Source organism: Falco peregrinus, chromosome 3 (genome assembly GCF_023634155.1).
Source record: "Falco peregrinus isolate bFalPer1 chromosome 3, bFalPer1.pri, whole genome shotgun sequence".
NCBI lineage: Eukaryota > Metazoa > Chordata > Aves > Falconiformes > Falconidae > Falco > Falco peregrinus.
The window spans coordinates 46,077,304-46,365,661 of NC_073723.1; the positions used below are offsets into that span (position 1 = coordinate 46,077,304).

A 288,358-nucleotide genomic window follows, 5' to 3' on the forward strand; every position below is an offset into this window, starting at 1 on the left:
GTATTAATTAGAATAAAATCATAATGATGCAAAATATAAACAGTTATTAGTATCTAGGTAGCATCATTTTTAGAACTTTTGCAGAAAAGTATTAGCCAACCCTTCTGTCTGCCCGTGCTCATGATGGGTGGCCTCATTCTGCAAACCAGGGACCCATTCTGTGACCCGCACTCACACCAAGGGGCCGTACCCGGCAAGTGTGTTGCTGTCTCCTGAGACATGCACTAAAGAAAGTCGACAAAAGTAAGTAATAGGGGGATGTTCCAGCCCTGAAATAACATAGAAAGAGAAAGCCTAGAAAGTTTAAGGTGACTTACGGCCACTGTCTTCTCCACACCCCTGGAGGTACAGGGCACAATCTACTCTGTAACTGATGTCCACATGGGGAAGCAACTTGGAAACCTCTGACCCTCTGATACTAGGCACAGACATTCAAGCAGACCAAATTACCAGTGTCATTCATTTGCACCTTTCAACTTAATGATACCTTACAGGGAAGGAAAATTCAAATTAAAAATTGAAGCTATTAATATATCTTTGAAAATGGTAAGGGAACAAGATTAAGACCAATAGGAGGCCACTAATCTTGGCATACTTCTGACTTGTGCCCTTTAAATCATTGTAATACCTTGTTCAAATTCAAACATAAGTAGGATTTTTTTTTATGAGGGCGTTAGTGCTCCTGCTGCATCAAAAGCCATATTACATTTTACGATTCCTAGAGATGAGAATATTCATTCCCAAATTAGAAGGCCTTCTTGCCAGATGATCATAACGCAGATGACAAAATAACATTACATTGACAAATACATCTGTAGAAAGTGAAACACAAGGGCAGACAAAGAAGAACTTTTCTCCTACACCTTTTGGGAGGGTTCAAGGGGCTTACAAGGTTAAGTAGGATGCATTTGCAACTTTCTAGCGGAGATACAGTATATTGCGAAGTAACCACATCCTCTACCTTCGGCTGCTTCTCCCTTCCTGGCGACTAGGCTCACCTCATACATGTGACAAGCAATATCCAAGGACAGGCAGCAAGAGGGAACTGTTTCCAACCAACTGCATCTTTAAATTTCTTCCCCCGCCCCTCCATTCTGCCTGTCTGCCTGTCTTTGTGAATGGCTGTTACCCTGGAAGTGGCAGGGGGGGACCCAAGCAAACCCTGAAGCAATCCCAAATTGCCTTGGTAGGGGAAAAAAACCTGTTCTCCAGAGATCAAACCTTCGGTGAATCATTTTCCACCGCTCTGACATGTCAAATACTCCAGTGATTCACCAGTCATGGAGCTCTGATTCACCTGCAGTAAACAGGGCTGATTGCTTCCCAGAAGCACTGTGGTTTGCATCCCTCTTTAGAGGCTTCACTTCCCCCACACAGCCCTGCACTTCCCACCTCCCCACCTCCCACCACCACCACTGCCCCCCTGCCACCACCCACCACCACTGCCCCCCTGCCACCTCCCACCACCACCACTGCCCCCCTGCCACCTCCCACCACCACCACTGCCCCCCTGCCACCACCCACCACCACCACTGCCCCCCTGCCACCTCCCACCACCACCACTGCCCCCCTGCCACCACCCACCACCACCACTGCCCCCCTGCCACCACCCACCACCACTGCCCCCCTGCCACCTCCCACCACCACTGCCCCCCTGCCACCTCCCACCACCACCACTGCCCCCCTGCCACAGCAGCAGCCAGGGCAGCAACAAGGAGCAAAAAAGCCCAGACTATTGGTTTTAGTCCGAGGGGCAAAGAGAGAAGACAGTCCTGAGTAAAAGAACCATGAGAGGAGAAGTTAGGAGGGCTCATGAATCTTCCCTCATTCCCATTTAAACATGAAAAAGAGAAAGACAAGAACGAAGGGACGGGAGGGGGTTGGTATTTATTTGTGCCTTTCATTGGGTTCATCTCCCTCCCAGCACAGGACACCGTTTCTCCAAGAGGGAGCACCAGAAATAGAACTGACATTACATCTAATGAGCTTTTTGGTGGCATATTCATTAAGCTTGTAGAAAGGGTAAAGAAACGCAGGAAGCTTAGTCTTGGAAAGCCTCCAACTGGACCCCTTTGACTCATTAAAGGAGGGAGTAAAATGAACCATGCCCCAGGGCAATTGTAAAAGGATAAGCAGGAAAGCAGGAAAGGGTCAATTCATTAAGGACTGGGGGACCCCGGCAGTCCCAGTCCAGCAGTCCCAGTCTGGGCCAGGCAGCCGGGGGATGGGCAGCTGGGATGGCCCGGCACGCTGGAACCCAGCGGCAGGGATGCCCGCCGGCCCTTGGCATGCTGCTGGGGCCGCCGGTGCTGCTTTGTCCTGGCCCAGCCCCAAAAGGCAGCAGGCATCCCCCCGGCTGCGGCGCGGGGAGCTCGCTTTATCCCGGGGGCACTGCCTGTCCCCCGCCATCACCACGAGTTCCCTGTCCACCACCACCACCGGAGTTCCCTTCTCCATTTCCAGCTCGGACTGGCCTTCCTCCCCACCGAGGGGAGGGGGAAGGGGGGGAAAAGTCACACAGACCCTCCCGAGCCTTGCGGGGGCAGGGGGAGGGGAGGGGGAGGCAAACTCAATTGAGCGGCTTCGCGGGGGGGCCCCAGATTTGTTCAAACCAGTCACGCCAGCTGCAGCCCAGCCATGATGAGAAAGGAGGGGAGACAGTGCGGCAACGGCTCCCGACCCCGGGGGAGGAGGAGGAGGAGGAGGAGGAGGAGGAGGAGGAGGCCCAGGCGGCTAAACTGACACCAGGCAAAAGTTGGCCGCGTTTTCCCCCAGCCACGGAGGAATAGCACAGGCAAGTCAGATGTGACCGTGCTACAGGAGCCAGGAGAAAATAAAAACAAGTGACAGCTGACTCTTGAGGACTTTTGGGGGGGTGGGGTGGATGGGGGAGGGAGGGAGAGACCTACAAATACTGGGGGAAGGGCAGAGCGCAGCCCAGGAGCCTTCTGCAGCGGCAGATGGAGAGGGAAGCTACTGCTGATTCCTGCAGAGTCAGGGAAGGAGAGAGCATCGCACCGAGGTGATCACATGAATAGGGAATGAAGGCACAGAACAAAGAAGGGGTTTGGGGTTTCGAGGAGAGGGAGCGGGAGGCCCTGCGCGGGACCCCCAGAGCCGGGGTGTCCCAGCACAGCACCCCAGGGTGCTGCAGCAGTGGGTGAGGCTGCACCGGAGCTTGGGCACAGCCGGCCAAGGCTGCTGGAGGACAGGGTCAGCATCAGCACAGGGACAGAGGAGACATTTGTGTGGTTAGTAAGGGGTGAAGTTCAGTAAGATCCCATGGAAGATATAATTCCTTGGACCAGGACCCAAGCACATAGTGGGAAGGAAACCTAAATTCACTTGCTCTGGGCTTGGGGGCTTCCTCTGACCTGCTGGGGGATGAAGCCGCAGAGCAGATCCCGCTGCCTGCCTTTCTGCTGGTCCTGAGGCCCCCAGTGTGCTGGCGGTGACTGTTGTAACAGTCATTCTCACTGTGATTGGCACCTCCCGGTTAGATCAAGGTCACTCTTACAACGCATATTTTCATTAAAATGGCTGAGAGCCTGTCAATGACCACAGGTCAGGGCTAATTAAGGGAGGACTCAACGCCCCTGCGCGGGTCCGTGGTCAGGGCTGATGCCAAGCCACCCACCCCAAGGGGAGCCAGCGGAGCAGTTCTGTCCCCAGCATCTCGCACACAGGGAGGACATAGATGCTCCCTGCATGCCGGGCCACCTACCACCACCCTTGCTGCTGTCACACCAGAACACCAGTATCACCTCCTTTCACACAGCTTATGCGGAGCACGATAGCATCCCAGGCACCTGGGGACAGCCCTTGTGTCCACTAGGTCATGGGCCCTTGAAAGGGGAAGGACAGACAGCAACAGGCTCCTTACAACATGATCAGGTGCACATTTGAGGGACAGTGACCCATAAGTGGCCTTTAGATTTGAAGAAAATCCTTTTAACAAAAATGTCTACATATGACCACGGTGTTACAATAGCTAATTTCTGGGATAGTATGAGGTTTTTGCTGTGCAGGACCTAGCAAACATACCAAGGTCTTCTTAGGAAAGGACACTGTGGGAATGGGTCCATGTTGCTTGTATAAATTAGCAGCTCAAACCCTGGCATAGGTGGGATGCAATTACACTGACCGAAGAATTTTTTGATGTCAAACACTGAGGTGAAGCCATACACTGCCAGAGACCCCTATAAATATTAGTGTCTCCTATTTTACACACCTTTTGGATAGTACCTGCCCATGGTCTTAGTTTGGCTAAACAGTATATCAATAAAAGTAAGTTTCTTCCTCAAATAAAAACCAGAAATAAATCTTTCTTGAAAAACAGTGTTATTCCAAAGGCTACTGGTGTCTCTCCGTCCTGTGTTACAGCACTTCCGTCCAGATCCTTTCCTAGCACTCTCTTACTTAATATTCCATCACTGAATGATACAGCAAGAGTTCCTCATCATGGATAATGGGCCTCTGGGCTGCCTCCAAACTGCCACAAATGTCATCTGTTTATTTTTGCCATCCAGACACACTACCTTGTGCTCTCACGTGGCCAAACTCTCCCAGTTCATCACCATTCGCACCTTACAGAGGGGTTGTGCTAATCTCCAGAGCACTGTACAAGCCTCCTGCAGTGCAGTTCAGCGTGAACTTGCTCGCCGATGTGCTCTCCCCTGTTTTGGCAAAATGTTTCCACTTTGTTCCAGCTCAGAATGAAAAGACACTTGGAAATCTTGACTTCTTTTGCAGTGTCCAGGTGTGGCCCCCTTGTTTTGTGTCTGTGTAGGCCATGCCCAGCTTTCCATGTAGAAATAAGAGAGAACCAGTTACCGATGCTGGGTAACACAAATGCACAGGACATCGCATGTTCTGGCCCAGTGAATATAGGAAAGACGTTTGACTCCCTAAATATCTTCTGATATATGAGACACTTTCAACAGCTTCCTGGCAGAGGAGAAGGAAGCTCAATCCACCCAATTTGTTCTCCAGCTAAACAAATGCTTTTCCGACTTTCCATCAGTTTCTCCCAGTTACCATGGTTTATAACTTACCTATTAGGCACTACACCTGAATGTAGTTTTGTAGAATGTCCAGTGCAACTGGAGCCTGTCCTTAGCAGACGTTGCTTGGCACAAGGTAATTAAATAATGACAATAATGATGTTTAATTTTGTCTGTGACTGTGGGCAAATGGCAAAAGACACAGCAGGGACTTACTGCCTTGGAGACAAGACGTGCTTTCCATTGCAACTTTTTTAAAGTGCACTTTAAAGAATTTTTTTTCAAAATTGCTGTGAAAAAAAAGGTAAACTATGTGTAACGTAGTCGGCATTTCACTCTGATCTGTAACTGCCTAATCCAGGCCAGGACTTCGAAAAACCCATTACAGTGACACTAGGCACCCACTGTGAGAGTCAGTCTGGGAGCTAGACAGCTAGGAAAAACCACAGCTTTGGTCTGTGTCCAGCAGCCTAAATAAAAAGTTTCCTTTGCATGCTTTGCATTCATCACAAAAGAGCACTAGCTATCTCTTTTATACAGTAAATATGCACCATCACAGAAACGTATGACGTTAAAGTCACACTGGTAAAACCTCGAGAACGGGACGATAAAAACAAGGTATTGTAATTAGTGCAATCTCAGATGAATTCCTCCTTTTTATGACTTGTGGTGTTCACACAGAAATGTCAATCCCAAATATACAAAGAACATGTGTTTCTTTCTCCCCACCCCAGCAAAACACCATACAGTTTGCTTTAAAAATAATGATTTAGGTATAAATATACATGGTTATGTATATAGGTCTATTTATGGAATTGCGATTGTTTCTTTATTTTACGTTTTCCATTTGCACTTTGGTGATGCTCAACATGCCTTTCACAAATGTGAGGGTGCTAAAACTGAGATTTTTCTGTTATTCACAAGACTCCAGAGGCTCGGGCTTAAGTAACGTATCAAATGTTATGTGTTCACACTGAACTGCAAGAACTGCCAATGCTATTAACATCTTACAAGATAAATGATACATACTAAGCTGGAAAAAAATACAACTTGAAAACACAACTCACCTGAAATACCTCTGTGTTAAAATCACTAGGAATTTAACGGCTGCATCTCCTGACTTCAGTATTAACAGTGCTTTTCTAATAGCTTCCTATGCACTCAGTCTTTACGGTGCTATTTAAAAAACAAAGAGAGAAAGAGAGAAAACTGAGCACTGAAGTTCAGCACACTCAGAGGGGAATATGGTGGGGAGTAGCGAATTTCAAGCAGTGCTAATTCCCATGCTGCTAATTGGACAGAGGCCATTTCCTGCACGCTAAAGTCAAACAGGACAGGAGCATATGGGCTTTCAGAGAGAGAGTTGGGCCTTTGCAATGGAAAAGAAAACACACATTAAAAAAAAAGCACCCTAGAATCCCAGCAGAATATTGGTGATTGCAGAGAAATTGCAGACAAATTACGAACTTAAAAGCTATACGCACAGATGCTGCTCCTCTTGCTTCTGGGAGAACTGCACCTTTGAAAAGATGGTGCCTGTTCCTTGGGGACGTGACATTTTCAGCGCCCAATATTCTCCCTTGGCCCTGCTGTTAAAATAGGATAGGGTTTTATTTGTTTCCTATATTAATTTTTAATTATTTTTCACTTTGTCTGCAATCCATATAGGTTTCGATGGCAGGAAAGATCCTCTGGTAAGTTTTTCTGAGAGCAGCCAGTGCAGGTCTGAGGCCTGAAGGAAGGTTGCATGCTCTGTAACATCACGGAGGGGACAGACTCGCCCTGCAAGGTTGAAAGTCTTAGCAGACCACATCAGCCAGCCACAGAGGTTTTTTCAGCTGCTTCATATTCAACCGAGCAATATATTTATTTTCAGTGGGAACCGGTATTGGGACAAGTTTCAAGCATCATGTTAAATCCAAGCACAAAAGACTCACGTGCCTTGCAAAATGAGTTTGGGAGAGGCACAGAGAGGTCATGCCTCAGGGATGTGACAAAGCAGGGATCTTAGGGGTGAGGAGGATGCTCTTGGGGGAGATGCTGATTAGCCCACTTCCCTGCATCTTCCTGCAGAGAAACTGGTGTAGGGCAGGGTCAAAACCGGGGCACTGACAGAGCATCATTCTGATCCAGTGTGGCAAGGATGATGATGGTCCAAAAGAGTCGATTTTCTTCTATTAGCTGCTAATCAAAGGTGTCTCTTTTACTTTGTTTGGCAGTTTATCCTCCCTATAGCAATCTCTCCTTACTCAAACCCCTGCCAAAAACAGATACACGGAAGGTGCTGTGCGGGGACTGAGTATGAAAAATTTCAGCTGGTGGTTTAGAAAGTCGACAGCCACCTGAAGCCAGAGGGACACAATGGCTCTTGTGACAGAGCCAGTCGCGATGGGCAGCACAAGCCGCAGCATCCTCCGTAGAGGAGCGGACCTGGTGCATCCAGCTCCTGCCTGCAGCCCCCAGCCACCGCCGCCTGGCCGCCTGGTTTTGCCGCTGCTGGGCCTCCCTCGGTGGCTGTCACACCTGCTCTGCCCTCCCCTCGGAAAGCTGCCAGAGGAGAGAGCAGACAAAGGAAGAGCAACGCAGCTGGAGCCGCTGGAAGCTGCACGCTACCCGGGATTGTTTGTGCACTCGCCCAACACCCCTCTTCCGTAGGAAGCCTCTTTCCTGCCGCCCTGCGAGTTCGGCTCTTCAAGCTCCCTTGTGTTTATCGCTTGCCATCGTTTTTAAGGTATTACTGCAGAATTCCTTTGTGTTTTTGAGTATTATTATTGCTGTTTCTGGCTGGTTTAGCTGCCGCAGACCTTACATCTCCATTGCTGGCTATGCCCATGAAACGCAAACACTTCGGCCTGCCTTGATGGCCCCACTTGTTCGAACGTCCCAGGACAGAAGAGCCCTCCCGGAGCACGTGAACACCAGAGCAGCAGAGAAGGGGTTAATAAAGGGTTTAATACCAGGAGGCCACACAGCAAAGCCCAAGTTAGGGCCAGCTGCACCCCTCCCCCTGGCCTCCATCCTGCTGTAGGAGCCCTGGCAGTGCTGCAGCACTCAAGTGCTCCTTTCCCCACTGAGCTCCTGCCCCACTTGTGTGATGTAAAGCAATCCTTTTGTTTCCTCTTTAAGACATTAGCCTCAGGGGCCATTACAGGGAAGAAAGGTAGCTGGGGCTCTTTTATCTGAAGGAATCCATTAGGTGGTAGTGGGGGGTGTCCCTTCCTTCCTCTGTGCCCAGGGAGCAGCTTCTGCCTTTGCAGTGCTCTAGGGACACCTCGCTGCTCCATGGCCACCTCCTTCCTGCTCCAGGAACATCTCCTCCCTGCTCCAAGGACATCTCCTCACTGCACCATGCCCACGTCCTCAGTCCTCACTGGTCCAGGGCCACCTTCTGACTGTACCATGGCCGCCTCATTGCAGCTTATGGCCAGCTTCTCATCCCACTCCAAAAATGGGTCAAATGCAGCGTCACCATGCAGAAAGCGTGAGTCTGCTGCTCAGCGGCCCCCCAAGTGAAATGAAAAGGAGGACGTGCTTTTAAATACACCTCAGTGTAACAGACTGGCTTTCTCTTTGCTGACATTTTGGGTGACTGAGTGGTGTTTAGTGCTCTGGCATGTCTTTGTGGCTACTGAAAGCAGAAACTCATTCTTGCTTTGTTTATTCTTGCACTGAAAGCAGCAGTTCCTTTGCATTTGCAAGACTCCAGGACATGAGGCTTTAAATAACAACGCCAGATATTATGAAACTCTTAATAAACTAGAAACCACTGAAAAAATAATAAAGAAATGAAAAAAAATTATGTCAGGGAAACTAATCGGGTAACTGGGGGGGGGTGGTGGTCTCTTTCTGAGCGTACCCTTTGCTCTTTCCCAAATCATGAATCACAGAACAAACATTTGCTCTGCACAATGCATGCCACCGAGACCAACGAGGACCTATCTTAGGCTAATATAAATTGCCTCAGTTCCAGTAAGACATTAACAGCAGATAGGAGCCTGCCTTGCTTATGCTCCAACCTCACTGCAGACCAAGCAGCAGTGGTCAGCCCAGAGGCAAACCAAGCAAGCCAGCCCAGCTCAGGGGCAGGGTGTATTTACCCAGGCTTGGTGTTAACTGCTAACACCATTATGGGGGTTTACCACAGATAGGAGCTGGCTTGCACATCAGTGATTCAGAAGACAAGCAGGGTGAGGACACCAAAATAATCTTAGCTAACAATCCTGTGCTCAGCACAAAAGGTGCAGATCTGGGTAGAAGGGGTGCCAGCGTGCTTTGCTCCTAAGTCATGAAGGATAAGATTATTTTGAAAACCCTGCTCAGCACCTGCCTGCGTCTGTGCATGGGGAAGCACCTCTGAAAGCCTCCCCCACAGACACAGTCATGATGGGCACCACCGAGTAGCTGAAAATAGAGTCAATGAGAGCAGCTGCCGGGGCTGTGGTGGGAGCTCCCGTGTAAGCGGAAATACATGTGAGCCCGCAGGCAGGGCTGGCCTGGGCAGGAGCGTTACCATGCTGCCTTGTCAAAACCTCGGGGAGAGAAATGCCAGCAGGCTCAGAGCGGGGTATCACCTCGCCAAGTTCTGCCCTGCCCTGCCCTGTCCTGCCTTGCGCTGCTTTGCCTTGCATGGTGGTTCAGGAGGGAGGCGGAGCGCGCAGCATGGAAGGAGGTGCAGGCTTCCCTATCCAGCGCTGTTGCTTTATGAAATGTGGGATCTTGGGGAAGGGTGCATGGGGGCGTGCGCACTCCGCTCTTCAAAAATTGGTAGTCGTGTGTGCCTTGAAGCCACACGCCTAAACACCAAATTTTTTCAAGTTCACCCAATACAGCAAGAGAATAAAAAAATAAATGGAGGAGGACGACTGCCGGGGAGCAGGCATGGGAAGGCCACTGTCCCCCACCACCGCCCACTCTGTCAGGTCTCCCTTTGCCCTCTTGAAAACATCCTCCCCACTCACCATGTCACACACACCTCCCCAAACCTGCTGACCCAGTTATGCTGGGCCCTAGGACGGCCAGGGAACATCACTTCCCCGGCAGTCCCGTGCTGTTAACAGCTGGGGACATAACTGACCCCCAGTTACTTCAGCTCACAGCCAGCAGAGAACGGGAGTGTGGGTGAGTCTGGTTGCTCGAGGCAGAGACGGACAGGCAGACGGAAATGCAAATGTAGCAGGAACAGTGCTGGCATGGAAAATATTTAAATGTGTGTGATATTGCAGAAGATATCCCCTTTGCTGTGGTGCTCCTACTTCAGCATAGGCTAGTGCCATAAAAATGAGTGAAGATGTTTGGTGCTGCTGGTAGGGTAGCACACAAGCACTAACCTAAGCAGCCCCCACGGCTGGGCTCAGGCACCAAGATCCACAGCTACAGTCTGGTGTCCCACAGTATAAACTCATCAGCAAAGTGCCTATGTATCTAGGTAAATTTACAGCAGGAGAGGATCCTACAGCAGCTGTACAGCTGGTATGAGGGTTTTGCGGCAAGGGAGAAGGAGCAAGGAGGTGGAGATGGGCTGCTCGCACACGTCCTACCTGCAGCAACAGCCTCACGGGAAGCAGGGGCAGGTGAGCATGCAAACGGCTGGGCAGACCCTGAGCACACCTGGTGATGCCTGTAAAGATGTGTTAAAAGCAGCCTGGTTTCCAAGCCTGGGCATATACCTGCAGATTTCCTGCAAGGAAGGCAGGGGACTAGCGAACCTGTGGCTGCCCATTAGCAACACCTCCGGGCTACACACTTCTCACAGCTGTGCTGCCTGCTCCTCATCACTGCAAGGTACGGCGGCTGAGCTTGACACCACCTTTACAGTGCCATTAAGTGGGTGTCTGCTGGCATGGCTGAGACTCACTAGTTGGCTCTCAGGGAGCTACATCTGGTGCTGGATGCAGCACAGGTGTCTTGCTCATCCTAGGTTGATGTTACCAGCAGGGCTGGTGAGCTAGCAGAGGTTTATTGCCTCCAGTCAGCGAGGATGGCTGCTCAGGTCTGCCCAGGGCAGCTCTGCACAGTATCGTGCTCAGCCACGTAGGTATATGCTCCTTGATCCATGCGAGTCAGGCTGGTAAGAGCCAGGAAGAACTGCAAGGGATTACATTTTACATCCAGTTGATACAAATAAAACAAGTCATCTTTAGGCAAATTGCAAACAAGGCTCATCTTTCTCTACCCAGAGAGTTACTGCCAACACTGAGAAACTGTCCTAACAAAGAGCTCCTACAAGACAGTGGTGGGATGTGATGGAAACCCCACCATTTGAGATGTGATTGACTGGACAAAACATTGAAAATATGACGGCTCTGAAGCTGCCAGAAAAATACATCAGAGCTGATCTCATCTATGACAAGTGTATTATGTACTTAAGGATGGATCTCTACAAAACCCCACATCTGACCCAGGGTCGCAGGCATAAAACAGTGGGAGTCACTATAAACACACTTATAATTATTTGGGAATTTCTTCCTTCCCTTCCATTCATTAAAGAAAATTATTTTCTTTCTCTTTCCACTTCTTTACTCACAAAGAATTTGAATGACAGCCGATCAAGGTTTGCAGGACTTTGTGGGTTTTGGATCAGACTTTAAAATACGAACTGTTTAACTGGCAGGAACCAGCTCTGCCAAAATGTGGAGAAAATGTAATCCCTCTCTTGGGAGTTGCTTCTATATCTCATTGGTGTGCAAACGATAAGCACCACTAATGGTGATGTTTCTGACAGTCCTTGCAACCTCACAGGCAGGACTTATGCGGGGTGCCCGTTACACATTGCCATCCCAGTCCTGTTGCTTCATGTGCAATTATACTGGCCTTGGGAAGATGCTCTGAGCAGAGGTGGTACAACTTGAAGAGGATGCTGTGCAAAGGGCCAGAGGAGTTTTTTGACTGCTCCCTGTCTCAGTTCCCAGGGCAGGGGCTCGTCGTGCTAAGAAAAAGGGCTCATGCAGCCCAGTTAGCCTCAATGGGGGACTGGCACACTTTGGCAACTAGAAAATAACTAACGCTCAGAATGTGTTTAACCCTGCTTGATTGTCACTTCTAGGGTCTGGCCACGCATGCTCCCAACCTTCATGAGACCCTTCTCTTTCTTTAGGAAAAGCAGTGCCCTCAGAAGCAAGTGCCTCAGGCTGAGAGGACCTTCAAGTGGCAGGTGGGATGCCCCAGTCCTCCCTTCGTCCATTCATCCTTGTGCTCACAGAGGCAGGAAGAATGCCCATTCTCCAGGCATCGTGGTGGCTGTGGCTGGACCACCTTGGCCTAGACTTCATGTCATTCATTTCCCCTCCACTGGGAAAAGGCTCTTTGAGGCCTGACATCTGCTGCTGCTTACCCAGGCTGCTGATATGGAGCTGGCACCAGTCCAAGAAGGGACTAGAATATTTTATTGTGCCAGTGCAGTTCTGCCAAATCCTGACCCAGAAGCCAGGAGGGTGGGCAGACAGGGAAGAGGTAGATAGACATGGTCCTCCACATCTCGGTGGTGCAGGGGGGCTCCCACCGCGGTGGGTGTTGCAGCTGAAGTGCCCGTCTCCAAAGAGAAGGGCACTTTGCTTGCACTTGACAAGCGGCTGCACAAGGGGAACACATCCCTATGGAGGGGGGAGAGGACGTTTTCCTTGGTTTGCCTGGGGAGGGCTGGAGGCAGGAGCGGGAAGAAACTCACCCAAGAGGCAGGAAGGTAGGCAGGGGATGGGACAAGACAGGAAAAGCAGGGAAGTTCAAGCAGGAAGGCAACATCAGCAGGCCAGAAACGTAACAGAGGGCACCTGTTGGAAGACCTCCAGGGAAGTTCCCAGTTATTCAGGGAGTCAGGAATGTGTTGAGTCAAAGTGTATCAGGATCTGGTGGGCAGAGAGGGAGGTGCCCACCTCTATCTTGCCCTCAGAAATACTTTGGGTAGTATCTCACAGCAATCGCCCTGAAATGCCAAGAAACCCACTGCAAACTGCTGTATGATCCCCAGGACAGCACTGCCCTCAGCCAGGAGTGATTTGTCAGTGTGTGGACAGCAAATGGCCATGACAGGAGCCACATACTCCCCCATAATTCAAGAGGAGAGATTTTTCCCAGCAGGGTCTTGACAAGCCCCCCAAGCCACCCCACAGTGCAACTGGGGTCAGTCCACCACCTCCCATCCCTCCCTCGCCCTCCTTCAGGACAGGGCCCTCAGGTTTTGTGGGTGTTTCTTCAGCCCTGACCAGATAGAACCCGAGGTGTACATGAGATGGAGCTGTGAAGCCCATTGCTGGGAGCAAAGTGGCTCCATCCATGAGATGGAGGAGGGCTGGGGCTGTAGCAGCTCACCCCATGAAGGCCGCAGCAAACACCATGCTGAAGGATCAGGGTCTCCACTAGCTGGTTTCCCAAGGATTTATAGCTGAGCCATAAAACTGCACTGGGGTGAAAGTCGGCGGCATGGGAACAAAGTTGTGGCATTATTGTTCACCTGCAGGTTTGCTTTAGCCATTTCCAACCCTCACCCTGCTAAAGAAGAGCACCCGTGCTCGCAGCTGGGGTGGTTACATGCAAGCACTGCACGGCCAAAACAACCACACGTGCAAGAAGAGGTGGCGAAGGATCTGGTACAGGATCGGCATTACCGAGCCTGTGTGTGCCCCAGGGATTGCTCTGCACTGAAAGACGACAATAAACACCAGCGAGTGACGGCAGCAGCAGCGTGCCCTGCCGCACAGGGCTCTGCGGAGGATGCCTGCGGGATTCACCGGGCGCAGGCTCCCGCAGGCAGGACAGTGGCTTTGGTGCCCAGGTGGTGCCCAGCTCCACGCTCTGCGGGCAGGCACTGCCGCCTTCCACGCGGCAAATTAATGCCCCCCCTCCCCCACTTCCCACCCGCCCCACGCACCACCCGGTGGCCGCCGGGGAGGGGCCCGGGGGGCGCACCCGGCCGTGCGGACGCAGGTGCCCGTCACCTGCTCCCGGCGCCAGCTGGGGGACAGCAGGATGGGGCGGGCAGCCGGCCCCGGCCCCTGCCTGCCGGTGGCACAGCCTGGGCCTGGCCAGGGGGGAAACGCGTTTCTGGAGACCACCGCCGTTCGGGAGGTGAGCCGTGGGGGGCCCTTGAAACGGGCTGAAATCCTTGTTATTAAAAAACCAAACACACACCCCCCCCCCCCCCAACCAACCAACCAAAAAAAACACCACACCAAAAAACAAAAAAAAGGGGGAAAAGAAGAAGAAGGAAAGGAAGCTGAGCGGCACAGCAATGCGGGTGGGAAGCAGGCGAGAGAGGGGTCAGCAAACCGCGGTGGCAGAGATGGACCGACCTGCCGAGGACACGCGGCGGGCACCACGGCAGCCGTTCGTGCCCCCTGCCCCGCCCCCCCAGCGGCCGGCCCGGTGCCGGAGCCCTCGGTGCACCCCCGCGGGGGCGGGCGCGGCTGCCCAGCGCCGTGAGCCGCGGCAGGTTGGACACGGCAGCCGCGCCCCCGCTGCCCCCTCCCCGCTTTTCCCTGTCCGACTTCAGGGTCCTTTTTCTTTTGGCTACAAACCCGTGCTGAAATCGAGTTAAGGGAGGCCTGGGCTTTTCCTTTTAAACAGATGAGGTGGGGGGTGTTGCGGGGGAGGGGTTGCTATAATTGGATCACTTACTGTGTGACTAATCACAGCTGCCGGTAACCACAGTGACTGTGGTTTTAACCTTACTTGGTCATTTGCAAACCACCCGGGTGACCCAGCCATCTGCAGCGGGGCCGCGGCCGTGGCGTGGGGCCAGGGGCACGCAGCCCCCGCCCCTCCCCGGCCGGCCCGCGGGGGGCGGTGGGACCCCGGCGCTGCCTCGTCCCCCTCCGCGCGGGTGGGCTGCCCAGCGGGGGCGGGGCGGGCTGCAGCCAGCAGTCTGGTTTCCGATCTGAAATTGGGGGGAGGGGGTCCCCCCAGGTGCACGGTTCAGGCTTGGCCCATTGGGCGAGCAACCCCCCGTAGCTCCACGCCTCGGTGTCGGGATGTGAGGGACCGCAGCCCTGCTGGCTGCGGAGGGGGCCTGACCCCCCATCTTGCCCCGGTGCCTCTATTTCTGGCAAGGGAGCAACGACTAGATAGGAACGACAGCGGAGATAAAGTTTTGATTCTTATTTATTTGAGTGAGAGCAATCCTTACAAGCCAACGTTAACCTCCTTACCTTTAATCAGCCAATTGCTGGGAGTCCTGGTAGCCCTGCTTTTGCCGGTGTGACCCGGTGAACCTGAGTGTGGTTCAGGGCAGCAGCAGCACATATCACAGGCTGCCGCTCATCAGAAGCTGAGATACGGCAAGGTGTGTGTCAGGGCATCCTCCTTTCTCTGTGATGGACTTGGGGTGGCAAGGGGGGGCTGGGGAACACCCACCCGCCCCGGGCAAACGCAGCCACCTGGGAGAGCTGGGCGGCCGCTGCTGCTCTCTCTCCTGTTTGAGCCCGGTGTTCAATTTCTTGAAACGGGGACGGAAGGAAGCAACAAATGGGAAGGAAACGGGCCTGCTTGTGAAATCCAAAACCAGATCGGTAAGAAAAACATCATAAATTATGGATCCCCTAGCCGCTGGCAGCCTGTCATTGTGCATGATCTGTCTCCATTGTACTTTTCTGTGTGGGTGAAACTGTTGTAAACTAACACAGGGCAAGCTTTTTCTGCCGAGGATCACTGCCTGCTGCTGGAAGGTCCCTCTGCCTCCCAGCACAAACAGCCCATTGCGAACCAAACGTTTCGTGTAACCGATAGCGGCCCCAGTGGATAGGGAAGCCCTTGAAGAGGGTGAAGGGGAATGAGGGTTTCAGCTGATCCTGCTCACTGGAGCTTAGCACCGGTGGACGCGCCAGCTGCAAGGACGGGGACGGGCAGCCCGGGCCGGCACAAGGCCGTCCATTGTTCCCCAATACGCTGCTGGAAAAGACAACCGGATTAGGGGCGTTGAGCGGCAGCACCACGGCACAGGACACCCGTGTTGGGGAGTCAAGGGGGCTGCTCCTGGCCCTCAGCCCCCTGCGTCCCAGGGGCTGTGCTGGGGGTGGATGGGCAGCACCCACCGCACGCCCCGCCTGGAGCCGCGGGGGTGAAGGGGCGTGGGGAGGGGGATTTTCGGCCCCCCAGCCGCACCAGCCTGCCTCGGATGCCAGATGCAGGCGGGCAGGGGGAGGAGGGGAGTGGGAGCAGGAGCAGAGAACGAACTCAAGGTCAAACGGCGAGGGGAGGGGGAGGAAGAGGAGGTGGCGGGGAGGGGAGGAAGGGTGTCCCTGCACAGGCGGAGAATCGCTCTTTATCCACCCTCCTTCCCCCTTCCCACATGCCAGCCACAGAGGCAGCCTCTCATCAGGATATTTATGAACGCACGCACAAATGGGAGGCTGAGGGGAGGCAAAAAAAACACCAACCCACCATCAACCACCCAACCCTATTTTGCTCGTTCTCTTTCTTCGAAGAGCAGATGTGCTGTGGCCTGCAAACCGAGAAGGACACTCCCTTGCTGTTAGCCAATTTAAGCTGACATGCTATGTTTTTTGCCGTTTGAAATGAGAAGTTTAGTAATCAGCCACTAACACTAACTAACACACCTCTCGCACAATCGCCTGTGCTGGGCGCGGGCATCCTTTAATGTTGTGGGCAAAAAAAATATTTTTTTTCCCTTGCAGAAAAAAAAAAACGGGGCAAAAGGCTTGGCAGGACCGAGGAGCCAGATAGTGCCGTGGCGCCCGGCTGCGGCAGTGCCAGCGAGACCCCGGCCGCAGGAGCCAAGCCAGCAGCCTGCGTTCACGGGAGCCCAAAAAGTAAATGAACAGCAGCAGCGGCAAGGAAAAGGCTGTCACATCCCCCTGGCGCTTGCCATATGCATGCTACCCCCACAAATTCAAAGAAATAAGTCTTTCTGGTAGGTTTATACAATTTCAAGGGTCTTGTTTCTCCTTTTAAGCCACTTTCCTCCTTATTTTCTCTATTTCTGGCCGCGGTTCAGCAGCTCATCAGAAGGTGGGCTAGTCCCTCATTGCAGATTCAAACGCACTTCTGTGCCAAATTGACCTGCTGTTATCCCCCCTTTCAGCTACTGTAACCCACACCACACAAACAATGAATTATGAGATTAGAGTTACAGAAAAATGGCCTCATTCTGCAGATGTTGTGTCTGGAACCGGCTGCTGCACAGCCTCGTGTTTGTTGTGTCATCTTCCTCGCTCCCCCTCCTCCTCCTCCTCCTCCTCCTCCTCCTCCCAGCCCCACCTTTGTCGGGTGGTGATGAGTGCCCTGGACCCTGTTGTGCAAAGAGTTAATTAGCAGCTTCCAATCCTCACACACACACACCCCCACACCCAAAAAAAAGGGAAGGAAAAAGAGAGGAAATGGGTGAGAGAGAAAAACATCACTGATAAGAGCATAGCCATTATATAGACAGAAAAGCAAATAATTGATCTGGAATTAAAAAAGCCATAGCAGAATCATTTGAAGACATGTTGGAGTTCCACGTGGGAGCTGTGCAGCAGAGAATGCACGATGCTGCAGAGGCTGGGGAGGGCACGGGGTTTCTTTGTTGTGTGTGTTGGGAGAGGCAGGGTGTGCATGTGCACACGTGTGTGCATGTGCTGGAACCAGCATGGCGCTGTCAGCTGCTCGTCACCACAGCATCTGGTACCTGTGGACTGAAAGTCCCTGCGTGCACCGTGGCAGCATCAGGATGCAGCACCACAGCCTCCGAAACACATTTGCTGAGGAGCATCAGGGTGTTGTGGATTGAGGGTTTTTTTCCAGAGTGGCTCCAGGTTTTCAGGTTAAAAAGTGGTGCTTTAGAGCAAATTTGGGGATGAGGAAATATAATAAAACAAACCCCTGAAACTCCTGATGCTGCTGAGAGTTTTGCTGTTGACTTCAGCTGGGTAAGGAATTTGCTGAGGAAGCCAGTGACTGATGTGGATCGAGCCTGGCGGATACACCTCATCATTCTTCTCTTTCCCACTATGCATGGTTTACACTGCTCAATAATTTTATCTTATGTGCGATCTTTAATGTACATTGGGGAGCGATGAATGGAAATACAGACTTTCTGCATACTGAAGGGCCAAGGCTGTGCTCTTGGTTCATGGTGGGACAGTTTATTTTCAAGGGAGTGAATGATTCGGAAAAAAAATGCAACTGTAAGTCCATTGAAAGTATTGGCCAAGTTCATTGTGGTTTTGGTGAACAGTTGTGACAATTAAAAAAAAAATACTCCAGCATTTAATTTCAGGTTTTCAAATGAAAGTATCTACAATTTTCAAAAGGAAAATACTCAATTCTGTATTTTAAAATGATGTTTCACTTTGGAAATATTTATGTTTCAGGACTTTAAAAGGTAAAACAAAATGAAATTGTCTTCTTTGGAGTGAAATTAATCTTTAATTATTTCCTGTGTTGCTGAGCATTTTTTTCCAGTTCACTGAAACCTTTTTTGGTGGTTGTTGAATTTATGTAAGAGGGAGAGCTGGGTGCCCCCAGCCTGCCTGGCTCTCTCCCCCGGCACAGAAGGAGGTGTAATTGCTGGGGAAGGTAATTGCCCACGCAGTGACAATAACTCTCTGTTCATGAGGATGCGGCCAGGGAGCCCTGTGAAACCACAGGCTGGATGCTGTGCAAGCGGGACAAGTGCGGTGCTGGCCCGGAGAGGGAGGAGGGCCACCAAACCTCTCCCGCTCTCCACTCAGCGACCAGCCTGGGGGGCCCAGCCTGCACAGGATCCCCTACCCCCCCCTCCACCCCGCCTCTCCAGGAATAGCCTGCAGGTCATCTTGCACCAGAAAGCCGGGAGTTTCTGCATCCAACAGCAGATGGCTCCTTGCCCCAAAATGGGGCCGTCCTATGTCCTCCAAAGAAGACGCAAGTGTCTCTCGGAATTGCCTCGGGTTGCATCCATCCCCCCGCTGCCCCCCATGGGCGCCTGCTCCGGCACACTGCGGTGCTGCCGTGTGCCTTTTTAGTAACTGGGACTGCCGCGACACTCCAGAGGACGAGAAAGCACAAGGCAGGAACAGGAAGGCGGCTGCGAGAAGAAGCCCCATGGAGATGCTGCATCTGCTCCATCTTTTCCTTTTTTTGCTAGTATTTTAATCTCTCAGCTAAAATGAACAGCGAGTTGCAGAATTTGGCTTGATCTTTTGTGTCTTCTGCAAATTCTCAGCCTACCATCGCATCCTGTTGTGCTTCAGGCAATGAGTACTTTTCCTAGGCTTTGCTTGACATGAGGATGTGCAGGCAGGAGCTATAGGTAGGATCCAATATATTAAAAATACTTCATGTTCCTTGAGAAGAAACACACTTTTCTGAGATGCTGCAGTCCTGTTAAGTAGCGGGTTTAAGCTCCTTTTCTTGCTGTGTCTCTGTTCTCAACTTCTCCACAGCATCAGTTCCCTTCCTACCCTATGTTTTTGCCCATTGTTTTTACTACCTTTTTTTTAGGCAATATGATACTGGCATTCTTATCCCAGTCCTGTGCTAGTAAGGCAGGTTATAAACATCAGTTTCTCAATCAGCAAATTCAACTAATAATATGACCTATTGATATATATATATAATATATATATCAATATCTCAATATGTATCTAATAATATGCTATTGAGAAGTTGTTCTACAGTCCAGTTGCCCTGGGCATTTCAGTGGAGTTTATGCTTACGTATTTCGGTGGAATTCATCATGCTCGGAGACACTCCAGGAGAAGAAGATGGGGAAAAAAATTAGAAAGGTGCTCAGGAGCTCAATATGTGCATAGCTGTATGATAGCTACTCCCCAGCCTATTAATCCAGTTTTACCATGTCTATGCAGAAAGAATTACTTTAGTTTCCTTAGAATTTGGATTGTTCCACGGAGATCTGCGAGGTTGTGCTATGCCTGAACGAAGTCTGTTTGGTTTTGTTTGGAATATTCAGGTCGAATGGTTGCATTTGGTTAAATCCCTCTGTAAGAATTGAAAAGGAGACTGGATTTCTGGTTGCATTTCTGCCTTTTTATTTCCCTGACCCCTTCAAACAACAAGTCATTCATGAGGAAAGCTTGAGCAAGAAACCCTAGAATTAATTTGAGAAAGTTATGGGGAATCAGAAAAAGGTCCTAGTGATGGAAATCACATTGACTTGAGTGCTCAAATCCACTATTGCCGCAATCGCAGTGTTAAGAAGCCACAGTTCGGTGCTACGATGGTCTCAGCAGCACCCACTGATGGGTCAGGGTGTGTGTGGTGTCACTCCCAGCAAGGGGACAGCTGTGGTAGTGGGTGTTTTGGCTGGATGATGCCAGGTCTTCCATGCCTCAATCCCGTCCGCTTTGTGCTGCAGCCATCTCAGGAAGGTGTATGTTTTCCTTCACACTGGTGATATACAAGCACCTAGGTACCTGACGGCATCCATCGCTTGATTTAAATCCTTTTTTTCTATCTGCATTTGAGTTACAGCTTTAACCTTTGCAGCACCATCTTTTTTAACCCTTTTCAGAACCACCCCATGCCTCACACATGACATCTCTGCTCTTTGGTATTCTCTCTCATTGTTGCTACCCATATACGTTTTAATCTCTCACTGCTTGTGTTGTCCTTATATAGATGCTGTACCAAACTCCTCCTCCTCCTCAACTACAGCAGTGAATACCTGTTCTCACATCATTAACTTTATGTGCTTAAATTCTTCACGAATATCACTCCTGGCCTGTAGCACTGCTGCATGTTGAACCCTGATGGATAATCTATGAAATCTGCAAAATAGTTTCAAGGATGTAATGCGGAGGGTTCTCCACCCAGATTTACTTGCTAGTTCCCAACTGTCCCATCTGAATTTGTAATATATATGCTTGTCTGTTCAGGAATAGGTTTATTAAGCATCTGGGGTTAAAAAAAGCCCAGTTTATCCGTCCATTATTCTTCCAGCTCAACTGATGGTGAATCAACAGCCTTAATAAAGCGTTGCATTTTCCAAATGAACAAAACCCACTTCAGGACTTCAGGAGGACAGCACAGGTATCTTTCTACAGCTCCGTACAGCCACCATCAACTTCACCGCCTCCAACCCTTCTGATTTTTTTTTTACTCAGATGGTGATGTGCACAGGAGCACCTTGGTGTGTAGTCTGGTGCTCACTGTCCCTCACCTGACATACCTGCTTCCCCTCGGTAGTGGTATCGCGGCAGATCCTGGGCCAGGCCCCCTCCCTCCCTCCTCTTTTCTGAGCCATCCCCAGGAGGTGCTGTGTGGGCTCTCCCCACGTGACGGGGAGCAGCTGCGCTCCTGCTCTGCCCCCCCCCCTCTCCCCCATGTTGCAGCTGCAGCCCATCCTGGCTACAAAGGATGAGGAGCTAACTTTTTGTGGCATATGCTGTTACAGTCAGCTTTACTGCATCTTTTGTCTGGATTTGTTGTCTTCGAAATAGCTGAAGCCCCTTTGCTTTCTCAGCATTCACCGAGGCTGAGCATTCAGCCAGCCAACGCATTAGTATTTTGTCTTCATAAGCACTCATGGCTGCTCTGAATAGTCAGGTCTGGGACATCACGGCACCCTCTTCCCTGCTCTCACAGCATGGACAAACTGATGTATCATGCTCAGAGAGGTGCAGCTGGCCAGCCCCCTACTCGCCTGTGGGGGCATCCCATCCCATCCCATCCCGTCCCATCCCATCCCATCCCATCCCATCCCATCCCATCCCATCCCATCCCATCCCATCCCATCCCATCCCATTCCATCCCATTCCCAGGTCATCACCTGGGGCTTGTACATTCACCTTTGCTGCACCAGGGTCCCTGTTCAGCCCTATAATAATAAAGAACCACACAATAATTAGTGACCTGAGCATCCTTTCCCATCCCTTCCCAGCATCTCCCTAAGCTTTACCTTCATGGTGTTACAAATATGCCCGTGTTAGCAACAGCAAACCCTTTTCTTCTCCCTCTCCTGTCTGTGCTGCTCCCTAAGAGGTTTAGGAAGACTTAATTATTTAGGAACAGCAGTTACTCCTTCTTCACAGCCCGGTGTGCAAGGAGGTTTCTCTATGACACAAAAGTCACCTTTACAAACAGGGGTTGTGCTGGCAGCCCTCCAGCATGTGCAATGACGTTTGTGCTTAAGGTGGTTTTGGGCATTTGGGTGTCATGGCACCACCAAGGTGCCCTGAAAGCAGCACGCTGCCTGGGCTGGGCACATGGCGGGTCTGGAAAGCTTCCACAGCCATAAAACTTGCTGTGACTTCTGGTGAGGGTATCTGAGAACGTGATCCCAAACCTTTTTATGCTCTTAAGTATTCTTTAGAGTATGTAGAAAAATATTCTATTTTTCTTAATTTGACGCAGTGTTCAAAACACAACTACTGTTTTCTCAAATCTCTCTCCAAAGCCAAAGCAGGTGGGAGGGCTTCCTCACACCCGTAGACAAATGTGGTTCATGTGCAGGAAAAAGAGAGGCTTTACAAAATAACACCAAAACACCTCATGTGGTGTTGTCACATACGAGAATACAAACACAGCTTTGGTGCAAAACTGTTTTATGCCAGGGAGTCTGGAAGTAGCTGGTGTAGATAAATGAGTTTCAGAGGCAGTTAAGTATGTGCATATTAGGTGAGAAGTCTTATGCTCAGGAGAGCCTTACGGTGCTGCGTTACACACGTTAGCGGCTGCAAAAATCATGAATGTGCATTTAAAAACAGGAATTGGAGGAAATGATGTGTTTTTCTTCAGCATGTATAGAGAAAATGAAACATTTTTCACATGAACTTTTCAGACTGCCTTTTTTATTCTGCATACTCTGTGCATGATACCAGTCGTATTAACCTCTGCCTCCTGCGCTCACCCATCAAGTACAATAAAATGGCTCCTCTGATGTCCTTGGTCTGCAGGGAGTTTCCAGAAATGGCATCTGTGCTGACATTAAAATAATCTGCAGTCCAAGGCAAGTATGCAAGTTATTGACGAGGCTGCCTGGCAGCAGCGGACGGCTCTGTGAACTGCTCCATTCTTGTTTACTTAAAATCCTTTTCCTTCCTCTCTTTATTTGAGAACACAGCATGGCATGCCACAATGCTATCTAATAGTGGTACCCTACACACAAGGGCTGGCCGGGGATTGTGGCCCAATGTTCGCAGTGGCATGGAGGAGCTGTCACACTGCTCTGCTGGCAGAAGCTGCGGGCTTTCACCGCCTCTGAAAATCCGGTTTCTGCTCTCCTGGCATGGGTCCCACGGCAGGATCACAGTGAGAGCAGATTATACCCACCACATGACAGGAGTCAATTCCTACTGACTCCAGGTAGCTGCCACTGCCACAGTTTCAATCAGTGCGCTGGTAATTAAAAATTGGTCAAGGTCCAGCCACTTCCACCTGATATGTTGGGTGAAAGTGTCTGGATGAGAGGGATGGAGGGGTCCTGAGGCACAGCTGGCTGCCTGCAGACCCTGCAGTGCCAGTGCGGGGAGCCGGAACCCCGTGAAGACTGTGCACAGCTCAGACCTACCAGAGCCCGTCTCTTCCAGCAGGCTCCAGAGAGGGAATGAACCCCCAAAAATTGCACACAGGGAGCTGCACCCCAGCAGGACACAGCACTGAGTGGAGCAGAGCAGGACACAGGCGGGCATGTAGGCAACAACAAAAAGTCTTGGGGATGATTTAGCCCATCCTTAGGTTGCCACAGCCCTCGGGAAGGACAGCTGTATCTTATGGCAACTCCCTGCACTTTTCAGTACAATGATAAATACATATTTATACAAAGACATTGGCATGAGAGCTTTCTCTGATAGCACTTGTAAGTCTGCTACGGCTGAGAGATAGAGAGCATGCTGTTTAACCCCCGCAAACTTCATTGACAAGCCATAGTACCCGGCCTCTTGACACACCACTGGCTGCTTCCCAGTTATCCCTTCCAGAAAGGGGTGCAAAACCAGGACTGGGAGCAACTGTTGCCCAGATCCTGTACAGCCACTTCCAGCCTGTCAAAAACCATGGCTCAGACACAACATATTGAGATAAACCTGGCACTCTGGCTTTGAGCCTCTGATCTTCAGCTGGTTTGCGAAGAGAGATAGAAGAAAAAGGTTAATTGCAAACAGCTGATGTAGAAATTGCTGGTCTGATATAAAAATGGCAGAATCCTCTGTACCTCCTGGAGCAGGAGCCTTCACCAAAAGCAGCTGCCTCCTCGTTGCAGGAGCTGCATGACAGGTACTTCCAGAGAGAAGAGCAGATGAAACTAGTTTTCCATCTAGCCTGGGCACAGGCTCATTAGGGATACAAGGAAGGGGCCACAAAATGAGCTCACAGGTCTAGCGGGTGTTTTTCATACACGCTGCATGATTTTTCTAGCTAAGCTGCGGTTTGAGTTTCTACCCTGAGGGTTACATCCTGAGAAGCTAAACAGGATGCTGAAAAGTTTACAGAATATATGCTTGTGTCCCCCCCCAGCTCTCACCCTTTTTCCAAGTGGGCACATATATATTGCTGACTATATGCCTGGCCCTTGCCTGTTGTTTCTACCTGCTCCTGGTGCGGCTCAGCCTGGCCAGCCCGGCTGAACCTGGCACGCCAGCGCTGCCTCCTTCAGCTTGAAGCCTTTCTGCTCAGCGCAAGCCTTGTGAACAGCGCAAACTGTTCTCCACGCCTGTGCCGCAGCCTCTTCTCCATTATATCTTGCTGGAAAAAGGGAGGCAATTGGGGCTCAGTGGCCCTTGCAAGGAAAGTGAGGGTCACCCCCAGCCCCAACATGTCCCCTGGCTGCTGCGCCGCTGCCTCCTAAAACCCGGGGCTCATCACCCAGGATTTTTGCCATGGAGGTTTTGGCACTGCCACCCTGTCTCTTGCCAGGTGCCTGCGGCAGAACCAGAGGCTGAGGATATCATGGAGGAGGGGGAGCAAAGGTGGTCTCTCCTTAGCCTGATGCTCACTAAAAATCCTGCTAGCGAGGAGGAGAGCCGGGCGTTACACCAGGCTCAGGCCTTCCCCAGCTCCATCTCAGTTTGCCACTGAGATGGGCAGCACCGGCTGAAACAAAGAGGGAGTGAGAGCAGCTGCGGGAAGCTTTTCCAGAGAATAAATATTTCTATTATTTCCCAGCCTGACTGGAAGCATTCATGGGCTGTGAGGACATGGTTACTCCCTCAACTGCTTTACTTATCTCAGACGCTCTAGGTGGTGGTTGTAGCAAATGGCACGCATGCAAGATAACAGAGGCTTTAAAGGGCTGCTGCCTCACAGAGAAAGGGAGGTGCTGACTCAGCTGCTGGAAAAAATCAATCAAAACATGGAGAAGGCACAAAAGTTTGTTTGCAGCCTGAAGAGGAGAAAATAAGGGAGGGATTCTAAGAATAGGAAGAAGCTGAATTCAGGGTGCATCCGCTGGCGAGGCGAGGGGGGAGGCCAGGCAGGCCAACAATGGAGCAAAACAAAACAGCACAAAGGCAGGAAATGCAGAAGTTCAGGTTCACACCAAAGTTCAGGTTCACACAGTGGAGCTGGGGCTGCCCCAGCCACTGCAGGTACTGGACCACATGTGGCCGTGGGACCCTGTGACATGGCGGCACCCGCCCGGGCTTTTTGTGGCTGTCCCCACACAAAGCAGTTTGGTGAGTGGTTGTTATGGTTGGTTTTTTTGGTTGTTTTTTTTTTTTTTTAATAAGCATGTAACACCTAGTAACAGGGCTGTGGAGCTGCGCTGGTGGTGTGAATGGCACAGCATACCAAGTATCTACACAAAGATGGTTTTATAGTACACTGGAGAAGCGGAGTATTTTTTTCAAAGCCAAAAATGATTAAAAATCAAAACAGCAGATGTCCCCTGTGACTTCTGCTTGCTGAGGATTTGTTAACTCACCAGACAAGTTTTACAGTCCAGCTACTTTAGCTTTGATGAGACAACCAGACCACTGTAAAACATGAAATCTGTACTGCTGTGCATCCTCAGCGCTGATATTTCTATAGACATTTAGGCAGGTAATATTAAGCACCAAAGCAGGAGCATATCAACAGTTAATTTTCACTCATTGCTAATTGTGAGGGTTTTTTTGCTATAATGTTCATAGTGAACCATATTTACAGAGGGTTTTTCATATTTGTTAGCCAGAGGGTCTTCACAGGTTTATTTCTGTTGCAGAAACCAGTGTCACCAGATGCTTAGCAAGACAGTGGAGCAATGGCTGCAGGCATAAAGGACAAAACCACATGAAACCCAGCTCAGTTAGCAGGCATATTTAGACTCAAAATGATTCATGTAGACTTCAAAACAAAATCTAGATGGGAACCAAATTCAACCACATGACTGGGGGCCAAGTTTTGAGTGACTGCCCTCGGTCCTTTGCCATGGTGGTGATGGTTCCCAGGGCCATGGGCTCATGAAGCCTCTCCAGTCAGCAGAGAACAAAAGACATTGGATTCCCTCAGCCTGCCGGGACCCATGCTTGCAGAGTGCCATCACCCTTGCTGCCACAGAGGTGGATTACAGCTCTCAGAGGCTGGGTGGGGAAGGGCTGGTTTCCATCATGGGGCTTCTCTCTGTCATTTCAGAGATGCCATTGCCAGTGTTTTGGGGGTTGCACCCAGCCCACACCTGAGCCCCCCACATGGCTTTGCTGCTGTCAGAACAGCTGAGCTCATCGGCATGTAAAGGAAATGAAACTGCAGCTCCTGGTCTGCTTTGGGTGCAAACCAGGAGACCATAGAGCCACTCAGAAGACACACAGGTCCCCATGCATCTCAGACCCTCGCAGAGAAGCAGGGGACTACAACAATTTTTGACGGGCTGGCACTGTTTGCTGCAGATCCCTTGGCAAGAGGGAGATGCCTTGCTCCCGTTTGGCTTCGGAGCTGCTGCTGGAAGAGGGAAGGTAGAGCCTGCAGAGGAGACCTTCTCTCACTGGAGCCAAGCAGCAGCGTGAAAACTCTCCTGGGCAGCCAGCAAATCTTATCTAGCATCTGTAATTCTCCACGTAAATTTATAGCACTATATAAAAGTTTAAAAAGAAGGAAGAGGCCGCTGCTCTGTAAGGAAAGGAAGTGGTGGGGAAAGGAGTAGAAACAGGCTTAATTTGTGCAGTAGCCTGGAAAGAGTCCATAGGGAGTTTAAAAAGCAATTGTATTTTGGATCCTGAAATTAAGCAGCGAGCCGCTTGCTGTTTGGCTGAGGGTGAAGTGGTCAAACGTCATGACATGTGAGGGAAAACAGCAGCTTTCCATCCCCTGTGGGAGCCCTGGAGCGAAGGGTTTGGATGGGGAGGGAGGGTTACTGCACTGGAGGAATACAAAAAACAAAACAAAACAAACAAAAAAACCCACCCCCCAAAAAAAAAGAGGACAGGAAAGCATGGACGGAAATTTCAGCAGCAGGCCCAAGACTGCCACAGCACCAACACACAGAGGCTCTAGTGTGGCTGGAGAAAGGAAAAGGATGCACCGGGGTGGGGAGTGGCGAGGGGGTAGGAGGGCTGGGGATTATAAACCACTGTCAGCGTAATTTCATTTCCCAGGAAAATAAAAAACTGTAGGCACATGTTTGAGAACAAGGAGATGAGATGCAGCCAAGATGGGTTTGTCAAGAACATATTGCATCAAATCAAATTAATTTCCTTGTGTGGTAAAGTAATAGGCTTCGTGGATATTCTTAAGGCTATCAAGGCTTTTGACACAGTCTTCCAAACATCCTCCTAAGTAAATTGTGGAGGCACGCTCTAGCTCAAACTTCTGCCACACAACTGAAAATCAACTTGAAAGCTGTAGGAAAGGATTTAGATTACGGTTAAAAGCAGATTCTGCGAGGCCTCCCAGGACCTGGTGCAAAGAGTGTTTACTAGGGAACCGAGAACATGCCTTCACGGAGAGTCATGAAATAGTTTGAACAGCAGTGTTCATGCTTAGAAAAGGGCTTCATTTGAAATGACGAAGTGCAGAAACGTTCATACAGTCTGACGAGAATCAGCACAGTAGTGCATTTACGCAGATATAACACGTGGAGGGATGCCTGGCTAGGGGACCACCAAGGGGACTGCTGGAGGAACCCAGGATCACAAGCTGAGCACAAAACAATGGCACACCATGGCAGAAGAGGAAAGCTGAGTAATGGGAGGTGTGAACAGGAAGACCTGAACCCCAGGTGAAGCAAACTGGCCACATGGAATGTCCCAGCCCAAACAGGGCGGCCAGTGCCAGGACCTGCCTTAAGACCAACTGAAGGGAGCAGTCTGGAAGGGACAACCTGCAGGGAAAGACTGGGCCCGCTGTGGGTGAGTCTGAAGATAAAAAGACTGAGGAGGAACATGATAACTGATTTCTAAGGTAGCAAACACTGCTGCCAAACAAAAGAGATTCTTTGGTTCTCCACGTTCACAGAGAACAGGAATAACAAGAATAGGCAAAAACTATAGCAAGGAGAGTAAGCTAAAATGCGAGCATGGTTTGTGGGATCTCTGTCTCTCAAAGTCTTTAAGAACAGGCTAAACAAACATGATCAGAAGAGCCTAAAGGGTGGTTAGCCCTCTTTTAGGGCAACAGATTTGTTAGACCTTCAAACGCCCCTGTGAGGCCACTGAGAGGCAAATATACATTCACACCGTAGTGAAATAAAATGCTTGAGCACTAGCCCTTCAGCAATAACTTAGGGCATACAGTCTAATAACTTAATAGCATAATTTAAGGTATTTTGTTTAGGAACTGGATGCCGTAAGACCAGAATCCAGAGACATGATGAGTTTTACTACTATCTTTGATACAGCCAAGTTTTCACCCTGGGATTCCAACTCCCTCCACCACAAACCACAACTCTCACTAATAATGTTTATATCACCCATTTTTATTGGCTATTTCTCCACTGCCTGATCAGTCATTCTGTGAAAAGCCTAAGACAGCTTGGCCTTTTAAAATTACACGCAAACATGTAAGGGCTCCACCAGCTTTTCCCATACCCACAGGCACCACTACCTGCACCCAGGTCAACGTGTCCTATTATCTTCACGTTTTGCTTTGCTGACATTTATGAATGCCACTGCTCAGTTAAAGAAAATTTTATTGGGCTAAGAAAGCAGGATATGGTGATGTTCATTACTGGTATAACTTCTCCTTTCATTCATCATAGCCGTAATTAATTTTCTAGCATGGGTATAGGCTGAGATTTAAAGCCGTCCTCGTGAAATGAATTAGCCCCTTTTCTCATCTTATTTGGAGTTCCCTATTGTGAATATACTCCAAGTGTAATAGAGAGGCAATTTATGAGAATGAAATCTCATCTGTGTCCTATTCCTTGCCCTCTCTCTGGTGATTTTATTATGCCTCTTCCCATTTGTTTAGAGGGCAGGCTGCGTTCGTTATTATAAGTTCAACAGGTTGTTTAGCATACATGAATGCACAGCGGGAAGTGGAGGCAGGCCTTGAATGCACGACTTCCAACAGTCAAAGCATGCAGTGGGGGTCTGTGCGCAAGGAATGTTGCTGCACGTAGTATCTCAGCACCAAGGAAATCCTCAGGGCTCATGGTGGTCCAAGACTCAAATCCCACTAAGACACAGATCAGTCCTTGAGGAAGAGCTGGATGCAGCAATTTGAGGGCGTGAAGCCTGACCATCAGGGCTGGTACCCCGGCACCAGCACACCTCCCATCACTCCCAGTCTGGTGGGCAAATGCAGCTGAAAATGCAAAGATAGGACGGATCAACTGTTTTCATCCAAAGATGAGTCTGCTATTGCTGAATCTGGTGAGATTTAAAGCCATCTTTCTGAAATGAATTAGCCCCTTTCCTCATCTTATTTGGAGTTCCCTGTTGTGAATATAATCACAGCACCGTGTGGAGAAAGCTGCTGACTTCTGGGAACGAGCATTCAGCTTTGAGGGAGCTCAGGAAAGCTGAACGGAAGCAGCAAAGGTTTTTGCAAAGCAATGCAATGCGATGACAATGCTCTGAGGCCCTGCTCAGGGATGCTGGTGTTTGCAAGCAGCTAAAGCTCCCCAGGCCTTAGTAGAAAAGCTTGCACCTTTTGCTTGTGTCAGAAAACTCCAGTGCTAAAAATTTCTCTGTTGAGGTGGAGGCAGAGGTTTTTCCATGTTGCTGGGCTCTAGGCTTGTCAGTTTGCAGGCGGTTCTCTAGTTACGCCAAGGGGTAACTATTCAGAAACTTAAAAAAAGGCCCGTAGCATAGATTGTTGACTCCAAGCCTTTCTCTTTTGTTTTTAAAGTAAACATCTTGCACAGAAGAGCAGATCCTGGCAGTAGCACAGTTAGAAATGTCCTCTTGCAGGAGGACTCATGGGTGTAGCTGGAACCGGGGAGGAAACAACCACAGCCGTCAGCAATGCCCCTACCAGCTGCTGGGGCGGCTGCACGGGCTGATGTCCCGTGACCGCCATCTCCATTGCTGCTTCAAGGCTTGTACACTGACAGGCTGTAATGCCTTATCTTAATGGGTTGGGCTGCAATGTAAGGCAGCTCACAAGGCACGGAGTGCCACTGCATTTGCAGTTTAAACCATCCTGCTCTCTATCCTGGGAAAATCTCCATCCACCTCAGTACTGAATTTTTATTATGAATTGACCACTTAGGCAGTTTGCGTGCAGATTTCAGATGAGACAAAGAGAATATTTTGCTGATTTAATTTCAGCGGAGTTGAAATAAAAATTAGCACTGGTAACTTTTCACAGATTTTTACCTTTGGTAAGTGGTTGCATTTGATTTTCCAGAAAACTGGGATGTAGCTAATTAAAACGGCACATATCATCCTAACATCATATCCTCACTACTGAACTTCTAACCTGACATAAATACATTGCATACTGTAACCTGTTTCTCCTGATTATTAACCTTGAACGTGGCAACCTATAAATCATCAGTGAAACAGCTGGTGCTCAGCATTGCCCCAAAGGTGTATGATTATGATCATTTTATATATATCTTGGTATGCAGACATGAAAAATTCATTGAAGAGCTTGGTATTGTAAGACTTATTGTAATGAATTTTCTTAAAAACATAGATCATGCTTAAAAAAGGTGTCTGCTCATTATAATGTAGCCATTTATATCTTCCTGAATTACTTGTGCACAGCCTGGCTGGTTTCTCAGAGTCAAATGTGATTCCAAAACAAATTCAGAGTGGTCAGTTTGCCTGTATTTGGGGGTGAGATTTTAATTTTTAGCTTTATGCCTTTATTTCTATGGGGGCCAGGACTCAAACTTGCAAAAATATCAAAAGGAGCAGAGTTTTCCCAGTTGTAGATTCCTCTGCTACATGTGGCATTACATCCATTGCTACTGGGATTTCAGTAGCTGCCGTTAGCACTTTAGCTGTGGGGATGATAGCTGTAGATAACCAGCAAACAAGAATTGTACAACTGTAAACCAGTAATAAAACCAAAGGGAATAAACATACCATAAAACAGGACATAAAACCAGAACTTGAAAATGAGCTTGTAAAAACCACTAAATCTGCTGGCCAGGACCTCAAGGAACATGGAGAGTTAGTCCAGAGGGAGTAGGTGGCCTGGTAACATTTTGGGCTTCAGGATGGTGTCCTTACCTTTTCCATCCTCCCAACAGTCAAGTACATATATACAGCCCGCACCAGCTAAAAACGTGCTCCATGATGGAAAACTACCCAGCACCAATCTACTGAGCACCGGGAAGCTTGTGCCGCATGTTCCCATCCTACACACATTTTGCAGGGAGGCTTTAACTGCTCCTGTCCAGGGTTGAGTGTCTGATGGCAGGCGAAGGGAATCATGAGGGAAAGCCCTGCATTTTGCTACTGATTAATACCAGTAATGTATCATCTTGCAGACAAAAACATTCTTTTCTGATAGGTTATGAGAGGATTTTGTCACGTCTAGGTCCCCTCCCTCCTGAGGCTTCTCTGTCAGAAACCCTGTCCAGGATGGGATGGGGAGAGAGCCTTCTTGTGCCAGCCTTGTCCATGCATTTTCCCCAGGATGACAGAGTTGATGAGGGAAGCTCTCCCAGCCCTTCCTCTAGTCTCCATTACCAAAGTGCACCAATACAAGGAAGGCTCCATCAAGGACCCCTTCACTGCATCCGCCACGTACCCCTTCAGTCTTCACCTTGTGCTGGAAGGGCATCACTGCCACCTTGAATCAGGAAGGGAAATCAAAGTATTCCCAAAGAAATCTCCACATTCTCCCCAGAACTCCTGGTTCTGATTTTCCCCATGACAATTCTTGTTTGCTACAAACAGCAGACAACCCTATTGCACACTGGTCATCAGAGAGATCAGTGCAGATTTAATTTGCTTTTGCCTGCTCACAGCATATTTTCCCTCACCTATCAGAAGGAGTGAAGACAAGCATGAAAACCAGCTCCACAATCAGTTGCAGATTTTTTCTGTAGTGCAAACAGTAAAGTTCCACAAGAAAACCTGATACCACTGCATGCAAATGTTGCTTGGGTCACCACAGGTGTAAGACCTAAGGAGAGATCCAAATAGCTACCTCTCCATGAGGAATAAATGAAGCACATGGCGGAGAAGTGTAATTTGTTCCAATTTAGTCAAGATCCTCTTCGTGTGCCAACTTGCAACTGCTTTAGGAAGACTTCATTAAACAGTGCACAAGAAAGCCCACTCATCCTTTAGCTTGTATACAATGAAATCTGATGAAAACAGTTTGGCAAATCCTGTTCCAAATCCAGGTTAAAAACATCCACCTCTGCAATGGTTGCAGTCAAATTCTGCACATATTCAAGGGCTGTTACTGCATAGCGTGATCCCTACTAGCCATCAGCAGAGAAGCTAATCCAAATTCATTAGAGGCTGTTACACAGAAAGGGTGCCAAGAAGAGCTGACAAACATGAGGTATTTAGCAGCACGTACCGAAAACAGGCTGAAAGATCTTTTGGAGCTTGCCTCTTGTGGCTTCTAGAAAATTGCTTTTTTCCTGTGGATTAAATATAAATATACAGTAGGTAAGAAATGATGGCAGCTCTTCATGTGGCAAGGGAAACTAATAGGGCAATGAAAAGGCTTGCTCAAGTGAAACACTGAGTGTTTAAAGCCAGCAGATGCCTTTTTCTTTTCCTGAATGCTCATTTTTGGTGCAGTTGTACAGCGCCAATGACAGAAGGTGCTCCTTGGTAGGAACTGGTACTTGGAAAGCTGGACTTCAGGTCTTTTTAAAGCTATGAATTTTTGCTAAAAGACCCGTGGACACTGGAAACGTCAGCTAATAACTTCCTGCTATCTGACAGAAAGCAGACAAGGCTGGAAAAAAACAGGGATATTACCATCTCTCTGCCTGTCCCAAATGTATCCATGAGCTCCCTTGTTGAGGCAGCTGTAAACAAAGCCAAGGAAGAACTAGGGGAGGACCTCCCAGGATTCCTGCATGACCAAGGAGAAAGAGAAGCCATGGGTTTGAAGTATACTAAAGCTTCAGCAATCTAGCATCTTAAATTCAGATTAGCCCCATCAGCAGAGCAGCGTGTAAAGCAGAAGCCTTACGAGGAGAGCATGAAGCTGTAATGACGTGAATCCTGCTGCTTAAAACCAGTGTCTGAACACGCAGCTTTGGTTAACAGCATTAGTCAGGTGAAGTGGCTCCATCATCAGATCCAGGTATGGCCAAAGGAGCATTAAAGAAACATGAGTGACAACCAACCCTCCTCCTGAAGAAGTCAGCATACTGATTTATGTTCACATTTCTATGATGTACTACACAGTCAAAACAGAAAACGCACCCAAGGTCGAGTAGTAGCAAGTTGCACAGCTGAAGCAATAGCTGCAGTCCTAAAAGCAGGGCTCAACAGGACAGCGAGAAGTGAGACCCAAAGCCCGGCACGCGGTTTTCCGTGGAAGCAGGAGACAGCAGAAAGACGCTGACAGATCTGGTATCTCACAGCAGGGTAGCAGGTTTGCCATCGTACAGTGGCAGCAGTTGATTGAGGGGGGCTGCAGAATGACAGCCTGATATGTAATGAAGATTGTCATCTTCAAGGATGAGCTGAAGTCTCTTACCCAGGCAGTCCTAATCAGGGTGGCCTCAGTACCACATGATTGTTGCTAACATTAGTCTCACAACATCTCTGTGAAGAAGGCAAGAATCATTCTCCATTCTAAAGACTGGAAACCGCAATTAAAGCAACTGCCTGGGGGAAGCAGACAGAATTAGAAATTGAATCTGGAGTCCTGGTCTGCCGATTCGCCCACAGGCTTACCCTTCAAACTTGCGAGTAGGTAGCTTAGAACAGTAAAAGGGCACCTTTTACCTGCAGCCCGAGAGACATGCTGCCCCAGACTCCAGCGATAGCTGCAGCCTAATCAAATGGGCACAAAAGAGCAAACGCTGCTTGTGAAACAATGCACATACCCCACTGGTCACTGGAGTGCTACAAGCTGGAATCAATGCGATGATTGTGACAGCTGAGAACAAATTCAGCTATGTTTGACAACTTCCAGAAAATATTGGCAGAGGACAGGGATTCTGCACTGCCCAGCAGCACCTTTGTGAATTGATTAGCCATATAGCAGATGGCAAGCCTGCTGCAGACTGAGACAGCAGAAGATGGCCAGTCTGGTTGAGAAGAACTTGAAGACGACTGGGAAGAAAAAGCATGTTCTCACAGTGACAGCCCAAAATGATATTTTGGAAATGTCAGATGCATGGCAGATGAGGAACAGGACTAATTTTTAACATTTTCTTCAACTAGTTATTACAAGCACCTGTCTGGTTCATAAAACACAATCATACAGCTTAGTTTAAACCCTTCACCTCTTTCCTTCACAAAAATTCTTAAAGAAAACATAAAAATCCATTTCTTCTTTTAAAATATTCTTCTGAACAGGTTTTATATAAGTCATTCAGGAATCAACTGATATGTTTGTGAGAACTTACATGCATTTTCTGAAAGTGGGCATGGCTTGAAAGTTTGATTTTAGGAAAACACATGCTGGACAAAGAGCAAAAGCTTTGCTTTCCTTCTCCTGCCGCATAGTTTTGGGAGGGGTTTGGCACATGCTTGGGGAAAATTCATATTTTTAAAGGTTTTAGGAAATGCCTTAGGCTATTCAGAGTCTGCACAGCTGCTCATCAGTAGCCAGCCATGGCTGAAGGAGCAGAAACTATGGATTTGGAGAAATATGCCATCTTTGTCTGGTGCAGAACAATGCCACTGCAGTGAAATACAATGGCTGCCTCTTATTTTCTACTAGCCCTTAGGAAAAAAAAAAAAAAAAGGTAAAGAAAAAAAAAAAAAAGGGAAGGATCATGGAGTTTCCTTGCAGGGCCTCTGAGCAGAGGGAGCTAACATTAGCTCTTCGCTCACAGATATGCAAATCCTTCCCCAGGCGCAACAATAGCAGAAGCCCTGTGGGAGGAGACCGATAGCACAGACCTGGTGGATGCTGATCCCAACTCCTACGCCTGCGAAGCCCACAGGTTCCCAGACTTCCCAAAAACTGGAAGGTCAAAGCATCGTCCAAGAAGAGAACTGCAAAAGCGCTGGTATCACAGCTGACCACTTCCTGCCTGCGGAGCACACTGTTACTAGACATTTTAAAGCTTACAGTTTGCCTGCCATTTGTTTACGGATGCTACTGCCCAAAAGACTGATGAATCCATGGTTCACCATCTCTGTATTGCCCCTTAGGTTAATAAGGCTCATGTATAAAAAGTTTGAACTGAAAGAAAAAAAGGAGCTTCTCTGGTGAGACCCCAATTAACAATGCTTGCATCCACACACTCCGAGCAAACTTTCTAAATGGGTGGGACGGGTTTTTGTTTTTCACGTTGACTACAATTACCAGGATTTAATGAAGTCTCTGACTTGCAGCTATCACCGATTGCTTAAAATTTTTTAAGCAAAGACTGAGGAAGCACAAGTAACAGATTGGAAACTACCAGTATTGAGCTACTGCAACACAAATGGCTCAAACAATTAAGATTCAATAGTTTTACTAGTGCTGGCAGCAATCGATAAAAGTTAGACAAACAGAACCATTCAGTGACACGAATTTATCCCCCTTTAGAAAATATACTTTTGCACTATAGTTCCTGTTATCCTACATATTTAGTATTTTGCATCAAATCTATTACCTAAAGCTGCATGCAGACTGAGCTGGAAGGAGGTTTTCAACTGCTTCCGAATCTCCCATCAAACTTTGATCACAGCAGCTGGCGGTCCTGAAAATGTCATTTCCTTCATGTATTTTCCTCAGAACAGCTGACTCAAGCTAGTGATTAGAATGGATGCCTGAACCATCATCTCTCTAGGTAAGAAGCCAAGTTCAGGTCTCTCCAAAGCACGGTCACTTGAAGCCAAAGAGGGGTACAACAGGTTATTCACACAGCATGTACTGCAAAACCTGCAGCCAGTACCCCCTCCCATTGAGGGGGTGTGTCAGAAAACAGTCACAGGCTGGCACCTTTCAGGCCCCCAGGGAAGTTTGTAGGCAGCAGGACAGAGTGCCCTCAGATGCCCTGAAATTACCGGATCCCCGGCCCCAACATTAAGGATTCAGAAGTAGCTGAGCTGTGTGGTGCCGAGCAACAGGAGTCCTAAATGTCCCAAGCAGTTTTGTGTGCAATACAAAATTAAAGGGGAAGCTTAATAATAATAATATAGTCTATTACCCGCCTCTGCCCCCAAATCTTAAGCCTCTCTCAAATGGTTGTTTTTCTGTACTAAATGCCAAAGGTCCTCAACAAAAGCAGCATCTGTTATTCCAATATTCAGTACACTTTGACATTGACATTGATATGAAACAAGAGACCAAAGCCTGCAGAAGATAACTGGAACTAGTTTAGGGATTTGTCCACTATTTCATCAGTGAGTATTCAACACTCATGCTTGAACTGGTTCTCCTTTACAGTCCAGTTCTTAAAAATATGTCTTTAATAGCCTGAGCAGATCTGTTGTTTTGTTGTTTGCCTTGGCAGGACTGCACACCATGCACACAGAAAAGGTCTGTGGTAGCAAGCATACCATTGCTGTACTTTGACACAGGTACTTTCTTCTTGAAAGCAACAACAACAACAAAAGTAATTTGTATTCCTTGATAACCCCATTAACATTTCTGTGACCATTAGGAGGTCCAGCAAAAATGGCTGGTAACAAAAGCCAGGTTTCTTGGAGAGACAGACAAAAAGGGTGCTCCAGAGGTGAATCAAGTGCAGAATAGTATCTGATCTAAGCATCTTACTCACGTAAGCTTTTATTCATTTAGACACACTTTAAAACTCCATAAGAATCTTTGCAATAATTAACATGTAAAAACTCTGTGTCAAATCAAAGAAAAACCTTCATATTTTCATGTAATACATTTCTCGGACATTAGATGGCAATCCCCCCACTTCATTTTTCATACCAGGGGCCCATATCCCTTCCAAAAAAATCAAATGTCACCTTTTCAACAGGTGAGTGGTCTGTCTGGCTTGCAGGAAGCAAGGCTGTTCAGAAACACAGTCAAGAGTACGGAGGCTCCCCCATTACCATGGCATTTGTTCTGTTGCAGCAGCTCTCCAGTTTCATTTTTTCTTCGATTAGGAAAGGCAAATGAGTAATACCATTAAGAAGGAACACTTACAATAGGGCAAGATGCACTTGTTTGTCGCTTGGACACCCTACGTCATGACTTGGATGTTTCTGTGCCAAAAACCTACAGGCAGAAATAGGCAGTTACCAGAATTTCCCCCTCATTTCAACAATTTCAACAGAGGAGAAAGGAGGTTAGCGTAGCATTTAACAATACAATTTCTAGTCTTGCCAATTAAAAAGGGCCCTCCCAAGGGATATCATTAGTCTGTGTAAATCTTTGCTGGGAATTATAAAACTGAATTATAAAAAAAAAAAAAAAAAAAAAAAAGCTATTGGGTGCCAGCATATGCAATATACACAACAGGAAGCACCTACCAACTTTTACAGCGGCAGCTCTATAAATAAGAAAAATATATATAAATAAGAAAAAGACGAGAAATTTAAGTAACAGCTTGAATGAATTCAACAGAGTATGTAACACACCTGATCAAGTTAATGTACCTTGGCTTTCAGCCTCTTGCTTTTTGACGTGGTCTACATGTGATGTTTTAGAAAGAGGCAGGAATAACGCACCTCGTCAACTGTTCAGTGATGTACATGGCGGGGGGAATCCTTCCTGACCTTCATTAACTCTGTATGATCTATTTAAGAGGCAGTACGAGACATCCTGACATCTATTCACTTCGACAGTGCGTGCCTGTGATTCATTCACACAAAATCCACTTCCTAAGCCTTCATTTCTCACCTACTTTCATCGTTCCCAAAATGCTCTTTTCAGGCCATAGTTCACCCCTTTTTCATATGCCCCCCCCTCAGGACTAAATTTTGGTCTTGCAACACTTGCCCATTTGAGCTCTTGTGTAAATTCACAGTGGACAGAAGAGTGAGGTTTAGAGCTCTCCAGCATTCCAAAAGCACAGATAATATCAGTCCTAAGATGGGGGTCCACCCACAGCTGGCAACTCAAATAGCTAATTTTTCATGTACTCCACTGAAAATCTAACCTTTCATCCTCACTCTCGAGATGGTTGTGTACATGTGTGCCAAGGTGACAACACTGTGAAAACAGAAGTTCTCAAATGATACATTATCTCGAATATCAAAAGGTCACAAAAGGGTACAAATCTGTAGCTCTCCAAAAGAGACACTGTTTTTTATGAAAAGTGGGTCAGTTTTAGTTTCATGTAGGTTGTTTGACACAGTGGTTTCTGGCATCACAAGCTCTGGTCTACAGGATACCACAGAGCCTTTGTATCCCTTGCTGTCATTACAGCATTGTGTTTTTCTACCCATTAACCAAGGATAAATGACCTAGATATTGTGCCTATTAAAGCCTCATTTTTCTTTTGCCCTTTTGTTCTTTAGTGTACCACATTATCACATGCTGAACACATTTTAAAGTATTCTCAGTCTCTCATGCCCCTTTGAAGGAGTAAAGTAGGGGTTTTAGTGTGCGTTTCTGTAGACTTACTCAGAGTGGAAAATATGAAGGTAATTCATGGTTTATCTTCCTGCCTAGTCCCTTGAAGACGATCAGTTCAGCATTTACAGCCACTAATCTATAAAGAATATAGCAGGAAAATGCTATAAAAAAGCCACAATGCAAATACAGAAAGCAAACACCAGTTCTGATGTCTCTAAACACTACATTCTATAATTACATCTCTGCATATCATGGGTCACTTTTATTAAAAGCATCATTACTACAGTTGGCAGCAATTTACATCTTATCTTACATGATAGCAGTTTCCAAAGAAAAAAAATAAAAAGACATCACAACAAAGAAAAACAATACATTTACAAAGTCATGTCTGTAAACTTCAAGGCTAGTTTAGAGTTGAGGTAATGCTGTTTAGCTTTGTGGCTAAAGTAACAAAGTCCTTTAATTTAAAAAAGGTACCTGATTTTTTTCTTTTTGTTTATACCAGTGCATTACAAGATCACGAGACGATTAAACTGTAGCTTTATCCTGTAAGAACCTTCTCCGTGGGCTAATTTCCAAAAGGTACTCTTCACATTCAACAGCTGCCTTATTATTGCTGCGTCTCCAGACAGAGACATTCACACTATCATGAAGATTGTCAGAGAGAGTGTGTGTGTGGGGGTGTGTGCGCACATGTGAGTGGGTGAACTCCCATACAGTCAAAATGAAGCGCGAGTACGATATGTATGGTTAAATTTCATCTTGACCTTCACAGCAAAAAAAAAAAAAAAAAAAAATTAAATATATAACTTCATCCTTCCTTTAAGCAGCACTTCCTTCTATTAGTGCCACTTCATCACAAATTGCTGCGTAATTCATAATACCAATGGTACCAAAAGAAAAAAAAAAAGCAGAGCATTATGTCAATTTCCTTAAAAAGACATGATCACCTCTCAAATTTCATCTCTCCTAGGGATAATAAATAATGCACTGCACAATACTTAATGACCAAGATACCTTTTGACACATCTGTATAACATGACTTGAACTTTTTTTTTGCTACACTATGTTACAGAACAGCTTATAAAAACTAAGTATGGACATTAACTGTGAGTGTAAACAGTAGGACTACCACTTGTCAAAAGTTTAAAACACTTTAGCTGTAACTGGTACTGGTTATTCATCATTTTCATTGTTTTCTATTTCTTCCCCCCCATCAAGTGAGTCTAATTCTTCACCCTGTGCTATTTCATCTTCTAAAACGGAGGAATCTGCAGTTTTATCAAGGCTCTCCTCTGCATCACTGCCTTCGAGATTTTCTTCATCTTTAAAGGCAGTTCCTTCAGTTTTGTCAGTAGCCTTCTCTTCATTGGAGCCCACTGTGTTCTGAAGTCCTGCTAGTGCTGGGAAACCGGGCAGAGTCAATCCTCCCAGTCCTGGAGGTAGAAACATAGATGGATAGAAGAGGCCAGGAGCCATGGTAGACAGCAGGAAAGGATTGAAGGCCAGAGGGTTTGTGGGCAATCCAGTGTTGGTGGTGGTGGTAGTGGTGGCAGTGGCAGTAGTCACTGCAGTAGCAGCACTGACAGATCCATTTGCAGAGTCAGTAGCAGAAACAGTGTCTGTGCTTTTCTCAGAGTCTTTGTTCTCCTCTTCATTCTCATTTTTCTTCTCTTCAGCTTTTGAAGCACCATCTTCAGTCTCTCCTTGACCGGAAGCAGTAGTGGCATTTCCAGTAGTAGCCGTTATCGGGTTATTCAACAATCCGCCTAGTCCAAACATGTTGGGCAATCCTGCCATCCCTGGCAACATCAGAGGCAACATGGCAGCCGGATTTTTAGCGTCCCCTCCAGCAGCAGCAGCTGTTGCTAGCCCTGGTGGGAAGCCCATGAGGCCTGCGAGCTGGAGAGACTGCAGGTTCTGTAGGTTCTGGAGGCTTGTGAGGTCCATTCCAGCAAACAGACTGTTCATTAGTAGTGGGTTGATTCCCGATGTTGATGCTACAGCAGCAGCTGCTGCAGCTGCTTTGGCAATTTCACTTTTTGGCCTTCTTCCTCTTCTGCTTGCTCCTTCCTCCCTCACAACAGGTCCAGTGAGAAGACGGTCAAACATGGACTCTGGAACAAAACCCTGGAAAAGGAGATGCGAAAAAACAAGCTTTATTCTCCAGTAGCTTTTATAGCTTTCAACAGTAAACTGATGACAATGGAAGAAACAGAAGGGGATTTCAGCATACTCCAACAGTGGTTTGTTTTTCAACCCTGGCAAGTCACAACTAGCCAGCTACTAAAGTGAATGGCAGTAGAACATCTAAGAAAAATTGAAGAAAGGGAAGTCATAGGCTTTTTACATTTAAACACAACAGTAAAACAGCACATGCTGAAACTCTGTAGCTTCATTAAAAAATACACACCCTGACACAATGCAATTATGAATCTATACCTTTGTACCTCATACTGAACTTCAGTATAGTAATATTTTATTAAAGTAAGTATTTGCAGAATTTTTTCCTTTTATTTCCAAACAACTGATGTAAAATAAAAGGCAGAAAACCTAATCCTTTGATGCTGCCTGTTACAAAGACGATAAATTTATTTCTGTTATGAATATGACAAATATTTTCTTAAGTTTCTAATGAATGGATACCTGTGTTTATTAATGATTGTTGCTTATCAGAAAAAAAAACCACAACCAAACAAATGCTGAAGACTGCCTCACTGTAGCCGATTTTTTGAGTGTACTTCAATCCCACTCTGCAGCAGCCTCCTATCCCCATTCCCCCTAAATTGGGTAACTCCCACCCAGACACTACACTTCCTCAGCTCAAAACCAGCTATGAGATAAAGACTTAATCATCAATTTACACAGCCTTCCACTTTTCTGTGCTATAATCTACAATGAAGCATGGAATGAAAGCTTCACTTACAGACTGTTTAACAATGTCAGTCCAATCTGGAGCAACAGCAAATTCAGGATTTTCTTCCAGCCATCTCGGCAAGTCCTTCATTGGAGGGGCCATAGCTCCACCCATCTAATGCAAAAGACAAGGTTAATACTTCAAAAACAAAAGAAAAACAAACAGCTATTTATATGGACATTTTCTATCTGTACACTTTCATTTCTGAAGGATGTGAGTAAAGACTTTCAGTTCAGACTGTGGAAAACTACATGGAGACCAGCTAATACTACTAGAATTCAGAAGATCATGTTTTTAAAAAGACTGTAAAATGCTGCAGCTTAGGCAGGGCTAGTAATGAAACGTGTGCCTGATATAGGGGAAAGATGTTAAAAAGAAAAACTGTACAGTTTCAAAAACTGTTATTCACTCAAGTGTTTAATATAAAGGTAACAGAAGAGCAAAGAAGGAATTAAAGGAACTGGGTGGTACATTCCAGTAAGGATAACTGCTGGTGCCGAATTACTAAACTTTTAAAAAGAAACCTTGGAGTAGAAAATGTGGTTTCCACACGCAAAGACATCCACTAACTTAATTTTTACCTTCTTTCCATTTCGCTTATTTACAACAGGTACCCTTTCTTCTCCTGTCAAGGTGTTTATATCCAGTTTATTAGGGTTTCGACACCTGTGTCGTTTTTGTTTCGGCTTCTGAAATGGGGAAAACAGCACATCTGCACTCTTCTGGAAAAAAACAGAAATACATTGCTTTTAGTTTTACATTTTCTTGACAAAAATCACCAAGCATGGAACCCCTTCTCACAACACCTTTAAGGGGCCAATTACTTTACCATCAGATTATCTCAGAGACTTTTTTTTCTTATCAGATGAAGCAATTCTGCAGAACTTGACACAAACAGCGTACTAACACACATTGTTATATACAAATATTAAGAAAGGTAAAGCAACCTATACACCCTGATGCCACCTGGGTGTTTAGATACCATAGTCAGTGTGGCTGCAGAAAAAACCTTTACTGGAAACCAATAGTTACAAAATCCAATGACTATGCCCAATGTGAGGAAATTCATTTTGATGCCTGTAAAACTAACTTCTGTATTAATATAACACAACAACACTTTTAGAATCACATACTTACTGGTACATAACTTGGCATATCTACAGTGTAAGTAGGATGCAGTTTAAGCCATTCAACTAAATCCTTGTTTTTAGGAGCATCCTCTCCCACCAGCCTGGTCCCATCCTCTAGATTGATTACAGGGATGCGAGTGTCTGGGTCCAATTGACCAGGAGATGGAATGTTCCTTGCTGGTAGGGCTTCCATATCTTCTTCAAAAGCTTTGGTCACTTCTGCATCCTCCTGAAAACATTAATGTTTGTATTAATTCTCACTTCAAGGGAACAGTTACCTGGGAGAAACAATTGCAGGGACTGAAGCTAAACGCGCACGGAGATTTTGCATATGCAAGAGTTAATGGGGTTTAAATATTCATACTATGTAAAGCAATACCACTGCATTAGGGAGTTTTGTAAATTTAGCATGCTTGAACATTAAAGAACATACAAGCTAAAGAGAAAGCAGTTTTCGTGCATTTCCAGTTAGTGGCCCCCAGGACCTTCCTTTTTCTACACAGTAAGAAAGACATACTTAAGCCTCCAAATATGTTATGCATATATTTTATGTTTTGTATTAAAAAAAAAAAAGTCTTTGGAAGTACGAGCTACTTAAAACTCAGCTACAATTCACTAGAGTAGAAACTTGATGTGAACAACATTTTGTTTGTTTCAAATAAAGTAACAGCTCTAAACACAAAGGTAAAAACTACATTACTGCTGGGGTGAGTATAACAACACTTTAAAGTCACATTCAGAAAGTACTAGACACAGAACAAATACGAGACAAAAAGGTTGCTCTTACTACAGTCAATGATGTCCGTTTGTTGCTCATAAATAACAGATCAAGCCCTTCTACATTTTTCCTCCTTCCTCTCCTCCTCTTCATGGGTGGTTCTCCATCTATTAAAGAGCCATTTAGTAGATGCCTTGTGGGTGTGCGTGAAAGACCTGCTTGCAGCAGCTCCATTTGAGTTTTAAAGGCATCAGATACGGGTGTGGAGACATTAGGCAAGATAAACTTTGAAGTAACAGATGAAAAATTTGAGGTAGAACTTGTTGCCTCTCGTGAGGCCTTTGATAAATCTACAACCTTTTCTTGTCCATTTTCTGAGACCACCTGAGACTCACGTAACTGGGCAACCATTTCCATAAGATTTCTCCTCTTGGCAGCTCTCTCAGCCTCAATTTCAATCTTTCTTCGTCTCCTCCTCCTCTGACGTGGAACCGATAAATTGAGTGCATCTTCCTAATGAAAAAAGAGCATTTCAGAACATAAGCAAAGCTCTGTTTGCTATGCTGAATTTATATAAAAGTCCAAGCACATAACCTTGAAAACAAAGCCTTCATTTTATTCCAAGAAACACTTTTCAATTATTTTTCATTTTTTTTATTATGCAAAAGAAGCACATGCAAGATAAAATATTTCATGTGAGAAAGACGCAGCCTTGCCTTTGATAACTGAGGAGAAGCAGTGATATCTTCACTGCCACTGACGCTGGCTTGACCAACCATGGAGAGCTCTGCAAAGCTCCTTTTTTGTAAAGGGCTGTCCACAGCTGTTGGAGTATACCCAGGTATGAGCCCCTGGAAATCAAACATCTGGCGCCTATTTACTGGCCACTTCCCTTTCAGCACTGCTTCACAGATGTTGTCTAATCGGTTGATCATTACTCGGTCCTGCATAAAGGAAAAGTATGTAATGAACCTTCAGTGTGAATGTTGCCTTTTAAACTCAAATAAGTATAACAACAGAGTCCAGTTTCCACAGCTTAAGAAACACATTCGAAACCAACTATTCCCTTGCAGGTCAGGATAAACTGACTGCCTTAGAAGAAGCTAATACAGACAGTTTTGTAGAATAAAACATCACTAGAATTTAAAAGCTGCATTTGTATCAGGGGGAAGGAGAAAGACCAAGTTTTCTGTACAACCACGTACTAACTGACAAATTTAACAGAAACTCACTATTGTTTTATGCTGCACTAGTTAACAAAATCAACAGTTAGGAAGGGAAAATCAAAACATCTGCAATCAGTATCTTAAAGCTGCAGTTCTCGAAATCCAAGAGGCTGGATCTGCAATTCTGTCCTAGGAAGTAGATCCTCATTAGCGTCACTATTAATAAAGTTCAACATTATGAAACGGGCACCAACCTAGGGACATCTAATGAATGTCAATTTTCATTCCACGCCCATTATCACTTCAAATTTCACTGAAGCGTGTACACTAAAAATCTCTAATTATGTTTATTAGTCTACTTACACTGAACCTATACAGATGAAGGATTTTTTGTTTTACTTTTACACTATGACTGGAATAATATTTTAGTCCATGTTTCCAAAACACATGCTGAAAGCAAAAAAGATGAGTACCATTTGATTTCTTCTACTTCAGTATTCAAGCACATTCTATTCTAGCCTCTCTGAAGTAGTAGAAACTTCCGAACTATTGAGAAATACTGCTGGTTAGGGAATATGAGCATCAGTTAGCTTCCTGAACAGCAAAACTGTGCAAAAGCCACTAGCAAACCTCAGCAGCTGCAACAGACTGCTTGCTTTCCCCAGGAATAAGCCTATTAAGAGCAAGGTCCCCCCGCCCTGCTCCCCCATCCCAAACCAGATGGCCCTGTTATGGTGATTAGTAAGCTTAAGACTATTACTACTTTATTTCTCTCTCTCCCCTTACTGCAAAGGAGAGTACTAAATTATGTGTGGATTTATTACGAGTTTACAGTTTCGTATTTTTAAAATCATTTTGTATTAGATAATTTTCTGCATAGTTACCAAAATAAGATATAGCTTTATCCTATCTAAAACTGCTGCTTATGTTTGCAGGATACCTTAATACAATTACATCTGTCAACATTACATAATGGCTTAGATCATGTAGGTCACCAATACTCCTCTACAATCTCCTCACCCCAAAATAAAAAGGTGACTTACAAAATCTCTGCTCTCAACATTGCAGATTGCTCTGCAGATGAAATCCATAATTTAAAATCGTAAGTTTGCTTCCATCAATAGAGGTGTGAAAGGTGTGATTCTGCTGACATACAGTTATGGAGCCTATGAGGAACTCATGTCTGTCAGTCATTTGTTTTACTAAATGACACTATTTACAGTACAGCAATTTCTTTCATTTCCCCTGCTAATCTGCATGAAATTGAAGAATAAAATGCTATTCCGCAAATCATTCATAGAAAAAAGTCCCTCGCCCACTACAAGTGCAGAATCATACAGAACTTGCTGTTATTTTGCAAACATGTTTCCCATATTTTATGGGAAAAAAGACACATGCCATTCTACCCCTAACCAACCTTAGGCCAGAAAGAGAAGGCAAATGTTCTCTCATGAAGTAGCTGAACCACAGAGGGATCCCCATCTTCCATGTAGAATCCATCGCGTGTTTCATCCCTTGCGGTACTCATAGAGGCATTGCTTTCTTCATCAAAATTCTTACCCTGAGAAACTGCTCCTGCTGAATAACAACCATGACCAGGCATTAACTACAGAAATTTCCAAGCCCCCAGTGTCAACCTAACTAGATAGGTTAAGACAACCAGGCTTGACACATTTCTGAGGCTTTTGTTCAGTAATTAATACAGCAGAGCCTTAGCCTTCTGCATTTGGCACACAGACATGCTTATTGGCTCAGTAAGCTATCTTGGAAATCATCCCTTGTGGGGGAACACCCCACTGATGCCCGATGTTTTTTACGAAAGCTTATTTAACCACCTGAATATGTGGAAGGGTAGAGGAACTGCTACGTGTAGCTTATCCAAAGCTCCATAATAGCTCCATGTGTGCCACTTACCAGCTGGCACAACTTAGAACAGCTGTGGGGCTCATGCTAAGCACACAGAATTGATCTGACCAATGCATTACCTTCAGGTTGGGAGGATTCTTCTGATTTATCATCATCATCCAGTTTCTCCTCTTCATCTTCTTCCGAACCTTTCTCAGAAATAGATTTTGGGTCTACATCTGTACTCATTTCTATGTCTTTCAATTCACATTTAACAGAGCTGGGCTCAGCCTCAGCATCACATTCTGGTTTAGTGTCCTTATCTGCAGTATCTGCCTCCTCTTTTATATCAGACTTTTCTTTGGCTGCTGGATTTTCAGACCCTTCAACTTTAGACTCTGCTTGTTCTGTAGTTTTTTCTTCTTGTACTGGTGTGGACGGGACAACAAGCGGTGTTTGATTGCAGCCAGCACCCAGAGGGTTTACAGAAGAGACAGTATTTGCATGACCTGTCCCTCTGTTTTGAGCAAAGTTTTTGTGAGCCTCAAGAAAAGAGAGTTCAGGATCATTCAGAATGTGATAGTCTGTCCTACTGACTCCATGTTTAGCAGCACCAATCAGTAAGTCTTTGTCATGTTTACCACACTCCCACCACTCTGGCAGGTCCAAGCTTGGTTGGCAAAGTTTTAGCCTCTCCCCCAACTGTGGGTGATGGAGAACCTGTTCACGGATTTTCCGCAACAGTTCTATGCGATATAAAGTTCTAGAAGCACGCTCTTCTGTGATTGGCTCAATCATAGTGGAAAGATCAGGTGGCTCTGCAATGACACCAATTTGTGTTGTTTAACATTGATTAAATGTACACATAGTTCAAAATCATTACACCTGGGCATTAAGTTTTAACAGTCCCACTGTCTCGTAACAGTCATGTTGATTTCTACTGTCAGTTAAAACTTACCATCATCTGGTTTGACTGGCATTCGGCACACTCGTCTACACATATTCACAAAGCCATTAAAATACTTTTCCAAGCTTTCATCAGACTTTTTATCAAGCCTGGCAAATGCTCTGAATTGATTCCAGTCAAATTGATGTTTTACAGGATCAAAAATAATTCCAAAAGTAGACACCACACGATAAAAATCAGCTTCTTCTCTTCTTGTCCACCTAGTCAAGGAAGAAGCAAGAGAAGTGAGGCCACTGAATAAACAAGAGTCCAGACATAGTTTGGATGCCCCAAAACCCCCTTAGTTTATTCTTTCAAAACAGAAGAGTGGTACTGGTGAGGCACAAGCTCAAGATTTAAAGAAAGATATCACTGAGAAACTCACTTTTGTCGTTTTTCAGTTATTATAGCTTCCCTTTCTGCTTCCAGTGCTCTCACTTCTTCCCGAGGCCGACGTCTCCTGCGGTCAGTCTTCATTAGGGCCTCTTGCCTCATTTGTTGCCTTTTATAGCTGCGCTGATAGGCAGTAATGAGGCGACGCAGACGGGTAGTCAGGGTTGAAGTGTTGGGCCAGTAGAGTTGGCCTAACTCAGCATTGCTTTCAGTGTGTTTGTCTAGAGAATAGAGAAGTATTTGTGCACTGCAAACCCTCTGCTAAACGTTTCAAAGTTTCTACAGCTATAACTGGATTCCTGTTTATCAGATAAGAACATAGGCCTCGTTAATACTGGTGCATAACAAATCAGAAAACAGGGTAACTGCATGTTGGTAGGAGATAAAAAAAAAATAGCATCAAACCACATCCAACTCTTAAGAACTCAGAAATGCTTGTGAAGCATTCAGAGATAACCATCAAGCATTATTATTCAATGTTATGAATGCAAACATATGAATACTGGAAGTATTAAAATTAATGCAATGCATCTTTAAATATATTACGAAGATTGTTCTACCTCTGAGGAAACACCTACACTTACGATTTCCCACTTTATTATTCTCACTTAAACTTGGCAGTTTTCCTCCATACTGAGGAAACAACATATCTATAACTTCCAATATTATCTCAGCAAAACCATCAACGGCTGCATTATGAAACATCCGGTCTTTATCATCACAGTTTCTACTATGTGATTAGAAATCCAGAAAGCCATAATGTGGATTATGCAAAGACAGTAAATAATTGTTTTGAAAGATGTGAAATGTGAAGAGACTTGGCAGTAAAAAGCTTACTGTGATGTTTTCCCAAAACACCACCTATCCCCTCATGTGGCAGTATGAACAGTCCACCTTTCACTAAATGGTGCATTTTTGCCTTTTAATTTCTTTGCTATACTCTTACTTGGGTGTATTTCTATGGACTCCTCTTTGTCTTCCGGAGGCGAGTTTGCAAATTCCTTGGGGAGAAGAGAGAAGTTATTTTAGTTTTCAGTCTTGACCATATGTTATCATTTCAGGAGAAAAATACGTCATCTCCCAAACACAGCCGCAAACAAGTGTTTTGTTGTAAGCTGTGTTTATCTGGTAGCTCTTAAAATGAAGAGGTGCACACGAAAATAAACAGGGAGAATCAGTTATAATTATATAACTTTGTAATTACAGAAAGTTGGAAGTTCTTACATCAATTTCATCCTTGAAAGGAGTTCTGGTTGGCTTATATTCTGGATCTTCATCCTCTCTGTCAAATTCACCACTATAAAATATTTAAAAGAAAATTTTTCAAGAAATATATTGGTTTTGAGAGGAGGCTGATTTTCTGGACAAAAGCAAAAAAGCTACAAAAGTGATCAGTATGGTGTACCAAATTACACATTCGCATTTCATGCTCAACTGTGTAAACAGTTCTATGTACTTTTTACATCATACAATCACTTCAGATCCTCAGGCAAGATGTAAGAAAAATACGACATATGAATTCATGCCAACATATACAATGCTGATAAAGTTTATTAATTTTTTCATGTCCTCCTTACCCATCACCACCATCTGCTAACATGTCTGTCCCTCTCTGTTCAGCAGCTATGGCCTTTGCATCAGGCATGCCAACCCGCTCCAGAAAGCACAGCGCTGGATCAGCTCTCATAGAATTGTACTTCTCATAACCTGCATGCAGAGTGTGAGACAAATTTTTTTAAAACCTGTGACCAGCTGTGAATAGAACAGGTTTAGGGAGCAGAAGTACAATTTTCTAGATTAACTTACTTATTTTTAAATAAAATAATGAAGCTGTCACCGTGCTGGAAACAACCCATTTCATTCACGTAATGAATTTTACATATTGGCAAATTCCATCAGCACAGAAGTATTTTCACATCAGTAACATTAAAAAATAGTAGGATACTGAAGAAAGAATTCAATTTAATGTCTTTATAAGGTGAACTAAAAATCTTTCACAAGTGAAAAACTTCAAGTTTTCTACACAACTTTCGCAGTGGTTCTCCACATTTAATACTCCCTACTGGAAACATGCAGATGCAAATGGGAACACACACACATGTATTTTCTATAGCTCCAGCCCTGCTGGAACCCTCACAATGTAGGCTGCAAAAATGCTGTATACATGGGTTATACGTAAGGCCAACGAACCTGTCTTATTAGGTTTAGGATGATGCATGTCAGTAAGATGACACTGTTCCCTCTATGGTTTTCAAACTGCTGTTTGCTTTTTTACTGCCCAAGTTGACTAGATGGAAAATGGCAGATCCCAACAGTGCACTGCAGGAAAATGATTTTTAGACTAGACTTGCCTCAGCTGAGCCCACAACACAGAGCTGCTGTACATAGGCAGAACAGCACAATTCAATTAGGATTTGTACTACAACACACTGCTCCTAACTGCTGTAGAGCCTCAAGCCAAACTGTAATCATGAAAGGTTTTATAAGCCATCATTCTCCCCTTTAGTCAGGCTGGGCTGCTGAGAATACCTCTGCGACCTCCAGAGAATTGGGATTATAATCAGGAATCGCTCACTGTATATATCATGCCAGCTCTGCATCCCCAGCCTTTCAAAGTTAACAAGGCTGCATCCCACTCAAGGGAGCCGGGAGTTCTCAACACTGACATTTGTGAAATATTGCTTGGAACAAAGCCCAGGAGGCACTTGTACAGATTAATAGCAGAGGTTAAGCCCACCGTCCACTTTGACACTGGTTGGCAGAGTTAGCAAGTGAAGCAGTGCTGGAAGCAAAGTTTATGGAGATCTATCTTACTATTTGGCTATTATTTAAACAAATATGGTTTTGTTTTATTTACAGCCATGAAAGTAATGTTTTCTTCTCAAATGTTCTGCAAACATTTAAAAACAGCATCTGATATTTACAGCTCATATTAGGTTTTTAATGCAGGCAAGAAAAAAAAGGGAGATACAAGCCAACAGTTCTTTGGAACAATGCTTGTTAATATTATGACTGAACAGTCCTACACACAGAAAGCTTTACAACTGAGTTTTGTTCAGAGTGAGACATCACTTACCGTGTTTGAATACTCCAATTAAAAGGGATTTATCCGCCTCCTTATCCCACCAGTCTGCAGGAACTTCAGCATGGAATGGCTCAGGTATCCATACATCTACTTCACTGTGAAAACAGCATTATATACATTCTCAAAGCTATTACGAGACAAAGATGTTTGAAGAAAAAAAAAAGTGGTTCACAATGTTCTGTAAATATGAATTTTGAATGAGGAAAAAACACCCAAACACAACATAGAAATTGAAATACCTTGAAAAATAATTAGGATGGTTGAACAAACTAAAAACAAAACCAAAAAAAACCCCCCACAAAAAAACTCCAAAGATCAGGCTATTTTGGGAGTGGAATGCCAATGGTTATTCCAAATAAGATTCATTTAAGGTCTTAGTATATTTTTTTTTATTTTTTAAATTGAGATAGAATGATCCTTAAATATTAGCAGAACTGAAAATCCACTTCTGTAATTTCTCACATTTTCCTCCCGCAAGAAAATTACTGTGCCTGATAAAATAATAAGGCTGTTTGAGAACAGACATTTAAGAGATAAAGTGCGACAACCTTTAAACGCTGCATTATTACAGTATGTGTACTTTATAAAAGCCAGCGTCATAAAGCAAAAAATAAACCTGCACTTGCACTAACCTTGAGTCAGCACCCTCTAAGATCTTGTCTGCTTGGTCCCCTATAACTTCTTGTCGTAGATAGTAGAGCATGCGGACACGCAGCAGGACCCTGGAGAGGAAGGCAGAGGGGGGAAAAAGTTCTTAACTTCAGGACTGTTTGCCAACAGTGGCTTTTGGCAGCTGCTGCTGTTCATCCATCATCCTGCCAAGGCTGATTAGCCATGCTGTATGGTAGGCTTGAAGCGTGACAGATGGTGGCACATAATCACCTCTGTGTGGTGCTTTCTGCTGGCTTCCAACAGGCCTGCCTGGCAACTGCTTACACTGCACAGAGAGGGACCCAGCTCAGCCCAGCCCCGGCGCATTTCATTTAGTTCTACCTAGTGCAGCTTGTGAAGTTTAGACACGTACTCTACCACTGCCTCTGAAGTATTGAAGCAAGTTTGTAAACAACTGAGCAGATGGCTTTCAGTAACTGTTCTGCTTCATTATCTCATAAAATTTCCTCAGCTGCTGCCTTAATACCATTTTTGGAAGCACATCAGAAGTTGTAGGAATAAACGAGATATAAAATCTGGTTTTACTACCTTACAATAAACCCTCAATATGGAATGTCAGGTTTTTCAGATTATACAACTTTTTGCTTCCGAGAATGAGGGGAAAAAATAATCCCCCATTTCCCCTGGGAGATATTAACTATTTTTACTCTTCATAGCTCAAACTGCCATTTAATTTTACCTGTGCACAACCTAACTGCTACAAGGAAGTGAAAAATCCTCATTGCCCATGTTTATTTTTCCCCATTTCTGCAATACTACAGTCATTTTTGGAAGCGCTGTAAGGTGTTATGGTCATACTTGAAGCTGGCAAGAGAGAGAATGTCAGACTGGCTTTTCAAGGAGACTAGAAAAGAGGTCATCCTTTAAAAAAAGTAAAGTATCTACCTGAAAATGATCCTGCTCTCCTATATTTACCCAATTCAGGGCACCCCCTGCTGCCTAGTTCATGAAGTAAAATCAGTACCAACTAAAACGGAGATTACTCAGCTTGCCCTCTCACTGTACCCATATCCATCACAGCAACTGTTGAATTACTGCGGCTCCTGGTACAGCAAGGGTGACCAGGGAAGCAGTAATATGATCACCCACTTGCATGAAAAATTTAGACCACCACCAGTTTTGGGAGCTCCTCAGTAGAGATTTGATGGAAGTAGAGCAATGCCCAGTTTTACATGTTATTCAAGCAAACTCTGGAAGAGCAGGGATTTGAATGAAGGTCGTATGTCTGCAATTCAAAACAGGTCAGACTTGCTTCTTTTAGTATGCATGATACCAGTTAAGGTGTCCCTGCTCTCTGTGTGGCTATGTAAATAAGCTGTTGAGGGTCTCTATCATCTTAGTATTAAGCAATAACAGCTGTTACGTCAAGCCAAAGAAGAGGAGCAGGAAAAAAACACCCCAACATAAAAACAACAAAAAAACCACCAGAGGTTCTTTGCACCTTTCAGGAGTTCTATGCAGTAAACCAGCATGTATGTTACATGAGGACAGGAGACTAGTATCCTTGAAATTGTTCTACTGTATTATTACAGACGCAGTGTTTTTAAAATGAATTTATGTCTGATCTGCAAAGTGATATAACAAGTAATGAAGACATGTTACCTGGGAGATTAAAATAACATTACAGTAAAGAATTTAATTACTTTACGAGCAAGAGAAATGTAATAACAGATCTGACTAACCGTTCAGAAAAAAAATCAGAAAGCAGTTTACTTGGAAGTGCACTTGCTAACGTAATTCTGTAAGTATCTGTTTTCATCAGTTGAGAATTAAGCTTGATTAGCATTTGGACAGGAGCTAATAAACCCCTTAAATACCTTTCCTCCTTCACATCACACCCCCTATTGACAGGCCATAGGTACTTTTCAAATCAATAATGTCTTTCCAATAACAGTATTAGTAAGACATATTGTATATTAAAACACAAAAGTAATGATGACCTTTCAGTAGCGCTGCATTACGTCTGTATGGTATATATACAACGAAGAGTGTAAGTTTAAAAACAAAACAACTCCCCAACCCCAAAAATCAAACCACCTCCTCCCCAACCCCAAAACAAGGGATTTTTGGGACAAGAGTTGGGTTCAATGTCTATGATGGAGAATAAAGCACAACTCAGATGGAGAACCAGGACGCTATCAGAGGAAGCTGACATAAAAATAACTAAGATATGACATTCTTTTAGCCTTTTTTTTTCCTTTTTGTAAAGAAGAGAATATCTTAAGAGATATTCATGCAACAATAAGCCAACGTAACATCCAAATCAAAATACAATTATCTTTATCCCCAAAGGCCTTCAGTTTAGTAGTATGTTTAGAATTTCAAAAATCAAGTTGAGGCACTGATTCAGGCAAGACAACTCAGTGAGAAATTTTATCGCAAGCAAAGGAGAAAAATATTCTGTATAACGTGGAAAGCAAGAGAAGAAGGGAGAAAAAGAACGAAGAGAACACACACACGAACTACTGCAAGAAACTTTGGAAACTAAGAACTGGATATTTGAGTTTAACATCTAAGAAACAGAACTTTAAGGACATCAGCCTGAAAGACCCCACAAGAAGGGTAAGAAACAAACAGCTTTTGTTTAAAGACAGCCAATTGTCAAGAGAAATAGACTTAGTGTAGGGATATAGTCTTTCCTTTATATGGCAAAAAGAATAACTTCATCTGATTCCATTCTTATTTAGTAAGCAGAAAACAATTTTCTTCAGAACTGCACTGATCACTCATAAAGAGCTTACAGAAGTACCCAGATATCTGTTAAGATGATTATCCCCAAATTAAAAAGTAATAACGCCCTTTACATCCTATTAAATGGCCCTCTGTTCTATAAAAATATCCAGGAGTAGTCATGGACTTTTCAAAAGCATGTAGCAAAAAAACCAATCAACTCCAAATGAAACATTCATTAGTACTTACTTATTACAGTGATGTTTGAGATGTTTCCTATAGCTGTCTTCTTGAAATAATACATCTGGATTACAGGTTGCGAGCCAATCGGCGTCTTGCAGCATTGGCTGTGAACTCTGTGCTTTTACTTTCTTGCCTTTCCTCCCTCTGGGCACTGGTGCAGACAGACCTACATAAAACCCCAATATTTCTCACACAATCCGAATAGAAAAGCCCTCACCCTAAACTGCATTACGAACATACATTTAAAGCTAAGTATCGCTACCATGTTAATTCCCTTGTGGGCAACATAACCATCAAAAACTGAACAGCCATATAATTTACTACAGAAAATTGCAAATAACAAAATCAACCAAAACTTTCATGCAAATTTAGGTGTGAAGATTTCAAGAATTCAGCACACTAGCCAGAAAATGGTGTTATATAAATATTTCTTGTAAAAGCTCTCATGAATCTGAATAGCCATAAGGAAACAAGCTTTCTGATTTATGGCAATTCAAAAGAGATTAAGTCCAGCAGTAGGTGCCACTTAAAAATTATGCTAGAATATTTGTTCAAAACTGATTTAAGGAAAGAGCACTGCATTCTAGAAAGTGTCTGAAGGAGTCTTCCCCTTTAAGTACAGACCAAGTCAAAGCCCACCTTACTCATAAAATGTGACAAGATCCTACGACATGTCAGAATGGCTATAGTTTAAACTAAATACATAGCATGACTGAAGCAATTCTTTCCTATTTACTAGCATCATTATTTGATTGTGGTAGACATACCGGAATGATTAACCAAAGCTCGAGTTTGCCCATCTGCAGTTGGAGTGATCAGATCCCAGATGAAACTTTTGATATTTTCATCCCCTTTGTAATGATTAAGACAATATACCAGGATAGTCCGGCAGATGGTTTCCACATCTTGTTCTGTTAGCTGACGTTTATAGCGCCCATGTGAGAGGATGTCAGTCCACCGACCCCAGCTATAAGAAAAATATGTTCAATACAACAGCCAGGACACTGGTATTATAATTTGTGACTTTCAGTTTAACTCCTCGTACCAAGCAAGGTGGGACCTCCTGCGTTAGCACTAATGCATTCTGCATTTGCAGGTTACGTCAGGGAATCCAACCTCCAGCACCAAAGAGTTGAGAATGTTTATTTTACAGAACAGGCAATAAGTTCACTGCTCGTAAAGCTGCAATTGAACTACACTCAAAATAATAAAGTACATATGTTTAACTCTAATGGTCCCAATAAGCTACGAATAGGAAATTCAACCAATTCCTACAGTCATGTGATTTACGGAATCATTCTTATTTTGATCCTGAAATCCATTATTACCAATTGTTGTACGCAACTTCCTAAAATAAAGACAGTCATTCTGAAGCCCACCGCGTTAGCAGTCAAATACAGCTGCTTGCTTGCAAAGAGATAAAATTCAAATTTGTAAATCCAATGGGGAAAATTATAAAGTATCAAATAGCTGAATTTAAGTGGTGCCAAAATACCAGAATCTATGTTGAAAACCTCTAGATTGACTGTCAATTTCACAACCACATTGTTCTTTATAATACACTTTATTATTCTCCACAACACTTAGAAAAGAGATTAAACCTTGGTAACTCAGGAATTCTTTACACTACGGAGAAACCAGAAACACATATTTCATCATCACAGAACTATGTATTTTACCAATGAGTTTATAGGCATCTGAGACACATTCCGATACTTTAAGCTAAATAACATATATAAACAGCTTTATATATACATACATAGCAACTTAAAATCTCACTGATATGTATACAGCATAATGAGGTAAGGTTACACAGAGTAAGAGATTATGTGAACATGTCCAAGAGAGGGATGAGTTATTTACTATGTACCATTACCATATTTTCAGTTCTTTAGCCACAATCAATATATTTAATCTGTATAACCTTACCCATAAACCAGCAAGTTCTTCTCCACCCTGAAACATTCACTTCTTGCATAACCCTGTGATTTGTCCTGAGGCCTACGAGGCTTTGTGCTAGGCTTTTCTTCAGAATCACTTTCCAGGTCTGAAAACTCCATCAGTTCATCCTCTTTGACTGCACTGTAAAGTCTGGTTTGTTTTCTTACTCTTGGTGTGTCAATAACCAGATTATTCTAAAATTAAAATGAAAATGTAGAAATTTAGGAGGGGGGGGAAGAAATCTTCAATTAAATTACTGAACAATTACATTATTGTACTAGAACTATCATAAAGCTCTTACCCTTCCATTTAAAGCATCAATATCCAGCTCAGCTTTCTTTGCCCACTTCTGCCAAAAATTAGGGTCATCCAAGGAAATGTCTGTCCTGTTCCCAGATGCAACAAAACTAGCCTAGTAATGTGAAAACACATGCATTGGTTTCTTAACTGCATGCTACAAATAACACCTATTTTCACTGCTAAGTACAACACTTAGGACTTACAAAGTGGTAGTTTCAAGAAAGAAAAAAGGTAAGCCTGGAAACCACCATGACTGGAAATACAGATATCCCACATGTGTGAGGTAAATATCAAAGACAACTACACTGAAAAGCTAAATTGACACGGAAGGCAATTTAACACTACTTCCATTTATCCTGATCATATTTTATTAATTTTCCTCTAAATGTCAATGCACACCTTTGCAAATGTTGAGCCTTTTCCTTCAGATTCAATAGTAATTGTGTGTGTTCGCCTTAAGAGAATCTGATCAATATCCTCTTCACAAAACTTAGACCCTTCATCTTCCTCATCCATCAGAGCACCATATGCCCCCTTTCGCAGAAGATCTTCTATTTCTTTCTTAGAAAGCTGTTGCACCTGTAACATGTAAGAAGGGTTTAGTGTTTTTTTGATTTATTTTTTTTACATCAAACAATATGTACATCTGACAGCATAACTGGACTGATTGTCCTCTTATTTAGCATTTTAAGAACTGAAACTCTTAAGATAATGTGGTGTCGATCAATTAAACATTCATGGTGAAGTCACCTTTAAAATAAGAATACAAACAACAAAATGCTTAGCATGAAGTTATATGAGCAGTTTAAATGATTTAATAATTCATTGTCACTGAATCCCTTTACTTTAGGTCTGATGACTGCTAAACTCCTCCTGGGAGTAGATTTAACTTACTAACCTGACAAAAAGCTAAAGCAAAGAAAGTCCAAAGCATAAAGGCTACACCAGAAAAAGCTGACTACAAGATCACCAAAAAGCGCCAGGATCAACATAATGTAAAGGGTGGAATGATGAGAATGGATGGATGAGGATTGAGGGAACATGCCATGCTCCATCTGAAACCCACTGTTCTCCAGCTAAAACGCAAACAAGCAAGAAAAGTGTTACACATTCACAGCATTTGTTGATTGTGCACCTTAGCGTATTAATTCTCACCCCATTTGTAGCATTTTCTCTTCCGCTCATAGACTGTAGCACAGCCTTATCAAGGCCCAGCTTCAAGCTAGCTTTGTCAAACATTTCCCTTTCATAAGAATTCCTTGTTATCAGCCTGTAAATTTTCACCGATTTGCTCTGTCCTATTCTGTGACATCGTGCCTGAGCCTGATGAAACAAAGACAGATACACAGAGGTAACAAAAGGAAGAAAAAAAAATAATCAATACAAAGAACTTACTTTAAAAGTTATTGCTTTCAATATAAATAATAATCTTTATACTTTCAAGAGAGGGACAACAGATAATTTCTCTTGTAGGTGAAGAAAATTTCACAGCAAAAAGGCAAAGAAAAATTTTCAATAAAATCATCCCTTGTAATATTACCTGGAGGTCATTTTGGGGGTTCCAGTCTGAATCAAAAATGATGCAGGTATCAGCAGCAGTAAGATTAATGCCCAAACCTCCTGCCCTTGTACACAGCAGGAAAACAAACCTATCAGAATCAGGTCTGGAAAACCTGTCAATAGCTGCCTGACGCAAGTTGCCTCTTACTCGGCCATCAATTCGTTCATATGGGTACCTGAAATGAAGATGCATCATAAGGAGAACTGTTTCTTTGTAAGAATATGCAATAACGAAAAAAACAACCAAACAAACAAACAAAAAAGAACAAAAAAAAAGAAAAAGAGGAAAATACGCAACTACAGAACTACAGAGTCAAAAGAACTACAACAGACTGAGTGACTGTTCCTGTACCACTAATTTCATCAGTGGAAGACATACTACTTTGTATCCTGCTTCACATCTTTTGGTAAAGAACAGACTTGTAATCCAAGGAATGAAATAAACATTAAAGCTTAAGCTAAAAAACTCTAGAGCCACTAAAACATTTAACTGAGTAGTGAACTAAGAAGTTTAAAGCTCTCCAGATGAGGTCATTTTGTATTCAGCTGAAACAAAAATCTCAGTACCGGCAACTTAGAGGTATGCTTTTCCCTTTACATTATTTTCTGTAGTGATCTGTCTGAAGTGTTTGAATTTCATTCCTTTTCAATATGGATTACTCACAGGTTAAATACTGTGGCCACTGAGGAAAGCACAGCTTATTTAGAATTGTACTATATTGTTGCTCTCACCGTCTTTGAATGAGGTAGTCTTCCAGTATGTCCAAGCAGCGCACCATCTGGGAAAAGATAAGCACCCTGTGGCCACCAGCCTTCAGTTTTGGCAGCAGCTTGTCAATCAGTACTAGCTTGCCAGCAGCCTGGATCATTGCCTGGAGCTGAAAATCTGGAGAGTCGGCATTGTGTGTTTCTTTAAACTCTTCCAAAATTTTCTCTTCAGCACCTGCAAAGATTGGACAGCAATACATGAACACTGCAAAGGGTTTTATTAATAAACAATGAGCTCGCCTTCAATACCCTATAGAAACTGCAGGAATGTTTTATGCATTATGTGAATAAACATTTATAAAAAATATTAAGCTTAAATTTAAAGCAAACATATACACAAATACAGCATAAATAAAAAGTAACTGTGAACATTCTTTTTTTTTCCTCCCCCTCTTTTAAGCAAGACTAAACCCTTTCCTAGATAAATTCATACAACTATTTGATGCGCTCAATTTAATGAAAATTAGGGGAAAAGATGAAAAAGTAAACCATATTGAAACTGATCAAATGGACTTTCTGCCCCATTTTTAAATACCACTTTTCCACAGGAAAATACAAGGAATACAAGTCACACTTTATGTCTGTGCCTCCAGAACCAAAACAAGGCTTAAACACGTGCATGACCTGGATCTGATCCTTCCATAATTAATTATAGAATCAACATTCAAACAATGAAAAAACTAACTGGGATGTGTGTGTGTGAATAAGCAGCTGTGAAATTTATTTTACCTTCTATTTACCTTTCTTTTCTCACTGAATGTGTTTTTTTTGTTCAATTTGATGGAACTATCCAATGTATACATTCTTTCCAGAATTAGTCAAAAGATCTTCTTGCCACTCTCTTTGCCTATGAATGACATGCAAATATATCCTTGTACTGCTCATTACCAAAAGACTACAGATCAAGTTTTCGCTTCAACCACTCCTATGCTTTTATCTCATTTTTTATGTCACTTCTACACACAGTGGACTATTCCAAGAATGATCATATTACTATTCTTGGCTAAGTAAATGGTTAGGAATCTTCATTCTAAGCTTACTTCACATCCAAATAACCCTTTTTTGGAGCTGTGTTTTCCAGTCCCTCTGTTTTTCGTTTTTGTTTTAGGTTTTGGTGGGTTTTTTGTGTGTGTGTGTGTTTTGTTTTGGTTTTTTTTTTAAACAAAATGTAGCTCATAAAGTATTCCTGGTTTGTATAATGTTCAGCTTCAATACTGCTTTTGAGTAACACAAGGAAAGGTGGGAGGGTTGGGGGAGGGGCAAAGAACAGCTTACTGCCAGGCTTCTGCTGAGCATCTCTCTCATATCCCAGTTCTAAGTAGATGCCTGTAAACAAACATGCAAACACACCCTCCCTGTGTGACTGCTGGTTCAGTGCCTACTGTAACATGGTGTCTCAACTAGACACCACCCTAAGCAGGCTGACAGCTTTGTATTACTCAATACACTTGCACTACTAGCTTTTACACAACTTAACAGACTCAAGATGTGACTGCACTTGAAGGCAGTTTTACATCCCTGAATTTTCCTTATCTGGATTCCTGACTCCAAGCATTACTGATCCTAATGGTTTGCACATAAGAAAAATAAATCCATGTGAAAGCAGTACAATCAGACACTCCTTCAAGTTCCCTTTAATCATAACACTTCCCCTCCTTGTGAAACGGCCAGAATTTAGGTAGTAAATCTCAGATTCCGTACTGAGCTTAGGCAGTTTCAGGATCTAGTAGGCTATCAAGTAGTTCATATACAGTAACTTCAGCAATCTTTCTTAGTTACATAATTTATTTCTTAGTTAACTGTGATACCCAAATTTAAGTTTCATTACTAAGTAAATCAATATGCAAACACAGCATGTGCAAAAGCAAACGACCTAAGCCAAGCACACCACAACAAACTCACAAACAGGTCTAATGAATGGTGAATTTTCAGTATGAGAGTTCAGTCTCAGGAAAACACACTTCCATAACAGACCATGACCGTCAAAAATCTGCTCTTTCAATAAACCTGTCTGAGCCATATACTGTACAAGACCACCCTGTCTGTTTCATTTCTCCTTGAAATGCAATCAAGTGATGTACACCGAGTAGCCTGTTACACAAAAAGTTACTTGACGTAGTAGCACCTGTAGGTTTGTTACACTAGTTCCTATCCTAGCTGATTTTTAGTAGGGAATGAAAGCAAGGTGTTTGAGTGTGTGCTTGGTTCATTAGGGAAACCCCCACTTCCCTCCTAATTAGGAAGACTTCCAGGGCACAAGAGGGCAAAAGGAACAGAGTAAGAAATGTTTCCAGTGTTCAGCACTTTAGGATGTGTAAGTACAAACGCGCTCCCCACTGCTGCCTCTCTCTGAGACAGAGAAAGAGGAATGATGTAGAAGTACTTGAGAATGGTTGCTATGGAGAAAACAAGGTGTCCAGCTCTAAGAAAAATGACACACAATGCTTTGCCCAAGTTGGTTGGAGAACACACAACGCAGTAACTCCCTCGAGAAGTCTACTCAAAGACAGTCTCAGCAGACCACCATTCTCCCCTCCACAGAACAGATCTACCAATCAAGAAACAAATAAAAAAGCACCTCACATTCAACTCCTACCACACTAATTCCATCATATAACCTTCTATGGCTCTTAACTGAAGATTATCTAGAAGACTTGCTTGCAATTTTGATGCAAAACAAAACATACAGCGTTCTACTTGGATATTCAAATGCACAATGCAGTACTGTAAACTGGGAAAAAAATCACAAAACCTGTAAACTGGGAAAAAAATGAAAATAATTCAGAGACACCTTTATAAAAGCAGTTCAGTCTCGAGAACCTGCTGCTGCAACAAATTGTTCATCAGGAGAACGCTATACAACATTCTGTACTAGCACTGCAAGACCTCTTGGTACAACTAACAATAAACTCATGCCATCACTCTAAGTATAAAGATGTTAATTATCAATCAACGAAACAAAACTGTAGGCTCAGACAACTACAGGATGTAAGAGTACTTTCTGTCCTAGAACTACAAAGAACATACTTATTTAGTTCCATCCACGCTAATTATAGTTAGGATTTATTTATTTTTCCCTCAAACCTGAAGGCTTGACGTGCCTGTCATATTGCTACATGACACCAAGCAAGTCCAAGTATTCAAAAGTAACAAAAGGGTTATTACAAAAGGCAAAAGCGTTCAAGAGACAAACCCACTTCCCCTTATGAGGGTTAAAATACAGTCATCAAAAAATACTTGAAATTTTCTATATAGCCAACTGGACTTCAGCACTCTTTAACAACAATAAATGATAAAAAACTTGTGAGGGGAGGAAAAAAAAAAGCACTGCTGTAGGCAACACTGTAAGTTTTGCAACTCATGAACTCTATTTGACAAAACAAAGGGGCCGCAAAATATTCACTTTATTTCCTTTAGCAAACATGAAATAAAGCAAAAATATTGGCATGGTTAAAACTAGCTGAAGATCAAGAAATGTAAAAAGCATCAAGTTCAGAAGCTCATAACCTGAAACATCTAAACCAGTTTCTGACAAACTCATTTATGTAATGGATTTATTTAAAACAAAGAACAAACAAAAAAAAAACATCCTACACAAAACTACTTTACTGTATGCTCATCTGAGTTTAGAAATTGAGCAGCCCACCAGCATGACTGGGTTGAAGTACTTTGGAGTAACCCTGTATTAGGTCTTTGGTATAATTGCTTGCGCATGAAATATAACTAGGTGTCATTTCATTAATCAGTTTAAGCATTTTTTCTCCCCCCATTTAAACAAAAAATGTCAAGAAAAAATGTAAGCACTGCAATATTGAAGCCATACAATAAAAAAACCTGAAATCACATATGGTTCTTGAACAAACCAGTCTTTATCATGATGCTTACAACCAGCATTAAACCAACCATAGCATAAATCATATATATACAGTAAGGAAGAGGAGCTGGGAAACTAGAAACTAGCAGAATGGAACCCTGTATGGAGGCTTGTGTTACATCCTCAAAGGGAAGATCTCCTTTGGCCAACACGCTCAAGTTTAGCATACTTCAGACAGCTGTAGCAAGCTGGTTCATCATATGGTCGGTCACTGGAACAGGGTCCCCAGGTAAGTGGTCACAGTACCACGCCTGTCACAGTTCAAGGAGCATCTGGATGACATTCTCAGTCACGTGATTTAGTTTTATGTAGTTCTGCCAGAAGCAGGGAATTGGACTCAATGATCCTTGTGGATTCCTTCCAGCTTGAGATATTCTGTGATTGTATAGTACTTGCCATGGATAATACTGATCTAAAACCAATAGCATCATACTGAAAACCAGTATTTATCATTAAAGTCTAAGATGACATTTACATTTTTTTTTCTGACTAGTTAGATCAGGAAAACGAACAGACAATACATGGCCATAAAACCAGGCCTGATCTTCCACAAGTTTTATTCAGAAATTTTAAGTTACTATCTCATGAAGTTCTGTGGCAAGAAAATAAGTAGCAGCTAACTAACTCCGAAGAAAAAATTGCCATATTTATGGCAGCAGCCAACAACCTGCATGGTAACTGGAGTCTTGTTTATCAGAAATAACAGAAAGGAAAACTTGACAATACCAATGCTAAGTCCATCAGGGCTAGGAAGCCTTGGAAAAAATGTCTTCAAAAGCAATGCCATCCTGGCTAGCAGATATCCATACCAAAGAGAACTTAAAAGGTTATCTCACTTTTCTACTTAAAATAAATACATAAGTAAGAAGTCACACTAGGACATAATTTCTAACTCACTGAACTTCCTTACAACCATTTGTCAAATGAGGAGAAAAACAGGCAGCCTACCATTAATAAGGTATGGATGATTGCAGCATTTCCTTAGTTCCATCATAGTGTTTAAAAGATTCGGTACATTTGCCTGACCTCCACCCTTGGAAAGAAACGTGAAATTCTTTTCAAGAATAGCACGGTAGTATTTCTTCTGAATATTCGTCAGCTCAACTTCAATGATGGTTTCCTCTTTGGGGGCCAGGTTCTTTTCTACATCCTCCTTGAGACGTCTCAACATCATCGGCTTCAAAATAGCTTGGAGTTTTTGCACCTAGGAAACATGTCTTTAGTAAATGACTGAAACTGCAAGGCTTTAAATATTTATTTTTCAGTTTCCTTAATTCTAAAATCCCTGTTTCCTACCTCAGATCCCATGTAGAGAGCATTTATAAAAACATCTTTCCTCAGTGACCTAAAGACTGAGTTCTCCTTGTTAACTCAGTGGCATATACATTTCTAAAGTAAATTTTTAGCATGCGACCCTACTGCTTACTGCATGTTAATAAACAGACCTTCCTTAGAACTATCCTTCTGAACAAGGACAGTACTGCACACCAGTCATCCAGAGCTAACCCCAAGTAAGCAGAGCTATATAAGCAAATCTGACTGTAAGATTGAGTTTTGCAGTTAACTTCTGGACACTAAACACAGTGTTTAAAGCTGTTTTACTTCTTTATATATCTGCTTCTAATTCTTCTCTTATTTCCCTAGTTTTGACATCCACTGAAATAGAAAAACTATTTAGGCTTGGTCTCAAAATGAAAACATTTTATTTTTGTAAATTTTTAACGCACTGATCATTTTAGTGTCTCCAGGTCTTGCAATATATACTTTGAGACATATCCTAAACAGGGAAGGGGAGAATAAATGTCTATTTTCCTTAAAAAAACCCAAAAAACAACCAAATTTTGTCAGATTTTTGTAAAGTCCTTTACATAAAAAGCCCCAACATATTCCATATAGAAACAGACTGGAGTTTAGGGTTGTTTTAGGTAGTCTGTCAAAGTAAAAACCACTTGTGTTGAAAAGCTGGTAATTCACCCTGAAAATAGTTATCATGTCCTGATGCAGAGCTGCACAGCAGAAACACAAAGAAACACTTTGCACAGCAAAGACACTTTCTCCTGAATTCACATAATCCCCTTAATAATAAAGCAACTTTAGGAGAAAAAGATAAATTAGTACAAAGGGATGAACCATTAAAAAAAATACATGGAATAGGACTGCAAAGAATGGAGAAAACCCAATTCATTAACACATAATCTCTCCCATCACTTGAAAGAAAAATTCTAAAACATCTAATGGTGTGTCAGCAAAGAAGGCAGTTCTTCTACAACTTATTGGCCCAAGCAATCCAGGCTCCAATTCTGTTCATGGCTGATGGCATTATTTTAGCAATATTTCCCTGTATGGCTTCAAAAATTCCCAGTTCAGCTCTGCTGACATTTTGAGCTGGCCAGACAAAAGCTGAGAGTTAGGATATATTAACTCCAGCTTAAACACTGTATTAACGGGACTACATGGCTTCTGGATCAGAGCTGGCTCACTTCCAGTCAGGTCAGAGTCCATTCTGACTGGCATGCAACTGCCTGCACAATCTGTGGAAACATATCCTATGATTCCCGTGGGACATGCTATGATTTTTCCAGGAGGTAAGGGGCTAGGGGAGAGCTGGTTTGTAATTTAGACTATTACCTATGAAAGAATGGAAGAGTTGCTCTCAAGGAAAGTTAACAAATTCAAGCAGTCAAAAGTTAGAAATACCAGAAATTGATTTTTCAGACAAAACCAACAAAGCTGCACACCAAAATGCATGCAGTCATAAATTTACTTTATCACAGGGTACAAAGGGCCCAATTAAGGTGCCTAAATTAAGATGCCATGCTTCAGTTAATTCCTAATGTTAAGGTGATTGGCCTGTTACCTATTGACTTTTTAAAACATTTTCCTGCATACAAGATGACATTTAAATTTTATATATAAATCATGATACATAAATCATATATGATCATGAGAAGCTTTTACATTTTAGATCTAAAACATGCTGCACTGAGGTCTTTCATTTTGCATTGATTTATGCACTTCTTTTATTGCACAGCCTGAGAAATCTGTTTCCGAGTCAGTCAAAAATTTTTCTTTCCATTTGGTTACCTCTTGCTAAACTAGGTTTCAAATATGTTCTTGTTTGCACAGAAGTCATTGATAAAACTCTCAGATGTTAACTCCACAGAAGTTACAGAGGACAGTCTCCTCACGCTGATACTGAGGCTTAAGGAAGAATGTCAACTGACAAATTCATTCTTTTAGAGTGAACAAACAATTTAAAAATATTTTCATCCAGCAACTGTTAGAAGACACCCCACTCCCCATTTTCAAGTAACACATTTCAATGAGAGGAAACTTTCCCTGTTTCTGCATGACCAATGGACAAAGGATAAAACCCTCAGTGATAAGGCAAAAAGCCTTTTGGTCAAAAGCAAAAAACTTAACAAAATGAAACCAAACAAAAAACCAGGGATAAAACTTTTTGGATCTTCCAAAAAGTAAATAGCTATTATTTGCAAAAACAAGTGAAGTTCAGATATAATAAAATGGATAAATTCACTCTACCTAAATAAAAAAGTAAGAATGAAGGAGAAGTTTACCTGTTCTTCAGTTTTCAGATCACCAAATTCTTGCATGAATGTGGTTTCTGAGGGGAAGCGACCTGGTTCCAAGAAGTGAAGCAAGCTAAATAGCTCTTCTACTGTGTTTTGCAAAGGGGTTCCAGTAAGCAGCACTTTATGTTCCTGAAAGGTTAAGAAATAGCTGCCTTTGAATCTATCTAAATTAATTTTCAATGGAGAAATACATATAGGAAAGAAAAATATTTGTGTATCTCTCATCTTTGCTTCCCTCCCCTCACCCTCCCAACTACTTACATATTGCACAAAAGACACAAAATCTCTTTTCAAGACATATCTAACTAGTATTCTGGCCTTCCTTCAGTGATAGCCCAGGAAAACACTCTGCTACTTAAGCACCTCCAAAACTCCTCCAGATAAAGATGAGATTTTACTGATCCCAGCTGTTTCACAAGTACAACGAACTTTAAATGGCAAAACAACAGCTGAATTTATCCCATCACTTCCAGTATAAATCCATCGATTCACCACACCTCCAATAGACTCAGTGCATGAATCTCTTCAGGGCAGGTGTAAGTTTCTAACACAGGAAAACCTGAAGTAGAGTCTTACTTTCCATCTACACACAACAGAGCATAAGACTGGCAGAGACAAGAGTAAAAGCTGCATACTGCTTTACAGGAGGAGCCCAGAGAGTTTAAGAAACTACCCAAGGTCAAAAATGAATTTAGTAGAACATGAACTGAAGTAAGACATCCCTGATCTCCACCTATAGCCACACCTATAAGTTCAGCTTTCCTCTAATAGCAACCATAATAAGAAAAACAAATTGTATACAGCATTTTTACAAACTTTCATTCACTAAGTCTTCAGACTCCTTCAAGAAAAGTATTGTTTAACAAACGGAAAAAGAAACTAAAAGCAACCTATAGGTCACCAGTGATTGCGCAAGCTAATGTTTATTCCTCTTTATCATCAGAAATAAGACATCCTGAGTTCCAGGTTTTAACTTGGCACGATGGCATTCCTCTCCCATTTTTAAAGAATCTTCTGGTCAGGAAAAAAAGTAATTATTATTTTGCCTTTAAAATGGTAAAACCTTTAAAAACCATCACCTTATTTTTCTCTGTGTGCTTAATACATGTATTTTGTGTATGTAACATTTATATTAGCATCAGAAATCAACTCACTTTTCCCTTCCTTAGTCAGCCTGAAAGAACATCCTTATGGCCACAAAATAACTTAAAATTAGAGTTGACATTAATGCACAGCAGTTTAACTCTCATACCTGTATTTGGCCACCTGACCACATTATACCTTTAAATAAATGTCTATGTGAAGAAATGACTATGGAGTAAGTCACATAAAAAGAGAGAAAGGAAAGCACGAATTTACCCTGATTATCTTAACAGAATCCACATAATTCTAGGTCTAAACCAAAGAAGAGACTTAGGAAACGTCAGCATTCCAAAACCGAAGGTATGCATATGCTTCTAGGTATTTTAAAGACTTTCTTATGTGTCCCTCATTCTTCTTAGCACTTGATGATTTTACTTGAGAAGAAAACCTTTTATTTCACTTTGTGATGCAACTGTAGATAAGGAGTAATAGAAACACAGAAGATGCAAATGTAAGAGATGTACACACTAACCAGGTCCATCATCTTGAGGCCTTCCAAAAGCTTACAGTTCCTGTTTTTCAGCCTGTGGGCCTCATCAATGACCACACAACGCCATGGAATGTTACGCAGCTCTGGGCAGTCAGTCAAGATCATTTCAAATGTTGTGATAATGGCATGGAACTTGTAGGACCCCTTTATCACACGGCCCTAAAAAGAACAGAAAAAGTTGAAGTAAACTCCCTGGCAAAGAAAGGAAGTACATTTGTTTCATTTTCAAAATTCATTCTATAAAAATACAGAACGGTACAATGGGCAAGATATTTTAAGTAAATGTAGTCATTACCATTGATTCAATGAGGGAATACAAATGTGTAATTTACTACTGGTTTCACGCTAGCTATGTTTTTAATCCTGTAAAAAGGTTCACACAATCATTGCATATTCTTTACAAACATGTTATAGAAGTATTTCAGTCATAATTCATATGGATTATACTAATGCCTTGAAGCATTAATGTATTGCTGCAACATTCACGTAAGGTTTTCAGATTCTGTCAAGAGAATTTTCTTTTAAGTCAAAGGTGTGTGATGGTCATCCCAAATGATCCAAATAAGCCCGAAGTATGTTAAGGCTTCATTTTTATTACCATTAGAACATTTTGCTCCCAATAAACAATTATTTTTTCCTGCTGGACACCGAGTATCCAAAACATCTACAATTCTAGTAAACAGCTTTGAAAACAAGCAAATCTCTTGACCTCTTAAATGGAGAATGTATATCTCTGCATACATTTCCCTGTCATTTTTGTAAACTTGTGTCAAGCAAAGTTCAACAGGACAATTTACATGCTGTCTGGCACCATATTCACTATTTATTTGGTTAGTTGAGGGTTTTATTTTCAGGACTGATACTAAGATGCTGTTCCAGAAATAACCCTGAATAAACTTTACTCAAGATAATGAAATGAACACCTTTCTGACACTATGCTTTATTTCTTCCCAATGTTATTCAAAGAAATACATAACTTGGTATCTCCAGTGTCACTGTCTCTTTAAGGACAGGCCTCAACAAGTTCAAAGCTACTCTATGTTTTCAAAGCATGACTATGTCATGGGTTGTATTGAACATGTTTCCTAATAACAGGTATTATAGAGTAAGGTGATAATTTCTTCCTTCAAACATGTGCATGTCTGAATCCTTTTATAAGTGCCTGCACATAATCCTCTCCAAACTGTGGGGGTCAGAACTGGCTACCGACTCAATAAAATGATTGGAAACCTGATATCCTGAACTCAGTATTAAATCTGCCCATGCACATCCAAGAGTATTTCAGACTAAGTAATGACCTGTGCAACAGTTCTTTCTCATGGTATAATCCAGAAACATATATCTTCAGGAGAAAAAGAGTTGTTACCCAACAAAAAGCAGATGAAGATACATTAAGTGGGCAACTTAGAAAGCCAGCAGTTTGAAATGCTGTAACCTTTTCATGGGCCAGTTGTAACTGTGAGAATACAAGAATGTAGCCCAGGAAATTCTTTCCAAGTAGTGGAGAACACTTCCATGAGCAACCTCATGACTGTATGGCAAGCAGTACTCCTCAAAAATTATCACTACATAAAAGCAGCATATCCAGGTGAAGCAAAACTCATAAGAGGGACCCTTGATTATATATGTAGCGCTAAATCTCACATTAAAATAGGCACAGTGGTCTTGCCACAACAGCTCACATTATTTGAAAGACAGTCAAATGTTGTAGTGAAGAACACAGGAGTAAATCAAGCAGGAAGTTCCAAAAGCTCTCCAAGAGCTTTAGAGGGTGAATGACATTGTTCTTCAACACTTGCAGGCCTCCAGCACTTGGGGAGTATGGGAAAGAATCCTAAAGTAATCCTATTAATGTCACATTTGAGAAATTCAAACGCAGAAACTATCAGGAAAGTGACCTATGTCATTGTCACAGGTGCATTCTTAGGCAAATAGGAATCAATTTATCCCGTTTCAGCATGGCATTCAAATGAAGTTCTCTGATGTTGGAACCACAGGAATTTCGTATCCATTTACTCAAAAAAGGTCCTCCATTGAGGAAATCAATCTTCCTAATAGGTAGCAGTTTCCTTTTCTGTTTGGAAAATTCTTCTGGAAGGAACTCAAACAACAGAGGTAGCCACAAGGTACAACAATTAGATATGAATATAAAAGTTGGGTTATGTTTTGGGGTATTACCTCTTAGATAAAAACTGAGAAGATCAATTGGATGTGTGTAAGTGGACTTCTAAAAAGATGCACATGCCACCAATGGGAACCGTGAAAGATTATTATGGTCTTTTCCCACCAACCTCAGACTGCAGTTTGAGGAATAAGAAAACAGATGCAAGAAATGTGCATGTTAACCAATTATTGCTGGAAGACATCTGGAAAACTAAGTCATAGCCACTTTGTAAAATGTAATTTGATGTCATCTTTGGTGAAAGATGGAGTCTCTGTTGATGAAATACTACCTTAAACTGCCGCACGCTAACCATTCTTTGCAGGACTCTGAAGTAACCCTATGCTGATGGCACGTTCATAGTTTAGTAGCTTCTCAGCAGGGAAGAAAACCACGCAGGCAAGAAAATATTCTAGGCCAACACTCACTAAGCCCAAAAGGAATGAACCAGGTAAGCCAGATAAAGTCCTGAACATCGATAGCATTATTTTCAGTTAAAAATCAACCAAGGCAATTTCTACACGTGAGCCAGGTGGTTTATCTTTTTAGTCCTTGTGACACTGTGAAGTAAATTTCCCTCACAAACAAGTCAACTGTTTTGCAGGGCTCTGCTACTAGTTTTATTTGCTATATATAATTTTCCTGATCTTACAACAGAACTCTTTTTCAAAGGTAGAATACTACAGAAAACCAACTGGTTTATTTGATATTCCAACCAGGGAAGGGGGCCAGAAGGACCTTTCAGTTATACTGCTCAAGAACAGCAGAACAGGCTTTCCTACATGACCCTCACAAGCAGTAAGGGTTTTTATGGGAACATCTCCAGTCACATGGTGTCCTTAGTGTTGAAGTCACACCACTGCAGAAATGTAACCTGTTACTGACTCCTCTCTAGCTTTTCACAGCAACTTGAGTCTTGTTACTGGTGTTGACTTTGAAAAAAATCGTACTACTGCAGATGGGGTAGGTGCTTCATATGCATGCTGTCTTATTACTGCCCTTCAAAGCCACTCAGATTTTCTCGATGTTCAATTGTCTTTCTGAGAAACAGTTCAGCTTGAGAGGCCTCTTTTCATGTTAAGGCCTAAAAAGCCAAAGATGCCGATGTCTGGGTTGACGAGTTTGGCAAGGGAACTAGAAAGAATACTGCCAAAGCCTGCCTGCTTTCTCTCCCTTCTCAGCCCCCTTCGCATGCCCACTGATGGTACTTTAGAGGATGCCAGAATGAACACTACATGGGGATTCTTTTTGTCAGAACATAAAGAGACTTTTTTTCCTGTAATTCACTTTCTACCGTGCATTTCACAGCTGACACTGTCTTACAAACAACAGAACACAGAAAGGATTTCATGACGTATCTAAGCTAGCTTCCACCAAAAGACGAGTTCACTCCATTTCTCCTTTATCTCCAACCATGGCAATTGTCTGATTCTCATCTTAAGCCAGTTCAGCGAGCAAAGCCAGCAGAAAATGATCCATTTTTCTGTGCCAGGAGTGTTTTGTCATTACTCGCTATGGGGTCAAATGACTGCTATGGTCATTGCAAGGGACGAGTTAAGAACATGACAACAGGGGGAATAAAACTTCCTGCAGCATCTTGCTTGAGATCCTTTTAGTTGCTGTTAAATCAACAAAACAATATTGTCAAAGTAACACCAAGAATCTGCACAGTAAGTGGGATTTTTCTGATGACATTCCTTCAGGTTTCATGCTATGTAACTGCTGCATCCTAAGGGGAAGAATGTGCTGAGAACAAGCACCATTTAAATAACAAACATGATTTTTAACACAGGAAACACTTCACAAGAGACAAACACAAATTTTTAAATTTTATATCAAGTATCTATCTCCAATAAGAAATAATTTTTAAGCCAGAGAAAGTACAAATCAATTCCAGTTCATTTGTGTATTATACATCTATGTAAGAAGCTAAATATGGTTATTTTTGTAAGGAATATAAGCCATTAGTTCTTAGTGTTAGCAACTGTTACTCTTTAACTGTTCTTTAACAACAGCATATATGATTTTCATTTGAAAGTTGCTTTGATAAATTGTTGAGAAAATGGTTATTTTCTAGGCCAAATAGACATAACTTCTAACTACTATACATTACTAAATATTTTTCTACATTATTTAGAGCATGCGATTCTGTTTGCTCTAATGGCATGTCAACTTGTGCCATGCTCCTCACTTGCAAAACAGTTTTTACTCAATTCTTTCCTTGTGAAAGCATATTATCTGTCTCTCAAGCATCCTCATAGCTTTGCTCTAAGACTCTGGTTTCTCAACGCTGTTTTTGAGGACAGGACGTGAGAGGTAGACAGAGGCAGAACTGGACTACCCGCCACATGACTGACAAAGAGAAGAATGCTGCAACTTTTCTACTCGTTAATATAATTTCTTTCCTCCTACACACCTGCACTAGGACTAGCCCTTTTAACCAGTCTCACAGTATGAACTCATGTTTAACTGGTTGTGTGTCATGACACAAAAGGATGTGCATTTGTCTTGCAGCCTTCCCAGAACTGAGCTCTCCCTACTGTAAGAATCATCTCCATTCCGTGTCCACAGATAGCCCTATATTTAGCTGTTCTTAGTATTGTTAACTTGGAGCCAATTTATTAAGTAATACAGCTTACTCTGTATCCACGAACTGTCTTAATTATTTACCACTCTCCCCATCTTTGTATCATTTGAAAACTTCCTCAGTAATGATTTTATGTTTTCTTTCAGGTCATTGATAAAAGTGTTATATAGCTCATGGACATGAACCAATCCCTGAAGAACTATGCTGGAAATGCAAATAATTTCTCATTTACAATTACATCAAGAAATATCAGTTAGCCAGTTTTAAATCCACTTAATGTGTGCCACATTGATTTTATATCATCCTAGTTTATTAATCAAAATATCTAGTGGCATAAAATCAAATGCTTTACAGAAAATCTAGATGTATGAATTCACCACTATCACTTCTTTAAAGCTGTTGGAAAAAATACTCCTCAATATATCAAATCAGTCTGAACTTCCACTCTATTCCTCTCTTACATGAGGAGGATTACGTTGTTTTGCTATAACATTCAATATATGCACATTATTTCCCCTCAATCCTGTTTATTTGCTCTGGGCAAGGCCATGCACGTCAGTATAGAGATCTGTTGCTCTTTATAGCTTCAGTTTTCCAAATAACTTTGTTTCTACCCTCAGCCTTTCCTTTATCTGCTTTCCTTCTCTCATAGGAATTATTCAACCTGAGTGCAGTAACACAGATTCAAAATATATCTGACTTACAAAATCTGATAAAGAAGCATCAACAAGTTTAATTTCTGCAAGCTGGTATTTTCCTGGGATGATAGGCAAAGATTGATTTTTAAGCTTAGTTCCAATTAAAGTACTTTCTCCATTAAGAATCTTTTCTGCCAGCTCTCCTCAGGAATGCAAAATAATTAAAACCTTGCACAAAACAATGAAACCCTGAATAAGAGTCGCACCGCCTCAGTAACTGTTGGTCCCCTTCCATTTCCAGCTATCTCTTTGCTACCACTAAAAAGCACTCTCTCTGCTAATACATATGCCTTCATTACTAGCTAAATCCTACCGTATCGTTACTAAAAACCTAATTGATGCTTAAATTAATAAACAGCAAAGCATACATAAAAAAAGAGATAAAGAAAAATCATGAAGAGCTTTTACCTGTGGATCTTTGAAGTACATTTCATACAACTGAATGGTCCGCCGGCTTGCTTGACTCCCATGATAGACAACCACATTCAACTCTGTCCAGGTACGGAACTCCCTTTCCCAGTTGGGAATTGTGGACAATGGCGCAATAACCAAGAAAGGACCATGGATTCCTTTCAAATATATCTCATAGAGAAACGTAATGGACTGGATAGTCTTTCCCAACCCCATTTCATCTGCTAAAATGCAGTTTCGTCTGAAAACAATAATAAAAACAGTCTGAACGATTTATTCCTAACTTAAAACATGGAAAATCAGTAAGAAACTTAAACTGAGTAAACCAGAAATTTCAGAATGGCAAGTTTACACTGAAAAGACATCGTATTTTTGCATTTTCAATAGGTGTTGTGATTCGTAATGCAACAAGTAAGTATGGATATATCCATTTTATGTACCTCTCAAGTTCAATTGGGGGTGGAACAGGCAGCAGGGGTGCGCATGAACATATGCAAAAGTATGCCACAAGATCTATCCAAAATACTCATGTTTTATATAATGTTATGTTATCCACCCAAAATTAGCTTGTGTATGACTCCTGCAGCAAAAAGTGAGACATAAATAACTCTAAAACCTAACTTTTGAAGATCACTTTAAAAGGTTATTGTTTCAAATAAGCTGTAAAAGCTTTTCCAAAGCAGAATTCAGCAGTAAGCAATGTTTTACGTACGTGTTGTACCAATTGAAAAGAAGCCAGTTTACTCCCTCCAACTGGTATTCCCTGAGTTTGTTATTGTTTTTATACTCCCTGGAACTCTCCGATTTTTTCCAGTCATCGGCAGGAGGTCGCTCCTGTTTCAAATACAGCAAATCCCATTAGTGGTTTCTGAAAGACCACATTACTTTACTATTTTCAAATAAAATCCTCTATATGGAGCCAATTCTTACCACACGCTCCATTTCTGGCTCCCTAGACATCAGTTTCTCAAATTCTTCGATCTTAGCTTGGTCGATGTCTTGCTTGAGCTCCCAAGTGCTGTCTTCATAAGGAAGCGAACACCATTTCACCAGATAATGTGTTACAGGCTTTAAGACAAAAATAAGATTACAGCATAATTTAGAAAGAATAAAAACATAACCATTTTTACAGGAGATGTGCAGGCTAGATACAATTCAAAAAGCCTTACCAGACCTGAATGTCTGAATGGGGGAAAAAGGATAAGCTAACAGCAGGTTGACACCCTGACAACCTAACAAAGTAAGATTAGAACACGGGGAATGCAGGCTTACCACCAAAATGAGCAAACCACTACCTTTGAAATCACTGAAGTAAGACTAAAATGTAGAAGTAAAACAATATTCATTTTCCAACTGCTACAATTCCTATGCTTTGCTACATATTTAAACAGTCAGATGTTTTTTCTTATCAGCATTATCAGAAACTTCCCAACAGGCAACCCAACCACCACCATTCACTGATAGAGCAATATGGAAACACTGACACTGCCAGTGAAGCTTTCTATTCTCCCAAGATCAAAAAGAAATCTGGAAGACAAAGTGATCTTGTCCTGCAGAATAAGTCATTAAAAAGTAAGAAACAGTGAATTTAGGAGCTCTTCTGCAACACACAGTCTAAACAATGTCTAAACTATTATAACATTTAGCTAAGATTCTTGCATTTTTCATTTAAATTCTGTATTACCTGCATGATGTTGTAGGTACAACAGTACTAAGTACCACCTTAGAACTGCGTATCAGAGGGCGCTTTTTTGATGGGGTTTCTTTTGAGTTGTATTTTTTAAAATACAGGTAACTCGTAAGTTCAGAATTCTTACTTAAACCCCTTTATTTTAGAGAAACTGCTGTATTAATATTTTCTCAAACATAATCCTATTTTCTAATCATATATACTCCGGTAGCTTCTGAAGTTTTCAATATATTCACTTTTAAACAATAAATTCTAAACACAATGTCTATATGACTAGAGACACACTAAAGGTTTTGTTTACCTCTCCATTATCATCTGTGCTACGTGAAAAATCCATGATTCGATCAACTTCCACATAATCTGGATTAAAAAGCTCATCATCAATCTGTTCAAGGAGAGAGCAAAATTATGAAAGATATCTCTATTAGCCCTTCCTGAGAGGAAAAATTATTATATATTTCACCAGGCAATAATATTTTGGGTCACGGTGACATAGAATTTATATTTGGCAAACTCCAACATGTTAATTGAAATGCTACAATTCAGCAAGATCATTCCCCGTGAGGGAATCAGACTTCTCAGACTTTGTTAACTGGGCCTCTTAATTACTGTGTGAAACCTTTTACTGTGAGAGAATGTTTAAGAATATTTTAAATGAAGTGTGAAATTACAATTCACTAATGAGCAATCGAAAAGGCTTATGGCATGCAATGCATTTAGCATTCTTGAAAACTACAGCCTGCAATAAGGAAATTAGAGCCTTGTACACTAAGTGCCTTTGGATTATTTTAACTACAGGAATTGTCTAACTGTTTTAAAAGCAAGATTTAAAGATTATTATTTCAAAAACATAGAAAAGACACTGCACGCATACACAGTTTCCCCAAAAATCACAATTTGTCATGTTCTGTCCTATCCTTTCAACAACTTACAGGATTTTCTGGAGTACTAAAGTGTTGTGTTTCATTTTATACTTTTAATATCCCCTCCAATAGAAAAGGCAGACAAAAGGACTAAAGACTATGTATATTTTGATAGCTCTTTCAAAAACAGGAACAAATTCCAAGAATTTACAGTAACTCGTGACCCACTCGGAAACAGATTTAAAAAAAAAATTCAAAAAAAGCAATTCCAGGCATCTTCACCTAGAACAGATGGAAGTTTTCAATTTGCAACAGGTTTTGATCTGCTTGAAATAGTAAAAATAAATATAAATAAATAAATACAGTAGCACATGAACCTGGTTTGGGTTTTTTTTTCCCTCAAAAGACAGCATTTTACTGAAAGGCAAGCTTTCAGAGACACAAATCAGTAGAACTGGTCTTTTATTGACAGGACCCCTGCCACACTACTCCTTATGGCTCTAAGTGAAATTAAATTGATGATAAAAAGCTTAGAATCCCTAGTGAGCAGCCGTCCATAACACAGAAAAATGTGATGCATTTTTCTGGCATAATCAGTTCCTGAGAAAAGAGACCTAGTACTGATTCAGCAAGAATCATGCTTACAATGCAAACAACTAAGTACTCACTTTAAAAAAAAAATAACAAACACAAACACACAACTATAGTAAAAAGTATAAAGTCAGAACAGATCACTTGAGTTTCATAAACTTGCAAGACTTGGATCAAGAAAGGTTATACCTTATACCAGAATAAACGCTACTGATTTTTCACACAGTTGTTCAAAACCTTCTGCTTGTATACAGAACAAGAATTTATAAGAACATTTCTTAAATACCTAAAAGAAACAAACAAACAAACCGTACTTCTGAAAGGAATTTGCTCTGGCCCTGTTTTGCCTTAAACCGCTTAATTTTCTGCTGAATTCTCTTATCTTTGTCCAGCTCTTCCACAGATGCCCACTGACAATGAAGGTAAGAACTAGAAAATGAAACAGAAAATCTTATTCAAAACTATGCTTCCACTGTATACTCCTATGTATCCCAGTAGTATAGCTAAATATTTCCAGCCCATTGTAGTGTCACACTTGGAAAACCGGACATTGTCGTCTTCATCATACAGGTTATTAACAAATGGAAGTAATTATACTTACTAATGGAAAAAATTGTCAGTAAATAAAAACTACTCCCACTCAATATTTAAATACATACCTCATACATTTAGTGTTTGGCATAAAGGTAAGATTTTTATTAGGCATGTTTAGAATATAATTACTACTCAAGGCATTTATCATACATGTGACTATTTAACATTACATTCCAGCAAAAAGTAGGGGGTTTCGAAGTTAATAGAAATATATAAAATTTTAAATATTAACATGCTCTGCACTGTTTTTTGTGAGACCAGCATTGTAATTAAAAGCCCCGTATTAAGTTTTAACACTGATAGAAAGAAGAGAGAAACCCTGGTAAATGCAGTTCCATGGTAATAATTCATCTTTAAGAAAACACAAAGCAGGGAACAGCATCTCTGCCAAAATAACCAGTCCCACTTTATAAATTTAGAGTGTCAAAAGTTATATTGCTAAGAAGTCTAAGTCACAAATAGTTAATACAAAAATTACATGCCAATGTAATAAAACTAAACAAAGCATAATTAAGCTATTAAACATCATGCAATAATCAATATAGTGCAAAAGGTACAAAGGTGGCAGCATATTTAAAGCTAAGTCAACTATCTGCAGTTAGCAGCCAGAAACTCACTTTAAGCAGATTTCTGTCTCTCAGATGGAACATTTGCTGAAATTAAAGAGCTCATACATCTGTCAAGTATTTTATTTGCCATCCTGTTTGTTATCTTAGATACTTTGTTGAACACAAATCTTGTTTTTGAAACAAAGTTAAGGGTTATTTTTGAGTAGTTTGCAGGCAGGTTACTCAAGAGTTGCAGTTAGATCTACACAGCTACACAGGTATGTGCTGCTGAATCTGCATGCATAATGAGCCTTAGATTAAAGTTTTTAATAGCAGAGCAATTTTACCTATGGATTTCATTTTGGAGAGAACACAGATTAAGACAACGCTATCAATACCACCAATGCAAGGTATTTCCCGGTTTATTCACCACTATTTTGGATTAAATGTTAGAAATGTTTAGAGTAGCATAGTAACAGTTACACCATTTAAAAACGAGGTTTTAAAACATATTTGGAAATTATGTGAACTTAGAGATAGTAATCTAACCTATAACTTTACTTACAAGTTTTTGTACTTTACATAGAATTCTTCTATTTCTACCTCTTCTCCATTCTCCATCTATAAGAAAAGAATTGTTGGAAAGTGAATTAAACCACTAAATAACTCAATTTAGTTGATGATTAAAACTAACTGAAATACAAAATTCAGTCCCCTCATACAGAGACAAGTGGAGGTGTAGGAAAGCGTTTGTGGGGGGAGGACACGGGTGAGGAGTTTCCTCCAGCACTTTACCCAAGTACATACTGCACTGCTTACTACAACTTCCAAGACATGAATCATTTGAACTCCTCCCTAACCACATGCAGCTTCATTCACAACCTCACCCCAAACCTGGCTTTCTGCCAAACCCACAGTGTTAAGTAGAAGCCAAGTGTACCATTTTCTCAGGCAGCAGCCAATTAGCAACTGCACTCCTGAATGCCATATGTATTATTTTTGGCTGGCTCATGGCAACTTTACATTGTCGGTTTTGTAATGTTTTAAAAAAAGAGTTTTAAAGGGGGTTTATTCCTCCATATAGTTAATAACTCCAAACAAGAAGCCATATAAAACTAAACCTTATACCTCTGCTAGAATTTTAGTGCATCAGTGTTCATGGCTTTAGTTTTACTCAATGGTGCAATTAAATTCACTCAAGCAAGATGTCTCACATACAGAGCAGCCAAATTAAATTAACACCCAAAACCTACATTTAAAGCAAGGTTAAAGTTGTGATATAAACCAGCAAAACCAAGGGCATTCAGTGCTAAGGGTTGAGACTACCCTTAACTCATCCCTAGTGCCAAAGTATTGCATAACATATGGCATGTAATACTTTGTTGAATTACTCCTGAACCCAGCCATAGGACAAACTAAGGACAGTGCACCAGGCACACGTTTAGAATTCAGTTTATGTCACAACATTAACGGTTTGTGTTTACTAATGAACTTTGGAACAATTTTAAATAGAAGAGGATTTTCTGGTTTACATACTTTATCAGGGACAACATAATCTGTAATACTGTAAGTAGTGCTAAACAGACAAAACTGTTGACCCCTATATAACTCAACATCCTGTATATTTTTATATATCTACACACACGCACATATATAAAGAGAGAGAGAGAAAAAATATTTCAATACATGAAGAGAGACTACTCTGAAACCAGAGAATGAATTGTCATCTTCCAAATTCTCTCTCGAAAAGAAGGTGCTGGCTAGACATTACTTCCATTGCACTGCAGTTAAAGAACAGGAGCAGCTGCATTAAACTGTTCTAGCACAATAAAGAAAAAGTTAATGCATTCCTAATCCCAGATTTACATAGTATTTCTTCTTTTCCAGACTAGCAATGGATTTTATCATTTTAGCTGTTATATCACTCCAGTACAGTCTGCTTGTGTTCCTTTCTAGAGAGAGGCACAATAAAATATTCCTGGTGCTAAATCTTCTTGAATCCTCTGTTGAAGAAGATAAACTATCCCCTATCACTAAACACAGGGAAGAAGCTTCTCTGTCACTTTCAAAGATACTGTCAAAGGAAGGAATTTCAAGACCACCAAGATTTACTTTTAAAACAAAAAACTTAAAAGGCAGTATTTATCAAGAAGGTATTAATATTTAGAGGTCAAAGTTGTATTTTAAAAAAAGCATTAAAAAATGGAGATCCCATTCTCTGAATCTGTTCACTACCCTGAGGCAAAATCAGTCTTCTAAGAAGTCATCCCTAATTTTAAGACATCAGCTTCATTTTCTGAAGTGTATTACGGCCAAGTCTCTTTGATTAAAAAGTATTTTTAAAATCTCACCCTGGCATTCAGGCTAATGGCCAAAAAAAATTCTGATCAAGTTACAATCACCAGCACTCAAGTAAGGTTTAACAACACATCAGTTTAGGAAGTAAGACAGAAGCTTATGCTTTGACGTCACTGTCCATCCCCCACAACATGTATGTTTACACTAACCAGGAAAAAAGGTGAGATAGAACATTTATGCAAAATTCTCCAAAAATGATTATGCAACCATCCTAAAAGAACACATGGCAGGGCAGACTTGGCCAACACAGGACACTTCAAATTACAATTCATGTGTCTCCACAACTGACAATCTGATCCACAATCTCTGTAGATAATTGAAGACATAAATGATCCCTTCTTTCAAGCAAATAATTAAAAACACACAATCTTGCATTGCCATTGCCACAGAAGCGATACAATAATACCTGCTAATGCAAAAGTTATTTGAGCAACCCACTCAGGTGTAGAGACAAGAGTGAGCTTAAAACCAAACCAAAGCAAAACAAAAAGGCCCCAGAAATATCAACTGCTAGAAAAATAGCAGACAGAACACATTAATAACAGATACAAAGCAACACATAAAAAACCCATCACACAGCACAAGATTGTAAACTAATCAGTTTGTGGAAGAGATTCACTTCAATTAGATCTAATTCTCACCATGTATTGGTAGGTGAAAAGAGAAATTCTGATGCACCACATGCAGGTATAACAGTTCTACAAACTCCACATCTTTCCGTAATATGTGCTATTTGTGCTGAATGGCCTATTTAGTTCTAAGCCATTCCTTTTACAAAGTTAAGGAGCAGAAATTCAAAGGGGACTGAAGCTGGCCAAGAAAATAATTAGAAAAATGAAAAATTTCCACAAACTGAAGACGTCAGGACCATGATGGTTTGGAGAGTGCTACATGTACTTAATGGTTTATGCAAGAGGGAAGAGTATAACAGAATTCAAAATTCCACGTTAAGAACAACACTGTCTTTTATACTTGGAACATGAACTTTTATTCCACACATTTCAAAAATGGCTGCAAGCAAGTGCTGTGTCATATCTGGCAACTCCAAAAGTAGACGAAGGCCATTTCTGAGAAAAACAGCATAATTTTATGATAAGAATACTGCTCCAAAAGCATATTCATTATCTAATATCCTTTACTTGAACGTGACATCTTTGTTACAATCTAATCCACTGAAAGGTTTCCTAGCGAAGCCTTTCCTCATGTTTATTTTATGCACTGGTCCTGATCGCAGCAATTTTACTTTGATTAGTAATCTAACAACCAAGGTTTTGATGACGTTAGTAAGAGTGTAAAAGACCTTTAATAAAAGCACAGTTGGATACTTCAGATGTTAAACATTAACATCCTGAAATCCATTTTTTTTTTTTTTTTTGGATTTTGGAGAGGAGGGCTGGGGAGAAGAGCAGGGAAAGAAGAGACACCCCTCAAACCTGCAAATAAAATCCATAAAAAACATTAAAGAAAGAGCTCAAAATAGAGCTTGCCTCCAGCAGAGCTTGCAATCAAAGACATGTAGGCAGCAGACCAACCACTTCCCACAACCTGCAGCAAAATACACACTCCCCATGAGTAATCACACCTTTGTTTGCAGGGGAGAGGAAGAAGAGAAGAATAATTGGTGAAAAACAGCTTCCAATGTAAAGACATTTATGAAAAAACCATTCTCCTCTCCTGCCTAATAGACCATCAGGACAACTAATTACTGAGTTTATATCATACAAAGTTTATCTGAAAGATAAGTCTATGGTTTAAAATATAAAATATAGCTCTAGACTTCAAAAAAAATCCTAGAAATTCTGTGTTGTAAGAGCTGCAGAAACAGGTCAAATTCAATCACAGCCAGTCATGATATTGCATGAATTTAGGTTTACAAAGCTGTTAATGATATTATGACTGCAGTAATAAAAATACCTCACCCCACCCCACAAACCAAAACACCACAACATAAAAGATAAAAATAAATCCATGAATAAAGGCAGCTTTCCCTCCTCCAATTTGAAAATTATCATTTTGAGGCAAAGAAATATTTCTCGTTAACCAAGATCAACATTGAGTACCGTATCTATATTCATGACCATATTAAAGACAGTTTTCTTCCCAACTGCAGTACAAGTCAGAGAATTAGGTACATGAAAGAGTCTATAAAATGCAATAATGCCCTTTTTGGAACAAGTTCTTTTTTACTTCCTACTCAGAATTGTAATAATTTGAAAGTGCAAAGACCAATCAAGTTGTGAAGCAGATTAGAACAATCTAAACCAAGTAAGAATGTAACTAGCAAGAAGGACATAACTAAAAGAGAACTACACTTAAAGGAAGTGTTTCTTTCACCATCTTAGCATAGTGAGAAGGAAGATATTAACCACCTGTGCATGCAATACTCTTAATCACATAAAGTTGTTTTAGCTGCTAAGCACAACCATTATTAAAAAACGCAATGACTATGGGCAAGGACTTTTCTTAACTAGAAAAGGCAGAAACTTAGGATGCAGGAGAGTTCTCTCACTCCTCAAACTCCCATGAAACATCACTCTGAAGCAAACAGCACTACAGATTTCACCCAGGTATGCATAATCGCAAAAATCAAAATTCTCATCCAAAGAAAATGTAAGAAAAGAGCAGAAGACTAAACAAGTAATCTCTTTTGTGTGTGTCTATCCAAAAGCATATTAAGTACTATGTAAAGACACTTTCAGGGAACCTCCTCTATGCAGTAAAACAGTTTTTGAATTTGGAATATCCAAGGTATCTTAAGAACTTACTAGGGGTTTCAGAAATATGTTTAGCCTGCTTAAAAATATGAAGGGAAGGGGGTTTGTTTTTGTTTTACCTTTTTCTTGACTGAACGGCTACTCATGATTTTCTCCACAACAGGACCTTCAGCATCAGCAGATTCCTGTGTCATAAATACCATACAAGAGTTACGGGAGTGCATCTTTGCCACTTAAAGACTTCCTTCCTTAGAAAAACTTTAAATATTTTTTTTTGCAACAGGGGATTAATACACAGGAGGACTTTTTCCCTCTAGCATGAGAACTTAGAGGATTCAAATAGATTTAACACCATAATAAAGGACTGAAGGATACTTGTTTAAGACCTTTTTTTACGCACTAACACAACTCCAGCACTCTCAGTACGGCTGACATGCACAGATACACAGATATAACCACATGGGCAGTTCACCTCTCCTAAAATAACACACACTTTCACCACACAGTCTAGATATTAGAAGATGTTCAAAACCTTTATTGGCTGTGTAAGTGTCCAAATGATAGCTATGAAAATTGCCTGCAACTCCCTACTGCATTAATTCACTATTGCAACTGAAGGCAAACCTACCAAATTCTCCTTCTGATAAGACACAATTAACGATGGAGGTCACATACAATATTTCACAGGGCTTAACAAATTGCCAAATGAAATAGCAAAGAACGTGTATATATTCTCCAATAGGTCATCAGTTAAGTGAAGTAGTTCTTTGAAAAAGCACTACAAAACAATGAGATTGTTACAACAGTCATTCCTACGGTATTACCCCTCATCTTATTCAAACTGTTTTATCCATCATTTACATTGCACAGAGAATAAAGTGTACCCTGCTGGGTACTACAAGGCAGTAATTTCATAAAGGGGTTCTTATGGTGCCTAGCAGCAGGGGACAAGCTTGAGTGGTTTATTAAAGTCACAGAAGCCAGACCACTGAATTCACAGAAGTAAATTCAAGACTTCTAGCAGTCCAGTTTAGATTTCCTTTACGTAGAGACCAGTACTTTCAAAGAACTGTGTATCATCAGCTTGTAAACAAAGTAATGAATTAATATATTCTTTAAGAATGTAAAAAGCTAATGCCTCCTGAGCATACTGTGCCAACCATGGGTGAGTATCATTCAGGAAAACGGCCCATATTTAAATGCTGTAGTTACAGCCACTTTTCAAGTTTGTATCTAACCTGTTGCTCTGATTGAGAAGTATTTGAAGGAGAGTCTCTTCCAGCAGCATCAGCATCATCAGCCTCCTCATCTGAAATCTTGAACTCCAGGTCTTCTGTATAACGCTTCCTCTTCACCTGCCTGCTGGAGCGTCGCTTCTAAATAGAAAACATTGATATTTTTAATGAGAAACAGCACTGGTAAGCAGCAGAATAACTGAGAAAACTTCTTTGTGTTCCTCATATACAGTAGCGAATGTATAGTGAATGATATTATTTTTACAGCACCCTGGTAGAAATAGTGAAATCAAGGCATTACTATTCTAAATTTCTGCCTGTTAGCTGATCTTAAATTTATAACAAAAAAACCAAACCACAAAACACCAACCAACAACAACAAAAAAAAAAAGTACGCCATTTCATGCACATTGAGTTGGGAAGTGATTTTTTTTTTTTTTTTTTTAGCGTTACTAAAACCACATCAGAAAATTAGAAAGCATATGTATCTCAGAAAGCAATTAAAAATCACAAAGTTGCACCTCTCAATTCACATCTACAACAAACTTTGACAGATGGCCAATGCAGGAACCAAACACCACCTTGCCACAGCACGGCCCACAGTGTTGCTAAGCAGTGACAACACACGTTCTTGCTCTCCCCATCCGCCCAGTTGTACCCGGATTATCTTGTAGGGGAAATACAATGAAATATGATTTCCTCACTCCACTGACCCAACACTGTTCAGAAAGACATCCTGCAGCACAGCATGGGAAAAGACCCCAAATAGAGAATGAAAAACTTGAAACACCCCAAATTGAAAACGTGGTTTCTGTGTTACCATACCCTCATCTCCAGGAGGAGAGAAAGCTTCAGAGAAAGCACAGAAAACAAACTGTAAAATATACAGGCATGCATTTGACAGCATCTGCAACTTGATGCTCAGTGCCAGTCACCATTTTCTGCAACAATAAAATTCAAATTCCCAGATAGTCTGCATCAGGTTATATATTTTGAAAAGCTGAGAGCATATGCTGCTGTGTCAACTGAGCTTCAAATATCTCAATGGACTGAGGTATATATTAAAAAAGATGTTGAATATCAACTGTTAAAAAACCTCCCACCTTTATGAATTGATACACTACTTACTTTTATATCCTTCTCAGCTTAACACAATCTTCACCAGTACATGCAAATACTTATGTAGCTTGTTTAACAGATCTATGCAGCCAGGTTTCTCAACATACACAAAGTCAAATATTTACTTTTACATAGTTAGTCATAGTTTTTTAAAGCACAAATATCTGATGCACTTCACAAAATTAGAAATTCTTTAGCTGAAAATGAATTTTTGAGCAAAGGTTAGGTTTACATCACCCTTTTAAACAATGGTGATGTGGCTTCTACCTTTAACACAGTAACTTAAGGGGATTCCCACAAAACTGTACCAGTATTTTCACACTTGAAAACAGATATCACTTGGCAAATTTTCACCCTCATTTCCATAATCACTGATGGGAAAATACCAATTTTCTTTTGGTTCAAAGGCAAGTCTTACCATTATTTTTGGTGCCAAAAACCTTTTCTTCCATTTTCCTAATAGAAAGGATGCCTAAAATATAATGGTACTCCTCTATTTGATTTTTATTGACTTTATTAGCTTCCTGTTTCCTCTTACATCCAGACAAGGCTTTGCAATTGTTATGGATTGTTGTCAGAAACTGTGCATATGTTTACCTGCATCAGATTATCTTTTACTCATTAACTGATCTATAGATAGAAAGGTGAGTAATAGGCTCAATAATGGAATATAAAAAAACCTGTATGGTAACACAGAAAAGTGTTTCTCCTCTCCAAAGATAACAATGCATCACTGTGCATTACTACATAATATCGTTACAGAAGGCTCAGTATTTAACACTAAGAATGCAACGGCGTTTTAGACAACTGCATGTGTCAGCTGGGAAATGCACAACAAGTTTATTACTTCTAGCTGTCCTAGTGTATGTGGTTGTAACCCTTCCCTAAGTTTATCCAAAGAAATGTGGGTGCAGTGTAACATTAACAGTGCAAGAAAGTATTAAGAAAATTCAACATTACCTGACATTCTTGATTACGTTTGATTAAGAAGTGATACAGATATTGTAAATACAAGTGTTAGGCTAAGTAAAAAATATTTCAAATGTAAAGTTTATCACCCAACTGAGTTTCACAGACAAAGTTTTGTCCCACTGAACTGAAAACCAGCAAACCATGCATCTATATTGCACTGTAGACAGTATATCATGTATCTGCAAATCAAGCCTAAAAACCATCAGCTCCAAAAGTTTCTTCTACTTCTTTTGTCAGCACCATTAATCAGGCTGAGATTTGTGGCACAGGACAGACTTACTCTTCAAACATTTTAACATTTGCATGGTGTATCTCAACTTTTCACAAATCAAAAATAACACATTCTTCTGTTGCTGCTTTTAAATGCTCACACTTCCTTATGCTCTACATCCTTCTGGAAAATAGTAAGGGGGAAGGCATAAACCATGTTTGCATTAGGATACCACTGTTTGTAACCCCTTCACCAGGCTGCTCTGAGCATTCTTGAGTGATCATCAGTCTCAACATCTCTCGTAACTACAAGCAAGACAACCACAACTGATGTGCAACAGACAAATGGCATAGATTTTAGTAATGCCAACATGACTGTTTAGGAGTCTCATACTTTCCCCATCACAATTTGCCTCTACCCCTTCACTAGGGAATTCTTATTGTTAATGCCCACTCTGACCACTGCCAGCAGAAGCAAGACACGAGCTGACCACTTCTTAACACGGTTAATGACAGAGCACATAGAAGTTGTCAGATATGCTATTTCTATTACCAGACTTTCTTTACGTGAAATAAAAGTTTGGACAGAAAGTGATAGGTGCACCATGTTCAAATTATCAACGTTAGCAGGTGACTGGCAGTCCTACAAAAAGGCCCTTCATCCATTAGAGCAGCACAGTTACAAGTCCCTGACATGCACATTTCTGACAAGCATGCTTCTGCTTTGTCATGTCTTAATTCTTGATCTCAGAAGGTTTGCATAGCCAATGCAAGAAGAAACACAAAGCTTATAAACAAGATCTCATAATGGTACATTAAGTCTACAGAACAGAAAATTCAGCACTATAATTGCAACAGTGACAGAAGAGAACACATGAAAACTCCACAGCACCATCCACGTATCTGCAGATAACAAGACTGCAAAGTGAAATTATGATGAGGAGTACTTGTTTTAATAAAATACTCGCCATGGTGATTTCCAGTTCTCACCTTCTTGGTACATCATTCTAAATGACACAGAAAATTAGTATCTCTGTAACAAAGACCATGAGAACTACCGTTTTATGCATCTAAATTGTCAAAGGCTACACTGAACTTGCATAACAGCATTACCTGAACCCCTGGGTCATCTTCATCTTCAGGATGAGGTGACGGTGGTGGAGTTTTTTCCAAATCTGAGTTTTCAGAACCTTCCTTTCCCTTGTTAACCTTTTTCTTTGCAGCACTAGTTTCTGAATCCGGTTTCTTGCTACTGAAACAGAGGTATCTTTAATCAATATTTGTACAAAAATGCAAGTAAAAGGTGCTTAACAAAGTATTAATCTGCAAGATGTTTGTTTTCAGTGAGTTCATTATTTTCAAATGCCTTCCTTGTTAAAAGTATTTAAGCATAATTGTAAAATTAGTGATGCATTGGCCATCACTATACATTTCCCATTCCTTAACATTGGACACCTTGCTTTTTTCCTTCAAGATTTTAGACAGTGACGCTGAATATGTATTAAACAAGAAACTAAAAACGACACTGGAAAGGAAGAGTTGCTCTCTTCAGAACCTGTGCTTTCTGAAAGCGGTGTTTGGGCAGCCTGACACATGTGAGGAGAAACAGGATTATGCATGCACTTATCTTGGTATTAACTGTGTGGACCAGGTGAGCAGAACCAGAGGAAGCGCTACCAAAACAAAGGACCAAATGTGAAAATTCTTCATTTTCTTCTACCATCCCTGCTATTTCCAAGCTGGAAAGGCGCTTTTGTGTCAGCTCTGAGGGTACCCATACAACCTCAATGCATACAACTGCAGCTTGCACAGGGGGAAAAAAAAAACCACCCAGCTGCTATCTCAGCATCGATGCGATACTAGAAAGCTATATCCACTGACAGTAGAAAAAGGCTTTGGGGGGGTGTTTCTCCCCTTCTCCCCCATGAAACCATTCACCACCTGAGAAGCTGGGAACCCATCTCTCCAACTGCACACAGAGGCCTGGAAATGGGTGAGGATGCACATACCAAAATACAGCTTTAAATACACTGTCACGGAGTCACACACTGAGACTATCTTCAGCATCGCGGGGTGAAATTTTTAAATGGCAACAAAGAAGAATCGATGGTACAAGTTAGTAATGTTAAGCACACTCCGCCTTTGAGTCTTGTGTGGGTCTTCGCTAGCCTTTTTTCCCCTCTGTGGTCAGCCTCCCCCCCCGGCCTGTTACTGATTTGACAGGCTGGTTGTGGAAAGTTGCTGAGATGTTTAAGAGCGGAGTAGAGTTATGTGCTGGTATCTGACAAATGGCAAGCACAGGTCACCAAATGTTATGTCAGCCACTTTTATAGGGCTTCTGCACCCTCAACATTTTAATTTCATACCCGTGATGCTGCCTGCCGTTTGGTTTTCCTTCATAATCCCCAGCCCCGGAACTTCTCAAACAAACACCAGCTTTAAGCTTGTTCATGTTGATCAGTGCACTGGCCCACTGAAAGCGTGTTCTGGAGCCATAATGTAAAACCCCTAAATATGGTTACATGTCACTTTGCGACTGGGACAACACAGTTGTGGCATCATCCTCTTTCACTGCCTGCGTTTCAACTAATGCTGATTTTAAAATACATTTAGAAAAAAGAACCCTGACAAGTGAGAAGACCGCGAGTTTTTAAAATGACTTTGTATCACTGAAAAATTACAGGGCCAACACAGCTTTCCTCTCAAAAAAAACACCTCAAACTGTGACAATTAAAAAAAAAAAAAAAAAAAAAGAGAGAGAAAAGAAAAAGACAGGAAAGGGGGGGAGGGGCGCGGAGTTTGACACCGCGGGAAGAGCGCGGGCACGAGCCAAGCCCTTGGGAAAGGCGGAGGCGCGGCGCGCGCGGCCGGCCCTCCCCCCTCCCTCCCTCGCGGCCTCCCTCGGGCGCGGGCCGCGCGCGGGCCGCGGCTCCCCTCGCGGCGTTTGTTTCCGCTCTAGCTGCCACCAATGGCACAAAGCCGCAGCTGAAGCGGGGCCCCTTGCCTTTCATCCGCGCGCCGAGAGCGCTCCCGTCGCCCCGGCAACCCGCGGCCACGTGACCAGCACCTGCTCCGCTGGCTGGCGGCCACCGACTGCAGCCATCTGCTTCCCTCAATCAGCGCCCGGGCGCTGCCGGCACCTGCGCGGCCGCGGCCTGTGCCCCCCCGCCCCGCTCCCCCGCGCACCCCCGCCGCCTTTCATCAAATCACCGCGAAACCGCTTCCAAAAAAAAAAAAAAGGGGGAAAAAAAGCCAACAACAAAAAAACCCCAAACAACAAACCAACCAACAAACAAACTTTACATATTTCTCGGATTTGTTCAAATCAAAGGTAAGCCCGTCGGGGCACTGGACGGCCGCCAGGTGAAGTGAGCTGACAGGCGGGCGCTTTGCGCCCCTGACCCCCGTAAATCAGAGCAAGGCGCGCAATTAAGTTTAGTAATCGTTACCGTGCCCCGGGTGCACCACCGCCTATGAATAACAGGCTTAAAGTCGGGAAGAATAGTGTGGCCTAGGTCTGATAGAACGTCAATTTGCTGAAAGGCCGGGCCGCACTAATGAGGGCCCGCCGGCCCTGGGCTGCCCGCCCGCCATCGCGCTCCCCGGCGCTCGCCGCGGCCCAGACAAAGGCCCCGCCAGCGGCTCCGGCACTGCCGGCAGGTCCACCCCGACAAAGGTTTCTTTCTAGCCTCTGTTAAGACCTTTCCCCGCTCGCAGCGGCAGGGGCTTCAAGCTAAGAGTATTTCGTGACCTATATATACCCCCGAGCCATGCCCCAGCACACCGAGTCACTCTCGCTATCACAGACGCTGGTGAAGTGATTCACACGCAAGTTTCACATCTGCCCCCTCGCCAGGCCAGTTAGAAATGGACACACGAAAGAGCCACCAACTTCGGAAGAACAAAGCCCGTGTGCAGCTCCACCAGGAAATTTTAAGTTCTAAATTCAGCAGAAGAACTGCTCTTTTTAAATGCACAGCTACAGTTTCTTTCAAGGAAAGAAAAGAAGGTGAAGTACAAAAAAGCCATAGAGGAACAGCACCATCCCTTTGAGGGAGGCAACACACTGCTTCCCAGTGCATCACGCACCCAGGAGGCTTCCCCCAGCCAGTGGGAGCACCAGCTTCCTCCAGTTGTCAGCAAGTGTTCCTCTCCAACTTCCCACTGAGCCAATGTGATTTGGTCCCGATGATTACATGTACCCACTTTTGACTCAGCCTTCCCACTTCCCAGCAGATCATACTCAGGCCATTCAGGAAAGATGTTAGCCTGCACTAGAATTACCCTTCCACGTGTAAGTACAGGCAGGTTAAAACCTGATCTTAAGAGACTCTGCCATTGCCATTAGGGTCTGCGTGTCAATGCTTAACTCTGGATGCGCATCTGATAGTACTTCACAAATTTGGCAGCCAGGCAGGCAAACTGTAATATACACATTTAGACAACTCTCTCTCATTTGTTTTCACACACGCATGATTGCAGAATTCAGCCAAGTCCCACTAGAGCAAAGCTAGTGTCCAGTCCCAAAACAAGAACTAGAAATCTGTGAGAGACTGAAAGTACTGTTTGCCACACACAAAACACTAAAATATTTTAAAACTGTCACCTAAAGCTAGTCCTTCTATTCAAGTGATATAAACACCAACAGATGAGATGCCGTACGACCTAGCTGTCCAACACCACTTTCTGATTTCATCCTCTTATCCCCAAGGACTGCCCAGCATACTGACCGAAGGGGATGTATAAGATGACAACCTGCAGAAGGCCAGACGGGTGAATGACACGAAGGAAAATGGGCTGAGGAGGAAAACAGTAAGTAGGACAACTGAAAGGAAAGCTTGAATTACAATTTGAGAACAAGCACCCAAACTCTGACAAAGTGTTTTGTGTCAGTTAGTCAAGCAGCCACCTACAGAGCTAGGTCAAACTATAGGACTTACCAGGCCAAACCATCCAACTCAAGAATACCCCAAAAGGCATGGCATGCTTTGCCGGATTAAGAGGGGAAGTAATTAGCCTGTACGTTTACACTGGGCAACTTACCTCACCTGATCTGGGTAACTGACAGATCTGTTTATTAGTGTAATTTATGATGGCTATCAGGATTTGGATTATGCCTTTTTCTACAATTTAAAGACATAAAATAAGTCAGACAGACTATTGATCACTATTTCACTGTTTGGGAACACTGTCCCGTGACAAAATCATGATTACAACCTGGCTTAGGGAAAACAAAAAGTTACACATCCACTGTGGAGCATCAAAACCATTAAAAAAAATAATCCCACCCTCACAAAATGTCAGAGCTGTAAGAATTTCTCTACCTGCCTTACCTGAGGAAAAAATTATTTTTTTAAAACCTCCCAGTGTAATCAAAACCTTTTGGGTTTTATTTTTCAGATCAGTTTTTACATGTCACAAATGTGGGAAAAAAAAGAGCACAGTAAGTTTTTTTCCAGCCTGAAAACTCAGCCAAATTTGTATTTGAGTACGCTTTGGTAACAGCAAAGCCCACAAGGCCTGCCTGCAGCAAAGGTAAGTATCTGGCAGCTGAGCTGGTTCAAAAGGGAGGTGAGGACAAGGTGTGAACAGGAACAGCCTCAGTGGACACGCACATGGAAATCTCGCACGATTTCCTGTTCTATCCCACAGGCAGCCCCCTTCCTGCCTTGCTCAGGATGATCTGAGCTCGGGAGTGGAAACTACCACCACCGCCCCGGGACCTCGCTTCCTGTCCTCCAGCTCCCGAGGGTGCTGTGTGCTGCTGTCCACACCGGTCCCCCAGTGCAGCAGCCTCTTCCCACTTCCGCGGCCAGGAGCCATCCCCTTTCCGATACAACAAACAGCGCATCTGTGCGCCAAAAAAGATAAGAGCAGCCCTGCAAAGCACAGCACACTGCTTTGAGGAGATGGGAGGAGGGACAAGCTCCTGCAAAAAGCTACCATTTGGCCCTCACAAATAATTACTGCTTCTCCCACTGTAATCGGTGGCCACTCTCTAGGGTTTCATAGGAAGCAGCAGGAGAGAGATCAGCTGTGCTGCAGTGTGATCTTCTCAAACAGGTGGTCCTCATCTCCTCCAGGGACAGGCACAGGAGGAACAGACATCTGAGCCATGACTTTGCAATTCAGTGAGACTACTTCCCTTTCCCTGTCCATTTACTTTTAGAAAAAGCTGCCTACTTTGCATGCACCTGAAGCTGGCTCTGTAACATTAAGAGCCCACAGAATACTTAAGCCTTAGCACTCCCACTATTTAATAAAAACCCTTTATTTGTGATCCTAGGTATACATACATTTTGCTTTCAGACCCATCTAGTTTGCTCCACAATAGATTTGTTTTGCAAATATATTTTTTTTTCTAGCCACCACTGTATTTGTCATTCTGTATTGGCAGGATTCATTAGAAGTTTTAACAGTACAATATTACTGTGTGATCTTTCTTTCAAGATCACCAAGTATGCAGTATAATGTACCAGAAGCCCATTTGGGTGTTTTCTTTCTTTTTAAGATGCTATGGGGGACACAATTCAGACAAGCATGAAATTAATCAGCTTCTTCCATTCTGACTGTTGTCCCTCACATGAAGGTGCATTTCAGTGAGGCAGGCTGCTCATTTTGTCACAACTAACACCAAAGATAGAGGAGATGTGAAAGCTAAAAGTTTCTGGGGTTTTGTTGTTTGTGTAATAAAAAAGGATTATACTGTTAGTCAAAACTGGAACTGAAATAACAGGGTTATATTATGAGCTATAATAAATTACAAAAATGTAATAAACAAAATGTTTTAAGAGACTTAAAGACTGGATTTTTTATCTATGTGTATACCCTAATACAGCCTGTGTCAAAATTAACTATCAAGGACTTGTTATGCTCTATCCAAAAAACTGTGGCTCTTCAATGAATACGTTTTCTATGTCTGTCTTTATTTACCTGAATTTTATGTAAGTGCAAAACTCTTCTGTTAAAACTGATCAGCTTATTCAGGAATGAAAACCGTTAGTTTTGCACAGCATTTAGAAATTAAAAATCACACTACTTTCAATGCTTAGAAGGAAAATACTGAGCAATAGAAACAGTAATAGTAAACACATGCCAGATAATAACTTTATCAAAGTATTTTACTTCTACATAATCATCCATAATCTATATTAGCTTGCATTAATCTCACTCATCTCGGCTACTGTAATACTTCCTTTCTGGAGTCAGTGCTGCTGAAATACTGTGTCTCAAATGATTAAACGTTTGGACTGTTGATTTATTTGAAAACTTGATTCAATGATCTGTCACTGGACAGGTTCTCCAGTCTGTGATGTTACCAAAGTAAGCAAGTTTCTTTCACCAACTTAAAATTCTTTGGCAGCACATTATCACAACACAGCTTCAGAGTTCTTCAGAGAAGTTTGATACTGAAGCTGACAAGACCACAAAATGAGAATAACCTTGTTTTCAAGAGAGCATTTGGTAACAGAGACACGAGCCCATTATAGGAAAAGTAGGACTCTCTCCACACCCCTGAGTAAGCATAAGAACAGCAAATGCTCGTAATGCTGCTCCAAAAATGTTTCTCTCACAGGTAAAACAACAGGGCTTAGTACTTACTAGAACACTGTAAGTCATCTAGCCACCCAGGGACAAGAGTTATTGCATGGGAAAGAAGATAAAAGACTCCTACAAACACAACCACCCAGGGACAAGAGTCACTGTAGGGAAAGAAGATAAAGACTCTCCTACAAATACAACTAAGCAAGCAGTGATTTGTTCCTTCAAAGGAAACGCTGCTCGTTTAACCTGCATGGCATGTCCCAAGATTTAGAGAAGATGCGCAAAGAGATACTAGGATTGAGTGGATGGGACAGACCAGCTCTGAGGTCTGACATCCAGCACAGGCACAGGAACCCATGCATGTTTTTGAGGCAGACTCCTTCTAACCACTGCTTATTAAACAAAGCTTCACTGTAGTCAAGACCTTGTAAAACCGCACTAATTAGGAAGTCCTGCAGTAAAGCTTTTTTCATTTCTGGTGGCAAAAATTGCTGGGAGATGCTCAATACCAAGTAATATGGCCTGGTCAGCCTTTAAACCTGTGAGTATAGGGAAATGGAACAAAACGGTTACTTTAGCTGATACAGTATTTTGGTTTCAAAAACACATAGTAGGAGATAGACAAGAGATATTTTGTAAGATGTGAATTGCTATGTATGTAAACCCCATCCTTGGAACAGTCCGGAATGCAGCCGAAGTAACTTCTGCAATACGGATAGGCTGATCAACTGTAATTTACTGAAATGTTAATATAACCCGTTCAGGGAAACATTTGATTTTACAAGCCAGCATTTATAAATCCTTCAGGAAACATCATCTCTGCCAATATAGAAACTTCTCTTTCTTACTGAAAGAACAAGTAACGTCTTACTGTCCGTGCCTCATTTAGCCATATAGCTATATCAAACCTAACCAACAGTCAGCCTTGTAGAATATATGCAAAGCTGATTCATTAACTGCAATTTTTAAACCCTAATACAAATGGATTTTGCAAACTGATTTGGATTAACCAAGTCTGGCTGTGCTTCCATCTGGAAGTTATATTTTATAACACTAGCCACATCTTGAAAAACAGATTCAGATGTTTGGAACAAATTCAGAACAGTTGTAAGAAATTCTAGGTACAAATGAAAAAAAAAAAGAAAAAGCTTTAATGTCTTTTTCCTCTCAGTTTTATTTCAAGTAGGCATTTATAATGATGGTGTTTAGGGAATTGAGGGGTAAGGAAAGAATCTGTGTTATTATCTATGACGCATTACTCATGTGTAACAGCAGTTTGTTCTTTCTCTTACTACTCTGTAGCATTTTAAGCCCATCCTGATAAAGGGACATGATGCTGAATGAAAACAGTTAGGAAACAGGGTTGAAGCATCTGGTCCATCCACAAAGATTTTCTGCCATGAAAACTGTCTTTACATGCAATAGCAAAATGAATGTAGTCCCTACAGTGAGAATACATCAATATCCATATAAAAATGCCTTTTTAACAGCAGAGCTTATAGCCCATGGGTTGTGTCAGTCTAAAACACTGTCTGTAAGGGTTGTACAACTTGTAACAACGCTAAGTACCTAACTTTAGAGAAAAACATCATCAAACCTTTTACTCTAAGTCTTAATCTCTGGATTTGGTCAAACCTACGTTAACATTGAAGCAATTTAATTTCTTAATACACAAACCACACATGAGGACAGATGAACATCAGAAGAGAAAGAGCTAGTTTTGAAATCTAATGCATCCAGAAATCTTTATGCCTTGAAAAGAAAAATTAACCCTCTGCCTTTCCAGCTTGTTTAAAATAACTGTGAAGCCATAAACAGGAAAGCCAAACAAGAGAAATGTGCCCAAGTTCCTCAAAAACATGATGCTGTAGATAGTAGCAAGCAAACGATAGAACAAGATTTCCTCTCCACCCACACCTTTTAGACCAGATGCTCTAGAAATCCCACAGACGACTGGTTTTCTCTGATTGCGTACAGAAGTTTCCTGACTTACCTAGCCTTCTTGCTGGTCTTGGGTTTTGGCGCGGTATTTTTTGCTTTCTTTTCCTTTGGCTCTTTAGGGGTCTTAGGGACTTTGGGGGTCTTGGGTTCCTTCTTTTCCTTGGGTTCTTTAGGATCCTTAGGTTCTTTTTTTGCCTTGGGCTTTTTCTTTTTCTTCTTCTCTTCTTGGGAGCAATCCACTGAGTTTCTGCTTAGATTCTGGCTGTCAAGTCCCCCAGGAAAGTCCTCCTTACCAAAACCTTTACTGGGACCTTCTGCAGCAATATGATTGTTTTTCTTTTTCTTTTTCTTTTGCTGTGTCTGCGGCTCAATTGATGGCAGATAATCATCACTTTTCACTAGCTGGGTATTCGGTCCGCTAACCTGAGTCATATCCGGCACTGGTTTCTCTAAAAAGGGTTCCGACGGAGAATGCTGAGAGAGAGACAAACAGAAATAAATTTGTAGATTTGCAACCTTGATTTCTAGAACTTTGCTCTTTTGGAGCAAGAGGTTACAGAGGGAGAAAATACTAAGCAGAAGATTAACTAGTAGCATATCTGAAACACTGTAAACCAGTAAAAACCCAAAGCTTTCTGCAGTTAAACCAGTAGCAAAATAACCAGAAAAGGGCAAATTACTCTAAAGCTGGTATATAAAGTAGAAGTACAGAAAATATTTACAGCTGTCAACATTTAGATGCAAAAGGAAATCAATTGTTATTTCAAATATTTCAGAATAGTTGTTAGTAGAATTAGTAACTTGTTACAAATTATTTAGTTGCACTGGAATTTTGTCCTCCAGGAAAAAAATTCTTAAAGTTTGTTTCTAGACATGCAAAGGAAAATAAAAGTATATTCACAGGCTGTATTTATAAAAAAAATAATCAAAGCAATTTACATTGGTTCAGCTGTAACAGAAGGTATTTTGATCAGTACATGAAGGATTAAGCCACTTTAAAACATAATATAATGTTACATTTTATGTCAAAGATCCACAGCTCCTAATTGTAACAAACAGATTTGTTCCTGCTACAGATTGGACAGAGAACTACCTTAAGTGTTTGTGAACCTGCAAAAACATCCCAATTCAAAGTCTGTATAGTGCATCAGGTTTATACCAGACTTAAAAAATGAAAACTTACATTTAATTACACAAATGTCAAGTGCCTGGACTAAACATATTGGATATATCTGCAACTTTTCTCCTCTTAATCGTTCTCTTCTACACAAAGATCTATGAGTTTGCAGTGAAAAATTGTCTAAGATCTACCATGACTTTGCAGCATATCAAAGCTCTAACCTGCTTCTCCTCACAGCCTGCCCATGGTTATAAATGCAGGACAACAGCGCTTCTCAAGAAGAAAAATAATAGCACGACACTGTACTGATGCTCTCTTGCAACTGCATATACAGTCAGATCATTTTCCCATCTTCTCTCTCTCTCTTCCTTTTCACTTTTCTAAAAATTAAGTCTGGATGATTCTAGGCAGAAAAGCTCCCTATTAGCTGTGGTCACAAAGTCTAGCCATTTGAGATGTTTGATCAATCGAACTGGGGAGAAGAAAGGTTTATAGCATATCAGAATTTTACTTCTAGGAATAGCAGTGCCTGTGTAACTGTTTGTGATGTTATCCACATTTCCTTTTCTCCACTCTTTCTTCAGACTGCACTTACTTAGGACTGGCAAGCATGCAAATGAATGACTGTAAATCCAGTCCCTGAGCATAAGAAGAACTGATGGGCATACACTGAAATACACTTCAGCCACCTGCATCTAAAAAGCAATGCACTTAAGATTTAGGAAGTAAAATTCTTAATATCATTATACAAGAAAGTGAATGCATATATATTTTTCCAAGTATATTAATATAGATTTCTGAATGTAAACAAAGTGAACCAGTGCAGTCCTATTTTCAGCATTTCTTTACAGCAGCAAAAAAATGCTGTTCCCTGAATATACTCAGATACTCGGAAGCGACCCAAGCAGCAGAAGGAGCAAGGCTGTCAAGAAGTGAAAACAACTCTTCATTGCTGTCTGGGAGAGGTTTCAACAGTACAAGCTTGATGCTACAGTTCTTCATGGAAGAGACTCCAGGACAAGAGAAGGTGGCCTATGTGACGAACTGAAGATTTGGGTCCATGTGGCTGAACCAAAAACTTCCAGGGTGACTTCTGCATGTTTCTATCCTCCACCTGTTTACTAAGATGCTTTTTAGTGCAACAGGGCCTTAGTTGCAGTGAAAGCTCAACTCTAACACAAACCTGATGCACCCACTGCATTAGCGCCACATCAATCGGCCTCACCTCAAAGGCAATCTTACGTTACGTATCCTGAAGTATGAACCAACACCTCTTCTAGAAATTTGTAGTCACCAAACACTTGCCTATCTTCATGCTGGAAAGTTCACAGAGACTGGGTATCTGTACAGAAAATGCTGATCCCAGGAAGTCCGTGGTGCCAATGAGTTTTACAGTCCAATTATGCATTACATAAAGTCGAGTTATTTTAAAATCTTCTAATTGGTTTTGAATTTGGTTGACTGAATTGAATTGAATGTCTCCTCAGATTTGTTCTGTGACACAGAACAGAACTGTCTTCTCCCTCAGACCATTACATATTTGTACTGTCTAACACTTATTTTTAGGTTGGAAGAGATAGGAATGTCACACAGATCACCTGTAAGTACTTCTTATACATAGATTTTCAGACCAGTACTTTTAACCTGCATTTTCCCAAGGTAGTCAACATATTTCTATATTATCTGCCATTTCACATCTCACCTATGTTTTTCAGAGACCTTGTGTGCAAGTTTCATCAGTCTTCACTGAGCTGTCCACTGCCATACTCAGTCCTCTTTTTATATACTGTTCACTTGCTGTATCTAACTTAGAAGAAATGCAAGTTATTCCTTCCATGGTTTGTAAAATTTGTGTTGAGCAAGTACCTTGTGTTTGGCAGTACAGCATTTGTTTGCCACGTTGAGACTTTTACAACTATCTACAAGCTTGTGTATAAGGCACAACTTCCTAGAATAAACTAGAATTGGTAGTTTAATTTATTTTTCTTTGTCTTAAGCCTGTGAAGCAGCCAAGCCAACAAATATTAAAAACCACAAGAAATCCAGTAAGGCCAAGTAAATGTAATTCTATAAAATCTTCAAGGTTGTACCTTCACTGGAGATATGACTGTGTCAGTGAAATCAATATGAAGTTTTATACATGCTTGTGTATGCTCATTATCTTTTCAATCTACTTAAAAAAATTAATACTTGTCTCCTTTCTAAGATTTGTAGGTTGTTTTTTTTTGTTTGTTTGCTTGCTTATTTTAGAAGTCTGAACAACAGCTTTTAGTGCAGTTATAAGGAAATCTGAAGGTAAGGCAGACAGCTTTCCAAGTCTCTACAACAGCTATGTCAGCCCCTCATGATCTGACATTTGTAGTTTTAATGTAAGGTCTGGTCAGAAGGTAAAGCACCGAGAACGGCAGCAGCGATTGTTGTCACACTGTAGTACTCAGTAACTCATTCTGGAAGATGTAATCTTATGAAAATCCAGATTTTTACCACCTCAAAGAGCTTACCCACAAGATTCATTCACAGGCTCTGAAACAACTTAGACTATAGATTAGACTCAAATGCTATGCATGAAACAAATATTAAAGAAGAAAACCTTACTGCCTTTTATTTACAGTACCAAGCTATATACACTACCAAGCATGCAAATTAAAATACTATGGTTTTTATTCATATCGTCCCCAAAACATCAAGCTACAAAAAGCCAACTCTGCCCTAATTAGGCTTCACTTATATCTCCCATTACTTGAAAATACATTACTTTTGCCATATTCCACTCCCTTTGCAGTTTGGCACATTTTGTAAATCACTTATATGTGATCATTTAAAGTATAGCACTCTTTCAAAGAAACGGGTGTGATTATTTTTCTAGGAAGTCTGTGCCTACACTTTCCCAATATGCTAAAACAGTTTATCCCTAACTGACAACCCCACATTGCTCCCTAGTGTGAAGCTGTGTAGGAGCAGCACAAACCTAGTGAGAAAAGGAGATCGGAAACAGCTTGAAAGATGCATTTTCTTACCCCAAACCAGTTATCTGCTCTTTCTTAAGGGAGAAAAGGAAAAAAGAACAGGCTTTCACTAGTAAATATTAGATTAAGCCTACCACAGGGAATTATTTCAAATAGTTCTACTTCTTTAAATCTACAAAGGATTAACTCCAGTTACAGGGTCACAATTTCTAATGAAAGAACCCCATTTTCCATTTACAAAATTAAAAAAGTACATTACAAGTTTTTACCAAAAGACTGAAAAAAATTATCTCCATACTTCACAGAAATCAAAATCATCACTTCTCCTGCACTTTCAGTAGAAACAAAGCCATAATTTAGTATGTTGGTACAGAATTTAATCTTCCACAGGAAAGAAAGCAGTGAAGATTAAGCACAAATAGGTATTCATCTTATTTGATATTGCAGCAGTATTATTTTTGGTATTATTTGAAATAAGGTGAAAAAGGTGCTCAAAAATATTGGCGTGTTTACTAGACCCACATCTCTTTATATCTTTTAGAGAAAAGCTGTTTTTGTAAACATTTAACAAAGAACAGATGGCCTGTTTTAATCATGTGAAAAAACCTGGAGCTCACATTAATACTCCTACCACCGACTACTGGGGCTAGTCACCTCCCTAACCAGCAGCATGGTATGGTCTTCAGTAATATCATTTGATTTTACAATGGACATTTTCTCATCAATTTCACTGCTTGACAGTTAATCAATGCTATTAACATGCAATATCACAATGCAGGACACTCCTAAAGATCGCAGCTTATTAGAATAGAACAGATTCTTCAGGAACTCAAAGGAGTTAAAATAATTTGCAGCTCAACAGGTTACCCAGAACAGTAATATGCTTTTGCGTTATCAATAAAATCCAACAATAGCCAAGCACATAATACAGGAAAACAATATTTGAGAAATTGATTCTGGAATGCAAAAATCTCACTTTTCTGGAATTCAAACTTATTTTTAAACTTCCAAACAAGTATCATCAGGATTTGAAAAATTAAAAATGAAGCTGCCTGCATTTCACAGCTTCTTGTGCTTTTAGAGTTAAGCTCATTCTCTGCAGCCCATATAGCTGTCTCAAACCAGGCCTGTTAACGTGAAGTAGCAAGATGGACAGGATGTAGGATTAATCCAGTGAGGGTTAATGGCAGGGAGGGAGGTTAAGGAGAATCTTACTGTTGCTTGAACAAGGATTGAATCACAATCAACTGTACTTAAGCACTGAAAGTAGCTGAGTGTTGCTTCCCTAGCAGAGCAGCAACTTGAGCCAATATTGAGCTTTAAGAAGTATGAAGCCAGAGCAGCAAAGTATGCGACATGACTCAGCTAACTCTGTGAAATTTGAACATCAGCACCAAACAAAAAAACAAAACAAAACAAAACAAAACCTAAAACTTTTTACCAGGACTACTTGCATTTCCCTCACAGGTATTTCCAGACTCCCTGGTCTTTTACATATTTTAAAAAAGATCTACTATAACCACACTTCATTTAAATGTTCTTGAACATTGGTTTATTAGCTGAGTTGAGTAACAGTAGAGCAAGTGCTCCGTCAGTTCCTACTGGCTCCAAAATACAAGCCTTTCCAATATGATAGCTATACAATGGATAATTCCATGTTAGGTAAATCATTACTGAATATTCTTATTTGCAGCAACTGCAGTCCTGTTAAATTATCACCTTCACTTCGGGAAAAGCAACCTGCAGCAAAAGGAAGGTCTTTTAAAACAGAAGACAGACTACAGCATTGCTTCTGGAAGCAGCTCAACCTAGTGCTGTACAGATCGCTCATTTTGAATTTGGGTCCTTCCTGATAGCAGTCCACAAGGCATTAAAAGCCATCCCATGCAGAAATTGCTCCACGATGCTTCCTTTTAAAGGTTAATGAAAAAAGTATTTATCATCCCTCTGGGTTATTTAAAACAAACTACTACTCTTGACTATCCTCCAAGCAAATCACTTGGAAAGTTTCCGTGTCATGTCTCGATACATTGCTCTGTCCCTGCAATTCTCAACTTGTCTCAACAGTTTCAGCATTAGGCTTGTCTTGGTACTCCCTTGATTTGAAGCATGCTTCAGCTTTTCTAGACCAACATATTTTTCAGACATCATCCATCTGCAAAGCTCACATATCAGTAAAAACTCCAGAGTAAAATGGGATCAACAGCACCTCTGAAATTGCAACGAAGTACCAGTACCTACGCTTAACAACAGTACAGCTGTACAGTATTTTTTCCTACAGTAGCTAATGTCCAGAAACATGCTCAAGACTACCTGCACACTGAGAATTCTTTCCAAAATCTGTTTTACCTATCAGATTCTTCTCCTATATTGTGAGTGATGATCCCCTCCCTTTTCTGTGACACTACCACATTAAACTGAAGATATGTATGTCTTTTTTTATTTCACTATATGGAAATACTTGGTACTACCTTAAAATATTTTGGGCAATATGATGCTGTTTAGAAACAACTGGTATCTCAATACTTCAGAAATCCTTCAAAAAAAATTGTAGTTCTAAAGTGACAACTTGCATTTGTAAACCAACAAGTGGTGTCATTAATCTTCTCCGCACTAAAGGGAAAGGCATCACACCAAATGAGAATGAAAGAAGTCGATTTTTCAAATATGACTCAACAAGGAACCTTATAGTTTACCAACACCCTTGCTATACTTCTACAAAACACAGATGAAGATGTATGGAAAACAAAAGTTCTATTAACACCTTCTTAGCAAGACATAACTTGACAGTTAAAAATCACTTTGCATGAAAAAAGTTCACATTTTAGTGAAGTGCTGCTGCAATACCACTTTATTTCCTAAGCAAGCCTCAGAACAGAATAGAATATTTTAAGACTTTCCTAAGTCTTCCTGCTCTGTTACTAGTAATGGAGACCATCTTTAAAAAACAGGTGCAACTAATAAAAAGTTAAAACTTGCCGATCTGAAGTTTTCAGAAAAACTCTTGAGTCAAAACAATGAGAATTTTGATGCCAGCAGCATCCTAACAGTGGAGTGGAAGTGATTAAAACTAATCTTAATGCCCTCAGCCACCACTGCAAAAGTACACTCAGTGCTGATTTGGTGGAGCTGAAAATATCCCCCAATTAATGTATGTGGAAGAACAAAAACATGCTATACAAAATATAGAGTTCTTTAATTGCACCTCAGCACAGCTACAGCATTAGAATTTATTCTGGTCATGTACTCTGTGGAGTAACACAGATTACAAAATATGAATGATACTAATGTGGCCATCCAAAAAGCAAAGATCCCATTATCTTTTACAGTAATCTCACGTAGCAATGCTATTTCATGCTCACAAAGTAAGAAATATTGCTAAACCTATGGAGTATCAGCCAGTGCTCATTGTTCACAGCTCAAAAACAACTAACTTGTCCTGTAAGAGAGCTCTTACATTCCTGTCCATCAATCAGAATCAACATCAGGGTTGATCAGAATCTCAGACAACAGCTACTCCTATGATAACAAAGTGTGTATCGTCCACATTAGCTTTCCAGGTAAGAAACTGCAATAGCTACCATAGGGATTGTATATAAGTGCTGTTGTGATGGTCCACAAGAAAAAAGCATTAAGAGTTTTTTGCTATAGACTACTTTGCTCCTAATGCAAGTGAGGCAGTCCTAAATATTACACAACAGTAGCCAGACTTTCCATCATCACCATGTAGACTGTTCAAGAACTCAGGATTTTGGCCAGTTTTTACTAGCTCTAGCTGTAGAAACACATAGAAAGGGTGGGGCAATTAGGTACTGAATTCTAATGGCAAAAGCCATATTGCTCATGCTGACAGGTCATCCACCTCAAGCCTGCCTTCCCTGCACAGCCACAGACAAAGGAAACCTCACTTCTGCGTACGCTCCATTATCAAGCAGCAGACATGCCAGAAACATGCCAATGTGAATTTTACCACAGAAGTCTTGCAGAGTTTATGCTATGCAGTCTATATCACCAGTAGGAAAATGACAGGCACAACAGCAAGAGCTCTGTTGTAAAATGGCCTATAAGCATCTTTTTCTTAACACTTTACTTCTGTGCCAAGTAAGACCTGTATGCAAAAATGTAGATATTTTCTTTGTGAAGCTACACCCAAGCACAGCTATCAAGGTACCTAGAGCTTACCAGAGAATTCCCTGGATCAGAGAAATATCCAGGAGGTTTACCACCAGTTTTCTCCAATCCCTCTAAAACAAGGTGGTAGCTGCACATCTCCAGGCAAGATAGGGAAGTCACATAGCAAAGCAAGAACACGCCAGGATGAAAAGGTTTCTGGAAGACCTAGTACAATACTTCAGCTTCTCCAAGAAAGGGTGAATAGGAGAGGAAAGGCCTTCACATATTCAACTGAAACAGTAGTATTGAAACTGCTATTATTGAACACATAAGCACTATAAAGATTAACCAAACATTTTTAGCATATATACAGGCTGAGTTGTTGCTCTTGGCCTTGCCTCCATGTTCCCCACAGCACTTCAGCTCCACTGTGAAAGCAAAACAGTTCCTCTGAAACAGCAAAATGCGAACATCCTCCCTCTCTTGGGCACGTTTCACAGTCACACTTTGAAATCCAAGGTCCTGAGGGAAGAGGGGAAGCGTACTGCTCTGCACGTGTAGCCGCCTCCCTCTGCCAGCAGAATTCCCTCCATTCAGTTACGGAATGTCAAATACATAGAAATCTATCCTCTCTGAAGGGTAACCCATTCCTACATCACACTGCATTGCCATCACTACGGGTTATGATGCTCTGGTATCAACTACAATTTCCGCTTAACACCCTGTTACCTACCCAGAAAAAGAAAATCTGACAAAACTGTCCTGTCTGACTATCTATTGAGCACTTCCAGCCTGCCCACGGTAATTAAAGCAACAAGAGTCCCCTAAAATTTCGTTTTTCTACAAAAGACTTAAAGTTACTCTTGAACCATTTTAAGAAGGACCTTAATTAGCTCGCATCTACTTCTATCAATACATTTCTCTACCATTATCAAATCTTAATCACAGTGACAAAGAGCAAAGAGCATCAGGTTTATGACTAAGGAGAAAATCAAAGACTAGCATATGTGGTACAAACACTGCTGTTTCTGACCACAGACAACCAAAAAAGTTCCATCCGTGCTTTTACTGCTGCAAGCAGTAACAGCAAAAGCACTACATGCCACAACAGTAAAAGTGTTTCTATTCTGGTACTTTTTCACCCCACCCCTTCTAACCCCCAAACGAGTTAATAGGAAAACTTATTTAACAGGTTATATTTGTAAAAAATATAAGGTGAAAGGTAGTAAGACATGTATATATCTTGCATGTTTACGTAAGATACAAACTATTAAAAAAATATGGTGTATACGTAAATTCAGAAGTGATTTGCAAAAAGTCTAATAAACTATGCTTTATCTGAATTCACATGAAGTACACTTTATTGTCTCACACCTTATATCAAATAAAGTGCATTTTAATCTAAGGAAGGGAGAACAACAACAGGGAGAAAAGCAGTTGTTTGGGTTTTCTTTTTTTTACTAGATGAAACTGAAGACTAGCAGGCCAGGAAATTTTTATTTCTCCTACCTGCTGTGCAGCGCTTAAGGATCAAGTAAATGCAAGCTTCAGAATTACCACTTGTTTGACGGACATACGGTGAGCCCTACTAGTCTGCTGCTTGTAGTAACAACATGAAATGCTTTTCAACAATGAATCAAAAGGACCAAACTGCAATGAAGACTGTAAGGAAGTACATCAGGAAAAGAGATGAGCACAGACAGGAGCAGCGTGGATTTAAATGTGTATTGCCCCATTCTGTTTACTTGCAACCAGTGCACACATATGTATTTTTTCTTCTGGGCTTGGTCATCTTGCAGTCTCTCCCTACCAGCCTGGGAAAGCCTTACAAAGATACAAGTCATAGCCAGTTCCTTTGGCCTTCTCATGGGAAGCCATGCTCTGTTTTGCCATGCACACCTGCCCCAGGGCTGCCTCTTCCCTCTCTTCTGAGGGCTCTCTAATGCCAGGCCCTTCAATGGATCTATAGCCTACCTCTGGGGAAAGCTGGCTCTTGGGAGACAAGCTGGCAATCTCAGCTGCCCACCAAGCCCTGTCTCATAAATATTAATGAGCAACTGAAGGGCTTTATTTCATACATTCATGAAACAGTAAGATGTAGCAACCACCAGCAAAATGCTTTCAAATGTATTTATAGGCAGTTGCATTTATTAGCATACACTTTTTTCCAATACATTAGGAAGATTTTAGGTAAGAGATAACTTCTCTATCATTTTCCTAAGCCTTTCCTTATATACCTCAGAAAACAAAAGCCCAGCATTTTTGTTTTAAAAGCTCCCCCAGCTCAGATTCTAGACTTGCTAAACATGCATGTTTAAGAGGCCTGCACATATATATATAAAAAATATCAATTGACAGTTTAATGACAAACATGCACCAGATTAAGAGGTTGGTGAAAAGAGGATGCAATTCATAGACAGCCTTTACTAAGAACTTTATTACTTCTCCTATCTGCAAGCCTTTACAAAAAAAGACCAAGTTTTCCCCAAAGGTATAAATATGTATCACATTCTAATAACACAAGAAAAGGGCAATGGTCTTAGATGTTTAAGATTTCAACTGATGCAACAAAGGACTAACTCCTGAGTTTTTACTCCTGTCCCTAGAAAGGAGGTCCCACTGAAGTCCCACAATACTACTTGTAAGTACTTTTATTACATAATAAAACATCCCGAGTTCTTCCATGGTTTGCAGCAAGTTTTGGTGGGTTTTTTTTTTTCAATTTCACCAGGATACCTTGCAGATAGAGTGTACCGGCTTAAGAAAGATGAGCTTAAAGCATTAGAAGAAACACTACAAGCACAGATACCACACTTTCGTTTCAGTTTGGTGCTCACAAACTTTTAGTTCATCACTATTTTAATGAGGATGATTTGCAACAGACCCCACTAGACAAATAATACAACACTCTTTTTCGTCCCTTGTCATCCACAGCCTCTGCAAGGTGAAACTGCACAGTATCCACAGTCAAAAGATGAAATGTTTTTGATGTGTTACTTGAGCTGATGCCTTTTTTTTCCCCTGTGTAATTTTAACTATAACTTGTACTCAAGGCTTTTCTGCTACAAATTTTAACAACCACACAGAATTCTCCAATCCCATGGACTTCTAATACTGTAAAATACATAAAACAGCACCAAGGCAATGAAAGCTAAACCAGTCAAACCAACTTTTACAATTACTCATTTATTCTTTCAATCGAAGTTTGCTGACTTATTCTGATTAAGAGGGCCTCATCTCAGAAGTTCCTCAAAAAGGCTGTATTTGGTAGGTGGTTTTTGATATCATTATATCCACAGTAGATCAATCGTCCTGTCTCCACTGTTTACATCTATTCCAACTCTCCAAGTGTTTTTACTTGTTGCTCTTTCAGTCTCACAGTCCAGGTGAGCACACTTTGTACTAGGAGATTCACAATGTAGAATTATTTAGAAGTCAACATTTTGTTTTGACATTCTAAATGCCATTTCCTTAGTCACAAAGAAGTTCCACATAACCAGAGAAAAACAAAACTCAAAAATCCCACTACCACTTTTATTTCTAATAGCTGTACCTAGTAAGTTGGAGTGACTTTTCTAACCTATTTTTATCCCCACCTTAAACTGTTCTTGTCCAGCAGAAATTCAAAAGCTTTCCTCAGACATTGACCAAATGAGTCAACTTGCAAGTGAAATAGTAAACATGCAATGTTCTCTTGGAAACATAATTAAAGTTCACTGTAACTCTAAGAAAAACTACTATAAACACATTTTTCTTTTTTAAAATGGCAGTCTAAATTATTAAGTATTTCCAATACTTGAAAACAAAAGAATAAATGTCATTAGTGTCACTTACGAAACAAATTTAATTCCTAGTACTTGACTTTTTACAATAATATTTCACAGGGTGAGTCCTCCCTAGTTACTTCCAGAATTTCTGCCTCATTCAGCATACAGGCTGGATGAGACTCCTAGATTAAATCAGATCTGAATGACTAAGATATTATCCTGAAGAGAAGGCTCATATTACCTTGAAAACTTCAGTACAGAAAAAAGAAAGACTGCAAGGAGATGGTCTATGATAGAGCAGTGAACATCAGGCAAGATTTTTCCACCAGCCTCAACTCACCATGATAATACTCTATTATTTTCCTGAAGGGGTTTTGTGTTTCGGGTGGGTTTTTTTCTTTTAAATTCCATACTCATTTCTTTCTAACATAGTTCTCCATCAAAGGACTTGCCACGAACCCTCTTACTGAGAAGTGCCCAACCATGACTGCAAGAGTACCTGCCTGGATAACTATTGGCTTCAGCCCAGCATAACACACCCTAAGAAGCCCCAAATCCCACGTCTATCACTCTGGCCTCAGGCAACTCCCTGTCCCTCTGTCCTGGTTTCCTTGTATGTAAAATGGAGAATACACATTGTAGGACAGTTTAGAAGATGAATGAATTAGTGGTTGTTGAGATTTTTCTATGTTACAATTAAATTACCATAAAGAAGCTCATTTAGCTATTAATTCTTTGCCAGAAGAGAGACACTGTTTGTAGGAAGAGTCAGTCTGTTTCACAAGATACAGTGATATTCATGATTAGATTTACTGGACAGTATACGGTCCATACCTCAAATAATAAAACCAAATTAAACAGCTACTTCCACCCACAGAAGACCTTCCAGAAGTAGAAGAAACAGAACAGACAAAACATGGTTGCATACACAGATTACATCCTATTTCATTGGTACAAAGAACATGTACTGCAGCCCTACTTCAGTTCTTAACATCCCGTTTTGCAGCTTGCTATCACTGTAAGCCCCATCACTTAAAATGTGTGTTAAATTACATCGTTTAACATTTTTGTAACTTTGTTGTTTCTTGATACTTCAACAAAGTATATAAAAACATAACCACCAAAACCTTTTTGCCAACTGTAGATATAAGCAAGGCAGGCTCTGCAGACAGTAATGAACAATTAGTTTTTTGGGTATCCTCATCACACCCCTTTCAGAGGCATTCATGCTTACAGCAATATAAATACTTGAAAGTTCTAACGTGTCACATATGAAGTATGTGGGAAGACAACACAAGTTAAAAGCTACTTTTTTTTGTCTTGCATACATATATATTTACATATATATACATGTCTGTTCAAATATTTAACTTCCAGTGTTCTTTAAGTTTCCTCTACTGATGTGTGACCCTCTTCCCAAACTACAGGTGTTTCCATATTCACTTTCCAATATATATACAAAAAAGACACCAACAAAACCAACCTGCAACAGAAAAAAAAAAAAATCAGCTAAATGGTGTGGGTTCTTCCCTAGCTACATACTCAGAGTAACGCTTTCCATCCTGGCATGTAGAAGAAGTCCTCAGGTTAAATAAAGTTCTGTGAAGATAAAACAAAACATGATGGAAAGGCAGGGTTTTCTTTTCCATCTCCTGTCTCTAAACAGAAAAGGAAAAGAACCTGAAAACAATGTGTGTGATGGTTTTCTCTACATTTTTAGATACACTCCTGAACAGTTATGGAAAAGCAGCAATCCTAGAAAATCCTCTCCAATTAACTAGCTTTTAAACACCTATAGTTGACCAACTCATGGAAATCAGAGGGCAAAAGGCACAATATAACTTCAGCAGTGATGCATTTTACACCAACGATATCTATTTTACAAGAGAAAAACTACTAAAGATTTAATGGTGCCAATTAAAGAAGCCAAGAGTTGGCATGGCTCAATGGCTAAGTCATAGACCTTTTCTCTATAATAGGTTCCATTATAGCCCTGAGCTCAAGCAGTGGTAAAAGGACTGCAGAATTCTAAGTGTTATTGCAAAGGAAGGTTTAAGCATTACGCAGCTACAAGGCTAGCAGCAGTAAAGCAGCTTGCACTTACTCAGAATCCTAGTTGTGGGCATCTCACAACTTCAAAACACTATCAAAGAAATGAAGCACAGCAGCGCAAAGCCCTCAGAAATTTAACTAGCATTTTATACACATTTCCAAACTTGAAATACTTCAGTATTTGTAATTTTTCTACTATGGTGTTACCCGATTTGGTATTCATTTATGTTTACATAAAATTGTGTAGCTGAAGACTGAAAGTTTTTACTTAACCATAGGATGTCTATAAACAACTGGTGCAACGTACAATGAGAAGAAGAAAATTAAAATGTCAAAGTGCCTCTCGAGATGGCTCCCAGTAAACCCAGGAAAGTATCTGTGCCATCATAGAGCACTGTACAAAATTATCATCTATATCAACAACGAGACCTCACACACAGTACAGATTATCTTGAAGGCAAAGTCTAAAGGGCATTTCACTTACTTTAGACAGATTGCTCTTTATGAAAACATTGGCAGATCCTAATACAGGAAATAAAAAGAATTAATATGGGTAAAATTGGCACCAGAGCAAACTGGGTATAAAACCAGTGACTAATAAATTTAGGATAGGAAGTCAGATACCTGTTCCAACATTCAGAGTAATCTGATTTGGTGTAAGAATTTCAAAAAAAGGAGTACGGGGAGCAAAAGCCAAGTGCTCTTTAAATTGAAGTTTGATAAGCAGTTTCTAAGACTGTACATGTGACAGCCAGAGGCTCAACTCAATGGCCCAGACAACCATTACAAGTACTTTGCTCCTAATAAATGGTGACAGTAAAAATCAACAGCAAAAATCTTGTTTAGATTAAAAAAATGAATGTATTTTAATAAATATACTTTGGAATATGACAAACACTGAACATATTAGTTCAGAAATGAGTTAAATATGCTTAGAACAACCATTTCTGTTTGATTTTCTAGGGGAAGAAAATCCCTACTAAGCAGACTGACTGGTAAGAGAAGCTTCTGGTCACGGAAGTTTTACCTTCAAACCCGAAAAAAGGGGTTGGTTACCCAAAAAGCTCTTATAATTACACTGGCCAATATAGTCAGAAAAAAACCCTTAAGTATTACCCCTTTTGTCAGTCTTACTTCATTCACATCCTCAAATCATCACAGCTATGAAAGTGACTACTCAGATACTTCAAGGAAAACCTCCATGATTTCAAATGCTTGCACTTACATCACCTTTCTTTGACTAGAAATTGTCTTCATTCACATCATGATTATCATACAAAAGGCAACAGTGCTGTTTAAAACAGAAGGGGTTACTTTTTAAATAAAGATGTCACAGTCCCAGTGTCCTTTTGCAGCAGCTGCTTCTATTCCATGGTTTGGACAATTCTCCCAAAACAATGCAGAAGTCATTTTTATTTTTAGGTACTGCAGATGATAGAGATTTGAGAAAAGTAGAAGCAAGCAATTTATGAAATTACCGGTCATCAGTTGTTCATTTACACAGTTATGCTACTTTAGTATTAGTGATATACTTGTAAGGAGTGGGTTAGTGCAGGAGATGCTGGTATCCAATTGCTGAGCATGTCTTAAATTGCAACAGGAATATGGCAACTAAAAAGGCTCCCAAGAGAATTTCATTTCTTTCTAATGTTGTGCTAGAAAACTTGATCTTCCTCAAGGGCTCCCTACACACAACATCCCTAAAATACAAGGGATCTGAATCAAAGAGGATAAATGAAGGTAGAACAAATTAAGAAAAAAAAAAAAAGAAATAGAGTAGTTTTCCATAGAAATTACCTTAGTGCTCCCACACCAGAAACCCCTGGCCTGCTTTGATGGCTCTCCAGGCCAGTTAACTAACCATGTAAACCCCTTCTCCCATCCCCAGCCACTGAGGCATTTAGGTGGTTTACAGGAGTGCTTTGTTTGGGGCTAAATTTGTACAAGTTGGTGTAGAGACAGAAGAGATGGAAAGGAGCATGAGTTTTTATCTTTTACACCTACTGGTACGTCTGAAAGAGCAAGACAACCTGCAGATCATACTTCAACTACTTAAGAGTGCAGGTTTTCTTGTACAATAGTTATGGTGTCTTCCCCTGTTGTTGTTCCCCCCATTTTCTTTGCTTTACTTAGGAATAGAAGCATCTACAACTCACAGAGTATGTTCCTGAGTTAAAAGGAAAATATGCTGATCAAGATCCAAGTAAATCTGTGTTTGTGACTTGCAAGAAATAAATTGGTTGTTTTCTAGGACTGAACTAAGTAAGGTAGGTATTTTCATGTGCACTGCTAATATTCTTTTTATGTAGGAGTCCCTACAGGTTTGCACGAGAACTTTTGGTTATCCAATTAGACATAATTAGTAAAAGCCCTTTAAATGCAGAAAGTTAACTTTTACTTTCTGAAGCTGCAGTGGTTATATTTTGGATATACTAAAAGACAAAGCAAAACAGAAGATTACATCCAAAGGCTTTTTGCGTTTTTGAGGACATACAAATGCACAGAAGTCAAGCTGGCTTTCAAGAAAATGTGCTGGAGTGGAGGAACACACAGTGTTAATCCTTCTCAAGGCAGGGCCCCTGAGGCTAGCACCCCACAGGCAGGAGCCTGCCCAGGGCAGCAGAGGCGGAAGAGGGAGGAGGTTTGTGGCTGCCTGGTAAACCCAGGTGCTACCCGGCTGCAGGTTTCCACTCTGTCAAATGGAAACAGTGATTGGGTTTGCCTGCCCCATTAGTGTATTCCCACTGACTCAAATTACTCAAAGGTTCTCTGATGGAATAAGTTAACAGACACAGAGGGTACATATCACAGGCTAAAGCCATCTTTTTTGAGCTGGCTTACTAATACTAACTTGCCAAACAACTCAGGTAACTGTGGTTTCATGCCATCACTCCACTGCAAGATTCACAACTCCACAGAAAGGCTCAGTTATGCCCAGTATCCTTCAAATCCAAAGGCAAATACATTTTTACTATATGTTCTCTTCAGTCTTTCCAAAACCTTTCCAAAACAGGTGGCACTGTACAATCCATTACTTCCAGGTGAGATAAGGCTACACCACCTTCATCAGCCAATACAGAACTCACCATTTGGACTCCCCCCTGAAGAGATCATCGAACAGTTTGGGTTGGAAGGAGCCTTTGAAGGCCATCTGGTCCAAACCCCCTGCAATAAGCAGGGACATCCTCAACTAGATCAGGTTGCTCAGAGCCCTGTCCAACCTGACCTTGAAGGTTTCCAGAGATAGGGCATCTACCACCTCTCTGGACAACCTGTTCCAGTGTTTCACAACATTCATTGTAAAACAATTCCTTATAGCTGATGTGAATCAACCCTCTTTAATTTAAAACCATTACCCCTTGTCCTACCACAACAGGCCCTGTTAAAAAGCTTGTCTGCATCTTTCTTAAAAGTCCCCTTTAAGTACTGAAAGGCTACAATAAGGTCTCCCTGGAACCTTCTCTTCTCCAGGCTAAACAACCCCAGCTCTCTCAGCCTGTCCTCACAGGAGAGGTGTTCCAGCCCTCTGATCATTTTTGTAGCTCTCCCCTGGACCTGCTCCAACAAGTCCATGTCTTTCCTGTGCTGAGGGCTCCAGAGCTGGATGCAGCACTCCAGGTGGGGTCTCACCAGAGCAGAGGGGCAGAATCACCCTCCTCAACCTGCTGGTCATGCTTTCTGGGCTGTGAGTGCACATGGCCAGCTTATATTCATCCACCAGTAATCCCTATTTCCTTCTCCTTAAGGCTGCTCTCAAACCCTTCATGCCCCTGTATTGATACCAGGGGTTGCCCCAACCCAGACACAGGACCTTGCATGCTTGGCCTTGTTGAACCTCAGGAGGTTCATATGGGCCCATTTCTTCAGCTTGTCCAGGTCTGTATGGATGGCATCCCATCCTTCAGGTGTGTCAACCGTACCACTCAGGTTGGTGTAGTCTGCACATTTCCTGAGGGTGCACTCAATCCCTCTATGTTCTTGATGAAGATACTGAACAGCACTGGTCCCAATACACTTTGCTAGGATGGGGGGACCCTACACTTTGCTTTACACTGAGGTGTAACTGCCGTCATTTCAGACGCCAGCCTGAGCAGATCCCATCTGAGGTAAGATTTACATTACAACACAGAACTCTGTTCTGTCTATTCCCCCCCCCCCCCCCCCCCCCTTTTTTTTATTTTTTAATCTGTAAGCCTCTAGTAACAGAGATGTAACTCTCTTAACTCTCTTTTAAAACCTTCCCATACGCATATTGATGCTTAGCGTATAAACCAGCTCTTCTTAATAGACCACCTAAAAGCTATCTACAGAGGACTTCAGAGATATACAGACAGGTTGAAACCACCAACTCAAAGAAATCTTAATGGATACATGGGAGATACAAAACCAAAAGAGATTGTCAGTAATCAACCCTATTTTTCTGCTGAGGTGTGAAGACAGCACTTCTCCAAATGGCCTTTCCATTGCAGTATTTTATTAACTGCAGCATGACAAAGTGGGCTTGAAATCACAGACTTGTTAAAAAGCCTTTGATGTTATATATGCAGCCCAAGATCCATTTATGTCAAAGAGTGCAAGATACTTCTCAAGCTCTAGTTCTTTAGTCACAGCAACAAATGAAAAAAGACTTTGAATATGTTATCTGTGGCATGTCACAGGTAGGCCTTTTCCCAGCTCCTTTAGTAATTGAGCTAAACTAACAAGTAAATCAGAAAGAGTCATTAGAACTGGAGGGGAGGAGAAAAAAAAAAAAAGGCAAAACCCCAACCAATAACCCCACACTTCCTTTCCTGTGGACAAACACCTCATTCAGCAGTACCAATTGAGATAACTCTTAATTATAATGATTAGATCATACTTCAGTTCTTCAACCAGTTTGATTAACATTCTTCTATCAAACATCAAGTATCTTATCTTTACTGCATGTATCTTTAGTATCATAGCTCCAGCTGTTCTTTACAGAACCTATAGTAAAATGTGAAAAACCCTAAACACAGGTCTTATATCAGATGTGCCTACAGCGATATCAGGTATAATTTTGTTTTATATTGTAATACTATATTAGAACCAGAGAGGTGTGTCTAAATCAACCCTTTATAACTTACCCCTCATTGCCAGTAACATTTTTCAGTGATGTTGTACAGCATGCCAGGGAACTGCAAGAACTGCTCTGCTGTCCCCTGCTCACCACCACTGCAGAGCACCTCTCAAGCACACCCAACAGCAATACTGGCAATACATACATGAAACAAGCAACCTGTCAGACAGCAAAGAGTCCCCAAATCCCAGTCTAATGCCTTAGTTACTGATTTATCTGATTTTCAACAACTTTTCCCGAAGTATTTCAAAGGAGACTAGCAGAGAGAAAGACTTAAAATGAAGTAGTCTTCAAGTATCGTAGGTGTTTATCCCTATGTCCACAACTGACAATGCCTGCCCCAGTAAACATTTGCAATACCCCATTAACAAACTGAGTAAGATATGAGAAACAACTATAAAGCCCAAAGTTTTAGACTAGTTTTAATGACTGTATTTTTCATATACAGCTGTACAAGTAAACTGTGATGTCAACCTTTTATGGTAAGGTGTCATTTTAAATTCAAACACACACTGTACATTATAAGCCTCCCATTATATTTAGCAACAATTGGCTGGTACAGAAAGATTTCTTCCAAAAATAAAATAAAGCACTTCATATCATTCAACGCTCACACGTAAGGAAAATTACAGTATTATCACAGTTATCATAGTCTTCCAGGGCCAAAAAAGATACGAAGTACCAGAATGCAAGTGGATGGAGGGCCATCTGGAGAGAAAGGAGATGTAAAAGGAGAGTGGAAAAACCAGAGTTCATATTGACTACTAGATATTAGGATGTTTGTTATGAGTCCTCTCTCTCTTTCCTTACAGGAACACTAAACCCAAAACTCCACAGAGGTATTAACTTCTCAGTTACTGTGGTGATTACGTTATTTTGGTTGTGGGAGTTACAGAGACATAATAAAACACAATTTCATTAACACAACTAAAAATTACTAATGTTCTTCTGATTCAACTGATTTAAATTATTCAGTCTGGTTTAAGAAAGAAGTCTTTTGTAAGTGGGTATACATTCCTTTCGGGAACTCTTGTATTACACGTGAAAACTTCCTCTCTGATTAAAAACCCAAGAGTTTGTGTTTAACAAAATACAAAAAAAGTGAAAGATTAAACTTCAGTTTGGCACTCCCTACAACATGTTATATCAATATAGCAAAGATACATTTGGTGCTGTATACTGAAGAGTAAGTGTTGCACTTGAAGACATGTATTTGCAATTTTCCAAAAATAAAAGGTTAATAATATTCCATAGAAACCTACCAAGCTCCAGAAGTTAAGATTTCTTGATATTTGATTTCTACAGCAGCAACCCATGCATTATGAACCCACTCCCAGTAGTACTTAATTTTTGTGCTTTTCCAGTGTAATACATGAGCTGCTGTCTCCTAAGCTTGGCTAACACAATGAAACCACTGAGGAATAGTACAGGAAAGAGTTGCATCCTGATCCTTGGTAGTGATTCAGGGATGAACAGGAACAGGAGATGGAACAACAGAAGCAAAAAAACTCAACCCAACAGTGGAAGATCAGAGAGAGATCCACTTGTTTTCTTCCGTATCTTGTATACCTGCACTACTTTCAGGTTAACCTCTACAATTACCAAATTCCAACAACATGAAGTGGGATTTCCTGCTCTGAACTGTTAAGACTAGTCATCTCTACCTTCTTGAGTGGCACTCTTAAGCAAGAGCAGTACTGGAAGGAGTCACAAGGACAGCACAGGGAGATCGCACATTTTAGAGTAACAGACTAAGAACTGGAATCAGAATTTTTATGAATTTGGGTTTTGAATAAACAACAGTCTTTATGCCCATCATCTATATGTTCCTCTCCATAAACAGGGGCAACACTATTAGCAATCTCGCCCAGTAACTGAGAAAGTTTTAACTAAATTGGTGATATATCAAGGTCAGTAAAACCAGAAAGAATGCAGATTCCAGAGTTTATTATAAATCAAACCCACACTCAGATCACTAAACCATCCTATCTCTCAGATTTCTTTCCTCATAAAGACCACCAAGAAATTAATCTGAGTTTTATTTTTAACTTTTCATGCTTTTAAATGATTCTCTATGTTGAAGAAAAAAATCCCACTCAGTGCTCATGGAAAACAATTTATTGACAGATACTGGAGGCATCTTCCCTCATTTCAATGCGCATGACGCACATCTAATGAAATTGTGCCAAGCTCTTTGCTAGAAAGGGGATGTTCTTTCATCTCTTCAATAACAAAATAGCTGCAAATACTTCAGCTGGAAGAGAGGAAAAAGTCTTCCTTTTCCCAAAAAGAAAACACACCTCTGAAACCAGATCATTCATTTATATTTGTGTGGGGGGGAAAAAAAAAGGAACAAAAGGTGAGTGTTAAAAAAAATATCTGGGAGAAGTTGAAATGTGACCTGTTTGTCACTAATTCAATGAAACAAGACAAAGCTTTGACTTCTAATGGAAGTTCTGATTTATCAAAATTTGAGGCAGGACTCAAGGACTGGTTACTGAGGAAAAGTGCTACGGAAACCTGAACCGTTTAAGGGGCCTGAAAGCTCCCTGCCAGACAAAGAGGCCGTCCCCATTTTCTCCCACCAAGCATTCCTACTCCCACACTAACCAGCTTGGGTGATCTTGTGGCCACACAGTGAAGATATGCCAAGAACATGATCTGGCCAGAAGCAAGCTGGCCAGATAAGCCAGTTCACCAAATGATCAGGTATGCTGATGCAAGGAAGGAGCTACGGCTATGTATCCCAGACCTCTGCCACCTTTATTTGCATGGATTATTCTTTTTTTATATAAGAAGATTAGATATTGAGAGTTACTCAGTTCACGCAACTACACTGGCAAGCTGTCAGCAGACTGTCTGCCCACAGCACAGCAACACAAAGGTGCACCCTGAAGCAGTGTGCTGAGCAGTACCAGGCACCACTGTGCCAAACAGCTACCTCTGGCAAAAGGGCTCAAGAGGCAGGTGACTCAAGCAGCTGGTGCAGGAGAGGGGTGACTCCCTGAACTTCTCTGTCCCCAGTTTGACACAGATGTTGCCCACTTCCTCTCTTGTTCTACTGCTCAGCGCTGCTCCATCAGCTCAGCCTTTCACTGTTCTCTCCCTGATCACTGCTTCCTGCCCATGCTTCCTACTCTGCTCCTACCAACTGCCGAGAAGCAGCTTCACCATCTTTAAACCACACGTGCAAACTTGGGAATACTTCAAAAGACCTGTATAAGCAGATGCTTTAATCACTCAAGGGTGTTAATCTCACTCCACAACTTTACAACTCTGTTGACCAAATACTTATAGAAGACATCTCTAAGGAAAAAAACCAAGCTGTTTGTCCCCCAAATCCACATCACATTACCACCTGTATAATATATACATCAACACACAAATAAAAGAACATTGATACCTAGAAAGGAAAGCTCCCAAAGATAATAAAGAAAAGAACAGCAGGGGTACTAACATCCATTCTGGTACTTTGTTCAGGTGAGACTGTCCCTTTTTAAAATACCATTCCAGTATTTTAATTTCATCATCAATTCCTTCATTATAACTCCAATATGAAAATTTAAAGTGAAAAGCATTGGCTCACTGAACTCCATAGACAAAAGCTAAAAATGGAACTTCAAAGTGATGGTGTCCCATCATAGTGGGAACCCGGACATTTACTCTCCCCAGAAAAACAGAGGACACTTACGCAAGTTTGTGACACCTGCATTCAAGATACAGGCAAAGGCGGATTAGTTTAAAATAAACGGATGCCTCAAATTCCACATGAAAGAGCAGGATGGAAGACCAGGAGCAGGATGGAAGACCAGGAGCAGGATCCATAATAAAAAGGCAGGAATTTACTACTTCACCTGTTCCTTATTAAGATTGCCATTGCATTTAAAGAAATAAAAAAATACACGTGAAACAAATAATTAAGCATTTCTCCTTTCATTTGCTCCAATTTTCCATCCTTGTAAGTTATGTAGGCTGATGATGACACAGATGTGAGGGTTTGTATTAGACTATCAGCTTTCAGCCATGAAAAAAGCTTCTCTGAAACAACAGATCTAAATTTGTTCAAATAAATATAAAATAAGAGAATGTGTTCGGCCATGGGAAAATAAGATGACTGCCAAATCCCACTGTAGTGATCATCAGCAGATAAGAATACAGTACTGAAATACTGAACAGAAGCATAAATTTAGAAGTATTTATAGTTAGGCAAGTCCTCAGATAATGCTAATGATTTCAAGAAAACACACATTCAGGTCACAAACATGTTGTAGAAACTTTTAACATATTCATGCCGAAGAACAAGTCTGGTAACTCTTAAGCCTACAAAATCAGTATGCTGATGCAGACTTGTGTTTTTATGCTAATGTAGCAAACTGGCTTTACCCAAAACTCCAAAGCAGGTAATTTAACAGCACAAATAATTTTCATCACGGTCAAATCACGGTGCCTGAGGGAAGAAGTATTCTTCAAGTTGCTTCTACCTCCTCAAGAGTAAAAAAGACCAAAAAATCCATAGCCAAACCACCTAAAAAGTACAAGTCTTTGGCCCAAAGGCCTATTCACTGCAACCCCTTATTTATGAAAGCACATGCAGGTTTGATAAGGGTGTGGAAGAAATAAGCCTTTGCATATGTTAATATTAACTGTTAGACTAGAATATACCGAAGGAGTTTTAGAACATAAACTTCTGTTGGACAAAGTATTTCATATTAATTATTATATCCTTTGAGAGACCTGCATGTGAACCAGCTCACACATGGATCAGGCTATCAACGTAACAGAGTAGCTTTAATGGTCTATTTTTCTTTTATTTGGAAATTTATAGTTAGTTACATTGCATATATTGCTTAAACACGAGTTCTTCAGAGCCTCAGCAAAATACAATAAAAGCCTGTAAACTTCTAAGAAAAATTTGCTATTATCAGCTTTTACTTTTAGGTGAATACTATGGATTTTCTTCTCAGCTTTTCTTTCATTGTTCTCCACAACTACTGATTTGGCCTAGGTTTTTAACATATATATTGCATAAATATGCACACACACTTGCTTATCTATATATAAAAAATAATACACAGTTGTAATCAATTTTAATCAATCAAGGTTCAGTATTAGTGGTTTTTAATTCCATTTAGCCTAGCACCTTCAACAATGTTGCCAGCGTACACTAGTTCACTGGTCTATGAACACTTGAAAAGGGCAACTAGAATTTCCAGGGACAGCCATGAGATTTTGCTAACATGCAGCACATATGGTACCCCAAAAGACCAGCTAGCAATCACATGAAATAGCCTCTGTATCAAAACAAAGAGTACCCAACAGTGTTGACAAGTTAAAAAAAAACCAAAACTGGAGTTGTTCTACTTATTGACAGGAAAACAGTCAAAAAGCTAAACACTCAAGGGGTGAATAAGCTAACAGTTCTCTCTGGAGCTGTGAGACATTCCTTATGAATATTAATGTATGGGAAAAACCCTAACCATCTGAAATGATACCATATCTTATGAAATAAAATTATAGGACACACGTTGAAATGTAATTGGTTATGTGAAGACAATAAGGAGGTATGTAAGGAGTCAGTTTCTTCTTACTACTCTTAGGCATTAAAACAATTAAAATACCCAGGAGAAAGTCAACTTCATTTTAGTGTGCCAGCAGTAACTGACTTAACCTGCACTCTCTGTCAGGTTAGAATATTGCATCAAACCACTCCAGCTGATAGTGGTTTTCATTAATATCACTCTTCATTCAGGTATATCCAAGCACAAAGTAAACTGAGGCAGCAACACAGGGTTTGAAAATGCAGGAAGGGCCCGTGACAAGGGTGACCCATCTGGTGACTCAGCAGGACTTTCCCTGCAAGCTCTTCCCCTACAAGGGAGGGCAGGAAATTTCAAAAGAATGTGTTCATACCAAACACAGCTATGAGTTATGATTTAAAGCAAAGTCACATGCCCACAGATAGCTAGGCCAGCAGAGTAAACTGGCAGTGAACCCATAACACATACAAAATTAATCTCTTCTCCACAAGAAGCTGGCCATTGCAACCCAGCACCCATCAACACTGTTGGTGCCTACCACTGAGCTCTACCATTAAGTCAAGCATGGAGGCTATACCATAACTGTTTGTCATTTAAGTACTCCTATGTTTGACTAGAAATAATGTAGATCACATTTTTGGAACATGATTAATGAACAGGACTCAAAATTTCAGCCCATACAGTAGCTGTGGATAAATAAGAAGTTCTGTATAATAACACACCCAGGATAGCCTATTCTTGGCAGAAAAAACTCTCTATCGCTAACAAAATTTTCTGAAAATAACAATACACAAGAGCAACTACATAGCATTAGACCCCCAGAGGCATGCCTAATATGATAGCCCCTCTCTGATAGAAGTCTGTGGAAGAGTAAGAGAACCAGACACACACAGCAGATGCACTCCAGTAACAAACTCGGCCACTTATTTATGTGATAGATCTTCTGAGCCAAACGTGCTGCCTTCATGTTTAACAAACAATAATTCATTTTTCTGCACAGCACCTCAGAGATCAGCATCTTAACATGCAGTTCTGAGTTCACCACCTGATAATTTGCAGAACACCTTAAAAGAATTCAAGGAGACAAAAACAAGTGACAAAGAACCCTAGTTTCACATTCACCTTCTTCATGCATCCATATCACTCACAATTTTAGAGGCTTTCACCACTTCTCTCCTTCCCTTTCCCCCTAACTCATTCCCCTCTGTGCTTTTTCACACGCTACTGTATTTTTATGAGGCCTGGAGAAAGGATCCAGAGCTGCACAGCATTTGCCACATCAGCATACCATGGATACATGTAGCAACATAATAACAATCTCTGGGTTTGCCCCGTACTACTTCCATAACAATTCCTACTGTTTCATTTCTTCGACTGTAGTAGCACATTTTCAGATAGCCATCTAACACCAAGACCCTGTTCCTAAGGAGAGCTTTTTGCCTGCTATTTCACCACTCAGGTACCACAGAATCATATAAATTGGAAAAAGACCTTTAAGATCAAGTCCAACTGTAAACCTAACACTGCCAAGTCCACCATTAAAACTTGTCCCTAAGTGCAAGATCTATGAGTTTGTTACATATCTCCAGGGATGGAGACTCAATCACTTCCGTGGGCAGCCTGTTCCAATGCTTGACAAGCCTTTTGGTGAAGGAAGTTTTCCCAATGTCCAATCTAAACGTCTCCTGGCCATGCCTTCACTCGTACAGCTTACAGACAAGTGACTGACATTCCTGTTCTAACCATTTAGTTTCATTATTGTTAGGTGCTTCACCTTGTCTGCACTTGGCACTCAGCTTTGAGTATGTTAGCAGCAGCAAGATTTGCCATCTGACTCTTCACTCTTCTCCAGATCATTTACGAGTATTTTGGAGAGTACAAGCTCACAAGCCCAACACAGATGCCTCCGCTGTGAAAATAAGCAAGCTACTCCTACCTTCTGCTTTGCACCTTGGCCGACTACCCTGCCACAGCAGAACCCACCTTTCCACTCCACAGCCATTGAACTCTTCTGAAAACCTTCGGTGAAGAATGTTTCAAAAGAGGGCTTGAAAAACCAATCACACTGACTGAATGTCCCAACTATACAGTGGTTCTTATAAATCTATCAAACTCCACTGAAGCCAGTAACTCACTGCTAACAAGGTCCTAATAACCAGTTCTAGTTTTCAGCTATTACTCTAAACCAGCTGAACTGTCAATCACCCAGCCAAAACAATTTGCAGTTTTGCACACAAAAAAGAAGTAACAAGCCCTAGAACCGACATGGCAATTTCTTTCAAGTTAAAAGCAAAAGAACTTCACTTTCCTTCCAATGTATCTAAAAACAAAACAGCAATTTGGTTAACCACAAGTATTACAGCCTTCCCATGATAAGGCTAGCTTCAAATCACTGAAAAATAATTACTAAGATGGCTTCTGTTGATTTAAAAGCATATAGTGATTTCCTTTTCGCTGACTATATTCATTTGGCTGATTCATTTTACACAAAGAAAAACAAACCAGTCATTTAACTGTTCTTCAGTGAACAGTTTTCTGCCAACCGACATGAAGGGAAACCCACGACACAGGAGAGCTACCAACTCTGTATTCAGTCTTAAGAGCAGCGGTTTCACACGTCTGCATTTTTCCCCAGGGGGTGGGGAGGAGTTGAGTTTTCATTGACTTGAACAATATTTATTTCGTCCAGTTTTCAAGGGGAAATGCCTGCCTTCAAGAGTTTCATTACTACAGTCAGGTCTCAAGCTAATTGCTTAATGGGAAGGTATGTTAACTATAACTTTTACCAAATAAAACCTTAACAGAAGTAGGCTAACAGAGAAATTACTTGGCTACCTACAGCTGTTTGAATTACTGATTTTAATCAAATACCTTGAGTTATCATGTGGTTTTCTTCTAATTATTTAGTTTCAGCACTTACCTTTGTTCAAGCTATTCATCTGCAGTTCAGAACCTTGTAATAGGTTATATAGCTCATTTAAGGGTTGAGCTGCCTGCATTTTACCTCTTCACTGATAAAAGAAAAATTAATGTCCCCAAAACTTTTAACAAGCCTGTCCATTCCACAGGTAAACCTTCTTCCTCCCAAACCACCTCTTACTGCTAATAAAAGGTTTACTGGATGGTCTGATGAAAACAAGGAATGCCAGTGAAGAACACTACAGCTTGAGGGCATGGTCGATCTTAAGTCTTCCCTTTGCAAACCCCCACCGTCACTAGCTGTGAAAGGTCCCAGTGATGCTGGGCTTTGTTCCTTTACTGTCTTGTAAGTCTTGCATTACCATTTCTACAATTTTCTTTCAAGTTTTTTCTGCTAGATGTGTCAGCTCTCACCTTCAGCGTAAAAAACACATCTTGCACTTCTTTTTCTGATTCCCAGTCTTTCTGTACTGTTTTCTCCATGCTGTCATTACCCTCTTTCCAAATACCTACTCGTTCTCTTGTTTTCTGCATATAGTCTTGAGTTCTCTCCTTTTTCATCCTACTCAGTTGCACAGTCAGTAACACACGAGGCATTGTCAAGAGCTGCTCTCTCAAGAAGGAACACAGAACTCCATGTGCATAAAAGAACTGTAATTTAGGTTCTCCAAACCTATGTGTGGAGCTTTGAGGAGAGGAAGGGCCAATACAGGTATAAAATTTCACACCAATTTTGAGGGGGGCAGGAGAGAGGAAGATGGTCTTGAAGATACTCTTTGCCGCTTCAAGATAGCAGCTTCCTCCTCCCTCCCAGAAAGACAGTATCCTTCCCCTTGCCCAGCTTAGTCCCTGATCTCCCTTCCCAGGGCTTCCCCACCCTATGGCACCTCCAGTGCTCCCCCCTCCTCTCTTCCATGGGGAATGTGGAAACCTCTCCCCAGCTGCTGAGCTGCTCCATCTACCACTCCTTGTCAGCTGCCTCTCTGCAGTGCATACATCTGATTCCCAGACCCACCTCACGCTGTGCAGAGCGGCTAACAGAAGCAGCCGGCAGGCAGCAGTGGAGGGGACTGCTGAACAGCTGCTTTCCGCACAGGCCTGGGACACTGGCTAGGACAGCTGTTTTTATGATTTATTAAGCTTATTGTAGCATCACATCATTGTGACTACATTCCAACAATTGTCTCCAAATATTTACAGGCAGAGCTACTTGGCATTAATTACCAACTGGTTTAAGAAAATAAAATAAAATTAAACCTCTGATATCCTGACACCTACTCATTCAGTACCACAACCTCCTGAATGATGACCAATAGAGCAAGAGGCAAGTAATGGCATATGTGAAGATCCCAAAAGGCACTTTTTCAGCTGAAGCTTACTTGACTACTAGCATGTAGCCAAACCTACTAAGCTACAGCAGATCTAGGTGTTTTACCATTTTTAGCTTTTAATCGAAATATTACATGAAAGCAATAAATTTTCATTGAAACCTGGAAGATCACAGACTGTGTAAAATAAAACTTCTATCCTATTTCAGATTTCATTTAAGCCTCAGGTTTTATTTCAGACTATGATTCACATCTGCTGTCTTCTCCTTGCATGAACTACTGCCCCATCACTTCTCAGTTGCATTACTTAATGCTGAAGTTCATCCTAGAAATTTTTTCACATGTAAAGATTTCAGCTTTAACTTAAAACCACAAAACATTCCCTCAAGATTTAAAGAAAACTCTCAGTTTGACCAAAACAAACACATTATGACGCATACTTCTTTCTCCAAGTTGCAAATACAACAATTAATAGTTTAAATGACAGTTCTCACACATGCTTTCCATTTTCCCCTCAAAGGAACCACCACACAAATAAAAAGCAGGTATTCAGCTTGTCTTGTTGCTGTAGCACATTTCAGTCTATCCATGTTATCCTGTAAAAATTACTGTAAGGACATTAGCCAGCTACCTGGAACCTCATTTTACCTTCAGGTTTTGTGCACCAAGCAAGCCATATAACCAGTAACAAACAGTGGAGTCAAACAGGAGCAACTATTTTGAAACCACGGATCTTGTGTAACCTGAAATGCATTTACAGCAATTTAAAACATCTTCTACTCAGTGGAAGTAGCTTACCTGAAGGACAGGCACTTTTTGTGGTGTGTTTTGTGGTGACTGGTGAAGCTGTGCCCAAGGCTGATGATGAGGATGTGGAGGTGGTGAAGACTGATGATGTATCCCTGGGTGAGGCTGCATGGGAGGACAGGTTGGCATTTGCTGTTGAAAAGACTGCTGTTGACTAGGAAGCTGCTGGCCAGATATTAGTCGCTCTTGTATTGCTTGTGGATCTGCAAGGCCAACACCTGGACAACCATTTGGTCTCATGTGCCCACCCATCTCCCGTGGTGCTGAAGACATACCCATAAATGGACGATTCTGTTGCATGTTTCGGGGGCCCATATTCCTTTGTCCAATTCCCATGGCACCAGGGGGCTGGTGTGACGGCTGAGGATGGGGTATATTTGGATAACTGCCAACTTCCATTGGTATTCCAGCACTACCAGGTCTAACCTGCGGAGGAGGTGTACCTGCTGGATTACTCATTGCTTTCATAGGTGACATGGGAGGTGGAGAGGCATAAGTTCCCTGAGGCTGTGAAGGGTGCATAGTTTGCGTGTTCATTTGGTTAAGTGAGCCACTAGGGTGGATGGGTTGCTGGTGCATTAGTCCTTGACCACTGTTTGATGGAAATCCGACAGCATTTGAGTATCTTGGTACAGATTGATTCATTGGAGTGTTATTTGTAAGGCCTAAATTCTGATTCATCCCTGTATTATTAACTAATCCCTGATTAAGGTTACTGTAAGGATATCGAGAATACTGCCCTGAGTTGTTTATAGTAGGTGAGGGTACCGTCTGGCTCCGAGAACTAAAATTAAGTGTTTGCGGCCTAACAGCACCCTGCTGGGGAGGATTAGGGGAGAATCTGGGACTGTGGGCTACTGATTCTCCATGGATAGCAGTGGGGGGATGGTGGTGAAATTGTTGGACTGAATGTCGCAAAGAAGGTGCCATACTGGGATTCTGCTGGGGCACGTGAGACAAGTGGCCAGGTCCTGAGGTGGCAATGAAAGGGTTTCCCTGATTGAGGCCTTCTTGGCCTTGAGAGAACTGGTTCATCCTCTGCTGTTGTGGCTGACCATGCTGCTGCATTGCAAAATCACCACGAGCCATGTAGTTTCCCATCTGCTGCATGTGCTGAGGATGGCCCTGCCCAGGGGGTCCAGAGGGCGCCTGTGGTGGCTGTGTCGGTTGCGGCTGCTGCTGCTGCTGTTGCTGCTGGTATGGTGCTCTTATCTGGTCTGGCACTTGAACTGCCCGTGGTCCCCACATGGAGCCACTGTCTACGAAGGGTTGCCCGTGTCTTTCGTTCTGCATGCTGGGATAGACTCCCATTTGACCACCAGCACCACTGCCGTGAGGAACCTGAGGAACTGGAGGGTTGTGATACTGTGAATGAGGAGACGCTATACCATTCCCAGGGGCATTGCTTATCATCCTGTTTGGCTGATCCATCAGGTGCATTTTCTGCTGTTCGTATTGATTATAGTGATCAAAATGGGTCAACTTGGCTTGATTTTGATTTGCAGGGGGATGATGAAGAGATGACTGTAAAGAGGGAAATCCTTGATCCATGGGCATTTGCTGCCCCATAGGATTTACTGTATTTTCAGGATATCCACATTCTCCAAGACCTTCCAACCCTTCACTAAAAATATTCCCATCTTCTCCAAACAGACTCATCATTCCTGGATCTGCCATCTTTTTTCAGCACACAGCTCCTCGGAGCTACAACTAGAATGCTAGTCTGTGCTTCACCTCGGCGAGGTGTTTTGTCCTCAAAGCCTTTAATCCTCAACTAATCTCCTTCATGTCATTCCATATTTCCTTAATTCTTTTGGACCACGCAGTGTCAGGCAAGTCTGGTTACTGCTCCTAGAAAAAGCGGGGGAAGAGGGAGAAAGAGAGGAAGATATTGAAATAAATAATGTCAGGCAATATAAAGAAAACATACTTGACTTTTTCAGACAATGCTACCTAGTTTCAGCCCCTGAGATACATCTTAAAAATCTATTTCACTTTACGAAGGACTCATTAGCTTTATCAGAAGCTTTATTGTGATAGAGAGTTAGGAAACTAGCAAAACACTAGCCTTAACCTTAAATTAATCCATTCACTACACTTCCTAGTGCTCCTTTCTTGGGTGGAACAGAACAAAAGAACACAACATGCAGCAGCAGCAGCTGCCACAGCAGGTAGGCAGATGTATGAATATAGCCAAGCAGCCCATCTGCTGAACTAAAGCCCTGAAAACGCTCTAGTTACCAACAGCATGTCCTTAACCTTATTCCCTTGAGCTGCGTAATCAGATGAGCAAGCAGAAGCACCAAGTCCTACAACAGACTGAAGTTAGTTATACAGACAACTGATTACTGTGATGACACAGAGATGACCCTCTAAAACATACCAAATTCCAAAACTTAGCATTTAGGAAGGAAAGAAAAAAAATATTTCTTTTTTTTTTAAACAGACAGGTTATGTTAATTTTAATGAAGTTATAAACTGAAAGACATGATGATTCTTCCCATTCAAGCAAAATTATATGCTCATTTTGTGTAAAAAAAATAAATTCAAAAGCTTCATTCTATGATAGGGTAGGTTTCTCATTCCATAACCTAATTTCTCTCCTGATGATAACAGGAACACTATCACTGGAGTTCATTACTCATCCTCAGACAATCATGCTACTAACTGCAACTACAGCACTTTATTAGACCACACTGAAGTTCTGCCCCCTCCAGAATTATAATCCTGAAAACTCACTCAGGAGAATTAGTAATGGCAAAAGAATTTCACAAAATGCTAACCTAATAACATACACACTTGGAAAAAAGAAAAAAGCAACACATAGTAATAGTGCAGATTCAGAAAATTTCCCCATTTATGTTTTTCACAGGGAAGACTGGTATTTCCGAAATGCATCCCACATCCTCTCCCCACAACAACTCCAAAGATTTTGTTTGGATCTGCTTATTATGAACTAGTCTAACGCTATCTTTTCTACTTAAGATCAGAATTTTAAATGCTATGTCTTGTATCTCAAAATAAACTTTTAAGACAATAGTCAAGGAAGCCCATCCATGTAGCAAATAAAAACAACTGGGTTTGCATCTTTGTTGTGATTCAGTAGCAACTGTACTTGCAGACACCAACTTGCCCTTCACCAGTGATCAAAGAAAAGATTTACAAGTCTGTACATTCACATCTCGCATTCTGCTGTCGAGAAGGGATGCTTTCAGTCACTTTGGATGCAAAATGCCAGGCCGGCCTATTTCAATTGAAGGTGATTTGTCCCAGACAAGTTTTAGGGGGTAAATATCAGCACATTTATTACACTTCTTGTAGCCATTGTCAGGAGGACCTTCTACAGTATGAAGCAGAGGGCAAGAGGAAAAGCACAAGCATTTATCACTCCTCTTAAAATAGCATTTGAATGTCACCTTTAAAACCACACTCTTAAATCTCTTTAGCGCTCAGCTGGGATATTAACACTTGTATTTCTAAATCACTTGGGGGTAAATTCCTATAAGCCATCTACATATCTCTGTTATCTATTTATTTTGATTTAGTTTTCTTTATTAAGCAGAAGCCATCTGTAATATTTTCCACCTCAATCAGTTTATTAAAGCACAGTATAAGGAAGTTCCAACAAGGCAAGAAGGAGCCTTCTTCACCAAAGCAAGCTTTTGGTATTAAGACTGCTCCAGAGCAGACCACACTGTTGTGGTGAAGATGCCCACAGTGATTTAAGATTGCTGGAGGATTTCAGACACGGCTACCTCTGTTGATGCACACTGCCATCAGAAACTGGCAAAGCTGGAAATCAGTGTGCACTGAGAGTCTCCATCTAACAGAAAAGTCTCTTTGCTTGAAAATGCTAAAAAGCATACTGCACAGATACTGTTACCTCCCAACCACTGACATAATCTGGGCAATGTCAAACTTGAGCCAAGTAGAGAATGCCACCGGTCAGAAAACCTATTTACAGCCACAGAATTATGAACAGGTAAGAATTTTCACTCGTTTTTTTATGTAAGTCATGCCTACTAAAATAACCATTTTTGAAGACAAGCATGCTCTACTCTTCTCAAGCACTAATGAAACTTTGCAATAAAAATATCTTGAGTCTACATAAAAGAATTATCTTTGCTATCTGTTATAGACAAGCTAAGACAGCATCTCCAGAAACAAGGTTACAAGCATCCAGCACACATTTGAATCTTACTGCTTCGTTTACTGTTTTTCAGCTGACAGGCTTCCAATAAAATTCAGGCCAGAACTGGCCACTGGCAAGAATCAACATAATCTAACAGTAGTTACAACCTTCTACTATATCCAGAAAACCAAAACAAAACAGGGTAAGGGTTTTGTTTAATTAAACACACCTTATTTCTGCCCAGCTGACTCCATCCCCATTTGCAGGTTTGGGCTAGGGACTGTCCCTTACAATGAAGGAGACGTGCTATGGTCTTAGCATTCAACGGGCTTCCCAAGCACATACACTTTTAAAAGAAAAGTAACTTCTAAGTTTATGATAGTCTGTACACAAACAAATCTGTCATCTAAATTAAGAGCAAAACCACAGTTTGCCACTATTTATGATTTTAGTTCTGAATTTTTATCTAAATGTGCATCGATTCCAGGTTTGAGATGTTAAACCTAAAGCTATTAGGTTTGAAACACAGCATGAGAATGTGTTTGCGAAGATATCTCAAAATTGTAGTAGTATTTGTTTAGATTTAAGTTTGGCCTTAAATTTAATGACCATGGCCCTTTACAGTCAGTTGTGCTCTTGCCAAACCTTCTACTTCCCCAAATAAAAGTCACACCTCTGATGTGATACAAGGACAACAGTACATGTTAAAGAACGAAAGACAGCAGCAGTTACAGCCTGATCAAAATAAATTAACCAACGTTTTGATAAGAAAACAGTCGATACTGGATTTACCTAATAAGCTCACAACCTTCTACACTAACAGGATAGATTTCTTCCAGATATTTAAGCAAGTCATGAGAGTCACAGCTTTAAGTTGCAATCATTTCTTTCCTTCTTTCACTACAAGTGATGTATTTTCTCTGCATAAATCCTCAAGGTTGGTCAACCCCCCCCCCCCCCCCCCAACCCCAAAAGAAATCCCCCACACAAAGAAAGCAGCATCTTCGGGGTTTTTTTTAATTTATTATTTAAGACTGCCTAGACAACCTATTTCTGTTCAAAGCAATGGTATGATCCCAACTACCCAGACACAGCCAATTGTTTAACAACCCTGTTACCTCAACAGACAAAGCTTAAATTTACTCCAGTCTGCAACATTCCAGTCCTAAATAACTAGATCTCAAATTAAGTAGTAGTTAACGACTGCTCAACTTAATATTTCAGACCTATGTGGACTCAGTAGCCTTGGGCAGCTTCCCACTTTTATGAGTGGAACTAAACTGGCTGCTGCATACGCATAATCTGATCTCAGGCTGCAAACACTAAAACTTGAACTTTATTAGTCTTGCTCCCAAAGCAGCAGAACCAGGCAGTCAAGACCAGGAAGCAGCAAGGGCAGCACATGCCCTCCACAACACCATCCTCACATTCTGCCGTTCAGAAGAACTTCTTGTAAATGAACAGGTTCCTTGAATCAACTATCAATCATTAGATACAAGAAATTTAGCAGCATTTCTCAATGGCCATGCAGCAAGTAAACTAAATAAACAGAACATGAGATGGCAGCTAATATCAACTGCTTCAAGCTTTGAAGTGAGATGTGTCACGCAAAGTTGGTATTTTTACAGCTATTAGTTGGTATCTCAGACAAAACTCTTATGTACTTGACAAACACAAACAAAACAGTTACTCAGGTAAAGGAACTATGCACCTACAAACCAATACAATAAACCCTGCAAATACCATGCTATTTTGAAGAATTAGGCTAAAAAGACCTCTCATGTTAAAAACCAAAGCCATGCCAAAGGTTATTTTGACACAGGAGCCTCAAAATGTAGGATTAAACATTAGGCTACTAAATCTGCATTTAAACATTGCGTATTTAAACTGCTTTTCAAAACTGCTAAGCTCCTGCTGGCTGTTAGGGGTAGTAATTTAAGCATTTGCCACATGGAAGTAGATGACACAAATGACAGCAATTAAAGTCACATTCTTATTTTATGAACAAAGTTGGAAGAAAACATCCACCAAAAACTTCATAAACGCTTGTAACACCCTGACAACACAGGAAAAGTCATGCCAAAACGTTCGAATTGGGGAAGATCGCTGATGAGACTTCTACCTTTCAGCTTATTTACCTACTGAGCGAACAGCACTGCTGATGCCAGGACAGTTATGCAAGTGCCTGACCTCGTCCGTGGGAAGCATGCCTAGTCTCCTGTGTGTTTTAATGCTTAGTTCTCATTGCTGTCACAGACAACTCTTCATGCATGGTACATTCCTCCTGCATATAGATTTGCCAAAATGTAACAGCAGATCTGTAAAGCAATCACAACGTGATTTCTGACCATAGCTTGCAAAGAAACTTGGTTATCTGAACACTTAAAGATGCTTTTTCCCCCCCTTCATATAGAATGCTTTCCTGGTATATGCTTCACACAGTACAGCTGTGTTAAAAATTAAGTCCATATAGTTTGTATCAGATCAAAGGATGGCAGGACTCTTGTTCCCCGCTGCCCCAGGAGAGACAGGACTTGTAAGGATGAAAAGAATAACCTCCTGCACGTCAGGAATATTCTGCCTTCAGTGGGAAGAGTCAGCAAACACAGTATAAGCATTTCTGAAAAGTTTAATTTCACACCTATCTTAGTAAAAATCAGTTAGTTCTTCACAGAAACATATCCTTACAGAAGCGTGCAGTGGCAAATTTAAGGCAGTCAATCTCTCTTGTTAGACTAAGAATTGAGGAAGGGGAGTGGGAGCAAAAACGTCACGTGCCTTTCCTCAAAAGTCACAGTTTTTGCGTTATGTGCAGTGAGCTAAATGCCTTGAATGCTATTTAGTAACATCTTTTGGGCAAGAAATCCATGAACTCCTAAATTTCCCATACAATAGTCAAGCAGAAGCCAGACTGCATTTTATTTCCTTAATGCATGATGTCCTTTGGCAAAGAACAGGCTTTTACAGAGGCAACTGAGGGCACATCAGCCTTCGAATATTTGGCAGCTTGTTGCTGTCAAGCAGCTGATGCAGGAATGACCAGCTAGAGTTCAGCCTGTGCCACACATTTGGAAACAATATCCTACGTCATTCAAGTTCACAGAAGCTCTGACACGAGACCACAACAGCATCATGTAGGAGTCTCTGAAGCAAACCTACCAAGCCTCGTTGTTACATCATATGCTCCCACTGCAAATGACTTCTGCATTCGCCGTACCAGCTGGGTACTGTTTTTCTTAACATGGGGCACTGCTAATTTTAAGTCAGCACCTATAATGCTAAATAAGAAGCCTCAGCATGTCTTTCCAGTCCAACAGAAAAAGTGGAAAGTTTATAGCCATTTATTACAAGCATGTATTTAGAAGTTTTTAATGAGGTAACCAGAGAATTTTTTTTTTACATTTAAGTACATTACAAACATGAGTTGGGAGGAGAGGGAACAAGCCTAAGCCAGAAACACTTAAGTTTTAGTGCTACGCTGCCTGGAATTTTAAGTGGCCTTTTTTGGTCATATGACCACCCTCTCTCCCAATGTAAGTTTAAAATACAGATGCAAGGAGGCGTTTTATCTAAAAATAGTCCTAGATAAGCAAGAGAAACAACCACAGTCGGAAAAATATTTCAGGAATACTCTTTAAAATATTTGATAACAGTGTTACCTTGCAAATAACTGTCTAAAACGGGAACGGCGACCCATCTAACATGACCCCAGTGAGCTCTGGCCACCAGCAGCGCTGCCCGCCGAGGGGACACGGGTTATGGTTCCGGGGGACCAGCAGCCAGCCCCAGGCCCTGCCAGCAGTATGGCCCACTGAGGGGACACGGGTTGTGGTTCTGGGGAGCCAGCAGCCAGCCCCAGGCCCCGCCAGCAGTATGGCCCACTGAGGGGACACGGGTTGTGGTTCTGGGGAGCCAGCAGCCAGCCCCAGGCCCCGCCAGCAGTATGGCCCACTGAGGGGACACGGGTTGTGGTTCTGGGGAGCCAGCAGCCGGCCCCAGGCCCCGCCAGCAGCACGCCCAGGCAGGGCCGGGGGGAGGTGGCGGTGTCAGGGAGAAGACTCACATTGCTGCCATCAGTCACTACGAGATCTCCCAGCAATTACCTTCTCTTACGAAGCCGACACTAAACCGGCCCGGGGATTCAAGAGGTGGGGCCAGCGGCGACCCGCTGAGGCACTGAAAAAACACCCCTCGCAACTGATTACTCTTGTTAAGGGCCGTGCTTTTTGTGCACCTACTGCAGTTGTCACTGATTAACCAACTGATCTGGCAATTTCCTACATTCTTTTGCATTTTAAAAGGATCTGAGAGGCCGGGAGTCATCCCTTTTCATATTCCAGGGGGAAGGGGAGGCTGCACCCCGTCCGGCTGGCTGCGGTGCAGAGGGGCCCCGCTCCCGCCCTCCTCCCCCAGCCCAGGCCTGCCAGGCCCGCAGCTGAAAATAATTTATCTGTTCGCTCCGCCGGGCTCCCGGCATATGCGATTGGGAGGGAAACGTATCCATCACGGATAAACTTGAGCACAAAGCCGGGCCGAGTGTCACAGGATACCGGAGGGCAGAGGTCGCCGCAGCGAGCGGGCGGGCTGGCGCAGGGCCGCCTCAGGCCAGCGGGCCCGGCAGCGCGGCGGGCCGCACCCCCGCCCCGGCGCACCCCGCGGGAAACAAAGCCCAGCGCGGCCGCAAGCGGCGGGGGGCGGGAGGCGGCCGGCCCGGGGGCGCGGGGACTGTCCCCCGCGCAGGGAGCCCCGCGGCCTGCGCCCGCCGCGCTGCCACGACGTGGGTGCTCGAGTGTTTCCCAGCGCCCCCGAACATGTGATTTCCAGTGAAATGTATTTTTTTAATCACAGGCAGGTTTTAAAACTTAATCGTATCCCAAAAGGCTATTTCCAGCTATAGAATTATAAGCGCTTTAAAGTAGCCAGACCCTATATTTTACCCGTTATAAGGCCAATACAATCATGTTTCATTCATAGTTTATGAAGTCTGAAAAACCACTTGATGAAATTACAGTCTACCAATACCACACATGGTATATTTGTCCACGTATATTCTATAATCATTTCAATTTATGACTTGTACTTAAAAGTAATTTTCCTGTACATGTGTTCTTCATAAATACTGGTAGATCACAGTCTGCACTTGTACAGGAACCACATATCCACACTCATTTCTGTGAAGATAAATACACCTTATATATTCAAAGTGAAAAGCCAGAGTTTTCACAGAACTAAAGGGTACATACTTCAGGACTGTGGAGCAAAATGGTAGTTCTCCCTTACGCTCTTCACATGTGGCAAGATGAATCATCCTACATCTGAACTCAAACCCTTATTCAGCTTCCAGTATTGATGATAATTTTTGCCCAATACACTTAAGCATATGGTCTTGAACCTTTCAGCAAAGAAAAGAAAAATTACACATTACCTTGGGAAAGGATTACAAATTACCTTTTTTAGAAAAAAAAAACACATCTATGTGTCATAAAGTATTTTAAATGAAATCACACATGATCTACTGTATTCCACAAATCTCAACTTTGTTACAAAAAAGGCCTGTAGTACCAGACCAATTATTTATGATACACAACGGACTATTTAAAAGAAGTGTTAAATTATTTCCCTAAGTTAAGGTCCACAACAAAGAAAAAAGGGCCGGGGAGGGAGGGTGTGGAGAAAGGTGGTACACTGCGGGGCACAATGCAGTATATGGAGTGAATGGATTTCAGGAACCTTCATTCACTGCCTGAACCATTAAGTAGGTCTGATAATAGCCCACAGAATATGGGAGACAGCTGAGATACAGGACAGATACCCAAAAGAGCTTCCACAGCTATTTATTGGACTACTTAAATGACAAGGGTTTTTTTTAACAAAAATAAGATATACATCTTGAACGTCCTACTGTTTCTTTGAGGAAGCAGAATGCAAAAAAAAGGTGGTTCATTCTTAGTCTGTGGAATTGAAGCAGACTCTTGCATGTACCAATGAAGCTTGATTTTTTTGGTTTTTAACATAATGCCTGGCTCACAGTGATAATCAGTGCTTATTTAGACCACAACATACATGACTATACCAAGATGTTCTTTACAGCAGAGAATGCCATAGAAGAAAAGTTTGGCGCTCTCAACAGCTCCCAGTGTGTAAGACCAAGATATTAAAGAGTAAACAAGCTGTGTATTCAAGTTCACTAGATATGGAAAAAAGGTGCGTACACAGTATCAGCAATAGTGCCAAGAATTATACATTGGAACGGGAACTGTCAGATGAGTGCAACCCTTATCAGGCAACCTGTGCGGTGTGCCTTTTCTTTCTAGGTAGGACTGAGCTAGAATGCTTTTCCTCTATGAAAGCAGGGGACATTCAACAGAAAGAGAATCAAATTTTCTTGTGAAAAAGTTCAGTAGGTCTCCAGTTTCTTCTCAGTGAAGAACTAAACAGGGTGTTTTCAAGTGTGCTGCTTAACTACACTGGAGTCATTTTAAGAGTGCATATAAATTACGCTCAGACAGACAAAGCCTTCCAGGGAAAAAATTGTCATCTGAAGTTTTAGAACAACGCATCTCACTCCCCTTCTCATCAAGATTTCGAAGAAACTGGAAGTAGTTTCCAAGTCAAAGATAATTATTGACCCAGTACCCAGAGCCACAGTCATTCAAGCTACTGCAAGCAGTAGGAGCAGCTGACATTCATCTACCACAAAATCTTTTTTACCCAACAGGAAACTCCTTGAGCTACCTTCAGTTCCCTGCAAGCTCTTCAGAGACTGATGATGAACGTGCAAGAGCAGTGCTGTGTTCATGGATAAGATGTGAAAGGAAATTTTTACTCATCTGAAAACAAACTTGGAAATTGGTTCCATTTCACGGTAGGTAGCTCCACCTCCTCTCAAAAAGCAGAGCTCTACTTAATTTTACAAAAGAAAGCACTATCTTCACTGTTCCTAATGATTCACATTCCATTTAAATTTACCTTTCAACTTACAAATCTTGCTGCAGCATCTACAGAGGACCAGAAGTTTCCAAATCCTTTTACATAAACAAACCAACCAACCAACCAACCAGACACATTCCCAACACTGCCCTCCTCTCAAAAAAAATCAAAAATATATTTCTACTCACTAGAAAGCTGTGAGATTAAAATTTAGTGTAGAGGGGTTTTTTTGTGGGTGGGGGGTGCTTGTTACTTTTTTTAAGTAAGAAAAACAACTAGAGTACTATTTTACAAGTGTGAGAAACAGGAAGTTTTATTTTTATAACATTTTTTCGAGTTCAGATGGCAAACTTCGTTGGACTAGCAATTTCTTTATATTGTATTTGTAAATACCTGGAAAAGTGAAACTCTGACCCATAAAATGGCTCATAAAAAAATCCAAACACCAAGCAAAAAAACTTAAGGAGCAAAGTTCCCAGAACAACAGAATTCAGGACTCTTAAGTACTATGTGAAGACTGCTACCATACAGTTTTGTGTAACCAGCCAAGTCTGGAGCTATTTCACTTACTATTCAGAGTCCAGTTGTCAGAACAACACCTACAACAGCTAGTGTATTATCTATGCTACAGTTCTATGCAGAAGCACTGCTAGGAAAATCTTTATTCTATCAAGGGTCAAAAACCTGCTGGTCAAAGGTGAACAAACTCAAATAGCTAAAAGTATATTCTTTTGCTTACTAACTATGTAGAGAGAGAAACTGGAACAGGTACAAAGAACTATGACGTTCCAGAGCTAAACATTTCCAATTTGTTTTACCTCTGCAAAGAAACCCTCACTTGGAATAAAACAGCTATCAAAAGACTAAAAGCATGAACTCTTATACTATGTTTTGCTTTACTTAAGCATACAGTAAGTGGCATTATTATAGCACAGACTTACATCACCTGAACCCAAGAATACAGTGCACAGCTAAGGAGAAAGCATGGATGAGGCTCTGCTAGAGATCAATTGATTTAGGAGTCACAGGAATTAGTGGCAGATGAAATGCTTATGCTGTGTAAGCAAGTATTATTTGGACTTACAGCTTAGACTCAAGTAACTTTAATTAATGATGCTTGCAAAGCAATAAAATCTAGCTCTTTGTCCCCCCAATTACATAAAACTAGTTATGAAAGTAGAAGTACTTAGAAGTACTTGAAAAGGCATGATGAACTGCCTGCTGCCACTAATAAAACCTCCACAATGGGCTTTCCCGACCAAGTTTTTACAGCACCTTTGAATTTACTGTATCTGATCATAAAGCATCATCCAAAACCCTCAAACACGTAGGAGTATGACTCTTCCTTTCCTACCCTGCTCAGCACCTGAAATCCATGTACCTCTGTGTTTTCAGATAACAGTGATCCCTGCACTTAGTCTTGAAATAAAAGCAAGAAAAAAGATCACTTCAGAATAGTACAGGTTATGTCCTCAACTGAGACTGCAGCTTCAAAGCAAAGCAAGCAATAAAACACCTCAGTAACAGCCAGTCATCAGAATCAGGTCCCCCTGGACACTGTGTACTGGTGTGACAAGCTTGGATGAGAAAAAGATATTTTGGGGGGTGGGAATCTATTTGAGAAGCTTCAGCATCTTACCACTCTAAAATACATGAAGATGTAACTTGGTAAGACTGACCTTCTACCACCTGGTCTTTATAAAAACTGATAAGGAGGTTCTTTCATTCAGACTTCCCTCAAACCCAGGTCACTTCTCAGCATAATGGATGCTAACAGAAGGACTTAATGCCAACTGCACGCATCGTATCTCCGTAGCATCCAATATATTCTGTACAGCTCTGCAAATTACTCAAAAACCATAAGAGAAAAATTAAGCAAAAGATATTGGGAAGAGCTTAATCAAGAGATGTCTGCAAGACAGTAGCAACAGCAACAGCTGTCAACCAGATTTTCCATCAGGGTTGTCGGCAGTTCCAGCCAGCTTCTGAGCATCCAGGTAAGCCACCTGCCATCTTCCCTTTCAAATGTACCCCTCACTAGTCAGTCATGCCTTTCATGGCAAGCTTGGGTTACAGCACAGGCTGCACTCTGAACTTACTCAAAAGCTGCTGCTACCAAAACCTAGAAGTATTTATTTAAAATAAAGATATTTTTTTTGTCTGTCTTTTTTTTCCTCTGAGGAAGATTGCATTTGTGTGTTTGACGTGTGGCTGCTCATAAAGTAACTTTCTAGGGGCAGGCTAAGTGAAGGTTTTATTGAACAAATTCTAAGCCTCAGACTTGACAATATTGACAGCCTCTTATCAAAAAAGAGAATATCTATAGTTATACAAAACCATAAATGGCATCAGACTTATTCTTCTGATTATTCAATACCTACATTCTTAGTCATCTGCATTTATAGAAGCAGCAGTTAAGTACTGGTAACATTAAATGCTACATGGTGTACGTGCTCTAGTAACTCTTCCTGATACCTCCATATAAAACAATTTTCTTTAGAAGGTATCGAAGATGCTATGAAACAAGGAATTTCTATATATCTATAATATTTTTATTAAATAGTAATGGAAGCACTGGGTGGAAAGAAAAAAAAGAAAAAAACGCCAAGAAAACCCAACAAAACCACTTCAACGTCTGTCTGCTTAAAAGGAAAATTTCCCCTATCCTTTAAGGATCTTAAGATTGTAAGCAGCATCACATACAGGAGGGATTACTAAATTTTTTCACAACATCAAGATGCTCTACTAAATTACTTTTTCTGTCTACATTAAACGTGTAATTGATTTTAGTTCATTTAAACCAGGAGAGTCAGCTCCATGCTATCAGCCTGGTCCACAAATAGCCCTTGCTCATAATCTGGGAATTTGAGATTATTGAAATGGCCACAACATACTACTTTACCTGAGAACGTACAGTTAATTTTTTGTGTCTTACACCCATTCCTTATGTCTTCTCCACAACAGGGACAAAATTCTCAAACACTGAATGAATTAACTGCACTGAAGGAAAAGTTACTTTACAGGTAAGGTCCAGAACAGTACCCTAAAAGCTGCCTTTTCCAGGGCCAACTAAAACAAGTTTAAAGACAGTTTCATTTGAGAGGCACGGAGGGAGGAAGTATACATCAACAAGGCAGTGATGCAAGGAACATCTACAAGATCGAAATCTATGTAGCGCCTCTATTTCAAACCTATGATAGCAATATAGTCCAATCATTTACACTTTGTTGGAAAAGCAGTGTCCGTCTGTTATTTCACAAAAGATGTACCACCTTTTATAATAACCGATACAAATGAAATGTGGCTACAGAACACACTGAAATCTTTTCACAGTTTTGAGAACTAGACTGGAGATTTCAGTGCTTACCACAAACTTCACATTTCACTGGAGCCAGGAGACTGTCCAGTCTCCCCTACTTCTTTTTGACCAAGGCATCTGCAGCTTCAACCAAATTCAAACCCAGACAACTGCTAATTCACCCGTTTAAATTAATTTCCCATTTCTGCTGCACAATACAGTAGCTACTTAACCTGAAAGCCTTGCAGCTAGATAGACTAGCATACTAAATAGCCTAACTCTTTAACCCATCAGCAGACACTCCACTCTGTTGTTCCCAAACTGCAGAAATCACAAGCTGGATTCCGCTTGATCCTGACCTCATATCTTCCCTAGTAATACTCCAAGTGCAGAAGACAGGGTAGGGAAGCTTCTTTCCAAAACACAGCAGAGCCTCTTACCTGACATCTCCACACCCTTTCTCATTGCTCAGCTGAACTGCTTAACTATTAACAACATAACAGCTGCTCACAACTGAGCACACAACTGCTGATGCTGAGTCGCACAACTGTTATCCATCAATATAACCACTCCTGTTTCATGGAGTCCTCTCCTTCTTGGTCACAGTTTCATTCGCTCCATGTTCTTCAAAAAGGCAACACATCCCGTGGGCATGGAGCCTCTCTTCTCACTCTGCACAGAAAAATGTGTGGCAGCTGCACTGACAGTCATGCACTTGCATAGAAAACCATCCAGAAGCATATTACATCTCTGATAATGCATTACATCTATTGTCCCAAAAGGCAAACACAATTGCTCCTATCAGCAACTCTATTACAATATTTTTTTCTCCATTATCAATTTCTGCCAACATCAAGCTAATAAATGCATGATCCCCAGTTAGAAATTGGTGGTTAAGTTACATATACCATATTAGCTGGGATCTGAGGAGAGAGGGGGGCTAATTTGAGAAATACATAGAAACCTTGCTTTCAGGAGAATGAGCATTAGCACTTTTAATGTGCTCTGGGATTTCAAGTTTAATGTATGAACCACTTAAAAAAAATATAAAACACTTTACAGAAAATTTCAACTGGTTGCCTAACACCCATCTCCTAAGTGACTATCATCAAAACACAACCATAACACGAGTGATGAACTGATACTAAAACCCTTCAGTGAGATCACAGAAGTCCTCAAAAAACAGCCCCAGTTGTGAGAGCACACTTCTCCCACATGCTGAGTAGTAGTCAGGTTCAAGAAATAAAAGCTTTGTTCAATTACGAAAGCGGATGGTAGGTATGTTTCTCATTTACACATACAATTTTGAAATCCAAACCAATTTGACAGTGTCTAAACAGATTTTAAAGCAAAAAATTAGTACTTCCAAAAGGAAGAAGATGCAAAAGTCAGAAAAGGGAAGCTACTCACTCACTGGGACAACTTGACTAGTAAGAGACCTCAGCCTGACAATATCATATGCTTCAGCAGGAGTAATTAATGAAATTTTGCAGGGCTTCTGCCTACCAGCAAGTCAAATTGGTTACAATTCTTCAGATATAAAGTGGGCATTTCGTTGTTCACCTATTTTGCTTTGCAGGGATACTTCTCAGTTGCATGCCTGCATTGCCACCATCTCTGCTGCTGTTGGTAACTTACTAGTATCACTCAAGAGAAAGCAACAGCCTGGCAGTCTGTGAAAGGGATAATCTAAGTGACTGCAGGATGGAAGTGCTAAAGACAAGAGCAGCCTAGAATAGCAGTCTGAAGATGGGCAGCAGGCATCTGCCTGCCAAAAGAGAAGACACCTCACAGGGTAAAGTTCCACAGTTCCTGGGCCAAGACAGCAATGGCCACTCCAAGGTTTCTTAACACTTCCCTTGGCTCCCTGCTACTTCTTACTAGCTGCAAATTTTTGTCTTCAAAGATAAGGCTTCAGCTATTTCTCTCCTCACTGTCTGCTGTAAGTTAACATTTAGCATCGCTGTACATCATTGCCAAGCCCATCACAGATCGAAGCATGGCACTCCTCCCAGGGCGAGGGGCAGCTGCCATGTAGGGTAGGTCTACAACATCGCATACACAACTAAGATGAGTAAACATGCTCATCACAAATAAATTAAAATTCACCTAATGAAGTTTTTCAAGATATTAGAAGTGCATGTCTTGCATGCCAAGTTTCTGAGAGAAAAAGAAAATAAGCACGTGAGCCATTTTCTACAAAACCACAACCCCCTGATTCCCCGGGTCAGCCCAGCGTCTGGTCCTTCAGCAGTTTACTCAGCTCGGCAGATGAGGAAACAGTCACACCAGAAGGGCCTGTAACAGATGGAAACCAGAGCAGCTGGAGAGCAGGGAAATGTCTGCGCCTACATGGGGCGAGGGGGTGGGGTGGGGGCAGAAAGCCCATCCCTGCTCCTGAGCTTTAAAGCTGCGTGCAGCCATCACACTGTACTGCAAACTCAGCCCACAGATCTGCTGGGGAGAAAGTTGAAGGAAGCAGTACGTGGCCGGATGATTTAGTGCTTCCCAGACTTCTCATCAGGACAGCAACACTGAGCCATGCAGCACAGACCTGCAAGCACTGGGTGAGAGCTCCTCAGAAGAGCAGGAGGTAGCAGAAAAGGGCAAGCTGGGCATTTGTCTTCATGAAAAGCACAGCAGATGAAGAACTGCTGGCTTGAGAGAGCCTAGAACTGGAATGGTGAGGACAGAAACAAAACTACATATGCATACTGGAGAAACGAGTAAGGAAACAGCGGATGAATTAAGATCAAAACAAGTCAAGGTTTGAGGGATGCTTTTTTTCCCTCCTCCTCCTTTTTTAAGAAAGAGATATTACAGAACCAAAGCACCACGGAAATACAATTTTAAAGAAAAAACAAACATGGTAAATGAGAAAGAATAAAAACTGAAGAAAAACCTGACATATGGTACAATTATCCACCACTGTTCTGACTCACAGCTTTACAACACCTGCGCAGTTAATAACCGTATTAAGTCATACATGATGTCACCAGTATTTCCTTCCTCAACTTAGTTAACTATTAGGGAAATACGTCTAACAGGAGTTTCTACACTTTTGGAAATACAACCGACTCTCCGTGATTAAGATGCCCACCCCCTGGCACAGTTTGGACGGCAGCCTACCCGCAGTTCCCAGATAAGGGAAATGGACCAAGCCCTGTGAGGGAAACAGAGCCACTAAGCAGAGGTACAAGAAAAGCAGGGGTAGGGTTTTGTTCTTGTTTGTTTCTTTTAATCCTGGTTGGAACTACCTTCTGCAATCCTTTTGGCTCCTCAAGTCAGGAGACAAGAAACTAAACTGATCAACGCGTAAGACGGAAGTCCTCATACGAGAGCAGCAGATTACAGTGTTAACCCAGATAACGCAAACAAGGTCATTCAATGCTTGGAAAAGGCACACAGAAAGACTCCATTATATTATATATATATAACTGTTCTTTACCCAGCCTGCCATGTAGAATTAGACTTTGAACATCGATTTTCAGCAGCTGTGAGCAAGGGCAAAATTGACAGCACAGCAGAAAGTTTTCATGACAATTTTTCCTCCTTAGTTATTCCTGTTCCTAACCACAACAAGATGCTTTTGTTCTACTGTTTAAACTCAACATCTCAAGAAAATGTTCAGGTACACCCTGCCACTAGAGGTAAGCTGATCTAAACATCAGTTGCCATCAGATCACCACCACAGGGGCAGCTGAACAGCAGTGACAGCACAAGGGAAGAAACAAGAATGGTACAGCTGATTTCAAGCAGCACGACCCATTGGATCAGTTTATTACTGTACCACTCATTCCAACTGCCTTCAGGCCATGGCCAGGTGGCTCAACACCTTAACCTGAAAAGCACAGCCTTAAAACAAGCCAGAGATTTGCTGTATGGAAAGAGCATGAGAAACCAGTGCCTGCTGGTATGACTTCCAGAGGAAAAACAAAAAAGAAATTCTAATTTGATCAAATACGTGAAAAAATATTTTGCATCTAACTGATCAAACACACAATCAAATCAACACCGAATACTACACAAAGCATACAAAATCTTGCAGTTACCGCTAGCTACTCCTGCTGGCAGGAAGGGAAGACTGCCGACTTGCAGTTATTTCATACCAATGTACTACTCTAGTGAAGGATGTGCAAGTATTCTGTGATCTGGCGCTAGAATTTCTTTTAGACAAGAAATGTTATATCTCAGTGTGATTTAGGAAAATAAAGGCCATTTGTGAATACTAAAGACATTTGTCAAGAGAGTCAAAAGAACAGGTTTTAGTTAAGACATTCCAAAAGCAATTAATTCATGGTGCTCAGAGGAGTGCCTCCAGCAGTTCAAGCCAAGCACACGCACAGTCCCTCAATGAATGGCTGTGATGGATAAACATGCTACTTGAAGGGAGGATATTTCATCTGCATCCATTCAACACCTAGGAAGCCTTCTAGACACAAAGAGGTAAAACTTTCTTAGATTTCTCATAACGCTTTCCCTGCTCACATTGTACTCGCTTGCAGACTTCTCCAAATCCCAGTACTAAAAGTCCATTAAGATTAGATTAAGTTTTACATATTCTTTTTTAAAAAACATATTCACCACAAGAATTTTTAAATATATCCCACTATTTGAAACACTTTTGTTCCAAGAGCTGACCATTACAGACTATTTTCTAGATATGGCAGGACAAATTCCTTCCTGTCTGAGAGTTTCCATGGTAATAAAAGTCCCCTTTAAACACATTCACGGTGGTTTGGGCAGGCCAAACAGGCAGCCTTTGTACTGAAAAGCTCCCTCTTTGTACTCCTCTGTGCTGATCCTGCACAAACTACCGTAAAAGTGTATTTTAGTGGAGGCAGAGTAAAACTAAGGCTCACATCGGTTTCACACGACAACTGTTTATTCCACAGCACAGATACAATCCTCTGGAAGATTCCCTTCGCAACGAATTTCTAGTGGTTGGAGAAAGCAAGCTACAGGGCAGTCTACGGCATGTTTCAAGCCGACCTAACCCAAGCAACTTTGCCACTTATACCATTAAAAAAAGATGAACTGCAGTGCCCATCCTCCCCACCCCACCACCACCCCCCCCGCCCCGTAGTCTCATTGCTATTTGTAGATGGAGTATTTACATCAGTGCATGCATCTCTAGTTAACTAAGGGTAGTCTTAACTGATACCTCCAAGTCAGTATGTAGACCTGCCGTGGAAAGGGACTAGGAGAATGACCTAATGGGTGGTTCAAGTTGCTGTTTGGAGGAATATACAGAAACAAAAAATGTTTTGGGGATGTTCGGCAAAGCATCTCCCTTTACATTTCTATCTATTCACATTTGTACTCTGACACCTTTAAGTACTAGCACAAATTTTGGCACATTTAGGTCTTGCTACAAGTGAAGCGTTTTTGTTTTGGGAGTTTACATTTCAGTGAATCTCACAGTATTTCAGATTTAGAAAGACTTCTTTTCCACTACCACTACAGCAGATCTACAGAAGTGGAACCAACTCTCCAGGCAATGGATTCTCTTAAGGAACTAAATCATTAAGCATAAGCATACAACTTTAATTCACCAAGAAAGATTTCAGACATCCCTTAGATTTTTTTCTTTTGTTAGCTTTTGAAAATTTCTATGATTTTATTTTGGATTTAATTTTCATTTCATTTAGATACTACCAGATCAAGTTTGTTAACTAAAGTTTTCAAACCCCGTATTTTCAGACATGTCCATAAGATTCTGAAGTGCAGCTCAGTTCCTAAGCCAGTTTTTCTTTGCTTACAATAAAACAAGGAAGAGAAAAATTAAGCATGTAACTTCCATAGTGAGCTTTTCCTCAGTGCTGCTGGCTGTTCAAATTTGGGGTTGTTTTTTTTCTTCCACCTTATCTAGTGGAAATTTCAGTATAGCACAGACTCTCATTCAGGCTTCTGAGAAAACATATGAAGGAAGAAGCAAGAACAGCAGGAATAGCTCTGAGAAATCAACAAAATGCTTCCCATCTCAACTGTTTCAAAACACCCCTCACTTGCACACCCCATTTCTCAACTCCTGCTCTGCCATGTAACTCATTTCCTATTGGGTGCCTCTGCTCCTGAGAGGTCCGATCTTGAGTGCGGACTCTTCCTTGCTTCCCAAGGATTGAAGCTATTGGTATGGAAAGCTCAAGATGAGTGAAAAAAACCCGAAAAAAACCCTGGTCTTCTGATCGCTTTCACAAGCATAAGAATTAAAATACTTGATCTTTGTCAGATCTAATTTAGAGGCATTTAAGTTTCCTTTTTGGCAATAGAGGAAACAGCCTCAAAATTAAAGCAAGTTTAAAATTGTGGGAGGCAGTCCAGTTAACATTTAAGACAAGCAGATCAAATAGAAAGGAAAGGTTTGAGAAAGGGATGTTGTGCAGAATTGTTTGGACCCACAAACCAAGCTATAGCTCTAACTTTCTGGAGAAGCTTTTTTCAGTGGGCAGGTTTTAAGAACAGGACCAGAGCAAGTACAGGAAAAATCAGAAGACAACAAAGTATTCATGAAAAGTCTCTCAAAATAACAGGTCTGGTAATTCACTGACTACTTGAAACTGAAAAATTATTGTTTTAGCTGAAGCAAAAGCTAACAGCATTTATTTTTTTCCAATAGAAAATTTCAACTCAGGAAAAGAAACTGAACAGAATTTGTTTTGGTTGCCAGCAAAACCTGGTCTATCGCTTTCGTTGAAACTAGTCCAATTTAAACAAACATCAATGTAACATCCCACATTTCTCATGCTAGCAAATCTTATTAAGAATACTTTCCACCAACACATGGTATTGCTCAGTTATTAACAACAACAAAAAAAATCTCTTAGGATCATTTGTAGTAAATCCATTTACTTTAAGCAATCTAGCTATGAATCTATCTCCTTAAACAGATGCAACATGTTAGATGATTTTCACTGTAGGTTGTAATATTTCCAAATATGTTTAAATTGCCCTCAAATTATGCTTTATCAAGCTACCATGCTGACTGTAAGATAACTGAATATAATCAGAAAAGGTAAACTGTAGCCCCTATGTCTTATGCACCCACTTCTTAAAATCAGAGTCACAGTACAGCAAAGATTTCATTACCACCCTGTTCTGACAGAAACCAATATTAATTATTATTTGAATTAACCTTTGAGCCATAGTTTTCATCAGTACTCAGTAAAGACACGGACAATTTCTAATTACATTCTACTCTCATTATAAGTCACTAGGCTGTAAAGCTGTATCTGACAAGACTGCTATACTTGGCCTTGAAATGCTTTGGACTTCACTATAAATCTTTCAGAAACATCTAAGAACTCACTGAATACCAGAGCTATCACACAGAATGCTTCTTCAACAATTTAGAAGTGTTTTTAAAGGAATACCAACTGTGATGTCACTGAATTGCAACATTATTGCTGAAGGAAAATAACCAGTGTCTTTATCACTGAGCATCATCACATAGATGATCTTTTACCTAAAGTTACATGTAGTGGATCCACTCAGTCTATCAAGTGCAATTATGCAGTGATCATCAACTGAATCATAATTATACTCAACAAATAATATTAAAAAATATATAGACCGACAAAAATCCGATTCTAAAGCTTACAGCAAATATCTACATCATAGGATATTCTTACTACAGACAAGAGACAGATATTTTATCTGCTGAAGACTTATTAGTTCTCTAGTAGGAAATGTGGATTTCCAAGGTCATAAATGAAGAATAACCTGTAATTAATATACAAAAATTAGTGCAAGAGGACAAATTTTCTTTTGTAATTTTTCTGCTTTACCTCACATAATCACTTTGCTGCGGTCAGTTAGCTAGCCAACAAAAAATGAATTATACACATGGATACAGGGAAAGTGAACGCCATTCTAGAGAACAGGTTTCTACCCCTGACTATGCCAAATCTCTTGAACGAACAAATTAAACTTCTAAAAGAGTGATTTCTGGCTCTGTAACCCGAGCCTCATTTTCACAACTTCACAAAGCTCACATCTATGACTAACTCCAAATGTTCAATCTCTGAGCAAAAGACAAGTTTTATTTGAAGGAACACCAGAGGCTGGGATCTATCAGGTTTCAAAACCAGAACTTGACTTAGCTGCTGACTCAAGACATATTTCAAGGTATCATTTTTAACTTTCCACCATTGAAAATACCTGTATCTTAAAACAGAAGCCTGAGTATCAAATCAGTTTAATTCCAGTGAATGACATTTCACATTACAGAAATGTCTTGACTTCAACTAAGATGCACAACAGATACAATTTTAAATATTGTTCATCTCCAAAAAAAAAAAAAAACAACAAATGGCCTTTCCTTCACAGATCATTTTATGGATGTGTTAGTTACACACAAGATCAAGTTACTAATTTCACAAAGATTTTAAAGAGGTATTACAAGACCAAAGGAAACCCAATATAAAGTTTGGACTTGTTAACACAGAAAATGCCAGTTGTACATGTATTTAAACATATTATAGATTCTATCAGTTAATGCACAACAGCTTTGTAATCACATTGGGCAAATGATGGTCCATGACCAGAAGAATAGCTAGATACAATCAGGTTTATCACAAGACAGACTATGCTAACAGAATCCTTATCTCTTCATTTTTGGGAGAGGCTACAGATGATGGATGGGACTTCAGTCTATAAAAATGCAAAGCGTTTGTAATGTTGGTGTCAACAGTGTTACCAATTCTAAATATGCATCCATTTAAACACATAAGTTGTATTTTTCCTTCCAAGCCAGGTGACTAAGACTACTGTCTTAAATTACATTCCCATAATCTGAAGCTATCCAGATCCTTCACCTTAACGCTCCAACTTGTGTGACCACTCAAAAAAGCAAGAGTGGGCGATACTGTTTGTTGCTCATTTTCCTTGCAGTTGCATGCTTTTCAGAAGTTACCCCAAATTTACATCTTCTTTGTATTACAGTAGTATCTACCTGAATATTCAGATAAGCATCTTCCTTTTATACCTGATATATTAAATGTCTGGATTATTCTCCCACTCTTCCAGCTAAAACCACATAACTAGCAGTTTGACTATTTATTTTGTAGACATAGAAGTGTAAAAGGGGAAGAAGAGAGGAAAGAAACAGCACCATTCTTAACCATGCAAAAACTGTGCTTAAATAGAAACAAATAATTTATTTCCTTGCACTTATCCTTATCTATCTCATTAATAAGAAAATGAGGCTGAGTGATGGGCAAATGTAAATCTACTCACGCTCCAATCACATGCCTGTCTGACTCAGATCAATAATCACACAGGGGGAAAAGGTGGCATCAGAACCACAGCAGGATAGTTTGTCTTTATGAACACTTTAAAGTACTTTCCACAAAATTTCCAAGAGCTTCCTGTTGTAGTTAACTCGGGATGAGCCCTAACGCCCTATTAAACTTCAGGGTAGACCAGAAGGAACAAATATGTATCCAAGCCTTTGAAAAAGCAAGGAACACTGACAACTTACTGTCAAAGAGTCAGTTTTGATTTATCCTACAACAAACACTATGCTGGGACTCTATTCTGCTAGGGCATAACTGCTCCATAAATCCTCTAAAAGAGGTATGTGCAACCCAAAGCACATGATTTCATTTCATACTATTCATCAACACACATGCCTTTTCAATTAAAAATCAGATAATACTAACAAGATCATTAAATCATCAACACCAAACACACCCAAAAGACTCCTTTGGCCTCCAGAAAGGCTGTCCTGCCTTTCAGTTTGGTATCTTTTTGCGTATTTCAAACTGAAAACACTGAGCTTCTGACATAGTTTAATGTAAGTAAACCTAATACACAGTTGTCTTGATTTTCAGCAATGCAAAGTTACAATTTAATGAGAATTCTCATTTGTGGTACAGCACCCAGCTACTTGGAGGTCTTTGTTAAGAACGTACTTGATGGAGCACAGCCTTTTAAAAGCCTGTTGCCAGTCCCAAAAGATGTTGCCATATTGGTGAGGGACAGGGGGGAACAAAAGTAAGATATGCCTTTGATGAGGATCACAGAAACAGAAGCAGATACCTGTAATCCATAGCTTTGCTCATGCTGCTAGATTAAAACCTACTTCCCCCTCCCAGTGCACATTCAAAATCCCACGCGCATGGGGGGATAAGGGACAAGGAGTTAAGGGAGGGAACGACAGCATTATAGCACCTCGTTTGGTTTTATCAGCTATTCATAGACCATAACAAAATATTCTCCGACTGTCTTCAAGCTGTTTTTTCATATCAAATTTGCTAGCGACACTTTTAAACAAGCCTATAAGCAACGTATTCTAATAAATCAGCCTATAAAAGCCCCTATTCCCTTTAAACTGGGGCACTAAGTGACTGATAGCTTGTGATCTTCCAATAGCAGAGACACATTGTACTAATGCACAACTATGCAGCTTTCAAACCAACAACTTCCAGATTTCTCCCTCTGAATGTTACTTCAGAGAAATTCAAAATGCGTCAGTTCAGGAAGGGGTATAAAAAATGGCAAGAGCATCCCTCATTAAAGACCACCTAAGAGAATTTACCATCTCACAACACACTGCTTTTGATTGTGTCTAGGCTGGATTAGTTTCAACCTTTGTTACTTCAAGTTCTGTTACCAGCCTGTACTTTGCAGACAGAAAACCACCCTTCCGCTTTACTCTAGCTGTTTTGCTATTATTTGAACTAAGAAACGACCCCATCCTAGAATTCCTTGAAGCTCTTTCTTAAACCAAAAACCCGTACTTCTATATAGGTTCTTTCCCTGTTACCCTCAACAAATCTACCTGTAAGCATGTTGATTGCAATTTAACTTATTTTAAGATGACAATAAAACAAGTGAAGAGCTTATCTTGTACATACAGCACATTATCTAGACGCTGAAGTAGGTTTAATGAGAAAGTTTAAAAATTCACTTATCAAAGCACAACCGTGACTCCTCAACAACTGGAATGGGCACAAGCCTTTTGTGACACCTGCATTCTTGGTAGGAAAAAAACTAAAGAATTTTGTAAAAATTCTGTTTATTTCTAAGCATTATGAACTCATACTTACCACCTTTCAGAGCACCCATTTTGAAAATGCAACTGCTCCCTCTTTATGAGTTTGCCTACTTTCACGATATGGGGTCTCAAGTATTTCACGATCTTTACACAGCAGACATTTTTTCCCTTGCTGAAGTGTAAAACTCCACAAAATAAGAGTTGATGCTGCTGCAATACTGCATGAATGCATATTACAGACTACTTTGAAAGTCCACGTAACTCTCGGAGTAGCCTCTTCTCTAACAAATTATCAAATGAAATACAATCCGTGCCTATGACTTTAGATTTACAGACTTGCTACTTCCCAAGTACTTCTCAGCTAAGCAAAGCAACACAATTTTCAAAATAAAAAAAACAGTACTAAGTGGTTATTATTTGTGCAAATGTTTTTCTAAATATGGTACTTGCATATCTATATGTGAAGACATGAATAAACTCCTACTGTTCCACCACTGCTTCAAGCACCAAAGGTTTTAACACAGAGTGGTACTGTAGCATGTCACATACTATGATGAAACAGAGAGACCTCAGTACTAAACAATTAAATAATACACTACAGTACAGCTTTTCACATAGGAAGCCAAGAAAAAGAAAAGTTATGATTCCCATGATAACTACAGCTTGATTATAATACTGTTTTATACTGTATATTTGAACAAATGCATCAATTTACAATTGATGGGGAATTATAACTGAAGGACACAGTCATATACTTTGTGTCATTCTTAAATAAATCAGTGGCATTCAAAATAAATTTCCATGCCACTTGTACAACTTGGTAAGGTGAATGGTTTGTTTGCAAGAAAAAAAAAAAAAAGAGGCTGTAAAAGCATATAAACCGTATTTATCAAACAACTTCAAAGTTAACAGTGAAGCACATAGGGCAACACTGCTGCATTTTAACTAGATTATGGACTATTTCAACATCCAACAAATTATATTCAGGTTTGTCCATGTCATATTTGCCTTGACTATACCATGACTCACAGCTACTGCAAATTAAATCTATTAAATATATTTAAACCAATCACAGGTAAACCACAGGCTGGGGAGACTATCAGTAAGAATATTTTTCATCAGGAGCGGGATAAACCAGACAAAAAGAACTAGCAAGTAGAACTGCAAACAAAAGCTATGTTCATAAAGGGGCAAAGTAATAAAAAGTCCTCTCACAAATGCCTGGTACACGAAGCCCGCTAGAGAATCCACTGGGCTAACATATAACCAAGATAGGAAAGAAACACTCCAAGAAAATAACAAAAAAACTTAAAGTTTTTTGCATCTGCTGTCATTGGAGAAGCCAAGGGAAGCTTTCATCTTTTTCATCTCATAAAGCCTCAGAGGTAGCTTTGGTCAAACCAAAGCAAACAGTAGGAAGTTACCAAAACAAGACAATATTCACCCAAGAGTTCTGAAAAGCTGAAGGATAAAAATAGCCTATCTGTCCACTATACCATATAATGTCTTGGTGTCAAGCACTGCTTTCACATCAGTGGTCCATCAGTTTTGAGAAGTGGTCACACCTTTAGACCGTCAAATCAGTAGAAAATATAAGAAACAATGTTAATGGGCACACAGCTAAGTACAGGTTACAAAAGTGACACTGACGCTTTCCCACAGAAAAGTTCTGTCTCACTAATACCGGAGAATTCTCTGAAGCAATTGGTAAGTGGTCTAAGTCTGACCTAACTTGAATGACCAAAACATGCCAGCTGCTGAACAAATGTCCTCCACCAACAGTTCCTAAAGAAACTATGCTACAACAGCAAAGAGGGAAGGTCTTCACATGGATAAGTAACTGGCTCAAAAGAGGAAAAAAAAAAAAAAAAAAAAAAAAAGAGGAAGTTAGGAAACCACCTGCATCTTTTCCAGACCCATGTTATTTAGCATGCACATAAAAGATCTAAAAACAGGCGGTAAGCCTTGAAGTGAGCTTGCTGATAATATTAACAAGTTCACTTTGCTAAAAACGAAAATCAACTATGCAGGAAGCAGCAGACCTTCACCTTACCCAGTGAAGGTGTAATAAAATGCAGATGACACTCAGTGTAGGTAAATAGGAGGCCATGCACCTGAGAAAATACAATCCAACTGTTTTACATACATTTTACTGAGCTCTGACCCGATTACCTCGTTGTCAAGAAAAGAGATTTGGGAGCTAGAATAAATAGATCTAAGACGACAAGATTTGTCAGAAGAGTAAACAGAATGCTAAGCATATTTAAGAAAAAAAGAAAAAAATCCAAACACAAAACTGTACGAAAGATGAGATGCACAAGTCTATGAGGTACCTATCTGCAGTGCCAGTGTTTGCTCTGCCCACGTCCACTTCTAAAGTAAAATTACTGAAGGACCAAAAGGGGATGACAGGCATCTGAATACCCTTCAGAATCTCCAGCCTCGACAAGGGAAACCAGAGAGAGAATAAGTGAGTCTACAAAATCAGGAGCAACATGGAGCAGGTAAGTAGTGAACCATTGATCCCTTTTTCTTTTAACAAGGAAACTAGAGAACATCAAACAAAACTAGCAGGTGGTAGGTTCAAAATAAAACAAATAAAAGGAAGCAGTTCTTCATACAATGTGTACTTAAGCTGCAGAACTCATTGCCACGGTCCCAATGGAAAGCCAAGAGTTTACACAGACCAAGAAAAGACTAGATGAATTCATGCAAGAAAAATTCATTAGGTGTTACCTATCACTTTTTCCAAAGTAATTCTGAGCTGCAGAGTTGTGGAGGCTAAGGGGCTTGGCTCTGTTTCTGGACAGCCTCCACCATGGTCACTATGAAATAGGATTCTGGAGGATACAAACCTCTGGTCTCAACTGGCAGAGGTATTCTCTAGTACTAAAAAAGCAAGACTGTATTTGTAACACGGTTTTAATAGCTCTTTACAAGTATGTTACATCAATAATACACAATTTCCAGTAAATAATTTCACCTTCCTTTCATGAAGAAACTATGTATTTCAGTCCCTGTTATCAGTACTTCAAGAATGCAAATGAGATTACAATATTTGAGAGGACCACAGCATGAAATGAGACAGGGACCCAAAATAGCAAGTACCAGACTCTGCTGAAATTCTACCTTTCCTATATAAAAGATAACCCTACTCCAACAACAAGAAATTCAAAGATTTTATCATCTGCTTTTAACCCCTTGAGGGAGTAAAAAAAACAGGTGGATAAGGGTAGGCACAGAAATGCTGACAATACTGCAGCACAAGCAGTACTTCTCTGGGTGCTACACAGTATCTGCAGTGCCTTTTAAGTTTGGTTTGGGAATAACTTGAAACAAAATTGTATTATACATTGAAATTTTAGGAATACTGAACCTGTATTAAAAACATTTTTTCCACCTTTGAAGGAGAAAGAATTAAAACCAACATTAAGTAGTGAAAAAATATTTTTTCTGATTTAAACAGCAGTTTCAAGAGATAGTATCAGCTCTAAGCACTGGCCTGAAGCTTTACTACTGTTATAAAAAAGGTACTTAAAATAACTACAACATATTTAGGTTAAGTACTTAAAGGAATTACTGGAAGACTGAATTCAATCCTCAGCTCCAATCCACAAGTCATTGTGCAACATCTTAGCTGCTGAAAACAAACCCTCCCTTTTACCTACAAGGTGGGGACCGTGCCCATCTCCCAAATTAGAGGTATGAACTTTTCCCCCAACAAACACAGAAGACACAGCAATCGCTGTTGTAAGCAGTGGCAGAACTCTGCCTCTTTGCATGTTCCAGCCTTCCTCCAATACCAGAAGGGTGCTGCTGCGACTGTGCTGAGCACAGCCCAAGCTTGAAGACAGCAGCGTATGCCCAGTGCAGAACAGGCCTTCTGCTAAACCTCCACCAGACACGAGGCATCACAAGCCAATGGTTTACTTTCAAGGACTTGTAGCAATCAAAATTTTCACAGGTACAGTAAAACTCACCATAACCCCCTGATCACACCCAAGAAATTACATACCCTTGCTTAGAACCATGCAGTTCTTCAAAGAGATTATTCAGTTGTAGTTTAGTTCAGTCAAGTTAAACACTTGACCTGAGAGGGAAGAAAAAACTTACAGTAAACGTGAGTCAGAACAGCTAATAACATAGTATACTTTCTATTCTATGCTATCTAAACTCTTTCTACTTCTAAACCTAAGCTCAACATACAATAATCACAGACTGTTTGGCAGAGCTCATTCAGGAAACGGTGTAGGAAGTGGGGAAGGAGCAGGGCTTATAGTCCCTAAACTCAATACACAAAATATAATCGCTTAGAATTTACTCCTGAGAAAAATTTAAAGGAAGACATAAATTCTGAAAAATAGCAGGCTATTCAGAGACAGACTCTAAACTCTTGAAACAGGTTTTTTTAAAGTGCTAAATAATAGACCAACTCTGCTTCATGAGACCAATAGTAAGGCAAAATTAACACTTGTTAAAGAACTGTGATCATCTGATGAGAGCTGCTAGGTAAACAGCAACTATTACAAATCCCAGTATGGGAGACCTCAAATACATCATTATGAACCTGGTATGCCAGTTTGGAGTAGCACTCGGGTTCCTGGCTTCTGACCATCTGCTCAGGCCACTAGCCTTGAAAAGAAGAAAAACCACCCAAACACTCAGAGATGCATGCACTCAACAGATACTTTTGCCTTCTATCACTTCTGTGCATAATTGAAGCAAAGAGCGTCAAATTCACTCACTGGAAACGAATGTACTTTTTCTTACAGTACAGCAGAATTACATTCTCAAAACTTCTCCTGACCTTTCAGCAAGCCTCATGCTATTGCACAGACCATGCATCAGCAACAGTCAGCATCGGCCAGTGGAAAAATACCCCTGCTGCCCCCATTCCCCCCTACCTGTTGTGGGTTTGTTTGTGGGTTTTTTGGGGGTTTTTTTTGGGGGGTGGGGTTGAGGCAACATAATTTCTCAGTTCCTGTTAAGCTCTTCCTGTAGCAATGCCCACCATTCCAGACACCTCCAAATTTAATCCACTGGAATAAGCGGCCTTTAAATTAAGGTGTTATAAGGTCATATAGCAAGCAAGATGATCGGATTAAAGAGGAAGTGGAGTTAAGTTAATACTGAGTCACTATTTTAAGTTCTGCGTTCAATACAACAGCATGATAGCCTTTTGAGTGTAAACCAGTCTTCAAGCAGGACAGCTAAAAGCTTTTCTATTTTTTTTTTTAATGTTTTATTTCTTTTTTGAATCTGAACATGAAATGCAGGACAAAAATTCATCAGACAGCGAAGATCTGGTCCCAGAGACAGATGTTTTACAGCTGTGCTTTGGGCTTCCTAAAGCCCATTAGAGCTAGCACATACAATTCCTAATGTAAACAAGCTGCTTTTAGTAACTACAATACTCACTCTGAACACACACAACGCTAGTCAGGGCCAACACTCCTCACACAGTTTTCACCAAAGCAGCTTGTAGGATCTTTGGTGGCTTGGGACAGAAATTGTAAGTCCCTTCTCCTGCTCCTCCCACCATCTCCTGTAGCTCCTGAAAGGGAATTTTTTTTAGATGTAAAACCCACAGAGAGGAATCTAGATGGTGCACTGCATTGGGGTTTTGTGGGTTGGCGGGATTTTTTTGGATAATTTTACTAAGTGTTTACCTTCCATTAAAGCACCAAATTAATTCCATTAATTGCCCAAATCTTGAGAAAAACAGGAAGGAAAGCTCTTCCACCTGCTAAGAAGCCCCTTTCTGTCACTGCAGGCAGTGTACACAGATAACTTCACAAAACAGCCAGGGCTTTTCAGGAAGCAAGGAGTTTCTCATGCCATGCTCCTGCTATGCTGAACGAGTCACCTCAAGCTGGCAGGTGGCTTAAGGAGGAGCTACAGGCAGAATCCCTGATTTTTTGTGAAGTGTTCATTCCTCTGCTGAGCTAAATAGTGTAAACTGCCCATTTCTCTCTCTGGAGAACAGCAAGAGTATAGTTATTGCAGGAGTAACTAAGCAGCATCTTATTTTACTTGCAGTGAGATTTTTTTCACCAATTTTAAACAAAAGTATCTTCATTTGGCTATAAGAAAGCTTTAGACTGTGATGGGAAGTAACAGTCTTAGCCACCTACTATGATCAAGAGCTCTCACACTGCCTCAAACTAACAGGAATAATGTAGATACTTGGGATCAAACTCTGAACAACTGAATCCACTGAATTAAACATTGATTTGATAAAATTTGAGGCATACAAATTGACTCAGAAGGTTGATGAACCTAATGGAGAACTTCAGGCTTGCCAAAAATAATAATAATGAAAAAAAAAAAAAATCACACTCCCCCAGAGCAATGTACTTTCTTGTGAATAAATTGTTTTAAAGATGAAATACTTTACATTTGAAATATCAGACAAGCCATTTATACATTAGCAAATCTTTAAGGCTTTTGTTCTCCTACCTCAGAAGGAAAACCGATTTCTGGGCAGCAGATTATTAATTCTAACAAACTGTTCATAGCATGCGAGCTGTACCATCACTAAATAAACGAATTTTAATATCAATTTGAACTCAGGCCAGCACATTTTTCTTTTGGTGTCCTTTGCTTCACAGATGATTACTCTATTTCTATTTCTCCCATGAAGGTTCCCAGGCAACTGATCCAATCCACTTGCTCACTGCCACCAAAATGAAAAGATGAAAAGGCCTTGCTGCTCTCCAAGCCACCGGCCCCCCTCATCCTTAGTACCAGCTCTGGTGTTCATCAGACCCTTTTATGAGCCAGTTTGATTCATTACAACAGCAAAATGCTCTCCATTTTACAGAGTTATTTTTCTGCCATTTTAGTGAACTAAAGTGGTTCACAGAAGGACCTGACAAGCACTGCTGCTGTAACAAAGTAGCAGAGCCATGTGGTTGGGAGGAAGGGTGCAGGGGGACAAAGGCGGAGAGGAAACTTCTCCTTTCAGAACAATGTCCGGTTAAATTAGCTCACTGCATTTCTCAAACCGTACCCTGACTTACAAATGATTAGATGGACCATGAGAAGACATTCAACAGCTTTCAGCTACCTTCAAAGCTAAAAAAAAATAAATTAATCTGTTGCACAAAAAATATAATAATATGTATTTGTATACAGATTCCAGTATCATACTCCAGCATAAAAATAAAGAAGCTCATGGAAACATAATAGCAAGATAAGGATAACTCAATTAGAAGGGGAGGGTAAAGAAAGCTTGGCAGATTGCATCCTGAATTTTATTTTTTTTCCCCCATGAAAAAAGTCCCTGGGAAAGCGACCACCAATCTCAATATGCATTATGATGGAGAAAAGCTTCAAATATTTCTGATAAGCAGAAAACAGCAATAATTTTGCCTTCCCTCCTTAAGTTGTCACCAGTATCCAAGTAAGCCTATTAGGCGAAAGCTGACGCACCTAAGAGAAAGAATCTAGAAGGATGCAGTTGAACCAAGGAGTTGCAAGGTGTTATACCCCTGACAAGTGACAATGTGCTCTAGATGCCTAGTCCCCAGGTTTTCTGCCCAGTAATTTCTCTCCATGGATCGATTTGCCTCGTTCTGTGATGGACTGCCTACTGTGGATGTGCCATTTCACTTGAAAAGCAAGAAGTGAACATGTATCAAATACATCACTCCCACAGCCAAATTGAATCGATGACAGCAGCAAACGGGACAGCTCAGCTGCTGGAGCCCTTATCTTGCTATTCAAAGTTCATTGCCTACCTGGAGGCACCTCAAAACAGAAACAACCTATTTCAGAGAGCACTGAAGAGAAAAAGCACCCTGCCCCAAACAAAACACCACCATCATTACACCTTACCAAGTCAGACAAGGATTTTTCAGCCTTCCTGACCCTACCGGCTGCCTACCAAAAATCTTAATGTCGGGCAGCCACAGAGCACACCATGAATCTCTAAGTGCCACAGAGCCAGAGCTACAAAGGAAGACAGCAGCAGATCCCAGAAGCCCCACCAGGGAATAAAATCGGGCAGGCAGCCTGCATCCCAGCTGGCTCTGTAATATCCGCCTCCAAGAGCCCCTACTAGTCCAGTTCCTCCCACAGCAAAAATTCACATTGCCTAACAATCCCCACACCGCATAGTCCAGTTGTGACGCTAGTCATGTGACAGTCTCAGCAGGGGAATCACACATGAACCGCTGACAAGCCAAAGGTTGACCATCCTTCATCTGGAGAGGCAGGCAGAAAGGCAGGCGTTCTGGCTTCCTTTCTTTTGGGGGAGGAGGCAGGGAAAGGGGACTGGTGGCGGAAGGAGAGAAACAGATCAAGGAGATTAGTCTTTTAAATAACTGTATTAGGGAAATTTCTTATTATGAGAGTAATGGAAGCAATTCCTTCCACCTGCCATCTTTTTTGTAACGAAGGTTTTCTTCTTTAACACCTCAATATTAAGCAATATCGGGGGGGGGAGGGCAGGGGTGAGAAGTGTTAGCCTATTTCCTTGAGAACTAGCCCTCCAAGAACTCACATTAACCATAGCATTTCTCTAAATCTAACCATAATAAGTGAAAAGCCACACACAACCTCCCCCCCCTTTTTTTGTTTCAGTGCAACATCAACATACTTGACTTCCAAGACTACCTGCTACAACAATTATCGGACCCAAGTTGGAAAGCATGCTTCAGTTCTAGCACTGCCTTTAACAGGCTGATTCTTCCAACAGCCATACTATTTCTATGAAACAACCCCTTCCTTCTGCAGTTCAAATCCTGTTTAAAATACAAAAGTACGTTCACGAAGCGTCGCTTCTGTAAGGGAAGGTGGCATGGGCTGGGGATTACTGCAGAAGTGTAGTAAAAGAGAAATGCAGGTGGAACTGATGCCATTTTTTCAGTAACCTCTAAGGTTACAACAGAATTAAAGAAGCACAAAACTGCCTTCACTTACTTCTGTACAAAAAAACCCCAACAAAATTACGATGTACCTTTGCAGAGATCAAGAAAGAGGAGGGAAGTGAAGCTGAAGCCTGCTTATTCACTTCCCCACTGACTAAAGAATGATGATTAAACTAAGGATGAGTAAGGCTGTACCCCATTCACAGAGCCAAGTGAATGCAAAGCACAGCAGACACCTCATAACGGTACTGATAAATAAAACTGAATTACATAGCAGGTCTCTCCCAGACTTACCTCCTAAGGCAGTCCAGAAACCCCTATTTAACTCACTTTCTGAACGATTCCTTCCTAAATTAAGAGAGATACTAAACTGCTCACTATAAACTCTCAGTTTAATTCTTCACACTTAAAACAACTTGAGGCAAGAATTATACTCTTGCTAAGAGTCCCTGACATGACCACACCACCTTGTGAAGTCTGCAAAAACTTCCCAGGAACTAGCAATATAGTACAAGTACCTCCCAAACCAAGAACCGGAGATGACCTGCCTGCTTTTTGCCTTGCAATAAACCACCAAATCCAACAAACAGCTACTCCAGTCCAACAGCAGCACAAACCAGAGCACATTCTCCAAAAGCCACAAGACTTGCCCAGATATATGCCACACAGTTGAGACCCAGGAAGAAATACAAAATCATATTCTTAGATCTTATTTCAAGCTAACAACCACAGTTACAGCTGTTTAGGTATTTCTGATCCCACACAAACAAACAACACACATTCAAATAGAGAACTACAAGCAGCAAGTTACCTGGGATGCCAGATTCCTGGACTTCAGCTACGCTCTCCTAGCCAGGTAGGATTTTGACAACATCTGTTATACCCTACATGACTAATTAAGATGCAAAAATTTACCAGTCTCTCACCTATGTGCAATTTTATTTCAGCCTTATCAGAGTGATTTTGGAACATCCGCTAGCCTCATCATTACCTTCCTTTCTTCAGTCCTCCTTCTATTAAGCATTAAAAACACAGTAAGTCATATCTCCTTGGTTGTCTTATTTTCAACTTGAAGAAATATTGAACTGCTATTCTCCACAGTCAAGACCAATATGCACTTTCCTGTAAGACATTTTACCAAGTAACATTTCGGCTTTGGATTTCAATCTCCACAGCTACATCAAGAATCCTCTCTGAAGCAAGGAATATTTTCCTATAATAAGTTATCATCAGCTTGGACTCAGGGGCCGAGCACATTCGTCACAGCCACTTACTGGCTCACCCAAGTTGTTAATACTGAAGACTTTAATCGAATTTCTCCACTTCTCTCACAGAAGGGCTTGTTTCACATTTCTCCCAAAAGAGCACTACCCCCATGCTTTCTACGATGAAGACTTTTTCTCCTCATTTTGTCCTATCCCTATCTCTCAACTTCTAAAATTCCAGCTTTCAGTACAGTTTTAGTTAGTTTTTCCCTGGGTTCTCTCTCAAAGAATGACCACTATGCCTTCGCACCTAAAGACTGCCCATTTCACAAATCCTGTTTACCCTGTAAATAAATCCACAAGCTTCCTATTTTAAGATCCAGGACAAAAGTGCCTTTATTAAAGTCTTCCCTGGAGTTGCTCCACGTTCTGATCTGCTTTACCACTGGTCACATAGTTCTGGGTCTCCAAACCTTCCCCTTACTCCTTTCAAAAACATCACAATCCCCCACAGGAGCTCCTCTTCACACTCCGGATTTCTGTTTGGCAAGGGGTACCCCACAACAGCTATCCCCATTTCACACGAAGTGGGATGGGACTAGGCTCTCCCCACTCATAACTACTCCATGCACAGAGCAAGAGAAACTATTACAGCTGTATTCCTCAACTATTGACGATGGGGGAACATCATTTTCATGAAGAAAAGGCTTGAAATTACAAGAGGCCTTTCCAATGCAAAGGGTCACGAAGAACCTTTGGAAAGCTGCTGGCAGGCTGGGGCACCCCAGCGGCCTCTGCTCTGCCTCTTCGCTGCCAACCGTCCCCTTGCCAGGTGGCAACCAGGGTCTAACGGGAGACTTCATCAGGCTTTGGTGCAGACAGCCAGCTCTTCCCACACCAACAAAAGCATCCTCCGTGCCTCGGGTAGAAAGCGGTATTATGAGGAGTTGAAACGCATGTTTGTTTTGCAACGTACCCTAATTATCTAAGACTGGCAAGAAAACGCAACTCCACTAAGCAAACAGAAAGCAATATAAATTGGAATGAAGATTAAAAACCCAATAGGAAAAGCACAAGATGAAGAGGAAGAAAAATCTATGGGAAAGCTGGGGGGTGGGGGTAGGGGTCAGCAAAGAGAAATAGAAAGAAATAAAGGTTTAGGTTTCAGAGCAGGACTGGTTTTGCTGCGTAAAAGGAACCATACTTTGTACATCTGACGTACGCATCCATAAAAATGCTTTAAGAAGTGATGCTTACTTTGTAGATAGAAATAAAAATAAACTGTTGGTAGGCCGATTTCTTTCGGAAAAAAATCACTAAGAAATTTTAAAGCCAGCTACCTGTTGAAGTTCTAGCAGTAAACAGAAAGCTCAGCTGAACAGCTTAAAAGCGGCTCAAGGACACTGAAATTCAAGTGCTTCCAAAACTATCCAGCACTGGGTTCTCCGCATGCCAGCTACTCCCAGGCAGGTGAGTTGCCATGCTGCTCGCTATGATAACCAGCCCGTATTTAAATGAAGCCTGAACAGAATAACCTCTAGGATCAGCACTGTATATGTGAAATTTAATTTTCCTCTTGGAACCATTAGGAAGGTGGCAGACATTTTGGCTGCAATGACTTTTTCCAGACAATTGATTCCCAAAGTTATTTATTCCCCACCATTCGCCTCAAGGCCCTCTCATCACAGCAATCGTCTATGTCAGAGGAAGGTTCGACGCAGCTCCCATGAAAGCCAAGCAAAACCACACCCAAAATAGCTATATAGGTCACTATCACGCAAGCAAGGGTTTCTGGTTAGTGCCTATATGCCAATAAGCTTTCAAAGTCGCATCTCTTAATGATGCTCTACGACTATGGTCGCTTATTTGATAATTCTCACTCTTTTACTGAAGTCAAACTTTTAAATGAAGATGCCTAAATTACGTAGTATCTCTTTTTTTGAAAGCCCACCCCCCCAGGAGAACGCATTTGGTGTAACGGCACCAAAATAATCAGAATGGTTAGAAACCACTACTGAGCGGCATGCGTGAAACATGAGAGCCCAACAGCATGAAGATCCTTGGTTTTGACTTGGCTTCTTCTAGGTGCATGTTTACATCTTTGAAAAGTCACAATGTTGGAAGCTAAGAGCTAATCAGCTTTTGTATACTTAAGGATATTCTTAAGAGCTCTGTTGTCATATTCAGGCGCTTGGAATGTGTCCTTTAGGTCACAGCCTCCTTTTTATTTTTTGTATCATGCCTTCCAACCTCATTTTCCAAGTAAGAATTTTAGTGTGCAACTACAATGTGGTACTTCCATGACTGCTGATCTTAGGTAAGATATGAAGCACTGAAAGTTACAGTTAGATTCCGCAGACAGAAAGAAATCAAGAGGAAAACTCTTCCATCAGGTTTTAGTATCTTGTCAGAATCCTAATAAAAGCATGGGATGTTTTCTGTGTATCGTACCTCACTCCTTCCTCTGAAAGAGTTCCAAAAATAAATTATACTCGGAGCTTCCCTTTGCCTTTTTATCTATCGCCGCCAAAATATAAGACTGTATTTGAGACTTTCTTCTACTAAAATCCAGTGGTTTGTTTGTGCAAACAAGCTATTCACAGAAACAGATACGATGAGAAACTATGAAGTCCATCTTAATGATAAAGCTAAATAGATGCAGTAAATTAATACAATAACTTTTCTGTTGGAAAGCGAAATCTAAAGCCTCACCTACACACAAGAGACTCATTTGTAAAAAAGACAGTTTAATTATTTGCTAAAATTTGCAGGTTTCTCACTTTTATGTTATGTATACAGGGAACATAAAAGTATCACCCATGTTACTTAGGGCAACAGTTAACCAGCTCATAAATCTGAGCAGCCAGTGGTCTGTTCATAGCAGACAAATACAAAAGGGTTTGGAAGTCAGGATTTAAGGGGACTGGGGGAAGGAGGACCTTCAGACACACAGCACTTGTCACACAGTTGCATGTATCCTTGCTAGCCATACAGATTTATTTGCATAAAGCTAGGTTTGCAAGAGCAAATACCAACCACCAGATTCTAAAAGCTTTCCCTCCAAAAAGTAATGTAAAAATAAGATGAATGGGAAACAAGGGATAGAGTTAAGGCACAGGATTCAAGGCAAGGCGTGTGTATTTCCACTCTCTTTCTTTCTAGTTACCTTTTTTCCTCCTCCTCCTCCCACTTTAACATCCCTCACGTACCACGCCATACACCAAAAACAAAACAAAAACCGAAGAGCCAGCTGCCATGGGATGCCATGGATATGGCAAGCCAGAGACTCGCTGCCAGATTTCAGCAGCTCTTTGAAAACGTGCAAAGTTCCTGTTTCTCAGGCCTTCCACCTTTACAGAAAATCACATCTGGGTTGGGTTGGGTTGTTTGTTAAGGTTTTTAAAGAAGTTTTGTATTCTTCACCTCCAGCGAAGAGCCTAGGCCACGTCTGCTCGCACAGCCGCCGCCTGCAGCAGGGCACGGGGCACAGCCTCCCTCCGCACCAGGGCAGGATGGGACCCGGCGACCGGCCACCCGCGCCAAGCCCAGCGGCACATACCCTTCCTCAGCGTACTTTTCCCAGCTTTGCCATCGGCTGGTTTCACCTTTACTTGCAAACAACTCATTTTACGTCTCATACAGCCCTCGTGCTATTTGAGTGTTAACGGGAAATACCATAGACGTTCATCAAAAGCTTTCAGTGCAAAAGAGCAAATACCTCGTGTGAAAAAAGGCTAGGCTCTGGTTAACTGACCCCGCTACATGGGCTGGGAAGTCTTTACAGCGCTCCTTTGACCTAACTCTTCAGGTTTCTGCATTAACCAAATTCAAAAGAAAATGGTTACAACTCACATCTCCCACCACTGTACAGAATCGTGATGGCAATGAAGAGCATTCCGCTATACCTCATTCTGACTGGTATTTTTTACAATACTACATCCTCAGAAATTGTTATTTACCTAAAAGGCCTGTGTGATCTTTACCTATGATCAAAACTTTCCATAATTACCAAAGGGGCAATAAAATCATTTTGGGTTTCAAATCTGAGCAAGTTTTTTTTTTCCCACTGTTTAAATAACCTAACCAGGATTTACAAGTAATAACAGAAATTATCATTACACTGTTAAATATTTAGTAAGATATTGGTCAAATACGATTATCCAATTAGTATCAGTGCATCACTAATTCACTTAAACTTGCAATCACAAGCATTTAATGCTCTTCTAAGAGCCTGTTCTACAGCTTTCATAATGATCTTTACATATTTATTTAAAAAAAAAAAAACACTAAAAAGAGATTGAAAATAAGCATTTAGGTTAACAGAAAGGCAGGACAGGGGATGTGTGAAGCTGTGGCATTTTCCAATGCTACAGTAGGGAAAATCTTGGTTTGTAAAACTGTTTCAAACTTCAAATGATGTCTCTCACAAAAAATAATTACTTTTTCCAAGCAGTTGTGGTTTTATCCTAGAGGAAAATAGTATGCTATCAAGAGGATCTGTGCGAAACCCTGAGTACACTTACACCACCAAACAAGAAGAAACAAGTAACGCTCCCGCTTGTAGTAGCTGGAGACAGGAAAATGTGCAGAACACAATTGTTCTAATCACCTGTTACAAACCTCAGAAACAAACGGTTAATTTTCCTCCAGACTGCATCTTATTTTAAAAGGCATTACGAGAATTTTTCCGCTGCTGTTAAAAAGGCAGCGGAAGGACCTCTTGGAAGAAGCCCCCTCTATTTATCTCCTCACCGTTGTTTGTCAGTAACACTGCCATCCAGAATGTGTTTTATGCACAGCAATGTGATATTTTTTTTAAATTACAAAAAAAAAAAAAAAAACAAAAAAAAAAAACGTATTGGAAACTTTCAGGATAGAAACTAGAGAGCTTCGAAGTTCCTCTCTTAGCAGCGCCTAGCAATGGCAAGGAGAGAGTTCTGCAAACGCGCCCCAAGCATCCAGCTACATTTAGCTTTCAGCCTTTTTATTATCATTGTCAATGAATGGGCCCCAGTCAAATTAAAGCTGCCATTTTAGGTTAAAGACTAGAGAGCCTCTGTTGTGCAACAGCGAGACAAAAACACTCCAAGCGACAGATGCAGCACTCTCATTGGAAAACGATGGATTTCAACTTTTATAAAAAAATATAGTAATAATAACCACCGATCATGCTTGTTAATATGAATTATATATTGATACTCACACATTACCGCAAACTAACGGGATTTATAATTGGGATAAATCAGCTACCCGTGCTGCTAAGGTCATAGTCATTAAGATTTTTTTGCCGTCGTTAGAATGGACGATCTGTGAGGAAATGAACAGAAACATTTTTTGTTCAACTTGCTTGTTTGTACCTCCGCTAGTCCCGTATACCACGAGAAAAGAAAAAAAGAAAGGGGGGGGGGGGGGGGGGGGAAGAGAGGAGGGGGGGGGGGGGAAGACAAACACATTCCCCCGAAAGCCATCTTCTAGGATAAACACAGCTCGCAATCTGCTTTGATGAAAGTAAAATCGAGGCGCACATCGACACTGAAACAAACTTATCGCATCGGGGTTATTCCCATTATTCCCCGAGCCAAAAATCCACGAACGGCCAAGTGGCTGGGGGGCGCGGGGGGGCGGGGGAGAAAAAAGCTGCTCGCAAATGACCAAAATCGCCCATTTCTGTAGTTGGAAGGCACGCTCGGCCCCTTCCCAAACGAAAACAAAGGCAGAAAGTGGGTAAGTGCGGGAGAGTTGCGCGGCGCGGCGAGCGGCCCCGGCGCCGGGAAGGGAACTCCCGGGCATCGCTACTTTCCTTTTGTCCATTGTCTGTTTAAAAAACAACTACTTTAAACCCGGGCGTGAGCGGGGTGTAGGAGTGCGCCGAGGAAGCCGGCTCCATTTCCAGCCCCGGCCCCACGGCCGCCCCCTTGCCGGGCGCGCAGACCCCCCGCCCCGGCTCCCACCCGCGGAGGCCGGTCCGGCGGCGGGGGGCGGCCCGCGGGGGCTCCCCCGGCGCGGGAGCGCGTCCCCCGATTTAACGCTACCGGGATAAATGAAGGCAACGTAATGATGGCTGCTCATTGCCTGCAGCGCCTTCTCCCTGAGACTCGCTAACAACCCTGCCCCCCTCCCCCCGCCACCGCACACTCACACGCACACACACGCGCGCACACGCACACGCGCTGCCCGCTCCCCGCCGCCCCGCACGCCGCGCTCGCCGCCGGCCCCGCTCCGCTCCGCTCCCCCCGCCCCGCGGGCCGCGCCGCGGCCGCCCCCCCGCCCCGACCGCGATGGCCTCAGACCACCTTTTTCCGCTCACCCTCAAAATGGCCCGGAACGGGGCGGGGGGTGCGGGGGGGAGCGCCCCGGCCCCGACCCCATGTGCGCGGCGGCGGCACCGCCCGCCCGCCCCGGCCCCGCGCCGGCGGAGCAAGGTGCCCGGCGGGGTGAAGCCCCTATTATGCGGCGTCCGCCGGCACCGCTCCGGCCGCCTGAGGTAGCGTCCTCCCTTCCCGTCGCTCCCTCCCCCGCTCCCCTTTCTTCTCCGGCCGCCGGAGAGCGTCGGCCGCCCCCCGCCCCCTCCGGGGCCGCCCCCCCCCCCCCCCCCCCGGTGCCGCCGGGGCAGGACGATCCCCCCGCCGCGCGCACCGGCGGCCGGAGCGGCACCTCGTGCTCCCGCCTCCCTCCTCCTCCTCCTCCCGCCCGCCTTCCTGCCGCCCGCCGCCACCCACCGCCCGGCCTCCGCTGGGGGTGCCCCCGCCGCGGCCCGGCCCGGCCCCGGCCCATGTGCCGGCGCGGAGCGGGGAGCGCGGCGGGCGGGGCGGGGCGGCGCCGGGCCGGGCCGGGCCGGGCCGTGCGCGGCGGGGAAGCGCCCTCACTTTGTTAGCGCTTGTTGTGCCGCCGCGGCCGCCGGCAGCCGTCAGCGTGGTCAGCGGGGGAAGCGCTCCCGCGGCCATCCCGGCCGGCGCTGGGCCCCGCCGCCCCCGCCCGCCCCCGCCGCGCAGTTTCGCTCAACTTTTCCCGGATTTTTAGCCACCCTCCAAACTTGCGGAGAGGAGCGGGGGTTGGGGGGGGTGGGGCGGGAAGGAGGCAGGGGCGCCGCCGCTCCGGCTCCCCGGTGCCCTCCCCTCCCCCGAGGCGAGGCAGGCGGCCGGCCGGCCGCAGCACAACAAAAAGCCATTTACACCCGGGGAAGTGCCCCGCTGAGGCGCACACCCCCCCCCGCCGCACCCCCCCCGCCCGGAGCCGCGGCGGGGCGCAGCATCCCCCACACCCCCGGGCCGCCGCCGGCAGCCAGCACCCCCGCGCCGCTCCGCTCCGCGCCACCGGGGACGGAGACCTGCGGCGGGTCCTCGGCTCCATGGCCGGCGCCCGCCCGCCCTCCCTCCCCTCCGCGCCCAGCGAGGTGCGGGGTCACTCACCGGGCCGGTGCGGGGCCGTCGGGGACCGGTGTCCCCCGCTCGCTCCCTCGCTGCCCTCCGCCGAGGGGCCGGGGAGGAGGAGGGGACACGCTCCGGAGTTGGTGCCGCCGGCCGGGGGGGGCGAGGCGGTGCGGGTGGCGCACACACACACGCGCACACACACACACACGCACACGCACGGAGTTGCTCGCTCGCACCGGGGCTGGGCTAAGAGGGGAGGAGGGGGATCCCTGACCGGGGCGGGCGGGCGAAGGAGGGGTGGAAGGGAGGGGAGGGAGAGGAAGGGTCAGCGCGGGTCTCGGGTAGTTTCGGGGTCTCCGCCGGGTCCCGGCTCCGCTTCGCTCCTTTGTGTAATTTCACTCGATTCAAGTTTAATCCGATAGTTCCCGAGCGAGCGCGCCCGCCGGAGCCGAGCCGAGCGCGACACCAGCCAGCCAGGCGGCTGCCGCCCCCTGCGCCCGCCCGCCCCCGCCGCCTCCCTCCCCTCCCTCCGCCGCCACAAGGCGCGCCCCCGACACCGCCCCCTCCCCGGGGGCGAGCGCCGCCGCGCGCCCCGCCCCCCCGCGACGTCACCGCCCCGCCCGGCATAATTTATTCAAGGAGAGGGGGAAGGAAAAAAAGGGGGGGGGGGGAAGAGGGAAAAAAAAAAAAAAACAACCAACAAACCAAAACCGAAAAAACCGACCGGCACCGGGCGGGGGAGGGGCGGGGGTCACTAACCTCCCCGCCGCCCGGCCCGCCAGCGCCCCGCCGGGGCTCCCGCTGCCGCCACCGGGCGAGGCAGCGCTGCCGCGGGGCGGGGGGACGAGGCGCGGGGCACGGCAGAGCACGGCTGGGCACGGCGGAGCACGGCTGGGCACGGCTGGGCACGGCGTCTTCCGTGCGCCTCCCCCGCCGCTCCTGCCTATCTGCCGGTGACCGGGGCGGCTGGGAGGGCAGCTCCGCACCGCACCGCACCCCACCGCGGGGTCAGCGCCGGGCCCGTCCGTCCCGTCCCGTCCCGGGAAACTCCCGGTGAAGCTCGGGAGGGCGCCTGCGGTGTCACTGTGCCACCGCCGCGCTTCAAACTTCCCGAACGCGGCGGCGAAGTGAAACCGAGAGGGCGCCCCGGGAGGCTGCCCGGCCCCCCGCGGCCTGCCCCGGCCCCGGCCGCTGCCCCCGGCCGCAGCGGGCACCGCGCCCCCGCCCGCCGCTCCGCTCCCCGCCGCCGGGGCGAGGCGGGGCGGGGGGCGGGTGGTATCGCTCGGGTCCGCGGCCGAGGGCGGACTTTGTCCCGAGCGGGTCGGGTGTTCAAAGGGAAGCGGCCATTAGCGCTGCCTGCCCGCGGCTGGGCCGCCCGCCCACCGCCCCCGTCGCGCCGGCACGGCTCCGGCTCCGGCACCGGCACCGGGCCCTGCTGCTGCCGCGTTTGTAAACCGCACGTTCAAATTCCTGATACGAACCGAAACAAACGCATTCCATAAGCAAATTAGGCAAATCCCACCAAAAAGTGATTACCAGTAGCGCGCTTAACGGTCTTCCCTGCATCGCTCTGGAAACTAAATAAGCGTCTTAAAAGTATAAAGAGATTACAATGTAAACCCAGTGTAAAGATACTCTGCGTTACAGGAATTTTCAGCGAGTCATTTGACGAGGTAACTTTTTACCGTCATTGTTTGTAGCAGGTTGGAGAAGGAAAAACAAAGTCATGTGCTGCCGAGCCGGGGCTCCCTCCCCCTCCCGCTCCCGCCGCTCCGGTTCGGGGCCGTTTGCTGCACCCACACTCGTACCTCTTCGATGGGAGACACGGAGAAGGCGTCTTCTGAGGACCTCACACAGCTTTTCCTCTACGCTCTCATAACGTGCTTGAATCCGGGAGCCAGACCCAAACAACGTGGATGTCAAAAGCTCCTCTCGCTTCTTGGGTCGTTGGCTCCGTTGATCCGGGCATCCATGACCGTGCTGCGGCCCCGAGAGCCCCTACAGCCTCAAAATGTCCCAGGCTTCTCCAGAGGAAGTCTGAAACTCTTCCACCTCATGTCATTCACGTCTGGCCTACTCAGCCTCTCTTGGGCGTAAGGGGAAAGCACCTTTTCAGGAGAAGGGACAGTCTGCAGTTGGAGAGGTGTCACTGCCTCCTGTGCAGCCAGGCCCGTGCAGTCACGCCGAGAGGGGCCAGCAGCTGGGGCGGTGACACTGTCCCATGCTTTCTACTGAAAAACGTGTTGAAAAGCTGATAGCACGTGACTATGTGGTAGAACACGTTCCCTGTTCTTCACCGTGGTCTTCCATAAAGTTAAAAATAGCAAGTGGAAATAGTGTTTAAAAAAAAAACACTTTGAAGCAGCACATGCCCCTAGTATACCTTCACCAAAGTTGTTCGGTTTAAGATCATTCTATTTTTAATGTGCATTTCTCTACTTTGTGGGGGGGGAAAAAAAACCCAACAGACACACACAAAACCTACACAGAGGTATCCTCCCAAGTTACTAAACGTACTCAGTTTCAGTTTTCTCTTGCAGTATGTTGACAGACCAGAGAGTAAACAGCCGAGAAACGCTTACCCACAAGTCTGTTTTCCTGCGTCTATCATTTAACTGTGCCCCTGATCTGGCAGCCAAGCACCCTGGTGTAAACCCACCTGGAACTCCCCTTGCTTTCAAAGATTCTCTAAGATTTAGGGGCAAGGGGAACCATTCTGAGACCGACTGCCAGCAGCCTCACTGCTCCCTTTAGAACTCGTTTCAGTTTCTTGTCGAGCAGAAATCAGATTGCAAAGCTTCTGAGCATGAAAAGTTTTTGAAGAATATTGTAGTGACAGGGTAAGACAATCAAAGAAATGCAGCATTTCTTTAAAAAGGAAGTATATTAGCATGGCACCAGCAACGAGGGGGGGCATGTATAGGCACTTAGTTAAATGTTTGTTCCAAGAAAAAAAAAAAAAAATGCCCCAGTCTCTAGCGCATGCCTCTTGCTGAAGGCACAGAACCAGCTCCACGGGTCCCATAAATCATTCTCAGGCCATGGCCTGTGAAATCAGCTGGCTTACTACTTGGGTAATAAAAATGTGCAAGGAGTCTCCCAACATTTTCCAGCATCAGAAGACACAGAATCCACAAACGGCACTTTCCCAGAATGGGGAGAATTACGGCTGCTCTCCAACTCCTCAGCAGCAATAGGAAATGGAGAGTAAGGAAAAGTGCTGCAGGGGTTTCACCACTCCGAGGTGGGACATGGTCCAGGCGTGGCACATGTTCACACAGACACATACTTGATGGTAGTACCAGGCACAGACGAAATATGTCATTGCATACCCGCTACAGACGAAAAAGTTTTGAAACCTTAACTCGTTCTTCAGCCAGTCCCCAAAGAGAAAGCTGTAACTCCCCAAGTGATCAACAAGCACTTTGCAGCTCCATAGGAGCGTGAGGAAACAGCAACACGGCAGTCTTCATGATTAACCATATTGGTAACAGCTTATTAAAATATCCAAGAGATGACAGGGATGAAAATTCACTTGTAGCCACCCAATACTTTGTATGCTTTTGGGACGAAGTAATCCATCTGATGTAGGCAGCCATTTGGCTCACAGATGAGAAAGAATTTGCATTAATGGCTGAGAATTTCGACAGCAGTTGCAGAGCAAGGGTATGTGCACCAACAAAACCCCAATGAATTGCTACACTTTACCTGACCAGGTAGACTTTCAAGGTAGGGTTAGTTTGTATGAAGCTGAGCTAGTCACTGTGTATGACAGGCATAATTATGCAGAGATAAGTTAATGTACTTCATAGGAAGTTCAGCACAGAGATTACTGAGCTGCATTTACATCTGTTTTAGAACATCAGTATTACAAAATGCAAATGACTTGGTATCACATGAAAATACAAAGGAAGGATATTTACTCAGTACACTTTGAAGAACTAGCATCTGTTTTAACAGGCAGGTATAGTGAAATGGGATCTTAAGGTCTAGACGTCACTTCCAAAGGTGGCAGGTGACACCTCACGGTGCTGAGCCCTCCACAAGCCAGGCACAGGCAGGCCCTCGGGCCACAAGGGCCCCCGCAGCCTGTGCCTCCTCGCTGACATCCCAGCCCAGTGACATGAGAGCTAGTGCTGCACACTGTGCCCAGGGAGCTCAGAGCAACCCGCCCCACTTGAGAACAGCTCTGTTAAGCACATCTGCTTCCTCACCTGCTCAGCACCGCAATGGTCCAAACCATGCAGCAGCTCCGACAGAAAGTACTTGTACTTATGCCATACCCTCTGGCTGGCTTCTTCCAAAAGGCTTTTTTGCTTTGATGAAGGAACTTGCAGCTCCCAAGGAAATTCTGTACAGATGTACACAAACCTCAACAGTTTCTCATCTCACAGCCTTTCTTTCACTTCTGTTTATGCAAGGAGAGATGTGAAACCGCACCAGGAGCCCAAGCCTATGCTTGGAGCAGCTGCCCTCCAAGCTTCAGGCTTGGTATTCAGGATGCCATTTTGTGGCCTCAGATGAGCTAAGGCATTGTGTTTTGTCCCATGATAGGTGGGAAGTGGCTCTGAAATGGCATGACCCCAACACACACTCACATTTTCTTAATCACTGAGCATTTTTTCAGCCAAATGGAGTGAAAAAGACGAACGGTTTCTTTTTCTTTCAGGAGTGAAAGTTTTACTCTGCGCTTCTAAAAAATTAGGCAGCAATTGAAGCACATGAGACTGAGAGGGTAAAGTGGCCAAAAGAGCACAGGCGATAACGACGCACCATACACTAAAGGAAGACAATGTTCCTTTTTCAGAAGAAATTGTTCAGTAATGTATAGCACGCTGATATACTGAGAGCACGTGGATTTTGATTAGTACCAGGAAGCAGCAGGCTGGTATCAGACAGAAGAACCTTAACGATTTCAGCTGAAAAGCTAAAAGCGTTAGAAATCCAAGTGCTACACGGAGCCACCCTGTGGCACCAGCCCGCTAAGGGAACAGAGGGCAAGCCAGGGTAGACACTTGGGTGGGTTGGGTTTTTGGTTTTTTTTGTTGGGTTTTTTGTTGTTGTTGTTGAAACTCAAGCCAGCCGGAGTGACAAAAGCTGGAACTGGCCCAAACAGCCACTTCTGTGGCAGGGAACTCCTTCACTGAGGAACTGAACCAGAAAAGCAGAGGGGCAGTGAGCTCTGGCGGCACATGTCTGTCCACATGCCACTCACCTGCCAGGCCTTATGGGAACAAAGCTCTGAGGAACGTCAGTGTTCCCCTGCCTCACCCTTGGGAATCTGACCACAAGAACTAACACTGGTCCCAAAGTGCATTCTTTTCTGTGCAAGTTTTCTGATGCCGCAGTATCTCCCAGAACAAGGATGACAACACATCCTTCTCTCAAGGCTACCTTAGGGAGATAATCAAAAACTTTAAGGGGGGAGTAGGTGGAAAAGCCACCCGAGAAAGCACATAGTGACTCACCACTGCGGGTTGCGTGGGTACACACGCATGGTCGTGGGCAGCCACCCCCAGCCCGCCCACTCTCCCCCTCAAGGCTCTCGGAAACGCCGCCTGGGTACTGCCACTTACCCGTGACGATCTCGACAGCTGTAAGGCAGCGCCCACTGGAATGCCAGCAGCACCGGCGTGATAAACAACTTGCTCTCCTTCCCGAACAGACTCCCCGCTTACTTTACCAAAGCACGAGGCGGGATTGCTTAGCTTTCCACCTAAATCCTGATTTAACAGGCCAGTGCCTGAGTGCTCACCTCAGCCCCCCAGTTCCCATTACTACTGGAGACAAGACACTCGGTTAGACAGCCCCCCCCCCCCGCCCCCCCCCCCCCCCCCTTTCATCAGGAACAGCAGTGAGTTCTTATAAAAATGGAGCAATGCCGTGGAACTGACCTACTCCACAACATCCCTGCTCATGAGGATGTTTGCTCTTGGACCGTGACATGAACTGACAGTTTCACGGTCGGTTTTGTTTTCACCGTGCAGAAGCAGCATTAAGGACTCCCATTTCCATCTTTGACGGCTCAGTAGAACATGCCTCTTCTTATATGGAGAGGCACAGCTATCACAGCACTGACAATTTCTGACCTTTGTCCTTAATAGATGGAAGCCATCGTATCTAAGAGTGAAGTCACACACCCGACAAAACTATCAGCTGACACAAAAATATGGCAACTCATCTGCTTAGCAACACAAGCTGCCACCAACATCACTTCCTTCTTAAATACAAAGTTCAGTTCACGGGCTCCACCCTGACTCAGAGCTGCCTGTAAAATTGGATCTGACTCGCCGAGAGGTCACGTCTCCTCGCTGTGAGCAGGACTTTCCACAGCAGCTCTATTTCACTGGAACTTCCCAACGCACAGCCCGGGGGAGGCAGGGAGGGAGGGAAACGCCGCTGCAGTCACAGAGTTCACCTGCCGAGGAAGCGAGGCGCTGACTTTCATGCTGCCATTCAGCTTTCCTTCAAGACAGATTTTTCAGAGCAGGTACTGAGTAACTTGTTCCTTCTGTGGACTGGGGAGCAAAAGTGATTTGTCAAGATTATTTCCTGGGCTTGTGCATGCAAGGAGCACCTGGGTGCGACGTTCTCTGATACGGTCAGCTATACTGACGTGTGTTGTCATTACTTGTCGTAAAATGGAAGGCAAATTAAAACCCACAGCTAAAAACACATTGATAATATCCTTGAAAAATACTTCTAAACTTGTTTATTTTGCTACTTAAATTCATCTAGAAAAATAAGTGTTTAAAATTGTTTCTTGAAACTGTCACACTACAAATGCAGTAAGGGACACCTCAGACGTGCTCAGGTTTATAACTTTACAGTTATATTTTTTTTGGTAAATGCTTCATAAAATCGCAAGTCAGCAACAAACTAAAGAAAAAAATATCTATTTACTTATATAGTTAAGTTAGATGTGGTTTCTCCCTGGTTCTTTTTCTACTCTGAAAGAGGATCAACTAATAGGATGATACTGTTTTCTCATTAAACTCAGGTCCACTCCCCTCCCTGCTTGGTAAACTTCTAGGAAGAGGCCTGAGAGGAATCTGAAGAGACCATCTGGTCCCCCCTGACCGCACAAAGATAGGATAAAGTAGCCCCAGACAATCCCCAACAGATGTTTGTCTAACCTGTTCTCAGAAACCCTCCGTGAAGCAGATACTCTAACTTCCTAAGTAGCTTGTTCTGGTATTTGACTGTCACAGTCTAAAAGCTGTTGTTGCATCTCCCCCCACTCTCCTAATATCCAATTTAAATCATTTTCCCACCCTCCCAATATCCAGTCTGAGACATTTTCCATCTGTACAAGATCTGACTTATCTCATCTTTCCCCCAGCATTCAAAACCAGTTGATCAAACCTCTCCTAACCTTTTACACATTGGAAAACGTATCCAATTCCCTCTAAAAATTGTCAGGCTCAACATCCTCCCTTCCTTCACCATTTCCTTTTATATTCTACATGCCTTAATTTTTCTTGTCCTGCCCTGTACTTGATTTTTCAGCACAGAACATGAAACCAATGGCAATACTGCAGTTGAGGCCTCACCGGCACATAGAGGAGTCATCTTTACATCTTTCTCTATGACTTACATATGCCACCTATTGATAAATCCTAAGAGAGCATTGCATTTTGCAAAACCGTTGCATTGTCCATTGCTATTTTGTTATTCTCTACAAACTCCCTATAACCATCTGCCCCGATTTCTCCGAGAAACTGATGATTGTTTTCACTTTTGCTTTTATTAAGTTCATTTTCATTTCTGAACTGATCATCCATAGTGGTCACCATCCTCCCAGCTTGGTGTAATTGAGATGTTTCATAAACATGCTCTGCATTACATCAATCCATATTATTCTTTGTGTTTTCTTACATCAAATTTATCACAGTAGTATCTTCGTGCCTTACAGCAGAGTAATTGGCGACACCTCTTTTGTCTCTTTCCCCCCCCTCTATATTGTCCTTTCTCGCTCCGGAAGGGCTTGCAGGGAAAATTTGTTTTCAGAAGGTTATAGGGACATACTGTACGTTTATATAAAGCAGAATAAATTGTTCCCTCCACTATTTCAGACCTAACCCTGAGGAAAATGGTCTCTCACACAGTGAAGTTTAAAACTTATGGAAGAGTTCCGCTGTGACGGAGTAGCAAAGTTGCCGGCTCTGGTCTTCATGTCACTGGCACAGAGCACTTTAAGAGAAGGGCCAAATGAATACAAATCAATATTCTACGGACACAGCACACCATGGAGGAAAAGGAGGACATACTCACACCATAGCCTGCATTAATTATTGTGGGTACTGAGACATTCAAAAAGCATGAGATAGATTCAGCAAACACGTAAGGACTTAAACTTACTTGTATGATCTTCACAGTTTCTCACAATCCAGCCAAATGCATGTCCCTTGTGCAGCACTTCACTGCAAGAATAAAACTGCTTGGCTAAGCAGAGTTTGATCATCAAAGTATTTAAAACAACACACCATTAATTGAACCTGACAAGTATTAAATTCAAACCTGAATTTAAGAAGATGTACCCTGATAATACTAACTCACAGATACAGGAACACCTCACTACATGCATACGTTTCATAGGAGACTGGTTAGATCTGATTCCACGAGATGCTGCATAGCTGTCATTTGTGCTGACATGCTTTGAAAGCAGAGGTGTTGAAAACCACTGAATGCCAATCGTGAAGAACTAAATCTTGAGCCACAGGTCAGTGTTAAGAGCATCACCACCGCCAGCAGACACCTCATTCTGTATCCCTCCATTTTGCACCTTTTCTGTTTCTGTCTTGCACAAATACCTAAGATTTGTCTTATCCGGAAGGAGGAATGCCTCAGCTCTGCAGCACCGAGGGAACTCCCCTGGAAACCTGCCAGAAACTCACCTTTCCTATACACAAGTTTGTTTGTACTTTGGGTATTGCAAACAACTTACACAATCGTTATGTTTACTTGTAGGTTCTTGGCAGATGAATAGAACTTGCTTATTTCAGTTAAGGCAGAAAGAGCTCGTGTCTTATCCTGCGGTTGCAGAGGAGGGAGGGGATGTAACTCCACAGGTCACACTTCGTAGGCTCCACACTTCGGTAGCGCTGCGCGGAATGGCACAACTTGTAAGCAATGGACCAATTGTTTTCTCTCTTAAAAAAAGCAAGCCAGAACACGCTGTATTTTTTGCACTGCGAGCACAGATTATATCACGTCTCTAAGGCGGCAGGGTTCTTACCTGAAGCTTGTCTCCAGCTTAACAGAAAAGTTGTAAAACAGTTGCTAGAAGATAAAGACAACAGATACAGCGTTAGCACTAATATTCATTGTTTCAGCTTTGGCATAGTAGGTCACCAACATGACTTTTGAGTCAGAGCACTGCACACGCTGTCAGTTTTTTTATTTAATAAATAATATAACACATACCATGTTCACCTGGCATTCTGTAGGGAAGTAAGAAGCGTTGATGAGGGGGCTAAAAAGCCCAGACACGATGGCAGCCATATCAATGCCAACTTCTTAGAAACCAAGTTTAATAATGCATGAAAGCTGCTGGTTTTCTTTAGAGGTAGTCCTGATTTTTTAAGCTACATTTGCTGTTGTATGACTATGGTAAGTTGATGTGCTACAGTGTACACAAGGAAACTCCCCAGAACATCAACCAACGAACATAAATAAAGGTAGATGTTCTAGTACCTTTGTCAAGTGACCACAACTCTCTTACATTTGCAGCATAGTCTGAAAGGCAGGCGGTTCTCAGGGCCTGGATGAAAGGGAATTGCAGCAGGACGGAGGGAGGAGCAGGAAAAGGCCGACTTCCACCTGGAGTTGCTTTTTATAAGCCTCTTTGCTACCAAACAGGCAATCCCAGTGCTTATAAGGATTGCCCCATGGGAGCCTTGCTGACAAAGGCACAAATACATAGTTTATTCTTGATCCTGGAAAAAACAAAAGGACAGCCTTCAGAGAAATACAGAGAGGGATCATCTGTTCAGTTCAGCACGCTGGAAAGACTTTTTTCTGTCACAACTCTTCACAGCGATTTAAGGCTAGCAAGTTGCAGATTCCTAAACAGAGCAGCAGCAGTTATTGCAATAAAAGGATCACTGTACCTGGGCCTTGGATTTTTGTCAAGCAGAAAATATAATTATACTCAGAAGTTCTCCAGCGCCAAAGACAGCAGCACATCTAACACTTTGTGCTGTCCTTGGTCTTTTTTACATGTTTATACAAAGGTATAATAGTATCGTAAGGGTTATAATCAAAGCCAGTAAGTCCTTAAACTTTCCTACCAATTCCTAGAAATAATCTTCTGAAAAACAAAAGTTACCACCACACACACACAGACAGACACACGAGTACTGAAAAAATTACAGGCGATACATATTTTTAAACCCTCACTGTTCTCTCCCCTAGTCTAAATGCCATAAAATCCCAGTAGCTTAAACTGTTGTAAGAACTTAAAACCTACCATCCACCTCAAATCCTAAGTTTTACTACACATTTTTCACCTCCTTTAAAAATGAAAACCCAGATTCAGCTTTTAGCAGAAGTGAGACTATTGCTTCACCATGACTAGATATAAGCAAAGGAAAATGAACAAACTTGGGGCCTAATGCTGCCGACATTTGTTCTGTACACAGTGCTTGACTCAGTACTTTTCAGCACCAGCACACATGGTAGTTTTTGCAAGATCATGGCCTTGTTTTAGTATAACACAATCAAGATAATTTTTACAAGGTCAGAAAGTTGGAATAAGAGGAAACAAAATCCAGGCCAGTTGTGCCTGGAATCAATTAAGCTTATGCACTTTTCAGATGCTGCTTGTCTTTCTACTAAATAGTGTTTCAATGTATACATACTATTAGTGTGTACCTACAAGTATGCACTGCATACAATATGTTTCTCTGTTTATTAAAACCCGCCTAAACTAGGGATGTCAGGGCATCAAAAAAGGAGAAGAGGAGTTCCTCTGTGAGCACTGAAATGGTTTTGCTTTGAGTTTACAGTTTAGTTATTTGCCTCCTCAATGACAAACTGCTCAGAAGAGCCAAATGTCCAGACATGCCTGTGGTCTACTCTACCCATCCAAAAAGCAAATTAAGACTGAAGGAGTTGTCCGGGCAAATACCAACTTTGCCCACTGTCAACTTTTAAGCACTTCATCGAGTTTTAAGATTTAGAGCGAAAAGAAAATGTTATCTATGTAAGATAAAACTTTACTGCCTAAGCATTGCATTTAGTACGGAATCATCAACAGAAGACTTTAATAAAAAGTTGACTTTATGGGGAATTTCCATTTTCTCTACATTTTTTTTTCATCTAGATCATGCTAGTCTAGTTTACACTAAAATTAAAGCCAGTATCAGTACAGAAGGCATGTGCAGGGGTATACAATCCAGACAGATTCTTGCTGCATTCACAAATGAAACAGGTGACAGCAAAACTGTTTATTTGTTGCCAATGTAAAAAAATTTACAGGCATGAAAGTTCAACTGTGTAACCACTTCAAAATCAAAATATTTACCTTCACTGCCTCCTCTCTTACCTTCATTTTGCCAGGAACAAAGAATAAAGTGAAAGTGTTTTTCCTCCACTGCAGTAACTTTTTTAACAGAAGAAGTCGAAATTATTTTGGAGACAGCATTGCAAATAATAAATTCCAGTGAAAGAAGTGACACCCCTCCATTTTAAGATTATTTTTCTGAGCAGAATAGCTATACTATGCCTTTACTGTAAATAGCCAGCCACAGAGCTGGCTAGGTACCGCGACACACAGGTCAGCCCCGCTTCGGCTGGAGCTGTGTCGGAGGAGGGATTCAGGGACGTGCTGCAGGCAGGTTCAGCAGGGGCGGGGGGGACCGGCTGGGCTGCCCTCGCAGTGACCACGAGCAGTGACCCAGCCCTAGGCTGCGGTGAATGGTGCCGCTGCTGAAGTCACTTCACACGCCTGCCACATCCCCTCGCAGCTGCCCAGCAGCGCGGCTCGGCGCTGGCGGCCGGGGCAGCGCGCTCCCCGCCGGGGGGCCTGCCCGCGGCGCCTGCGGGCCCGGCGCACCCGGCCCCGGGGGCAGCTCCGGGGCGCGCTGCGGGAGCGGCCCGGGCACAAGCCCGCCCCAGCCGCCGCAGCGCCCGGGCACGGGGTACCCGCACGCCGAGCGCCGACCCGGCTCCGTGCCCCGCCTGCCGGCGCGGGGGAACCCTCCGCTTCCGCGTGCCGGCCGCGCTCCCTCCCGGCGCCCCAGCCGCCCCCCTCGGCCCCGGTGCCGCCGCTACAGCTGCCCGCGGCCCCGGGGCACGGCCCGGCCCGGCGGGGCACCGCGCACGGCGAGGGCAGCGCCGCAGGGTCCGAGCCGAGGCGGGGGAAGGGCCCCGAAGCGCCCGGCCCGGCTCCGCTCCCGCCTCGCCCGCTCGCGACAGCGCGGGCCGGGCCGGGCCGGACCGCAGGCGGCCGCGCTGCCCGGAGAGGCCCCTCGGGGCCGCGGCAGCGGGGCGAGCGGCCGGTGCCGGACGCCTCCCGCAGCGGCAGCGGGGGTGTCAGGCCGGACCCTGCCCGCGCCGCCCCCGCCGCCCGCAACCTGCGCCCCGCCCCCCGCGGGACGGGGGTTGCCGTGGTGACGGCCGCGCTCAGGCGGCGCGGCGCGCCGGGCCGCCTCCCCCCCCCCCTCCCGCCCCTTCCCGGGCTGCGCGGGAGCCACCGGCACGGCCCTGGCCGCCCCCTCCCCCCGCCCCCCGGGGAACCCCCGCCCCGCCCCCCTCCCGCCGCGACAGGCGCAACCGCGGCCGCCGCTCGCCCTGCGCGACGTCACGCCGGCCGGGCTTTCCTTCCCCTGACGGCGCCGGCCCGGCCGCGCTGATTGGGCGCGGCGCCGGCCAACGGGGGCCCCGCCCCCCGCGCTCCCTGCGCGCCGCGGCCCGGCCGGCGCGTCCGTGCGGGAGCAGCACCGCGGCCCCGCGGCGGGGGCGGCCCCGGGCGCCGTCGGTCACGGCCCCGGCCGGCGGGCCGGGCCGGCGCGGGGTCCGCCGCTGCCTGCTCCGAGCTGGCAGAGCTGCACCCGTGTAACCCCAGCCCCCTGTAGACGCGTGGACCTCGGTTTAAGAGGTGTTTGTGGTGCGTTAGCGCGAGCCCGCTCCCCGTCAGCCCCCGCCAAACCACAGCAACGCGGGCGCGCAGCGGGGGTCCCGGTGCCACGGGGCAGGCTGGTGCCGCGCACCTGCGCGCAAGCGGCCGCGGCTTGGGAGCGGCCAGGCCCGGTGCCCCGGGCGGCTGGTCAGGCCGCTTGGCCGGTGGGAGGACGACGGCTCCGCCCGCGGTCACGGCGGCAGGGGCGCAGCAAGCGGAGCCCGGCGGCCCCGCCGGCGCCCGGCCCGCGCGGCTGGCTTTGCCATTTTCTGCCCCGGCTTACGGCGGGGGCACACGGCCGTCCCGACAGGCCACAGCGCTGGGAGCAAGAATTACCTCATGGGACCGCCAGCACTTCCCAAGCAACGGTGGAGTCTGGAGCAGGCAGCAGAGGCGGCTGACAAGGCCGGGCAGGGGGCGTCGCGTCGCTGCTCTGTGCACCTCGGGGACGCCTCGGCCCTTGCGGAGCAGGACGGGGCTGGGACAGACCGGCTCCCGCACAGCGTGGCATCTCCTTCCTGCAGCAAGCAGGCTTATTCCTTGGCTCACAGACTTTCAGAGGCAGCTTTTCTCTACCACAATCCTGAATGGATCTTCTTTACATTTGCTGAGCAACAGTGATTCCAAGGTTGTTGAGTTACACAAGTTCATTTGACGTGGAAGGAAAACCGCTTTTCACCATGCATAGCAATTAAACTGGAAAGCCAGCAGGATGGAATGAAATGATGTATGCCTTCAAAGTAAAGGACCAAGACAAATAAAAAACCACCACGTGGATGGTGCTTAGCCAACAGAATTGCTAATAGGCAAATGCATTTTTCTGCCATGATGGAACTGAAGGCGCCTGCTGCCCATGGATGACCCAGGGGAGTGGATCCAGTGCCCCCCATGCAGGCCTAACACCAGTCCACCCTGCCGACCCCACACACCGCTGTGTGCTCCATGCCCAGGGTCCCTACCCCCACATCGCTTCATCCAAAGTAGACATTATTTTTTTACCAAGAATAGTTAATGATAGCCTTCCAGAAGAATAGGGAACTGTAAATACGCTGCTCCTTTTCCTGAATCGCTCCCCCTAGACAGCCACCCCCGGACTCCAAGTAGGAAAGGAAAAGGTGGGAGAAGTAACAAAAAGGAAAAGAAGTAAGATGCAGAAGATGGGAGAAAACACACAAGAAACAAGGCATGGAGTGCTGAAAACTGGAAAGGAAATAGATTTAGACTTGGATAGGAAACCAGAGAAAATGCCAGAGTATTAATTTATCATGCATGGTGGTCAGTCCCGCAGGCCAGTGCTATGACATAACATACATCAGACATTCATCAGTGGTAAGGTGCCCATTTCTCTGAAGTTACATGGCTTTATAGAAAGACATCCCAGACAGGATTACAGTACTACACATGCTGTATGTGAGAAACTTCATTTCTGCTTTGTGGCAGTAGCGATGGGAGACACTGTACATGTGTTTTGGACTCCTAAAAACCCACCTGTACATGTCCTCAAATTCTGGACACCGCCTCAGCTCTGCTCTTTGCATTACCAATGTACGCCTGGCAATAGGATGGCCAAATGTAGAAGTTGTCACGACTGCCAGCCCGCAGCTGAGGTTCCTGAGCAGAAACACCTTCCCAGGCGCAGGTGGCACTGTTCAGCTGCCACCAACAGCCGCTCCCTGCGTCATCTTCATGGAAGACTGCAAGCAACCCCATGGGTTTTGTCTTCCTGAGGACCCTTGTTATTTAACTGTCTTGTAAGTGACATTATTTCAGACATTTCCTTCACCAAAAAATGTACTGCTTACTTAACTGTTTTAATTTGGACAATGTTAAACTGACAATTCTTAAAATTGTACCTTGGTCAATTTTGAGCTGTTCTCTCACCTAAGGATCTTCTTGCCTGCCAGTATTTTATGTCTAAGTCCAAGAAAAGTAAACAATCAGTTTCCAGTTAGCTGGATAGGTGATACTGGACTTCACTTAAGCAAGGTTAATTAGATCCTGCTATGATTTACACCCAACGTACCATAGTCCCAACCATCAACAAGATTCTGGCTAATATAAACATTTGTATCTCTGACTCTTTAAAGAAGGAATTCTAAAAATCGTAACTATGCTGTGGGGAGGAAAAAAAAAACCAAAAAACCCACAACCCACCCTAAAACATACTGATGCACTGATTCACCTACACTTATGTTGCCACAGTCAATTTTACAAGAACTGTAATTTGGGACAGGACTTCAAATGTACGTACACACATTGTAGTAGTCTGGACTCTAAATAAGCTTCCAAGTAGATTTTTGCTCCACCTTGTTTCACCTCCATGTCACACAGAGCCATGGGATGCGGCAGTTAAATCCTGTGTCTGAGCATCAGATACATGTTACAGTGTATTTGTCAAAACACGTTTTCAGAAATACTTGTCACCATGACAGGCATATTTGCAGTACCGAAGGTTGCAACCAAACAGAATTTTTAAAAATTTATTTTTAAGTGAACAGTGTTACCTGATAGTACAGAATAGTGATTAATCGGAACTCCTGTGACAACAGTGTACTTTTTTTAGAGGGGGGCAAAACTGATTGTGGAGCACGCTTGTTTTGCCTTGGCCAGCTTGGATTGCCTGCGGTAAGATTGCTACAGCAACAGTCTCTTTCCTCAAGCCAATCCTGAAGCAGGAACACTCCCCCCCCCCCAGCCCTGCTTCAGCTGCTAAGCGAAGAATAAACTTTCAGCTTCGCCCCTCCTTTATTGGAAGGGGAATAGGGTAATATGCTGTAATTGGTTTTCCATGTTCGCCAAGAGTCTGTTTCCTCTTATCATCCACAATATTTAACATAAGTCTTGTAATAGTTCCAAAAATAATAAAATCTGTCCCAAGAATAAAAATGATAGATCCACAACATGCTGCTTTTTTGTCATGGTCTCGGTTTCGTAACATTCTGTTAGTAGTTTTTATTGCCTAATGTTGTGGTTTCTTTCATACGCAGCAGACCCAGTAAAGACATTTCATCAGCTACTTACACAGCAGCAGCCTGGATTATTTACAAACGGAGATTTCAGTACCGTATTAAAATAAATCACCACTGCATACTGTTAAAGTTACATTGCCATAATATGGCAGAAGAAAGCCCAGTGATTCTGGGGGAGGAACATTAAATATAGACAAATCATAAATATCGTATCAGTAAACAAATTTATTAAGATATCCAACTAAAACCTGTTAGTCTTCCTTTCTCCCCTGTCTCCTCCTACACAACAGTGGAAGAGCAATAGGTAAATTATACCCCTCCACACATGCAAAAACAGTACACACAGTATGTATAACAAGTAACAGAACCCGCGCAATACTTCCCTCATGATGTTATATTGTGCAGCAAGATCATATATTCCTCTTTACCTCTGCTCCACTCTTCCATCCCCAAAGCAAATGCCCCATATTGGGCAAATTGCCTTAAGTGGAGGTATAAACAGATGCGGAGCAGCAAAGACTGAGAGCAGCGCTTTGCTCACTGGATTCAGTTTGAATGAAAGAATACCAGAACAGACAAGACAAAAGGGAGGTAAAACACAAGAGAAACATGATTTAGGAGGGGGGGTGGGGGGGGTGGGGAACCAAAGCAAACCCAACCAAACCAACCCAAGGAAAATGTAAGAAAATCAGTAATGTCAAAAGAAAGTCCAAGAGCAGTTGCTATCTCAGGCATCAGTATTTACAAAAGCAATACCCTACTGCCAACAACTTGGAGAAAAATTCAGGCACATTGGGGTGCCCTCACTCAGAACGACTACTTTAAAAAAATCCAAATCCTTAAATGCCCAGAATTGCCTTTTGATATTTCCAAGTTGTTTTAATGCACATTTTTTCATTCAGATTCAGTTTAACTATAACTTAGAGCCTGATAAGAGGTTCTCCTTTCTTCCCAAGAACAGATTTAATGCTCTTAACAGTCACAGGTAACTCCTACGGCAGTAATAGCTTTCCTAACTTAAATGCATGTCATTGAGCCCAAAACTAATCTGTGTCCTTCTAACCAATATATAAATATTGCAGTTGAAGGCTCTTCAACTAGCCAACACCACAATGAACTGTGTCACAGAAAGTGTAACGGCGGAAAGGAGACATCTCTGGAGCAGGGAATGGAGCACTCGCTGCCTGCTAGGGACTTCAGACAGTCTCGTTATTTTAGCTTATCAGTAAGTTTTGGCAGTCATCTACCGTAAGTCACTGCTGAGTCTGATCTTGGACAAGAATAAATCTGAATGATTAAAGTCAACAGAAACACACAGGTATAAGACTGAGGGGGAAGTGTTAATCTTTCTTAAATGACTGCCAAAATTCCTGGAGCTTCTCATTTTAAGTATAAATAAGAGAGACAAGTCTTAAGTCATGCTTAGAGGATTTGTCACTCCAAATTTACTCTTCTGTAAGTTAACTATGGTTTATACCCTATGCTAAACCAGGAGTACAGGGGAAACTGCACCTTGGTCTCATTTTTCTGTATCAGTAGTTTTACATTACATGTAACAGCTGTAAAAGACAATTAAGTGTTTTCTTTGGTTACAAAAATGCAAAATGCAACCAATAAAAGCAATGGGAATTCAACACAAAAGCTTGGCAAGTTATTAGTCACTCACAAGTAAAACTGAAACCTGTGAAAGAATAACCTTGTAAAGCACATGCTCTAGAAGTAAGCCCTCCTGTTAGGTTCTGTACTATATAATTTTCAAATTCTAGTAGGATAAAATAGCATCAGGGACTTCTCCCCCCCTCCCCCCCCAAAAAAAAACCCACACAACCCCAAAAACCAATCAAAACAACAAAACGCCACTTATTCCTAATTGGCAACAAAAGGATTATGTATGCACAAAGCTTATGACAAAAAGCCAGCCAGAATGTGAAGAAACTTCAGTTTTGTTCCAGCTTCTCGTTGAAAGTACCAGATTCTGAACATAATGTACAGTATAAGACTGGCATGTAAGCCAGGCCAAACCAGCAGGAGCAAAAAGCCAGATACGTACATGTGACTATAGTAAGTCACAGCACATTCCCCCTGCCACTCACTCCCCCCCGCCCCCCCAAAAAAGCACTGGTGGCTTTTGCTATAACAGCCCCTAGATTCCTTGTCAATTCCATACATCTTCCATGCTTGCAGAAAATGAGTGGCTGTCAGAAGCTTTAGCTTTGTAAATCATCACCACTTAAAACACCATGCCTTTTTGTTCTTCTCAGGATAGGGTACAAATTCCCCTTCTCTGCTCCCTTAACAGGGGCAATTTTTATGGCCAAGAGAAATTTACTCCCATTTGTGACAGAGCTGAGGCTGCTACAGAAGAGCATGCTTTTCTCCCATCCCATCTCAAGCAACTGACTTCTGCAATGTGTTCAGTAGCAAAAAATCTTCAAGCAGTTAATTCAAGCAAGTACTCGTCTGTTCATTCCTTCTTGTGAGCATCTAGTTACTACTACAAGCCAGTTTTCCCCTCAGCATCAATGCAGTTCAGTCCTATGGTTTTACCGCCATGCAACACAACTTTCAAACTTCAGCTGAAGCAGTGTGTTTTATAAATGCAAACTTACAAATTATATAAAGTTCATATATAAAAATATATAAAGGTAAAATATAACTTCTAAACTTGTAATAAACAGTTAACAGTTGAAAGCATGTAAATGGAGTAACCTCTCAACTTAAATAGGTGAAAACAATTACACTGAATTGCTTCTAATGCTCCTAAATGTGTAAGAAATAGGTGAAGTCAGCAACTAATATAAATCCATACTGGTTGTCCCTTCCCCCAGATACAAACAAAAGGTTCCACATGTTTTTTGAAACTTTATTTAATCCGAGAACCACTGCTATGTTACACCTGTCAGGCTGAAGTTTATTCACTGTTCATGTTAAAGTTCTGACGATAAAAATGGATGACACGAGGATCCACGTCCCCCACTGTTGTGTTGCAGTCAGTATTGGTCCAGTAAGACAACCGGTTTGCAGTCATTTCCTGGCAACCCCCCCCCCCCTTTTTTTTGGATACATGAAGCATGACCTAGCATTAGTGACACCCTTTTATCTGCAATTTATTTAAATAGGATAAGATGGAAACTCAGTTGTTTCCTCATTTGTAGGAAAAGTCACATGAATATTCTGTACTTTGACAAATAAACACTTAAACACAGGATTTTGTTTTGCAGTGTTGCAAACATTTCATTTCAGGCAAAACACCACCCCCTCACCACCCCCGCCAACCACCACCATAATAAGTACCAAAGCATTTCTAGTTTTGATTTTCATCAAGATTTCCAAACTGGCAGATTTTATTTTCACACCCTCTTCACAATAGACAAGATGCTTACCATATATTTAGGATTACAAGTTGTCACTAAAAGAAAACTTTACACAACCACTGTACATTTAGGTTGAAAAACTGTCCTTGCATGAAAAATATACCTAGAAATCAAGTGGTAAATAAGAAAAAAAAACAACATTAAGAAAAGATTAATGGTTTTATAATGTGCCATTTTAAATTTATCAAGTCCTCCTCTACTTTTCATTCATACTCTGCTTTTACCTACAGTGTTCGTTAAGGCAAACAGCTAATCCATTTCTGAAGAGGTGCTGTGGAAATTGTGGACAAACAGCAAACATTTGGCATTAAAATAGATAGCACGTATGTAGCCTCTAGTAATACACATTAAGCATTTCTCTTGGACTTCAGGATAATGACAGGGGAGGATGAACATGCTAACAATGTCAAAAAGGCTTAAAATTTAGCGTCCAAGCAATTTCTATTAATGCTTCTGTAGTTTTCAAGCTCTTAGTAGTATAGAATTTATGCAAATGCATTAAAGAATTCTAGCTTGGCAAGTACACCCAAGCAGGTTATTAAACTATATATACAGAAAGTGATAAATACAGAATTTAAAAGAGTCCTTCCACTTCTCTTTATAGCCTTGAAAATTGACAAAACTTGAGGACAGCTCTACAATATTAAACATTAGGTAACCACAGGAGCTGGGAAACCTAACTACACAAACTGATTAAAATACTCAGATGACTTTGTAGTGTTTAATACAATTCAGTTCGTAGTCAAGGGCACAAGACAACATTTAACAAAAATAGTCACATCAATTGACCTAGAAATCAAATGTAAATAGATATGAATACAATCTCCAAAATCTGTCTTTAAGTGAACATTAACCATTTATTCAAAGTTATACAAGAATTTGAAGGATAAAGTCTTCTGCAACAGGAAACCAACTTACAAGTTTCATGTCTCAGTTGAATTGAAGTGGTGGCGAGCGGGGTGGGGAGGGTGGGGTGGGGGGAGGGAAGGGTGAACAAACAAGTTAGTAGGCCCCATCCAGGCAGCTAGAAAGTAAAAACAGGCTCAACAGCAGCCTCCTCCAGCTTGTTGTCCTCCCTGATTGCCTGCAAGTGTTGCATTAGTAGCAGCATGTTGAGGGCCAATTTTTATGCCATTTGCCTGAAATGAAGTTTAATACATAGTGTAATTATTTCAGAACACTAATACTTGAAAAGCTTTTTTTTTCTCCAGAAGATTATATAGCAAGTTCTCCTAATGTAATGCAATAGATATGGCAAAGTTTATACGTTTTTTTTAGCAGCATGTCCTTAGTGATTAAATAAAACTTAAAGGAAGATATGTTCCTTCTCATTTAAATTTTATCTCTGTGTTAAACTCTGTAGCTTAAACTGACACAAAAACACTGAGCAAGAGCTGTATTTTAATACTACTTGGCACAAGGCTTTAAAAATACATTGCGTTTGCTAGGAATGTATAACCTCTCCCCTCTCACCAAAATCTCCATTAGTTCAATATAAAACTTTTCCTCCCTAGACAGCATTTCTTTCTGTGTTGAATCAGCTGTAGAGGCTAAGGGCATATGAGTGTTCTGTGTCATCAATAATTTCTATGATCCCGAAAGACATGGCTACTTGCCAAGAACCCACACACAGTGTAGCTCTTTCATTCATCAAAATCACACTTATATCTTAACCCTCACTCCCTCAAGTGGATTTTACCTAAAAATACAGCACTTTGAGAAAAGTAATACAGTAGCTTCAGAAATTAAGCTCTTAAGGAAACTTTGCGTCACAGTAAATCTCAGATTTATAGTGCTTGGCAGTTGTTCTGCAACAGTGGTAGCCTTCGGGTTTCTGGCACTAGCTCAGTATTGACAGCAGCTGATGTGGTTTCTTTTCGCTCTTTGACTCCTCTTTAATAAAAAGCATGCCCTATGGCTCATTGGTTTTGCCCCCTCTGGGCTGATAGCAACTTCTTGAGGAATCAAGGAGCCAGACCTGGCATAAAGCCAAATAAGTAGCACGGACTGTTGGCTCTTGACAGCATATTGCAATCAAAGCTCCATAAGGCACAGTAAAGCAGTCAGCTACGATATGAAACTCGACAGATACAATGAGCATGCTTTTTCAGACACTGATTACTGTCCAATTTATACTGCACTACTGCATGCAATCTCTTTAGGAAAAACGTTAAAGTTTTGAATTTTTCATCACTAAAATGAATTTCAGAAATGTTTCACCAAAACACCATATATATGCACACATTTTCCAGGTCAGTGTCTTTGAAGGGTTACTAACTATTCAAGTCTTATTTAGCGACAAGTTTCTTAATACAAATACTTTGCATATGACTGAAGTTTCCCAGTATTTCCTCTCAAAAGTCATAAAAGCAGTATTTTTAACAGTCTACAGTTCCTTAAGTTAAAATACATTAAACAGAAAGAGGTGAAGCTATTTAATTGAGTTCTGCCAACTCCCTCACTACCCCTTCAACAATTCTGCAAGGACTATAATAGTTAAAAAAAGCAGACTGACAATCCTAGACAGAGAATGCGCCTATTCACAAAACAGAATGTGGCAGCGCAGATTTTCACATGTAGTTTCACTAAGCACCTCAGCAACGATATTTAGGAATATGCAGGATAAAAATTTCTGGGCATCAGAAAGGACTGACCACTTCACATTATCAAATTTAAACTTTGCTGTGTGACTTTTCCTGTGAATGTTAACAAAGGTCTTATATGAACCTAACATTTCTATACAGTCCTAGTATTTCTATTCACTACCACTGAATTTGAATCTGTTTCTTCTATGGCCTCTCTCCTAAGGGCTTCAGGTTTTCAAAAGCATAATAATTTCAAAATTCAAGAGACATTATACGCCATTCTAGGCTCTTGCATTACAGCAGTGCTCCCTGCTTCACCTCCCCACTCCCACCCCAAACAAGCAAAGAGACAGCCCTGATAATCTGTAATTTCAGTAATGTGCATAGGCAAAATGGCTAATCTTTTATTCCCTGCAGAATCCAGCCACCTAAACCAGGAACATTTCAAAAGTCTTTTATGTAACTCTCAAAGCAATCCCTCCCCTACACTGGACAGCTCATGGAGTGCATCTGGCATATCAACATGGTCCCCCATTTACATAGTGGAAAATTATCTTTGAAAACAGATGACACCATATGGAGAAATGGATGAAAGTGGATTTTCTTCTCTTTTGGGGATTTTATTATTTTGTGATGCTTCATGGATGGATAGGGTCACTTACTTTAATCCATTTTTATAACAATGGCAGACAATTCTATATCCAAATGGAACAGATAAATATTTTACTGTCCAGCCTTCCAGGGAACGTGAATTTTGTACATTTTAAAAAAATCAACCAAACAAAAAGTATTCAGAGTACTGAAAGTTACCTCATTATTAATGTCAAAAACTCCTTCCTGGATTTTCTCGTAGATCTCCTTTGCGGTGTTAATAAATGCCTAAAACAGAGGGGAAAAAAACCACAAACACTATGAATGCAATATCCTTTGGTGTAAGATACACTAACTGGAATCCAAGCTCATGTGCAGTTGTTTCAGTGAGACTTTTCTTCCTGACCTCAGCAGGAATAGGTGAGACAACAGCATTCTATAACCCACCCTGAAGTGGCAATGGATCACACACTGTTTACAAAAACAGTGGTATTTTCATAACATCTGTATTCTGCAATCTGCTGTCCAGTAATTACAGGGTAAAAGTGGTTTTTAAGATATATAAATTACTTTTAAATTATTTATTTCTGACCCTTATGAATAGATTGTGTGGCAGATGGTTTCCCCTACCCTTAATATCTTCGTAATAGGCCACTCTAGATTAGAGTGCTTAGCAACATAAAACCACAGGGTACTTACAATGATGATGTAAGGATACTGTCTGCTGGATGAAACCTTATGCTAACATTTAATATTCACCTAATTTTAAGAATGTATTTTCTTTAATTAATCTTGCACACTATAGGCAATAGACATCTTAATAGCAGAAGAGAGGCTCCAGGTTTCACTATGATTTCTGAAAATCTGTTGTTTTAATTCAGAGAAAAGACTTTGACATTCAGGTCTGAAAAAGTAAGTTATGTAAATGTTTTTCGGTTAAAGTTTATAGTCAGTGATTCCATTCTTCATCTCTCATTTAACTTTATAGGTCAAGTAATGCCTAAAATAATGTACAATTTAAAACGTGATTAACAGCAGCTAGTAATTACAATCAGTATCAAACTTATAGTTCTTTTTGTTTTAAAATACTAACACCATGCAATCATACAAGATATGCTATCTTCTGCACATGCCTATTACAGGCAAATACAGATCTAATTCAAATATAAAAAAGTAAACAGGGTTCATGGAGAGGAACAAATCATACCTTTCCTCATTTCTACACTGGAAGCATTTGACTGCTGAACTTGCCACCAGAGCTTTGTTTCCTAATTAACAGGACTGATATGTTTTCACCTTTAAAGGCCTTACAGCTCCCCAGAGTAATCAATCTACTGCAGCTCAATTACTGCACCAAGCACACACCACAGCCAGTGAAGGAGACTTGAACGACTGCAGCAGCAGCGGAAAGATATGAATATGCATAAACTCTAAGTGGGTGATCGAATCATCACAGAGGGTCATGAGAATTTGCAGCAAAATAATGAGAAGAATTAATCATTGCAGATTCACAAGGCACTTAGGAAGTGAGTTCGTTTTTCAAACACGTGTTAAGAGCTGAGGAGAAAAATTGGCTTTTGACCAAATACGGATTGATTCAAATTCCTCAGAAACTGAAGTTTTCAATGTAAGAAAAAAAATTTCTGATAACACACAAATTATTGTAATGACCTCAGTCATGTGCCTACTGAAAGGTGCAAGTCAAAACCTCTGGAAATTCACACAGCTGGAATCCGTGAGAGTACACGCTTGCTTCTACTTCAGTCGGACATTAAACAGAACTTGAAGTCTTAAAAATTGTGTTATGATAACTTCATGTAAACCAGCACTTAACTACTGGCACTTCCACAAATTCTAGGAGATGTTGGCTAAGTACGCCTAGGCTCTCAGAATTAATTTAACGAGAATTACATTATATCTATAAAAACTACTTTAGACCAGCAAAACTAGAATGCATCTATCCTCACAAAAAAGTAAAATGCCTGGAAAACATAGTGTGATTTAACAACACTCAATCCCTCCCTTCCGCATGTACTGTACAAAGCAAAAAAGCATACTGAGTTCGGCATAGTCCATTTTAATATTAAACACATTGCCTAAGAAACCTTTGATCAGAGAAATCCAAATATTCCATTCATCTCAGTTTAATCATTTCAGATGTCTTGAAAAGATATCATCTGACCACCACGTTCCCATCAATGATTCTGGTGCACCACATACTAGTGTTAAAAACAGCACCTACTGTTATTCTGCATGGCAAAATGCCAGGCTGGCACTGGGTCAGATATAAATAATTCCTATTTGAAAACAGTGGTTTGACAAGAATATAGCATATAATAACAACTCTACCTCATGTTTTCTGCAGTTGGTATGGATTCTGAGAAAATACCGATAGCTATGAAACAACTTGCATCCTTTGAGACTTCCATTTGTTTCTTCCATCCATGTATTTTAAGTTAGCTTACGCTCCAAAGTGTAAGCAGACTCAAAATAACCACCTGAGAACTTTACTGAAAACGGCAGTCTACCTGCTTTAAGAATATCATATCAGACTTTGGCATTGCATGCTAGTGCCCCAATTAGCAAGGACAAGAAGATGAACCCTGTATAATTGATGACTTCTAAAAATCTCTTTCAATACTGCATGTTCTAAGTCTTATCTGGAACATGCAGCGTACTATAAACTCTCAATTATTTATGAGCAGTTTATCCTATTTGCAGATTAACTGAGCCACGCATGCAGAAAGACAGAGCATTTCCCCCTCACATCTAGTTTGGATTTATTAGACCATGTGCAGGGGCTGCAAGAACACAGCTGTAGCACTTCACACGCCAACTCGGATCCAGGTGCAATTTAGCCACTTCCACAGAACACAAGACCTCAACCAGTAAGCCCACACGGACTCAGCTGGCTGTCTACCAAGCCTACTGCAGTTGCACTGTACATTCCCATAATGCTGCTGTTACTAAAATACAACACAAAGCTACTCTGGCACTTACACTCTAAATGAGCTCAGGCTCTGGTTTGTTTTCACTATGCCAGGAGACGCAGTACCAGATTCAATCCGGATTTATACCCAGTCACCTGAAGGATGGTGAGGCCCTGGTACACAGTACCTCCATTACACAAAACAAGACGACAGAGACTTTTGCAAAAACAGTATGTTAAGACTTCCAAATATAAAAATTCTAGACTACATTTCAGAAAAACTAAAGAAAACAACGTAACTTCAGGAAAACGTCTACATTTAATGTTTAACTCTTGGTTTTAAAAGTGTCAGTAATTTGTGATTTAGAAAGATTATGCATAAGACTACTGAATACATCTGTACCACAGCATTAAAAAAAAGTTGCATACAAGTTATTCAGTTATTTGTTTCAATATAACATGTTTTTCAGTTCTGTTCACATTATAACTAGGTTCTCAAATATTTAATAGCCTGCCAAAGAAAATTACATTACTGTACAAGTAGGAAAGTGAGTCTTGTAAAATGCGATCTGCTTGTTGTGTCACATCAGCACCTGCTGCAAAACTAACAAAGGAGCTTTTTGAGTCACAATATATCAGTATAATATCACTTTAGATGATCTGTATAAGAAGTTTCCTAGATCATATTGCTACATAGGAAGCAAAAGTCAAGTCTCATAATGCTCACCTCAAAAAAACCCAAACCTCCAAACAACCCAAAACACAAAAAGCCAAGTACCAAACAGTACATACTGCACTTAAAAACAAATTAATCCTAAATACACTGACTGTAGAATTAAATCAACTTCAACATCCTAAACAAGGTTTACTACTCTTGAGACAAAACCAGGAAGAATGAATTCTGTAAATGGTAAAAACAATGCAAGAAGTAAGGGAGTATGTTCCTGATACTTCTGTCTTATGGAGGTTGTATTCAGGAATAATAATAAACTAAGGGCACCACGTTGCACGTTGTAGAACAGCTACATTTAGTTTTCACTTGGCAGATGTCAAGAACATCACTGCTCCTTCTCAGAGAAAGAATGCCCTGACAATTATTTAAGGACTTAGCTACAAGCCAAACATAACACGAAAAAAGTTGTAAATGAATCACTGACACTTTTCAAAACTATTTTTTTTATTATTATTTTAAAAGCTCATCTTTCCTTAAAATCAGAACAGACCACGTTCTGCACCGCCAGCTCGTGTAACATGCTGCCCTCTGGTGGCGATGTTAAAGTTAAATTTAGTGCTTTGAAACAGAAACTATGCAGTCATTATTTCTGGATGCTTTCTTACAACTAAATAAGGAATGTTTATAAAGGTTAAATCTCTCACAGATTCTAAAGCATCACCTGCACCTCTGTGATCAGACAACACCTAGAATTTCTTCCTCCTTCCCAACTTCCTACCTTATCTTTTAGCAGCAAGATACGATATAGTTACATTACTCTAAAGAATGCATTTGGAAACAGTAACGATACAGACCGCAAATGGATTTATCCCTAGAGCATTCACCATCCCAGTGTGTAAGTGGTGCTCGATGGCCACTTAATAGAGTGAGATCCCAAAGCTCTAAGCAGCTGTTTCATGCACAGTAAGACAATACTTTTTACAGCTAAACGATCCTTCAGAAAGCAGCCTAGGACACTAAAGAGGCTACAAAGGGGTTAATTATCAAGCAGTAGGAAGGTGCTACATAATGAACCTATGCCACAAAAAGCACCCCAACACATTTGTAGCCTTATTTTTGAATTAAAGGTGCAAAGGCACAAAACAGAACTTGACAGCAATTTCTATGTATATGCCTGCTGGAGTGCAATCTTTCTGACAAGCTTATTGGGAAGATGCACATTACTAGAGCTTGAAGTGTCTCGAAGAGTCCTGCAGCTGCTGTTGAACAGTTAGAAATGACAGAGAACCTGAGGGAAAAAAGTAAACCCCTCAAATTAAGAATCCATCTCTCCACCAAAATCTACAGCTCAGGTAGGCAGCTATAATCATACTTCTCATGCTCTTCTATAAAGCCTGAAACCCTTCAATGACTGAGACTTTTTGTTCTGATCGTATGAGATGTCCAAGAAGCCCCAAGAATAATGGTAGAGCCCGTATTCCTTACTGCACAGCTGGGGAACAGTCCAAGGGTTGGCCACAAGGAGGTGAAAGCTGTGAATCTTCACCGGAGCCAGGTGTCCTGCCCCTTCTCTCTCCCACAGCTGAAATGACATGAGCTTCACTGCTCTATTTTTTCATGGGACAAACTGGCTAAAGCGCCAGCTTCACACAGCTGAAAGGTCACAGAACTTTGTTTTCAAGGAACTTGAAGGAATACTGGTTTTGATACAAAAGAAACCTAACTATTGGGTTTGGTTGTTTGTTTGTTTGTTTGTTTTTAAGACTCCCATGAACTAGAAATTCTGCTCTTTTGCAAGTTCTAGTCAGATTACACCTTGTGTGTCACTTTACCTTACTATGAAAGCTATTAACATCCTAGGATTTTCAAGTCTTATTAACTAAATCCCTGCTAACTATATTACTAGGTCAAACAACTGTTTGTTTACCAGCAATTAGCTGTGTTTAGGGAGGGCATGGAGGGGAAATAAAATACACTTCTAAAAATCAGTTCAAATTTAGAAGCTGCTAAGAATCTCATCTTTCCATGAGTTTTAGATTTTTACCCTTCAGAATATTACAAAGGCCATCTTCCCCTTATCTGTGACCTGGTGGTACTACTGTTGAAGCTATAGGGCTTTTGAATATTCATTATCCATTTCAGCAAAAGTATGAAAGAAGCTGTCTGAAGAGAAAATTAAGTTACAGCTGAGACAAAACCACTGAGTAACCATCCAGCTACACGCAGCAGAAATGCTCTATTGCTTAGTCAAAACCGTTAGTCTATTCAGATTTTATCCTAAGTAATGAATTCATTATTGCGTTCTCTTTATGTGCAGACAACTTGGAATAACGCAGAAATACTCTTAAGATGAAAGCTTGGCATAGGGCTATATAATCCCCTCCATATGGGAAACAACTTAGGAAAACCAACTCCCACACCAGGAGTCAGCGATACACTAATACAACTCAAATGAGAACAGCTTCTGAACAGTGATGGAGTCTAGCACTAGTTTGACCAGTATCCAGAAAGCTCTTTTGCTTAAGGTTGATCACATTAATAATTATTAAAAGCGGCAGCCTGGAAAGCAAGAAGAATGCACAGTTACTGCAGTTTCCCAAATACAGCTAGGTATCTTTACTTCTTGAAAATCAGTAGTACATGTAAATGAGTTCAAGCAAATTATATTCCAGGGACACAAAGGTAAGTTCCATGTGTTGTGAAAGACCTCATCATCAGCCTGAGTTCATGCAAGTGATTCTACTCTGCCTCTACAAGTGTTAAGACACTGCCGAAGCAGATAGCACTCAGCAAGCTCTGAGCTACACAGTTCAGGTAAGAGTACAATTAGCAGTCACATACTGCTGTTGAGCTAGCAATGAAAAAACAAATGTGATAAAATAGTTAACTTCTTGCAAATGAGAGAAAAAATTGATAAGTATTACGTGTCATTTTAATGCAAAGTTGGAAAATAACTGATGTTACAATTAAAACAAGTGCAAACATGTCTGGGGTTTGGACCTCAGACTTAGGCATATGCAAGTGAAAAGCGTACAGATAGGCATCACAGTGTTTTCTTACAGTAAAAAAACCGCAACACTGAATTCTGCCAACAGTACTTCAGAGGGCAAATCCCTCATCCACAATTCAAGAAAACAGAACAGATAAAACCACCAAGATTCTAAAAGTTAACACTAGATTCCTTTCACCATGAATGAAAACCAAGTTCAATGTTTCAGGTCGAATTTAACTATACATTCTCCTGGGAGAAAGCCAACAGCCATGCTCAGAGTATACATCACTGAACACCTCCAAAACATGGGCAAGTTTGGTTTTTTTTGTTTGTTTGTTTGTTTTTTAAACAGAATTGTAAAGAAATGCAGTAGTGGTACAGCTTAGAAATCACTGAGGGAAAAGAAACCCACAAAAATTCAGTTATGTTTTCATAGCTGGTGACAGCTTTAGAAAGAAGCTAAAAGGAAATCAACAACCACCCCCTGCCCCATTTAAATAAGTACGATACCACTGATGAGAATAGTATAACTAGCCTTGCACTGCATTCAAATTATAACCCTGTGCGTAAACTTCCCCCCAGTAACCCTTTTATCCTCCCAACGATTCAGAAACTTCTCACCCAATCCCATTCCATAGCAAACAATGATTTAACTCTGTGGCCACGCTGAATTCTTAGGAGCCTCCACAAACTACAAAGGAAGAGCCTATGTCTACTTCCCACTCACAACTATCAACTACCTGTTGTACAAACATCCCCTAACAGCCTCTGCAACAAGATAAACAGCAAACAGGATATTCTCCACTGCTAAACATTTCTATCCAAGATGTGGGTTATGAGACATAATCCTGAAAACACAATGAACATTTTAAAACCTTCTTTTAAGACCCAAGCACTGAACAGGTCAGTGTACTGCTACAGTGACAGATTGACTACACACAGCACTACACAGCGGTGGAAAAATCAGGCTTACACAAGGGAAACAGTTTAAGTAACATTAATGACAGAAGCCGATCTGTTCATATAAAGGAAAACTGCTAAAAACTCCACCATTAGCTTGCAAACATCTACAGCAAGACATTTATGATGCAAGATCAGGTAAAGTTGGGTCAGAAACAATGTCAAACTGATCAAAACAAAGTCTAGAGGCTTGTCTTGTCACTCCTGACACAGAGAAACACTTATTTTCAACTAGAGATGGAAAAATCCATTAGGAAAATTCTCCCCTCTGTCCATTTAGCTGTTTCTGTTACAACACAGGAGCCACACACCCATGTGCTACTGTGTTTCAGTATTACATCTGCATGAGATGCAAGCAGTCTGTACACCGAATGGCTATGACTAGGACTGTAACACTTCCACAGCTATCTGCTTGTGCTTCACAATGCAGACCTGTCTGTTAATTTAGGTGGCACCACCAGCCTGTACTGCCACACTGCCCCTTCGGAATTCCCCAGTGACAAGAACTTGGTATTCAGTGTATAAAAGTGACACAGTTACTAGTCCTGTTGCTGCAGGACCAGGTATTAGTCTGGACATAGACTAGAGACAATATTAAGTTAAGAAATGCATGCCAGATCTTGAACCAGATGCTGTAGAAATGCTCACGTAGTAAGCAGCCTAAGCTTCCCAAACTTGACAGTATACAAGGACAAGCTTGATAGTATGCAAGGCAATGGCCCTACCAAAGCAGCTGTTCAGAAAATGTGGAATGTAGTGACAACAATACAGTAATCACATAGCTTACAGCATCTCAAGAATAAAATGAGTGAAAAGCACTTGCTATAGACTTCCTTTACACATGTAGGATGCGAGCTGTACAGTGGTGAGACTTACTGATGTCAACCAAAACATATGTAAGAATTAATCTATCTTCTATAAATTAAAAAGACTTGAAAATGCATTGTGAGCAGTTCAGAAAAAAAAAAAAAAAGGACTGCTGTAACCTTGCTTTTTTACAAAGCAGAGTCAATTAGTTCAAAACACTTCCGAATGTTTAATTTTTTTCCGTGAAGAATTACCTCAGAAGATTTTTAGAACTGCCTGGGAAGCTTCTCTTACTAGTCTGGAAATTACTGATACAAGCAGCCAGCCTAAGAGGTAAAGATGATGAGTTTACCCCATTTTCTACTCTAAAAATATTCATTAAAGCATTTTTGTTAAAATAAAAAAATTCTGGCTACTAGTATTTCAAGCAGCCATGTATGTTCCTGAGGTATAGGCTACAGAGGACTACAGGATACAAGCTATTTGAGGAATGGCTTCTGTGAACAATCCAAGGTGATATTTCTAAACCCTTAACAATCTTGATTCTTTTGTCATGAATACTTGTGACTCAGATTCAGAAAAGTTTGAAAACTAGGTCTGTAATGAGAAAAAAGCCATTTAAACCACAAAACATGTTTGGCCAGGAAAAACAGTTACTCTTCCTAATTCTACTTTGGACAGGTACCTCAAAAGTTGGATCCATTTCTCTTAAAAGGGTGGAAGAATAGTTTAAGCCCTATTACTAGATACTGTGTAGCTTCTTTATTGTCACTTTTCCTGGCAATCACACTTACATTACCTCCTTCAGGACCCACAAATACACTTCCATTGCTCCTTTGTGTTGTATAGCAACCACTAAGCAACACTACACGGGCACAAATGAAGCAGGCCAAGGCTTTATTAATCAACTACATGATCTCAGTATGGTAAAATCCCTCTTTTCGGAAGGGAAAGAGGAAACAAGGCAGCAGTTGTTATCTGGGAATGTTCTAGCCTGTTACATCTATGCATTTCCATACGTACAAATGTGTGTGCCTTACAGTAATAGCGTCTTTCTCCAAAACACCCTTTTTGAGGAATATTTCCTATTGATGTGTAACAAGGGCAGCAGGTTGATAACTGAATTACAAATTAATTTTAAACCTTCTTTTTATCATTCTATAAGACTTTGTTAAATTCAGAGAGAGAAAAACAGAAGCCCAATAGGTGCATGTAATTCTGAAGTATTTCTGAAGCTGTATTCGTGTGAACTTGCTTGCTTAAGTTGTTGCTGTTAGCTCATCAGAATCAACATCTATCATTTTGCACTGGAGGTATATCCTTCTCAAGTAAAATCACCTGCTCTTTCAACACTGCTGATGATGCTGTATCTTTAAACATTGACTTTAAAGATTTTTACATGTATCCTAGCACTGTAATGGTTAACTACATAACCCATGCCATGATACATTACAATCATCAATGATTTATCAGCATGGATTAAAAATGCTGCTGAGTAGTTAGAGGGACATTTCTGCCCCCTAGACCCCATAGCTTTTTTCCCCCTCTCTTCCCCCAATAACTTACATAGAATTAATAGAAAGCCCCTTTAACCTCAGTAGTTCTATCTAAAAATTCTAGTACTTTTCCAAACATTGAACATTCCAAGATTCAAATTAAATGCATAAAAAATATTTAGATAATTTATCTGAAACCTAAGTAAGTAGAAGAAGGTGTCTGCTTCACCACTCAACACAAATGCATTAGAAACAATTTGATGTAATTCAGATGCAATTTCAGAGACTTGCAACATCTAGCTTTTTAGATCCAGTGTATTTCTGTCAATGCGAAGAATCAACAGTATAACTTCCTTAGCTCCTAGTTTCCCAAAGAATCCAGCAGAATTATTCTCCATTGCCACCATGGAAGATAACATCTGTAGACAGGGCCACAGATTTCTTCTGCTTGAAATTTAGTCTAATTTTAGCTGAACTTTCTCAAATGTTATTCTTACTGTTTAGTTTCTACACCCCCATGGAGTCACAAAACTTTTTCTTTCCAGTCTTCCTGAAGTCAGCTACTGAAGGCTTGCATGCTTCTTGTTCTTGCCTCAAATGTTGCCCATTCCATTTCCTTCCTTGTTGCCTTCTATTTTCTTGTAACTCAACAGTCCAGAATCAGCATTAAAATGAAATGGTTTCTTTTATCCACAAAGTTGTATCTTTCAGCTACCGTGCCTACTACTTCTCCTCACTTATTTTTACTGGCTCAAAGGTTAAGATTTTGCTCCTTCAGCTGTAACTGTCTAGCTCATGCCACCTCTTTTAGTGTTCACTAAGAATATAATTTAGGGAATGCAGTTGATTATCACTAAAAAAGACTACATCCTAAAGCTTTTCCATCAGAATTAGGATATTAGTACACGCACACAATTGCTCACTTGTATCCTCAGAAGAAGAGGATTCTATTTCAACTTTTTTTACACAGAATTTTATGCTCATTTTCCTCCTGATAATCAGAGATGCATCAGGTACTGGAAAACTCATTCCCTAGCATGTATTTTTTGACACAAGTGTTAATGTTAGAATCAGGTAGTAACAAACCAGAATGAAGTCAGTGAAAGCTGGTTGTTACTATAACTTTTTAAAAAATACTAAATACTTCAAAACTTTAAGGGGCTTACCACTGAAAGAATACCTCATTGGTTGTCCACCACCTCACATGTAGGAAAGTTTTGGAAAAGAGTAAGAGAAGATTATGTAGTATGAGAAGCTGAACTATGTCATGCTATTATAAGAAAGGTAAGTGGGGAGGCATGAACTGAGTACGGGCTTGAAAAACACATGAAGCTATCTTGCTGCTTTACATAGCCCTAACATCTCCGCTGCAGCTCTTTGTCCACTACTTTGCTGTGTCTAGCTGGGATGGAGTTCGTTTTCTTTACAGAAGCCTGTATGGTGCTGTGCTATGGATTTGTGACTACAACAATGTTGATAACACACCCATGTTTTAGCTGCTGCTGAGCAGTGCTTACACAGTGTCAGGGTCTTCTGGTTCTTACTCTGGCCCCTGCAGTGATTAGGTTTAGGGCAGGCAAAATCTGGAGCAGGGGGATAGGGGGGCAGCACAGGATGTGACACAGCCAGGACAGCTGACCAGAAATGGCCTAAGGGATACTTCATCCTATATTACATCATGCTCAATGATAAAAACCAAAGGGTAGTTTTTCCAAAGAGAGAGCACAAAGAGCATTCCCAGTATCTCAGCTTCAGGCTTAAGAGACCTTAACAAGGTGTTCGTTCCCATGTCCCTGAAGTAGCTATCTGACATTGTATTTCTGAACTTGAGCAATGTTTATTTGCTACCATCATGCTACCCTAAAACATATTTAAAACCTTGATTCACTACAGTGTTATCTCCATGATAGAACAGAAATAAACAGCTCTTTTTGACTTGAAATAGTGCATCAGAAACAGCAGTGATAACCCAGTCAAAACTCACTATTGGTATTTAAACTCTGAGCTCTCTGTGCTCAGAGACTGGCGGAGAATCAACCTGTTTGTGGGAAGTTGTAAGTGACTGCCTTTCTGTAACTCTTCTCGCCATCTCTTTCCTTCATTTATTAAACCCTGTATCTCGACCCCTGAGTTTTGACTCGCTTTGGCTCTTCTGGTTCTTTCCCCCATCCCACTGGCCAGGGGAAGTGAGTGAGCAACTGGATGGTCAATTAGTTGCTGGCTAAGGCCAACCCACCACAATCACCCTTTGAGAGGCATGCAGTAAGTCAAGGTGAGATATGTAGGAACTCACATATGTCCAGAAATATGAACTATAAGCAAAACTTCAAAAGACTTAAGTTCTTTAAAGTAGCAAATACTGAAAAACTTATTCAAATGCAGAGCAGACTACAGCAACCAAGACAAAGAACCTCTTCGACAGCTCTGCAGGGGACAGAAAAAGAAACTGTGTGCTTGAATTCCAGCAAAGAAGATTCCTGCTAGGTAGTGGAAGGGAAAGATGACAATACAAATACCAAAGCTCTGCAACAGATTGCTCTGAAGAGCCTGTAAAATATTAAAGGTCTTTAGAACAGGTTAGATTAACATCTGCCAAGGACACCAACAGCTTGGCTTGCTTTGGGCTAGCAAATGTAGTCTAGTCTTACTTTTTAGTTTTCAGAGCAGACAAAAGTATCCATTTCTCTGATGAAATATTTAAAAAACCCACACAGGTATATTAATTACTAGAGTCCCAACAATATAATTAGTGTTATGCAATCAGATACAACACAGACATTGTCTTTTTCACAATATAAATTAAAAGAGTAGCTAATTCAAGTTAAGGAATCCAAAGCCTAGAGGAATAGTACCTGTACAAATAAAATGTATTTCAGTAAAACAGTTGTTTTGAATTAAGTGTCCAAAGTTACCTCCTCTACATTGGAAGCAGTTTTGGCAGATGTCTCCATAAAGATAAGTCCATGCTCTCGTGCAAATGCTTCACCTTCCTCTTTCTTGACTTCTCGTCTAGATTCTAAATCACTAAGATGGAAAACCAAAAAAAAGTTAGTTGCATGGTCTAACCTGTCCATGTAAATATTCTTCAGAAACACGCTATAGGCCAAGAGCCCCCATTAGAACTTATGTACATGTGAGTATCTATTCAAACCCTTACATAAAGTAAAATTATTCTAAGCCTTGCACTTCTAGTATAATGTTATCCATCTACACTGTAAAGCTCAACAGATAAGGGACTTTAAAAAATTATTATTAATATCATTAAGAAATCATTTATAATATAGTTAATTTTTTCCTAATCAGTAACTTAACTTATTTTTGCTTTAAACTCTTTTTATCAGAACAGAGATTGACTGTATGAACTTATTTTGAACTGTATTAGCTGTTCTCTCCCAACAAGCTAGCATTTAGGTTTGAAACTCCAGGTCTGGCCCTCTAACAGCAGAACAATTTGAAGTGACTGTTACACAATTTCTTGTTTCCTGCCCTCCAAGTGGTTTAGATGAAAGTCAAATATTAAACAAAAGAACAGGAAAAAAACCCTCATGAACTGGACAAATAGACAGTTCTGCTTCTGTAAGTCATATAGACATTATTTCACTCTTTAAAGCTTCTTTAGGCACAAGGAATACTCAGTTTGCCCTTCTTTGTAAATATATTACATCTTGAACAATAACTGCTATATTCATATGCAAATAATAAATAAATGAAACTTTATTTAAATATGTTTTAAGTTGTGCATGTAAAAATATTTTCTCAGATACACATTTTTAAACTAAACAGCATGCAAATAAAGAGGCTTAATTCGCAGCCAGAATACCAATAAAAACTATCACACTGGGCTTCAGTGCTGCCATCCTTGTAATTATACATATATTAAAAATAAACGATACTCACTGTGGCATCTATTTTGCAGCAAAGCAGGTTTTTATTATTTTTACAACGACATGCTAGCTCAGATGAGTTACAGAGTCAAGACAATTCAGCACATCGTTTAAATATGAGCACACAATAAATGTCTTCTCAAAACAATTTTAAAGTTGATGTTTATTATATATAAGCATTCCTAGTATCTCAGCTTCAGGCTTAAGATACCTTAAAACAAGGTGTTCATTCCCATGTCCCTGAAGTAGCTATCTGACATTGTATTTCTGAACTTGAGCAATGTTTATTTGCTACTATCATGCTACTCTAAAACATATTTAAAACCTTGATTCACTACAGTGTTATCTCCATGATAGAACAGAAACAAAACAGCTCTTTTTGACTTGAAATAGTGCAGTTGCATCAGAAACAGCAGTGATAACCCAGTCAAAACTCACTACTGGTATCTACACATATTCTTAAAGAGCTTTACTGTTTCTACTAACTACAGCTGTCTTCCTCTTTCTATTCCAATAATTCAAAGTATTTGGTCTTACTAGATCAATATAGCTATGTTTTGTTCTGGAAAGATCAAGTACAAATGCTGTACTTGTACATGTTTTAACACTAGTATTTGTAATGTTTTTAAAAAGCAGCTATTGTATTTCAGATTAAATTCTCCACACTCTTCAAATCCAGCAATCAGTACTACAAACGTTTTTCAAGTGCACTTTTGGGACTCAGAAGAACAAAATTTATTCCTCCAAAAATCTTCTGCTAGTATACATGTTCTTCCTTCCCTCCATCTCCAGTGGTACGCCCTACCATAAGAACTCCCGTAACACACTTTCAGAATAATGCAATATAATTGAAAAAGTTCCCTTCCTGTCCTCCTCTGAGGCTTGAAAATAATCCCCTCTAACACACTTCTTAAAGAACTTAATTCATGTGGCACCTTAATCTGTAACTTAAAATACATAGAGTATTTATTGTTTGAATAAAACCTAGTTGTAACTGGAAATTACTGAGCTAGCTGCAAGTAGCATATTATAACATACAATCATGTGGTATAGTCTGCATCAGCAGAATGCAAGACAAAAATCTAGTTTAACAGCTAAGAATAATCAGGAATAGTTACAGACGTCAACCAAGTATGCAAACTTTTTAATACTTATCTCAAGTAAACAGAATATTACTACTCCTCTCAGTGCTCTATTTTTACTCACATAAGCTTAAAAACAGTTAGTCAAGGACATCACAAGATTACCAAAGCTTCATTTAATAAAAGAGATTACATTTTTATATTAATTTGTGAAGATTATGCTTATCACATCCCTCAAAAAGAACATTGTTAGTAATTTTCCAGATGATGCATAAAAATGTGGACAAGCTTCACAATTACTTAATGCTCAACACGTTTTTGAGGGGGAGGTAGAGGGTGGGTGGCAGAGGGAAGAAAACAGGAGGGAGAAAAAGGGGGAAGAAGAAGGAGAAATTAAGAGGTGAACAGGCTAGTGCAGCGAACACAGGCTCTTTACCACAAAGCTGTTTCTCAGTAGTATCTAAGAAATGATCTGGCTGTTCACCCTATTTCAAGGGGCAAGCATACACACCATTATTTCAGCTGGCATCTTTACCTTCAAGAATTACTGAGACAAATTAAGGTCAGTTAGGTAAAGGCCCATAACTAATGTGTTATTAAATTCTGAGATCATGCTCTTGATATTTGGAAAAATCCTACATCCAGCAAAAAAATCTAGACATGCTCCTACAGTTCACTGGATCAAGAACTAGAAAAATTACAGATAAACTTAATTTATTTGCTAATGTGTTTTTATAAAGACCTTCAATACAGATCAAAGTCCCAGCATCAACAAGGAACCATTTTAGAACTTTACACAGTGTAGCTAACGAGAAGACCAAGTAAATCATCGTTTACAAACTGAGTTACACACTTCAAAACTTTTAGTTGTATTTTCATCTCCCAGTGTCTAACAGCCGCCTGGATTCACCAGGAAATGGTGCAAAAGCACTCTCTGCCCCCAGCTCCAGCTAAAACATACAGAATATGAAACAGGCTTGGAATTCAGAAACGTCTTATCATCATCAAGGCATGTACTTTTTACATTTGAGAAAAGTTTTTGAAGTAAATCCTATAGTATGGACTTTTTTTTTTAATAACATTTTCTCTTTTGTGATTCTTAACCAGAAACTAAAGCACTTAAGGTACTCAGAACATAAGGCAGTTGATCCATATGTGCTGCACACTGTATTAATCTAATTAGGAAAGGAAAGGTTTTAGATTCACCATAAAAATAAGCCCAGTGACTGAAAGTAATTTAAAGTTAATGTACTGCCTAAACCCAAGAAAACAAAAAAGCTAAAATCCAGAATTCATTAATCTTTACCACTTATAAAATCATAACTGTTTAAATTTTACCTTTTGTTTCCAATAAGCATTATAACCATGTTGGAATTGGAATGCTGACGAGCATCTTCTAACCAAGTTGTCAAGTGGTTGAAAGTGTCCCTCCTAAGTATGGAAGAGAATGAAAATTAAAAGCAGTATTTCAAGAAACCTTTCCCTTCTATGAGTTTTCTTCTCTACTTAAGTAACCAACTAATTTATTAGTACACATGCTCCAGGGAAAAAAGCTAGTAATCCCTTTGTGAGAGGGAGAACAGGCGAACAAAAAATCAGTAAACAAGGAGCATTAATGAACTCTGCCTAAAAAGTAATTGAAAACACGTTTGTGACAAAGAGTAAAGAGGATTCTTACAGCTGTAAGTATCTGCAATTTTATATACATATAAAATCTGCTGAACGGCATTTTAAAAGTCCCTAACAGCCTCAACCAATTCCAACAACAGCACAAATAATCACATACTCATACAGTAATATTTGTTCTACTGAAGGCAGGAAATGGTTGACAATTTTCTGTGAGTTTATAAACAGAATAATGAGTTTAGTAGCGAAGTCTTTTAAAGTAAAGTACACTAATATGGCACGTTACAGATTTTACAGAATGTGTACACTAAATATTAAGTCACAGGCTTGTAAAGTGCGTTTAAGATTTCACAAAAGTAAAACCACCTATTTATGAATCAAAGATTCTTTTGCTGGAAATCCAATGGAAAGTGGATGGCTTCCTGATATTTAAAAATAAATGGGGAACAAAAGGAAAAATGTCTAGTAAATCTCTTGCAAAAGTTGTTGCTTAATTCAGCAATGAGACCCAAGATCCACAAAGGGAACCACACATCCTAATAGGATTTTGGAGCCTGCACATTTTCACAAGCCAGCCACAGTACCCACAGTTCTGCAGATAACATGTTGTATAGAGACTTTATTCAGTACTGCAGAAAAACCGTAGCCACTTCTAACAGCTACTACAGAAATCACACCAAGACGTGTAAACCTCATAAACACAGCAATGGTAGAAGTTTCCTGGTATTTTTATGTAACCGGACTTTGACGTTTTACTATTTCATGCCTTCGCAGGATGGTATTTCAGTAAAAAAATTTGCTATAGTTAGAGAAAAATTATAGCTCATACTAATAAAAACAACAGAAAGGAATTCATGAAATATTTCAGGGTCTTTCCTAGTTCCAGAGGTTCAAGGTCAAATAGTTTATAATACCACTTCATTTCATTCTTCCTGAAGCTTTATATATACTTCTTCTCAACCAGTACACAGAGACAACTGGAAGTATATAGGTTATGCGTTATATATGTTTCATATATATATAAACATATATAAGCTATGTTATATAGGCTGTGTCTTGATTTTGAGTACTTAAGTTGGCAAAATATTAGATTATAAGTATCTATACAAAAAGCCAAACTACATTCAACATTTTAACACTGCTATATTCCATAGCACAATTCTACAAAGACATGCCATTTTAATTGTTACACCTCCTCAGCATTCTCACCTTGTGATATCATACACTAGTAAAGCCCCTGCTGCCCCTCTGTAGTACGACCTTGTAATGGAACGGAAGGACTCCTGCCCTGCCTGTAGAAGAGAAAGTTTCATTATTTCATATCTCAAATTTATTTTTTGGTGCTGAAAACCACAAACTGAGAATCACAGAATCATAGAATTTGACTTTTGAGAGAACAGGGACAAGAAGAAGCGTGGAGGGAAATATCAAGAGAGGGAACAATTGGGAACCAAGTCTCTCATAGTTGCAAAAGGCGGCACATAAGGAGAAGACACCAACTACAGCACAGTGCTGTTAAAAAAATAGGAAAAAAAAAAATCGGAACAAGACCTCTAAACCTTTTTTGGCAATCCCTGACAACCCAATTTACTGAATGGCTTCACAATACATGAATCATTATTAGAGCACAGAATGGACTCCTAGCAACTAAGCTCTGAAGACAAATTTGAAAGGAAGCAAATAACCCAGAGCTTCACATTTGAATTCAATAACCCACTCCCTGGGGCAGCTGTTGACACTAGAATAAATAAAGCCCATTGTAAATAAATGATGAATGACATCTTTACGCCCACCATCTGCTGGTGTAAAGGTTGTTGGAAGGCCAAGGATGCAGATTTTATCCGTTATATCATAAACTGTAGCCAGCTTTCAACAGTCTTCAGATGGAATTCTTTCAGTAATCACTTTATTATAAAAAACAGAAAATGTTTCTGAATTCAATTTTACACAATTCTGCACCACAGTTAATCCATTTCCTCTGTACTTGATAAATAATACTTGTCAAAACAGCTTCAGGATGCAAGAATCATCTTCATATGCACTGGTGAAAAACTTCAGAATCCTACATAAATCAGACAGTTCTCACAGAAAAGTATTCTGTAAAAATCTCAGCACTTAACAGAACCAGATCTTGAAAAATAAATATTCATAGTTGTAGACCTTGAACTCTCCATGCTCATGCTTTTCAGAAGTGCTACCTAGCACCCGACAGTTGTCAGAGGAAACATTTACTTTAATATTTACTAATAACAGAAGCCTTAGCATAATTCAAAGATAAGACAGAACACAATTAATACTAATACTGATGCTGAAAAAACCACTTATGCAGTAAGATAGTTATCTGCAGAACTAAGAAATTTTCCCAATTTAAACCCGTGAAAAGCAAGAGTGAAATATTTATCACATACAAGCTACCCTTCAGGCCTACCCTGAAAATTAGTGTACTAATTGTACACTAAAAAAGAAAGCGTAACTTTTTCTTCTCGCAGTTACTGTACTTTTAATATAAGGTCGTCTTAAATTCAAGGAGAACTTGATCTCAACTCTGTTACTGAACAAGAACAGTGCCACAACAGGTTTTGACATGTTCAGTCTTCAGAAAGCATCCTTGTCTTCCAGAATACTCAGTTACTTCAGTTTAAGAAAACACTTTATCTTAGCCTTTCCAGTGGAAGAAGTTATGAAAGACAATATACGTACTAGTTTAAACACAATTAGAATACAATAGCATATGCAGTTGGCCGAGAGGCCAAGTGCATCTTTATGTAAACTATGGCAATAGAATACAGACAATCTGCTAGAATGCACCAAGGAGCAGTAAGAGCCCCCAGTTTAGTGCCGTACTTGGTTCCCTACACAGAAGCTCTACAACTTTTTCTTGATGTGGTGACTAGCTCAAGTGCACGGTAGATGCATAAAGCATTTTTTTCTAACTAGACAACAGAATTTATTGTTACCAGTGTACTCCACGTATTGCCTAAAATCACACATGAAGTAGACTTGGCCTACCACATAAAGATTGCCTGTTCCACCTTCATAAATTCCACTCTGATGCATGAAATTGTTCATCTCCCCGAGTAAATTAATCACTGTCAACCAAGATTATCGGAGGTTCTAGTAGATCTTAGAAGAATGTAGGAATTGTGAGTTCATATAAGAATCATTTACAAAAGTTTGGTATCTAAATCCTGAAAATACTGTAACATTTTTAATGGTGTCTCATTTGCCCATGATGAAATTTAAGTATCATTGCTTCCTGAAGGGAAGACTGGGGAAAAGGTAGAAAATGTTACCCCTTCCTCACCAAAGACACTATCTTCCACATAGCAATAATGAATTTGTGCTTACATATAAAACTGACAACACAAACTGAATACCTTTCATTCTAAACAGAAGAAAATTGAGTTTCCGTAAAGACACTTCATGGTATTTATGTTTATATTATATATTTGAAAGGTGTTTGTGTTGTTTTATATATATAGATATATGTAATTTACTGTCTATTTTAACTATCAGATCAGATGAGAGATCTAGAATAGCAGGGTTAGGCATACAGAATACACTCCACAGCTTTTTTTTTTTTTTAGTACCATCATTACTTTTAAGCATTTTTAAACTGACAATTTGCTCTCTGCCCCCCCCCCCCTCCCTTTTTCCCCCAAGGGGAGACAAGCTATTTCAAAGACAACAAAAACCACAAAAAAAAGTAAAGGCTATTAGCCAAAATCAACTTTTTCAACATTTTTAAAGAAATACGTGTTATAATTGTACTTTGTCTAAGGAGCAACAGATAGAAGTAGTAGTATGGAAACTCAGTATAAATGAAAAACAGCTTTGAAATCAGAGAGAAGTCCTTTATCTTAAGTGAAATTAACACTGTTCTTACCATCCCTTCTATGTTCTCCCAAAGTCCAGTACTTCCCCCCCCTCCCTTTCCATATTAAAAAGCTTTTTTTCATAGAATCACAGAATAGTTGAGGTGGGAAGGGACCTCTGGAGGTCACCTGTTCTAAACACACCTGGCTCAAACAGGGCTACTCAGAGCAGACTGCCCAAGTCCACGTCCAGGAGGCTTCTGAAGATCTCCAAGGATGGAGACTCCACAACCTCTCTGGACAACCTGTACCAGTGCTCACTGTGGAGAACAGTAGTGGCAGCAGCCACTAAACAAATGCTAAACAGGGTATTTCCCAAGGCCGTATTACATCTGGTACAGGCAACACAAACCTCTTCTCCAAGGCAGCCCCTGGGTACAACCACTTTCAGAGCTACACAGCAGTGGAAGTGGGAAGATGGAAGATCTTTTTGGTTAGATAGAACATGACAGCTATTTCACATGTAGAAACTCTAGCTCAGACAAGGTTGCCTGCAAGAACCATAAATGTATATTCAACAGGCCTGTAACACACATCCTCTCTCTTCAGAGAAAAAGGTGCTAGCTCTGACGTAATTCACTGATCGTGAAAAAATGCAGGCCTCTGATAAACCACTGATGTTTTAAGTGCTAACTAACATTCTTTTTGGCCATTTTCTGGACTGTAAGCTTTTACAATTCATATCATGCTGGTTAACAAAAACCTTCTGGTAAGAGGGACCATATAATCATAGTTCTAGGAGTTGCAAGTCTTCAAAATAGTACAAAAATCTTCATCCCTGCTTGAACTGTAGAACGGCATGGACATATATCCCATGTGCTTCTCTAAAAATACCTCAGTATAGAGGCCAAAACATTTTCAAAATAATGATGTAAGCAGAACACGAAGCATTAGGTCACTAAGATACAGAGATTTAGGGCCTGCACTGAAGTTTTCAGGAATATTTAAGCTATGTAACTGTGTTACCATTGACACAGTATCTGTGACATTTGAGAAAAGGCTCCAAGTGTTACTATTCCTATAGAAAATCTCAGTGCCATTTCCAAGTGTGTGGCTTAGTCATGTAGGTGTCAGTTGCAAAACGTGCAGGCAAGTCTTTGCTATCAAAAGGAGTTTCCTGCAAATCTCTTAACAGCATATTTTTGAATCTATAAACTAAGAAAATAAATAAATAAGAACCACGATGCAGTACAAGAAAGTAGTTGGATAATGAGATAGGATCCACAACAGCAAATCTCCCTAGAAAAGAGGCCATTTATTTTACAGAATTCTGTACTTTCAGTGCTGATGATTTTGGAAAGTTTCTTCAAAGTTATCTGTGTACAGCCCAGCAGGCCTTCAACATCCAAGCTGACCAACAGTTTTTATTAGGAGGAAACTTTATAGTATACATGTACATGAAAAATGAGAAGCTATAATGCACCACTGGTAGCAGCTCTAGACTCCTTCACTTTTTTTAAAAGGGGCATATGTGTGTAATATGTTCAAACCCAGTAACAGAACACCTTATTCACATTGGGAATTATTACTCATTTAAATTTGTTTACACTTTCATAAGCCATATAGAAAACTAGAAAGATATCTAAGAAACAACCAACTCACACAAGTGTCACGCTACCTATGACAACTGCCAGTTGGGAACTACTCCACAAAGTTGATCCCTGGAACAAAATGTTCCAGAAAGAGAGAAGAGCAATACATACCCTTGAATATAGTTTTGAAAGTTATAAATAAATTAACAGCCTTTTAGTCACATGGCAACTTGTTTACACAAATGCATTAATCTTTCTTGCAATTACATCTCTACTCCAAAATAAAAAGAACTTTAAAGTGACTTACTAGTACGTAGTTCAAAGAATAAGCACAGAAGCAGTATAAAAATTAAAAAAACCCTGCTCCTTTCCAGCAAAGACATTCCCAAACAAGAACAGAACTAAGGCCACTTATGAAAAAGAATCCGTAACAATTTAAGAAAGTGTCAGAATTTGTGTGAGATTCAGCCAAGTTACATATTACTTCAGAATAACCCTGTCACCATCCTAAAAAGAACTGAAATTTTAATAGGACTAAAGATACCCAAGGGTGAAACCATACATATGTCTAAGTACAGATCATTTGTACATCTGCCTTTTCTTCTGATGTTGTTGAATGCATGCCATTTAGATATCCACAGCAATTCCCAACAGATCACAGAAACAAAGCTTTAGTCCTCCATTATTAGAAGTACCCTTATTGATTTATTTCAGGTCATAAATATATTTGAAACTTTCAGGTTTTAAGTAGCTAGCCTCACCAAAATAGGAGTTCCACTACGGACAAAAGGAGGTAACTAGCCCTTATTGTAAAAGCCACAGATAAACTGACAAGAAATTTACAACCAGCCATAAAATAAAATATCAATAATCATGCATTTCAATAACCAAATACATGTAAGCACATGACAGACAAAGGTTTGGGAACACTAAGCTAGAAGGTATATCAAGTTCCCTTAGCTTCCTGAAGTGCCATCACGGTTGTGAACAGTAACTTAGCTACTGGCACTTAGTTCAGATGATAGTCCTACTACACAAACTGCAACAGGAGTAATGGATGAATTCCCCCTGATCCATGAATTCAGAAATGAATTAATGCTCTCACATAGCAGCAAACACAGTCTGTGAACTGATGATCAAACTAGTTTCAGGAACCAAAATGGATCCTATGCAAGTTCTTGATGTTACTTCACAGCAGTAAAAGAGGGCCTTCAGCACTGAGTCCTCACAACTTGAGCTGCAAAACGTAACCATTGTACCTGCAGGAATGTGGCTAAAGGGTCACATTAGTAAAAATACAGTAGAAGAATTCACCAACTTCCCATGACCATAAAGACATCCTCTGACTACCAAAGGAAGTAGCAAATATCATGAAGTAGACAGTAAAGAACTCTTGGGGGTGAATGCTACATCCTGGCAATTGTCACTATCACTAAGGTGATATTCTTATTCATTTAATGAATTAAGGGAACTTTGGTTCTACTAAATCCAAAGCATTTGCAAATAGAGGAAAAATAACTGAGTTTCCGAGAAGAATTAGTATATTCAGAATATCTGAAAGTGGATGGAGAAGTCACGCCGTGGTTTTAGGAAAGAGAGATGTAACTTCAACAGTCAGGTCTTCCACTTTGCACAAACACATTTTTTTTCTGCAGGCTCTCAATTAGTAGAAAACATTGTAAATTTAATTAGAAAGCTCATTTGTACGGAAACCAAGAAATTGCCTTATAAAAAATATGACTTCAGATATTTAGTGTTAGTCTGAGCAAGACTAGTCTTAGTCTGAACATGACTAAGGTGTTCTAGAAACATAATAATGAATAAAAATAAACATTTAATCACATTTCTATGAAATAAAGCAGAAAGATATTTAAAAATACAGTATTTAAATATACAGGAAAAATTCTTATATCAATTTAATTTAGAGAACATACGTAGTATTACTTAGTATCATCACTGATCTTTCCCCCTGCAACGTCTGACAGAACTTAAATTCCCTCTTTCAACTACTGCTTATTTTTTTCTCATCAACAATGACTTGTTAGTAATAGTTAATACAATACAGAACGTCCCCCTCAATGACAAAATGATGGCTACTGACTCAGCCTGGTAACAAGCCCAGTATCTCTTTACAACAATGAATTTTTTTCTGAGAAGAAGCAATTTTAATACTTCTCAGTGTTACACTACCACGAGACAAACTGCCTCATCTACACAGCTTGTCTAAACTCACAAAGCTTAACAGCTCCCAGAATGGTATTTTGATTCTTACCAGCTTCTATAGACCACCTCTAGTTCTCTAAAAGTTATTTTTTAAGTTGGCACTAGCTCAAATACCACACTTCCACAGAAGAGTAGCTTAACTTCTCGTAGCTGGCAATTACCAACTAACCAGTTTTGACAAAAGTATCTCTCAGTCTATCCAACTATTGAAAGCCATTACCAAGATTAAAGACACAGGACAAGACAAATGAACAATTTGTTCCAATACCTGCACTCCCCTTGACTGACCTAAACGCATCAGAAAGGAAAAGTGAAACCCAGCGACTCACAGACCTAAAAACCTGGGCATGCCACAGCACACATAGCAAGCTTGCAGAGCCCAGCAGTGGGGAGATCAGGAGCAGCCTGCAGCTTCAAGAGAACAACGGGACACACTATTTGCTTGTGTAGACATATGATCAGCAGTAGAGCAAAGACTGCAACAGCTAATGCTAAGTATGCAACGGCCACACTGAGTATCTGTCATGGAATGTGGGCTTTGAATTTTTGGTAGTGGTGGCTTAGGGTTTTTTTGAGTGGTGGTGTGTTGTATGTGGTTTTGCAACAAGCTAGTTTTACTAAACTACCAACTCACAGGATGAAATACTGGACTACAATTTCTAATTGGCATACATGCATTCCTTGATTTGTTCCAGTTTGGCCTTATCCGAAAGGAATTCAGTTTGTGTACTCCCACATGAAAACCAGACCGCAGAAAGCAGAGCTAACTCCCGTAATACACTCCTGATCCAAACTAAGATGCTAATGACAAAGTCAAATATTCTTGACTTACAACACAAGAAAAGCACACAAATAGATCTCACATACATACAACAGTGTTAGCTTCAGTTGCCCCGTAGGTTACAACATACTCCCACAGTGAGGTACACTGCAGCTTCCATATATCCCCATTATCAAGATAATACCTTTCCTTGGAGCTGCAGTGATTGGCTGAAGACAACACAAACTGAGGACCACTGCATAGAAATATCTGGCCAGAAAAATCTGAATTAAAACGTGATTGTCTTAAGAAAGCAAGTCCTTATTTCATTGTTAAGCAGTCAAAAGAAATTTTATCCAGTTCTCCTCTTCTTACATCTACGCTCAAGATGCTTCCTGTTCAGTGGTGGATTGAAACCAGGTATGTAAGGCTAGTGCTAAATCAGAAAAGTGATGGTGCTGTGACTCAGTAAGCACCAACTGGAAGCAAATAACTCACAAGTTTCCTTAGCCACAGGGTAAAAAAAGCCTTCTCTTATCAAACAGAAGTTGTTACAGCTTCATAAATACAGAGATAGCACCACTAACAGCTAGCAGTTTTTACTAAGAGAAAAAGAAATTCAGGAAATGCTCAATGCAGATACACAATTACAGACACAGTAACACTGGTCGTTATGGACATCTCTGGGTATCTTAACACTTGTAGGTATCTCGAGAATTACCTCATCATGTTTCTTATTTTGCTATTCCTTCAACACACTTGCATTCAAGATCAGAACTGTAAGTACAATCTGATCATACTCTTCTATACATTTTCACAGAGAACTTCCAAGGAGGCACAGGTGTTAGATGCAATTTCAAGTTATTAACTTGTAAAATAAGTAAGGTACTTTAAGTCTTACCTATGAAGTCAGCTAAAATATTGCATTCGTTTACATTTTTATGTACACATACATTCATATATGCATGCCCTGCATGTGTGCATCTCCCTTCATTAATTTGCTATACCAAAAAGAGCACATACACAAGGCTATGGCTCATGCATGTGTTTCTAAAGGTATCCTAAAATGCTCTTGGAAAAGGAAACAGACAACCCTGCCTTAGAGAACAGTTAAGCACATTTGAAAGACATAGCTATCAGTATGAGCATCTTAAAGCCATCACAAGTGTAGACACTGAGCACTGAGGTAGAACTGCTCTGTGGTAAAGTGACAAGAAAACAGCTGACTTTGCTAAGGTATATTCTTAACCTGAGCCCCCACAAAAGTCAAAGTCTGGATTTTGGCAGACTTTTTTAAACTTTAAGCTTTTATCAATCCCTTCTTGATTTCTGAAGTATTTACTATCTTCATGATTATAGTGAACTTGAGTTCTTAAGTCTTCTGTGAAAACAGTGAGCCATATCTTTTCTTCTACATCGGAAATGCAAACACTTCCTCTAGAGAATTCTTGATTAAGGCTACTAGACACATCACAATTTCCCAACATGATGTTATATTAACCACACCTGGCATGAATGCACAGAGAAAGACTATCCAGAGAAATACAAGTTTTTAATAATATAGAAAATTTCCACAAAAAATGTGAGGCAAAACATCCAGTCTTACAAATCTGAGTGTTACTTAAGGAAGTTAAACAGTGCAAACAGCAGAAATCTGCAGTTTTAAGAATATATCACTCCAAAAAAAGGAAATTTTAGCAAATTTTTAATTTTCACAGAAGCCAAAGAAAGCTGCAAGACAAAGTACAGTTTCACATGGATGCTGATGATAGAGCTTACCCAGAACAAAGGGAAAGCTAGTAGAGCCATATGTTTAAATAATTTCTATGATTTATTACTTACCGTATCCCATATCTGAAGCTTTATCTGTTTTCCATCAATAGTTATCATTCGAGCCCCAAATTCTACACCTGAATAGATTTTAGAAAAGATTACATTATTAGCATGTGTCAGAGAGAAGAATATCAAGTACTGTAACAGCAAGAATGTAAGTTTAACTCAACACTGTATTTGTAGGAAACAATTCCTTTCACAATCTGCTTTTCGTTAATTTTCCAGCTATTTGAAAGAGCTGGAAAGTTTTCCAGAAGGAAGAAAACTGTTACTTTCCAAGTGCTTTAAAAATGCATTAATTAGAGCAAGTGCCAAGGAGGCATTTCCTACAATGTTTTCCAGATGATTTCGTAGCTCTAGATCAGAGGGAGATAAACATGTGCTTTTGCATGCAAACAGGAAGCTGAAGAGTCACAGTTACTTTAACACTCTGCCAAGGATAGATCGCTAAAGCCAGTTTAGAAGAAATTAAACCTACAATTCTTTATCAATAAAGTATTCTAATAACTATACAAATGTCACCTTCAACAAGACAAATTTTATGATTGTATTAAAACTCATCTGCCTTTATACAAAAATAAAGGGCTTCCAAAATTCTAGCTAGTTAAAGATCAAATTTAATAACTGAGGGAAAAATTAATGTTTCAAATAAAAAAGGAATTTCTTCAGTGGAAAAAAATCAAGCCTTTTGTACCATCATTTGAAGCACTTTTAGGATATTTTAAATTAAGCATACATTGAGGCTATTACTACAGTAGTTAAAATCTGACAGATGTGTAAAGATAGCAGACATATGCAAAGGTTATCAAGTTTCCATTAATCTGTATTTTTTCTGAAATAATGGATATATGAAGCAAAGATCGAGTTGGTAGGTTAAGTTTTATCTAAAATTGGTCACTGTCTAGATTTGGGCTGAGGTCTTCCAATTAAGCAGACCTGCTATGAAGTATTCCAAATGTCTCTGCAAAAGCTTATTTAGAACATTTGGGGGGCAGCATTGCTTTCTGCAGAATGACTTTTGGGGAAGGGGCAGGTAGGAACCACTATTCTCCCTTCCCCAAGGGCCAAATAAGAGCAGTGGGCCAAACAACATGGTGCTCTCTTTAGCATGCAAATAACTTGCAGGAACTGTACACAAACAAATTGAAAGAATGGAGGGGGAGGGGCAGAAAGGAGGAAGCAGGTGAATGACAAGGCTTTCTCTGAAGTTGATTGCAAAGCCAGGAGAAGGTCCTTTGACTACTACAAGTGTCAACACTGCAGCTGTTACTTGATCTCAAAATGCACATACAGAGCTACTGATTTAAATCCAGCAATCATCCTGAACGTTTAGTTTCCACAAACAGCCCCACAGAAAAATTAAAAGGGTATTTATTCGGTTCCATGAAAATATCTGCTGAGAGACAATTCTGAATTTGAAAAAACACACAGTTGGATGGTAAGCCTGTCCTCTTAAAGAAGGAATAGAAAAGGCTCAGGTTTACAGTAAGGGCATGTCCTAAGGGCAATACGCAAACCAAAGAGAATGTTTACAGTGTCTTTTTGTCATCCATTTCTACCTACAAATGTTGTGGGGAGTTTTTTACGGTTGGGTGTGTGTTTTCTTGTTGTTGGATTTGGTTTTTTTGGGCTGTGTGGGTGTGTGTGGTGTTGGGGTTTGGTTTTTTTTTTTTTTTTTCTTTTCCTCCACTGCCCCCCCCCGCCCCGCTGCCCCCCCCCCCCCCAGTTTTCCTTAAAGGTAGCGTTTCTCTCTGAATTTCTTAAATCTTACAGATAACACTTTAGGCCAACTACACTAAAATTTGGGGCTGAATTTTGCACAACTCTAGATGAAAAGTCTTCTTTCCACATGTCCAGTTTCAGTCTCCCTTCTCCTCTAACAGAGTTGCTCACAGCAGGAATAAAATCTGCACTCCCATGGGCTAAAACCATTGTATCATATTAAGAAGAGTTAGTCTATGTAACACAAGCCTTTTTATTGAACCTACAGGTTCCCAGGAAGCACATTAGGTAACTAACATCAACCCATCCCACCTCGCCCTGTATAGGCACTCATACAACTTAGAACCCATGTTCTTTATTTATTTCTGTCTTTCTAAAACAGTTTGGGTAATTGGGAGAACCACTCTCCTGACCAAAACACACACGCATGCCCTCTCAGTTCAGCGAAAGGAGGCTGCTTCCAGCCTATGTCCCTTCTTGCCCTTTCCAAGCAGCTTTCCATGCTCCATTTCTAATATCCCTCATTATGCTAGGTTCATGTCCTCATCCCACTAGCTTCAATTCCTGCTCCCAGATTTCATCTAGCTGTACACCAGACAAAAGACCTGGTACTACAACCACCCTGCTGAAGTGAAGCTGTTTCCCACAGCCGATCAGTTTGCTGATGTGACAGGACTGCCAAAAGCGTAAGTGATATATAAGGTGTCATATATTTGGCAGGCCCAAAGAAGAAAAGATGACAATAACTCATGCCTCCCTAAAGAACTCAGGCTCTTTATTCAGCCAGCCTATCTGCTGCTAAGACCTCAGAAATATTTGAAAACTGATGTTAGCTGAAGAATTTGAATTATATAAAGACAGCCACGCACAAGGTGTGGGAGGAATGTCAAGACAGAAAGGGAACCCATAACCAAACCACCTGATACATTCTGTTACATGAAGAATATTTGTTTGTATTTCAATCATCTGTTTCAGTACTCCCAAACACAGGAAGCCCACCTATTCCAGGACACAAACTAAAAATAGAGACTAGGGATACATTTTGTGCAAGGCTCATCATGATTAGAGCTGATAGGTTCCTTGAAATAACATCAAGAAGTTCAAAGGTTCTGCAACCTTATCAGAGACTAGCATCTGTTATGCTTACCAGGTTTCACTGTTTCACTCATCTGAAGGCTAAGCTTGCCCACAAAATTCCCACACTATTCCTCATATTTTGTGTGGAAAGAAGTTTGCATCATTTACTGTAGCTAGATCAGAGGCAATGCATTCTGTCAACATGTATTAATTTCCCCTAGTTATCAGTATCAAATCATACCTAACACAAATGGTCCACATTCAATTGAGGAGTCAGGCAGAACGCCCCCGTCCCTTCCAGTGAATACCTTCATACTTCAATCCTTCCCCATCCAGAAGTTAGTCTTCCCAAATCGTAAATCTGTTTATTTATCTTTAAGGTTAATTGTGCTTTAGTTTACCTGTAACTTGTCTTCAAGATTCTGTGGCTAGACTAATATTCTGTTTTCTATGAAATATCTACCATTTGCATCACCATCAATGCATGTGAAGCTTAGCCAATTCTCCTTCCATGCCGAGGTTTTAGCTTTTCTGTTGAAGATACTATAGCTACGAATTTTAATTGTTTCACATTGTACCTTCCCAGTAAGAAAAAAGATGTCCACTTTGCTTTATTAGCTAACAAATACTGATCAGCTAAAGATTCACTGCTACCTTAATACAGCACAAATTCTACATTACTACAGCACAACAAACTCATAAATGCATGCTGAGGTAGCATGGCTGCTTAACCATTAGCACTGTGGAGGACAAAAGAGACCTACCAATAGTGAGATCGTGGACTGGTTGAAATCTCTTGTCTGTAAACTGCAACAATAAACATGATTTCCCAACACCTAAAAGAAAAACAACCAAAATAAAGAAGTTTTAAGCAAATTAAAAACATGTGTTAAGAACCAATAGGTAGTTATTTATGTTATATATTATTTAAAACTCATTATTAGAACTTGGGATACTAGATTTCACCTGCTTTGAATCCTGTGTAACTTTTTCATACCACAACAGCTTTTAAAGTTCCAGAAACATTAAAGTCAAAGTAGTATTTTTCAAAAACAACCAAAAAAATTAATTCTTCTTCCAAAACCGTACTTCTGCCTTTAAAATTAAGTAGAAAAAAATATATTTCCTAACAGACCTTCAAAGTATTATTTCACATCCTCTCTCCACTGTAACTACAGGTCTTGCTACCCCCCTCACAACCCTGCATCTGCTTCCCCTTCAATACTTTCAGCCTTCTTCCAAGCTAACTAGGTCCTCCACAACACCTCACTCTCACCCATCTCCTAATTTATCAGCTGAGGTAACAGCACTACATATATGGCTGCCTAGAATCACTATGTGCCACTGCCCATTGGTTCCCAACAGGCCAAAAAATAGTCCCAGCAGAACTGGCAACAGCTGAGTTCACACTACAGCCAGCCAGACAACACATTGTTCCCCTCAGATATCCTGATTTCCAACCCAAACGGATTAACTACTTCACATCACATGGACAATGGTAAGCAAATGGGCAACTTCTTCTGTATGTGAAAGCACAGAGAAGTAAAAGTTAATGCAGTCAATAGAAGTACTCCTAACTATCTAAGTTTATAAACATAATACTGTTGTTTACTCTTATTTTTTCCTTGTTCTTTTACTTGGAGGGGTCATTCTTCCTGTTCTGGAATATTTCATATTTTCAGCCTTTTAAAACTTGACAGTCATACCTTCGGTTTACATACATTTAAATTCTGAACAAAGGGATAAGGAAAAGAACCATACTGCAAGACACAAGATATGCATAACAGAGGTTTGCATATAGTGACATGGATATTTCTACTACTAAATTCAACAAGATTTTTAGTATGGTTTCATGAGGAAAGCAAGCCTACACTATAGCAATCACTGCCCATCTGTCATTTTGGTCTTAAAAAACTATGACCAGTTTCAACCAAACCTAATAGGAGACCTGCATTTAGTTTTGTTACAAAATGAGCTGCGACAAATTGATGCCACTCTGAGATTAATATCCCAAGTGATGTAGCAATTCCAGCAGCCTGAGCCAATTGTTGGTGCTGCTGTCCCTACTCTCTCCCCTACAGCACGTTCGTGCCCATTTCTTCACGTGGCTTAGATTAGTTCTGAAGCAATTGCAGTTGTCTGCTGGGTTAGCACGCTGATCTGACAAGAAGAGTGACAAAACAAACAGAAACAGCTTAATGCAGAGTCAGACAAGCATGAGGGTTAGTTCAAATGAGGGCAGAGAAATGCAGCAGCCAGCAGATCAACAGCTTAGAGTGGCATGGAACTGCAGCCCAAGGCAAAGCTTGCAGCACTAGCCTTAACATCTCTTTCCTGTAGCTCTCTGGCTTATGATAGCAAGCTCTGTGGGCATAAGAAGTGGATAAGGAATGGGGGAGAGTGCTGGAGGTAAGAAATAGGGAGAAGGACAGGCAGAATACTAGAGCTGTAGGGACAGAGAACACAAAACTAATCTTAAAATAGTAGTATCTTCTACTCACAGAACACTGCTTATATACACAGATAACCACCAATGACACACAGCAGCCCCATCACCGAAGATAATCACGATCCCGCTTACAAAAAACAACCTATAAATCACACCAGAAATAGAATGGAGAATAGCTTTTATCATTAACCCAACAAAGTGATTTCAGTATCATTGGATATATCAGAACCTCAAAGCTACCCAATATTCCTGCACAAATCTTACAAAGACTTGAAAAACATTTCAAAATCTAATCAACAAAGTGACACTTGTTTACATGTCCCAGCACTAGTTCTCAAGTGGCAATCTGGTATTTCTTCTTGTAATGCTAGTGACCAGCATGTTGGTTCAAGAGGAGATACAAACACTAGCATCAACACAGCAAAGACAACAGATGAGCACAGCCCTTTGATGCAAGCCGTGTCTCAAACTGGCACAAGATGACTACACCTCTAGTTAATTCTATGCAGCATGCCTTTTAGGAGCAGACTGCAGAGTGGTGGGTTCACACCCAGAAACAGAAAAATTAACTAGTTTCTGTCTTAATGCCATTCCTGCTACTTCAGAACGTTCCAGCAAAATACACCTGGAAGGCCATAAGTTCTGTACTGCCCTGACTGAAAAAGAAGTTCAAAAAGTTGCAAACAAAGCTGCAGCACCTATTAAGTTTAGGTTTAAAATATTTTATTGCCTATTTTTAATAGTAATATTTTAATTTTATCATTTTTAACAGGGAAGTTCTTATGAGAATAGTTTGTGGACCATTCAATTGCAAAGCCTGAGCAGGCTGCACTATGTTAGACACAGCCCAGAACCTGTATCAGGTTCTGGAGCTTAATTAAGATCAATTAACAGTTGCATGGCCACTAACTCCATGGCATACAGATGGTTCAAAGTAACTACGCTGGTTAACTCACTCTATGAGCAAAGTGGATGTTTACCAGGCATCTCATTCACTTAGCACTGTAAATCTCATACCTGAAATGAGGCAGACACTCTGGGAAAAGTAGCTGAGCATGTCTCATGATAGCCAGTTGCAGACACAGAAAGGACAGATTCAGTTATTTATTAACTCATTCTCCATGTTACTGCCACAATTACTTTAATACAGCTTCAGATAAAGCACCCCCAGAGAAAAAAAAAAAATCTTAGTATTTTAAAACAAGAAATAAGCAGAGCTTGGTTACACTTCACCAACAACCACGGTAAACAAAAGCTCTTGCTTAGGAACAAATTAAAACAATGGATTACATGCTCAGAGGGGAGCAGTGTGCTTCCCTGCAAGTGCCTGTTCCAGGATCCCTTCATCACTTTTAGTACCCAAACAGTGATGGGAAGTGAAACTTGTGCTACAGTAGTTTTACCCTCTGGCTCTGAATTCCAAACCTCAGCTGGTTCTCCAAATTCCTCTGCCTCTCTTAAGTCTCCTCTTTATCTGGGTGCCACTCTACAGTCAGTTTCCCTAGGTAACGGCTGCCAGAGCTTTGCTGTTGTCCACCTTGGCCCAGCCATGCATCGCCTCCCCCCCTCCTTACATCAACACCAGTGTTGATTTCACTGCTTAGCAAGCCAGAACAGTTTGGTGGTAAAGCTAACCTCTCCCTTCTCACTCACCAAGTTATGCAGTGAGCTAAGCCAAGAAACAGATCCAGCATAAAACTACACTCACCCAAAACACTATTATGTGCATGAGACTAGGGCTACAAAATACATATCAAAGGGAAGGGTTGTTCTTTTCAGTACCAGGCTATGCTCATGGCAGTTAAAAAAAGCAGCTTTGCAACCACAGCACAGGGGATGATACAGCTGAGCCAGTTAAATGGCTCTTGCTAAGACAGCTCATTTGCTTCCTTCTCCCCTTCCAGCTGCTGTGACTCCCTGTGAACAGGGCAAGGAAAGCTCAGTCATCAGCTGCAAAGTCAGAGGTGCACTAGTCAACATGAGGCAAACTTCCAGGCTTTTCTTACCATTAGCAAAACTCATCAGTATTCCTTCCACTTATGTTTGTTTGTCTTGGAAAGTTGATCTGGCTCAAAACTAAAAATGTCTCAAAAAAGGAGGGAAGAGGGAGTTACGATAATTTCCTTACTTGTTCACAGAAGCACCACTATAGCCCAAGAAAGGTGGCAGAGGAAAAGAACTGCAGTAGCAGTCATCCCAACCTAGGTATCAAAACTGAATCCTGGAGACAAGTCTCTTTAGTTAACCTGCTAGCTGCTTCTGATGGGTATGGTATGCTCAGCCCTTCCCACACAGTTTCACCTTACTCAAAACAGCTCTTACACTTTTCTGACCGTACCTACTATTTGCTTGGTTTTATTTTATAGATCACCTTTGTGAGCTGAACTGGCTCTCTCAGACAAGCACTGATGTTGACAGCCTAAGAAGCAGAAGTTCATGGCTGAGACAAGGAGTGGTAACCAAGTCCACCCATTCTGGTGGTGGATAAATATTGAATTAACTCAGCCATCTCACAGAACTGTATTTTTGTCATTGTTACTTCACAAGACAAGGTGATCAATCAGCTCACCACCAACAGAGATGAAGACCTACTCCCCCTTTGATATCCTGCTCTCGCTGATCCTCCTAGGTCCTGTTTCCTCCCTTGGAAGTACGCTAGGCTTTGGAAAGCCCTTCCCTGGGCCAACTCTGCTGACTCAGCCACCAAGTAAAAAGTTAACCAAAAAGTAGGTAGTTTCTACTGCATTAGTGGGTTGGTTTAGCTCATGGCAGACTATGAAAGTCACCACAAGGCAAGTCCTTTCATGTGTAATCAACTATGTCAGCTTGGATGCCCACGATACTAAAGTCCCAATACCAACTGAGCTGAAACAAGTTTCCTACTTCCGTTACATCTCTTTAGAAAACAAACAAAAATAAATCTTTAAATAGGCTGAGGACAGTCTCAAACTGTGATGAAGCCTCAAATAATATAGATTATAAAACCAGCTCAGATTTAAACCAAGTAATTAAATAGTACAAATAACACAAGATATATACCTCTAACCTGGTTTATGAGGTACTTGTAGTTCTTTCTAGCAGTCTGCACAGCTTCCACATATTTCATAAGCCCTTTTGCTATCACAAGCCACAGCTCATTCCCTGTCTCCTTCCTTCCCAATATCTTTATGCAACTTGAAGTGCAGTACTACCCTTTCACAGGCCTAAGCATAATGAGACTTTAACCTAAAGCAAAGATTATTCTTAACCTCTTTTCAGCCAGTTATCTGTTAGTCAAAACTAACATCAAATAGAAAAATTCTATTTAAATTAGTAGGAAGAACAAACTACAACATTCCAAAGTGTCAGTTATAGAGCAAAGGTATTTCACATACCAACATAAGCATGGGCAAGAAGGGAAGAAAATTAACCTCCAAAATCCTTCACGATGGCTACATAAGTTTTGGAAAATTAATGTCATAAAAATGGCTTTATAGCTCTTTAAATTCAGCTTCAATACTTAAGCAGACATTGCTGTAAATTATTTACAAGAGCCAATGATGTAAGTTTTCCCTTCTATATAAAAATTTGTGCAGACCTACAAACTGAAAGGAGCTGTTCAGCTCTGTCACATTTCATCTAGTATGGCACTACCCAACTGCTAACTGCAGGTTTTAAAACTAAATAAAAATTATTTCCAAATAAAATAAAACTACATGAGTCCATACAAAATCTCTTTGCGTCCTGGATGATCACAGAAGACTCAGAAAACTGCCAGCCCTTCATAATAAAATTGTTTTAGCCAAAGTTGGGGAGGGAAGCATTGCTCAGGTTTTTTTTAGTGGGGTGGGGTGGTTTTGGTTTAAAGGTTAGAAATTAGTATGAGGGTGCACAGTTACAGTCTCATAAAATCATCTGTACAGGCATCTACTTAGAATTTATCAATTCTAGTTAACATCTAAGAGGCTAAGAAGATACACTTATACAACACCTAATATCTGCTCTTTTAGGGATCAAAGGACCATCAAAAGGGTCTCAAAGCAAGATTTAAGTAGTACAGATCAGTACTCTGGTTTTCAGTATGAAAAAGTTCTCAAGCTATCATGGGATGACAACAGCAGCTCTAATGGGATGAAAACCTGTTCAGTTAAGAAGTAGTTACATACTTAGAGAAAATAAGGGCAAGAGGCTCTGGTCATGCACATCACTAGCTAGTAACAGCTGCTGTTCCAGAACAAAGTGCAATGATACTAGACACATTTCACAAGGAAGACTGAAAAATAAAGCTAATTCAATTGCTTAATTTCAACATTTGAGAATCCCCTAGACAAGTGAAATGGTTGACTAGGCAGCTTACTTTAGAGTGAGGAAAATTAGATCACCAAGCAATTATATTTTCTTTCATCATTTTCCCCTAATAAGAACTACTTTGAGATACTGTTGGTTTATAACCAGCAACTATCTGCTGAAATTGAAAGGCAAATGAAAGTTCATTATGCAAGAAGCTCTGAGGGGTGCTGAACCAACACATGCAGGAAAAGCAGAATACAGACCTGCTCATGGAAGATGCAGCAACACTCATCATAACATTTAGATGGAATACAACTGACAAGTTATGTTGGTGGCAAGAAACTTGACCATTACAAAACTAGTATTTTTGGTATACTACAGTTCACTAGCATTCTCTAGTGGAATCTAGCAAACATACTCTAATATAAAGAAATCCTGTCTAATACATATTAAATATTCTGGAAAAAAATTTCCAGCTCTAGTCTTCGCAGAAATCTCACCTATCATTCCTAGATTATTCCCATCTGGTACACTGCTAGTAACAACAACATTTAAGCAGAAAAGAAGGTTTCACTATCGTATCAAACATATCAAACTTGTAAGAAATAAAACAACAGACTTTCAGCCATCAACTGTAAAACCAGGCAGTACTCATGTGCTAAAAATGTTCACCCTAGCTCACATCAAAGTCCATCTTGACTTCAACTGGTGGCCAAAAGTAGATGTGTGGGGAAGAGTGGATGAACGCTCCAACTCCTACAGGCAATCAAAATGAAACTGACACTATCAACAACCAAGTCAAAGGTCTTGGAGACACAGCCCTAAGCAGAATGCAACACATATGCTTCTAAATGCATTTGCAAACTCCTATAATGTTTTGGAAATACTCAGATTAAAAGATTTTTCCTGGTTAACTCTCACAGCAGTCAGTATTCCATAATACTTGAATTTTTCTCTTAAAGTTATCGACTCTATGAAATTCCCCAGCTACTGTCCCACCCAGACAATGTAAAAACTGCAGATTTATGGCAATGTTGCTTGAGCACCTGAAAGACAGCTATGCCATTTCAGGTCTCTCCCACAACAGAAAACCAAGCAGATCTTAAACTAGTTCTAACTACATGGAAAAAAAATATTTTTTTCTAAATTATGCAAAATGTAACAACCAGAACAGAATTGATCCCAGGTTCATAAAGCTTGAAGTACCAGCAAAAGAAAAAGTCACAATGTCAACGACCAATGAAGCAAGCAATGCAAGGGGACAAGAGCTGTTGAGAAAAAGGCAGTCTTGCACAGTCAGTTTCTGTGGCTGTCATTTTAAGACACTGAGATCATACTGAATTCCTGTGGTTAAGTAGATGAAAGCATGCGGAATCACAATTCAGAGAAGATACATGCAGGTATAACTTGTATAACTGCAGGCATTTTTTGTTGGGTTTTTTATGGTTTGCATAACCCACTTCATTTTGCAGTGCTGAAAAGGAAGATGAGCTAAATGTTAACATCTGTCCTCAGCTGATGCTGCCTTACTTTTCTCCTACAGTTTGTTTACAACTAATTGCTGAGTCACCAGGCAGCCTATTCATTTCCAAATACTCTAAATCAAGTCCCAGAGATAAATTTCTTTATTGTTATGAAAATTACATGGCCTGCAAGGCCACTGGCATCTCTTCACTGGTTGGAATGCTGTAGCAGACCACCACTGGAACTGAACAGGATACTCCCAATCCACTCCTAATTCCCATCAGGAGAGCTATGAGCTCAACTGCCTTTGTCTGAGGAACAGTAGTAACACCTAAACCATCAGTCACTTTGGCAACAAACTGCACAACATAGATTGGTTCTTTGGTCCTAGCTATATTAGAATACTTACAAGGCTCATAGGAGATCTAATAAAAGCAAAACCAACTTACCACTACTGGCATATTTAACTCACTTCAAGAATGATTGTTGCAGTAGTTTTAGTTAGCCTCCTGTAGCAACTCTCAATAAAAGCCACAGAAATTAAAAAAAAAAACAACCAAAACATCAAAACACAAATTTGTGAGCTGCTTTCCTCTCTGTGTTTCCTTTCTCTCTCTCACTCCTCCTTTATATGGCTCTTAAGCAGCTGAAACAATGTCATTCGTTCTGTATTTCACATTTCAAGGTACTGAAATGCAAAAGTGCAACACACCCCATTATACCAAGAGTATTTCCGTGTAGAAATTTAATCAGCATACAATCAATGAATGTAATAAAGCAATTGTCTGCTGTCATTTGCACCACTTTTAACAATCATAGTTTTTAGAGATGTACTAGAATAGGCCACCTGTTCTGAAGCACTACCACTCTGAACCCTGCACCTACCATTTTGCATCACCCTGGACAGACAAAACTCTTCTTACTTCCCTTGAATCTGCTCAGGTAATCTCATGTCCTCTGGTTTAACGAGCTGTCACTCACTTAAATACTCAATAAAAAAATCAGAGTTTTCACATCATCTACAGCCTAATGCTTCCAACACAGTTGTCACAGCTGTGATATTTCTTAAGATTAATCTGTAGTACAGCTGCTGCTGCAGTAGCCTAAAAAAGCTTCTAGAGTTTAAATGTAGGTTTAAAAAAAAAATAAAGTCACATAGTAGTTGCATCCAGTGTATTTAACAACCTCATGTGTAATGCAAGTGTAATGTATGATTATACTCTAGTGATAGTGTGGTTCAGAGGTATGAAGTACAATTACAGAGGCCTCTTTAGAATAGCATGTAAAGTGACAGCTGTGTCATCAAACTTATTAAAAAAAGCATTTATTCAGGTATGAGGAACACAACAAGAGAGATGCACAATACTCAGGCACAATGGTTAACTATGTGTTACCCTGTCCTGACAACAGTTTGATGCAAGTATGCTACTTATACCCACACTGTACTAAGGAAGCAGAGAATATATTGGCAAATGGGCTTCAAACAGCAATTCCTATCAGCATATTGTTATGCTCCCAGCATTTGTAAGCATTACTATTTTACACACCAGCCAATGACAAACCGAATGCAGCAAGTTTTTAAAAGTGGGAAGCAAATGAGAAGAGAGCACAGAAGCGACACGAAGTATCTGGGAAAGCACCGGTCAATAATAGTAATTAAAAAAAATAGTTCCTGTAAATCAGTGGATAAGAACCAGGGCTTTTAATTTGCCTTTGACAGCATGTCTTGACAGTTTGCTACAGCACCTCCAGCTGGGGCTGGAAACGGCATCCTTGCGGCCTGAGCTGAATGTACCACACAGCAGTAGTCTTGGCCTCACCGCAAAACTGCGGGATGGCATGTGGCACCTCTCAGGCCTCACCTCTGCAGGGATGCAAATAAGGGACACTCCCCAGGTACAAGTTTTGAGGTGACAGCGCCTTCCTCCTCCCCCTGCCAGATGCCGCAGCCAGGGGCGTGACACGGCCCGACTGCCCCGCGGCCTGACAGCCAGGCCCGGCGGCGCCTGTCAGGCCTCCGGGCCTGGTGCGCGGCCCGAGGCCGCCGGGCGCGGAGCCGCCGAGGGGCAGGCCGAAGCCGCCGGGCGCGGAGCCGCCGAGGGGCAGGCCGAAGCCGCCGGGCGCGGAGCCGCCGAGGGGCAGGCCGAAGCCGCCGGGCGCGGAGCCGCCGAGGGGCAGGCCGAAGCCGCCGGGCGGGGCCCGGCGCAGAGGCGGGGGGGAGCCGCCTCCTCGCGCAGAGCCACCACGTCGACGACGCCAGCACTGCGGAAATGGGAGCGGGGAGCCAGGCCCTGCTCCGCGCTCCGCCCGCCCCCCCGCGCTCCCGGGGCGGCCTCACCTCGCCTCCCGCCCCCGCCGCTTACCTGTGTCCCCGATGATGATATACTTGAAGAGATACGCGTAGGCCATGGCCGCCCGGTCCCCGGCTCTCGCTCGCTCCTGCGTGACGCGCGCGCGCTCTGCCCCCTCCCCCGCTGTCAGGGCTCGCGCTGCGGAGAGGTGGAAACGGTTAACGGCCACCGGGCGGCGGCCCGCTCCCGCCGGGCGCCTCCGCGGGCACCGCTCGCCCGCTCCCTCCTACCTCCGCCGGCGGGCTCGCTCGGTCGCTGCTTGCCCTCCCGCCGCTCCCCGAGGCGCCGGGGAAGGCAGACGCGGCGGCGGGAAGAGCGGGCGGCGAGAACAATAACAGGCGCCGAGCGGCCCCGGACCCCTCCGGCAACGTCACGCACCCACCTCCTCGCTCCGCCCCGCCCCCGACCCGGAAGTGCTGAGGCAGCCGCTGGCTCGGGGCGCGCGGCCGCCTCCTGCCGGCGTGGGGGCGGGGCTTCGGGATGGCGGCGGAGCGGGGCCGCGGCGGGTTGGGTGTGAGGGGGTGGCCGGCCGGCTCTGGTCCCCTCTTCTGGCCGCTGTAACGGCTGCTGGGACCTTGGGCTGCTGGGACCTTGGGCTGCTGCTTTGCCTTCGCCTGGCGGGAGGAATAAGCGGCGGGGTGCGTTGTCCCGGAGGCCGGGGGGTGTCGTGGCGGCGGCGTCTCCTCCGCGGTGACCCCCGAGGGCGGCCTTGCGGGGAGAGGCTGAGAAATGGGGGATGGAGGCAGTCGGGCCGTCGTTAGGCGCTGACGAGCTCCTGGTTTGCACCAGGGCCAGGGGTGCTGAGGTACGGGGGGTGCGGCTGAAGCCCAGCGCTGCTGGCTGAGGTGTCTCTGGTGTTTCTGGCTAAAGGACCCAGGGAAACTAGCTCCGTCGAAGGCTGCGAGCCCAGCTCTGAGCTAGAGACACCTTTAAGCTTAAACACTAGTGAGCAGTTCTGTACAAGTTCATTCTCAGCACTTAACGAGCGTGAGTTCTGCCATGGAAAGGGTTTTTGCCTTTTCATTTCTGCCTTTTCTTGTTGAACCGGAAGCAATGAGCCAGGGAGGTAGCCTAAGTTCACAGCTGGTGTTTAGGACTTTCTACTCAGAGCTCATGTGGGACTGGTGAGTTGGAAGAAACTTCAAGGTCTTCCTTAGTCTAAAGCTGCTTGATGAAGTATCTCGTGTACCCAGACCTTTGGCCCTGGAGCAGTCGGAGGTTGCTTGGCCCGTGGGTTGGTTCCATGCCGAGATGCCTGGCAGTGGTAACCGTGGTACCTTGCTCCAGTCAGGTGCTACAGCTGGTGATGTGTCGGGGTACCCTCCAGCTCAGCTCTTTGTTGACTGTGAATTGGTGGGACTGTTGAAGAGCCATTGACATTTTCTTCATATGAACTCACAAGTCTACCATTCTGGTTGTACCAGTCTGGTAACTTTTAAAGATTTTTATTTGTGGCATGTCAGGTCAACAGCTTGGACAGCACTGACTTACAGCACTCTTACAGGTGTGCATCTAACTTATAAAAAATTTCAGTAAAGCTGATCATGCCAGATCTTGTTTCAATATTTTGTGACCTGAAACCCCAGCATGTGACATTTTCTCCTAGTTTAAAAACCTTTTACACACTGAAGAAAGCCGCTTCCCTATTGTTTTAAGTACAAATGAAGTTTTGATACAAATTTTTGTTAATTAACAATTCCTATTCAGAATGAGTTTTCTCAGAGAAACGAGGTTTTGCCTTGTTTCCTATAAAGCTGGGCTTCTGTTTTCAAATATCCATGTGTGTAGGGGTCTGCCTCTATGTCCCCTGTCCTAATAATGGTTACAAAAACTGGCATGTGGATGGAGGAGAGTACCTTGGCTGAAGGAAAAACTGCAGTTGGGGTCAGCTGTTAAACGCTCTCAAGAATTCACGCTAGAACAAGTCTTCTAAGTGCTCCCCCTACAGGGAAGCCCTTCAGCTGGCGTTCACGCTGTGACATGGGCTTGTGTGACCTCAACCACAGGAAACAGCTGCAGGAAACCGGGCTGTAAACAGATGAGATCTCATCCAGTGTAAGTACAGGCTACTGCTAATAGAGGTGGGGCAGCTCTGCCCCCACTAACCTACTCTTGATCCTCCCTTGTTCTGGCAGTGTCAGAGCCATCTGCTTTATCGAGGAATAGGAGTGGCTAAGCTTTAATTTTTCCATATTAGCTTTCAGGCAAATTCATTCTGGGTCCCGCAGCCACGACAACAAACTGAAATGCTTTTGACAGCCTTGTCAGATGGTTTACACCTCTGCCCAGCAGTCCTCACTCCTCAGAGAGGGTTCCATGGCTGTGAAGGCTAAAGCCTGTTCTGTTCGATCTGTCACACAGACAAGTATTGAACTCGGGATGAGCTCTCTCCTTCAGGCACCTCTTCCATGGCTAGCAGGATGAAGGAGAACTGTGTGGGCTTCTCTGTCCTTCACCTTCTCCTCCGGAGCCCTGGCATCACTCATGGCGTGCTCCAAGTCTCCATTGGTACTATCAGGGATTCCTACATGGTTGAGCCAAAAAGGGTATTTACCCTGAGGGCCTGGTGTATTTCAAGTCCATTTGATGGGGACAGACTTTTTAGTAGGGCCTGTAGCAACAGGACAAGAGGTAATGGTTTTAAACTAAAAGAAGGTAGATTTAGACTCAATAGGAGGAACAAAGTTTTATGATGAAGGTTGTGAAACACTGGAAGAGGTTGTCCAGAGAGGTGGTAGATACCCCATCCCTGGAAACCTTCAAGGTCAGGTTGGACAGGGCTCTGAGCAACCTGATCTAGTTGAGGATGTCCCTGCTTATTGGAGGGGGGGTTGGACTAGATGACCTAAAAGGTCCCTTCCAACCCAAATCAGGCTGTGAATCTTTTGAGTCTATGATTCTATTCACCTCACTAACGGGATTTGGTCTCTTAGTTTCCAAGTTATGTAAACTTCTAGACTTCAGGTTTGACACAAGCAAAATTGGCCTGACATGGTTGAATTAAATCTGATCAGAAAAGGGAATTTCCGTTTTGTAAAAGTGCAGATTGCTGATGGGTAGAAAATACAGGCACTACAGAATCTTCAGTGAAATGGAAGATATCTTTAACACCACTGCTTACAGTGGTGACTAACAGCCTGCTGGTGTGACTGACAGTTCAGAGAGAAGGCAGCCCTACCTGTTTCTGCTCTGGCAGCCTGGTAAGTCAGACGGGTAACCAACTTGCAGGTGACTCCTGTGGCAGGGCTGTGCCCCACTCACTGGCTCAGTGGCTGCTCAGTTTGAGTCAGCTGCTGCACAGTGAACAGATACCCAGGCCTCTTCTGGTTAGCCAGGCAGCCAGTGCTGCTGGAGAAGTTTTGTGTGCGCACATCTGTGGAGTATTTCAGTCACTTGTAATGCTGTTGTTGGGATATTTAGGGAATCAGTGTTTGGTAGAGGCTTGCAAGGGTAATGTGCAAGAATTTGTTGCTTATGCTATCCCATGGTAAATACAAGTTAATTTGCTGCTGGGTAAGAGACTAGATACCCAAGTTATTGAGTGTTATCATCTGTTCTGCAAATCTAAGATGCCTCCAACTAGAGGTTAATGCAAAACTGATTTTCCTCCAAGCTGTGTTTAACATACTTTTGTTTAAATGCTATTAAAAGGCATGTAAGTCAATAGGTATTGTATTTTTTCACTGGTTTTAACTCTCACCTGTCTAAATTTCTGTTTTCCAGATAAATTAATATCTTTTTTTCTTCAGCATTAATACTTTAATAGAAGGCTACTATAGACTCAGCCTCACTTATTAAAAAAAAAACTATTAGCCAGGACATATAAGAGAATCAGTGGTTATTCAATATTGAAACATAATGCTTGCAGAGGGTTGCTTTGCTTTTGTCTTTTTGTTAATGTTCTCTTGAATAATACATGTTACCTGTTAGTGATTTTATATAACATGCTCTTTGGAAATATCATGAAATATTCCACTAAGATGATAATATCAGGATTATATTCTGGCAAATTTGATACACTTGAGAAAACTAGAGTTTTCCCTTTTTTCTGTGTCACTTGGTCTTCCCCTAAATTTCCCTCATTTATCACTGCAAACTCACTTGGGGTTTATAGCAAAGCCTTAGGCTTTGCAGGATCCTTACCACCACTGCTACTTAGGAAAGCCATGGAGGTATCCAAAACTCTAGATACTCTGCAGAGCAAAGCATTAGACAGGATTTTTTTACGGAAACTAAACCACAAAAGCAGAACCCTAGCATAACCTTTGAATATGACCACACTTTATTGTGTACAATCATGTACTATCATTTAACTGTTAGAAGCCAGTTTCTACCCACACTTCAGTTTAGCTTAAAATTCTTAAATCATTCCTTTGTGCTGTTAAATTATTGATACAGATGCTGAGTAGGAAATATTATCTTCTGGTCCCTGACATTTAATCTGTCTGTATATGCTTCTTCTGAACATCAGTTGTATACTACAATTTATCTTATTTGTGAATTTTATTTAATAATTTTTAGAAGATCAGATTTGTATTTTACGTAAGTAACAAGGTAATATATAGCACATATTATTTGTTACAAATGTTGAGAATGGGACCTCACCTCATGTGGGAATATAGAGCAGATCCTGCAGGAAGACTGTCATGTATATAAATCTCAATGAAGATCTGCCTTTGGAAAGAGAATTTCTAGGTACCTGTTAAGGACAAAAAGTGACCAGCCCCTTGCCAGCCATCCTAGTTTTTCCTTTATTTTTAGAAAATCTAGGATATTTTGAGGACTTATAAATTCCATAATAGAATCTCTTTTAGATATTATTAACATTAGGGACCATAGGGATAATCCGGCCTATTGATAAATCCTCTGAAATTATAAAATAATCATTATGCTAATGGAATAAAGAAAGGTTTGTCAACTGATCAGTGTAGTACATCCTCCTTCCAATCTAGGATTTTATGTCTAGTACTATTGGTTTAGGTTCATAACACTTTTCCCTGTCCCAAGCTTGTAAGCTGAAGTAATGGTAGAAGCCCTTGTAGTGTCTGAATGTGCAGCATCAAGCAATGGTATTTACTAACTTTTTATTTTGTCTGTGGTGAAATTATAGGTATTTTACTTTAATAGTGAATTATCACAACAACCACCCACGCTGGATTTTTTTTTTCTTTAATATGAGTTAGATGGCGTTTATTTATTTAGTTAGTACTCTTGGAAAATTGACACATCATTTGTTAGGACTGTTTATGCAAGCATTTTGTATGCTCAGATATGTCCTTGAGGTGTGGGAACAGTTCTCATTACAGGCAGAGAGCTGCTGAAGTTGCTTGTTATATTAACATTGACATTTGCTGGTGCAATATTTCTGAAAGAAATTCTGAAATTCCCTTTTGGTTTCTGACCCACTCATTGCTGATTATGTCTTATGTGAAGTGCTCCAATCCCCACCCTAGACTTTGTAGCTGGGTCCCAATGATGAAACTACATTTTTCCCTCCAGTTGCAGGGCTTGGGGATACTTGATTTTGGCAATTTGAGGTTCTCATTCATTGTTTGTATTTGATTTCATTTTGTGATGGGCATTTGGAAGTATCAGCAAGTGCTGAGATGTATTTGGTCTTTTTACCTCCTGCAGGTAGAAATCTGTGTTCCCTTCTTCAGGTCAATCTGACAGATTGTTGTATATCTTGAATGGGCAATTTCATGCATACTTCTTGTTTGCACAGAAAGAAGGAAGCAAATTAGTAAATTGGTCTTTCAGTTCCTAGTCCTCCATCCCTTGGGCTTCATAATAGGCTTCTCACTTGTGGAGCTAGAATGTAGGCTTGTCTTCCACTGTTTTTTTAATCTTTGCATTTGAGAAAGTAAGCATGGCTTACCATCTGAATGATGTAAACCTTTACACTCTGGCTGGTTTGCTAGGCATGTAATTCATGACATAGTAAACATGTTAGAATCTCTATTATTTTTTACAACATGTAGGCCCAGAGTGTGGGAAGCAGCAGAGGCTGTATACACAGAGAACAACAGGACTAGGAGGGGCAGAGCAGCAGGGTTCTGCTGGATTGTGGGACGGGTGGTCTGGAGCTAAGAAATGAAAATGCTCAGATGTTCCCACTCAAGTATGAGAAGGGTGAGTGCAGAGAATAACAGTAGCAGTGTCTGTGCTGGGAAAAGCTGGGGACTGGAATGAGAGGTGATTTGGGGCAATATGAGAGTGAAAGCTGGAAGAAAAGATGGAAGACCAGGGGGTTTGGGGCCGAAGAGTTGAGAAACATAAATTCTGGAGTGGAGAAATGGGAAACTGGAGACTGAGCATATGAGTAAAGTACCTAGAAATACATGCATATGAGGAATGTGTGACTTGGGCTCTGAGGGTCTTAGCACAGGGACATTTGGCTAGGATTTCAGCTAACAGCTGGAACACATGCACAGAGGCTGTTTCCCCTCCCTTTTGTGTGGTCTCTGTCTTGCTTTCAGAAATACAGCAATTTTACTAATGCAAATTTGTATACTTTTAAAGACACAAGCTAAGTTACATTGTTACTTTTGATCTGGTGAAAAGAATTTTGGAAATAAGTTTCTTTTAAAAAAACTTTATTTAGAACAGTGCAGTATTTAACTAACAACTTAAAGCAGCAGGTTGAGGGAGGGTATTCTCTGTAAGGGCCCTTTCTGAGAAAAGACTTTGTTCATTGTCTGGGTGCCAGGTTGCAGAGTCATTATGCCTTAAAATGTAGAGAGGAAGCAGCTAGCACTAAATCTGGCTCTCAGAGCTCACCTGCAAATCAGTTCTGTGCACATCTGTCTGCAATGAGGGGCTGCCCAAAGCCTCCACATTTTATAATCCTGATCTGGGAAGAAGAGACCTCCTCAGATGAGCATGGAAGGAGTAAACAGCTCGGTGGAGCGTGAACTGGCTGCAAAGGTGCTTTGCTGCACATAGGCACATGCCAGGGCAGAACTTGGGTGGATAAGTGATTGTCTATAACCAGCACTTATGTATGCAATAAAGGATCTCACATGGGGTCTGTGCCTTCGTATGCCACAACTCTCCCCGTCTACTCTGCTCTTGTGGGACCTCACCCTGGAGTACTGTGTTCAGCTCTGAGGCCCCTGACATAAGAAGGATATGGACCTGTGGGAGAGAGTCCAGAGGAGGGTCATAAAGATGATCAGAGGGCTGGAGCACCTTTCCTATGAAGAGAGGCTGAGAGAGTTGGGGTTGTTCAGCTTGGAGAAGGAAAGGCTCTGGGAAGACCTTATAGTAGCCTTCCAATACCCAAAAAGGGGCCTCAAGAAAGCTGGAGAGAGACTTTCTACAAGGACATGTAGTGATAGGACAAGAGAAAATGGCATTAAACTGAAAGAGGGTAGATTTAGATTAGATATTAGGAAGAAATTCTTCACCTGAGTGTGGTGAGACACTGGAACAGGCTGCCCAGAGCAGCTGTGGATGCCCCATCCATGGAAGTGTTTGAGGCCAGGCTGGATGGGGCTTTGAGCAACCTGGTCTAGTGGAAGGTGTCCCTGCCATGGCAGGGGGGTTGGAACTAGGTGATCTTTAAGGTCCCTTGCCACCCAAACCTTTCTATGATTCTAGGAAATGCCATTAGCTAAATGCTAAAATAAAAGTAATGCATTCTGAAAGACACTGTATTTGTCCAATCACTATAGTTACTGAATATTTCATTGCAGATCAACTATCTTGATAAATACTTTTTGAGAATGAAAATTCAGTTTTAATAACATTTTTTGTTTTCAAAATATGATCTTGAGACTACATTTTCAAGCCAGTGCAATAAAAAGTAAAAGTATAGTTACTCAGTTTCCCAGCTATATTCATATTGGGTTTTTGCACCCATGGAAATATTTACATGACCTCTGCTTTATCCCTGTTTATTTACTAATGGCCTCTGCCACTGTTATCATTGCACCTTGTTTTTCCTTGCAAATAACCTTGTTTTTCATTGTCTTGACACAAAAATAGTTTGATAAAACAGCACATGATAAATTTTAATACACTTTTCCCATAAAACTATCCTTGAAATAACCTTGAAATGGCAAACAAACCAACTGAAAAGGTATGTTGGTGGTTGTTTTTTTATTCCCAGGAACATTAGAAAACGTGTTTATGTAACAAGAATCACAAAAGCATGTAGCATTAGTGCTACACAGACGTCAGAACCATGCAGAAGTCTACTTAAACTGGCATCAAGGCAAATTTTCAGGATTTTTTTTTCACTTTAGAGACAGAAATTTTCTCAATTTACTTTAGATCTCTTTTTAAAATTGTTTTGTCAATGGTTTGATAAACAGAAAGTGGAAGGTAAATAAAATTACTGCACAGGCTCACAGGAAGTGAAAATCATGAAAACTTCCTGTTTACTCACAGTAAGAAGTGAGGCAACTTTAAGGAAATTCATTTGCTTAAAAAGGAATAGGAGTAGGCAAGCCTGGTCAAATTTTTTTTTCAAATTGAAAATGTTTTGGTCTTAGAGGGTTAGAAAGAAGCTTTTTTTTTTTTCAAAGGAAAAACAATTTTTTCCCCAATTGTTTTTCTTCTTCTTCTCTTCCAATAGTAATGTTTTTTTTTTTCTTTTTCAGACACCTCCATTCATGTCTTTTGGTGGCTGTAGAAAGGAAGGAACTGTTTAAGACTCTGGACTATTGCTAAAGGATTTGAGTTGAGGAAATCTTATGGTCAGCATGACAGAAATGATCTTTTTCCACCAAGATATTAGCAGACAACCCTACCCTACATTTTTGTCTAAAAGGTATAATAGCAATGTCTGGTAATTCTATTGAAAATGTTTGTAGCTAAACCATAGCTAAAATGACATTTAAAGGCTTTAAGTTCCTATTGAAATTATTAAAAATTTAACATACCAAAATAGCATGAAACTAGAGGTTTATTTCTAAGTACTTCTTCATTATGCATTCCACTGAATAAGCTTCATCTTAATTATATTAAATTTGAATATGTTTCGCTTTGAAAAATGCATAGGTAGGCTCCTTTGGTATTCAGCCATTGTTGATGTAGAGGGCAGCACATGCTTCTGCATGTATTTTCCTTCATTTGATTGAGTAATTTTTAGAACTTCAGCCTTCTTAAGGTTATTTCAGCACAGTTTCCCTCACTTGTCTCCAGGCTGTGGAGGTCACACCAAAGCTGGATGTGACCTCATGTGTTGCCCACGCGAGCTGTGCCATCACAGCCTTACTTCGTAAGCTAGGGAGTCTTTAATTCCACACATCAGAAGGTGGTGAGTGTTAATTTTTTTCTCTTCATTCACATTCCTATATCCATTTGTACACTGGCTGAGAAGGCAAACAGTACATCCTAGAAAGACAAAAAACCCAAGAGAATGAATTGTAATAGTGCAACACCCCCCCACCTCATCAGCTTGCATTCATTTCAGATGGCAAATTATTAGATGTTCAATTTCAACATTTTTACTGACAATATCTTGTTGCTTTGATCATGAGATGTCAAGTAGCACAAAATTTTGGATGTCAAGGATTGTGTCTCATATTTCATGACAATAACTGTAGGAGGAAAGTAATTCTCCTGGGTCCAAGGTCCAGTTTATTTTTCATCAGATTTCTATTTAGTGGAGAGTCTCTTCTTATATAGTTCTATAGTTTACTTCTATAACACTTAAAAAAGCGATTTTTCAATTCTTTATTTCTAGTCCACAAATGGAAAGAAGAGTTGTATCGCATATTGACTTAAAGAAGCTCGTCTGCTAAAAATTAAGTTCAGATGATGTCATTAGCCACTGTAATCCCATCTTTTTTAACACTGAAGCTTGTTTAGATGTCACAGCCTTCATGTATTTATAATTACTTAGCACAGAAAATGCTTGCAGTTTGTGGCAGTACCGAGCCCTCATCATAAGGCTTGCCCTGTGGCATGTGGACAGTCCTCTTCTCCAAGGCCTATTCCTATTTAGCATTTTTTTTCCCGCTATGTTTCTCAATCCTGTTTGCATTTTCCTCAGAATGACCTTCATTTATTTTATGTGGTCAAAAAATACATGAAAATTGACAAAATGGCCTTCTGAGTTACAATTTCACTCACGGTGTTTTCTTCCCATGTTTTCAAAAGGTAAGATGACCAGTCACTTTGCTGAACTCCTTGATGCTGTAGAAAAAAGCCACACAGCATATAGTACTCTCTAGTATGAGCACTGAGTGATCCACAAACTGTCAAAAGTAATTTAGTGTGTCAGAAATAAAACCCAAACTTGCTCCTTTTAGGAAATCATCAGCCATGCAACAGCTGGTGAAGGCCATATAACAACAAAATCAGCATGCCAGCTTACACCCTGTAGGGACTGGGAGCCTACTCTTAGGACTGAGCCTAGTTGTTTTCTTTGACAGAGGCAACAGAGGAGTGTACAGGGCAGAGCCTGTATGATTTTTTCCATGAGCAACAGCAATGTGGAAATCTTCCATAGTTCCTCTTGCCGTACACCTGAACCCAGCTGCATGATGAGGAAAAGCAGAACTGTCTCTGACAAAAACAGTGACCGGGAGCATACTGCATGAATTCTTTGTGTATTATCAGTCAGACCATAGGCATCCTCTCATCCTTTCTGTTGCGTATACTCTGTGTAACATAGAGTTAATCAGTCTTTACCTACTCAGTAAATGGGGTGCTCCCATGGTGCATCAGACTTACTACGCTGAAGGTATGTAGGAAAGTTCTGCCATGTATTGGGAACGCAACTTGTCTTGCCACAGAAAAAAAGAAACAGCCAGCCCTCCAAAAAAGGTGTGGCAGCACTAATCTAATTCATATGAGTTAGAGTAAGTAGAGATCAAAATATTGTATCCTGATGACTTAAAGCAAGGTATTAAAACAGTTCCCTGAAGTGAAAGCAATAAAAATGTATAGTTCCTCTAGCATAGTATCAGTTGTAGCAAAGAGAAAACATGGGTAAAAGCTTATGACAATTATAATATTTATGTCTGATGAAAATGGAGGAAATGATGCAATATCCGGTTTAAGTGTACAATGTCATGTATAAAATAAAACCAAGTATTTTGTAAAAAATATGTTGATTACAGTAGACATTGAAAGGAAGAAGAGAAGAGAAAGAAAATAAAAAGATAAATACAGATCAATTATACAAATGAACTGGTTTCCAAAACAAAGAGATATCTAGACCATACAGAGATTCACAGGCCTTTTAACATTTCCGAGGAAATTCATCCCTAATTTTTCTGAATTAAGCCTGCTTCTCTTTCCACTTTTACTGGAAAGAAAAATTGTAATTGGGAACTTTTGGAGCATGAACTGGATCAGCTTGCTGAACATTCCATCTACTCTGTGGCTCATTTTTTCAGGTTTCATCTTAATAAGTTGAATTTTCTGTCAGTAATTTGCATTTAAGTTATGAAAAAATACTGAAGATTTCATTGTACTTCCTTACATGAAAATTTTGCTGTAATGACAACAACCGTATTTATTTTGTTTTACATAAGTCAACTTGGAACGTGGCATTGTCCCATTGTTTGGAACAGTTCAGTGGTTCATCTTTTACAAGTGCAAAGTTTGAGTGTCTCATAAAACATGCAAACATTTTATCCTTCATCTTGGATAAAAATCAAACAGGTTTAAATACCCTACTTGTGGTAAGCAGATGTTTGACTTTATGTTCTGAGGTGAGTAAATTCCATGCATTTTTGTATATATAAATTGAGCTCTGCCTTTCTGCCAAAGAGAATTACAGAGGTCTAACTGATGCTTAGTAATGCATGTGATCTAGCTGAGTTTTAGAGAAAAGTAGACTTGAACTGACAAACCAACCAGTAAGAAATAGTACTTTGCTGAGCCTTATTTGAAAGTAATTACCTTGACTGGAATTGAAATTCTGTTAATTCTGTCTATTGAACGGGAAAAAATGAAATTACAAATTTAACTCTCATGAATGCAGTTCTGTGAGGGGAAAAATACATTACCTATTGTATGTTTATTTGTAGCAAATTACTATGACTAGTATCATATTTGAGAAACAGAAATTATATAAATCCAAAGAAACCTGTGACTCAGTGTATGTGTTGGTTTATATTTAGGGTAAATGTGAAACAAAATGACGTGCTAGAGAGGATTTAAAGCACTTTTGACTGAAGTACTGCCACAGACTGGAGGGCATAGAAGACATATCTCTGTGGCATTAAAACAGTTTGGAAATGTACATGATATATATTAGGAATAGGTGGGAATAATAATATTATTTCACAAGTTTAGTCTCTAAAATTGACACAAAGACAGAGATAGTCATTGTTCCCCAAACCTACTTTAAATTATACGCATGAAGGACTAGATGTTACTGTTTTAACAGCAATCATGCTTTCCGGGAAGTAAGTACAGCTGTCTGCAGTAATGGTTCCCTAACACAATTTTGTCATGTATATTATTGTTGTGAGAAAATCTCTTCTGTCAGAAAAAAAAAATACATTCCATATCCTGCTCTTTTAAAAATACCGGGTTAGCTGTATCTGATATTTCTTTGTATCCTGTCTCTAATTTTCAATACTATTTAAGAACAAGCATTTTCAGTATTACACTAGTACTTCTTGCAAACTGTTGCCTCTTCATGGAGGAAACAGTAGGTGATGCAATAAAGATAAACTTAACATCATGGAGAATACATTGCAGAAAACAAGAAGCACATTGTGAATTAAATCCTTAAAAAGTACCAAGGAGCATCAGCCCAAGGACTTCAGATTTCAGTTACAGCTGATGAGCTTGGCTCGGTGTATTTAGCATGTCTTGAACTTAGACTACTGACTAAAAATCTGAATCTACTAAAGTAAATCAGGTAAGCTTCTGTCAAATCTCCCCAACTACTGAAACAAGACCAGATTTTAGACTTAAGTTGAATAGTTTAAATTCTTTGTCAAACAATAATGGTCTTTGCAGCTGACTATGACTAGGGAACCATTGCTGAAAGGAAGGCAGTACAAGGGCAAACATAATCCCTCATCAGAGAAAGCTACCTTGTGGAAGCACTGGAGGGAAGGGTAGATGAGTGCTCCAGAGCCTTCTTCCAATGGTGTAACAAGGTCAGCAAAAGTTTTTCAGTCCTTTTTCCTCAAGACAGAATTGTGGAAGGGGAATGGAAGCTTGGTACAATACTTTTGTTGCAATTGAGAAGTGCAGAATAAGAAAGAGGAGAGGTTCCAGTGGAGGGCTACAAAGGTGGTGAGGAGACTGGAACATCTCCCTGATGAGGAAAGACTGAGAGAGCTGGGCCTGTTTAGCCTGGAGAAGACTGAGAGGGGATCTCATCAACACCTACAAATATCTTGAGGGCGGGTGTCAAGAGGATGGTGCCAGGCTCTTTTCAGTGGTGTCCAGTGACAAGACAAGGAGCAACAGGCACAAACTGCAGCACAGGGAGTTCCTTCTGAAGATAAGGGAAAAAATCTTCACTTTGAGGGTGACAGAGTGCTGGCACAGGCTGCCCAGAGAGGCTGTGGAGTCTCCTTCTCTGGAGGCATTCAAAACCCACCTGGATGTGACTCTGTGCAACCTGCTGTAGGTGAACCTGCTTTACCAGGGGCTGGAGTAGATGATCTCCAGAGGCACATTCCAGCCCTGGCTGTTCTGTGACTTTGTGTAAAGGAAGGTAACCTTTATAATCGTTTCAGTTAATATGAAACTGCAAACCTAAGAAAAAAACTTTTTCTAGAAAGTTACTAGTAACCGGAGGAAAGAGGAGCTACTGGAATCAGAGTGTGATGGTCTGTTCTAGTAGAATCTTCCTGGAAGTAGCAGGCTTTGCCAAGATGTGAAGTATGAAAAAGATAGTTCACTGAATAATTTAGCTCCTTTAACTGCATGCATTGCGGTGGCATGTAAACATTTCCTAGAGCTGCAGTTATAGGCTGTGGAGTAGTTTACACGATAGCAGCCTCCATTGAGAAATAACGAAAATAAACCACTTAAAACTTACTAATAGCTTCTTTCTTAACTGGACTGAATTTAGCTTCAAATCCTTACAGATCCTGAAGGTTTAAATATTATCTGTAATGACAGAACCATAGATTCTGAATGTTGGAACAGTCAGCCCTCCAGAGCAGCATAATGCCTCCCCAAAGATGCATTTTGGCTCATGTACTTTTCCTGGCACGTTAAGTGATAATGGAGCTTTAAAAGAGGAATTGCTGAGAGTTTAAATAACAAGAAATGTATCTGTGAACATCAAAGGAAAAAAACCAGCCTTGGCTTTGCATATACTAAACACTCATGTCTGTCTCCCAACTAACAGCCTGTTCCAGGTATTTTTTTCCCCCCAATTTGCAATGTCTTCTATTTTCAGTTAAATAGTTTAAAAAATTGTGTGTATAGAAGCACACATGCACTCTCACAGTTAAATTGCCAGGAATCTGAATTAAAAGAGATAAGAAATAGACAGTTTAGATTTATATAACTAACTGAGGGCTAAGCAGTGCAACTCCAACTGCCTTGAGGAAGCCTAAATGTTTGAGATGATTGTATGCATGAATATTAGCTACATAAAATCTTTCCAGGCTTTGCTTCTGTAAATAGCAAATATAGTAACCCCTGTAGTTTAGTCTTCAGTGGAGCTTATTCCTGTTTTACTGTAATTATTTTATTTCCAATGAAAGTAATCTGAATAAGATGATTGGCTTTCCAAATCTAAATGTACTGCAGTTGTTTCCTACAGGCTACCGTTTCAGTCTTTGGATGCTTTAATTGCAGAAAAAAATTCTGAAATAACCATTAAACCCCTCCAGAACACTACTACAGTTAAATAACTATGGTGATTTGATACTTGAGAACATAGAGCTTCTTCCCCCAAACCATGATTTACAGTTAATGTTGTCAATACCTCAGATATTAAATCTTAAACCTGAAACTATTAATGTTTCATTTAGCACAATATTGGCTTTTTATTGTTTCCATGGGCCAACACTGACTGCTGACCACTGATTTTAAGAAGCCATATGTTTGTGTCCTCTTCCCCAAACCCACAGAAATTATCAAGGTTATCTTGGTGTTGTTCCTTCAATAAATGCAAAGACTGATATGCATATCAGAACTACGATGTTTAATCTTTGGTTTAGGTTAATTTAATTTAGTCATACACGTTGACAGTTATTCTGAAGTACACTGTTTTGACATTGTGTTTCTTCTAGGTGGTTGGAGAGTTTGCTTTGAATCATTTGGAAGAAACCTTGAGGAAGGTCAGCAGTCATGGTTGAAACATCACTTTCTTGAGTGACTGTCAAAATAAACAGTTTAGGCTAGCATAGGTTATTGAAGTCACTGTTTCTTTTGCAGTATTCTATGTTAATTGAGAGGCCCACATTACAAAATGTACTTTTATTATACACAAAGAACTTTCAAGGTCGCTTTTACCGTTCTCCCAGTCACATATTCCCGGTTAAATAATGTAGATACAGAAAAGAAGCTTATTACTGCCAGCTTCTCTCTTTTCACAACTTCACTTAAAAGTGGAATTAGGATATTTTTAGGATGGAGAGTTCACATTTACGTAGGACATATCAAGGAAAGTTGGCTTAAGAACTGGGACATCAGCTTGTGACTTGAATTTACTGCTCTACCACAGATTTGCTGTTGTTTTGATAAAAATTATAATTAGCACTTTCTTGCATTACTCAAGTATTGTCAAGATCAATGAAGACTGAAGAGCTCAGATACTGCAATAATGGGAGCAATGCAAGCGTGTTAGATGTGTAGTCAACTGACACTGGATAACTCAGTAGAAAGTGTGTACTTTCATAATGATCATTCACTGGGATTCCGTAGCTGGATTAACCAAGTGTCTGTTTATATTTGGGCTAGGTTAGCAATGATGCTTTGACCATGGTTAGATTACTCAAGATCATTTAGATCTTCAGTAAGACATTTTACTGTGCTGTTGTAGAATGTTATCCCAGACATAAATGGATCTTGTGTTACTTATTTATATAATCATTCTCAGAGTTCTGGATTGTCTGTATAAATATTCTCTCTATGTGAGATACAGCTGTATTAGCAATTCTTTCTGAATTTCCTATGAAATGTAACCAGAAACTCTAACGGAACTGAATTCAGTCTTTCATTTAAAACAGTGATTAAGTTTATCCTCTCTAAAATTTTATCACTCTTGTAATAGGTAATGAATTCCTAACAACTTAGAAGTAATTACTAACTATTTGGAGTTACTAAACATATTTTCACCAAGAAATTTAGTGTATCCCAACCTTTTATCTAGAAATAACAACTGTGTAAAGTAATTCTTAAGCTGACCAATTGCAGAGTGCAGTTTTAAAAGGAATTTATTTAGGGCTAGTGGTTGTTCTTCCTTTTCCATAACTGAGCATTTCTTCTACATTACTGGCTAAGATTAGCAACCTTCATCAGGAAAAGAAAAAAAATCAAGAATTGCTTGCTTCCAAAGCAAACTATTTGGAGTCATATATTTTTATTGCTATATGTATTATAACAGAGCCAAGATTTACTAAAGTAATTTTAGATACTTCAGAAAACCTTCCACTTGATTAAATTTATATATAATCTAAATTCTGTAAAAGGCTACTTAGCCATAATCAACTCAACTAGTAATTCAACTGTTTGTTCTACTATGTTTTAATAAGTGTTTTTGTGACCAAATATCTTGTAACGGAAAAAGTTGGTGAAATATAGATCTTTCTTTGGGGTAGTGAAATGTTTCCTCATGCAGAAGACTTTAAATCTGGCAAATGTTTTTTTTTTTTTTTTTTTTCTGTCAAGATTAGTAATATCTAGCTGAGATGCTTTCCCATCTTTTTGCCTATCTCCTTACTGAAAAACAGAGCCATTGCTTTTTGCAGTTTGTTTATTTTCTGGTCATTTTCTCATAATCAGAAACAATCTGGAGAAAGCATTTGTCTCTTCAGCAGACAAATATCCTTTCCACTTTTAGCCTCTAAGCTGACTGACTCTGTATCGAGTTTCAGCCTTGTAGAACTGAAGGCACAGGATAAGGAGCTGCCATCACTGTAACTCCTGAAGGAATTACATTGCAGAAGGTTACAACATTTGCTGGTTGAAGCCTAATTCAAAGTCACAAAGTCCAGCTTTCATGAAATAGAGCAATTATTTCTTTGAGCTGTAGGCAGTGGTCCATTACCAATTATTTGGTTTACCTTCTAAAATTTGGTACAAGCCAGCACCTAGGGATGGATTAGCTGCAACTTGTTGTTGTTTTTTTTTTTAAACTGTTTTTTAAACTGTTGGTTTAAAATTCTATGAAGTTTCCCAGCACAGGTAACTGTTTTGGTAGTATGTATCCTTTCCCTCCCTTATTTCTTTCTTTAGTGTTTTTGTATGTATTGGTACTTGAAAAAAGTGTCAAATATACTGTTGAATGCAGATGAGGAAGTTTAACAGCTTGCATCCATAGTATGCTGATGAACCTCATATCCCTTACAGGAGGATGAATTTCAGCCCAGTTTTAATTAAGATATTTCTTTGAAGGCTTGCCAACTTCCATATGTATTTGATGTTCTTATGATGGCTGCAACATTTTTCTTATATTCACAACATAGTCTGCAGTAATGATATGACAATAATAAGGCTATTCCATGTTTGGAATATACATATCTCACCTTGAAGTTATACATGATATTTTTATCCACTGTTAGAACCTTTGTGCAAATTGCTTAACCAAATAGGATTTTTGTGCCTGCAGAAGGTTGTGCTTTGCTCAACTCTTAACCCTTAATGGTAGGCTTTTTCTGGCTCTAAGAGTGAGTAGTCAGATTTACCTGCTGAAAGTTGTATACCAGTATGTTTTTCTCCAGTTTCTCAGAGCCTGATTTTGGTATACTTTATAATTCTTTTTTTCCCCTTGGTCATTTGATATATTAGCTAAGACATTAGTAAGTCTCCTCTACAGGTTACTGATCACATTTCTTGCATGCAGACTAGGGATCCCGTCTAAACCTTCTAAGATGTTCAAATACGCTGAGTATTTTGAAAGCTATTTTCCTGTACGTCTCCGCTAAGTAGCTTACTGCTGATTCAAAGCAGCTATTCTCTCTGTTGGCTAATCCAAGACTCAAATTCTTTATTTTTCCAGACAGATTGCACCTATACATGCTGAGTGTCCACTGCACTTTCATATCTATAAACTTATGAGCAGTCTTGTCTTTTTAAAATAACACCAGTGTAATCTTTAAAATACTTAGGTTAGTATGTTTTATTTTCTCTTCTTGAGTCACTGAGCAGTAGTACTCCTCCAAAATATTGCTGTTAAATTTTCAACAACCAGGTCCACAAGTCCAATATGCCACATTAGGGACTTTCTCTGGGGAGACAGTTCTCTTTCCTTTTCAGTCTGCCTAAATTATAGGAATGTAATGATGTCCACAAGTGCCAGCCTGATGAAGAACATATTCTACACTCTTAGCAAGGTCAATCTCAATACCACACTAGGGAACTGCAGCCATACTACTTACTGTACTTTACTGAGCTATATTTATAATATCAGGCATACTGTAGCTATTGATCAAAAGCACAGTCCAGCTGGGGACAATTAATGACTAACTCAGTAGCCTTTGCGTTTAATCAAAGTAAGATTTCCTTCTGTACTTTCTAATATATTTATGTCAGTCATCACACTATTTCTATATCCATAGAAAATTATCTGCTCACGGGCTCCAATTTGCCACAAACCCTCATCTTTTATCTTTCTGACTAAACTAGTAATTTTAATTAATTCACAGTATATTTCGTGCTAGTGTTTTATGCTTTGTGCCTGTTCACTTGTTATTCTTCTGCATGGCATTTTGAATGATACTACTATGTAATCCTGTATCTCAGCCACCAGTCCCAAATACCAACTTTTGCAGTATTAACATTTTTTTTTCAGTTATCCAGAATACCCTAGTTGAATCCCACTTTCATTATGATAAACCAAACCAGTTACAGCTGACTTATCTGTTCATTTACAGGGAGCTGTGATTTTAAACTGTTTTATTTTTTTTGTTCTGGGTTTAGTTGCTGACAGTTAACAGATTTTCCACTGGCACATATTCTCCTTCATGCTTTCTTGGAACAGTGTGTCATTTTTAGGTTTTCTTTACACTTTTTCTGAATTCTCCCTTCTCTTTTTCCTCCTGTTGTAGTTAATTTCCATTTTTATAGCTCTTCTTTAAGTAATTCAGTATTTGATTCTGTGAGAATGGATTTTTGCTGTAATTCTGTGTCATTTCCCGTTGAATAATACTCAAAAGACTTCTCTGAAATAGTCTTTCTTTAGATAATGTAAGAGTCCTCCTATCCCAATGCAAAAATCTTTCAACTATTCATTAGATTATACATCTGAGTAACTAAGTCTTCCACAGTAAGTTCTCCTAGAGCATTCAACATCAGGTAAATGAGACTTTTAACAGTTGAGCTTCTCCTGCCAGGCCAGTTACATGTTACAAAAGGTGACTTTAAAACCAGTGATATATTAACTTGAGGCATGTAAAAACCCTCATACCATAGCTTGCATGGGTACCTGTCTTGCCTGTTGAGTTTCAAAAAACCAAACAAAACATGACTGCTACAATCCTGTGATTACTCATTTTTATCTCTCTCTTTTGAGTTCCAATCCTGATTGGAATAGAATGTCCGTAAGTATAATTTGGCTTCCCCTTAGAAGCAGAATGGAATAGAGCAGACTATTCCCATTGGAAGGGACCTACAACGATCATCTAGTCCAACTGCCTGACCAATCCAGGGCTGACAGAAAGTTAAAGCATGTTGTTAAGGGCACTGTCCAAATGTCTGTTAAACACTGACAAGCCTGGGGCATTGACCACCTCTCTAGGGAGACTGTTCCAGTGTTCAGCCACACTCTCGGTAAAGAAATGCTTCCTAATGTCCAGTCTAAACCTCCCCTGGTGCAGTTCTGAACCATTCCCATGTGTCCTATCACTGGATCCCAGGCAGAAGAGACCAGCACCTCCCTCCCCACTCCCCCTTCTCAGGAAGCTGTGGAGAGCAATGAGGTCGCCCCTCAGCCTCCTTCTCTCCAAACTAGACAAGCCCAAAGCCCGTAGCCGCTCCTCACCAGGACATGCCTTCCAGCCCTTTCTCCAGCTTGGTTGTTCTCCTCTGGGCACATTCAAGGACCTTCACATCCTTCTTAAATTGTGGGGCTCAGAACTGCACACAGTGCTCAAGATGAGGCCGCACCGACGCTGAACGGTGGGATGGTCACCTCTTGTGATGGGCTGGTTACGCTGTGTGTGATGCACCCCAGGATGTGGCTTGCCCTCTTGGCTGCCAGGGCACACTGCTGACTTGTATTGAGCCTGCTGCTGACCAGCACCCCCAGAGCCCTCCCTGTAGGGCTGCTCTCCCCGCTGCTCCTCTCCCAAATTATACTTGTGCCTATTGTTACTCTGTCCTAGGTACAGACTCTGGCATTTGGACTTGTTAAATTTCATCCCATTAGTCACTGCCCAATGCTCCACTCTATCTAGATCCCTCTGCAAGGCCTTTTGTCCCTCACGCGAGTCAGTAGCACCTCCCAGTTTGGTATCATCAGCAAACCTTCTGATGGTGCGTTCACCTCCTGCCTCCGGATCATTGGTAAATACCTTGAACAGGAGTGGCCCTGGAATTGATCCCTAAGGAATGCTGCCGGTGACTGGTCATCAGCCAGATGTAGCCCCATTCACTGCAACCCTCTGAGCGCTGCCCTTCAGCCAGCTCTTTGGCCAGTGCACCGTGAACGCACATATCCCACAGTTGGACAGCTTGTTCGGAAAGATGCTGTGAGGACCTGTGGCTATCCCACTAACCTCTTACAATATAAAACTTCTAAAATGTAATTGAATATTGGTCTTTCAAAAAAGACCTTGTTCTGCACCAGTCAGCACTTCAGACAGCCTGCTGGCTTAGAAACATGTTCCAAAGCCAGGGATCTAGAGGCACTCGTCCCCAAAGGGCCAAATTAATGAGCAGTAGCTTGCTGAAACTGTACTTCAGACATAGAAAATATAAATTAATTACAAATTTCTCTCCAAATGGGATCCTCCTTTTCCTGCTTGCTATAATTCTGTGTACTATAAAGGCCACTTTTAAAAGGGAAGGACTGAATCAGGCTTTGTGCTAGTTTCTGGAAAGATACCCAAGACTGCCTGGGTTATGTGGGGCAAAGTGACAGCAACAGTGACATCTGCAGAGCTAGGGCTGTCACTATCAGCAGCACAAATGTGTTCTTGCATCTTTTATGAGTTTAATTCAGCAGAGGATAGAATGGATCTTTTGAAAAATTCTGCGCTACAATTACAAGTCTGTTGCTCAAAGAAAAGACTGTTTCTCAACTGAGAAATCAGAGACTTTGGTCATCTGTAGGCTGAACTATTACAGTAATTTAACACAGAAGCAAGGAACATATAATCCAATTATGGAGAGTAATATCTAAATCACTCCTATTCCTTTTTTAATGGTTTGCTTTGGAATCCATTAGGACAAAAGGATCTTTATGTATGTAAAATATTAATAAAGTGAAAAATTGAAGTGATCATACTTAGTGAACAAAGTGCATTCATTTATGTTCCCTGTAAGTCCTGTCCTTCTTGTCCAGAATATGTTGTCATGGTATTCAATATGGTCATGTCAAAAAAGTAGTAATAACAAATGATGGTGGTTAGAGTTAAGTAGCAGATTACTTTTCCAGTTCGGTACCTAATGTAGGGTTGAATAGGCAAAGACAAGGGTCTGTTTCAGGTGCAGTGGTAACAGTATTCTGAGGCTAAACTCTGGAAAAGGGGGACCTAACAGTGCTGAAAATAAATGAAGTAGAACAAATGTTAGAGGAGATATGGAGTATTTTTTTTTGAAGAAATGAATAGGCTTTAACTTATTATTTAAAATGGTTTGGATCTCCACCTCTATAAACCAGGTTAACATCTTTGAATTGATAACAGTTATGCAGCCAGATTATACAAGTCAACATTCTAAGCCCTTCTCAGTTAACAAGGCCTTCAGATAAGACTTTGGTTGTGTTTGAGGTTGAAAAAAGCCTTTGCAGCCTGTGGCCAGAAACAGGCTGCTGTCCCAACTTTGCCAACATGCAAAAGTATACTGATTTAATTTCAAATATTACAATAAACTGAGTTAGTTAAGACTGTGATAAAGGAAATGTTTATCAGAGCCTCCCAGTCTTTTCCTGGCCTGAGACTCTAGACCAAATATTCTGGCCAATATTAAGGGTGTAGAATTACTTTCATATGGATGACATGAATGGAGAGATTAGTTGTCTCGAAAGAATTATTTTTCTTTCCCAGACCTTTAGAAATGTTTTCTAGGGTGCTGGGAAATCAGTGGCTAGTCCAAAAGCAAGACAAAGGAACAGTTATAAATATCCCTCTCCTTCCAAATCCTGCAGAAAAGATGGCAAGATTAACATATATGTGGCTGCATAATTTTTTTCTGCTGTCAGTCACCCTTAATCCCTTCCTATCTTAGGGAGGCAGGAACACACAAGGATTTGAAGGGCCAATTCAAAGGGCAGGATGGCAATCCATTTTGCTTAACTGTAAGACTGCAACTGTGAATGGAAAGAACATTTGAAAAATCTGCATATCACAATCTTAACGTCATGACAATAGCAACAACCCTCTTGCCCAACTAAGCCTTCCATTGCTGTTTTTGTAAGAAAGATGATCTCAGCCTTGCAAATAAAAATGTTTAGCTGTTGTTGCCCCAATAACAAATGCAGAGTTTAACATAGTTACTTCCTTGAGGCTATCCTAATTTATATCGAAATCATCCCCAAAACATCTAACTTCTTTTCTTGTCTAGGTTTGGCCATCAACCCTACTAACTTCCCTCTCTAGTCAATGGAGAAAGACAGACATCTTCAGAAAGCAAATCACAGAGCTCCTTCAGATAGCAGTTTGACCTGTCTTGCTCCATGAACTATATACGGAACCATTATTTTTACTTTGGGCAGTATGAAATCAATGTCTTTGTGTTCTGGGCTTTGTTTTAGCAGGTAATAAGCAAGTGATGAATCTGTGGTACTATCCAATAAAAGCTGAAAGTTTCAATTTTCTAAAACTTCTCTTGTAAATCTTCAGTTATGGATTGTGGTACATATGAGAGGAAAAAACACAAGTCTTATGCACATAAATAGACTACATGTCTCCCATGATATCTACAATCATAACTGAATATAATCCTTGCCAACAAACAACATCCATCTGTGAAAGGTATTTCAGAATTTCTGAAGTACTCAGTAAATGGTCAGTTCATAAAAGAACAATGTGACAGATTTCGTCCATGTAGCCTAGATAAAAAAGGAACAAAAGCTACTTAAAATGTTTTGCATTTATCATCTTTAGCGGAAAAAAAATATATTTGGAATCACTGTCCAATCCCAAGAGATACTTATTCTGTGTCCAGTATGACCCTAATTATAGTGATAATATAATGAAGAAATGTTCCCTCTCTTCCTGTAGCTGCATAGTGGCAATCTGCAGAAAGTTGCCTTCAGCTGTAGATATATAAATATATGTTTTCTAACAGTGAGCTGTGTTCTTGTAATAGCGCACGTTTATTTAAGGATTCTCTCATGAACTGCAATTAAGAAAGGAGAATTTGCCATGCTATTAAGAAAGCACCAAGTACCCCATAGTCAAAACAAATGCCATCTTAATTTAACTGATGAAAAAAGCCAAACCCAAAAGGGCATCAGCATTGATGAAACTGTGAATTAAGGATAGTTGTGACCTTATTCCAAACTACAGTACATAGCAAACTTGCATGCTTTGGTGTCATAGTTGCAAGTCTGCCTAACAACGCTTAAATATTTCCTTTGCTAGAAATGTCTCCATGTATTAATCACTTCTAGAAACTTCAGTTTTCCTCGGTTAAGATTTCAGATCCAGAGTTTGGTTTGTTTTTTGGTTTCCCCCCCCCCCCCCCCCCCCCAAATTTCATAGAAGAATTCAGCCTTTTCTCTCTCTTTTTTTTTTTTGTCATGACAAATAAAATATATTTCTTCCCATAAGAATTTATTTTAGATTTTTTTACAATCATAGAACCAAAGCAGTAGGTGGTCAGCAAGATGAAATTTGGCAGGACAGGAGCTCTGAATTGTGCTCCCAAACTTCATTTTGATTCCTTCAGTCTGCATTGCCGGTGTCCTGAAATTATCATGCAATTCCATAAGGGAATTTGAAAAAAACACTCCAGAGCTGTGCACTTACATTAGTTCTTACTTTTCGAGCAGTGCCTTGTAGGTACATCCCTAGAAATTACTATCCTGTCAGTATCAAGAGATTTCTCGGCAACCCTTGTGTATACAAATATGAAAATCAAGGCATACTCCTCAATTAAGGGTATTTCTTCAAATGTCTGAGGATATCTTTTTCTCCTTCAGGTTATTTATGTTTTATCAAGGAACATAAGGTCAGTTTTCATTCAGATAACAAACTAATTTCAGTCAGACTACAAGATTTTAGAAGTTAATTGAATATAAACATGTAGCATGTGAACTCCCTCCTTTGTGGACAGCAGGATGGAAGAATATTGCAGATGTTTTCTAGCTCATTACCAGAAACCTTGTGGCAATCTTCATGGAAGGAACCTGGCAAGCAGGGAACATCGGTACCCAGTCTAGCTCCTTGCCTCTGAAGGACAGTAATTATTGATGCTTAGGAAGAAATAAAGGGAACTTCTAAGCAGGAGTAACAGATGAAATCAGTAGACGACTGACAACTGAAGAAGAACAACTGAAAAGCAGTATGTTGGCAAAAAGCCAGCGTGGCTACAAGTGAAGAGCAGGAGCCGTGTTCCCAGGCAGGAAAACAGTGAAGGTGAGTTGTGAACGCTGCCCTCCTGCTTCAACCAGATTGCTGATATGGCCTGACTTAGTGGCTAAGTCTGATCTTCCCTCGTCATTGTGCACCCTAGAATTTGACAGTCCTTGTTCAGCAGTCCTCTCTGATTTCAACCCTGCAGATGACTCCTGGAACAGGCCAAGGGCCAGAAGGCAGGCTTGGGGTACACGTGCTGGCTAAGCGTCCAGTCAGGCAGCCCCAGCTCCCCCAGCTGCCCTCTGCAATAAGAGAGGTCACAAAATTTACCCCTTGTGCATTAAAAACCAAGCGAAAGGCTTACAGTGAAGGTTGCTGAGGAGGTGAAGGACCTTTCTTAGTACAGTCATTTGGGGTCTCTTAGCTCCCCTGTATATTTGCTATATACCTGTATTCCTTACAGGCTCCAGTTGGAGAGGTGGTGGTGGTGGGATTCTGCAATTTAACCTGTTTCTTTCCAGTCAAGAGCTGCTGGGCTTTTAAAGCCTGCACTCTGATCTCCAGAAATAAGTGATTTTTCTCTTGGTGATGGATCATGAACTAGAATCACAGTAAAATGTGTCCTGAAGTTGCTGGGAGTGTTCCTTGCTTCTGAGTGATGAAAATTTGGTGGGAGATCAGTAACTTTAAAAAAAAATAGCTGCACAACTCCACAAGCTACATATCTCTGTATTTTAGTTTTTCTCTAAATAAGAGTAAATACAACAAAATTCATGTGCTAAGGTTTGTACCACAGTTGAAACTCAGACTCTGCAAAAGATGGTATTACATGTGTATATCCCATGATGACCTGGAAAGTGTCCTGCCTTTTCTTGCCTCGTGTCATACCCTGCAGGATACTGTGTATATGTTGCCTAATATAGCATTAAGAAATCTTTTGTGCTGGATTAAGTACTGTCTCCCTGCTTGGAAGGATAATGCACCGTTTTTGAAGGCTGTGTGTTATTAGCATACAGGAAAAGATTTCAGTTAAGGTTCTCCTCCACTGTTGCTTGTTTGCAATCTGTTGAGAGAAGTCTTAGCCTCCTGCTGTCTCAGTTTCCCCTTCTGTGCAGCAGGGACATCTGCCTGCTGCTGCTGCTGCTGTGTGAGCAGCGTAGTGTGCACGTGAGATGGTGCGCTGGCTGAGAGCTAGGTTACCCAAGTAAGCCTACCTGCATCTGCAAGACTTGGTGCTGTGGCAGAGTCAGCCGGTACAGTAAGAAAGATTAAACCGGAACTTCATCAGCTCAAGGGAATATGATCTCCAATACTGGCAAATTGAGTTCTGGTAAGTGCACTGAATGAGTCAAGGTACCTTTCTGATGTTCATGTTACATGAGAACAAGTTTATAATGTTGATCTGTATCAAGTCAGGACGTGTGACCTCTTTTGTCTGATGTGGGCTCTCAACTATAATCTATACCTTCATTATCTCAAGTGCAGGATAACTGTAATCTACTCTTGCTGTCAAGTCACAACTAAAAACTACTGTGAACCGAAGGTGACTTGAAATGCAGCCATGCAATTACTAAGTGATGTGTCACGCAAGGAGCACAGTGCATTACACCAATTGCTTTGGGAGCAGACTTGTCGCCAGCAAGAACAGAGGTGAAATTCATATCCTCTGCCTTGACCTTTGTCTCCCGAAGTGGCTCAGGACCAACCTACCTGAAAGGACATCTATTACTCTATGCTGTGTGCTGCAGCTTTGATTACAGGTACTGGAGCTGGGGGCCAGCTTATGTTTTAATCGGTTTGAGATGTGAACGGCGTATTTTGTATGAACACTTCTTGGTTTTGTATATTTTTTTCCAAAAGGCTGTTCTTTGTAAGCACAGGGAGGAATATTACTGTGATTCATACCTTTAAGGCAGGGTGGATGATTATGTTAATCTGGTTTGACTTTCTGCATGGCAATGTTCCTTCTGTTGCCTGGAATGGATGATGTACATGCATACATACATACGTAGTCAGACCAGAATGCATATTTTACATTCCCACCCAGCCTCAAAGTAAGAACTTCAGGTGATTTGGAATTTACTGTGTCCCATGCTAAGCTGTTCAAATTGCTGCTCTTTACTCTGGCACCTGGATGGGTTTGTTTTGCTGATTCTATATGAGCAGGTATGTTGCCTGCGCTAAAATTTTCTTTAAAATATGATTGTTGTCAATATTTGTGAAGAGTGTAGGATTTTCTAAAAATAGAGATTCTTGCTCAACTACCAAAACCTAGGTGAAAAAAATATTTGGAGTTGTTTTGTTCAAATAGTTTGGTGGATACAGTTTGCTGTGACTTGGGTTTTCTTTCATAGCTCTCTTGGCCTTTATGTTTTCTGAAACTATTATAACTATTTCAGTCACTGTGTGAAATAAAATGTAATTTTAAAAAAATTACTGTATAGGTTAAATATTTGTAAAATATTATGTCAGGAAACTGTTGCTGTTACTCCTTAAATAAATCAGAAATAAAAATTATGACGTGCAAGGAATTGTGATCCTTTGGAGCATTAAAAATTGCTCCACTAGGTGGCGAACTTGCATCAAATATGCAGCTAAGAAGGTGCGCCTGACTGAAATCCTAGCCACTGCTGCAAAAATGAAACTCCTAATAACTGAATAGTTTGTGTTTCATACCTTCCTTTTATAATTTCTAGTGAGGAGCAATTTTAGATTTGTAGCAAAGAAATTCTGTGAGGTTGTCGAACACTATATTGATTTATGTTAAAAAAAAAATATAAGGTTTAACATACATTTCGTGATATGTTAACTGAAGAAGTTAATTTCAGTAGTTGACAACTTTTCTGTGGTATGTACTCATTTAAAACATTTTTCTTCACTATCCAGCTCATTCTAATGAGGTGCTGACAGTGCAGACTGTCTGGGGGTAGAAACAGTGAAAAATCTTTGCCAAAAAGAGATATTAATTTTTTTTAAACCCTATTTAACTGGATCCCAGTTAATCATAAACTAAGGATATGTTATGTTTGATTTTTTTCCCTGGTTCTGTCAACATGGCCAATATTTCTCACAACTATGAAGAGGACAAATGATGAAAAAAGGGAACATTTCCAGGTGTAATTTTGTGCTGGATATAGGTGCCAACTATTAAGTAAAATTAGGACTGGGGTTATCTTTGGAGCTTCTGCAGGTTCAGATTTCTGTAGCATTGCAGTATTCTGTAGGTCCCATATAGGAGGGAGGAGAATAAAGACTCAAGGGGCCAGCTTTTCTTAATCTGCTGACGCTAATCTGTGGGGACAAATCTCTGGGAATTTGAAATCTGCACATTTGTCTGCTGGTAATAATTAGAAAGTGGTATATCGTTTATGTAAGAGTCAGAGTCTAAAGTTTCTAGGACCCATATGTCCAGAAGGGGACAATCCAGAAGGGGCCATCGCTTGTTTGAGTGCACTAGCTAACATTAAGCTTCAAGGTACATTTTGATTTGGGTTTTGGGAGTATAAGAGAGAATTGGAGCTTTTTGTTTTCTTGGGGGAGTAAAGAATCAGGAAAACAGAGAAAGGGGTAAATGTTCTATATCTTTCTTTACTATTTACATATGTTTAATGTTTAATTAATGCAAGTACTATAACTGGGATTTGGGAATTCAAGTCAAGATATTTGTTCATGTCTTTATTCTGGTGGTCTCACAGAGTTAGTAAAGGGCAGGTGATGACAGGGTAGAAGGTTGAATGTACTCTTTTATTATGCACTTAACCCTGTGAATAATTAGGAGACAATCTGTCTGAGGAGAAATCCTCAGACATAGGATTTGGAACTGGATTTTCAAGACTCCAGTTTCTCTGTGGCTTGCAGAGTTCAGAAGACAAGATAACAGGTGCTAGTAAAGGCAAATGCTGTGCATTTTATTGTTTGGATACATACCAGGTTATAAGTAAGATCAGGGCTAGTGGTGGGCTATGTATTAAGTTAAGGCTTTAACTTGCTTTAAATTTAGGACTGAGGCTAGCTTTCAGGTTCAGAGGCACTATCTCCTTCCTAAGAGCCCAGATCTTTGCTGCATCCTATTATTACTAAAGAGTTGGAAGTAGGTAGGTTTTGGAAAGGACCAATATTCTGTTTTGTCTTGTAGAGGCTAGATTTATACAGCTGTACTGCCTAGGGTTAGTGTTAGGAATCTGGAATCTAAAGTTCACTGTTCCCATTTTATGGGTGGATTCTCCACAGACTAGGGAAACACAAAGATGATGTGCTTTTCTAAGGGACGATGCTTTTCCTTCATTTTCATTGTTGTGATCACTGCTGGTGCTGATGTTAATATTGGGATTGGAGCTAAAAATAAAGTTTTGGGCTTAATGCTTAAAGGAACTTCTTTCTTTTTCATTCTAGAGGGTGTAGATAACAACAAAGAGAGGAAACACTTAGCTGGGCCAATGCTTTATATTCTCATTTACTTCTGGTGTTCCTTCTATTCATTCATATAATGAAATTTTGCATTAGGATTTGCACTTTGTATGATTTACAAAGACAGAAAGAACTAGTATTTACTAATATTATTTATAGTAATAATTACTAGAAAATCATAGCTTTCCAAAATTATTAAATAATATAAGGGAGAACACTAGAAGAGACTCCTGCTAATAAGTTTAGGTTCAGGGTTGGAAGTAAATTTAAAGCTTGGAAATCAAAAACTTCAAAACTACAGTACATTCTTCTTTTACGTAAGGTCTACCCATGTTTAGAAAGGGCAATTTCTTAAAGATATTAGAAATTAGAGGCCATATCTAATTAAACATAGTTAAGATTGAATTAGGGCTGAAGTTATCATTTGGAAACCCAGTATTTGAACAGACGAGTTTATTATGGCATTTTGTAGGGCCGTCTGGGGTACAAAGGGAGAGTTGATTATTAGGGGGCAACACATTATTTTCCTTCCACTGACGAAAGGGAAGCCCTGCCAGGAATCAAAGTCACAGTCATGGTGAGGGTTAGAGAGCCCCTGGCTGCTCCTGGCTGGTGTAGTGGGACAGGATGGGCTGCCAGGTCTGCCCTGCCTTCCCAGGAGTGCCCTGGGACTTTGTCATCCTGTATGAGTGCTGCAAGAACTGATATGAGACAGAAGACGTGACAGCAGTAGTAAAGATTTAGGTTTTCTTGTAGTATATGAACTTGCCTCCTGGGTACGATGAAGGCTTGCATTAGCATTGGGGAACATGAAGGCGTTCTCACACTGTCTGTCTCACTCATTCCTTGTTTCCATTTCTGAGCCTTATTTTCCTTGATGAGCCATCATGCCTGTGTCCCTTTGGAAGATGAAAATTATTTCACCCAAACGTAAATCCAGACCAGTTGATAATTCACTTCAGGTTATCTCCCAGACCATTTGGCAGAGGGCTGCAGTGAATCTGACTTTGTCTGCCAGGGAACCCATCCCTGGAAACATTCCAACTCAGGTGTGATGGGGCTCAGAGCAACCTGATCTAGTTGAGGATGCCCCAACACTGCAGGGGTGTTGGACTAGATGGCCTTTAAAGGTTCCTTCCAGCCCAAACTGTTCTGTAGTTCTGTGGTTCTGTGATTCTATGATTCTATGATTTCATGACATGTGTCCAACACCTGCTCATGCCCCAGAATCCCATTGCATTTTTCTGTAGATCACACTGCATAGCTCTGGTATTACACTGGTGGCTGGTGAGAAGTACACTTTAAACTGAAAAAACCTCCAAATACAGGAATTATGTTCATGGGTTGAGTGACAGCACATCTGGTTGGAAGGAGATGCAGGCCAAACAGCTAAAGGGTAATAGACATAAGGAAAGGTGGACAAAATATTGGTCTGCTCTGATTGTGATGGTGGTCAAAGTTCTCCCAGTGGTGGAACCACAATAGTGGTGCAGACACAGCAAAGGCTTCACTGTTGTTACAAGAAACCATCAAACCTGTGTAGATCAATGGGACTGGTGCAAAGATGGACCTTAATGCACATGCTGTACAATGGTGTGACAGCCTGTTCTTTACTTGACCTGCGATGCTCACGGTATAAAAGATACTGCAAAAAACGGAAAGGGTGGACATCTCTGTCCTTTGCCACATATATAAATGGGTATGTCCAGCCATTTAATACTCTTTTTAGCTTGTAACAACCTTTAGTGATTTGTCTTATTTCCAGTAATCCTTTCCTCTCTTTTATCTTGCACAAGTTGACTATTGACAGAGGGCAATGGACTGTTATGGACAGACTGTCTGTCTGGTTTGTTTGTTCTTAGACTGTACATTGGGAAAAAGGTAAAAAGGTGACTGAGTTAGAGAAACTACCTGAAGGAGGAAGAAGATAGCTTCTTCCCATGGGAACATCTAGGCATGTCTGGAGAGCAAAACTTCCATTGACTGGAGCCTGTAGGAGAAGAGCAGAGAGAGAGTCACAGCATGAGCTGGGTGCTGCTGCTCAGACCAGGAGGCTTCCAAGAGGTGCAGGGAGCATCCATAGCTAAGAAAAGAGAAAATATACCATTCCCATAGCATTCTCCTGGAGACACTGGCTGCTCATGGCTTGGATGGGTGTACTCTTCACTGGGTAAAAAAGTGGCTGGGTGTCTAAGCCCAAGGAGCGGTGGTGAATGGAGTTACATCCAGCTGGCAGCTGGTCATAAGTGGTGTTCCCCGAGGCTGTTGAAGCCAGTTCGGTTTAATGTCTTTATCAACAATCTGGATGAGGGGACTGAGTGCACCCTCAGTAAGTTTGCAGATGACGCCAAGCTGGGGGAGATTGTTGATCTGCTTGAGGGCAGGAGGCTCTGCAGAGGGATCTGGACAGGCTGGACCGATGGGCCGAGGCCGAGTGTGTGAGGCTCAACAAGGCTCAGTGCCGGGTCCTGCACCTGGGTCACACCAACCCCACGCAGCGCTACAGGCTGGGGCAGAGCGGCTGGGAAGCTGCCCAGAGGAAAAGGACCTGGGGGTGCTGGTCGGCAGCCGGCTGAACGTGAGCCAGCAGTGTGCCCAGGTGGCCAGGAAGGCCAACAGCCCCCTGGCTTGTGTCAGAAACCGTGTGGCCAGCAGGACCAGGGCAGTGACCGTCCCCCTGCACTGGGCACTGGTGAGGCCGCCCCTCGAATGCCGTGTTCAGGTTTGGGCCCCTCACTGCAGGAGGGACATTGAGGGGCTGGAGCGTGTCCAGAGACGGGCAGCGAAGCTGGTGGAGGGGCTGGAGCACAAGGCTGATGAGGAGCCGCTGAGGGAACTGGGGGTGTTTAGCCTGGAGAAAAAGAGGCTTAGGGGGGACCTTACTGTTCTCTACAGCTACCTGGAAGGAGGTTGTAGCGAGGTGGGTGCCAGTGTCTTCTACCAAGTAATGAGTGACAGGACAAGGGGAAATGGCCTCAAGTTGCACCAGGGGAGGTTTAGACTGTATATTAGGAAAATTTTCTTCACTGAAAGGGTTATTAAGCATTGGAACAGGCTGCTCAGGGGCTTGGTGGAGTCACCATCCCTGGAGGTGTTTATAAGATGTGTAGATGTGGAGCTTAGGGACATGGTTTAGCGGTGGGCTTGGCAATGCTAGGTTAACAGTTATACTTGATGATCTTGGAGGTCTTTCCCAACCTAAATGATTTTATGATTTGCTGGGATCCACAGAAGACTTTGCAGTTTCCTTTGGTCCAGAAGGTCACTGAACTGGTACAAAGCCTGAACACTGAGCTGGCTCCTCTGCAAAGTATGGAAGGCAAATGGAGAGTTTTTTATAAACTTTTAACAATTTTTTTTTTGCCTAGTTAATTCACTTTGAGCTTCCTGGGTATAAAACCAAAGGATTCAGTTTTCTGAGGAAAACTGACTTCTTTGAATTTAAAAGTGTTTTTGGTCTTTTTGGGTGGTGTTCATCTCTACAGGAAAAAGATCTGGCTCAACCCATCCCAAGATATGGTGAAGGCAGATTGCTTCTCAGAAACCTAGATCACAACAACTCTTCTGACTTCTGCATTGTACCAGTTTTGCACCTTCTGGTTTGGTGTTAATGAGATACAGCCTTTCAGCCTTCCCTTTTTGTTTTCTGAGAAAACATATCCCGTTTGTTTCCATGCATGCTTAAAACTGTTCAGAAGCGTTTAAATGAGGCACATGTCAGTGTACCAAATTAAGATGGTAGGCATAAGGAGTGCTATTGTATTTATATCTTATAAATCACCTCCATCTCCTTATCTGCTTTTTGAAAGAATAGGCTGTCAAGAGTTACCATTTGATGAAAAGGTGGCTAACAATTGCTTTTTTTTTTGATGGTACAGCCGTGAAAAGGATTAACTGATCAGGAAGGCAAACAATTCTCTAATTTCAACATGGGTAGGGAGGGTTTATTAGCGTCTTTGCTATCTTGAGACTTGTTTGGTGCATTTTTTAGCACGATGTTCCACGTGTAAGAGTGTTCCTGACTGTTCTCCATAAGTTTTGCTCTGCCAGCTCTTGTAACGATTCTAATAGCCTGTTATGTGCCAGTACAGGTAATGCTACAGGAGGCTGACATGCTCTCAAATATTATGTGATGGACAGAGAACAGAAAATAATTTATCTCAGTTGTGCTTCAAAGGAGCAGAAGTGAGAGCCAGACTGAGAAAACACTCCTGTTTTCCTGTCTCTGTATGGAAGCATTCCAGATAGCTGGCTACTCTGAGCAATTGTTTTCCATATAATTAAGGCAGAAACAAGAGATCAAGAGCCAAGATGTCCATAGTCAGAGATAAAATCGTGGGACACAAAGTTCAGGTGTAATGATGGAGATCTTTGTTTTAAAGTGTGATATCTGTAGAACAAGTGAAAACCCACAAGGAGGAAGGTCGTAAACTCCTTCCCCTTGCCACAAAACAGTTGTGTAAAAGTGACCTCAGCAACACTGATGCACCACACAATGAAATACATAAGAAAAACCAGTGTCTTTTGGACAGTGAAAGCCTTATTTTCTGTTCAGAAGACAGCAGATGCAAGCATCTTTTTCTTAACGTATCAATTCAAACATGTTTACAAGCTGATGGTTTTTGCTTATTTTGCAGTTGGTTAAGAGAGCCTGCGTGACTTATTCTTTGTAATGGAAATATTGATCTTCAGTCCAGAAGTGCTTCATCAACTCCATGTTTTCACGAATACAAAAACATTTATATAAGTCCCAGAAGCATTACTTCCCCAGGAAAGTATTTTAACAGTCCAGCTTCACACTGGTGTTGTTATATCCCATATGATCAGTAATATTAGTAATTTAGACCTAAAAAGTGACAAGAATAAATTCTATTTTCTCTTATTCTCTGTGCCTGTACACTCCATCAGCTAAAGAATTTTCAGGGATCGGCTTTTCAATGTGGAGAAATCAACAGTTAAGCAGTCAGACTATACGTACGGAGAGTTAGATGTGCAGGAGTGGGGTATATGGAGCCACTTGTCGGCATGCAATGGTAACAGGAAATCCCAAGTGAGCAGAAGCCTTAGTCCTTAGAAAGCTAAGGCTCTCCTTCTCTCTCCTGAAATTACATGCCCTTTCTCAGAAATCCCTAAAGCAGAAGAGAGACAGATCCAATACAATTTATTTAGTGTGGTGAAACACTCACTGCCATACTTAGATTTGTTCTTCCATCCGTGGAGGCGGCAGTGCAGGGAGAGCTGGGTGTGGGTTCCATAATTTCTTCTGATGAAACTTTTGCTTTAAGAGGACTAATTGAGAGAATTTCACTCTAGCTTACTTGGGACATGGTGAAAATATAGTCCCTTGGGAAGTGGGTGGTATAGTTCAAGTCATCCTGAGATTTAACCTTGAGTGTCATATATCCTGGATAAGTGGTTTAACCTCTGAATATTTAATTACTGATAAGGACATTAAAACATCAGGATAAAAGACACAGTTCTTTTTTCTTAATTCTGTAGAAGAAACAGCTTTTTTTTTTTGTGTCTAAGAACACCAGTTGCATATGGCCTTACCAGGGAGAAAGGCAATGGTATTCCTGTCATTTGGGAATTCCCTCTGAGGACAGAAGCAATTCTGGGTGTGCCCTAGTAATGTTATTGGCAAAATTTAGATACCTGGAAATTTTAGGCCTTTCTGGAGCAAGGGGCTGCTGAGTGAAGACTTCAGGTAGGTGACTTTTAGATTCAGTGTGTAAATCCTGGACCCTAACCTTTTTATGAATCTAGGTTTATATTCCCGTTCTTGCTCTTGTGCTTCTGACTGCTAAATGAGAAAAGCCTGCAGAGTGAGAACACGCACTTTCTGTAATTGCAGGGTGAAATCCCCAACAAATGGCAAAACACCCACTGACTTCAGTCATGCCAGGAATTCACATGTGGTTAAAAGATAACTGGTTTTGTTTTTATTGTATGTCTTTCCCCTTTGTTCATGAGCATTGGCAGTGAACCTAACATAATGAGACTTACAGAGCTTCCGTGGACAATATTATTAAAAAAAGAAAAAGGAAGCTGTCTAATGTATCTAATAATAACTGAATGATAGCAAACTATTCACATGGTTGTCTTTGTCAGCAGGGAATGTATTTAGTGACTGAAGGAGGGGGGGCTTCCAATCTTATATTTCTGTGAAACATGCAAAGCAGTGAGCAATGAAGGATGGCAGAAAATATGCATGCCCATGTCAAACAGTATAAGTAACCTTTCATTATAATAATTCTGAAATGGTTAACTACAATTCCAAGTTAATACTTAATAAGCAATTAATGAGTAAGCATACAGACTTCTTTTCCAGCCATTACCAATCAGCCTATATTTACACATAAAAAACTTCTTACGACAAAACCCATAAATCAGATGTTATTATAACCTAAGAATATTGTATTTAATCCAACTCAGTCGAAACATTTTTCCATCCTTTTATCTGCAAAAAGTTTTGTGTTGTTTGATCAGAAATTTTTTTGTGCCAATACTGCTTTGTTCTCACTCCTTCAAATATTTTGAAATTAAATATTGTGACTACTATGACTAATACTTCATTTCTTCTACTTGTACTTCTTCATACTATAGTGCCGGTATCTGTTGTTCTTACTTGTCATTATGTCTTTTACATTACCTTTTTTTTTGTTACTAATTAAAATGTAATTGTTGTGACCAAATAGTTCCTTGCCAATTAGAACACAGAACACATAGCAAAAATTCTAGCACCTACATGTCTCATGGGGTATTTTAAACTATAGTTTTACTTCAGATTAACTGATTATAAATTAACTCCATTTAGTTATTAGTTTTGTGAAATTGTTCTACATATGGCCTGCACGTTTGTTTGGCTACAGGCACTTCTGTGCTATTAAACCCAAATTTGTTGTTTTGGGCAAATGTTTATGTAATGTCCAAAGTGTTCTTCATAACAGTGTTAACAAGTAAGTAATTGATTTATAAATTACCCTAAAGTCTGTCTACTTTGGATAGTTCTCTGAGTTTATATTGCAGAATAGCACAAATGTGAACCTTTATCAGAGAATGCCTCGGCTATTGAGTTGACTCTGTTGTATTCTTTTTCTCCTGCTTCCTTATTCCCATATTTAGTAATAAACTTTACAGGAGATACTTATGAAGAAGGTATTTGAGTCTGTGGTGTCACAATGACCAAGATTTTGATGCTGGATTTGATTTCATGCACTGGTTTAGTCCAATTCCCACCCTTATGAAAAAGCTACTTGCTTAGAAAATTTGATTAGAAAAATTTTTCTCTGTGTTTCTTGGTTTTTTTTTTTTATATTTTCAGTGAACACAGCATCTGCTTACATCTTCCACAACACTAATAAATATCCTTCTGGTTGCATTCCTCCACTGTTTTTAGTTGAATGTTCATCCCTCTGGTTTTGCTGTGTAATACCTTTTCCATCACTGAATTGCACTTACTCACATGCTACTTACATATGGCGTTTTCTTTTTCTCTGTATTTTCATACAGTTTGGTTAGATGTGTTAAAAACCCCATTGCCAAGCACTCCATTTTATCTATGTGCTGGTATCTCTTCCAGATGCTACTTTTGGGATCCCATGCCTGGTCCTTCACCAATGTAATTTCTCTCCCTTCAGCAATGAGCAGGGCTTTCCTGAGGTCAGGAGAGGAAAAAGGTGTGCCTTTAAAGACCATTTCTGCCTTCCTGTGAAGGTCACCTCCTGTAAGGTGGTAAGAGCTTCTGGCTGTTGCTATTGTTATACAGGACAGCTTTGATTCTAAGCAGAAAAGTGTCTATGCAACATATAGGATGCAATGCCCTTTGGGCTGCTTCCCCCCCTCCGAGGCGCTGCACACCAGAGTCTGTTCTCAGCACAGACTGGAATCTTTTGCATGGATCCAATTATATGCAGATGGGTGGGACTCGGTTCATAAATGGGATTCCAAACTGCTGCTAAACCCTTGCATGATGAAATGTTAATATTTCATAATTAAGAATATTACACAGAAATTATGTCATTATGTTATGTGTAATTTTTCCCATTCATCAAATTTTAGATTGTATTTTGCATTATTTTTTGGATACATGTAAGCATTTTTCATCCAATTTTGTTGAATAATTACTTATCTGTCATCTGTTAACGTCTGTTTGATAGCTAAACAGCCAAGTCCTGGCATCATAGCTAGGGATATTTGCTAGTTTACTGCTGTTGCTTTCATATTCATTGTTTGTTCTGTAATGGCCCTTAAACATTTCCCATGCATATTTGGGCTAGAATGATTCTTTACATAATGCCTTAGAGGAAAACTAGGTTCTTCTAATAGCAATTAAAATTAGCAATGATATTAGGCTAAGAATTTTAAATCACATTTTGTTCCTGTGCAAATTCCCTTTTATAATTAAAAAACCCCCAATTTTCAATGATGTTGTCTACCTCATGCATAATACACAGCTTCAATGATTTACTTCTTGTTTTGGCACAGGCACAGTTGAATGATATAAGAGCAAATTTTGTTTTTCTGCATTAATAGCTTGTATTGTCTGTATAATGAACCCTATCTGAGCTTCAGCAGGAGAGTTACGCAGTTCATGCACTTCTGTTAGTGAAAAATTTCTTGCTTGTTTTCCAGGAAATTTGTCATATCTGCAGTCTGGAAGACAGTCATTCACACAAGTATTGGGAAGAGACAAATCTAGAGCTGGGTTATCTTGTTGAGGTGGTTGTTACCAAGTGGATACAGAAAATAGAAGTGTGGAACAAAATTGTGGGATCACTAATGGTATTGAAAGGTGTTCCCAGTCATGCTACACAGTTTGATAAAAGGCACTGCGATGTTTCCATGGGATCAGATAAGGAATGATGCCATGCTTGAAGATGCTCAAAGAAGAGGCTTTTTGTAGCCAGAAGTAGATTTTTCTTTTTCTTTTTTTTTTTCTTTCTTTCTTCTTTTTAAGAGAAGAATGGCAAAGAAGTAGCAGTGAGGTTTACAAGATAGATCAGGAATTTGAGATATCTGGATTTTTGGGATATTTGACCATTTGGAATTATTCCAGAAACTGAGCACCTTTTAAGTTTCTTTATAAAGAAACAGTTCAAGTCAAAAAGGGAAGCTGGAAGAAGCTTGTGTAACCTCCAAACTCAATGTTCATTATACAGCAAATAAGGCAAAAGAGGGTAAAGCAAGACTTACAGGTAAAGGGATACCAAAGATCCTTGAAGAAAGAACGGATGCAGTTAAGAGTAGGTCACAGTTGAAAGGCAACAGAGCCACTGGAAGGCAGCAGAGGCAGGGAAAAGACACTGTTGAGGAAAAGGCACTAGGCAGTGAGGAATTATTGAAGTGCTTGTATATTAATGCAGGCCAACATACACTGCTGATTTATTTTTATGTTTCTGAGGGGGAGGCTAGTATAATTTTGTTTGCCAGTTCTTTTAAGCTATGTAAGATTGATCATAAATATTTGTGATAAGTCATTATATGTTAAGCAGATTGCTTAAAAATAAATATCTTTTACATAGAAAGTGTTTGTAAGATCAGTAAGTGGATCAAGGTGTAGGAAATTTATTTTTGTAGTAATAAAAAATGTATAAGTGCATGCCTCTATGCCTAGATTCAAACTGAGTGTTTAGATCCTAAGGTTACAGTGAAACATAGTCACAGAAAATAAACAAAGTCAATGTTGAATACACATGCTTTGCTTCACACATTTGTGTTCTCATAAAACACAGAGGTTTGTCAGCCGTTCTGTGGGTTATGTAGGTAGAAAAACAAGTTAAAACTCTCAGTGTAGTCATTTCACTTTTACATATGGGAGTCCTAGAAGCTAAACTGCAGTGAATACCAGCTGGAAATCAGAGGATGGAAGAAGAGAAAGTGCTCTCTGGGGACTCACATGTGACACAGATGCTCAAATAGGGCTTGCAAATAGGGCTTGCAAAAGCTGAAGACCATCTTTAGTACTGAGGTACAGCTAAGCTTCTACCCTTTCTGAAAAATGTCAAGAGAATTTATATAGATTAAGTGATGCCATACAGTGTTTAGGGATTTTCTGTAAGTCCCTAGCAACTGTATCTGTCTAACTAGGCAGATTCCATCCATGAGATTTGGGAAAACAAAACAACATAAAGAGAAAGGAGAATGGGCTGATGATGTTCTTGTTCATGCGCTTCTGCTTAGTCATTCATGGGTCTCCATCACAAGCACTGTGTGAGAGTAAAGACAGATCAGATGTGCTTTGGAGAAGTTTTGTAGGCACTGAGAAGCTGCTGCTTTCTGCAGAGGCACATTTGATGGGGCTTGGGTCAGATTGGGTAGATGAAATACACTGGGGCTAAGTCCCAGCATGACAAATCCAATACTCTAAGCTTGCATCCTTTTTACTATCAGTAGGTAGTTTTTTCTGTTTATAATAGCACTGTCTGTCATACAGATTCTGAGGGTATGTAGTAAAGATGGAGCAGTTCAAGTTAAGAAGACAAAGACTTGTTCCTTTACTTTTATTCAAGCAAAATCTGGATGAGCCAGAGGGATTTTCCTTGAATGGATACTATCTGAAAAGTACTTTTTGCATTAAGCTGAAGCTATAAAAACAACAAAGAGCAAAAGGGTACAAATAAATAGCACAAATAAGTAATATTGAGGTTATAATCTCTCTTTCTTTACAGTTTGCATATATCTTGGTCTGGTGAGGAATAGAAATATCACAGAACCCCAATTATTCAGATAACCTGGACAACCTAAACAAACACCATTCCTAAAGAAGCATTTGGCCTGGAGAAAGCAGTATTTTTTGCTTACTCAGCACCCAGAGCACTGTACCTCAGTGTCCATATGTGGAAGAACTGAAGCTGCAGCTATACCTATGAGAATTCTGGGACTGGAGGAAAATGATTTTTCATGTGCCCTCAACTTTAGAAATTGCTCCTGACCTTAATTCTGGATTATTTTCTCCCTCAGGGCATGCTGTAAGGCCCCTTTTCTACTTCACTCCTTTTCACGAGTTGAGGAAAGGGATGGAAAGCAGGAATGAAGTATGGCTTGCTCGTTGTGTGATTACTGGGCATGGGGTGAAGGGAACGTTAAGGAATACATCGATTTGGGTACCTAAAGTCGTAGACTGGGTTCATATTAATTGTTCATATTAATTTCTATAAATAAACCCAAAAGATATACACTGAAAAAAATATTTGAAAGGAAATCACACTTTTTTGAGGGCATTTCCTTGACTAGAGTTTCAGTGGAGTTATGGCAAATGCTACTGCCTCACCCTGAATTGCCGTGTGGAAATATTTTCAGTATAGAAACTCAACAGCCAAAAGAATCTCTTTTCCAAGATCTTTTCAACATTACACAGAAACTATACACCTTTTCAAGATCTTTTCGACATTACACAGAAACTATACACCTTTCTCTGCTTTAGCAAAATAGAACTTCTTCATTATATTGTGTGAACCTTTTAAACACATTACCTAAAGAATTTACAGCAACTAAAACATGAGTCGTGGCAGCCTGTGGCAATGAGAGTCATGTTATCTCTGGGTGGTGTGAAAGAGAAGTGGTGCAACTGGCACTCAAGGGCTTCAGTTTACTATTTACTGTGTCTTATGCCAAGGTGGTACGACATAAAGCAAGCTGCCATTCTTTGATAGAAAGAGAATTAAGTTTTAATATTATAGAGTTGTCTGTTGAGGCTTGCGAAAAACAATATTTTGGATATGTTCTGTTCCTCTTCATAACAGCATCACTGTCATGCCTCTCGCTATGGTTTAGGAAGTAAGTGTGCTCACGATGTGCAGTTCCCCAGTATGATGGTTTAATAGTCAGAAAACATTCCTGTAAATATTCCTATTCATTAGTGAAGACATAAATGAACCATATAAATGGCCAAGAAAAACATATGTCAAGTATTGTATTAGATATTATATATATACTTTTGAAAGTTCAATGTAAGGAATTGCAATAAACCTAATGCCACTCTCAGACAGCTTAAACTCCAGTTAAATTTTTGTGCAGTGGTGCTTTCTATTAACAAGTCATCTCTGAAGGTCTAAGGTTGGACGATAGGAGACAATAGGCCCAGGGATTTAGGTAAAATTTAGGTCAAATGAATGCATCTATAAAGCATGTTTCAGAAAACGTTCTAAAAAGTAAAATCAGTTGTAGTGCAATCTACAGCTCAGCAGATTATACACCCTATGTTTCACTAGGAGAAAGTAATCTGAAGAACATTTTTATTCAAAGGAGAAACTAAACAAACAGGAAAAAAAATTATATTCTAATGATTTGGAAAGCCCATTTTGGATATATATTTTTTTTTTTTAAGATCAAAATGCTGGTTTAAGATTTAGGGCTAAGACTTTTTGATTACGTTATTAAAATAAGAAATTAGTAATTAAAGTGGTGTTTAAAAATATGACGTCAAATGTTTAAAAGCCTTCATAACAAAGTATTCAGTGCTTTCAAAATAAGGAATTTCATTAAAAAGGAAAATATGAAACAAAAATATTGTGACTTTTTATTCTCCCCAGTCAGTCCTGTTTCTGGCTGAATTTATTAGCTGATTTTATCCAAAGTTCCCTGGTTCCAGTCCCCCCATAGTTCATTTACTTTACACAAAAACTTATTTGCCCAGCTCTAAAGCCAGCCTTAAATCTCACCTCCTTTGTAACTACTCCTTGGAAACAGACCAAATTTCTTTTGGTCTTGCAAGATTCAGAAAAGGTAGTTTGGTAGGTGACTGTATTCTCAAGACCTGTATTTTTCTTTTTTTTTCAAAGAAAAAATGTTAATGCTGTGATGTCTAGTCAGTGGTGTACAGATGGTGATAGTCAATGGGTACAGTTAATATGTTGCAATAATGTAATATTTCATATCCTGACCTTTGAAAATTGATGTCATATATATCCTGCACATAGCAAATGTAACTGTTCCATAAGGGTTGGAGGAGTTCCTGAAACATTTCATGAACATTATCAGTGTGGTTTCTGCACCCGCAAAATGAAGAGAGAGACTTTATGGAAAAGGATGATGCTTTCCAGAGACACTAATTATTTTTTGGGTTTGGTAGTCAAAATATAATGTATGAAATGGGCCTACTTTTTTTTTTTCTTCTATTTCAGAAAGTAAGAAGCATGTTTTTTCAAAGTGTTTCAACTTGAGACTCACAAAACAGAGCCAGATTTTACAAGATTTTAAAGAACAGAATAATCCTAGGTGCTTTTTTCCTACAATGTTACAAATTTTTGGTTTGATTTAATCATGTGCACAACATTATAATGATCATCCCTTTACATGTACGGCATCAAGCATGCACATGGTGCTTTACATATACACCAAGGGCACTGCCTATTACCTATATATAACCCAATTTGGAGTGGTTCAGTATAGAAAGCAGAATCTGCTCCCGTGTTGGGGAGGTCTTGGCTCAGTTTCCCTGGACATACCTGGGCATTTCCACGTGGCTGATACATGTAAGCGAAAGCAGGTATTCTTACTGCTGTTCTTTCATCAGGATTCCTGAAAACAGAAAGGAGCCCCCCCCCTCCCCCCCCAGTGCTATAGAAATAAGTTTTCAGGGACATGTTCAATCAATGCATCCCTAAGCTGACTTTGAGTCTCCCCCTCCCCTCTGCTTTCAACCCATGTAGCTGTTCTGGCTCTGTGTGCAGAACTACAGGATGTATTAAATTTGATTGTTAAAAAAAAGTCTTCTAACATCTTTTTCAGACTGATAAAAATAACATTTGATTCTAAACTAACTGAAGGTGAGTTAGTGGCAGAGGTACTGCAGCAATCCTCATAGAAAAGAAGTAATAATTAAATGCCTTTCAAACACTCGGATTCAAGCCCCAGAGCTACATCATTTAAAAGCTGTACTTCCTGAAGCCCATTATGAAGTACTTATAGAGACTGAATAGTAGTCAAACTAAGCACTGGCAGTCTAAAGTAAATGAAAATAATCAAAGGAAACAGCATAGCGTACAGTACAATTTATAGAAAGTCAGGATGAAAATAGGTGAGGAGTCAATGTATACACTAAATTATATACATTGGTGACTATTTAACATCTAGTGTCTGTCAAGTATTTGCTTTATTTACTGTGAAAGCTAAAAAGGAAAATGAATAATAAAATATTTAAGAGTCAGTGTAAATGAAAAAAATGTTTTCCCAAGACAATGGACTCCTCCAGCTATGTGGCAATGAAGCAGAGCAGAAACATTTATTTTCCAGGCAGAAGGCATCTCTTCTGAGATAAATTTCTGTGACAATGATCATAAAGTAGGCATACAATATAATTAATCTGAAGGTAACCTGCTTTTATACCTAGCGCGCTGAAGGAGCAGCGGTGGCTGTTCCCTGTGGCCTGGCTCCCCACAGCCCGGCTGTCCTGCCCGAGCCCTGCTTCTGGCACTGGGCTCACTGCGCTTTGCAGTCTCCCTGAGAGCGGTGCGGGCTGAAAACGCCGCCTTCCTAACAGCAGTGATGTTTGCTGCGTGCGGGGTAGGGGGCACGCTTTGGCAGACTGCTTTTTCCTGTAGAAATCTCCTTTATTTGCTTCCTATGAATGAAAACCTTTGCTATGGAAGAAAAGAACCCTCTTTTCCAATGATTTTTGTAGGTGACTTTGCTTTTCCCCACAGTTATTTTTTATGTATGTATGTATTTTTATTTTTTATGTAACAGCTTCCCACCTGCCTGTTTGCCTCAGAATGATGCTCCCTCCAAACCTTCCAAACGCAACTGCAGCCAGGTTTTTAAACTCCCTCCCCATGCACCCCTTATGCTTTACTCTGGGCACAATCAGCACTTTGTTTTCCTCGTGACTTCTCACAGCGTAGGTCTCAACATCTTGTAGTCTCAGATTTAATGCCTTTTTGATGGTGCAGGCTGTTTGAAATCTCCCTGGTGTCCCCACCTTTCTCAGTGCTTCCTCTTTCTTAGTATTTCTTCAACATTTTTAACAATCCTTTTACAATTTATCATATTTAAATGTCAGCTCTGCCTAGGTTGTTTTGGTTTTTTTTAAAGGTCTAAACATGTATTTCTTTACCAATTTCAGAAATATTTAGTTTTGCCTTGGTAGTAATTCCCTTCCATTCTTCCAGAAAAACAGTCACTAACCTAAAAATGTAACTCGGTAAATGCAATTTTAATTACTGTATAAAACACTTAATTGGGATATTGTTACTAGGGAGTATTCAGAGTCAAATAAATAAGTAAATACAACCTGGTGACACTTGCAAAAATATGCAGGATAAACTCCAGGAACTCAGAATTAAAGTCTGATTATTAATAAATAACATAATGTACATAACATATAATGTATACATAATATACATATATATAACACATATATTAATAACATAAATTAAATGTCACCCCAGGCACTAGCTCCCTTGCTTGGGCAGGTCAGGCACAACTTGTCACAACTTCCCCTTATGATCTGAAGTACATGAGTACAGGTACTTGATGCTGGGACTATTTGATCTTAAAATGTCACTGAGGCTATTTGTGCCGGGTCATATAACTTCAAACAAAGTATTTTAAACTTTTCTCCCTCCATTCTTCTTATCAGATAAGTGGATAACTCTGTTATTGCTTACTGTAAAACCAGCAAACACTACTTTTCCTTTTATCTTAAATCACAGCTTTCCTAAAGTGACACTATTGTTTACTTTAAAAAAAGGATATTATGGATATGTGTACAATAATAGTAGTAATAAAACCTGCTAGACTGCCCAGAAGTGTCTTTAACACTGAATATTTTCATTACTATTGCTCTGCCTTATGGCCACAGTCAGTAAATGCAGAAATAGCTGGGGACTCTCACTACATCTCTGCTCCACTTCTACGTTTCATAGCTATCATTCAAGTTATGTTAAAACATTTCACGACAATAAGAGGACTCTGGCATTAGCTTATGCAACTTTAGGAGTCAATTTTTCAGTATTTGTAGCCAGATTTGTTTACCTGATTCAATCTATCGGCAACGTGCAGGTTTGTAAGAGCACTGGTATGGCAGAGGCAAGTACCCAGCCTGGCTCGGTTGGCCCTAGGGCCAGAGCCAGAGGTGGTGGATAGCAGTGCTGTAGAGAGAACTGGGGTAGCTCCTGCAAGCCAGCTCAGGGCTTGAAGGCTGAGGTAATTCTCTGTACCAATTACAGGTACTGGATGACCAAGCTGGACAACACTGCTATTCATAGCGTGGGTTTACCACCTTAGGTCTCAGTGACATCGGGGAGACAGTGCTGTTGGGTGAATTGCATTTGACACAGGCATTAAAACATTCAGAGGCATAAAACCAGGATAAAAATATCCCCATCTAGCCCAAAGGAATAAAAACAACTTGGGAAAAGACAAACATTCTGGTAAACTAATGGAGTCTGATATAAGGTGTGTTGCGATGGTACAGTGCATGCTATGCTTTCCTTAAAAATCAGGTATTTACATGTGATCGTCCAATTCGGACTCTTTATTTAAATTTGAACCTGTGTCTTGACTACATTCCTCTCCCATCATGTAAGACTCAACCCTTTTAAACACAGTAATATATCTCAGCCCTAGGTGAAACCAATCTCTCAACTTTGGCTGAAAATCAGAGGTGTAAGAAGACAAATGTTTGGTTAGATTATGATTACTGCCTGTACAACTGAGAACACAGTGAATTGAAGATTGTTACATAAGTAAGGGTAAAGAAAAGGTCCCCATATGCATTTTATCTTCATTTAAGAAAACAAAACCTAAACTACACTTGAGGCCACTGGAGGTGAGCCTTGCAAATCTGAATTAATTTACAGGAAGCTCAGGAAAGCAAATGTGGGCTGTTGTAGTCACCCTTACTTGTTGTTTGAAATTTTCCACCTATTTAGATAGGAAGAAAAAGGAAAAACAATCACACCAGTTCAGCTCTTGCCGACTTATTATTTTCATGGCACTCACTGACTATATTTCAAAAGCTGCACAGACTGGTTGTATCTACACAAGGGAGAACAGAAGTTTAAAACAGTCATTATAGTGCCAGGCTAGATCTTCCTTTCCTGAGTGGCACAGAGGATGGCCAGAAAAGCCCTCCCTCCCCCCCGAGATATCTGAAGAAACAGTACTCTGCAGTTCCTCATAATCACATCTTTTGTTTTGTATTACTGTGGTTATAATTATTATTTCCACGGAGCCCAGGAGGCCTAAGCAAGGATGAAAATCCTATTCTGTACCTCCAAACAGATATTTGGAAAGACAAATCTATTTCCAGAGAAAATTGTATTTGAAAGATGAGAAAGGTTGTTTTCAATCCTGGTGAGTGAGCAGGTGAGCATACTCAAATAAGCCCTCACAATTAAACGATTATTCAACTCAAACAGGTGTTTTCCAGGCAAATAAAGAAACACGTATATTCACATCAACATAGGGAGCCATGGTCTACCTCCTGCTTCTGAAAATTTGGCTCTATGTACATGGAAGTGGAAAACAACAGCTGTGAAGGAGGGAATTTGGAGTACACATGAACACCAGACCCAGCTGTAGATTTGCATTCTTTAACATCTGGTGCTGAGTAGAGACTGGGGAATTCTGTGACAACATGAGATTTTATGCATTTGTCAGCTAAATCTAGCATTTCTCTTTGGGACATTTGCATGGATGAGGTTGATCTCAGAGAGCTGTTTTAAGCCAGAACAAAATAAAGGAAGAGGATTGTTTCTGATTTGGGCTCTCAATTTGTATGCAGAGCTGGGAGGTTGCATGGAGCTTGCCTTGAATCTGTTCTGCCAAAAATTTGCAAGATAGCTTCCACAAAACACCAACATGTTTGATTTCAGAAGTACTGTGGCTTGAGGCTCCATTAAAGCCTTTCGGTGCATAATTAAAAAGGTTAAGAGTGTGTGCCTGTGTACGTGTGTAGGTGGGGAATTCAACTAAAGGAGAGAGACCAATACAATTTAAAAAAGGGATTTTCAACACTTCTCTGAAGATTATTGAAATATCACAATAAACCCAGATACTCAAGGAAAAGAAGGTTTGTGACCATATGACACAGTCCCTTGAACAGAAGTAATTCTGCCCTTATGTTTGTAATTTTACCTCATTCCATTACAGCTGATTTTTGTTTGAGATGATAAAAAGTCTTGTGCCTTATGCGAAGCCAGTTTGTATCACCATGGTTTACATGCAAACAAAGGAACAAGAGTTTGAGTACCAAAGACATTACACATCATTATACATTGTAAATCCTCAGGTGCTCTTTTAGGATTATTGCTATGTATTGTTGGACACTACACATTGTAAAACAGCATTGCAAAATTAAATCAGATCACTAATTAATGGAATTTTATTTTAATCTGTACTGCTTGGTAACAATGGCATTCTTAAGACAGGAGCTAGTTTGATTTTAACTGGATTCTTCTTTATATGCCACCAGGATAAACACAAGACTTCACATGAAAGCATTTAACTTTTCTTCCTCATAACTGTGGGTACTCAAGAGTGGGTGTAGGCTGAGGCTGGATAAAGATGCTGTGAAGTCTGTGGCTGCGACCTTTCCACCTTAGACATCTGAGAGCACACATTGTGCAGCAGATAGTGCTAATGAACACTGCCTTTTCCTGAGGAACTCATGCTTCACAGTCCCTGCTCTGGCATATTGCATAATCTGGAGTGGTGTAAAAATGATTGACAGTGCAGAAGATGAAATAAGCCTTCCTCCTTCCTTCCTCATCTTCCTCTCAGATAGGCTGCTTGAACTGATTTTGTTTTGGGGTGACCTTTGTTCCAAGTGATCCTTGCACCAAAAGGAATGCAAAGAGCTTTTTACAGCTGCTGGTCACAGATCATGTATGTGGACTCAGATATCCACCAACAGGACCATTTTTATGACATTGCCTAGTCTCCATTACCTGCACACACTAATGAAGTTTGACCCATTTTCAGGTACAGTGATTTAACAAGGTCTTGTGTTAGAGTTTGGGTGTCGATTTTTTTTTTTTTTTTTTTTTTAGTGGAAAGTGCTATCATGCTTTTGCCATGAATATATGAAGAAATACCCTGAACTGCTTCAGCTGCCAGTTGTCTCTCTGCAAAGTAATCCTTGTGCTACACATGTGGTGGGAAATGTTTCTGTAATACAGCCCCTCATTCCTTTAATTATGGCTTATTACCCCATGAAGGATAAAAAAGAACTAAAGCTCTTAAATATACCTTGTTAATGACAGCTGTAAATGTACATATTACTTTAACAGTGCTGTGATTGAGTCTGGTATGCTGACTAAAGGTCCACAGTTTTCTAAAAATACACTCCTGTAACTTTGAAACAGACACAGGTGGAAGTTTACCTGAAGAGAATAGGCTTTGCTGACAAGTTGTGGCTGACAAATGGTAACCCCCAATTTCTGAGAAATTCTTGGTTATAAATCAGGTGTGAGAGAAACCTTACTCCCTTGAGATGACCGCCAAGATTTTGCTCTGGATACAGATGCAGCTTCTTAAAGACAGAATGTTATTTACAGCCTATAATATACCTGCTATTTTTTATAATGCCTCTCAACAACCAAATAATAGAAATATTTGTTTATATTAGAAAGTGTTGTGTTGTGTGTGTCTGTCCATGCATGTGAATGTAGCCCTTGCATGTAATCCTCAACATGTGTGTGGCCATGATAGGTGCTACTCTGGTCATGTAATCAATTAAGTCAAGGCTCACCCTAACACTCAAGCCCCAGGGTGTGCACCCATCAACCTTTCTAAAACTGGAGCACTAGATTACACCTAGATGACACACCTAAGCAAGGGACTGGCATTAACCTCGTGCTAGATTGAAATCATTCCAGGCAGTCTGTTTTGGATTTCCAAATGGGCTGTATTTCCAATTGTTCTAATGCGTTAATTCACTTGGTATCCATTTCCTTCTGTCAGCTGCTTTTGGGAAATAAATCATGCATTGTTATTTTAGCTTTGTTCATCCTATTAAAGGTTTAGGAAATGCAGCTGAAGATTATCTGGAGTTTTGTATGGCAGGGGTTGACCTGCAGCAATGGGACAATCATCAATCACATCTTTAAAGAGTCGCAAACTGCAAAATGCTTATTCATTTTATTTTCATTCTGCAGCATAGTATTTAAAAATGTTTTCCACCATTCATGCAGAGAGGTAAAACCAAACGTGTAACCTGAAGAATTTTATTTAAAAAGTCCATTTCAGTGTATAAATGTCATCTACCCAGTGAAGGTGGATATACCAATAAACTACAAATTCCACATTTACCAGCTGCACATTAGAAGCCTTCTCCATTCCCTTCTTGCTTGGTTGTAGAGATTAAATTGACAATGCCATGATGATTTGCGTGTGCTTTCATAGTGCTGATGTTAGGCTAGGTGCGGAGTGGTGATGGATGTAATGCTTCCATCCCACAGCATCTGCCAATACTGGACTCACAGAAGAGCATTGTCCAGAAGGAGCCTAGATTACCCCAAATGCTGCTCTCACTCAGCTCCACAGTGCAGCCTTCACCTGTGATTTGTCAAGACCTGTCCCCTGCTTCCCAATATGATATTAAAGACGGCAGTACCTGTATCCTCTAATTCACCTGGGTGAGAGGCACTACTGTTAACTGGTTCTGACTGAGTTTAGAAAGCAAAGCTCACTGGGTTGCCTCTGATTCCTGCTTAAGAGCTGGAAAAACTCCCATGAGAGACAGCTCCTGTCTAGTAACCTATTAATTGGCAGCAGTAGCCTTCCCTGCTTTTCCCAATCCCTCCACCCCTTCCAGAAATTTGCATTTTTTCTTTACATATCTTGCTCAGTTTCCTAGCAAGCATTTCAAATCTAGTATCTTGTGATTATTCCAGCAACTAATTTTTAGAAATGCCTAGGCATCTTTGATCCCTGGTGTTCTGGCTGTGTTGGTAGTGTCAACTTTTTGCACTGTGCTGTGGGCTAACCCCATTGCAGCACACAGTATAGTGTTACTTGCACCCATACTTACCCTTCTCTCCAACCACAATTAGATCATCTCAAAATATCTGTACTGCTCAGAGGCTCTAGATCTGATGTGAGGGTTCATAGATTAATTTAGCACAATTGCTTTACCTTGGGATTTAAACAAGCTACTAATTTAACAGCCCTGAATCTTTCTCGCTGTCCCTGTGCTGAAGTCCTATGTTTCCCATAGGGTGTGCGGGAATAAAGAATATATAAAAAGAAAAAGAAGCATGAAATCCTTAGCCTTTCAGCCCTTCATTTCCCTGTGACTTTCAGACTGTTCTGACTTGCACACTGGAGAGACTCAGAGTTATTTTTTTCATGAGAAACAGATTGAATGCGCAGGTTTTCATTGATCTCAGTGCAAGTGAAGTTCACCTCTCTGAAGAATCCCCGAAGAGTCTAACACATGGTGCCAGGTGTAGTCAGGACCTTGTACTTGAGTTTGTTCTCTCCTGCACCTCCGTTCTCCTCAGCAGGTGGTGGAACGACCTCTTGATTTTCCTTTATTATGCTTTTAAGTGTTGCAAATGATTTTGACCAGTCTGGCGCTTCTTTAACTTAAGCCACCAAAGTGGAGCCCTGAGATACCCTTTAATCCTGAACTGAGAGCTGAGTGGGAGCAGAAGCTGCTTACATGACAGCAGGAAAATCCATTCTCTGAGAAGGAATTCTCTGTAGCTGCATGTGGCATTGCCTGAACACAGTCCTCACCAGCACTGATGTAATGCACAAATCTGAGCTGGGCCAAAAACTTGCACCCTGTGCACATCTGAATTTCTATTTTCCAACAGTGCTTCACAGTAAGTGTAAAAAACCCCTTCCCGTGGGGGTGCTGGTGACTCCAGAATGGCCCCACATGCCTTGGGCGGGCTACATCATGTGCCTGGATTTTTGCTGGTGTCTGTGGGTAGCTCATATTTTCCTTGCTGTTGAAGAGCTGCCAGCTGCACATCTGCAAGATACTCCAGGGAGAAATGGACCACAGTTTGGTTTTCGTAAATAACCTCTCAAATCCAAGATTTGTGAAAGAAAATGCTGTCAATGCTTTTACTTAAATTCTATCCTTATTTTTACAGCTTAGTTCAATTTTAACAACAACAAAAAAAGTCTTGCATTCACTGTAACATGGATTAGTGTGGTCCCACTGAAGTCTGTGCAATTGCATCAAATATGCCAGTAGAGAATTTGGCCCACAAAAGGCAAAGAAGCCTTGATAAAGCCATGCTCTCAATGTGAACATTAATTTTCCTTATTGCTTGTACCAAGAGATCATTTTCTCTGGTCAGAACTCCAAATGCAACTTTTACTATCAAGAATATTGTTTTAAAATAGAAAAATAAAGAGTAAATGATCATAATTTTCAATAACTATACTGCTATAGCCTTAATTTTCAAGGAAAAACATTATCAAACTCAATTTCAGATAACGTTCTATTATGTGCAAACCACTGTTGATATAATAACTTCTATTTTAGGTTGCTAGCAAAGAGAAGAACAATGTGACCCATTTAAAAACTGGCTCACAGAAAAATATTAGCAAGCCATTTATCATTTCTGTTTAATTTCAGTGATAAGCACCATTTCATAGAAACATTTCTTTGTTACAAAACTAACAGTAGCATAGGACGTATTTGACCATAAGACATACACTTTGCAATGGTACTGAGAAATGGAGTTTGTTGCCAATTGTTTGGAAAAGAAATAAAAAAAGGAAAATGCTCACCTTCTTTGAATTCTGCAGTAGATGGAGCCTGCATTTTTTGAAATCTCTGATTAATGGGCAAATCACATTCACACAGCTGGAGTGCTGCAATGGCTGGATACAGGCTCTTTGGGAAGGGCAGGACAGGATGGTAAGAAGGGCAACTTCTTTCTCTGAGAAAGAAGTAGGAATGCATGGAGCTCTGCCATGAGCCAGCTGAGAGCTTATGGGTCTGGGCTGGCTGGCAGACCCATGTGGGTGACATTGATGTGGGTGTCTGCTACAAACTCCCTGATCAGGTAGAAGCAGCAGATCAGTCCTCCTTCAAATAACTGGAAGAAATCTGTTCACTAGCCTAGGTCCTCACAGAAGTCATTAACATCCCTGATCTCTGCTGGAGAAGCAACACAGCAGGGCAAAGGTTTCCAGGAGGTTTCTGGAGTGCATTGATGACAACTTCCTGATACAGATGACTGAGAAGATGAAGAGTGGAAATGCTTTGCAGGACCTGATTTTTACAAAGAAGAATGGGTTGGGAATGTGAAGATCAGGAGCAGCCCTGGCCACCATGATCGTGCAGTGGTGGAGCTCAGGATCCTGAGAGAAGACAAATAGCAGGTTAAACAACCCTGGACACCAGGACAGCAAACGTTGGCCTGTTCAGGGACCTGTTTGGAAGAATCCCATGGGAGACCATCTTGGAGAAGAGTTCAGGAGAGCTGGCTGATTTTCAAGGGTCATCTCTTCCAGACTCAAGAGTGGTCTGTCCTCACATGCAGGAAGTGACACAAAAAGTGGGAGGAGGCCTGCATGGATGAACAAGAGGCTCTGGACAAAACTCAAAGATAAAAAAGGAACATTCAAGAGGCTGAAGTAGGGCTAGGTGATATGGGAGGAATATAGACACACTGCTGAAGCATGTAGGGACCAGGTTAGGAAAGTCAAAGACCTCCTGGAGCTGAATCTGGTGAGGGATGTTAAGAGCAGCAAGACAGTTTTCTACTGGTGCATCAGCAGCAAAAGGAAGGCTAGGAAAAATGTGGGCCCACTGCTGAATGGTGGCAGAGGATGCAGAAAAGGTCAATGTACTCAGTGCTCTTTTCTTGTTGGTCTTTACTGGTAAGACCAACCTTCTGGAATGCCAGGTCTTTGAAACACATGGAAACATCTGAAATAAGGAAGAAGTACCATTGTTGGAGGAGGACTAAATTAGGGAACATTTCAACAACTTGGATGCGCACAAGTCTGTGGGACCTGATGGGATGCAACAACTGCTGAGGGAGCCAGCCAGTATCACTGAGAGGCCACTCTTGATGATCTTTGAAAGGTCATGGCAATCAGGGGAGGTTCCTGAGGACTGAAGAAAGCGAATGACACTCCTTTCTTCAAGAAGGAACTACAGGCCAGTCAGCCTCACCTCATTCCCTGCAGAAGGGATGGAATAAATAATCCTGGATGCTATCTGCAAACACGTAACATACAGAAGGTGACTGGGAGTAGTCAGCACAGGTCTAGGAAGGCAAAATCATTCTTGACCAACCTGGTAGCCTTCTGTGGCAAAGTGACTAGTCTGGTGCATGAAGGAGAGCAGTGGATGGTGTTTGTCATGAGTTTAGCAAGGTTTTTGACACTGTCTGCCAAAATATCCTCACTGGCAAACTGATGAAGTACAGACTGGGTAAGAGGACAGTGAGCTGGACTGAAAAGTGGCTGAACTGCTGGGCTGAAAGGGCTGTGATCAGCAACACAAAGTCCATCTGGAGGCCACTTGCCAGAGGTGTACACTGGGGATCGATACTGGGGCCAACATGGTTTAAAAACTTCATAAGTTACCTGGACAGTGGGACAAAATGCACCCTCAGCAGTTTTGCAGATGATACAAGTCTGGGAGGAGTGGCTGCTCTGCCAAATGTTTGTGGCTTGAAAAACAGGCTGACAGGAGCCTCGTGGAGTTCAATAGGGTGCTTTCCAGCTGGTTGACCCCACAGCTTCTACTGGTACCTGTAGTTGTTTCTTTCCAGGGACAGGGCTGAGCATTTCCTTTCATTGAACTTCATGGGAAATGCTCAGCCCTCCCCCTGGAAAGAAACAACTACAGGTACCAGAAGAAGCTGTGGGGTCAACTAGCTGGACAGCACCTCCAATAAAAAGGGCCCGAGGGTTGTTCACCAAACTGAATGTGAGCCATAAATGCCCCCATGCAACATAGAAGGCCAACAAGCCTCCTGGGCTGACTAGGAGGAGTGTTGCCAGGAGGCTGAGGGAGGTGATCCTGCCCCTGTACTCAGTACTGGTGAGGCTACACCTGGAGTGCTGTGTCCCCTTCTGGGCTGTCCAGTCCCAGAGAGATGTAGAGCTACTGGAGAGAGTCCAGCACAGGGCCATGAAGATGGTTAAGGGACTTGAGCATCTCTGCTACGAGGAAAGGCTGAGAGAGCTGGGACTATTCAGCCAGGAGAAGAGAAGGCTCGGGGTATCTCATCGATGTGAATAAATACCTGATGGAGGTGAGTAAAGAGGGTGGAGCCAGGCTCTTTTCAGTGCTTCCCAGTGACAGGACAAGAGGCAACAGGGAAAATGAAATACAGGAAATTCTCCTTAAACATAAGAAAAACATGTTATTTACTCTGGGGGTGCTCAAACACCGGCACAGGTTGCCCAGAGGATGAGAGATGGAGTGTCTGTCCCTGGAGATATTAAAACCCCAGTGGGGCATGGACTTAAGCAATCTGCTTTAGCTGCCACTGCTTTGAGCAGGGGATTTTGACTAGATGATCTCTAGAGGTGCCTTCCAAGCTCAGCCATTCTGTGAAATCATTGCTTATATAATAAAACAAAAAGTGCTGTCCCTGTAGGAAGCTCCATTTTATAGGCATGGGTGCAATCATGCAAGTTCTGCTGTTAGTAAATTCTATTAGAAAGAAATCACCTATAGACTTGCAGGGTGTAGGATCCTGACATCCAGAGAGACAGCAGTGACCTTCTGGCACCTGGTTCTGGGGTATATGTGGGATGCTTTGTCACTCCACACCAGCTGCATTACTTAGAGGTGGGCTGTCCCATCCCCACGTAAGGAGCACAGTAAGCATCACAACCTTGGTCCGCCAGTATACTGGAGAGGAGTGAGCTGCTGGAGGGGAGCAGTTGGCTGTGCTGGCACGGCAGCAGCTGGGGAGCCCTTCTCTCAAGGAGAACCCGCAGCTGATTTTTCCAGCCTACTTTCTAGACCTTTTGTGCTGATCCCACAAAGCATGATGGGAATAGAGCAGGGCTGGGAATATGTGTGAAAAAATATCTCCCCCAGCCTTTTAGGTACTGAACAGAAGGGATATGTAACAGCATGACTTTTGCACCAATTCCACAGAGATAAAACCACTTCTGAAAGCAGTTTTTTTGGTTGTTCAGGAAAACTAATTTTCCTCCTAGGTTTGAATTAGACAAGGTCATTTTATTTTTTCTTCAGATTCCTATTATTGTTACAATTATTATAATTGATGAATCATTTTGAACAGCAAATATATGGAGCAAACTATACTTTTTTTTTTTTTTTACATCATCCTTTTAATATTAAGTTTTGGCCTGCATTTTTATTAAATGAGGAACCACCACTTACTCTGTTTAGGACTGATGTATTCATGAGTCTTATTTTCGGTGGCTATGAGGGAAACACAACATTTTAAAGTGGATTGAGGTAGTCGATCTCTTCCCTAATGCATTTTTAATGTATGAGACATGGTAAGGACCAGAAAAGCATTCTGTCCTCTGCAATACAATTTGACAACAAAAAAACATTTTAGAAAGAAAGATAAAACCAAGCGAACAGGATGTATGGAAGAGAGAAAGAAACAGCCATCCTATTAGTCTCCAGTTAGCTAATTTTATTGGGGTTTCCAGCATACAATAAACAAATATGATAACTGGTGGGGGGATGAGGATGTTGTGATATTAATAAGAATGTAATTCCATAAGAAACTGTTTTTTGATTATAGCTAATAGTATTACTGAAATGAGGCTAATGAAGGCAATCAATCTTATATACTATTTTTTTGTAAATCTGATTCTCAAAGCATTTCTGATAGAAAAAGGAAATTTTTCTTCTCCTCCCAACAGTCCCTGCTGATATGAGAAGTCCTGATGAAAACAATTGACAAGCAGTCTGAGGATTAAATAAAATTCTGTGGCTGCACTTCTATTCTGCCTTGTGTCTGTAGTTCCTCTCTCATGACAATGTCTTTGCAGCAACATTTTCTTTCAGTAAGAAAAGTGCTACAGTGCGTCTGGAGCACAGTTATAGATCTTATTGGTGTGCTAACAAACTCTAGCTGCTATGAAAGTTACCTTTAGTCTTGCGGACTTGGATACTGTTAACAAAGGCTTTTGCTGTGTTATACCTTTGGGTGTTTATGTAATTAGCTGGGCTGCACTGCACCCCATACTGCTTGGTTTCACTGGTATTAGCGCTGGAGTAAACTAAAATCAGGTAAGCTTCACTGTATTTACCCATTCTGTGGGAACACTGCAGACTGCAGTGCATCTCCATTTCTTACCGTCTTCTCTTCCCATTCCAGCCTGCCTTCATCTAAGTAATCAAAACCCAGCTTCATTTGGCAGATCCCTGAAAACTCAGAGATGAATACTTTTCCCCTCTGTGTCCCTTGCCTGTTTCATTATCCATTTTCCTGGGAAGGGACAATGTGATTTAGAATATGTATCTTTATAGCATTTGGAAGAACACCTATTTCTTCATAGAAATGTCATGGGATATATTTTAAAACACAGA

The 288,358-nt window shown here is 41.4% G+C and overlaps 2 protein-coding genes across 9 annotated transcripts; both read right to left on the bottom strand.

Moving 5' to 3' along the window:
• Positions 1-39,098: 39,098 nt before the first annotated feature.
• CHD7 (chromodomain helicase DNA binding protein 7) lies at positions 39,099-171,686 on the bottom strand. 8 transcript variants are annotated; one of them, XM_055799264.1, is made up of 39 exons: positions 169,100-169,550; positions 157,031-157,166; positions 126,245-128,104; positions 96,599-97,020; positions 88,174-88,312; positions 84,763-84,900; positions 83,644-83,709; positions 79,018-79,073; positions 77,625-77,739; positions 76,158-76,241; positions 75,097-75,234; positions 74,879-75,000; positions 74,164-74,407; positions 68,292-68,468; positions 66,662-66,805; positions 64,032-64,287; positions 59,174-59,384; positions 58,422-58,617; positions 58,037-58,204; positions 57,281-57,460; positions 56,883-56,993; positions 56,570-56,775; positions 55,408-55,607; positions 54,647-54,806; positions 51,688-51,777; positions 51,047-51,150; positions 49,548-49,677; positions 49,195-49,267; positions 48,917-48,971; positions 47,963-48,191; positions 47,590-47,798; positions 46,772-47,449; positions 46,204-46,364; positions 44,337-44,564; positions 43,690-44,133; positions 42,910-43,131; positions 42,354-42,494; positions 41,782-41,886; positions 39,099-40,985 (listed from the first exon to the last, which is right to left on the bottom strand). In XM_055799264.1, the coding sequence occupies exons 3-39, from the start codon at positions 127,928-127,930 to the stop codon at positions 40,032-40,034; spliced, it is 9,042 nt and encodes a 3,013-aa protein (XP_055655239.1). In that variant the 5' UTR covers positions 127,931-128,104; positions 157,031-157,166; positions 169,100-169,550; the 3' UTR covers positions 39,099-40,031. The 8 variants fall into 8 exon arrangements, with proteins under 8 accessions (XP_055655239.1, XP_055655236.1, XP_027643696.2 ...); XM_055799261.1 differs by lacking the exon at positions 157,031-157,166 and adding an exon at positions 166,894-166,997; XM_027787895.2 differs by lacking the exons at positions 157,031-157,166; positions 169,100-169,550 and adding an exon at positions 170,869-171,686.
• Positions 171,687-188,001: 16,315 nt separating this feature from the next.
• On the bottom strand, positions 188,002-232,103 carry RAB2A (RAB2A, member RAS oncogene family). Its single transcript, XM_055799298.1, has 9 exons — positions 231,937-232,103; positions 231,719-231,844; positions 221,938-222,009; positions 218,384-218,451; positions 209,361-209,443; positions 207,864-207,956; positions 204,472-204,583; positions 191,922-191,990; positions 188,002-189,665 (listed from the first exon to the last, which is right to left on the bottom strand). Exons 2-9 carry the CDS (start codon positions 231,762-231,764, stop codon positions 189,570-189,572), a joined length of 639 nt encoding a protein of 212 aa, XP_055655273.1. The 5' UTR covers positions 231,765-231,844; positions 231,937-232,103; the 3' UTR covers positions 188,002-189,569.
• Between the last annotated feature and the right edge of the window lie 56,255 nt (positions 232,104-288,358).

Bases quoted from the DNA above. Each gene is read 5' to 3' on its own strand.
- CHD7 (XM_027787895.2), bottom strand. From the start codon at position 127,930: ATGGCAGATCCAGGAATGATGAGTCTGTTTGGAGAAGATGGGAATATT. The intron at 68,469-74,163 runs GTAAAAGCTCTT...TGTTCTTTTTAG, and splicing joins TGTACTTCAAAGATCCACAG to GGCCGTGTGATAAAGGGGTC. The intron at 51,778-54,646 runs GTAAGTACTAAT...CTTCCTCTCCAG, and splicing joins CTCAAACATCACTGTAATAA to GGTCCTGCTGCGTGTCCGCA.
- RAB2A (XM_055799298.1), bottom strand. From the start codon at position 231,764: ATGGCCTACGCGTATCTCTTCAAGTATATCATCATCGGGGACACAG. The intron at 207,957-209,360 runs GTGAGAATGCTG...TTCCATACTTAG, and splicing joins CTAGTGTATGATATCACAAG to GAGGGACACTTTCAACCACT. The intron at 204,584-207,863 runs GTAAAATTTAAA...TTTCCATCTTAG, and splicing joins ATGCTTATTGGAAACAAAAG to TGATTTAGAATCTAGACGAG.